Source organism: Sturnira hondurensis, unplaced genomic scaffold (assembly GCF_014824575.4).
Source record: "Sturnira hondurensis isolate 20B ecotype Veracruz unplaced genomic scaffold, ASM1482457v3 Scaffold0023357, whole genome shotgun sequence".
In the NCBI taxonomy this organism is placed as follows: Eukaryota; Metazoa; Chordata; class Mammalia; order Chiroptera; family Phyllostomidae; genus Sturnira; species Sturnira hondurensis.
The window spans coordinates 10,016,603-10,279,900 of NW_028095988.1; the positions used below are offsets into that span (position 1 = coordinate 10,016,603).

The 263,298-nt window shown below is 51.1% G+C and overlaps 29 protein-coding genes, 3 long non-coding RNA genes, 1 other non-coding gene and 1 pseudogene across 74 annotated transcripts in view; 19 read left to right on the top strand and 15 right to left on the bottom strand.

The window, feature by feature from the left end:
- The first annotated feature begins 10,966 nt into the window (after positions 1-10,966).
- Positions 10,967-11,187, top strand: LOC118980827 (ATP synthase subunit epsilon, mitochondrial-like; annotated as a pseudogene).
- Positions 11,188-19,478: 8,291 nt separating this feature from the next.
- On the top strand, positions 19,479-23,500 carry RIPK3 (receptor interacting serine/threonine kinase 3). The gene is given in 11 exon segments (XM_037037609.1): positions 19,479-19,680; positions 19,889-20,029; positions 20,158-20,467; positions 20,931-21,076; positions 21,202-21,248; positions 21,458-21,625; positions 21,743-21,828; positions 22,067-22,426; positions 22,554-22,614; positions 23,156-23,289; positions 23,292-23,500. Coding segments are annotated over 11 exon segments (1,560 nt in total). The 5' UTR covers positions 19,479-19,660; the 3' UTR covers positions 23,379-23,500.
- A 934-nt stretch (positions 23,501-24,434) lies between these two features.
- On the top strand, positions 24,435-40,531 carry ADCY4 (adenylate cyclase 4). 2 transcript variants are annotated; one of them, XM_037037526.1, is made up of 26 exons: positions 24,435-24,550; positions 24,870-25,075; positions 26,311-26,508; positions 26,640-26,801; positions 27,436-27,585; positions 28,026-28,174; positions 28,264-28,375; positions 29,084-29,211; positions 29,365-29,523; positions 29,776-29,908; positions 30,109-30,282; positions 32,813-32,856; positions 32,996-33,082; positions 33,275-33,344; positions 33,664-33,761; positions 34,433-34,517; positions 34,610-34,747; positions 35,366-35,476; positions 35,725-35,909; positions 36,112-36,196; positions 36,665-36,823; positions 38,813-38,959; positions 39,240-39,347; positions 39,464-39,578; positions 39,860-39,984; positions 40,068-40,531. In XM_037037526.1, exons 2-26 carry the CDS (start codon positions 24,917-24,919, stop codon positions 40,218-40,220), a joined length of 3,234 nt encoding a protein of 1,077 aa, XP_036893421.1. In that variant the 5' UTR covers positions 24,435-24,550; positions 24,870-24,916; the 3' UTR covers positions 40,221-40,531. The 2 variants fall into 2 exon arrangements, with proteins under 2 accessions (XP_036893421.1, XP_036893420.1); XM_037037525.1 differs by lacking the exon at positions 24,435-24,550 and adding an exon at positions 24,681-24,769.
- A 1,180-nt stretch (positions 40,532-41,711) lies between these two features.
- LTB4R (leukotriene B4 receptor) lies at positions 41,712-45,896 on the bottom strand. Its single transcript, XM_037037670.1, has 2 exons — positions 43,593-45,896; positions 41,712-42,967 (listed from the first exon to the last, which is right to left on the bottom strand). Exon 2 carries the CDS (start codon positions 42,956-42,958, stop codon positions 41,915-41,917), a length of 1,044 nt encoding a protein of 347 aa, XP_036893565.1. The 5' UTR covers positions 42,959-42,967; positions 43,593-45,896; the 3' UTR covers positions 41,712-41,914.
- Positions 45,897-45,974: 78 nt separating this feature from the next.
- LTB4R2 (leukotriene B4 receptor 2) lies at positions 45,975-48,203 on the bottom strand. The gene is made up of 2 exons (XM_037037669.1): positions 47,893-48,203; positions 45,975-47,541 (listed from the first exon to the last, which is right to left on the bottom strand). Exon 2 carries the CDS (start codon positions 47,529-47,531, stop codon positions 46,455-46,457), a length of 1,077 nt encoding a protein of 358 aa, XP_036893564.1. The 5' UTR covers positions 47,532-47,541; positions 47,893-48,203; the 3' UTR covers positions 45,975-46,454.
- A 1,401-nt stretch (positions 48,204-49,604) lies between these two features.
- On the top strand, positions 49,605-52,677 carry CIDEB (cell death inducing DFFA like effector b). The gene is made up of 6 exons (XM_037037674.1): positions 49,605-49,700; positions 49,731-49,824; positions 50,139-50,283; positions 51,417-51,566; positions 51,802-51,992; positions 52,153-52,677. The coding sequence occupies exons 2-6, from the start codon at positions 49,784-49,786 to the stop codon at positions 52,283-52,285; spliced, it is 660 nt and encodes a 219-aa protein (XP_036893569.1). The 5' UTR covers positions 49,605-49,700; positions 49,731-49,783; the 3' UTR covers positions 52,286-52,677.
- Positions 52,678-52,683: 6 nt separating this feature from the next.
- On the bottom strand, positions 52,684-70,114 carry NOP9 (NOP9 nucleolar protein). Of its 2 annotated transcripts, none has more exons than XM_037037667.1 (10): positions 69,923-70,114; positions 57,043-57,492; positions 56,012-56,122; positions 55,643-55,784; positions 55,338-55,530; positions 54,545-54,685; positions 54,020-54,145; positions 53,628-53,864; positions 53,311-53,416; positions 52,684-52,967 (listed from the first exon to the last, which is right to left on the bottom strand). In XM_037037667.1, exons 2-10 carry the CDS (start codon positions 57,485-57,487, stop codon positions 52,810-52,812), a joined length of 1,659 nt encoding a protein of 552 aa, XP_036893562.1. In that variant the 5' UTR covers positions 57,488-57,492; positions 69,923-70,114; the 3' UTR covers positions 52,684-52,809. The 2 variants fall into 2 exon arrangements, with proteins under 2 accessions (XP_036893562.1, XP_036893561.1); XM_037037666.1 differs by lacking the exon at positions 69,923-70,114 and adding an exon at positions 57,709-58,080.
- Positions 58,131-66,305, top strand: DHRS1 (dehydrogenase/reductase 1). 3 transcript variants are annotated; one of them, XM_037037673.1, is made up of 9 exons: positions 58,131-58,345; positions 58,775-58,952; positions 60,709-60,852; positions 61,004-61,083; positions 64,124-64,256; positions 64,580-64,726; positions 65,232-65,301; positions 65,667-65,747; positions 65,926-66,305. In XM_037037673.1, the coding sequence occupies exons 2-9, from the start codon at positions 58,803-58,805 to the stop codon at positions 66,060-66,062; spliced, it is 942 nt and encodes a 313-aa protein (XP_036893568.1). In that variant the 5' UTR covers positions 58,131-58,345; positions 58,775-58,802; the 3' UTR covers positions 66,063-66,305. The 3 variants fall into 3 exon arrangements, with proteins under 3 accessions (XP_036893568.1, XP_036893566.1, XP_036893567.1); XM_037037671.1 differs by having other exon boundaries at positions 58,133-58,345; positions 58,775-58,958; XM_037037672.1 differs by lacking the exon at positions 58,131-58,345 and adding an exon at positions 58,409-58,543 and having other exon boundaries at positions 58,775-58,958.
- LOC118980946 (uncharacterized) lies at positions 70,046-72,259 on the top strand. Its single transcript, XR_005065236.1, has 3 exons — positions 70,046-70,130; positions 71,494-71,757; positions 72,225-72,259. It is a non-coding gene; the product is annotated as an uncharacterized LOC118980946 (long non-coding RNA).
- Positions 72,260-81,313: 9,054 nt separating this feature from the next.
- RABGGTA (Rab geranylgeranyltransferase subunit alpha) lies at positions 81,314-87,651 on the top strand. The gene is made up of 17 exons (XM_037037668.1): positions 81,314-81,424; positions 81,744-81,800; positions 81,964-82,074; positions 82,441-82,565; positions 82,759-82,946; positions 83,202-83,405; positions 83,706-83,789; positions 83,879-83,961; positions 84,051-84,152; positions 84,255-84,360; positions 84,438-84,489; positions 84,644-84,732; positions 84,865-84,953; positions 85,048-85,164; positions 85,775-85,888; positions 86,161-86,248; positions 87,402-87,651. Exons 2-17 carry the CDS (start codon positions 81,798-81,800, stop codon positions 87,548-87,550), a joined length of 1,704 nt encoding a protein of 567 aa, XP_036893563.1. The 5' UTR covers positions 81,314-81,424; positions 81,744-81,797; the 3' UTR covers positions 87,551-87,651.
- Positions 87,652-90,024: 2,373 nt separating this feature from the next.
- On the top strand, positions 90,025-103,476 carry TGM1 (transglutaminase 1). Its single transcript, XM_037037566.1, has 15 exons — positions 90,025-90,140; positions 90,897-91,199; positions 91,349-91,537; positions 92,477-92,725; positions 93,118-93,236; positions 93,370-93,477; positions 93,905-94,079; positions 94,502-94,640; positions 94,776-94,879; positions 96,889-96,977; positions 97,454-97,607; positions 97,709-97,990; positions 98,114-98,274; positions 98,638-98,774; positions 103,067-103,476. Exons 2-15 carry the CDS (start codon positions 90,899-90,901, stop codon positions 103,293-103,295), a joined length of 2,436 nt encoding a protein of 811 aa, XP_036893461.1. The 5' UTR covers positions 90,025-90,140; positions 90,897-90,898; the 3' UTR covers positions 103,296-103,476.
- Positions 103,477-110,435: 6,959 nt separating this feature from the next.
- Positions 110,436-116,406, top strand: TINF2 (TERF1 interacting nuclear factor 2). 2 transcript variants are annotated; one of them, XM_037037582.1, is made up of 10 exons: positions 110,436-110,940; positions 111,075-111,179; positions 111,298-111,399; positions 111,479-111,586; positions 111,671-111,767; positions 111,930-112,392; positions 112,481-112,548; positions 112,854-112,945; positions 114,024-114,112; positions 115,798-116,406. In XM_037037582.1, exons 1-9 carry the CDS (start codon positions 110,749-110,751, stop codon positions 114,087-114,089), a joined length of 1,293 nt encoding a protein of 430 aa, XP_036893477.1. In that variant the 5' UTR covers positions 110,436-110,748; the 3' UTR covers positions 114,090-114,112; positions 115,798-116,406. The 2 variants fall into 2 exon arrangements, with proteins under 2 accessions (XP_036893477.1, XP_036893476.1); XM_037037581.1 differs by lacking the exons at positions 114,024-114,112; positions 115,798-116,406 and adding an exon at positions 113,084-113,363.
- On the bottom strand, positions 113,850-120,778 carry GMPR2 (guanosine monophosphate reductase 2; the record flags this gene model as incomplete). The annotated part of the gene is made up of 10 exons (XM_037037597.1): positions 113,850-114,410; positions 114,612-114,771; positions 115,807-115,849; positions 116,038-116,144; positions 116,237-116,318; positions 117,430-117,603; positions 117,748-117,831; positions 119,948-120,067; positions 120,180-120,291; positions 120,693-120,778. Coding segments are annotated over 10 exons (1,125 nt in total), but the record flags the coding sequence as incomplete, so codon positions are not given.
- NEDD8 (NEDD8 ubiquitin like modifier) lies at positions 120,778-132,356 on the top strand. Its single transcript, XM_037037602.1, has 4 exons — positions 120,778-121,227; positions 130,910-130,957; positions 131,129-131,211; positions 132,010-132,356. The coding sequence occupies exons 1-4, from the start codon at positions 121,210-121,212 to the stop codon at positions 132,104-132,106; spliced, it is 246 nt and encodes an 81-aa protein (XP_036893497.1). The 5' UTR covers positions 120,778-121,209; the 3' UTR covers positions 132,107-132,356.
- Positions 120,867-134,732, top strand: MDP1 (magnesium dependent phosphatase 1). Of its 3 annotated transcripts, XM_037037599.1 has the most exons (7): positions 120,867-120,871; positions 133,413-133,457; positions 133,574-133,634; positions 133,707-133,817; positions 134,139-134,246; positions 134,349-134,434; positions 134,525-134,711. In XM_037037599.1, the coding sequence occupies exons 2-7, from the start codon at positions 133,418-133,420 to the stop codon at positions 134,614-134,616; spliced, it is 498 nt and encodes a 165-aa protein (XP_036893494.1). In that variant the 5' UTR covers positions 120,867-120,871; positions 133,413-133,417; the 3' UTR covers positions 134,617-134,711. The 3 variants fall into 3 exon arrangements, with proteins under 3 accessions (XP_036893494.1, XP_036893495.1, XP_036893493.1); XM_037037600.1 differs by lacking the exon at positions 120,867-120,871 and having other exon boundaries at positions 133,267-133,457; positions 134,349-134,444; positions 134,525-134,732; XM_037037598.1 differs by lacking the exon at positions 120,867-120,871 and having other exon boundaries at positions 133,271-133,457.
- LOC118980986 (U2 spliceosomal RNA) lies at positions 127,410-127,592 on the top strand. The gene has a single exon (XR_005065243.1). It is a non-coding gene; the product is annotated as a U2 spliceosomal RNA (small nuclear RNA).
- Positions 134,733-134,826: 94 nt separating the features above from the next.
- On the top strand, positions 134,827-139,672 carry CHMP4A (charged multivesicular body protein 4A). 2 transcript variants are annotated; one of them, XM_037037595.1, is made up of 7 exons: positions 134,827-135,274; positions 135,319-135,321; positions 137,691-137,837; positions 137,924-138,101; positions 138,535-138,649; positions 138,813-138,948; positions 139,346-139,672. In XM_037037595.1, exons 1-7 carry the CDS (start codon positions 135,244-135,246, stop codon positions 139,402-139,404), a joined length of 669 nt encoding a protein of 222 aa, XP_036893490.1. In that variant the 5' UTR covers positions 134,827-135,243; the 3' UTR covers positions 139,405-139,672. The 2 variants fall into 2 exon arrangements, with proteins under 2 accessions (XP_036893490.1, XP_036893491.1); XM_037037596.1 differs by lacking the exon at positions 135,319-135,321.
- Positions 139,673-140,455: 783 nt separating this feature from the next.
- On the bottom strand, positions 140,456-149,560 carry TSSK4 (testis specific serine kinase 4). Of its 5 annotated transcripts, none has more exons than XM_037037587.1 (5): positions 149,443-149,560; positions 142,443-143,513; positions 141,897-142,111; positions 141,154-141,535; positions 140,456-140,738 (listed from the first exon to the last, which is right to left on the bottom strand). In XM_037037587.1, exons 2-5 carry the CDS (start codon positions 142,665-142,667, stop codon positions 140,556-140,558), a joined length of 1,005 nt encoding a protein of 334 aa, XP_036893482.1. In that variant the 5' UTR covers positions 142,668-143,513; positions 149,443-149,560; the 3' UTR covers positions 140,456-140,555. The 5 variants fall into 5 exon arrangements, with proteins under 5 accessions (XP_036893482.1, XP_036893485.1, XP_036893481.1 ...); XM_037037590.1 differs by having other exon boundaries at positions 141,154-141,517; positions 149,206-149,560; XM_037037586.1 differs by having other exon boundaries at positions 149,206-149,560.
- Positions 149,561-149,722: 162 nt separating this feature from the next.
- On the top strand, positions 149,723-155,292 carry TM9SF1 (transmembrane 9 superfamily member 1). Of its 4 annotated transcripts, none has more exons than XM_037037577.1 (6): positions 149,723-149,868; positions 150,551-150,912; positions 151,655-152,276; positions 152,559-152,744; positions 154,087-154,360; positions 154,899-155,292. In XM_037037577.1, the coding sequence occupies exons 2-6, from the start codon at positions 150,568-150,570 to the stop codon at positions 155,290-155,292; spliced, it is 1,821 nt and encodes a 606-aa protein (XP_036893472.1). In that variant the 5' UTR covers positions 149,723-149,868; positions 150,551-150,567. The 4 variants fall into 4 exon arrangements, with proteins under 4 accessions (XP_036893472.1, XP_036893471.1, XP_036893470.1 ...); XM_037037576.1 differs by lacking the exon at positions 149,723-149,868 and adding an exon at positions 150,125-150,249 and having other exon boundaries at positions 150,536-150,912; XM_037037575.1 differs by lacking the exon at positions 149,723-149,868 and adding an exon at positions 150,125-150,249.
- LOC118980898 (uncharacterized) lies at positions 152,062-155,782 on the bottom strand. The gene is made up of 2 exons (XR_005065234.1): positions 155,698-155,782; positions 152,062-152,783 (listed from the first exon to the last, which is right to left on the bottom strand). It is a non-coding gene; the product is annotated as an uncharacterized LOC118980898 (long non-coding RNA).
- Positions 155,721-165,341, top strand: IPO4 (importin 4). Its single transcript, XM_037037568.1, has 30 exons — positions 155,721-155,971; positions 156,050-156,136; positions 156,236-156,315; positions 156,400-156,441; positions 156,863-156,992; positions 157,081-157,260; positions 157,507-157,572; positions 157,682-157,783; positions 157,866-157,949; positions 158,202-158,366; positions 158,462-158,515; positions 158,678-158,787; positions 159,087-159,195; positions 159,328-159,457; positions 159,660-159,773; positions 159,860-159,973; positions 161,282-161,402; positions 161,533-161,644; positions 161,736-161,851; positions 161,970-162,047; positions 162,127-162,184; positions 162,281-162,386; positions 162,489-162,682; positions 162,819-162,863; positions 163,234-163,359; positions 163,459-163,667; positions 163,762-163,894; positions 163,973-164,077; positions 164,823-164,892; positions 165,017-165,341. The coding sequence occupies exons 1-30, from the start codon at positions 155,903-155,905 to the stop codon at positions 165,145-165,147; spliced, it is 3,240 nt and encodes a 1,079-aa protein (XP_036893463.1). The 5' UTR covers positions 155,721-155,902; the 3' UTR covers positions 165,148-165,341.
- REC8 (REC8 meiotic recombination protein) lies at positions 165,337-172,200 on the bottom strand. The gene is made up of 19 exons (XM_037037580.1): positions 171,004-172,200; positions 170,835-170,903; positions 170,583-170,725; positions 170,415-170,490; positions 170,188-170,308; positions 169,097-169,181; positions 168,658-168,737; positions 168,284-168,371; positions 168,088-168,160; positions 167,915-168,006; positions 167,746-167,801; positions 167,306-167,434; positions 166,909-166,975; positions 166,636-166,799; positions 166,411-166,459; positions 166,111-166,177; positions 165,849-165,980; positions 165,669-165,775; positions 165,337-165,581 (listed from the first exon to the last, which is right to left on the bottom strand). Exons 1-19 carry the CDS (start codon positions 171,057-171,059, stop codon positions 165,490-165,492), a joined length of 1,746 nt encoding a protein of 581 aa, XP_036893475.1. The 5' UTR covers positions 171,060-172,200; the 3' UTR covers positions 165,337-165,489.
- Positions 172,201-174,786: 2,586 nt separating this feature from the next.
- Positions 174,787-180,052, bottom strand: IRF9 (interferon regulatory factor 9). Of its 3 annotated transcripts, XM_037037584.1 has the most exons (9): positions 179,496-180,052; positions 178,547-178,727; positions 178,051-178,234; positions 177,707-177,837; positions 177,540-177,618; positions 177,369-177,440; positions 176,397-176,738; positions 175,378-175,493; positions 174,787-175,031 (listed from the first exon to the last, which is right to left on the bottom strand). In XM_037037584.1, exons 2-9 carry the CDS (start codon positions 178,724-178,726, stop codon positions 174,903-174,905), a joined length of 1,233 nt encoding a protein of 410 aa, XP_036893479.1. In that variant the 5' UTR covers position 178,727; positions 179,496-180,052; the 3' UTR covers positions 174,787-174,902. The 3 variants fall into 3 exon arrangements, with proteins under 3 accessions (XP_036893479.1, XP_036893478.1, XP_036893480.1); XM_037037583.1 differs by lacking the exon at positions 179,496-180,052 and having other exon boundaries at positions 178,547-179,472; XM_037037585.1 differs by lacking the exon at positions 179,496-180,052 and having other exon boundaries at positions 178,591-178,669.
- A 92-nt stretch (positions 180,053-180,144) lies between these two features.
- On the bottom strand, positions 180,145-191,346 carry RNF31 (ring finger protein 31). Of its 5 annotated transcripts, none has more exons than XM_037037572.1 (21): positions 190,217-191,344; positions 189,985-190,131; positions 189,678-189,833; positions 189,408-189,455; positions 189,219-189,294; positions 188,571-188,748; positions 187,685-188,072; positions 187,222-187,512; positions 186,482-186,730; positions 186,180-186,365; positions 185,872-186,078; positions 184,465-184,638; positions 184,283-184,381; positions 184,105-184,194; positions 182,510-182,624; positions 182,276-182,394; positions 181,886-181,999; positions 181,685-181,742; positions 180,882-180,978; positions 180,386-180,554; positions 180,145-180,273 (listed from the first exon to the last, which is right to left on the bottom strand). In XM_037037572.1, exons 1-21 carry the CDS (start codon positions 190,406-190,408, stop codon positions 180,220-180,222), a joined length of 3,207 nt encoding a protein of 1,068 aa, XP_036893467.1. In that variant the 5' UTR covers positions 190,409-191,344; the 3' UTR covers positions 180,145-180,219. The 5 variants fall into 5 exon arrangements, with proteins under 5 accessions (XP_036893467.1, XP_036893465.1, XP_036893466.1 ...); XM_037037570.1 differs by having other exon boundaries at positions 189,387-189,455; XM_037037571.1 differs by having other exon boundaries at positions 187,222-187,509; positions 189,387-189,455; positions 190,217-191,343.
- A 55-nt stretch (positions 191,347-191,401) lies between these two features.
- Positions 191,402-194,878, top strand: PSME2 (proteasome activator subunit 2). 3 transcript variants are annotated; one of them, XM_037037592.1, is made up of 11 exons: positions 191,404-191,522; positions 191,834-191,866; positions 192,304-192,366; positions 192,588-192,674; positions 192,780-192,810; positions 192,896-192,993; positions 193,768-193,836; positions 193,984-194,051; positions 194,202-194,256; positions 194,575-194,661; positions 194,751-194,878. In XM_037037592.1, exons 1-11 carry the CDS (start codon positions 191,475-191,477, stop codon positions 194,829-194,831), a joined length of 720 nt encoding a protein of 239 aa, XP_036893487.1. In that variant the 5' UTR covers positions 191,404-191,474; the 3' UTR covers positions 194,832-194,878. The 3 variants fall into 3 exon arrangements, with proteins under 3 accessions (XP_036893488.1, XP_036893489.1, XP_036893487.1); XM_037037593.1 differs by lacking the exons at positions 194,575-194,661; positions 194,751-194,878 and adding an exon at positions 194,454-194,568 and having other exon boundaries at positions 191,402-191,522; XM_037037594.1 differs by lacking the exons at positions 194,575-194,661; positions 194,751-194,878 and adding an exon at positions 194,480-194,570 and having other exon boundaries at positions 191,403-191,522.
- A 1,015-nt stretch (positions 194,879-195,893) lies between these two features.
- EMC9 (ER membrane protein complex subunit 9) lies at positions 195,894-198,645 on the top strand. Its single transcript, XM_037037550.1, has 5 exons — positions 195,894-196,303; positions 196,446-196,522; positions 198,008-198,077; positions 198,165-198,259; positions 198,415-198,645. Exons 1-5 carry the CDS (start codon positions 196,106-196,108, stop codon positions 198,593-198,595), a joined length of 621 nt encoding a protein of 206 aa, XP_036893445.1. The 5' UTR covers positions 195,894-196,105; the 3' UTR covers positions 198,596-198,645.
- Positions 198,646-198,649: 4 nt separating this feature from the next.
- Positions 198,650-201,437, bottom strand: PSME1 (proteasome activator subunit 1). The gene is made up of 11 exons (XM_037037549.1): positions 201,269-201,437; positions 200,638-200,670; positions 200,431-200,493; positions 200,201-200,311; positions 200,071-200,113; positions 199,855-199,952; positions 199,527-199,595; positions 199,375-199,442; positions 199,217-199,271; positions 199,051-199,137; positions 198,650-198,872 (listed from the first exon to the last, which is right to left on the bottom strand). The coding sequence occupies exons 1-11, from the start codon at positions 201,305-201,307 to the stop codon at positions 198,792-198,794; spliced, it is 747 nt and encodes a 248-aa protein (XP_036893444.1). The 5' UTR covers positions 201,308-201,437; the 3' UTR covers positions 198,650-198,791.
- A 2,079-nt stretch (positions 201,438-203,516) lies between these two features.
- FITM1 (fat storage inducing transmembrane protein 1) lies at positions 203,517-205,596 on the bottom strand. The gene is made up of 2 exons (XM_037037657.1): positions 204,518-205,596; positions 203,517-204,154 (listed from the first exon to the last, which is right to left on the bottom strand). The coding sequence occupies exons 1-2, from the start codon at positions 204,781-204,783 to the stop codon at positions 203,542-203,544; spliced, it is 879 nt and encodes a 292-aa protein (XP_036893552.1). The 5' UTR covers positions 204,784-205,596; the 3' UTR covers positions 203,517-203,541.
- A 1,696-nt stretch (positions 205,597-207,292) lies between these two features.
- On the bottom strand, positions 207,293-216,366 carry DCAF11 (DDB1 and CUL4 associated factor 11). Of its 10 annotated transcripts, none has more exons than XM_037037432.1 (15): positions 216,030-216,366; positions 214,654-214,833; positions 213,653-213,822; positions 213,055-213,182; positions 212,721-212,785; positions 212,343-212,443; positions 212,015-212,161; positions 211,753-211,807; positions 211,331-211,399; positions 210,947-211,004; positions 210,663-210,848; positions 210,041-210,194; positions 209,456-209,608; positions 208,348-208,454; positions 207,293-208,255 (listed from the first exon to the last, which is right to left on the bottom strand). In XM_037037432.1, the coding sequence occupies exons 2-15, from the start codon at positions 214,806-214,808 to the stop codon at positions 208,124-208,126; spliced, it is 1,680 nt and encodes a 559-aa protein (XP_036893327.1). In that variant the 5' UTR covers positions 214,809-214,833; positions 216,030-216,366; the 3' UTR covers positions 207,293-208,123. The 10 variants fall into 10 exon arrangements, 9 of the variants coding, with proteins under 9 accessions (XP_036893327.1, XP_036893325.1, XP_036893334.1 ...); XM_037037430.1 differs by having other exon boundaries at positions 214,654-214,857; XM_037037439.1 differs by having other exon boundaries at positions 213,653-213,780; positions 216,030-216,363.
- A 915-nt stretch (positions 216,367-217,281) lies between these two features.
- On the top strand, positions 217,282-217,723 carry LOC118980795 (uncharacterized). The gene is made up of 2 exons (XR_005065224.1): positions 217,282-217,455; positions 217,659-217,723. It is a non-coding gene; the product is annotated as an uncharacterized LOC118980795 (long non-coding RNA).
- Positions 217,724-224,032: 6,309 nt separating this feature from the next.
- PCK2 (phosphoenolpyruvate carboxykinase 2, mitochondrial) lies at positions 224,033-232,103 on the bottom strand. The gene is made up of 10 exons (XM_037037498.1): positions 231,879-232,103; positions 229,563-229,808; positions 228,885-229,069; positions 228,588-228,791; positions 228,042-228,229; positions 227,553-227,715; positions 227,069-227,287; positions 225,234-225,371; positions 224,866-224,961; positions 224,033-224,659 (listed from the first exon to the last, which is right to left on the bottom strand). The coding sequence occupies exons 1-10, from the start codon at positions 231,905-231,907 to the stop codon at positions 224,205-224,207; spliced, it is 1,923 nt and encodes a 640-aa protein (XP_036893393.1). The 5' UTR covers positions 231,908-232,103; the 3' UTR covers positions 224,033-224,204.
- Positions 232,104-242,568: 10,465 nt separating this feature from the next.
- NRL (neural retina leucine zipper) lies at positions 242,569-247,632 on the top strand. Of its 3 annotated transcripts, none has more exons than XM_037037555.1 (3): positions 242,569-242,589; positions 244,755-245,162; positions 246,258-247,632. In XM_037037555.1, exons 2-3 carry the CDS (start codon positions 244,782-244,784, stop codon positions 246,588-246,590), a joined length of 714 nt encoding a protein of 237 aa, XP_036893450.1. In that variant the 5' UTR covers positions 242,569-242,589; positions 244,755-244,781; the 3' UTR covers positions 246,591-247,632. The 3 variants fall into 3 exon arrangements, with proteins under 3 accessions (XP_036893450.1, XP_036893448.1, XP_036893449.1); XM_037037553.1 differs by lacking the exon at positions 242,569-242,589 and adding an exon at positions 242,662-243,092; XM_037037554.1 differs by lacking the exon at positions 242,569-242,589 and adding an exon at positions 243,396-243,671.
- A 1,706-nt stretch (positions 247,633-249,338) lies between these two features.
- CPNE6 (copine 6) lies at positions 249,339-256,592 on the bottom strand. Of its 2 annotated transcripts, none has more exons than XM_037037620.1 (17): positions 255,716-256,592; positions 254,215-254,386; positions 253,622-253,801; positions 253,219-253,293; positions 252,975-253,049; positions 252,760-252,843; positions 252,579-252,668; positions 252,124-252,228; positions 251,806-251,892; positions 251,526-251,585; positions 251,130-251,263; positions 250,996-251,050; positions 250,858-250,909; positions 250,379-250,512; positions 250,008-250,244; positions 249,635-249,830; positions 249,339-249,535 (listed from the first exon to the last, which is right to left on the bottom strand). In XM_037037620.1, the coding sequence occupies exons 1-16, from the start codon at positions 256,003-256,005 to the stop codon at positions 249,693-249,695; spliced, it is 1,968 nt and encodes a 655-aa protein (XP_036893515.1). In that variant the 5' UTR covers positions 256,006-256,592; the 3' UTR covers positions 249,339-249,535; positions 249,635-249,692. The 2 variants fall into 2 exon arrangements, with proteins under 2 accessions (XP_036893515.1, XP_036893516.1); XM_037037621.1 differs by lacking the exon at positions 255,716-256,592 and adding an exon at positions 254,514-254,869.
- A 1,008-nt stretch (positions 256,593-257,600) lies between these two features.
- CARMIL3 (capping protein regulator and myosin 1 linker 3) overlaps positions 257,601-263,298 on the bottom strand; it is a 16,544-nt gene continuing 10,846 nt past the window's right edge. For 2 of the 7 annotated variants that reach the window (XM_037037445.1, XM_037037444.1), the window contains exons 26-35: positions 263,201-263,264; positions 262,876-263,084; positions 262,395-262,498; positions 261,548-261,863; positions 261,075-261,203; positions 260,381-260,447; positions 260,207-260,296; positions 258,621-258,739; positions 258,357-258,537; positions 257,602-258,204 (exon numbers count right to left, since the gene is read on the bottom strand). In XM_037037445.1, the coding sequence (XP_036893340.1) occupies positions 257,942-258,204; positions 258,357-258,537; positions 258,621-258,739; positions 260,207-260,296; positions 260,381-260,447; positions 261,075-261,203; positions 261,548-261,863; positions 262,395-262,498; positions 262,876-263,084; positions 263,201-263,264 (1,542 nt within the window). In that variant the 3' untranslated portion in view covers positions 257,602-257,941. The other 5 variants (XM_037037443.1, XM_037037442.1, XM_037037441.1 and 2 more) reach the window with 5 other exon arrangements.

Genomic DNA, 263,298 nt, shown 5'->3' on the forward strand with positions numbered 1-263,298 from the left:
CTCAGCTACAATCTCATGGCATTCTCATTGCATTCACAGCACATAACCCACTGTAATATGATAATTGTGTACATACTTGTTTAATGTCTGTGTACCCCACCAGAATACACAATTCTCTGAGAGGAATTTTGTCCTTTTTATCTACCAAAGTCTCTAACTTTTCATTTTCATCCATATAATAAACATTCGTTGAAATAAATGAAGATCATGCAAATGAGAAAGGCAAAAGCTGTTTATTCACAGCTTGTTACAGCAAGGGAGTTAGCCACCAACGTTTGCATTTTGGCAGGAACTCAAAGTCAGGTAAAAGAGTGGGGAAGCTTTATAGTGGAAAAAAGGAAAGCTTTGGGTACGTTTATTGGTTAGGGAAGCTGCGGGTGGGCTAACTGGAAGCAAGGTGTCCTGTGTGATTGGCTAAGGGTGCATTAATTGGCTTTCTATGGTTAGTCCCAAGTTGAAAGCAGAGACGAAAATTAGGGGAGCTGTCACTTATTAATCAAGATCTGCTGTGTGAGGAAGATTGTTACAGGGCCTACTGTATGGCTTCCTAGCCTGGCTGGTGAAGACAGTGGTCTGACTTCCTCCAAGGCTGACTTGGACCCAGATGGTAGACTGGCTTCCTGGGCTGGTTAGTGTGGATGATGGGTTGGGTCCCCAGGCTAGTTGCTGCAATTGTGGGTCAGAGTTCTGTTGTTACATATGGCCTGGACATTGTTCATTGTCTATTCAATTTCTCACTTTTATCAAAAAGTCTATTATGAGCCACACACCATGATAAGCTCTGGGATACAGAGATTGACAAAAGATAGTTGTTGACCAATTGAACTATTGGTACAAGATGGTGTTTAAATAACTGGGTGCATCCATTAGGATTAGGCTTGGCTTGTGTATGACATAAAAACCTAAACCCCATGGTTTAAGTGAAATTTGAGTTTACTCCTCTCTCATGTAAAGGCTCTGCAGGCAGGCTCTCAAGCTCTGGTCCGGCAGCTCCACAAGCACCAGACTCCCAGGCTCCTTCCATCTTGCTGATCCACCGTCCTCAGCATTCCACTTCATGGAAAGTGGTGGCTCACGGTCCAGCCATCACATTCATATTTAAACTACCACCACCAACAAAAAACAAGAGCCGAAGAGCACATACCCTTTCCCTCCCCACATTTATATGTACTTCCCAAGAGGCCAGAATTTAGTAATACGGCCATGTAGAGCTGTAAGGGAAGCTGGGAAACATATTTATTCTAAGTGCACATATGTAAAGCTAAAAATGTCAGGTTTTATTACTAAGGAAGATGAGGAGAAAGACCATAGGGGTCAATTAGCAGCCTCTGCCAACTGGAGAAATGGGGTCTGGGGACCATCCATAAATCCAATTACTCAGGATGTCTCTTTTCTCTAGCAGAGTACTCTTGACTTAGCGTGTAATTATTCTCACTGTTACAAATCAGGTGCTTTTCCTAGTTAAAAAGAAATAGCTGTATGAGATTCATGGCTACCCTACTTTAAGGAAGCTGTCCAGGATGTTGTCTACAGAACTGTGAGAACCCTCACCGTAACCAGGGACACTTTTCCCTCAGCTCTCAACAATTATGCTTCTCCTGAATCCTCAGGCAAAGGACAAAACCAGAGAGATGGCTGGCACTGTTTTTTTTATTTTTTGTAGGCTAAGCATTTGCGATAGATATTGCAGACCCTTATTGCAATTCATTTGGCCCAAGGTACTCTGTTGTCTTTTTGGATGAATTTGTGATCCAATCAAATTCATGGTCCCATACATTTAATTTCATAATCACATAGAATTTTCTATATTTTGACTTAGAAAATTCCTACAGCTTCTTCTGGGTATCATTCCTATTTACTTTAATGTGTTATTGCTCCTCAGCCTCTGGTCCGAGTCCTGGTTAGAGGATGAGTGTAAGCTGAGGTAGAGGGGGCGGGGCATGGCAGAGTCTCGCTCTCCCCTCTGGAAGGAGGACCCACGCTTCAAAGGGGGCTATGGGATTAAATTTCCCCAAGACTTCTAGTTCTTTTCTTAGGTCCATATTTAGATTATCAAGCCCTTGATATTTTTCCAGAGCATTATTCTTACTTTGGCCGCAGAATCCTGGTGAAGTTGTAAACTCATCTGCAGTTTAACAAAGTGCAAGATCAGTTTCAGCATTTACTTTGTATCTGACTTCTACAGGGAGAAGGATGTCTGCAGTGTGCTATAGTTTCCTCTGGGTTTTGAGGTGGCTGTTCTTTGTTCTAAGTTCTTTGTTTCTCTCATCTTCACCCATTGGAAGCTACCTGGGCCCTCGAGGCTTCATCTGGTTTGCCTTGCTAGAATACAGGAGCCTCATTTTCTTTTGCATCATCCTTACTCCATATCTGATTCCACGTGCCCCACATGTCCTCTAAGGTTTTGTTGTATACAATCCCAACTGTAGATTAGTGGAACGGCTTATTGAATGATCACTTAATTCACCATCAGGGAGATACATATTGAGATTAAGTGCTCTTTATACTTTGACCTGGTGACTAATAAACCCTATTGTTGATCTAATACCAGAATGGATGGTTCAGAGAAACAAGGTGTGGTAGGCAGAATAATGGTCTCCAATTATTAGGTAAGAGTCTGCAAAGAACTTTCAGCAGTTTTGCGGTACTGAAAAAACAAACATTGGAGTTAAAGTCCTTTCAGGAAGGACGTCTCTAATTAGTACCCCCAGAGTCCCTGAAGAATTCTGTCCTAGGATGGCTGCTGTATCGCACAGAGTTTAATCAAGATACAGATATCACACAGGGATTTGAAACAGAAAAGTTTAATATAAAGAAGTACTAACTATACTAGGGTATTGAATTACTGAGAAATTGGCTAGTAAGAAGTATAATTCCAAAGAATACAGGAATAGTAGATATAAGAAAGAGTAACCTCTCCTAAGGCTGAAAATATCCAAGAAAGACCACCCACCCTCCCCGCCCCAAACTCCCTCCCAGGGCTGAGATCCAGACCTGGTTTAAGAGGACCTAGCTGCCCCTCACTCGCTGGCAGAGGAGTTGCTGAGATGCTGTACCTCAGAATTCCCTGCAAAGTAGCCCAAGGAGGTGCCCGAGGAAGTCATTCATGGGGAGGAGACTCAACATTCGCAATTCACTGAGAATCTACCCAGGGCGACAGGTGAAGCTGCTGGCTGCTGTGTGCTGCGGACTGCCAGGCACTGGAGGCAAAGGTGCGTGCCCCTGGAGCCTGGCCAAAGGGGGCTCAACTAGGGAGAGACCTCGTCCTCCTCCAGCGGTTCTCCAGCACCCTCTACTGACAATGCTTAACACCATGCCAGCTGGCAGAAGAAAAATATTTACAGAATCCAGCTCCGGCATTGTAAAGCAGGAAATGAAGGGTGGGTCTGGAGCTGAGGATTAATTGATAACTGGCACAAAGGGCAATCTGGAAATAGGTCAGCCTACACTAAGACTGAAACTCAGTTTCAGGTCAACTCAACCCCATACTGGATTAAAATGATTTTCCCCTACTCCAATTGCCTGCCAGGAATAAAAGCAAGTGACCGCTGAAGAAACCTGATATTTTCCAGAGACACAAACTACCTCTACAATTTTTCATGCAAAAACACTGTCATTCAATCAAAAATTACCAGGCTGAAAGCCAAGAGAAAAAAAATACTCAATAGTAACAGGTCCACAGCCAACCCAGATATTGGACTTATAGGACATAGACTTTGAAATAACTGCAATTAATAAGTTTGAGAAAATAGATGATAAGATGGAGAATCTCAGCAGAGAAATGAAATTTATAAAAAGAATTAAATGTAAAATCTAAAACTGAAAAATCCTATAAATAATATAATTGTCTCTCTTTCCCACTTTTCATAGGAGCTGATCCATGCCCAAGTCTCACTTAGTTTCTCCCACACAGAAAATTGCTTTACTTAATAATTATTATTTCTAAGTGCCTATTATGTGTCAGGCACTGTAATACATGCATCGTATACTTCTAGCCACCCAGCAACCTTGTTAAGTAAGTATTAGTTCCCCCTTTTTTATATTTGGAAATTGACACAGAGATGAAGGAATTTTCCCCAAAACAAACAACTGAAATGGTGAAGCCGAAATCCCAGGTCTATCACAGACTCTAAACTTGCATTCTTGCAACTAAACTACACATTACCTCTCTCCTTCCTATTTGTCTGAGCAGATGAAAACTAACTTCCTTCCTGTCTCTTCAGCATAATCCAGTATCTTCACCTACTTCCTATTTCTTTTTGTCTTTAAATCCTCAAATGAGGATGTGTTCATTGATTTTTTAAGAGAGAGAGAGGAAGGGAGAGGGAGAGAAAAACATCAATGGAGAGAGAAACATCCGTCAGTTGCCTCCCAAATGCACCCCAACCATGGACCAAACCCGCAAGCTGGGTATGTGCCCCAGCTGGGAATTGAACCTGCAACATTTCGGTGTTTGGGCTGATGCTCCAACCAAGTGAGCCACCAGGCCAGGGCTCTATTTTTTGTTTTCTTTTCATAAAAAGACTTTCTTAACTCTGAGCAAAGCTAATCCTTCTAGCTGTGCACCTGACTCCACCCTTACTCAGGGCCCTCACTTCCTTTCTTAGGCCTGTGCCCTTTCCCTCAATACAGCCACCCACTTGTCTCCAGAGCCTCAAGTTATCCAACCTTGGAAAGGGATGGGAAGGGGAGGAGAGGGGAGGGGAGGGGAGGGAGAAAAGAAGAACCCCTTGATCCTTCATCTTGCTTAATCTAACATTCATTACTTTCCCTCCTTCACTACCTAACCTCTCAATGGTAATTTCTGCTCTTAGCTTCTTTTTTTAAAATAATTTTTTATCCTCACCTGAGGACTTTTTAAAAATTTATCTTTAGAGGAGAAGGAAAGGAGAGAAGGAGTGAAATATCAATGTGTGGTTGTCTCTCGTGCATCCCCTGCTGGGAACTGGCCTGCAGCCCAGGCATGGGCCCTGACTGGCAATCGAACTGTGATCCTGAGCGCAGGTTTGCAGGCCTGTGCTCAATCCACTGAGCCACACCAGCCAGGGATGCTCTTGGCTTCTGCTTCCACAGATTATACACACGCATTAACTCACTCAACATGAAACATAAAATCCCTCTCTCAGCCATCACCAGAGTCCTCCTTACTGCCAAACCCCACAGGCTGTGTGATTCCTTACCCTGTTAACTGTCTCTAGCAGATGACTACGGTCTGCATGTCACATCTCTAAGTCCAGCCCCAGCTGTAGTGGACTGTTCAGTATGACTCACCTGGTACTGCCAGCATTCTGCTTCAGGTCTGCACCTTGACCTTCACATTCTGCTTCAGGTCAGTATTTGTCAGGGTTCTCCAGAGAAACAGAACCAATGGGATATATACATGTGTGTGTATATATGGAAAGAGATTTATAATAAGGAATTGGATCACACAGGCTGCCAACTCCACAGTCTGCATTGTGGGCCTGCAGGCTCAAGACCAAGGAGAATCAATAGTGTGGTTCCAGCCCAAAGGCCAGCAGACTGGAGACCCAAGAGAACTGATGGTACAGATGAAGTTTGAAGGCAGTCGGCTGGGTAATTCCTTCAACTGACTAAATAAGACCCACTCCTTATGGAGGCAGCTTTACTCAATGTTCACCAATTTAAATGTTAATCTCGTACAAAATAACCCTCCAAGTTGACAAATAAAATTAACCATCATAAAGCCCTTCTCCCACAAAATGGGACTTGCTCATCACCCCTCTCCTAGTGCACTCTGATGCAAACACAGCCAGGAGGTGCAGGGACTTGGTGTCCAGGCGCAATCCTCAACCAATGAGTGCATTCACTGGTGGATGAATATTCCAGATTCCCATGTTTCATGAGGACAATTTTGAGAGTTCTGCTGAAATAAAGCCTGCATTGCCTATAACTGCAAGCTCAATAAAGCATGGTTTTGTTGGCTTCTCCTCCTTCCCTGTCTCGCCCTGTGTTTTCTAACTCTTGCTTCCTGGGATCCCTCCCCAAAAAATGACTGGCACCTAAATTCGTGCTCAGGCTGTTCTTCTGGGGAAACTCAAACTTGATGCCTTCTTAGTAGCAGAGGGCTCTGCAATTCTGTCCTGATTCTGCCCCTGCCTCTCTGACCTGTTTCTCTCACTGGTTTTCTTCTGTTGGCCTGACCTTGACGATGAGGGGTTCTCTGTCTTCCACCTTCTTCTTGTCTCCCTCCATAGACTCTCCTGATTGATGTCATTCATTTCAGCACAGTGCTTGCCACTCTCTCTGTTCTGGTCTCCTATTTCCTCCTGCCTTCTGGGGATCCCCTGAGGCTTCAGCACCTGGTCCTCACACAAATGTGCCCACATCCAAACACAATCTATTCCCACACAATATGTGTGTCCCTTCTATGTTCCACATCTCCATTCGTGGTATGATCATTCTCTCAGTGTCTCAGAATAGCAACTTCAAATATTCCTTCTCTCTCATCCCCTAAATCTTTCTATGAATGACTCGGAAACAGCTCCAGTTTCTGTTCCCTCCTCTCCATCCCCACTGGCATTAACTCAGTTCAGGTCTTCATCATCTCTTTCTTTTTTCAATTATATCTTATTGATTATGTTATTACAGTTGTCCAATTTTCTCCTCATTGCCCCCCTCCACCCCTCACCCCCCCCACTCCCTCAGGCAATCCCATACATTGTCCATGTCTGTGGGTCATGTGTGTAAGTTCTTTGGCTACTCCATTTCCTGTACTGCTTTTAACATCCCCCTGTCTGTTTTGTACCTACCAATTTATACTTCTTAATCCACTCATCTTTTTTACCCATTCCCCCACACCCCTACCCAAGAACCATCAAACACTCTCCATATCTGTGATTCTATCTCTGTTCCTCTTGTCTGCTTAGCTTGTGTTTTAGATTCAATTGTTGATAGATATGTGTTTATTGCCATTTTATTGTTCATAGTTTTGACCTTCTTTTTCTTAAATAAGTCCCTTTAACATTTCATATAATAATGGTTTGGTGGTGATGAACTCCTTTAGTTTTTTCTTGTCTGAGAAGCTCTTTATCTGCCCTTCGATTCTAAATGATAGCTTTGCTAAGTAGAGCAATCTCGGCTGTAGGTTCCTTTTTTTAATGACTTTCAATATTTCTTGCCAATCCCTTATATTCTACAAATTTTCTGTTGAGAAATCAGCTGACAGTCTTATGGGAACTCCCCTGTAGGTGACTACTTCTTTCTTGCTGCTTTTAAGATTCTCTCTTTGTCTTTAACCTTTGGCATTTTAATTATGACATGTCTTGGAGGGTCCTCTTTGCATTCATCTTGTTTGGGACTCTCTGTGCTTCCTGGAATTGCATGTCTGTTTCCTTTACCAAATTAAGGAAGCTTTCTCCTTTATTTTTTCCAATAGATTTTTAATTTCTTGCTCTTTCTCTTCTCCTTCTAGCACCCCTATAATATGAATATTGGAATGTTTGAAATTGTCCCAGAGGCTGCTTACACTATCCTCAGTTTTATAGATTCTTTTTTCTTATCATTGTTCTAATTGGTTGGGGTTTTTTGCTTCCTTATGTTGTAAATCATCTATTTGATTTTTGGCTTCATCCACTCTACTGTTGCTTCACTGTAATTTTTTCTTTATTTTAGTTAGTATATCCTTCATTTCTGACTGGATATTTTTTATACTGTTGAGGTCCTCACGAAGTTCCTTGAGCATCCTTATAACCAGTATTTTGAACTCTGCATCTGATAGATTGCTTATCTCTTTCATTTAGTTCTTTTCTTGGAGTTTTGATCTATTCTTTCATTTGGGCCATGTTTCTTTGTCTCCTCATTTTGGCAGCCTCCTTGTGTTTGTTTCTATATTACGTAGAGCTGCTATGACTCCCTGTCTTTGTAGTATGGCCTAATGTAGTAGGTGTCCTATAGGGTCCAGTGGTACAGCCTCCCCTATCACCCAAGCTGGGCACTCCAAGTGTACCCTTCATGTGCATTGAGTACACCCTCCTTTTGTAGTTGAGCTGTGATTGCTGTTGGCAGGTGAATGGACGGGATTTACCCAAGCCAGTCAGCTGCAAAGGACTGGCTGTGACCACTGATCACCAAACTCCACCCTCTGTGGAGGATCAGCTGTACAGGGGCAGGGTGGTGGTTCTTCAACATGGTCTGTAACTGTCCACTGGGTGCACAGGCTCTGGGGTTTCCCAGGTGGTACAGGCCGAGGTCAGGCCCCACCTGTCTTTTGCCCAGGGTCAACCTGCCTGAGCTATAAAACATCTAAGGTTACTACTTGTGCTGGGCTTGGAGATTCCCAGACAAAGCCAAACTGTGAATCTAGGCTGGCTGCTGCTAGTGCCGGGCCTATGGCCACTTAGCAAGAGGTACAGGGGCTTGGGGTTCACTGAAGCCAGGTGATACTTGTTTGAAAGGATTTCAAAAGTTGTGAAGCATGAGCCAAGACTAGCCATTCATACAGAAAAGTCACAGTTAACAGGGCAGGGCAAACAGTATTAGTCAGGTTGATGGAGGCTCACATATGGTACCTGCCTGCCAGCTCTATGGCTCTGGGTGGGGGAAGGTCCAGAAAAGGGACAATGGCCTCTGCCCACCTTTCTATCTAGGGGAAAGCTGTCCCCCAGCTCTCATTTTAATGCTAGACACCTCAGTTCCTCCCTGTATTGGCTGGTGACTTACAAACTGCCACCCCAGTGCTGGAGCTCAGAAGGAGTGAGTCTGAGTCATTCCGTGTGTGGATTATTTAAGAGGAACAGCTTGGGACTCTAGAAGTTTCTTCCACCCACTCAATCCCCTGGCTTTTGCAGCCAGAAGTTTTGGGAACTTATCTTCCTGGGACTGGAACTATGGACCAGGGGCCCTAGTGTGGGGCTGGGACTCCTCACTTCCAAGACATCCCTCCCAAATTTTATTCACCATGTATGGATGTAGGGCTAGCCCATTCCACATCTCCACCTCTCCTACCAGTCTGAATGGATGTGGTAGTTGTCAAACTTCCATTCAACTCGATTTGTGATGGTTCCGAGTGATGGTTGTTCTATAGTTTAGTTGCAATTTGATGTGGTTGTGCAACGAGGCAAGCCATGTTTACCTATGCCACCATCTTGATTGGAAGTCCCCCCATCATCTCTTTCTTTGTTGAAGATTTTATTTATTTATTTTTAGAGAGGGGGGGAAGGGAGGGAGAAATCAAGGGAGAGAAACATCGATGTGATCAATCAGTTGCCTCTCACACAACACACTGACCAGGACTGAGATCACAACCCAGGCTGAGGATTAAACTGGCGACCTTTCACTTTGCAGAGTGACACCCAACCAACTGAGCCACACCGGTCATGGCCATCATCTCTTTCTTAAATTCCTCTGTGGTCTCCTGTTTTCTCTTCCTCCAGACATCCCCAACTAAATTCACACTCTAATCAGCCACTGACTTGATCTTCCTAAATCAGAGATCTGATCATGTTACAACGCAGATCAGAACCTTCCCACAGTTTCCAATGTTAAAACAAAGCAAAACCCTTAAACTTTTGGCAGAGAAGAAGTCGAGAAGGCACATCTTCAGGTGAGAATAGTGGTCACTTAAACATTCTTGATGCTCATTGGAGCTACTTGTCCACATCCACACCAAGGCCACAGGGCTGGGAGGCACGCTCTTCCACCCAAAAGCTGGTCTAAGCTGCACAGACTCCCTGTCTTTAGTTCCCCTATCAAAGGTGAGTCAATCTAACACTTTTAAAATGAATTTCCTTAATAGCTAAGAGTAAAGATCAAAGAAAATATGCACACACACACAGAGACACACACCATAAGCAGGGATCTCTGAACCTTTAAAATGAATAGGTCTGTTTTAAAATAAAACTAATACCTATAAATATAAAACCATTTATAAATGGAAAACTGTTTGTCTAAAACTTTTAAAAGAAAACAAGAGAAAATCATTATGACCTTGGATTAGCAAAAATTTCTTGCAGATGACAACTAAAGCACAATCCACCAAAGAGAAAAACAGAATATATAAGAAATTTTAAAATTTAATAATAAGAAAACAAGTGACTCAATAAAATATGAACAAAAAGTTTGAACAGACACTTATCTAAGAAGATGCGGATGGCAAGTAAACACATGAAAAAAGGCTCAGTATCATTAGTCATTGTGGAAATGAAAATTAAAATCACAATGTGAAGATTATCAGAACATCTAGCATTGAGCACACCAAGTGTTGGAAAGGATACAGAAGAACTTGAACTGTCACATTGCTAGTGGGGATGTCAGGTGGTACAACCACTCTAGAAAACCATTTAACAGTTCCTTCAAAAGTTAGATACAGACCCACCATATGATCAAGCCACTCCACTCCTAGATATTTACCCAAGAGAACTGAAAGCACGTGCTCACATAAAGACTTGTACATGAATCTTCACCAGGGCTTTATTTGTAATAGCCAAAAATTATTTCACCTGTCCATGAACAGGTGAATGGACGAAGAAATTGTGGTACAGTGGAATACTACTCGGCAATAAAAAGAAATGAATGATTGATACACACAAGAATGTAAGTGAATCTCAAAATTAAGTTGAATGAAAGAGGTCAGACGAAAAAGAATGTGTATTATGTGATTCCATTTACCCAAAATAGAAAATGTAAACCAATCTGAAGTTATTCAAAGATTAGTGGTTGCCAGGAAAGAGGGAACGGCACAGAAGGGCAGAAGGGAAGAATTGGGAAAGGGCACAGAAACTTTTAGGTGTGACAAATGGGTTCACTATCTTAATTGTGATGGTTTCACAGACATATACACGTGTCAAAACTCATCACATTATACACCTTAAATGTGTACAGTTTATTAAAAGTCAACTTTACTTCAATAAAGCTGTTAAAATATTTAATTAAAAAATACTAATAGTCTTAGTTGATTTAAAAATCCTATTTCCCAAGTCGCGTACTGAGCTGACTTTTACGTGTTCTCATGATTCCATCCAACATCTTGGTGGTGGCGTTCTGGAGACAGACTGGACCCAGCTACAACCTATACTCCAAGAACTGTGCCGAAGCACAGAGATGCACTGAAAACAGAATTCAAAGCACACTTCAAGAAGACTTCTGGCAGCAGCACGGCCATTGTGAAAGTGAAAGAGGAATAATCTACCCTGACGAAAGCTTGCAACGCTACATTTTCAAGGCGAAGATGTGTGGACCCATGTTATGGCAGATTGAAAATGATCTCACTGTCTTGTTTATAGATGGGCACTTCCAATAAATTGAAGTATGGTGTAAAAAAAGAAGTCCTGCTTCTTGATCCTTTCAAAGAACTTCACCCATAAAGGGAAGTAGCTGAAAGAGCGTAGATCTGGTTTAAAACCCTATTCTGCCATAAAGTTGTTTATGACCTTGGACTGGTTACTTAACTTTGCACAGCCTCCCCAGTTTCTTCGTCCATAAAATGGGGCTAATAATAATCTTCCCCACCAGTTTGTTGTTAAAATTTTAGTGAGATAACAGGTTTGTGAGTCCCTAGCCCATTCTAGATGCCAGGATACATAATGCCCCATCTCCAAGAGAGCTAGATTCTTTGTTTGTTCCCTTCCTTTCCCCTCCTTTCCTCTTTCCTCCCAGATAGGGAGGGGTCCTAGTCACAAAGACATTCAGAGGAGAAACAATGAGGAGGAAGCAGGGCAGAGGACTTGGAATGTGTTGCCCTGAACACAGTGCCTGAGACCAGAGCTTGAGACTTCCTGGAGGGTGGTCCCAGGGATTGGGAGGGAGCAGAAAATGGAAGTCAGGGAAGGAGAAAATGCCAGTAAAAGATGTGCAACTGATGTGGAGCTCAGCCCAGCCAGAGCTTCTCTGAAAGACCTGTGGAATGCACCTTAGAATTGACCCTCTGAAGATCAGGAGGCTGGGAACAAACCCATGTCCTCCACGGGGTGAGGGTTGCACTCAAAGCATTAACTTTCCTCTCCTCTTGCCACATTTCTGTCAACTGAGAGAGAAAAATCAAGACCAAGCCTCTGTCTGGGTCACTGGCAGGGTCATGGGACCATCCACCACAGCTCAGTTCAAATCAAAAGTGACCAGAGAGCTTGTGGCATGGAGCACCAAAAGCAGCTGATTCGAGCCCAAAACCCAGGCTTACGTTGGCAGTGTAATCTGCTCAAGCTTATTGAGCACCTTTGTGCCAGGCAGATGGCCCCAAGTGCCTTTCAGTGCAAAAGCTAGAGATCCCAGATTAAAACCCTCTCCCCTCAAGATCACAGGCAGGGACACTACTGACTTCTTTAATTGCTGCCTCAGAATATTGTCTGGGAGAGAGAATACCTGAGGGTGTGAGTCATTAAAGGCACTCTGGGAGGAAGGGGGGGCATGGGAATTTCCCAGGAGAAGGGAAAGCTAGCTATTTCACTGAGCAGCACAAATCATTTTTCTCTGCTCTACAAATAAAGTGAGAGAAATGTTCCTCAGATTGGAAACTCGATTATGGTCATTGTGTTAATGCCTACCACTGATTAAGCACGTGATATGTGCCTGGAAATGTGCTGTGTTCTTTTATGCTTTATTTCATTTCATCCCACGGCAACCCACTCCAGTAGGTATTCTAATTGACTGTAGCTCAGAGAGGCTGAGTAACTTGCTAAATGTCAAACAGCTAGTAACTCGTGGAGCCAGAACTCAGTCCCACGTCCAGTGACCTGAGCGCCTGTACTTTGACGGTTGGGCTACGCAGCTAGGGAATCAATCTGAAGCAGTGGCCTTCCCCACTGGGAGGAGAGAGGCTGGGAGAACACATTAACTAGACACAGAAAGTGAAGGGAGAAGGACTCCACATTGATAGAAGGCACACACTGTTGTTGTATGTGTGTGGAAACATCATTTAGAGCTGCTCAAAATCTTTTCAGTCCCATTGTGCAAAGGCAGCATGAAAAGAAGTTACCCTTCCCAGACTCACCTGCCTGAAGTGTGTAGACAGGAAACGCAGGTTCTGCCAATGGGACGCCATTTCAAAATGCACTCTGTAAAGAAACAGTTGACAAGCAGGGCTCCATCTGGCCGGGCCGGTAACCGTAGGGGCACCATGTTCTCTGTGAAAGCATCAGTCTTGGCTTTGCTGAGGAAAAACAAGTTAAAAGGGCCTTTTGCCCTGCTTGGAATGCTAACGGAGAAGAGCATTCCCTGGGCACTGGGAGTCCCAAAGACGGAACCCTACTGGTTCTAAACCCAAGTCCCATGGATGTGTTTGGTGGGGAGTGGTTCCCATAACACCAAGGAACTCTCTGACACCAGCAAGGGGTCCTACAGTTCAACTCACTTCTGACCCTATCTACCTGGAGAGAGCATCGGATCCTACAGGTTAAGGACTCAATCCTACAAGACTGACACCACCCTTCAGATGTCAATCAAAAATCCAGATTGTCACCTGTACTTCTGACCAAGTGACTATAGATGGGAGGTCCCCACAACCTTGGCCTTGAGTCCAATTAATTTTCTAGAGCAGCTCACAGACTCAGAGAAATATTTTCCTTACTAGATTACCAGTTTATGACAAAAGGATCTAACTCAGGAATAGCCAGATGGAAGAGAGGCATAGGGCAAGTTATGTGAGAAGGAGCTCAGAGTTTCTATTCCCTCTTCAGGCTTCATCCTCCAGCACCTCCACTTACCTGTTCATCAACCTGGAGGCTCTCGGAACATCATCCTTCTGGGTTTTATGGAGGCCTCATCACATAGGTGTGATTGATTGAATCATTGGCCATCGACAATTGATTTAAACCCCAGCTCCTCTACCCACCATGGAATGGGTGGGACTGAAAGTTCCAACTCTCCAAACACGAGGCTGTTTCCCCTGGCAAGCTGTCAGCTTCTTTGGTTACCTAGGCAGTTCCAAAAGCCACTTCATTAATATAAAAAAGACACTCCCCCAACCACTTTTCACAGGAAATTCCGAGGGTTTTGGAAGGTCTGTTGCCAGGAATGGGGTAAATATATATGCTTAATATATATGCTTAATCATAAATCACAATATCACAGACGCCTTCCCCAGTGGAACGTTTTCCCCATAACTCTTCTCTGCTCAAACTCTGGAGTTTGTTTTTTGACTTTTCCAAGTTGAGCACAGCCTCCAAACGTGACAGTTCGTTTGCCCACAGTTGCACCCTTTCCTTTTCTGGTCCAGGTTTGTTTTTCCACAACTGGGAGCAGAGGTAAGGGTTTCCCTGATGAGTAAAGCAGACTTGCACCAGTGGGTGGGGTTTGCACAGCCACAGTAAAAAAGTGCTTATCACTTTAAGTTTGTCTTTCACGTCCAGACAACAGTGAGGTCTTTTTCTTTCTTCATCTGCAAAACTTGACAATTGGTCCAAGCTCACAGGCTTGTGATGACTCAGTGTGAAAGTGCTTTGTGAACTGTTGAGAGTAAAAAGACTAGCTTTTATCATTGTTGCTGATATGATGATAATAATGACGCATATGACGGGAGAAAAAATGGTCACTCAGCCAGTCTGAACTCCTCACCTTTCCCAAAGTTCCACTGTGGACTTTGTACTTTTGCTCTTGACTGGACTCGCCTCTCCTAAGACTAACAACATCCTGTTCATCATTGGACCACCAAGGGCTAACCAATCAAGTGTCAAGGGTGAAGCCAGCAGGCCTACGTAGAGCTTCAGGAAACCAAGAGAGAACAGCCAAGAGTCGATTTCCTGCTAGAACAGTGGTAACTGGCACAGGGGAGCTGCTGCATCTCTGGTGATGTCCTGGGAGTAAAGAGGAGGCTACATAACTTTCATGGATTCATTTTAGGAAAATTAGAAAATACAGATAAAAATGTGAATATAAAATATAAGAAAATAAAATAATTTGTAAACTTACCAGCTATGACTTGGGACATTTTTCTATTTGTCCATTTAAATATTTTACCAAATATAGCCCTGAATGGCATGGCTCAGTGGATTGAGTGCTGGCCTGAGAACCAAAGTTTCGCTGGTTTGATTCCCAGTCAGGGCATATGCCTGGGTTGTGGGCCAGGTCCCCAGTTGGCAGCTTATGAGAGGCAACCACACATTGATGTTTCTCTCCCTCTCTTTCTCCCTCCCTTTCCTTCTCTCTAAAAATAAATAAATCTTTAAAAACAAATGTACCTAGATGTGGATTTCTTTATATTTATCCTTCTTTGTATACATTGTGCTTTCTATAGTTGTGGATTCTTGCATTTTGTCAATTTTTGAAAATTCTCAGCCATTTTCTTTTCATATATTGCCTGGCTCCCATTTTTCTCCTCTTCTGCCCTCATGGGGATCCATCCAATCTGATAGTTGCTGAATCTCCTAAGTCTTTGCCTCTTAACTTTTCTATCTGTTTGTCTCTCTTTGCTGCATTCTGGGAATATCTTCAGATCCATTTTAGCACACTACTTCTCTCTTTAGCTGTATCTTGTGTTTAACCAAGCATTGCAATTTTAATTTTAATGGTCACATACAGTTTTGGGGGTTTTGATATTCTATTTTTTTCTAAATCTATCTGGGCATTTTTAATAATCTTTTGTTCCTCATTCGGTTTTTATGCTCCATCTTTTATTCTTTAAGCATTTCACAATAGCTTCTTTAGATTATCTGATTATTCTAAACTCTGGAGTCCTGAGAGATCTAAACCTATTGATTATTGTTCCTGATTATTCACTCTCATAGTGATTTGAATCCATATGTATTTAGTAATTTTTTGGTAGTTTTATATTTGGCTGAATCTAATCCAGAAGCCTGGATTGAGGTTGCTTTCCTCTAAGAAGGACTCAGTTTGTATCTGCTGGACTCCAAGGAGCATTAATAATCTGGGGCCTCTTAAATTTTTCAGTGTATAGTTTATTCAATCAAAGGAAAAGAGAGCAGGTCTCACATGGAAACTAACGTTTTATTAATTGTAACATCTAGTGCTGCAGCCTAGACAGACTTCCTTATAGGTTCCCTCCGCAAGCAAGTGGACTTTATCCCTTCCACTAAGACTGTAGCCATTTTGAGGGCCCTAGCTTTGGGGGGAATAGGGGTGTCTCTCACATTTAGCTCTTCCATCCTCCTAGGCCCTAGGGCTTACTGATTCTCTCCCAACCTCCCACACCCCTTCCCTGTCCCCAGAGCTCTAGGTTTCTAGTTATTTGACCTCTCTGTTTATTTGCTATTTACCTTTAGTTTTGAGGGGGGGTTAAATTTTTATTGTATTTTTCTACCTTTTGTTTTGCATTGTTTTATTTTGTTGGTTTCAGGGGGATGCCCTTGGGAGATTACTTTGAGAGAGCTCACTAAAGAAATTTTTAAATATATATTTATGGTGCTTTATACAGTATAGCATTTAAGCTTTCTGCTACAGAAGGCTTTTGAGAATTCATACTACTGGAAGAGAATTTTTTTTTTTAAGATTTTATTTATTTATTTATTTTTAGAGGGGAAGGAGAGAGGGAGAGAAACATCAATGTATGGTTGCCTTTTGTGCGTCCCCTGCTGGGAGTTAGCCTGCAGGGAACCGGCTTGCAACCCAGGCATGTGCCCTGACTGGGAATCAAACCGCGATCGTGTGGTTCACAGGCCCGCGCTCAATCCACTGAGCTACGCCAGCCAGGGCTTGGAAGAGAATTTTTAAGCAAACAAAAAGAGTGATTATATGGTACAGATTGTTTTATAACTTGCTTTGCTTTTTTTCCCATTTGATATGTGAAAATCACCTGTCATATAAATAAATATAGGTCTAGAGCATCATTTTAATGACTATGTGGTCTTCTATTACAAAATATATTTAGTATTTTTTCTTATTATTGGATATTTAGGATTCTTTTTTTCCACTATTTTAAACATCATTTCAGTTAATATCTTTATAGCTAAATCTTTGCATAATCATGATTTTCTTCCTTCTTTAAGTTTTTATAAAAGTAATATATGCTGCCCTGGCCAATGTGATTCAGTTCATTGGCGTATCGGCCTATAAACTAGAAGGTCGTGGGTTCAATTCCCGGTCATGGCACATTCCTAGGTTAGGGGTTCAGTCCTCAGTCAGGACACATGTGAGAGACAATCAATTGATGTTTCTCTTTCACATGAATGTTTCTCTCCCTCTCTCCCTCCCTCCCGCCCCTCTGTCTAGAAGTCAATAAGCATGTCTTCAAGTGATGATTTAAAAAAAGTAATATATGCTAATATAAAATATTCATACACTAAGGAAAATAAAAATTCTCCGTAATCTTTTCTGCCATCACCTTAATGAATAACAGTTGGTCTATAATTGAAATCTCTTAATCAAACAAAAGGCGAGAATTACTTAGGTCTAGACTATGAAGGAAGAGAAACTACACCCTCTGCTCTCCAACCCTCACCCCAACAACGAGAGACAGGGAGCCAGAGCAGGTTCCTAGGGATGGGCTGGAGGTAACCAAAGACAATTGGGAACAGAGAACTAAAGGCATGACAGACACCCAAACAGAATCCAAAACCTGGAACAACTAGGGTCAGGGCACCAGGCCTCAGGAAAGGCCCAAGCTTCGAAATCTAGGAATCAACTCTGCCTTACCAGTCGCCTTCTGCTAGAAGCAGAGGCTCTTTTCAGGCACGCACTTCAGGCTCCCACTCCTGCCCCTCTTTCTTTTAAAGGGACTTGGTTTATTTTGAGTCAAAAACAGTACAGGCTCTAACATTATCCCCAACCACACGCTTTACGGTGGCTCCCCCATGATTCTCAGGGTCTTGTCCCCGTCTAAGAAATCCAGCCAGGACTTTAAACACCTCTCTACCATCTTTCTGTCTGTTCTCCTCAAGTGGAGCTGAGATGTTGAGCCCAGGTTCTTCTCCCTAGAGATAGTCATAAAAGGAATGGCCCCCTCTCTGATGGCTCTTAGCTCCTGACCACACTTTTCTGAGGACCTGCTGCACTTGCCTTCATAGTCTATGAAATACCATCATATCTCTGTAATAAAGTCTAATTCTGATGTATTCTGCCAATGTGCAGGTGAGAGCCCCTAACCGTAAACAAGCCCAACCTCCTCTTTCCTCCCATTGAATATGGGGCTCCAGCTGGGATGGTCAGCATCTTAAGGAAGCCCCAGAAGTTTGGGTTGTTTATTTATTAATAAAATTCAACAAATGTTTGGCATGTACTGACTAAGATTAAAAAAATCCTTAAGCAGCTCCAAAAGAGCATGGACTGACCCCACCAGAATTCACGGGGTGGATTCTGGAGTTCTCAGTAGCTCTAAGAACCACAGTTGACGACTGGCTACTTGTACTCCATCCAGCAAAGCCCATGAACCACTGAACAGAATGGAAAGTGCATACCAAGATGAGTACCTTCCGGCGAGAGCTGGCACAAGACCCACAGGTATGGGTCTGCCTGTGAGGGACTGAGCGCCCAAAGCTGGCTGTTTCACAAGCTTCAGCCATGGTCAGGCCTTGCATGGGTGAAGTAACTTTTTGTCAACCCTAAACCCCTAAGGCTCCCCAAGCTCCTGAGTTCTGCAAAGCCCTTGTTCAGAGCACATGCTTGTGGGAAAGCTGTGTTAATCAGGGAATGTGCGTGGGAGGAAAAGGCTCTGAGGAGCTTCCACTGCAGCTGTCAGGGACACCTGACATGGAGCTGACACCTCCATGTCAGCAACCCTCTGGCAGGGCCGTTCCTCTAGCTGACCACAGTACTCTGGGAGTAGGTCTTGGTCTTGACAGCAAACAAGTCACTACCAATGCCAGGAGCTTTCCAGGGACAGCAGCTGTCAGGGACTGGGCAGGAATACAGACAGGGACCCTTCAGCACACTGTTGGAGCCTTTACACCTTCCTCAGCCACTTCCACCTCCCACTGAGTGGTACAGCCCTGAAGCCTATGTGAAAATAGGAAAGCCTGATGGCTGGAGCCAGGCTCTGAAGTTCCACACTGGCTTGGCCAAGGTAAACTGTCAGCGCCTGTGTTCCTTATCTGTAAAGAAGTCATAAAAGCAGTATCTATGCCCTTAGGGCTGATGTGGGAATTACATAGGCTCATGTATGTACCTGGCACATGGTAAGCATTACAGAGGTGTTAGCTATGATCTTAGGGTAGCTGTGGGAGAGCAGAGCCCTGGGACCAGGAAATCCGCCTCAGCACCGTCCCACTCCCAGCCCAGGCCTGGCAGGTGGCGCAGCTGGGAGTCCTGTGGGAGAAGAGAGAGACATCAGCCGTTGGAGTGGGTTCCTGGAAGGTGAGGACACCTTCGTGCCAGCCTAAGTGCCAGTGGCACCTGACCAGGCTGTGGTATAAGGCAGCTGTTCAAGGAAATGTCAATGAGAAAAGGCAAGCAATTGCTGGGGGGTGGGGGTGGGGGAGAGGGGCATAAGGGAATTAACTGTAATGTGAAAAAAAAACAATAAAAATTAAATTTTTAAAAAAGAGAAAGAAAAAAGGTAAGCAACACACTTTCGTTTTGCCCAACCCCTTTGGGGCGGGACTGCAGAAACAGGCGGAACTTTAGAGGCTCCGGGCAGTTCTTGTAAAAGGAAGTTATTCAGTAACTCGTGGTGCGGAAGTTGAATCTGTGCAGTGGCCTAAGTGGCCTAGAGACTGACCCTTCTCCCCAAGACCCCTCACTACCACAAACCCCACTCCCAGAAGTCACTCCATTCGTGTGAACTTGCAACGTCCAGAAGCCTCTTGCCCCATCCAGCCTGATGTCCTGCAGCGAGATATGGTGAGTGGAGAATGAGACACAGCATCCCCTTGGACTCACAGGGACCACCTCTGTGCCTGTGCTGAAGCCAAGGGACAGTGGGACCCATGGGGGAGGCTATGGACTGTACCAACTCTGCTGAGTCACAGGTGTCACTGTGGGAAGGGGTTACAGGAAGCAGCAGGGACTTGGGGCCGAGGCCAGGTGGTGACAAGGCCCCTTCTCTCAGGCTCAGAGGCACCCAAGCCTCCCTGGTGCCCGCTGAGGTATTAAAGAAACTGAAGTACATCGGAGAAGGTGGGTTCGGCACAGTGTTCCTGGCGCAGCATGAGAAATGGGGTCGTCACGTGGCAGTCAAGATCGTGAACTCGTGAGTGCCCCAGCTGTTGCCTGGACAGTGTCTTGCCTTGGAGGCAGGGTGCTGTCCTTGGGGGCCTGAATGGGGAAGGGAGGGATCTGCTCAGCAGGGTGGGACCCCAGCTCTCTCGTGGAACATAGGAAGGTGATATCGAGAGAGGTGAAGGCCATGGCCAGTCTGCATAGTGAGGACGTGCTGCCACTGCTGGGAGTCATCGAGAAGATGGAGTGGGACTACGTATCTGGGCCAGCTCTGGTGACTCAATTCATGGAGAACGGTTCCCTGGCGGGGCTGCTGCAACCCCAATGTCCTCTGCCCTGGCCACTTAAATGCCGCCTGCTGCAAGAGATTGTGCTTGGGATGTGTTACCTGCACAGCCAGGATCCTGTGCTTCTGCACCGGGACCTGAAGCCCTCCAATGTTCTGCTGGACTCAGACCTGCATGCCAAGGTCAGCGTACCCCACCCCAGCTCAGCCTCTGGACAAGGCCCTGCCCCAGAGCTGCTCCAGACCCACCCACTGTAGCTTCCGCCACCGTCCTGTCACAGGGTGTCCTGTCTACTGAACACCTCAGCATCTTCCTCTGGACAAAAGGCTGCCCAAGTGCCAAGGCCCACCCAGAAGTTTTAGCCAAAGTGGAGTGGTAGAGACCCTTTCCCCACCACTAGGACTTCAAAAGACCCATGGCTGACAGCTCAGGAAACTCAGACCTTGCCCCAGCCCAATGGAGGGGGGACCCCGACCCCCAAACCAAAGGCCCCATTGGTCCCACTGTTCCCCTAACCCTCCACACCCCCTTCACAAGGCTGGGTCTGTATCTCTGGTTATAGGTTGGGGAGGGGGAAGAAAGGGATTCTGGAAGCTGCCTGCCTCTGTCCATCCCCTACCTCTCCTTCCTTCGCTTCCTTTGCAGCTGGCAGATTTTGGCCTGTCCACATTTCTGGGATGCTCACGGTCACAGGCAGGGTCTGAGGTGTCAGGAGGTACCCCAGCCTACTTGGCTCCAGAACTGTTGGCTGATGTAAACCAGAAGGCCTCCATGGCCAGTGATGTCTACAGGTAAGGCACCCATGCTAAATACACACTCCCAATTTTTACACCTCTTGGGGCCCTTCTAGGGGGAGGTATACTAGAGAGGACTTTTGCCAGAGTTGGGCTTGGCCTCACCTTTGTGTCTCCGGCAGCTTCGGGATACTGATGTGGACAGTGCTGGCGGGAATAGAAGCTGAGAGTAAGACTTTAAGCACACTCTGGGGTCCTTAACCCAGGCGCCCTCCTCCTGAAAGTCCCCGAGCCCTGCTCTTCCCACTTACCTGCCCAGACTGTCCTATTCTCTCCTCACCTCCCCTTGGACTATACTCTCTGCCCCTTTTCATGAGGTAGCAGGTGGCCCCTCATGCCCTGAATGCTTTGTCTTTGTGTCCCACACGCCCACATCAGCAGTGACCCAGACATCACTGGTGCAGGGAGCTGTGTATGAGAGGAAGGTCCGTCCACCACTGACAGAGCTGCCTCAGCCTGGCCCGGAGACTCCAGGCTTGGAAGTACTAACAGAGTTAATGCAGCACTGCTGGAGCCATGAACCCACAGACAGGCCTTCCTTCCAAGGTGAACTGGCATTGAACTGGCATTGAACTGGCAGCTGGCTCCAGGCTGGATCTGTCAGCCGGTCGCTCTCCCTGAGAAAGGAGAGCTCACCTGCCACCCACTCTGCCTTCCTTCCAGAATGCAGACCACGCACTAAGGAAGCCCTCTGCCTGGTACAAAGTAGAGACACAGATGGTACGGAGATGGATGCTGCCGTCTCCAAAGTGAGTGTCCAACACCAAACCCAGCCCGAGAGCTGAGCGTAAATGGCACCACATGGCTCTCCGGACCACCCAGCAGCCTCCTACTGACCACTGTTCTTTATGCCTTGACCCTCATGCCCTCTCTCCCCACTGCACTCCTGAATTCCCAGACAACAGGTTATGAACCAAGAGACTCCTTCCTCGAGTTTGCTCTGGCTCACCCGCCTCCACACCCAGCGTGTTCTCCCTATGCTTGCAGGTGAAGAAGTTCCTGTCTGAGCACAGAAACAGGTGGTTGTCTGCCCCTGAGCCAGGCCTGGACGAAACAGAAAATGATGGCCCTGGGGGACCCAAAGGAAGCTTTGATTCCATCACGGTCTCTGATATGCTAGACAAACTGAATCTGCAACAGTCCCCCAGCTCTGCTCCTAAAAAATGTGCAAACCTTTGTGAGAAGACTGAGGCACAGAAAGAGCAGGTTCAGCATGCCTGGACAGCAGGCATGTCTTCTGATTCAACAGCCCAACATCCCTCAACTTCAGAGACCTCATCATTCAATAACCAGAAGCCCAACCCCACCTCAGCTTGGACGCCAGGTCCTGGACCCCAAGGAAATCAGGTGAGACTCTGGCAGGACTAGGGGATGCATATCCTGTCCCCTTTCCAGGGAAATCTGGGGGCCTAGGGGCTATGGTCTGGAAACAGGCCCCAAGACAGGGAGCCTGAGAGTGCTGTATTGTCCACAGGGGCCTGAGAGATGTGATGCCAGCTGGCCTCCTAAGGAGCCAGGGCCAAATCCAACACCAGGTACCCACTTCCCACTCCTTTCCCCTACCCAGCTCCTCTACCAGCTTCATCCCCAGGACTATGTGTAGACCCAGGGCACCTTGGGGAAAAGCAGGGAGAGAAAGGACTAGAGGCCATCTACCCCACTCCTTCTCATTTCATACCTGAAAAAACTGACACCCACTGGGACTGGGTCCTGCTGAGGTCACAGCAAAGCCTGGATTTGTCCCTGGGCCTTCTGGCTCCCCAAGACCAGCTCTATGAACCCCCCAACTCCATTTTGGTAGGTTAGTCCAGAGGGCCTCCCAACAGAAAAGACCCAAGAGTCAGAAACACCTGCTGCCACCGTTCTTGAACTTCTGCACACCCTGTTCTGAGGGCAGCCAACAGGGGAAAGGCAAAGGCACACCCAACGCCCCCTGGGGGGGCCCTGGGCCCCATCTTTGCATTTCCCCAGGGTGAACACGAGGTGCCGCTGCCCCCCTACTCTGCTGCTCCTCCTAGCTGAGTGACTGTGAGGAACAACTCAACCCTCAAACTAACACCACTGTTTCTCTTAAAGGGCCATCACACGTTACCATCCACAACAGCGAATGGGTGCAGATCGGAAACAACAACTACATGACAATACCAGGAAAAAGTACTTTTCCCACAGGGGAATGGCCGCCTCAGGGCATGGGCAGGGGTTGGCAGCATGCCCCCCGCAAGTAGCTTTGAAAGAAGTGATGCAAGAACCTGATGCCTGGACTGGGCCACAGAGCCAGTATCATAAGGACAGGAATTGAGGAAGCCTCCAAACTGCCCCTGGACTTGTGGCAGCTAGCCAAGACTTTCTTTGAGGGCCATCAGGCCCAGCACTGGAACTGACTTTATGGCCCCAGCAGTCATTAAAGTGGTGGAATTTTAACCAAAGTACTACACAGGAGGCTATGGGTAGAGGAGGCACTGCAGTCTGGCTGACTCAGGAAGCAGGAGGCTGAGGCCTCGGGTGGGCAATGTCACTGCCCGCGAGGTCAGGGCCCCGCCGGTGGCAGGAAGGAATCCAGGAATCCCGGAGGCCTGGCTCCTGGGCCCCACTCTAATCTCAGGGCAGAGCACTTCCTCTAGAGGAGGCAAGCCCCCACCCTGAACCCAAACTGTGGGGATAAATGCTGTGGTGCCACTATCCCCCCTCCTGATTTCTTCTGGGCTTGGGAGACCCCACGGTGGGGTGCTGGGGAGGGGAGTCTCCGTGGGAATTTGCAGACCCCAGCCCACCTTGTGCCCTGCAAGAGAGCCCCTCCGGTCTCTCGGAGGTCAGCCCTCATGCCATCACCTTCCTGCACCACACACACACGCACATCACTTCTGACTTAGGAGCCTTTTGGTTCTCAGCTTGTGTCTGGGAGTGGAAGGCTATAGCTCCTCACAGCAACCACAGACATGTCCCCTCCCACGGAGCTGGAGATGGCGGGAGAGTGGACAGTTCAGCTGGGGCCACAGCGGTTGCTGTCCAGGCACTAGGGGCTAGGGGGAAATGAGCGTTTGCCGCCATCCTGACGTAGATCCTAGCCCCATCCGGTACCGTGGGCATCCCTTTCTCTCCAGCCTTCGCTTCAGTGCTCCCTCAGCCTCCCCACATCCAAGCGTTCCACTTCTGTTTTAAAACCTGCCACTGAGTGGGCTCACCCCACGCATCTCTCCCGTGGTCCTCATTCTGGGCTGAACTGGTAAAGCAGTAGTGTCAGAAGAAACAATTAGAGTGGGGGAGGGGGCCTGGGGAGTCCTGCTCGGGCACGGGAAGGGCCGGGCTGTTTCACCGGGGAAGTGGGAGGGGGCCGAGGCGCCGGGAGGGAAGCGCCTGTCGCCCGGGGCTCTGAGCCACTAACTTAGCGGCGGGCAGAGAGACTCCGCAGCTAGCCCCCCGGCTCCCGCCCCGGGCCTAGCAACCTCAGCTGCAGCAGCCTCGCTGCAGGCGGTGAGTTGGGGAATAAATGGAACCCGGGGCTCCATTGCCTCTACCCCAAATCCTGTCCTCCGGGAGCTGAGGCTTTGCTGCGAGGGGTTGGGGTGGGGGTCGGGGGGATACCTCCGCAGTCCGGGTTTGAGCGAGGCGGAGCAATGCCCTCACCGCCAACTTGGGAGAACACTGGGAGCCCCAGGGTGTGTGCCTGGAAGGAGATGAGTTCCCCGCGAGGTGGGAAGAGGGGGTGGCAAGGCTTGTACCAGATGAGAGGGACACAGTTGGGACTCGCTGCAGCCCGCTGGCAAGTAACCGGGACAACGGCCCTCCCCAGGCCCGGGGTCTGCCCGGCGGAGGTGCAGCGCCGGACGAGGGAAGACCATGGCCAGGCTCTTCAGTCCCGGGCCGCCGCCCAGCGAAGACCTCTTCTACGAGACTTACTACAGCCTGAGCCAGCAGTACCCGCTCCTGCTACTGCTGCTGGTGATCGTGCTCTGTGCCCTCCTGGCCCTGCTAGCTGTCGCCTCAGCCAGCGGCAGGGTGAGCAGGGCCTCTGGTGCCCAAGCTTCAAGGGCCACGGGAGGGTCACTGTCTAGGGGGTATTTTCAGTGCTAAGACTTGTGGGGTCTTCTTTTCGATGTGCTTTCTTTGCTGGGACCCGGGAAAGAAGCATTGAACCTTTCTTTAGAGACCCTGAACGAGTCACTTCACCTCTCTGGGCCACACGGTCTCTGGGTCTACTCTGGGAGGTATCTGAGCCCTGGGTGCTTCTAATTTCGCTCGGGTGCTGACAGACCTTGTGTAATCGTAAACTTCTGTAATCTACTAGTATTAGAATAAATCCAACACCCAACGCAGGATTTTCCCATTTTCCAGGGTGGGGGAAATTACACCAGGCCCCGTGGGAATCTGTTTCCTGGTTTTCTTTCCCCCCTAAGGGGCTGCCGGGGCGATTGCGCGCACCAGCTCCCAGAAGTTACCTTCCATCCCGCTCTCATTTAGTCCCAAAATAAGCCAATCTCCAGTTTCCTTTGGAGGAAGAAAAGGGGTCTATAAATCCATTTCTGGAAACATCCTCCTTCAAGTTTCTTTTCACTCTAACGAGGTTAGGTGGGGAAAATTCACTGGACGTAACCAGTCCTTGCTAATCCACCTCAAAGTCCAGGAAGAGGTGGGACAAAAGGCGAAGACACTGGCCGGACCTCTACGCCCAGAGGCGGTGGCGAGAAGGCAGCCCCTGGGGGATAATGGAAGTTCCTGGCGCCCCCTGCTGCCAGAGCCCTGCTTCTCAGGGCCGGGGAAACTGCGAGCCGTTTGCCTGGGGCAGGGAATCCCACCAGCAAATTGGCGAGATTTGGATGCCTTTAGTTCTAAGTGCCTTCTGGGAGCTAGGATTGTTCACTTGCTTCCAGATCCCAGGCAGGTGCTGTGATTCCTACTTGACAGACAGATGAGGAAACTGAGGCTCAGAATGATCACGGACACTCAATGGCCGATATGGATTTGGAGTCAGAACTTCTGGGTAGATGGCTGATGGCTCAGCCGCCTCTGCTGCTTGCGAGTTAGATATTAGGTTGAACCTTATTGCTAGTTCTGTAGATTAAAATCAGGTTATCAACAATTTATATGGTTCAACATACTATGAATGGCAAGCAGAGGTGCCCTGCCTCCTTTTTGTACTTGGGTTTGAGACACTTTTCAGAATTGGCCTGAAGGGCTGCCCATTTTTGCTCTTGGACGAGCTCCCCAAACTCCATCCAAGCCCCTCCCCACAGGAGCTGACCTCAGACTCCGGCTTCCTGACCACGGTGCTGTGCGCGCTGGGTGGTTTCTCGCTGCTGCTGGGCCTGGCCTCCCGCGAGCAGCGACTGCAGCGCTGGACGCGTCCCCTGTCGGGCCTCGTGTGGGCAGCGCTGCTCGCTCTTGGCCACGGTTTCCTGTTTACTGGGGGCGTGGTGAGCGCCTGGGACCAGGTGAGATGGGTGGCAGGTGGGGCAGGAGGTAGCGGGACGCCTCTGACCTCCAGCTTGCACCCAGGACACCAGCAGCAAGCAGTGAAGCAGTGTCAGCCTGCAGCTTCCCACTCCCGTTCCCCCTCTCCCAGGTGTCTTTTTTCCTCTTTGTTATCTTCACTACGTATGCCATGTTGCCCTTGGGCATGCGGGACGCCACCGCTGCGGGTCTTGTCTCATCACTCTCACACCTGCTGGTTCTCGGGCTGTACCTTGGGCCTCAGATGGACTCAAGACCGGCGCTGCTGCCGCAGGTGAGCAGGCAGAAGCACAAGCTGCGCCCAGGGCCAGCTCAGCTGGGCGCTGCTTGGTTCCTCAGGGCATTCACCTACCATTTGCTGAGCTCTGACACTACAGCAGGACACTACACTGGGCACTGGACACACATACAGATAGACCCGGACTGTGCCCTCTTGGAGCTGGTACACTGGTGCAGTGCCATGCCTGCAGACACCAGAAGAGGGCTCTGTGCCCTGGGGGAAGGAAGTTAGACAGGAGCTGTGGGGACAGATGTGCAAGATAGAACCCTCAGAGAGAATGCAAAAGTTGAAGCTCAGGTGGTTTTGTGCTGCTGTGTGGGTGAGGGGGGAGGGTTATAGAGTGGTATTCCAGGCAGAGGAAAAGTGTGCGCAAAGGTTTCTAGACCTAAGAAGCTTATATTGGTGCAGCAGCCAAGAGTCTGGAGCTGGGGGAGGGGGGGCAGGTGGACAAGAAGCACCACCTGCCACCTACGGATCCCCACTGTGTGGCACTCACTGCCTCCAGGTACTTGGGTCTCTAATGGTAGTGTCCTCCCGGGCCCCTCTGGAGATCAGCTCCAGCTACACACATATGCACTCCCACACCTACCCGGGCCTGGTGCCCCCTGAGACTGACCCTCACCCCCAGCTGGCAGCAAACACGGTGTTGTTCCTCTGCGGGAATGTGGCCGGAGTATACCACAAGGCATTGATGGAGCGGGCACTGCGTGCCACCTTCCGAGAGGCACTGAGTTCCCTGCACTCTCGTCGGCGGCTGGACACAGAGAAGAAGCACCAGGTCTGCCTGTACTGAGGGTGAGGAGGGACCCGGTCTAGGAGGAAAGGGTTACTTAACTCACACAACTGGGTTCCTTCACAAGCCAAATGACTTCGGGCATGTCACCCGATTTATTTTCTCCTTTGTCGAAAGTGGCTGTTGCCTCCCTTGGAAGGCTGCTGGAAAGCTCAACCAAACTGAAGCTTGTTAAAGCCTTTTAGAACCTTATGACACTAAACGAATTCTAATTCTGGCATTGGTGCTGGAGACTCAATCCCTAAAGGGGGTCAGTGCAGGATGGGGTACTGGAGCATAGCTGTATGTGGTGGGGAGGACCTAGAAGACCACCCTGGGAAACACCTAGTGGGGCTGGAGAAGGATGTGGGCTCCTAGGCATTTGAGAAGCTGGGCTCCTGGCTTTAGTGTGAAGAAGGGTTGGTTCTCATAGTGACCTCTCTCAGGAACACCTTCTCTTGTCCATCCTTCCTGCCTACTTGGCCCGAGAGATGAAGGCAGAGATCATGGCACGGCTGCAGGCTGGACAGGGGTCTAGGCCAGAGAACACCAACAACTTCCACAGCCTCTATGTCAAGAGACACCAGGGAGTCAGGTACAGGCAAGGATGGCTGGCGGGGGGGGGGGGCGGGAGGGGCACGGGCCAAGACCCTGGCCCCTCTGACTGCAGTCTGCCCTGCCCAGTGTGCTGTATGCTGACATCGTGGGCTTCACGCGGCTAGCCAGTGAGTGCTCCCCAAAGGAGTTGGTGCTGATGCTCAATGAGCTCTTTGGCAAGTTCGACCAGATCGCCAAGGTCAGAGGGGGCCTCCCTCCCCAGCTTCAAACACCCCACTCTGGAGAGCCTGTTCCAAGGGCAATCCCTAACTTATAAGACCCTGGTCTCACTTCAGAGCCCTTGTGGGCTCCCAGATACACCACCGAAAATTAGGAAGCCCTGGCAAACACCCCAGTTATGGAGCCACTCACCACATACTTCAAATCTGGAGACACCTCTCAACATCTCCACAGGTGCCCCAACCACAGCACCCCAAATATGCCCAGAACCCCAACACAGGTGTTTCTGGACACTAAACCTGAATCTAGATATTCAGATGTGTTAGCCTTAGGAGGCCCTTCCAAGGGAAATCTCAGGCCCAGAGCCACCTGCTTAGACCCCAGCGATGCCCCCAAGCAACTTAATCTTGGGTCTCCTGCCCCCCCAAAACTCCGCATACCAGAATCTGCTTTTATATGCTCAAATCTGAATATACCCTACACATGCCAAAGCCGGGGAGAGTGACAGACATCCCAACCCTTGAGAAATCCTTCTGAGAACAACACATGCATGGGAGACCTCAGCTAGCCCCACAACAAGTTCGGGGAGTCCCTAGATCTGCCCTGGACACCCCAACCTCACAAGGTCCTCAGGAACACCACATTTGCTTCCGCCTTTCCCAACTTCTCCCTGCCTCCCCTGGCCTCTAATCAGGTGCCCCTCTCCCCCCTGCACACACACTCCCAGGAGCACGAATGCATGCGGATCAAGATCCTGGGAGACTGTTACTACTGCGTCTCCGGGCTGCCCCTCTCCCTGCCAGACCACGCCATCAACTGCGTGCGCATGGGGCTGGACATGTGCCGGGCCATCAGGTCAGCTCAGGAGGGCGGGCAGGAGGAGTCCTGAGGGATGGATGTGGGAGAGGAGCAGGCAGGGTGGTGACGTCTTCCTGGAGAAAGGGAGGGGTGTGGCCTGGGGAGGGCTGAAGACAGCACTCAGATTGTCCCTGAAACAACCCTGCTCAGGAAACTGCGAGCAGCCACCGGCGTGGACATCAACATGCGTGTGGGCGTGCACTCCGGGAGCGTGCTCTGTGGAGTTATCGGGCTGCAGAAGTGGCAGTATGATGTCTGGTCCCATGACGTCACTTTAGCCAACCACATGGAGGCGAGTGGCGTGCCAGGGTGAGACCTGGGGCTCTAAGAGGCTACAGCAGGAGGCCAACCAGGCCTCCCCCGGTTGCCTCCCTTTTCATAGTTCCTTCGAGTGAGCAATCCCACTGGGGACCAGGAAGCCTCTGGGGTGCAGGGTGGGAAGCTGAGGGGACCTCCTATGGCACTGGTCCTTTCTTGAAGTCAGACCTTCAGGAATGATCCTTGAAAGCAAAGGCAGATTGGGGGCCCTTCTTCCTAACTCCCACGGTCTCCTCCTTCCAGACGAGTGCACATCACAGGGGCTACCCTGGCCCTGCTGGCAGGAGCTTATGCTGTGGAGGATGCAGCCATGGAGCACCGGGACCCGTACCTGCGGGAGCTAGGGGAGCCCACCTACCTGGTCATCGACCCCCGGGTAAAAACCTAACTGAGAAACCAAGGGCTGGCCCGCTCTAACCAGCCACACCCACAGGTCCAGTCTCTTCTCCAGTGCCAGAGATGGAGTGCCTGGGTCCTAGTGTGCGTGTTTCAGGGAAGGGGACACGAATTTCTAAGGGCTGTGGAGAGAATAGGGGAGGGTTCGTAATCTTGACTGTCAACCCTTATATACCCCAGGCTGAGGAGGAGGATGAAAAAGGCACCGCAGGAGGGTTGCTGTCCTCTCTTGAGGGCCCCAAGATGCGTCCATCACTGCTGATGACCCGCTACCTGGAATCCTGGGGTGCAGCCAAGCCTTTTGCCCACCTGAGCCACATTGAGAGCCCTGTGTCCACTTCTACTCCTCTCCAGGTATGTCCACCTCCATCATGAGCCCCTGCATTTACATAAGCCACCCCCAATGCCCATTCCCAGCCTCCCTGGCCCTACCCCCAGTGAGTCACCTGATGACATCCCAAGTCTGAACTCTCTGGTCACCCAAATCACTGCTTCAGGACCTTCCTTGCCCTGTCTCAAGAAAAAGGGCACAGATGACTGCCCTTTGAGCTCACTGCAGAGATGTGAGATTCCCACAGACACCATGTCCATTGCTCCCCAACCTCCATTCAGAAAGCCCCTCCCCCAGGGACCCCACTTCCTCCTGACTCTAAAGCCAGTGCTCAAACCCATTCTCATTGAGAAGTGTCTCTTTTAACCCAGTTCCTGCAACTACACGCTCTCTTCCTCAGTCCCCGCTGGGAACTGGGAAGGTGGGGCAATTGGTTGTTGACGCTACTCTTCAGCACTTGCACACAGATAAAATGAGGTGACAGTGAAAATCTCACACGGCTTTGAAGAAGAAAGTCACCATGAGCAGGCAGGGGTGAGGGAGATAAGGGAGGGAGTGGGCCTGCCTCCTGTCTAGGGAAAGCTAGGGCAGGGCTGGTGGGTGATCCTAGGCATAGCGCCTTTAGGTAACCATGCTGGTGGAGGAGCCTGGAGCCTCACCTCTAGCTCTTGGGATTGGTGCTGGGTGATGAGTGACTAGAAACTTCATGCAGGGAGCCAGGCTATGTCCCTAAAGCCTTGCCCCAGGGTTCGGTTCCTCAGCCTGCTCTCCTCCGTCTTACTGATCTTCCCCAACCTGATAGGCAGTCCCAGCTACCTTTCTGCAGATCTTCCAAGAATCTTCTCTACTGGTAGACCTGGTCGGATTTATGGGATGACCCCAGGGTATCCTTTCCATTCCATCCCTCTTCTCTCCCATTCAGCAGGAAAGCAGGCCGAGAACAGTGGCCACTGAGAAGTGAGGGGACATTGGCAGCTGTGGGTCAGGAGAGTACTTCATTTCAAGCCTCAACTAGAGTGGGGGACACATCAGAAGGGCTAAGCTCACAGGAAGGAAAGGAAAAAAGTACCCAAGACCCAGCTGATTGGTGCAGGATGAGGCCTCCAGGATGAGGATAGAGTAAAGGGGATGTGGCTGGGGGCCCAAGGATGTGAGACTGTCAATTGAGTGCTACCCCCATGGTGGGGATGCCCCCCAGAACCCATGCCAGACCTCTCCAACTCCCACTGAGATGCAGGCTAAGAAGTATCACGGTGGAGGGGTAGGAGCCCCTTGTTTTATAGACAGGACCTGACCAGCCCAGAAATTCCCCTCAGTCCCTGAAGTTCCAGGGTCCCAGTCACATGTTAGAAATCTTGAGAATCACAATTGGCTTACTCTTAAACAACGTGGAGTTTGGGGAAGCCGGGGCCATGTTTGTGCCAGTGTATCCTATTTGTCTAGTCACTCCCTCCATAATTTTAAGCACCTACTAGGTGGCAAGCACTAGACTAGGTCTTGAAAAGGTAAAGTAAATAAGATGCTTTCCCTTTTTAAGAATAACTTACAGGCATTGAGCAGGGGCAGGTGGGAAGTTTGAAAGTACTTAGGCTCAGGCATAGATGCACAGATGGGCTCATGAGCACGTACCTAGAACACACCTCTCAATCTCTGTCTGTCCCTGCCTCAGTTTCTGTCTCATCGCTGTCCCTCCCTCTCCTCTCACACATCCAGTTTGGGTTGAGGGGGAAGAGGTGGCCTTGGTGACCCTGCTTCCTTCACCCGAGCCCAGGGGATCAGGGAAGATCACCACACCTCATGCCCTGGGCCGTGGCTGCAGCGTTTTTCCTCTCCCCAACTTGCCATTTGTTTTCTTGTCTCTTCACACACTGTGCAGCACTTTTGCCGCAGAACAGAAGGACAGCAACCAACCAAGTCTGTTTCTCTTCCTCTTTTCCTTTCTTCTCCATTTTTTGCTTCCCACCCCCACTGCCTCCCAGTTCAGCCTGACCATCACAGAAGGTCTGAGAGGAGTCACTGTGTTCTGTACGGTCCCTTCAGTTCACACCAGTGAGGATCTGTGGGCACCCGAGGGTGATGGGAAAGCCCCTGACTTTGGCATTGGGTAGCCCTTAGGGAAAATCAGGCACAGAGAAACCAACAACCACTCAAGCCTGTGGAAGACACAGGGTTGCCTGATAAGTGACAGAAACTAACTATGAGGAAATCAGCGTGTGAAGGCCCTGGGAGACTAAGGAGTCAGGAGGAAGAGCAGTGCAGATCCTCCTCCCCAATGCGTTAGTCAGTTTGGTTCAAATAAGCTCATAAAATGTTTTAACTAAATAAAATAAAAAGACTCAGGAGGAGTCTTTAAGGAGCAAATGCAGTTTGAGCTTTCCCTGAAGAGCAGGTGGAATTTGGTGGAGAGAGAGAAAAGTCATTAGTGGCAGGGGACACAGCCATATCAAATGCTCAAGGTCAAAGATATGTGTAGACACAGAATGCCTCACTCCAGAGAGGCTCCAAGGACCCACACCATCTTCCTGTCTTCCCCTCCCTGTGTTCTCCCAACAGGAGAAGGCCCTGGCTTCCTTCAGTCCCCAGTGGAGCCTGGACCGGTGAGCAGGCCCAAGCAATTTTGACAGTGGAGCTGAGTGGCCAACCTCCATCCTCGGGGTGGGGGGTGGGGGTCACTCCTGCTTTGCCCAGATGCTTTTGAGGGTCTCTATGGTGACAGGCCAGGCTTTCACTGTGCAGGAGCCGAACACCCCGGGGACTAGATGATGAACTGGACACCGGGGATGCCAAGTTCTTCCAGGTCATCGAACAGCTCAACTCTCAGAAGTATGGAGAACAGAAGAGGGCTGGGAGGGCTGGAGGGCCTGGGCTCCTGGGCTGGGGCAGGGTGCTCCTCCGCTGGTGACCTGGAGGGGAGGCAGGGTCTCTCCTCTCCAGCCTGAGGAAAGATTCGCCTAACCACTCCCTCCTGCCCTGCTCTCTCCTCTCTGGGGCTCACTGCTCCCCACCTCCCACCAGGCAGTGGAAGCAGTCAAAGGACTTCAACCCACTGACACTGTACTTCCGAGAGAAGGAAATGGAGAAAGAGGTGGGCTGTGGGGCTGGGGAGGGCCATCAGAGGATGCCCTGCAGGCCCATCTCCCTGCCCCAGGTGTGCTCGGTTTGTGATCCTGGGAGTGGTGGAGAGGCTTGGGCCTCTCTCTGAAGGAAAAGTCACACTGTAGATTGAATGCCTGGGTGGTGGTGGAAGAGAGGACAGCTCCTTGGAGAACCCATAGCGGCTACCTAGAACTGAGTGAAGGTGGGGCCGAGAGGCTAGGGGACCAACTCCTTGCCTGGAATTGACGCCTTCAAGATGATGAGCAGCACTGGTGACCCTGTTTCCACCCTGACCCCGTCCCTTCCAGTATCGACTCTCTGCTCTCCCCGCCTTCAAATACTATGCAGCCTGCACCTTCCTGGTTTTCCTCTCCAACTTCGTCATCCAGATGCTGGTGACAAACAGGTGAGACAGTCCCAAAAAAGGGGAGCCCTGATTCTCCATAAAATGGGCTCTCTGGTTCTTTCTGATCCCTGACACGCACTTTCTTCTTTTGCCTACTTCCCCTTGGCACTGACCCACAGAGGAAATAGAGACGTGCGTTCTGGGGAACCATGATAACCACAGCCCCCATGTATTATTGTACATCCTGTGAATTTTCTACATCCTGTGGACCCAGGCATTTTTTCATGCCCGCCTCTTGAGTCTAACATTCCCATGAATGAGGTTTTGGTTCCACTAAGAAGCCAAATCTCACAGCAAATAAATATAAAAGTAGGTCCTCACTCCTCGCCCACTGTTAGGAGGGGTGAGGACTTGTTTAAAGGTCAGCCAGGTAAAAGAGCTTTGGCCTCAAGCCTCGGAGTCCAGTCTGCCGCAGCCTCGGCCACTCTGTGGGCCCCACTGCCCCTTCCCATACTGTTCCCATCTTGTTAGTTTCCGTCCCACCCAAACACTGCTCTAGACCCCTCACCTTTCCCATTTTATCACGTAGTCTTTTATCATCTCGGACCCTATCAGCAGCTAGTTCAGATCCCCAGAACCACTTCCCGTCGTCCAACCAGATGATACAGCACCCTTCCACACACAGGGAGCCTGTTCTGGTTCTTCAAAGCCCCGCTCTTGCCTCCCTTTAGGCCCCCAGCGCTGGCCATCACCTATAGCATCACCTTCCTCCTCTTCCTCCTCCTCCTCTTCGTCTGCTTCTCAGAACACCTGACGGTGAGGTGGGCTGTGGGGTGGAAGTGGAGAGCAGGGGTTCTGACCACGGCCTGATCCCGCTCCATGACTAAGACTCCATGCTTCCTCCACAGAGGTGTGTCTTGAAAGGCCCCAAAATGCTGCACTGGCTGCCCGCACTGTCTGGCCTGGTGGCCACCCGGCCCGGACTGCGAGTTGCCCTGGGCACTGCCACCATCCTCCTCATCTTTGCCATGGCCATTGCCAGCCTGGTGAGGGCAGAGGGTGCCACGTGCACCCCCACCAGGGCGTGCTAGATCTGCTGAGGCTGAAAGGGGGCCTCTGGTTTCGGGAGGGCAGCTGGACTAAGGTCAGGGCATGCTGGAGATGTTTAACGAGTAACGGAAAAAATGACAGTCACTCAGGATCTACCACCTGGGCATAATCTTGTTACCACTTTGGTAGACATCTTTCCCATCTTTTTTTTTTTTTAATGTAGGCAGATCATCATTACTTAGCTCACTCACTATGATTTTGTAGTGAAGTTTGGCTGACTTTTCAGAACTTACAGTCAGTTTTAGAATTCTATCCCTGAAAGGCACCTTAGGAATCATGCCCAGCCAAGAAAAGGAAGCCCGGGCCCAGAGAGGCTGAGTGGCCAGCAAGAGACCACACAGTGGAGCCTGGGCAGTGTAGGGCTCGTGACAGCCTCTCCCCTAGTCCCCGCTCCCCACCACCAGTGAGGGGCCTCACCAGCCAGAAGCAGCCACATCTGCTCCTTCGGAGGAGTCTGGCCCTGACTTATCCCTGGCTCAGCTGTTGCCCAGCCCAAGCCACCACTGTGCCCAAGGAGTTGCTCACCCACCTCAGATCCTCATCTCCTTCTGCAGTTCTTCACACCGGCAACGTCGAACTGCCCTTTCCGGGCTCCCAATGTGTCCTCCACAGCTTTCAACCTCTCTTGGGAGCTCCCTGGGTCCCTGCCTCTGATCAGCATTCCAGTGAGTGTCCTGATTCTCCTTCAGAACTTTCCTTAGCTCCTCCCCCACATATTTAATTGAAGAACACTGTCTTGTGAGGAAGCCACAGGTCATGGGACATAAGTCACACTTGGTGTGTGCCTGTTTGTAGGACACCCCCTGCCCCCCAGATAGGACCTGGGAGGGGCAGGACAGGAGCCCTCAGGTAACTCCCCACCCTTGCCTGTGGGACATGTCCCGCCTCCTGACCCGCCTGTCTGGCCCCACAGTACTCCATGCACTGCTGCGTACTGGGTTTCCTCTCCTGCTCCCTCTTTCTGCACATGAGCTTTGAACTGAAGCTGCTGCTGCTCCTGCTATGGCTGGCGGCCTCCTGCTCCCTCTTCCTGCACTCCCACGCCTGGCTGTCTGACTGCCTCGTCGCCCGCCTCTACCAGGGCTCCTTGGATTCCAGGTGTGCACGGCTGCTGGAGAGAGGTGCCCGAGGCCTCTGGGACTGGGTGGTGGGACAGGGCAGAACTGTCCTCACTACACTGACCTGAACCACCCACAAGACAAAGAGGGAGGGAGGCTGAGGACTCCGTGGGCACTGGGGGCAGGGAGAGGCCATCGTGAGGGGCAAGATAAGAGACAACCCTGACCTCTGGCCTCCTCAGGCCTGGAGTGCTGAAGGAGCCCAAACTGATGGGAGCTATCTCCTTTTTCATCTTCTTCTTCACACTCCTTGTCTTGGCTCGGCAGGTAAGTCACCCACTTCAGCTTTCCAGGGCCTCCCTATGAAGAATGAGATGGGGGTCCCCATATTTGTGACTTGGTCTCTCTTGCATTTTCCTTAATCTGGTGTCTCCAAGGTTGAGCCCAAGCGGTATACCCACTGAAAGCTTCTAAGTGAAATTTTCTAAGTGAATTTTTTGTTCCCTTTCTTTCTCCCTCATTCCCTAAGGAGAGTGCCCTCAAATTCACTCTTCCCTCCCCGTCCACCACCAGTCTCAGAAAGCCCATGCTTAAGAAAAAATTTGCTACCAATTCTGCCCACCCTAGTTTGAATCTAGTTTCAAGGTAGTCTCCCCAGGTTAGTTGCACCTTAAGCCTTATCTCTAAACTGTGAAGAGGTGTGGCTTTAGGCGTCATGGGGCTGGGGCAGGTGATCGCTTAGGATCTGGGGTTCCCCTTCACTGTGTCCCCCCGTGGCCCCATGACCCTCCCCAGAACGAGTATTACTGCCGCCTGGATTTCCTGTGGAAGAAGAAGCTGAGGCAGGAGAGGGAGGAGACAGAGACGATGGAGAATCTGACTCGGCTGCTCTTGGAGAACGTGCTCCCTGCACACGTGGCCCCCCAGTTTATCGGCCAGAACCGGCGCAATGAGGTGACTCCCGACTCCTGAGCCCCAGACACCAGGGGGGCTAATTTCAGATGAAAGTCTTGGCCCTTAGCCCAACCTCTCTAGACTCCCCCAGAGTGGACTGGGCAGCTGCCCAAGCCCCTCCATACCCCTGTCAGGTGCCTCCAGTTTTCACAAGACCTTGGGCTCTGTTTTTGGAGAGCACAGCATCTCTGCATTCCAAGTTCTCAGAAAGAGTGTTCCCTCCAACCCGGGATCACCCCAAAGCTCTCAGAAGCTTTGTCAGACGTTGACGAGAGTTGCGTGGGGGACAGAGCCCACCACCTCTCCAGACCCGCACTGGAGTGTGGCAGCCAGTAGCCATGTGTGCTCACTTAGATTTAACTTAATCAAATGGGAAATTCATGTGACAACATGGATGGACCTAGAAGGTATTATGTTAAGTGAAAAAAGTCAGACAGAGAAAGACACATGCCATACGATGTCACTTATATGTGGAATCTAAAGAACAAAACAAATGTCAGGCAAACCAGAAACCAACTCATGGATACAGAGAACAAATTGATGGTTGCCAGGGGGGAGGGAGTTTGGGGCCTGGGTGAGAAAGGTGAAGAGATTAAGACATAAATATCAGTAGTTACAAAACAGTGACAGGGATGTAAAGTACAGCGTAACAGCATAAAGAACATAGTCAATCATAGTGTAGCAACTGTGTGTGGGGTGAGGTGGGTGCCAGACTTACTGGGGTATCGCTTCATAAATTATATAAATGGCTGCACTATGCCGTACAGCTGAAACTGATATAAAATACTATTGAATGTCAACTGTCATTGACAAATTTTTAAAAAGGTGAGACTGAGAACCTAGGCCCTCACTCTTAACCCAGGAGCTTGCTGTGTTGCCTCGAGTGTGCTGTGTTATTTTCAGGTCTTGTAAATAAACCTGTATCTGAAACCAAAAAGAGGCAGGGGTAGAGGAAGGAAGGAATGAACAAAGGAAGGAAGGAAGGAAGGAAGGAAGGAAGGAAGGAAAAGAAAGAGAGAGAGAGAAAGAAAGAAAGAAATTTAGAAAGAACGATAGAAAGAAAGAAAGAAAAAGAATTTAGTTCCTCAGTTCCCCTGGCCACATTCCATGTGCTCAACGCCAGCATGTGGCTAGTGGCCACCCTATGGGACAGCGCATCTATAGAACATTCCCACCATCATAGAAACTTCTGTTAGATGATACTGCTCTCGAGCTTCAAATAGTCTTGCGATAGTCAGTCCATCAGAAGGTCACCCACGTATTTGTACCCTCGTATGCATACCACCACCACCACTTCCACCCATCCTCTGCTGTGGCGGTGCTTTCGGCCTGTATTGAGAGGTGTTGAAAGAAATAGTCCAGAGGTTATTTTACAGCCTTATGTCCCCACCAGCTGCTGTCTGCTCTCAAGATCAGAAGTAGCTCTACTTCTGGTTTCTTCTCTTATAGACACTGGGAATCTTGTAAGTGATCTTGTTTCTGTTTTCACTTTGGCTCATCGAAAGCTCCGACCCAGAATCGAGGACTAACGTGGGTTTACTAACCCATTTAGTGAACCAACCTCAGATCTGATTCCATCCTTACCATCTTACCCTTATTTTCCCTTTGCCCTATTTTTTTTTATCATGGCTTTTATTTTATCGTGCAAATCGTAGATCTTTATAAGCTGATTTAACTCACTTAATCTCACTTAATACCTTTCAGCAATAGATAAGATATAAAGATAATTCCCACTGACGTGATCCCAGTTCTAGAAGTGATTCCCTTCACATTGCTATGAAGTGATCTTTACCTCAAACATGTACCCTTCCTGGAGTCACAATAAGACCCAATTTCAACTCCAGTGTCATATCCCTAGGGTCACCTAGCCCTCCCTGCAACCTCCTTCCCTCCTAGTCCTTCTTACACAGAGGTGGAGGCATGGGGACACAATGACAGAGGGAGAAAGAACAGGGCCTCCAGCCTTACTCCAGCTTCTCACCTTCCCAGGACCTCTACCACCAGTCCTACGAATGTGTCTGTGTCCTCTTCGCCTCCGTCCCAGACTTCAAGGAGTTTTACTCTGAATCCAACATCAACCATGAGGGGCTAGAATGTCTGCGGCTGCTCAATGAGATCATTGCTGATTTTGACGAGGTGACAACTCCAAGCGTCCCCCGCACCCTATGTCCGGGACCCTAGAACTCCCCACCAGTCCCTCGTCTGGCCATGAGGCCAAGTCTGAGCCTTCCCACCCCTCCCCTGACACCCCGGCTCTGCCTGCTTCAGTAACTCTGTTCACCACCAACTCTCCCTCCTGCCTCCATCTCTGACCCCGAAACTGGTCCTTTAGTCTCCAAAGGCCTGGGGTTGGGCTTTGGGGAGAGAGGAGGGAGAGAGCCAGGGAGACCGGGGACACAGCCTCATCTCTATACAGCTGCTCTCTAAGCCCAAGTTCAGTGGGGTGGAGAAGATCAAAACCATCGGCAGCACCTACATGGCAGCTACAGGCCTAAATGCCACCTCTGGACAGGACGCACAGCAGGTACAGCACTCCTTCCTTACCTCTCAGCCTTCATCTGGGCTCTCACTGGAAGGTCCATAAACGGCCCTTATTCCTGTGCCCTCACTGACCCATTCTGCTGGCTGACCCACTGCCAGGATGCCGAGCGAAGCTGCAGCCACCTTGGCACCATGGTGGAATTTGCAGTGGCCCTTGGGTCTAAGCTGGACGTTATCAACAAGCACTCATTCAACAACTTCCGCTTGCGTGTGGGTAAGGGCCTTCCCTGGCTGGGACAGTCTGGGACCTCCTCCTCACCTTCCCAAGCTCTCCCTCCCCATGTGCTCTGTTAGCTGCTCCCAGCTCAACCCGGGACCTCCCTCCAGGCTCACCCCTCAAGATGGAGCAGGAAGCTGCTGGGCAGAAAGCTATGAGGTGCACCCACTCCCTGCCCCACACTCCTCTCTGCTAAGGCCCCCAGGCCCTTCTTCCTAGTTCCTTGAGCTTTTTTCTCTCCTCTCCCTCCTCACATCTGCTTTACCATATCTTGTCAGGGTTGAACCATGGACCTGTAGTGGCTGGAGTGATAGGGGCCCAGAAACCGCAATATGACATCTGGGGCAACACAGTGAATGTGGCCAGCCGCATGGAGAGTACAGGAGTCTTGGGCAAGATCCAAGTGAGGAAACCACATTGGAGGCATGGGGGCAGTGGATAAGGTTAGGGCCATCCCCATACTCCTTCACCCTCCTCCAATCGCAGGTGACAGAGGAGACGGCCTGGGCCCTGCAGGCCTTAGGCTACACCTGCTACCGCAGAGGTGTTATCAAGGTCAAAGGCAAAGGGCAGCTGTGCACCTACTTCCTGAACACCGACTTGACCAGAGCTGGACCTCCCTCAGCCACGCTAGGCTGAGACCCCACTCCCTACTCTTCATCTCAAAGATCTTCAGTAAAGAGACTGAATGTCTGGAGCAAACTGATGTGGGAAACTGCTGAGACAGCTTCTGGGATCACCACCACGCCTCTCAGCCGGGCTGCTTTTTCCCAGGTCACACCGAGTGGTGTGTGTGTGTGCAAGCATGAGCGTGAGTGAATGGAAGGGGATGAGTCTTTTTCACAAGCTCAGGAAGAGAACTGCCTCAGCCTCCCTACCTGCCTGCCAACCTGATTTCAGTATTTAATAAACCTTGGAAGTATGAAGAATTTTAGCTGCATGACTCAAAACAAGGAGTTGTCTTTTCCTGCTCCCCACCCACAAATATTGGAAGGAATCTTCGGGAAGAATGTCATTTGACCTTTATTCATTCAACAAACACTAAATAAGCTCTTATTATGCACTTACTATGCAGCATGGGTGAGAGGCCTTGGAAAAAATCTATTAGGTCACTTCCCATTTCAGCTGTTCTAAAACTGGCCCACGATGCTTTCCTGTGAGGACCTGTAGACAGTTTGGGGGTTCTCCTGTTCTTGGGCCCCTAGATGCCCCCTTGCTTCCTTCTGGAACCTTCTGCTCGGATGCCGATATTATGTGGGCTTTGAAGCGTCCGCAGTTGATTCCCCTGCTCATATGTTGGGGTTCATGAGGGTTATGTTAACACCCTAGCTTTGTTGCAAATGTTTTACAACAAAACAAAAGCATGGCTTTTTGGTCTTTCTCCTAGGTGCTCTTCCTTTTCTTATGGGAAAGATTCCAAAAGCACACCACCGCCACCGCTGCTCCCGTCTCCCTAAAATGCTGTCAGAACAGAGGCTCTCTAAGACCACAGCCGTCCCTAGGAAAGAATGACTCATCCCTCTGCACTTTGGGGAATCTTCGTTTCCTAAGCATGACCACAGTCACAGAGTACCCTCAGCCCCACCCTGTGCCAGAGTGTGTTTCGGGGCCCGGCTAAATGCTGTCAATTCTAGGGGACAAGATCTGCTGACTTGGTTCTCAAGTGAGGCCTCTTTCGGAGATGGGGGGCCTTCCCCTTAAGGGAAGAAAGCCAGTCCCTTAGAAACATACCACTGAGAGGGTGAAGGTCAAGGGCAGGAAGCTGGAGCCGTGGTAACAGTGATAACTATCACTGGCTTCAGGGTATAGGTCCCAGAGCAGTGCCAAATTTTCTCAGAAGGTTGGATGAGTCACCGAGTCTGGAGTAAGGAGCCCACATGGGTGGTCTTCTTCAGTCAGCTCCTTCAGGAATCTGCAAACCTGTGTTCTAAGTATGACCTGTAGGCCACCCGCCTCAGAATGCGGGAGAGAGAGTTGATTTCTATGTCTGTCTTTGCGTCTCTTCAAATATTGGAAATCATGGGAAACTAAAGGATGTGCCTCTCAACTGTGGAGACAGACCCCCATTAAGGCACACCCAGGAGCACCCCAGATCCCCATAATGCACATGACACACACACAGGGTTAACCCAGTTCCAGACTTCGGTTTTAATTTCGAAGCTGCCCAGGGGAGCCAGGATCTCACTCTGCCCTTACTCATCTCTCCCCTCCCTCTTCTCTCTCTCCACCTCCACAGGACATGCAGGATTGGGTCAGGCCAGCGTCCGGGCATTCTGCCAGGAGGAAAGCACGTGTTCTTCCACCACCACTCTCCGGGCCTGGTTCAGTTCGCTTCACTGGAGAGGTTCGGTGGAGACAGTGAGGCTCTCAGCTGGGTTAGACTCAGGAGAGGTGGGGGCGCCCTTCACGGTCTGGCCCAACGTGACCCCACGTCGGGTGCTAGACGCCTCAGAGCCGGTGGCCTCGAACAGTTTGGCGATGAAGCCCACGCCGGCTGAACGAAGCAGGCCACCTCCTGCGCACGCATACAGCAGGGGGTTCACGCTGCTGCTCAGGAAGGCCAGCGCGATGAGCACATGGCGGGCCAGGCGCAGCCGCGGCCCTACGGGCCCCACCTGTGCCTGGCCGGCCAGCGCACGGCCAGCCTCAGCCAGGTTCACTAGGTGGTAGGGCAGCCAGAAAGCGGCGAAGGCCAGGATGATGAGCACCACCAGGCGGCCCGCGCGCCGGCTGCGGCGGAAGCGCCGGGCCCGAAGCCTCCGTCCGATGTCCGAGTAGCTGGCCACCACGACCAGGAAGGGCAACAGGAAGCCAGTGATGGCCTCAAACAGCAGATGGAAGGCCCTGTGGCTTTCGCTGGGGTATACTGGGGAGCAGACCAGGCTCCTGTTTTTCAGTTCCACAGTGCGGTATACGATGACGGGCGTGGCCAGCAGAAATGATACCACCCAGATGCCTGCCAGCAACCGCCACGCAAACGCCTTGGTGCGCATCTTCTGGGACACAAAAGGGAGAGCCACCGCCAGCGAGCGGTCCAGGCTCATAGCCGTGATAAGCAGAACACTGGCATACATGCTGACTCCGCAAACATAGTGGAACAGGCGGCAGCCAGCCACTCCAAAAATCCAGGTGCCTCGGGACAGGAAGTGGAGGAAAAAGGGGGCAGTGAGCAATACAGCCAAGTCAGCCAGGGCCAAGTTCAGCACCATCAGGGCAGTGACAGAACGCTTTCGCATCACCAGGATGCTCCACACCACGAAACTGTTGCCGGGGAGCCCCACAACCAGAGACACTGTCAGTAGGATGATAGCCAGCAGAGGGATAAGCATGACGCCTTGTGAGGAAGGTGCTGCAGGAGACGTTGTGTTCATGGCCATTGCAAGGATCTGGAGGTTAAGGTGGACATGTGCATGAGGGTAGGGGTTCGAGGGTTTCCTGGCACCCTGGACACACACAGCCTGAATCCTCTTCCTCTTTCTCCAAACCAGCAACAGCAGATGCACCTTTGCAATGCACTGCGCTCATCACTGCCAATTGACCTGTCTTAGGAGATCTGGCTGAGAAGAAACACTAATTTCCTAACTGGGCCACAGGGCCCCTTCCTGTGCATAGACCCAATTGCAAAATACACGGTAACAGCAGCAGTAGCATTTCCAGAGCCTTTGAGCCTCTTTTCCTCAGAAGACCCTCAAACCCAGAGCCAAACTAGGGGTGGGGGGACTTCCTTACCAATGTTGCACCTCTCAGAAGGCTAACTCCTCTCTATCCTTTGCCAGGTCCTTAGCCCCCTCAGTCCCACTGATGCCCGCCAGTTCCCTACCCACTCTCCCCAGAGATGCCCAAGTTCCACCAGGAGTAACAGGGATGGGAAGGAGTTCATGGAAAGAAGTACAAATCCTCCCAAGTCCTCTTACCACGGGTCAGACTCTCTTCAGAAATTCCACTGGACCTTCCCTCGTGGCTGCACCCCGCCCCTCCAGCGCCTCCTCTGCTCCCAAGATCCTTACTCACAGGCTTTGCTGGGCACTGGTCGGAACCTGGCACCAATCGCAGGGTCAGGGCAGAGTGGTGTAGCCTATCCCCAGCTCTGTCTCGGTGCTGGGGGCCTGGCTCCAGGTCTGGATGCTGTCAGCTAAGTCAGCCAGAGAGGAAGTACCACAGCAAGGGGAGGGGGAAGATGCATCTTGAGGGTGGGGCTGAAACTCCTGCCCCACTCCCTTCACTAGAAGGAGGGATATTCTTTGTGTTCCAAAGAGACCAGCAGAGAGGAGGACCCTCGGGGGAGGGAGCAGAAGAGAAGAGCCCTAGAAGGGGCAGTGAGAGAGAAAAGGGTGTAGGAGTGAGAAGGCTGGGGTGCGGCCTCATATGCAGGTCTAGACTGGATAATTGAACACAGTAATAAACTGTGTCATATGGGAGGAGGAGGAGGGAAGGAAGCCAGGGAGAGGAAATGGGTTCAGAATGCGAGGGCAGAATGTTGAGTAAATTTTGTGTGAACAAGTAGATTTTTAGATTAATAGTAAATGTAGGTTAGAACTGTGGTTAGGTTTGAGGTTTGGGTTATGAAATGACTTAAAGAGGTCAGCAAGTTGGCCTTGGTGTGAGCTCAAGTATGAGTGGAGTTGAGGGGAGAAGTCCATCTTCTAGCAACCCAGGCCCTCCCCTCATTTAAAAGGGTTGGTTCCATCCTAGGTTAATCAATTTTCCCTTCTCTTGGTACAAGCCAACGTCCAAAGGGTCTCCTTACCATCACACGGAATGTCCATTTCTTTCCCTTCCCCCAACCGCTTGCCCTGTGCTTGCCCACGTGGCTACCCTGACACATGAGTTCAGATTTACGATCTGGGCACTGGACAAGGAGGTCAGCACCACCTTTTCCCTGCCTTCCCACCATAGCCTACTGTCCAGTCCCACCTTCAACACACACAGGAAATAGATGCTGAGCATGGGGAACAGGAATGAGGGGGTAGGGGCAGTGATGCTTCACACCTGCCCTGCCAAGAGGGGAAACCGGGGCTGTGGAAAGGGAAACAGCCCCCCGGAAAGGATCCCTCTCCCCTTTCCTCCTTTCCTTGGACTCTCCTGCGGGAGCTAAGAGCTGGAAAGTCGTTCCTTCAGTCTGACCTCCTGCTTCCCTTCCAACTCTCCCACTCTCGGGAAATTTGCAGAGTGTAATGGTGCCTCCCACCTTCTCTGCTTTGAGAAAAGCCAAAGCAGAGTTCACTCAGTAGCTGTCAGGTAGAGGATATGATGAAAAGAAATGGTCTGAAACCACAGCAAGCAGGCAGGGTTGAGAAAGGGCTTTCTGACCACAGACAGCGTGTGAGACAGGGGATATGTAACAGAGGAAGTTGGCGATCCTCTCCCCCAGCGCATGAAGACAGGGAGAAGTTTCTGCAGTCGATGTATCAGTACAGAAGCTCTGACTCAAGTTCTGGGGTCAATCAGAGGCCCCTTCCTTCTGACACAAACTAAACTGTCTTTCTTCCTCTCCTGAGCTGCTTCCCCCACACATCTCTGCCTTTCTTCCTCCAACCCAGGCTAGACACTCTGCACATACCTGCCCTCAAGCCCAAAGCTCCACCCCCAACCCGTTTGGGTGGCCCTAGTGTGACCCTGACCCTGAGGACTGGGTTTCCTTTGCTCTGTCTTGGCCTCTGCCTAGGTGGTGTGAACAGTCACTAAAGCAGGGCCTGGGGGAGTGGTCAGACTGCCCAGAACTCAGATAACCAACATCTAGGTTTGCCAGAGACTGAGGGGACTGGAATAAGAGACTTCCACGGCTAAAACTGGGAAAGTCCTGGGGCAACCTGGTCCGGTTGCTCACCCTGCTGACCACATGTGTGTACACAGAAATGTCCCCCAAAAGGAATCCCATCTTGCCTCCCCAAACTCAAAACTGTCAGGATCCAAAATATTTTGAGGCCTAGATGTAAAGAGATGACAAAAGATGGGGGCTGGGAAGTACCAGCAGATAAGGCACAGGGAGCAGTCTTGGGAAGAGCCCAGACTTGGCAGAGAGAAAAAGGAGAAAGGAAAGGTGGCACCGCCCTGAAGAGTTCTTACTGTCCCCCAGATACCCACCCCGTTCCTCACACTGCCTCACCTCCAACCACAGACACCCCCTGGGAGAGCAAGGGCCTGCTCCTGGGCTGCCTTTTGAGTTGGGCGACCTTTGAGGGGAGAGTTGGCCTCGGAGAAGAATGTGAGTCTCAGACCCCCAGGGCCCCTCCCTCACTGGGCCAAACACATGACAGACAGACAGAAAACTTCCCTTTCAAACTCCGTAGACTGACTTTCACCTTCTAGAGCCAGCTTCCTCCCACTTGGCTCTTCCAGACCCCAGAGGACGGATCCCATCCCCGCCCCACATGCAAGCGCACACACCTCTCCTTCCTTTCTCCCTTTATTTAGAGTGGTTGGATGGGCTGGCCTGAGGGAACCAGGCCACCTGGGCTGGAAAGGACAGGTCAAGATGCCACAGAAGGCTAGCGATGCCCAGACTTGGCCTGACCCAGGAGGGAGACCAGGTGGCCCCCGCCCCGCCCCGAAACTCAGGCACGCTGAACCACCAGGCAGAGCACGCTTCAGCCATGGCGTAATGGCTGCACGACATCTTTCACAATATGTACTGGCAACAAGTTAGTAGTGCCGGCACATGGGCACATGCCAACCTGCAAGTGCCCAACATTCACTAACACGAACCCTCACCCCACGCAAATCCCTCAGTTTGGAGGAAATTGGGCCTGCCCCAGGCACATACTAGCTCTGCCTCGACAGATCCAAACTAGTCAGAGGATCCCAAATGCTCAGGAGTGGTTCTCTGAGTTCTGAGGGGTGATGGAAGGGAATAAGGAAGAACAGGATTTGGTGTCAAGGATCCCCCACCTGACCCTCCTTTGCTGCCCCGCCCCCTGGGTCTCCATTGCCCCGAACCTGCCCCACCACTTTGAGTCTAGAGGTAGTTCGGAGCTCCAAGGTCCCCTCCCTGGAGCGACCGCCTCCTCGGGCCTCTCCGGAGCCCTCAAAGAGCCGCGTGAGAAAGCCGGGACCTGCGCGGGGCAGCAGATCCCCTGCAGTGAACAGGTAGAGCACCGGGTTGATGCTGGAGCTGAAGAAGGCCAAAGCCGTAGTTCCGGCTCGTGCTGCCTGGCCTGCGCCGCCCAGCTTCGCCAGGGCCCCTTCAGGTGGAGCCAGCGCGGCCACCGCTTGCACAACGTTGACCATATGGTAGGGGGCCCAGAGCAAACCGAAGGCGAGCACGATGGCGCTCACCAGCCGGCCCACCCGCGTGCCCTGCCGCCCGGAGCCCCAACGGGCGCCCCGCAGTCGCGCCAGCGTCACGCTGTAGCAGCCAAGCACCATCCCGAAGGGCAGTACGAAAGCGGTCAGAGTCTCCAGGCTCAGGTGGATGGCGGTGTGGGCCCGCGACGGGTGGCACAGCTGGCACAGGCTGTCCCCCCAGAGGTGACGGTAGATGGCGGCTGGAACGGCGAGCAACAGAGCGGTCAGCCAGACTGCAAGCAGCAGGTGGCGGGCCAGGGCCGGGCTACGCAGCCGGGGCGCCAGAAAAGGGCGGGTGACGGCGAGGCAGCGCTGCAGGCTCAGCAGGCTGGTGAGCAAGACGCTGGCATACATGCTGAGTGCGCACACATAGTACACGGCCTTGCAGCCCGCCTGGCCCAGCGGCCACGCCTGCCTGACCAGAAAGGTCACAAAAAGCGGTGTGAGCAGCAGCACCGCGCCATCGGCCAGTGCCAGGTGCAGCACGAGAGTGGCCGCCAGTGGGCGCCCCCGAGCAGGCCGCCAGCCCAGCAAGCTCCACACCACAAAACCATTGCCGGGTAGCCCCAGCAGCGCTGCCAGCAGCAGGAAGGCGGTGCCTGTGGCCCGTGAGGCCGTGGAGCTCAGCAGCGTCTCGTTCCCCGGGGGGCGGTAGCAGTCTGTCATCCTTCTGCACCTGCGGGGGCCGGAAAGAGCCACAGAGTGCATTCAGGAGGTGGGTTAAAAGCCCACGGTATCCCTGATGCCAGGTAAGAAGGAACTGTGCCTTCTCCCAGTTCTCTGCAGTCTGACTCTCTTTTGTCTGGGAGCCTCGACTTCCTCAGGGACCCCAGTCCCAACTCAAAACCCTTTGTCTTCTTAGAACCCCAGTGCCCTACTCTCAGTCAGCTGACCTACCCAGTCCTCACTCTCAGGCTGTCAGCACCTCCACCGCACTCTTCTACCCTTCTTTGTCTAGCCCCATTCTTTACACCTCAGGGCAAGAGTGAGCAGTGGGGAGTAAGGGCACTCAGGCAGATCTACTTACCCAGCTGGCAGCTAGCAGCATGAGGGCCCGCAAAAGGCCTGGGGAGGCTGAAAGGCAAAGCAGCAATGGGCTAGGTGCCTGCTCCTGTCCTGTGCCTGTTAAGTTTGCAGAGAGTGAGGCGCGGATGGGGAGGGACGAGGTGGGGCCTTTCTTGGGGCACCTCCCTCACCCTACTCTTTCCCATCACTAACTCGTCCAGGCATGTGAGGGACTGCCTTCCAGGCAACAGGAAAAGCTGAAGGGGTACAGATGAGGTTCCCTGGTCATGAAAGTGAATGAGTAGAGACACTGCTGAATCCTAACCCCCCAGCTCTGGCTCCAACCCTCCCCACCCAGTCACCCCACCCTCAGGTCTCTCGCTGGGTTGTCAATGACAGCTCTCAGTGTGAAGCATGGTGCTAAGGTCTGTGGGGCAATCGGGGAATGCATGGAGGTGTAAGGGGAGTGTGACCTGCCTAGGGTTTATAGCACACAACCTTGAAGAGACCACATTACTAGGCTGCACCAGGATACAAGACAAGAAACAAAGGAAGACATGCTGAAAAGAAGCCTTCTCTGGGTGGAGAGGTCAGGCTAAGCTGAGAAATGAGGAAATTTGAGAGGCCTTAGTAAATTGATAAAGTCGAAGGGAGGGGAAAGACCTGTGTCAGTCAACAGCCAGAACCGGGGGTTCCTCGGGACCAGGACACTAACATCGTCTCCATTTGGGTTCCCTCCAAAGCAAAGTGTGAATTAAGGGCATGGGTACAGGTAACCCTACATTTGGGAGATCAGCTTGGGAAGCAGGAGTGAGAGCAGGAGAAGAGAGGGAAGAGGAAGGCCAGTAAGTGTTGTGGGGCTCCTTCTGTAGGCAGCAGGGGCATCTAAGAACGCAGAGAATGCCTTCCAGAAAGAGGCAGCATCGACACTGTTATACGCGTTGGTAGCCCACCCTCGTCAGGGTGCAGACTGGGCTGCTAAAGCTTCAGATGACTTCTAGGCAGGAAAGCAGAGGGACTTGCTCTCACATGAGGAGTCCACTGCCAGTGAGAGTCGGAGCTTCCACACAACTGCCCATCACAACTGCAGCTGAGATCAGAGATGGGACATCAAAAGCTAAAGTCCTGATCTCATCAAAGGACCCCTTCCCCTTTCTCAGGAACTTGGTGCCCATTAAGTGGCCAAAGGGGGAAGGCGAGACAGAAAGCGACTAATTCAGTGTGGCTGAAGCAGGTTCTGCAGAATTGAACCGAAGAAATGTTGAACCAACTGCTTCCTCTAGACCAGAAAGGAAAGAGCAGGAAAGCAGGAGGGCCAGAGTCCCAGACGGGAGCCTGGTGGTCCATGGATGAGGACCCAACCTTTTCTCACACCCCACCCAGACCCACTCCTTCACCTCCCCTTTCTCTAAGGCCTGCCCTTGATCCCAAGCTCAAACCAGCCACCCTTTTCCTAAAGCTGCAGTTTACAGGTGTTTCAGTAGATGGCAGCATGTACGTCACAAATCACATAATGCAGCTCCTATACCTAGAAAATAGCTTCAAAGAAAACCACCAGAGGTCACATTCCATCCTCTCACACTGTTCCCATTTACCCTCACATCACATGCTCCCACCAGAGACAGGCCCACAGAAAGTTTGGTTTCTGCCTGGCAACTCTGGGCTTTAATCTTCCCCACAGGACCCCATGTAGGCCCCTCCTCTTCTCCCTCCCCTTGGACTTTGCCCTCCTTACAGGCCAGGCAGGGGGCCAGAGTCCAGTCTTGACTCATCCCCCACCTCACTGGGGCTGAGGTCCCAGCTCTGTAACAGAAATCATCACTGCTTCAGCGGGGAACGACCCAGCACAGAGGGGAACGACCCAGCACAGAGGAGAACGACCTAGCCCAGAACTCTCCTTTTTCCCCTGCGCCATGGAGTACCTCTCCGCCCTGAATCCCAGCGACCTACTCAGGTGACTACTCATCTTCCTCTCCACTCTCCGACTCTGGGGTAGGAGCAGGCCAACAAAACTCCATTCAGCCCCTAGGAAACTCATGAACCTGTACCCCTTCCCCTCACCACTCCAACTTTCCACAGTGGGCTTGTCCAGCTTCCAAACCACCACCATCCACCTCCACTCCAGGCTCTCTTCCTCTCTCCCTGGCCTACTGCAATCCGAACATCTAAACCCCTCCCTCCCTAACTCTCCAGCCACCCCACCCCCATCATCCCCATGACACTCAGCAAACCCCTCACTCCTTCTTGACCTTTTTTCCGAACTACCAGGTCAGTATCCAATATGAGCTCTGAGTTTGGCCGTAGGGTCTGGACCTCAGCTGCGCCACCCCAGAGACCTTTCCGTGTCTGCGATCACAAGCGGACCACCCGGAAAGGTCTGACAGCTGCCACCCGAGAGGAACTGCTAGACAAGGTGAGTGAGCCAGGCCCCTGGGTTCCTATCCCAGAGGCAGCCAAGGGGGTCAAGAAGAGTGAGAAGCTGGAATGAGCTGCAGAAAGGGCCGAGGTTGCGCAGTGCCCCTCCCTCTGATAACTAAAGCAGGGGGCAGGGGCAACAATCCCTGCTGCTTCTGGGTCAATCTATTTTTTCCCCAAGAGTGGGCTTTTCTTTGGGGATGGGGAAGGAGTAGACAGAAGGTGGAGAGTCAGACTTAGAAGTCAGTATGGCGTACAGTGACTTGTATAACAATTTAAGTTCAAATGCTGACACCGCCACTGCCTAGTGTCAAACCTTGAGAAGTTATTTACTCTATCAAAACATCAATTTCTTCAACTATAAAAGGGGAATAATACACCTCCTTGGGTGGTTGGAAGAAGTGAAAGAGGATAATGTATGTAAACTGCTACACAGATATCTGGCACCAGTGAAGACTCAAAAGACTGTGGTCATTACTGAAAACTGCTGTGGGGAACTGTGGAGGGTGGGGCGAGCGAGGCGGGGCTGAGCGATGAGACTCCCTCACGTCAGGCCCCATCAGCACGAGGCCCTGTACCCCCAGCTTGTGCCTGTTCCCAAAGGATGGACCTCAGCACAACCTAGCTAGCTTTTCTTTTTCCTTTTTAGTCCTAACCCGAGGGTGTTTATGATTTTAGAGAGGAGGGGGAGAGAAATAGCAATGCGAGAAACATCATCATTGCCTCTCATACACACCCCTGGGGACTGAACCCACAACCCAGGTGTGTGCCCTGGCCAGGGGTCAAACCCACAACCTTTTAGGGCACGGGATGATACACACCACCTGAGCCACCCAACCAGGGCCCTTGCCAACTTTTCAGTCCCAAACTGGGAGTGGCCTGGAGGACAGCGGGGGAGGTAACAATGACATGGTAGGAGCAAACTGGGGCAAACTGGAAAAAAAAAATGTCAGCTCCTGGTGAGGGTCCCCCAGCAAAAGCAGAGGCCCAGAGACACCTGAAGAGATGGCAAAGCACCAGGAAGCAGAGTTGGGGTGTCAGTGTCAGGCCACCCAGTGAACGCTGGGCAGCCGGAGGCGGGTGGGGCAGGGGACAGGCTCTGCCACTCCCTCCCACTTTGCCACGGGACAGGCACTGGAGGCCCTGCAGCTGAGTGGGGCGCTGACCCTGGTGCTGGAGGAGGACGGGACCACGGTGGAGAGCGAAGACTTCTTCCAGTTGTTGGAGGATGACACATGCCTGATGGTGCTGGAGTGTGGGCAGAGCTGGAGTCCCAGCAGGGTGAGAGGCTTGTCCTGGGGCTGCTATCGGCCACCAACCCTTTACGTCTCTCCCAAGCCTCTCCTCTTCCCTAACCCTGGGAGGCAGGAAGGGTGACAAGAGAGGTAGGATTTATCAAGGACACTTTATCGTGGACTAACAGGCCAGGCGAGGGTGGGTCTGTCCCACTACGGGTGGGGATTAACACTGGCTGTCGATAAGTGAGGGTCCATTGCACTCATGCGGTGCCCTACAGAGTGGGGTGCTGTCATACGGCCTGGGCCGGGAGAAGCCCAAGCACAGCAAGGACATCGCCCGCATCACCTTTGACGTGTACAAGCAAAGCCCTCGAGACCTCTTTGGGAGCCTGAACATCAAGGCCACATTCTATGGGCTCTACTCCATGAGTTGTGACATTCAAGGACTCGGCCCAAAGAAAGTACTCAGGTCAGAGCCCAACATGTTTTACTTCTCCAACTCTACCGCTGCCGTCCCGCCGATCTTCTGCACTCACCTAACCCATCAGCTCTCCCTGGTTGCGAGCCCCTGGCCCCCAGCTCTATACCTCCTCCTGGCCATCTGACTGCCTTTTGTCTCTGCCCTTCAGGGAGCTCCTCCGATGGACCTCTGCGGTGCTGCAAGGCCTGGGCCACGCGTTGCTGGGAATTTCCTCTACCCTTCGCCACATAGTGGAAGGGGCTGGGCAGTGGCAGCAGCGAGGTCGCCTTCATCCCTACTGAGAAGGGGCTTGGAGCTTCCGCCCTTAGACTCATTCCAACAGACGTCTGTAGGGACTGTGACATTAGGCCCGGGGACCTGCAGATACTGCAGACTAGGTAACTCCCCTGGTTTCCCCACTGTCCTCTGACCCCGTCAGCACAATGCCTTACACCGCTGGCCTAGTCCCATTCCTGAAGAATGCTGTCGCTTCCTAGCCATCTTCTCAGCCTCCCACCACCCCTGAAAGGCCACAGGCTTTTCAGGCACGCTCCTGCCACCCTGACTGCTGCTGCCTCTACATGTTCCTGCGGCTCCTCTCCCTGAGCTCCCAGTGCAGTGAAGACCGCTGTCCCGGGCTTTACTCTGAGATCGCCATCTTCTCATACCCTCCCCAAGAATAACAAAGGCATTTCCAATAAAAATATAAAAATGTTTACCAAGAAGACTTTTGACTTCGATGATACCAATTTAAATTAGTAAGAAGACAGGACAGACACTCCCCTTCTCCCTCCCCCATCTACACCCACTCCCAGATCCCGAGGCCTCAGTCTTCAAGAATTGAGTTCAAAATCCGCCTCCGCTTGGCTACTGCTCCCTGCTGCTGTTCCCAAGCCTCTCGACGCTTCAGGAAAGTAGTCAGGGCCACATTTCGTGCCACATGGTGGCCAAAAGGGTCTTTTATCAGCTCCCGATCCCGCTCCCCTGCAAAAGGGAACCATTCGTGTTCAGTATCAGAATCATACTGAACCCATGCTCAAAGAGACTCCAGTTGGAGTGAAGGTCCCTCCATTTCCCTGGACCCTGGGCCTGCCTTGGGATGGAGTTAACCCCTCACTCTCCAAAGAACAAGCTGGGAGGAGGGGTGGGAGTATGGGGCTGCACGATCAGCAGAGGGGCAGGGAAGAGCAGGCTACTAAGCACCACGGCCACGAGCACCCTTTGGAACTACAGTCTCTGCTGAATTTAAATCCATCCTCCAGCCCCCCAGCTACCTGGAATAAGGAAAGAGAAAGTCCGAAAAGGTCAGAGACATGCTGGTACTCACCCAGCTCAGCAGCAATTTCCTTCCGGGCCCCCAAGGTTGCTCCACCCCAGATGGCATCTAGCACACGGCTGCCATGGCGACTGCAAGCCAAAGCCACGTACTGTCCCTGTATTGAGACAAGCAAGCTGGGTCCCTCTAGGGCAGTCCGTGAAAATGTGTTGGGGAGGGCAGGAGGGAGTGAAGCTTCAGAAGTGTAGAGGCTGAGTCAAGTCTAGGAAAGGCATATCCCCCCTGACTCTGAAGAACAGCGCTGGGGGAAGCTCATGTTCTCTAAATGGAAAATGGAAGAGGAATCGAAGCAGAAGCTGGAGTCTAACCTTTAGAGTCTTGAGCACACGGCGGCGCTGCTTGCGTGTCACGGAAGGGCTGGTCAGGACAGCATCAAGCACATGGGAACCAGCAGGGCTTTGGGCCAGAGTCAGAAGCTGTGGTCCCGTCAGGGCACCCAGACTTTGAAGTACAAGGCCAGGAGAAGAGAAGTGCAACAGATGCTGAAGCAGCAGAGATCCAAGGACTGTCACTTCCCCCAGGGCCCTGGCGGTGGCCATTTCAACCTGAGGACAGAGACGGGAAATCAGGAGGCAGCCACCAAAGTGCCTCTTGGAGGAAGCCAGAGATCCACCACCCTCACCTCAGTGGTGACAGGCTTCCGAAGCCTCCCTGGGCCAGATCCCCAGTCAGTCACCAGCTTGGGCGCTGCCCCGCTTACCTCATGCTCCACGGGCACTGACCCCTCCTCCTCTGCCAGTCCATAGTACACCTCATAAGCCATCAAAGTGGCAAAGAGGGGCACACAGGCCACCCGCCGAGAAGAGGGCTCTGCACAGTGAAATGCCTAGATGAGAAGACAAAACATAATGAATCTGAGAACTGACTTTAACCCTGACTTTCTAGACAAGGAAAAAGATTCAGGTGTAGTAAGAATGCCTGTGCCCACGAGAATGTAAGCCGCATGAGGACAGGGTCTCATCTTCCCCGATGTATCCCCATAATGTATATATGTACCAGGGGGTCAATAAATATTTAGCCCTTAAATAAACTTCTCTCTTTGCTCTGGGAGACAATTTTCATTCTAGGGCTATGGGATGGCTTTGGCCTCATTCTTCCCTGTTACCTGAAAACGCCCTGGGCATTAAATCTCTTGGGTCCAGAGACACAATGTCTAAAGGTTTGGTAAGTCCTAAGGGTATAATTTGAAGGGATGGCATAAATGGGTTGCAGGAACCCCACTCACCTCCAACAACAGCTGCAGGACCTGGGCTTGGTGGGTCCCGACTCTGCGGCAGGCTCCCACCAGGGCAATGACTACCCCTGGGTGACCCTGTGCCAGCACCGCTTCCAGGGCGGGGCTCAGCTCCTCAAACACAGGGGACAGCTAAGGGGAGACATGAAAGAAAGAATCCTTGGCATTCTGGTAATTGTGGGCTAAGTTATTCAGAGAAATCTTTCTGCCAAAAACAACTAAAAGTGCTAAATAAAACATATAAGCATTGCCAGTATCAGGATTTTGGTTTGGCTGGATAAGAAAGGTCCAGGACGAGGGGGCCATCTTAGAGGAGCTGCCCCACATGGGGAGGGGACTTTAAAGACCATACTTTCAGGGTGAAGGAGAACTAGATTCCAACTTGTCCTTCCACCCTAACTCCCAACCCACAACACGCCAGGGAAGCATGCCCTGGCACTAAACAGCAAAGAGAAAGAGAAGCTATGGCAACAGCTCCAGTGTTCATTCGGATTTACAGCCAAGTACCCAGCCAGGGTGGACCATGGAACCTCAAGCTGCTAACTGAGATTAAGCCAGTCTCCTGCTGGCAGTGGCATTTGGGTGAAGCCGAAGCAAATCCTTTCTGGGAAGAAGGCACCTGCATCCTAAGCTCTGGGAAACCCCCAGGAATAACTTTTCAAGGGGAATAGCCTGCACACAGTCAGAGATGCAGAGGGGGACACACCATAAAAAAAAGCCCAGTGAACAAGAACAAATAAAAACAACGGAATACGAAAGGAGACCAGGCATGTTCCCGGCTTACCAGCTCAGGGGTAGTGATCGCATCTAGTAAACGCTGTAAAGGGAAGTTGGCAATAGGATGTGCAGCCAGGGTCTGCAGCTTCCCTTGGAAGTGATCCTCAAAAAGGCTCTGGAGCCTTGGGGGCTCCAACACCAGCAGCACCTGCTCCAGGAGCCTGGAGCTCGTCTGATCCCGCAGGAAGAGCAGTAGGGGGCTGGAAGCGAGAAGAAGGTAGTCTTAACTCCACTCCACCCAAAAGACCCAACCACCTCATTCACTTCACATAGCCCCACCAGCCTTGGTTAACCCTCAGGCCCTGACCGTACCTGCCATCTGCTGAAGAACTGCGGTTACTCAGATAGTCAATCACAGCATTACACAGGTGGGCACAAAACCGGGGCAGTTTGTGGTGCAAGATCTGCAAGGCCACTTGAAAGCAGAAGCTGGAGATCTTGTCAGTGATAAACACTGTGGGGAAAGAGCACAAATAATAAAAGCAGCTTTCCTAAAATTCAGATGACTCATACAACATTAAACAACAAGATACAAGGGACTACAGACAAAGGGCCTATAGTCTTTGCAGCACCAAACCAGGTCAGATTGAAAAAGAAGAGTGATCTCAGGAAAGGCCTTGTTTGAAGATAATCACCTCCAAAAAGGGAGATCCTGGGCCCTCCTCCTATTTCTCTCCTTACCAGCGATGTCTTTCAGAAAGCAGGAGCTCATGTCCTGAAGACAATTCAAGAAGGACTCAGGAACCTCAAAAGCAGCTGGCTTACATTCCCGGGTTGGGGCCCTTCGTGCTTCTGAAGGGAGATCAAGAATTTGCGCAGCGGTGAGATCACAAACCACCATCCAGGAGAGAGAAGAATGCCAAAGATTTTCAACCTTTTTCATCTCATAGAACATAAACTAATTACTAAAATTCTGTGGCACACCAAAAATACATTTTTTTGCCAATCTGACCAAAAAATAAGTATTAACCTTGATTCATTCACAATGGACAGTTATTGCTGCATTGGCTGTTAGCATGTTTTAACTTGACCGTCTAAGGGAACAGAATTCAGTGCCCCTGACTAAATAGTCAGGCACTGCATAGTTTTAAAATTCTTGCGGTGCGCCAGTGTGTCACAGCACACCAGTTGAAAATCACTGCCATGGATGAACCAGGATTCAGCTTAGAGATGGAGAACTCAACTGAATGTGTCTTCTTACCCAGATGACTAAACTGAGACTACATTTGTTTTCATTTTTCTAAGAAACTTCAACCAGCTCCCCCGTGGTCCATGAGGACAGTCCAAACTCCTCAGTCAGGAAATGTAGATATTTGAAAATCAGACCTTATCTAAATTCTCTAACCTTTTTTCCCTCAAAGTTTTTTTAAAATGTAGGTCACTGCCTAGGAGTGCATGATGAAATCAATGTAGTGGGTCTCAACCAGCACCTTTTTAATATAACAATTTAAAAAAGGAAAAAATGTCAGAGTGGGTTGTATGTATTAAGGGTATTATTTCCCAATCTTTTGCTTGAATCCAGGATGTGTATAAACACAAATGTACATTGAGTCATGTTTAGCTTTCCCTAATCTTTGGCCTGCTAAGCCCTGTCCTCATTTCTCTGCTAATTCTTCGGGGGCATGAGAATTACTCTTCCGCTTACGCTCTCCTTCTGAACTTCCTAAATTCTCATTTCCTCTAGGTCCACTTCCCACTCTACTAATACTCACCAGGTGACTGGGAGCTACGGGGTCTGGCTCTCTCAGACTCCAGAAGAGTCCCTCCTAACACCTGCAGCAGAGTTCTGACCACGAAGCTGCCATGTGTGTCTCCACAGTAGAAAAGAAAATCATCACACACCTCAGAGGCTAGTCCCAGGACCAGCTCCTTCAGGGTGTCCAAGGGATGATCCTTCCCATCCTCCTCCTCCACCTCCTCCTCCTCCACAGGGTTCCCCAACAATCGAGGCAGTTGCAACAAAGCACTTTCCAATACATGGACCCCACATCGATGACAGGCCAAAAAGCGCAAGTTAGAGCACAGAACAGCCAGTACTCGACACAGAGGTCTCAGGGGACTAAACCCCAACAACTCCTGCAGCATCTCACTGCCAGTCCTGTTTGCGGCCAAGGCAAGGGCCTGGGCCTCCACTTCCTTCAAAACATTGTGCACCATCAGATCTAAAAAAAACAAGAAAAGAAAGATTTTAAAGAGACTGAGAGGAGGATAAGGTTAAGTTCCACCACTTAACCGAGGGTCTGGGAGTGAGGAAAAGGATATGCTAAATGAAATTTAAGCCCCCCACGTCCTGGGAACCCACGGATATTTCCTTGCCTGTACTGGACTTTATAGTCAGCAAGTCCCTCTCTTGGTCCCACCCGGGAGGTCCTACCTACCTCGTTCTTCCCCTGTCTCCGGGGCCTCCTTAAGCGAGGTCAGAGCCCGGCGGAAATACCCTAGCGCTTCGGGGCTCAGGTGAGGGTGCGCATCTACAGCCGGCTCCGAGCGCCCCTCCGGAGGCGCGCTGGGTTGTCTCTGACGGCCTGATGCGGGGCGCCCCGACCCCTTGGCCCCGCGCCCTCTTTTGCTGCCAGGTGGGAACCGGCGCCCGGCCTTATGTGGAGACCGCGGACCCAGTGCCATGGGTGCTTAGTTCCCTCTCAGCATGCGAAAGCTGTCTCAACTGCAGCCAGGCAGCACCTGGCCGGGTGCGGGCCAGCTCCCGAACCAGTTTAGAAACGCCGGCGCGCCCAGGGCGCAGAACATACGTCATAGCCGCGCGACAGCCTCCAGAGGCGCGGGGGAGGGGGCCGTGTACCCAGATGGCCCTGCCTCCGGTGCCAGGCTCTCGGTACCTCCCCGCAGTGTCGCCTGCTAAAACCCCGCCCAAACATCGACCTGTACCCTAGTCCTGTACTCTGACTCAGTGGTAGTCACCTGGTCTCATCCTCGCGGCCAGAACCAAAGTCCGCGATTCGAGGCAATCTGCAGAGTTTGGTCGGGCTAGGACTCCAGAGGCAGCACCGGTGACAGGTAAGGGACGCAAGTTCCTCTCAGTTAAGGTTCGACGTCCCAACCTGGCTCACAACCTGGCCCAGAAGCCGAAACTCCGTGCTCAGCCTGGCTAGGCCAGGCCAGGGGCCAGAGCTCCAGGTAGCCCTCTGCGTGGACGCTTCGCAAGGGAGTGCTGCGCCCGAATCTTTCACCCAGCCAGCCTCACTCAGAATCCTGGTAGATGTGCCACCCTGGACAGCCCCACCCAGCCCCCTTTTCCACTTCTGGACATCCCAAAGCGGACTGCCTGCCTGCCTGCCTTGCCCCGGGGCCTGTACCTAGTTACCTAGTTGTACCCCTCTGAAACTTCTCTCCCCTCCGAGGATCCCAACTCCTAACACTGTCGGGGGTCCCCCTTCACATACACAATCTGCAGGCTTTCCTCGGAGAGTGTCTTTGCTTCCGCAGATTTTACCCCTCTGCTTGTGTGTTATTCATGGCAACCCCCATGAAGGGCCAAGTGTGCGTGGTGACCGGTGCTTCCAGGGGTATTGGGCGCGGCATCGCTCTGCAGCTCTGCGAAGCGGGTGCCACCGTTTACATAACTGGCCGACATCTGGACACGCTGCAGGCTGCTGCTCAGGACCTGAGTGTTTCCTTTGGGACCAGAGGGGCAGAAACCACCTGCAGGATCCCTTCCTATTAACCACTCCTCCCAACCCCTCACATTCCTCAATAAGACGTGAACATTTTCTCAAAGTGGGATAAATGAACGCCATAAATATCTTCGGATTGGGTCCTATTTGCTACCAAGTGAGTTTTATGAAAAAGCCTTGTTTGAGAGCCTGAGGGATTTTGGAATTGCATCTCAAGAGTTGTGGACCTGTGTTTTCCTCTATTTTAGACAAGATTTTTATTGAGCTGTACATTCTTACTTGACTTTTCTACTGGTTTTCAGATAAATAAATACTTGGGCATACTTGATTTGCTAGGCACTGGGTGAAACACTGGGGCTACCCAGATTAATAAGATGTAACTTCTGCTCTTAAAAGCTAGAGCCTAGCTAGAGGCAGAAATGGTTCATTTCAATGTAATGTGAATTGGGTAAGTGGTTAAGAGGCAAATGTGCACAGAATGCTCTGGCTTCGCCGGGTGAGTTTCAATGTGATATGGGAGGCTAGTTAAGGAAAGCGTTCTAGAGGAAGTGATTCTTGAACAGAGTCGTGAAAGGTAAGAGGTCAAAGAAGCTTAGACCACTATGCAGCTAATGGAACTTCATGAGCAGAGGGACAATAGTGAAGGAGTGTAGATGTTGTGAGAAAGAATTCCAAAGCTTATATAAAAGTACAAGGCAGGAGTGTTAGGTAACAGGCTGGAGAGGAAACAGAAAACGGGTCTTGGAAGACCCAGGTAGAGAACTTTGGCTTTATTATCTAAGAGATGATGATCCCATTAGAGGACTTTAAGCAGATCTGTGTTTTAGAAGTCTTTCATATACTTATTTTTAGTGAGAGAGGAGGGGAGAGGAAAGAGGGGGAGAGAAACATCAATGTGTGAGAGATAGATTGATCTATTTGATCGATTGCTTCTCGCACATCCCCAACCGGGAACTTGGCCCAAAACCCAGGCATGTGCCCTGACTGGGAATCGAACCCATACCCTTCAGTTCACAAGCCGGCACTCAATCCACTAAGCCATGTCAGCCAGGGCAAGACAGATTTGTATTTTAGATAGTTCATACTGTGTGGCTAGAGTATGAAAATAATACAAGGCAGAAAGACTGGGGGCCAATCAAGCAGTTAGTAGGCAAGAAATAAGAAAGTTGGACCCAGAGCATGAATTTAGATAATAGGAGGCTTGTTCCGGAATAAGGTATTCTTCTCTTTCTGAGGTTAGAGGATGAGGCACATTTGTAGAAGCTGAAGTGGAACAGGAAGTGGAAACAGTTCATGTCTGAGAGCTTTGATGTCTTTGTTACCAGGCAGCAGCACAGGTGGAATGAAGAGGGTAAGAGGGCTGGGACTGAGTATGGGTTCCACACGAGTAGTGAAGGTGGGGAGCTAAGATCACATGAGGTGAGTGGCCAAGGACAAAGAAAAAGATGGATACTCATTTCTCAAGAGCAGCCTCCATGCCTTATTTGTCTCATACCCTCCACATGCAGAGTACAGTGCCTTGCACATGGTAAGCCTCGGTAAATGTTTGTATATTTTAAACCTGAGATCCCAATCCACCTAGCTTTATAAAGGGAGGACTTCATCAGAGGGAGACATTGCCAGCCATGTTCCCTCAGCTGCTGGCTTCGATTCCTGTGATGGCCTTCCCAGCTCCCATGCTTGAGGGAAGCTGCCTTATGGCTACACTCATGAGTGACTATGAGCCCATGTCCTCTTTCTCTCCAGGCACAATCCCGAGGGGGCCGGTGTGTGCCTGTGGTGTGTGATTCAAGCCAGGAGAGTGACGTGCGAAGCCTGTTTGAGCAGGTGGATCGAGAACAGCACGGGCGTTTGGATGTACTGGTCAACAACGCCTATGCTGGGGTCCAGGTACTCTGAACTTTGATCCCAGCCCCACACTTCTGACTGCCTACTCTGACCCTGAGTCCTTATCCCCACTCATTGTCCCTTCCATGATCTAGCCCCTCATACCATCCTGCCTTCAGACCATCTAATTTATCACTCTCTCTTTGCTTTCCAGACAATCCTGAATAACAATAAGAAGGCATTCTGGGAAAGCCCTATCTCCCTGTGGGATGATATCAACAATGTAGGACTCAGGTGGGCACTCCCCCAGCCCTGCTGCAAGGGCCTGGGCTCCTCTCACTCACTTATCCAGGCTGAGGGCTCAGATCTTTCCCATATGCCCCCCTTTTCCTCTGATATCCCATCTCTTTGTCTCCCTTGTGTCCCATTTGTTCATGGAGAAGTTCCATCCAAGTGAATCTGTACCTGGGAATGTCAACTTCAGTCTTGTTTCTGTCAGTAATTTTCATCTGACCTTGCCCTTTGCCTCTCTCCTGCCTCACTCTCAGCCCCTCCAAATGCATGACCCAGAAGGGGGCCTCCTTCCCTCAATAATGCACACCACCCATAATTAATATTTTAAGAAATGGTTAGAAGAAGAAATTATTTTGTGTGTTTTTTTATTTAATCTTTATCATATTTTTTCCATTACCATTAAGTTCCCTTATACCCCCTCCCTCTAGCGAAATTGTATTGTTTTAGATCAAGAGAAGGACAATAACAAAGATTGAGTGCCAGCCATCTTAGCCTCCAGTGCCTCACTCCGGACCCACAGGCAAGGGCATTCCTGGGTCCGACTTGGGAGGGCAGGGGTGTGACAGGCATACTAGTACGTGTAGCACAGGAGTGAGATGAAACAGCATTTAAAGTTTGCTCAGCATGATATACACCAGTGGTGCCTGTGTTTTTTATTTTTGGAACTGTGGTATTCTCAGAAACTACAGTCCTTGAATGTGACCAGCCACCTGTGAGAGTAACTAAGATATTATCTGCAAATCTAAGATTAAAGTGTTTAAGAATACCTACAGCTTCTAGTGGCAATGCCAAGGAACAGAATAAGAATCCAATTGTGATTTCCAGAGTAAAAGAAATGTTATGAGGACAGAGAGCCATGGTAGCCTAGAAGCAAGAAAAGAAAATCCAAACAGCTGGGAATAGGCACCGCTCATATCCTTATCCCTGCAAAGAGAGGGGCCTTTCACACTCATCTCTTGCCGGTCAGGGTTTTCAGCCTACAAGGCAAAGTCCTGGCCTTGATGAATTCTCCAAGGTTAAGGTCACTTGCTCCTGGAAGCCCATCAACACTGCCTCCCACCTCCCCCACAGGCCTGCACACAAACATTTACCGTACCTTCCTGTGCGTTACTTCAGGCTGGGCTTTCAAAACCATAGCTCCCTATACTTGTTTTCCTTTGGAAGTTCCTGTTTCCCATGCAAAAGAAAATTTTTTCTGGTTACCAAGTTTATGTGTATTATTTTTTTAGTTATGGAAAAATGTGAAAATCAGTATGATCTCACTCTCTTATCACCACCCATTTTTCCCTTGACTGAGATATAGCTCGTGTTGATGGTTTAGTGTCCTGCCGTTCTTCTAAATATTCAACTTGGAGTAGGTCCTATCATTTTTCTAATCCTTTATCTGTTGCACTAGTAGAATTCTTGAAAAAAAAATGTACTTCTTAAAGATTTAATAAACATTATAAAACTGTCCTCCAAAAAGACCCCACCGATTTGTAAACTTGTGACAGTGCTGGAGAATGCCTTTTTCACCTCTTCAGCTGTGCGAAAGCACCAGGCTACTCAGTCAGGCGGCCTCTGCCACTCTGATAGGCCAGAGAGATCCGAAGGTGGTTTTGACTCATACTTTTTATTATTTGTGAAGTTGAGCTTTTTATTCATGTATTCATTGGCTCTTTATTCTTTTATGAGCTGTTGTGTTATAAATTTATTTTTACATCAACTTGTTTTTTTTTTAATCCTCACCCAAGGATGTGTTTTTTTTATTTTTATTTTTAGAGAGAGAGGAAGAGGGGTAGAGAAAGAGAGGAAAAAAACATGGATGTGAGAGAGAAGCATCGATTGGTTGCCTCCTGTAGGCACCCTGCCTGGGGGCCAGGCCCAAAGCCTTCCTGGTGTACAGGACAGCACTCTGCCCAACTGAGCCACTGCGGCCAGGGCGGTTTTCACGCCAATTTGGAAGCGATCTTTGTCGAATAGGTTCCTTTGATATATGTTTACAAATATTTTTCCCAATTTATTACTCATTTTTACATACATGCTCTCCCCAGCTCTTGATATGCATAAACACGTAGCTGTATGTATTTGTCATTTACATATATGTATGTATAAGACATTTATACATGTGTCTTTTAAGAAGTCAAATAGGTCAATCTTTTACATTTTCTATCACGGTATGCCTCTAAGACAAACATTCCTCACCGCAAGTTCATGAATACACTGTCATGCTTTCCTTTAGTGCGTTCATTGTCTAACATTCAAATAATTTATCCTTTTGAAATCATAAATGAGGTGGACAGCCAATCCCACCCACCTAATAAGTGGCCAGTTGTACCAAATTCATTTACTGAATGACCCCTCTTTCCCTGTTGATTTGAAATGCTCCCCTTATAATTCACTGAATTCTCATTTACACTTGGATGTAATTATTGACCATTCTGTTTCACCGACTCTCTGTGTATTATTATACTAGTACTGTGTTCTTTTAACTATTATGTCACTGTGCACTTTAATATGGGGCGGCGGGGTGGGGGGAGCGCATCTTCCCACCCACAAGATATTACTCTTCCTTTTTCCTGGCTATCTCATGTTTATTCTCACTGAGCTTTAGATTAATTTGTTAGTTTCTCCCTAAGTCTTATTGAGATATAACTCAAATTGACTGAATCTGCATAGAACTGATGTTTTACATGTTGATTCTTCTGAATAAATTATACCTGTACTTGTTCTTTTCTATTAAACTGAATTTTAGTTTTCCCATGGAGATCTTGTATGTTTTTCCCCTGAGCTACTTTAGGTTTTTTACTGCGGTCGTGAGAGAGCTCTTTTCTTCCATTATGTCTTCTGAACAGTGCCGTTTCTCATCCTTCAGTGGGTAATTCTATCGGCGTTCTCTCAGAAGGTGGCCTCAAGCCCTGGATTCTCCAGGTCTGCCGCCACCGCTGTGCTGTGGTCTCCGGGCTGACCTTAGCCACTAGAGGGCAGAGGAGACTGCCGGGGCTCCAGCACCCAGGCCAGCACTGAACAGGGCCCCTTCCTTCCTCACCCCTCCTTCTAGAGGCCACTACTTGTGCTCAGTGTATGGGGCACGGCTGATGGTACCAGCTGGCCGGGGGCTCATCGTGGTCGTCTCCTCCATTGGGGGAATGCGTTATACCATCAACGTCCCCTATGGCGTGGGCAAAGCCGCGGTGAGGACCCAGTGGCATGGGGGGTTGGGGAGGTACAAGACTGACGGTACCCAGTCCCCTTGGGAGGAAAGTCCGCAGTGGTCAGAGGGGTAAGGCGAGCTGGCCATCAAGCTGTCCCTCTACCCCTCCATGAACAGTTCCTTCAGCTGGGCTCCTCTCTGCTGGCCAGAGTCAGTAATGTACTAAGAAAGGGAGACAGCTGAGACAGGGCGCCTGGGAAGAGCACAGGGCTGGGGCTTCCTCAGTGGAAGCAGGGAAGGCAGGGGAGGGAGGTGGTATGGCCATGTGCCCTGGCTCTCACTCTGCCTTTTGTCCCCATATAGTGTGACAAGCTGGCTGCTGACTGTGCCCATGAGCTACGGCGCCACGGGGTCAGCTATGTGTCTCTGTGGCCAGGGTTGGTGCAGACAGAACTACTGAAGGATTATGTGGAGAGGAGTGACAATGCTGAGGATGCCTTGTTAAAGAAGGTTGGCGAGGGGAAGCCAAGGGTGGCAGAGAATGCAGGGGAATCAGCCTGTCCATCCTTCACATCGAGGCAGTAACAACAGCAAGAAGTGGATGCTGGGCATTTTACCGTGACAGTAGATTATGGGGCTGAGTGCTGTGCACACGTCTTGTCCTTTCATCCTGTCAGGGAAATAGTATCTCCTTTTTGTAGTGAAACTGAAACAGAGAGATAAAAAACTTGCTTAAGGTCAGCTCACAGTCTTGACCCCTGCACTGCACTAACCTGGGAAGTCAACATAGTTGGCTTCCCCTGATCCCTCCACTTAGGAGAGACAGTGGGTCCTGGTGCTGGAGTACAGGACTCACGTGGGTGTGGGGAGGAGCGGGCCTGGCACCTTCAAGATGCAGAGGCTTACAGGTGCAGTGATGAGGGCCTCCGTTCTGGGACAGAAGCTGAGAGCAGGGGAGAGACTTGGGCAGTGCGCTGGAAAATTAACCCTTCACTTCTCTGCTCCTGTGTTTCAGCTCAAATCTATTTTCTCATCTGGGGAAACCCCAGAAGTGAGTGGCAAATGTGTGGTGGCTCTAGCAACAGGTAAAGAGGTGGGGCAGCCGGTCACAGAAAGGGCCTAGAGGGTCTGCGGGGTGGTCGCAGCCAGTTCTAGGTTTCAGCTGAGGAGGTAGTTGAGGTGGCTTCTTTTCTCCGGCTTCTGGAGACCCAAAGGGTCAGGATTCCCATTTTGGGGATTGGGAGCTTCAAGAACTAGCTCCTAGGACATACGACCAGAAGCCAGAGTCCCAGGAGCCTTCCTAGGAACAGACAGAAACGACTGGGCTTCTAAGCCTGTCTCAGTGGTGCCCTGTCCCATTGGTCCCGAGCCTTGTCACCCTGCACCTCTCCCATGCCCTCTCAGCTGTGTGCCCTCTCAGCTGTGTGTGTGTGTGTGTGTGTGCCCACAGACCCCGATATCCTGAGCCTGAGTGGAAAGGTGCTGCCATCTTGTGACCTTGCCCGGCACTATGGCCTTCAGGATGTGGATGGTGAGAGCACCGGCCAAGCAGCCGGCCTGGCCCTGCCTGCCTTCTCGTCCTCACTCCTCCTGCCTTGCTCCCTTCCTGTTCCTCCCTCACATCCTGCTCAGTGTTCTCAGCCCAGGTGGAGGTGTCCAAGGAGTGGTAAACAAGGGTGTGATCTTTCTTCTTTTCCTGTTCTCCTCAGGCCGCCCCATCCAGGACTATTTGTCTCTGAGTTCGGTTCTCTCCTCTGCCTCTAGCCTGGGCTGGTTGGCCTCCTACTTGCCTGGCTTCCTCCGTATGCCCAAGTGGATTATGACGCTCTACACAAGCAAGTTCTAACCCTCCTGGGCTCACATCACTACTCTGCCGGTCCTTTCATTTGGGCTGGATAGCTGGGCCTATCTCAGCAGAACAGGGCAGCCTTTCCCATGTACCACATGCCCCCAATACAAAGAGAGAAGGCTTCTGCTGTGTGTCTTTGGCAAGCCTTGGGGCCCTATAGGTCCTTCTTTGTGCCTCGGTTTTCCTTGCCCCTACATTTTTCTTCTTGTCTTAGTACTGAAAAATAACTCTGGGTACTAATTAGGTCTCGTTTCTCCTTCAACACATTTTTTTGAGTGCTGATTCTGTATTGGGCCACGTTTTCAATACTCAAGAGAAAGACCCAAAGACATGCAAAATGTTTGGGCTCTCCAGGAGCTCCATACCTGGAATAAGGCCCCTTTCCTCCAGAGCTGGTCCTGCTGTTGTTCCCTGGGGAATGGTCCGTCTCAGGGGCATCTGCCCTGGGGCCCGAAGGCCTGTTTCTCACACCCCAGCTGGGGACCAGCGCCCCTCCACAACCAGAAGCAGGCACCCTTCAGTCTCACACTGCTTTCCTGCCCCCTCACTGCACCGTCTCTTCAGGGATGCCCACTGCCTTCTAGCTGCATGTGATGCCGTGAGGGTGCTGTCCTCAGGGGTGATGGTTTCCTGGAATTTGGGAGAAAAGTATAGCCCCAATTCAAGTGAGGGGCAAAGGAATAACTGATGGTACTAACACACTTTCATCCTTCCTCTCACCATGATACCACCTGAATTACTTTCTGAAGAACTAACCGAAGAGCCCTTTAGGGCCGCCTTGCCTACTCTGGGGGCTGTCCCAGCCTGAGGCCAGGCAGCAGAGGGTGTGTCCCAAAGAGGAACTGAGGCCACTCTGGGAGAGCCTTCCAACCAGCAGCCGAAATGGCCGCTGAGGTAAGGGGACAGCTGCTGTAAGTCAGTCTTACAAAGACCATCTCCGGTCTTCCAAAAAGGCAGGGTAAGAGTGGAGCCTTCCCAAGGCTGCCCACAGTGCCTTCAGCAGCTGCGCTCTTCCTGTGGCTTTCTGGGACAGCCCTGGTCACTGTTCCTTCGGCGTGCTAGGGCAGCCCACTGGCTTGGGAGGGCCCACTGTGCACAGCTCTGCCGAGTCTGCAGTAGTGACCGCACAGTAGTTGCCTGCAGCTGGCCATATAGTGAGGGCACATGTACCACAGCGACCAACAAGAGCTACCAAACAGGGGCTTTTATTTTTTTTGGGGGGGGGTCTCATTTGTTTGTTTGTGTTGCTTTGCTTTTTGGAGAGAGAGGGAGGGAGCTGGCCTTGTCAGCACACGACTGGCACTGCGCACGTAAACCCCGCCACTTGCCCAGGCGGCCCGTTCGGGTCGCAGTGATAAGACTTCCTCACCGCCCTCTTACCCACTGACTGCTCTCAATTCCTGTTGTCCCCCGAGGCTGGTGAGGGGCAGAGGCAGTTGCCTGTATGCTATAATAAGAATAAGGGCATCAAGGTCACCTGCAGCCTTCCACAGCCACCACTGAAAGCCACCAATAGAACAAATCCTTGTTGCCAGAAGATACTACGGGAAGAACACGCACCTCAGAGTCATCCAAATCTGCCTGTACATCCTGGTCCAACCACTTCGGGAATTGCATGAAATAACATATAAAGCACCAAGAAATACATCACTACTGAAATAGCTGCATCCATCTCTCAACAAACATTTAAGAGCATCCTCTGCACCAGGCACCGTTCTTGGTCTTGGGAGGACAGAGAATACGAGAGACCGGGCCCCACCCTACAAAAGTCCAGGTCAGCCCTAGACTATCTCAGGGTCATCTACCCCTTCCACTTGGTGAAAGAAGTGAGCAAACTGGCCCTCCGAGATCCCACGCCACATGTGGTCAGACCTTGACTTTCTGACATCCCGGGGAACCAGAAGGAATAGTGTTCCTCATCGTCCACCATCCTGCTTCCCTCCAACAAGATTCAATTCATATTAGCAGCATAAGCAATAGAGTACAGTGCTTTGAGATAATGAAGACAGGACTGTGAATTTGGGTTGGATGTAGATGAGACTTAGGACCGAAAAGCCCAAGAGTGAAGAGTCTTAGGACATTTGGAGGATCAATATTCATTAAAAAACATTTATGTGATGCCTCCTCCGTGCCCAGCACTGTGCTAGGCACCAGGAAGACTAGTTACATGCGGTGAGATGAGCCCTATAAGAAAGGCTGCACGGTGCCTTGTGGCTGTAGGAGGCAACAGCCAGCTCCGTTACAGAACTGAAGGAAATGACACTGACCAGAGATGGGATGCGTGGGGGGAGAGAAGGGGGTTCGTTACTTTTTTAAATTTATTTATTTTTAGACAGAAGGAGAGAAACATCCATGTGCAGCTGCCTCCCACACACCCCGCACTGGGGATCTGGTCCTCAACCCAGACACGTGTCCTGACTGGGAATCCAACCAGCAACCCCATGATTTGCAGGCCAGTGCTCAATCCACTGAGAAATACCAGCCAGGGCATATTTTTTTTTTATTTAAAAAGAAAAGGTACCAAGATATAAAAATGTGACAGAACAGCTAGAACGCTGATGTGGATTAAATGTAGATGTGATAAGGAATCAATTTCCAGAGAGAAAGATGAGTAAAGACAAGTGATTGAAATTTAAGTCGTGGGCAGTAGCTTTCACTGAAGGGTTCATCGTAGATGCCCAGTGACATACTGTTAAGGAAGTGCTCCCAGAAGAGGCCAGCGAGTGTGTGGGGTTGGGGGTAGACCAGCAAGCTAACCACCCAAACAGCTCTGGGGCATGAGGGCTCAGGGCAGCCCCAGGTGTGGCCCAGGGGTGAGGCAGCTCCATGAGGCCAAGGACCCCCCCTCCAAGAAGAACCGAAGGTGTCCACCGTGAAAGCACACTGAAGGGGGCGTCATGCACGAAAATAGAAAAGGGCACCCAGGGGGTGCGGGCAGAGCACTGACGGTCAGCTACAGGAGGAGTTAAGCGGGAGAGGGGTGTGATGGGATTGGTATTCCGGGAAGCTCTCTGGGACCTCCGTATGGGGAGGACACACCAGAAGGCGACGCAGACAGCAGAAGAGCCAACACACCGTATCCAGGATGTGATGGCAGTGGAGGTGGGGGCAAAGGAGACATGGTAGGCGACAGAGTCAACAGACTAGGGGCCTATGGGAGGGGGGGTGGGGCTAGAGCAGGACTGCTGTGGTGTTACCACTGGCCTGGGGAACCATGAAACCAGCAGCAGGCAGAGGGAAGAGGAACGCACCTGTGCTGTGAAGGAGACACCAGCTTGCCTGAGGCTAGCCCTGGTGGGACCCTGAGGGGCTGGCTGAGGTGCATGCAGCCCCTACCCTCACCAGCTTGACTGGTCCCCAGAAGATGGTTAATCCCCCAAAGGAGCCCAGGGAGGCATGGAGAAGAGGGTTTGGGTTTTTTGTTCTGGGTTTGGTGTGGGTTTTTTTGCATTTTTAACTTAATTTTTTAAAACATTTTATTTATTTATTTTTGGAGAGAAAGAGAAGGAGAGAAACATCAATGTGTGGTTGCCTCTCGGGGCCTCCCACTGATGACGCGGCCCACAACCCAGGCATGTGCCCTGACTGGGAATCAAACCAGAGACCCTTTGGCTTGCAGGCCAGCTCTCAGTTCACTGAGCCACACCAGCCAGGGCTTAATGTAAAATTTTTTAAGGTCACATATTCACATGGCTCAGAACCCAAAAGTTATAGAAAGGTGTGCCATGAAAAGTCCCCTCCCATCCCTGCCTTTGAGTGCCTATACCCCAACTCAGAGGCAAGGCAACCAGTGCTACCAAGTTCACAGGTAGCCCCAGAAACAGCCCAAATAACTGTAAACAAATCACTACACATACTCAAGGAACTGATGAGACTGTGTGCAAAGCAGGACTTACCTTCCTCCAGCTAAGGGGGGTTGCATCTTCCAGTCTCAGACCTGTTCTGGCCCTGTGTCCTTCACTTCTAAGCTAGGAGTGTCCCTGGACCCGGAGGCCCCTCCCCTGCCCCAGTCCTCAGGCAGCTGCTGCCATCACCAGAAACTTCCTGACCCTGCCAGCAGAGCGGGTAAGAGAGTGACTGATGGCTTAGGGGATGGAGAATAATGGCCACAGAGAAGGGGTGTGGACGCCAAGGAGCCCAGCCCTGGCCTCCTCACAGAAGGGAGCCCACAGTGCAACTGTGAGATGCATGTCACACCTGATGTGGGATTCTTCCTTCTAGAGCAACTGCCCAATGGTTAGGGTTGCCAAAATGAAGCAGACAGACTATAAAGTGTCTGTCCCCATGGATGTGAGCTCTGACCAACTGGCCAACGTGAACAGGAAGTTGATGGAAGCAGGGCTGGACCAAGAGGTCCAGATTCCAGCTTTTGGGACAAGTCACTGAGGAGGGGTTCCCATTGAGTCATGAAGACCCCTTCAGGGATGTGAGTGATGGTAGGCTGGGGACTTAGGCACAGGCAGTGAGCAGCCCCAGCCCAACAGACAGATCGAGATGAGCAGGTTGGACCCAGACCTGTCCTTTTTCCTTCCTCATCCTGGCTGCTACCCACATGGTCTCTTAGATGTCGAGTGAGGTCCCTTCAGCTCCTTGGCCCCCCCACCCCTGGGGAGAGCCCCCACCATATCCTCAGAAGTCACTTTGCCACGACCTGTCCCCATCCAACCTGGTCCCTGGTCCTCACCCCCCAAGTTGGCCCACTGCTCCACAGAGGCCCTCCTCCCTGAGCCTGCTGCCAACGCCCTCGCCCTCTCGGGCCTCTCATCCGGCCACTGTTCCTCCCGGCCACTGTTCCTCCCGCCCCCGAACTCACCTCTCCACAGGACCTTCCCCTCCCCTTCCATCTCCTAGTTGGCTGGCCTTTGTTGCAGCTTCCTGCTGTGCCCTGGGCAGGGCAGACAGGCCCAGGCCAGCCTTGTAAGGCAAGGGTCCAGCTCTCAGAGTGCTTTCAGTCATCATCGTGAAACAATTGGACAACCACGGCAAGACCCTGGGTGGGGACGCAAAGGAACAGGAGGAGTCGGTGCAACCAGGCTGCTCTCCAGGTCACAGGAAACTCTTGTTCCTTTCAGGTTTCACCTTCTTATCCCTGCCTTTCTCTACCGAACCTCACAACTTGGTCTCGGTTCCTGCCTCCAGGCAACTGAGGGCATCCTTGCCCATCTCACTCTGTCCCAAGCAGCCTCCCTCAGAGCAAGGTCAGCAGGTCACAGGGCTTGCCTGGACTTGCGTGTCAGAAGAGGAAAGGAACTGGAAACCCCCTGTGCTTAACTTTTTAATGGGGAATCTGGTAAAGAAAAGGACCCAGTCTTAAGCCCTTGAAAATTGAGGAGGCCAAAGACTGTTGGAAAGGAGGCAGGGGGAGGAAGTGGCGTCCGCTTTGTGCAATTTCTTTTAGCGAGTACAAACACATATGCCCTATCCCTAGCTCCCCCTTCCTTAGAGAGGTGGTTCCAGAAGAAACAAGCAAGGCTGGAACTGCACACGCAGACACTGCCCCAGCATCTCCGGAGGCCCCTGTGCAAGAGGAAGCCAAGGTGCCCGGGCTGGGAGCTTTGGTGTCACAGTGACACAGCTAAGCCAGCCAGAGACTCCCTGTTGCAGGGCTGCGGGAATTAGTATCCACAGAGCACCAGTGATGAGCTGAACTCTGTCTGGGTCACACTTAATCTCCCTTCCTCTGCCACGTAGTGTAAGTACTCTCCTACAGCTGAGAAAACTGAAGCAAGCCCCCTGAACCTCAACTCCAGGTCTTCCCTGCCCCACCCCTCCCCTCAGAACTCAAGCCTGAGTCATGACTGGTGCAAAGTGGACAAGGGGACATAGTGTTGCTCGTGTCAGCGATTCTAGGTGTTCTTCTTCACTGAATTGAGGTTCCACCCCATCCCCTGTCCCCTCCCTCTCCGCCTCACCCTGGCCCTGAGGCCTGGAGTGCAGCCACCTCAGACCTCTCCTCCCTGCCTCACCCCAAGCTCCCCACCCTGGGATCTAAGAGTTCCCCACTTCCCTAATCCCCACTCCAACCCAGGCATGCAGTGTAATGTTTCTTTGGCCTCCGTTGCCCATCATCCATCCATCCATTCGTTCATTCTTTCCCAGGACACCCCAACACCACCGCCACCAACAACACTATCGCAATAGCCTGTTTAATTTCCTCAGGGAACTTCTAACTCTGAAATCATCGGTTGTGTACAGCTGCCTCCACAAGTGGAAGCTCTACGAGAGCAGGGGCCAGCTGTACTGGTGCTCAGTGATTATTGCTGGGTGATTGGCTGAATTATGTAAATGTGTGTGTGCAGCAACCACCCTGGTGCGGACACCGGGCCAGGGGAGGGGAGGTGTCACCACACAAGGCTTCTTGGATAGCTCACAGCTGGAGTGGAAGCAGGGATGCTGCGCGCCATGGGGTAGGCTAGAATGCAGGCGCAGCAGGCCACACTGCTGGGCGGGCACAGGGACAGCGGGCTCCTCCCCGCCCCCTCCGTCCCAGCTCTAAGCTCACGTCCCGGGAAACTTCCCCCACCCCAACAGGCAGAGCTGTCATTTTACATTTGCTTATACAGTTACTTGACTCCCTCTCTGTACTATTTCCTTTTCTTTTTTAAAGATCTTATTTATTCAATTTCAGAGAAAGAGAGGGAGAGAAACATCAGTCAGCGACCTCTCCAATGACCCCAACTGCAGGCCTGGCCTGCAACCCAGGCACGTGCCCTGATGGGGAATGGGACTGTCAGTCTTTCAGTTCGCAGGCCGTCGCTCAGCCCACTGAGCCACACCAGCTGGGGCTGCACTGTTTTCATCGCACAGAAAGCTCTATCGGACAGCCCTGCTCCGAACTATAGCTCCATGAGGACAAGGCCTGTGTCTGTGTTTGGCTCACTGTCCTGGTCCCCATGGCCAGCATGGTGTTCAGTACAAAGGGCACTCAGTCCCTAGCTGTTGAATGAATGAAGGGGACAGAGAAGGGGCAAGGGCCAGGTCCTCCCCCAGGGGAACAGCTCTTGCTTCCTGGTACTGGTCTTTTGTCCCCTGTGCTCACCTATCAACCAGAGCACCCCTGCTTACCCCAGGCTCCCACAGTCTACTTTGTTCTAAGGCTTTTGTTTCTCGTGTGGGCATAGAACCTCAGGGCTGCTGCCTCCCGGCACCACTCACATCGTATATTCCCTAAACTCCAGGTGCCCCCTGGAGGTGTGCAGCAGTTGGTTGCCACTCTAGCCCTGCCAAGCAGCAAGCTTTTTGGCCATGTGTCCAGCCCACCAGTGTTCTCAGCAATTTTAAAGCAACACTGTCATCTTCAAAAACCACTGTGCAAGGCCTGACTCCTGTAACAGAGGCTCCAGTTCTGACTCAAGTTTCACCAGATGTGCAGCCCCACCGCCTGGTTGCTCTCTGGCATCGCTTTTCCCAGAGACGCCAACCTGAGTTAGCACCCTCCACGCCCCGGGTAGGATGGGAAGCTCTGTTGTGGGGACTTTCCCTCTGGGGCCTGTCTGTCTTTTGGGCCCAGCCTTGGGTCCCTGCCCTTCCTTCCTACCAGCCAGCCTACTCCTTCCTCTTTCCCAGCCAAGACGTATGCTATGGGCACAGGGTGGCCCCACCGGCCAGTGAGGAATTTCCCCAGCCTGGCAGAAGGAACTTGGGAGCAGGGAAGAGAGAAAAAAATATATCCAAGCACTCAGACCAAGTGCCCAAGGAACCCGGGACCCTGGGGGACAGGCAGTGTAGAGGATCCTCTCGCACGTTGGGTCATTCCGGTCTTCTGGTCCACCCCAGGAATCGAAACCTTACAGAACTCTGGGGTAGAGAGACTCTGATCTTTGCATGTTCTCTACCACATCTCACGAAGCAGCTGACCAACACATACTTGATGACTTCCCATGACATGAGCTCACCACCATTCACTGAAACCCATTTCACCTTAGGACAGATTTAATTATTAGAAAGTCTTTCTTCATGAGTCTCTATCTACCCAATAGTTTTTGTCTTTGCTCTCAGATATACAGAATCAACGCAGTTTCTGATCCAACCAGCAGTCCTTCAGGAGTTTGGGGACCACTATCATCTGCCCCTTGCACCATCCCCTCTACCAGTTCAGTATCTCCACGTCTTCCCTTCTGGTCATGGGCTCCCCTCACCATTCTGATTTCTCCCTTTGGACACTAAAGTTCGTTCCTGTCCCTCTTAAAATAGACCTTACCCTCCCAACAGGGTCTGCCTACCACAGATCTAGGGCCCCTGGGCCCCCCCATTCTGAGTCCTGAAGCTGTCTCCATGCAGCCCAAAGTCATGTCAGTGCTTTTGGCAAGCGAAGCGCAGAGTCGCGTCTGACCAGCCCTGTGCCAACCAGAGTCTCCCTGTCTACGCGCACTGTTATCCACCCCACCCCACTGCCCACAACTCTTGCGCTTATGCACATGACTTTCTGGGAACCACAGACCCAGACTCTACCTCTATCCCTATTCAATACTATCTCAACTCTGGCCCTCAAATTATGTTTAGGTCAGGTTCCATGACCTAGTGTTCCTCCCAAAGGTGTGTTATTTATTTTCAAATATGAGAATGGCACCTATGTGATCATTCAACATGTCACCAAAAAACTGCCTCCACTAGAGATTTCTCTGTAGGGTGACAAAGACACATTTAATCACCTTTATTTGGAGATGAATGTCCCATCGGTTGTAACTGTGCCTACTGTCCTATTATCCCACACACAATTCACCATTTTGTTCCTAAACGTACCCTGAGCTGGGTACAAAAGCACTGAGACAATCTGCCACATTCTCACAAGTGACCGGCCTGCACATGCTTGATCGTCTCCCTTGACTGGGGAACCTGGCTTCTAACCCTGACTCTGCCACCACGCATATCAATGTCATGTCACCAAGCATCTCTAGGCCTGTGATATTGTGATTTATAGTAAGAAATACGTATTTGGTATTTGTCCCCAATTCCTGACACAGAGTCCCTAAAACCCTGTAATTTCTTAAGTGATAAGAGCACTAGGAGCATCTCTCCTTCTAATGTTTGGTCTCTGACCCTGGTCCCTAACACGAGGCTCCTAAAACCCTTGTCAATCCACAAATGGTAAGAACATTAGGAGCATCTTTTGTCTAATGAGGTGGCTCAGGGTGGGCTCCCAGATGGCTTCTGGATGCGGACTGCTTACCAGTATTAGAAGCTTGCAATTTTTAGCTCCACCCTCCATCCTCCGGAGCAGAGAGAGGGGCTGGAAATGTCGTTATAATGGACCATGGCTATGCGATGAAGCCTCCATAAAACCCCAGTTGTACGGGGTTCAGACAGCTTCCAGGTTGGCAGACACCTCCACATCGGGAATGTGATGCACCTCAACTTTATGGGGACAGAAGCTCCCGCATTCAGGACCCCCCCCCCAAGACCTTGCCCTGTGTACTTCATCTGGCTGTTCATCTGTCTCCTTTATCAGGCCCTTTAATTACAAACTGGCAAACACAAGTGTTTCCTACATTCTGTGAGTCCCTCTAGCAAATTCATCAAACTCAAGGAGGGGGATCCTTGGAACCTCCAATCTGTAGCCGCTTGGTCAGAGGCACAGGTGACAACCTGGGCTTTCAACTGGCATCTGAAGTGTAAGTGTGGGTGAGGGGTGAGTACCCCTGTGGTACTGAGCCCTTCACCTGTGGGGTCTGGCGCTATCTCCAGGTAGACAGTGTCAGGATTGAGTTAAATTCTGACAGTCACAGCTGTCAGACCCAGCTGACCCAGCTGACGTCACAGAAAATTGGTCGTTGTGGGAAAAAACCTCCACACATTTGGTGACCAGAAATGTCAGAAGGGCAGTGTTCCGTATGTGCAGTAAAGGAGACACATCGGTGAAAGACTCAGCGGGGCAGAACTGGGTTCTTCACACAAAGATGGTGGAAAACTGAGTCTTTCCAACACAGAGCCACTGGGAAATGAGCAGGGGGCTAGATGATCTGTGAAGCCCTCTTCAGCTCTGACATCTTGTTCTTGGAGGTCAGGGTTAGGGAGTCAGGAAGCTGGGGCCAAAGATAAGAAGTGGGCACTTGCACCCAGGCCTTGAGGAAGCTTCAGCTCTGCCCTTCTTGCTGTGCAGCAGATGCCCTGCTCAGCTCTTGCACTTGCAATTCTTTCACTACAACTTATGCTGACCCTCTCAGACTATCCCAACATTTGATTTTCCTTCAAGTGCCTGGCTGCCCCCAACCAGATGTCTAACCACTGATCCTGTGATAACCTGCTGATCCAGGTAGGGCTCCGGGCAGATCTGGACCATCAGGGCCAAGTTCCCCTGGCTGGCTCCCTCCCCACCAGGCTCTCCAGCACACTTACCCTAGCTTCCCAGAAATCTGAGGCATACCCACACTCTTCTCACCCTCCTCTACACTCTCCGTCTTTGCCAAGCAGAGCAGACACCAGTGGGCAAGGCCAGGCTGGAGGGAAAGTGAGTGAGAGCATATCTTCTGGAATTAGACTGCCAGGACACAAGACCAGGCTCTATTGCTTATGAGTGGCATGACCTTGGACAGAGTCTTCAGCTTTTTCTCCTCAGGGCTATAAAGCACTTAGTCATTATTATTTCTCATCAATATTGGCTTCAGGGTCACAGAACCTCTCTTCAAAGTCCATTTCTTCCTTTGCTCCCCCATTGAGGCTTTTCTGCCCTGCACCCCTAGTCCTGTCTTCACCGTGACTCTACCCACAGCTTGTCTGTGGGTTTCCCATCCCCTCCTGGAGTGCTGTTTCCTGCAGGGTCTAATTACTATCTGCACCCAGCCAACACCTCTGCCTTGACCTCTCAGGCAAGCATTTCCCACTGCCTCAGGACATCTCCACTGCAAACCAAATGTGTCAGAAGTAGCCTTTCTCTTCTCGAGTACCACGCCCTGCCCCCACCCATGCCCCAAGGCCTCTACAGACCGCACAAATTCTCAAGTCCCTCAGCTTTACCACTGCAGGTGTGCCTCAAAGTCACCTTTGTCCCTGCATCTCAGTCCCAACTGCTACCAAGTCCTGTCTACTGTTCCTTAAAAATAGCCATCCTCTCACCAGCCCCCTCCTCAACTCCACCCCACTTCCTAGCAAGGTTGAGGGGACTCAGATCTGGATTTCAGGTCCTGCCTAAATATCCCTGAGAAGGGGGGGTTCTGACCCCCTTCTGACATTCACCTCCACTCCCTGTATTCTGGAACCTGATAACCCCCTTCCACACACCTATAACTGAAGAGTATAAAATAAGAGGATCAAAGCTGCACACTTATGATCTGTGCAGTTTTAGTATACTCATGTATGTGTACTTCATTAACAAGTTTTACAGGAAAATGAAAAGCACCAGGATTTTTTGTTATTTATTCATTTATTTATCTTTAGAGGGGAAGGGAAGGAGAGAAGGAGAGAAATATCAATGTATAGTTGCCTCTCGTGAGTCCCCTGCTGGGAATTGGCCTGCAACCCAGGCATGTGCCCTGACTGGGAATCGAACCGCGACTGTGTGGTTCGCAGGCCCTCGCTCAATCCACTGAGCTACACCAGCCAGGGCTAGGAGTTTAACAAAAAAAGTGTAAACCATTTCACATCACCAGATCTAGAACAGGCTCCCCTTGACCTCAGCCTAGGTCAGGTTGGGGCCTGTCGCATAGGCCCCTGTCTTACTCGAGCTTATATACTGCCATATCTGTCTCACCCCTGAGACCTGTCCTGTCCCATACTAGCCACTAGCCCCATGTGGTTGTTTATATTTAAATAAATTCAAATTAAATTAAATTTAAAACTCATTTCCTCAGTTGCACCAGCCACATTTCAAGTGCTCAACAACCACGTGGAGCTGGGAGTGACTGTACTGGATGGCGCCGATCCTACTTCCACCTCAAAGACGTTCTAGTCTAGCACAATGCTGCACTACACAGTAAGCTCCAGGAAGGCAGAGACTGAGTCTCTGTGGTCCAGAAGTGTGTCCCTGGCATGCAGTGAGCACACCCTTGGGCCCAGTTCTGATGCTGAAGACCTCTCAAGTGATTGAATTAATCACGGCCACACTACGCCAGCCCCACACCAGCTCCGGTACCTGCTTCTTCCTTCCACTCTCTGCCTCCAGAGCCCAACCCAGGGCTCATGGTCTCCTTCCTCCCTCCAAACCATCTCTGGTTTGTGATTCAGGGTCCTAGAGGCATTGTCAATGTGTGTGTGTGTGTGTGTGTGTGTGTGTGTTGAGAAGTAGGAGTAGAGAAAGGATTGGATTAGCAAGAGGTGGTTCCAGGCCTTAAGAAGCTCAAGTTTGAGCCTCTGGCAATGGCCACTCCCACCAGTGCAGTGGGCCGGCACCCAGGCTTCATTACGGATGGATTCTGGTTGTGTTTCCTCCAAGCTGTGTGCCCTTTGGGCAAGCATGTTAACCTTGGTAAACCCACAGTAAGCATTGCTTTCTCACTGTAAAATATGGATAAGAATACCTACTTCACTACCACATATGTAGTGAGTACATTAAGATGTCTGAGGCTCACCTGGAACTCAATTATTGCTTGTTCCCATCTCTACACAGAAGGCAGTAAAATTCTTTCCTCAAACATCATTCAGATCTCGACCCTCAGACACCTGCGTACTTCCCACTTACCCCACACAGGAGGCTAAATATAACTCCTAACAGCTTCTTGCCTTAAAGCAAGAGGCTTGTCATTGGTTCCACTGCTCTTATCTCCAAAGGCACCTGGTTCACCTTCTACCTGCCAGCCAGCTAAGTCTGTTTGGTTTCTTTCCCACCTTCACATCATAGTACATGCCTGAAATGCCTTTCCTGCCCTCTCTTTCCAAAAACAGGCCCTACCTCCTTGGAAGCAGATTTGTTCATGACACTCACTTCCTCCTTTAAGCCTGGCTGACTCAACTTTCCCAGTTTCAAGATTGCTAATTACTAAAACATATTTCATGACTGTTTCGGCCTACATCCACCCCTTTCCTCTTCTCTTAGTGACTATGATGTAAGACGGTACTGCACCTGTTGGCACCTGTCTTCCCAGGTATCTGGTTATACATGTGAGTGTGTATAGAGCAGGAAGCAAAAGCAAGTGGGGACAGAAAAAGAGCAGTCGGTGAGGTGGAAGGGCTGGCCCTGACACAGGTTACTTAATCTTTCAGAGTCTCAATTTCCTTGCATATTTGTCACAAAAATGGGGAAATTGCTACTATTACTGTTTACTGTGTCCTTACTCAGTGTAGGCATTGTTCTAAGCACTTTACCTACATAATTGTATTTAATCTTCACTTCAACTCTAGCAGGTGAATATCATTAAAAAGGCATAGAAGAGCCCTGGCTGGGTGGTTCAGTTGGTTGGGGCGTCATCCCATGCACCAAAAGGTTGCAGGTTCAATGCCTGGGCCAAGGCACATACCTGGATTTCAGGTTTGATCCAAGGTCAGGGCTCATACAGAAGGCAACCAATTGGTATTTCTCCCTCACATTGATGTTTCTTTCTCTCCTTTTCTCTCTCTCAAATAAATAAATAGATAAATAAATAATCAAACAAACAAACATATCCTCAGATGAAGATATTTTAAAAAGGTATGGAATATAAAAAATTCAAAGTCACACTTTCTTACCCAGATGTGAGTTGTAAACACACACATGCCACAAAGACATACACTTCTCAAAAATACAGCATACACACATGCACACTGTCACCATGAACCCCATGAAGGCCCCACCAGGAAACCTCCCTGAGCTGGTCCAAAGAACCCCCAAGAACTCTCCCTTCCCTAAATACCAACAGTACTACTAGGCCCAGCCAAGCCAGCCCACACCCTATGTGGTGTTCTGTTCATTTATTCAAATAAATACCCAAGAACTCCTAAGAACCAAGGCTAAGTATTGCAGAAGCAGGATCAAAAGTGTGTTCCTGTCTTCCAGGAACTCTGAACCGGATGGGAGATGCTGGCATACAAACCAAGGCTTACAGTAGGCAAAGGAAACACCAGTACTCTTATCATGACACATATAAAGGTCTTCTAAACCAGACTGAGGTATTATGGAGAACTTCCTGGTGGTGCTACTTGAGTTAAATCTATAAGACGAACAGGAATTACCAGGCAAACAAAGGGCAGTCAGGAAGTGGAAACAGGCTAACATGTTTGGAAACTGCAAATAGTGCTGTCAGCTGTGATAGAGAGTTTTGAACAGGGACAAGCAGGACAGAAGGCCAGAGGGGCGTGGCAGGACCCAAGTAGCAAAAGGCCTGATGTGCTAACCTGATTCAAAATCTGTCCTGAAAATTTTTCAGGAGCCCTGGAAGGCTTTTAGGCAGAGATGTGACACGATCGAATCTGCATTTTAGAAAGGCTGATCCAGCTGCACAGATGAACTGATAATAGAGGGGACAGGGTGGAAATGGGGGAATACTGAAAAGACTATCAACGATCCAGGGAAGAAATAAGCGTAAATGCTTAGTGCAGTGGGAATAGAGATGGTTTTTAAGAGATATTAAGGAAAAGTGGGGAAGGAATAGTACCATTCATTACAATAGGGAAACATAAAAGCCGAAGTTTAGACTGAATAGAAAGGAGTCACCTTTTGCTTTTGGAGTTCGAGGTGTCTCTGAGACACCCATGTAATATCTAATAGGCTTTTGAATGTGTGTGTGCACATGTATGCACACATACATATATTTTCATTCATTATTAAAGCTTGCAAGACAGCTGGGCTGGAGATGTCATCACCTTATGGGTAGCAATTAAAAACCATGGGTGCGGATGAAGTCACCCAGAGTAAGTGTGAGTCAGAACATGTGGGCCCACGACAGGGCTGTTAAGGTTCTCCCAGCAACATTACATTAAGGAAAAAGAAAATGAGGAAAGGGCCCTAAGATCAACTTTTAGGAGAGAAGAAAGGGGTTAAGGTGCAGAAGCCAGGGCAAAGTGTCAAGTTTAATAAAGTCAGTAGTGTCAAATGCTGCAGAGGCCATGAAAAGATAAAGATAGGAAACTCCATCCATTAGACCTAGCAACTAGGAGGTGGCCTGTACAACCAGAATGAGGCCAGTGAAGTGGTGAGGGAGTGTTTTTAGGCTGTTGGAGAAATCTCTTCAGTTGACGTGCTTACTGTTGGAGTAGCTGACACATACTAACTGCAGCACCCACTGCTTTCACAAGCGGCCAAGGCCGCGCGTGCGCACTCGTAATCACTGGAGGGCTGTTTCCGGACCCCGCGCACGCGCCCTCAAAGCCCACCTACGCCGCTCAGGCCCCTCCTAAGGCCTGCAGAGGGCGCTGCGCCTTGGAGAGTCGGGGCGGGGTGCCGCTCTAGCTAGCGTCCGGGCTCGGTGGCGGGCGCCGCAGCTCCGCGTCCTCCACACCGCCTCTCAGTGCAGGTGGGTCTGCCCGCGGCGGGCGGGAGTGCTTGGTAGCTAGCAGTGGGGAAGACTGGCAGCGGTAACCTACATGCGCAGAGTGGACCCCATCGCCTAAATGCTGTGGCTCGGGTCCGGCCCTGGTGGATAGGGGCGTGGGCAGAACAGCACGGGTGCAAATCTCAGTCCAGTAGTCGCCTCCTCCTAGAAGTGCAATGCCCGTCCAGAACTACTTTACAACCCGGGGTCTCAGACCCAGATGGCATGCGGCTTCCGGGGCAACAACTGGGGGCGGGGTTACATGGGGCGGGGCTTCTATGATTGACACTTCTTTCCCCAGGTTTCACAGGCTGCCACTGGACCCCACCCCTGGCTTGAACCCTGAACCAGCATCATGGTGAGAACCCCGAGTCCAGCTCCTCACCTGAGCATGCCCATGACCTTGCCCCTAGTAGCCTTACCTTTCCATTTGCCTTTGTAAACCTGAGGCTCCCCAGTGGGTTCCGTGGATCTGCTCCTGCAACTCAACCTGCTCCCTTCCAACCCGCCTATCCCTGTAGCACGGGCGCCTGAAGGTGAAGACTTCAGAAGAGCAGGCGGAGGCCAAAAGGCTAGAGCGGGAACAGAAGCTGAAGCTATACAAGTCAGCCACCCAGAGTGTCTTCCAGAAGGTGGAGCCCTCGGAGCTAGCCCTCTCTCCACGTGGCCCCCTTAGTATATAGCACAGAGGCCAAGAGCTGGGCCTTAGAATCAGACTGCCTGGGTTCTATCGCTTACTGCCATGTGACCTTGGGCAAGTGACTGAACCTCTTTGGAGCTCAAATTTGCTCATCTGTAAAATGAGGCTAATAATTGCACCTACTGCACGAGGCTGTTGTGAAAGTTCAATGAAAGAATGCATGTAAACCCATGAAGCGCTTTACATACTACCTACTATATGGCATGGGGTTTACAGAATGCTGGATAGTTCTGTTTATGTTATTTAGCCTAAAGTGGAAGAATGATATGATCTCTGACCCTGCTACCTATCTTCTCAGCGCCAGGCTGGTGAGCTGGATGAGTCAGTGCTGGAACTGACAAGCCAGATTCTGGGAGCCAACCCTGACTTTGCCACCCTCTGGAACTGTCGACGAGAGGTGCTCCAGCGGCTGGAGTCCCAGAAGTGTGTAGGGGTTCAGAATCCCAGGAAGATGACCCTAGCCCTACCTCTCTGCCCTGCCTGGGTCCAGGGATAGAGGAGGAAGCGGGTAGTCAGAGACACAGGCAGAGGGCAGTTGAAGATTGTTGCAGAAAATCAGGGGTGAGCTGAAGTTGGATGTTGGAGGTCCCTGACCCCTGTTCCCCTCTGGGTGCAGGTCCCCCGAGGAGCTGGCCACTGTGGTGAAGGCAGAACTGGGCTTTCTGGAGAGCTGTCTGAGGGTGAACCCCAAATCCTATGGTACCTGGCACCACCGCTGCTGGCTGCTGAGCCGCTTGCCAGAGCCCAACTGGGCTCAAGAGCTGGAATTGTGTGCCCGCTTCCTCGAGGTTGATGAACGGAACTGTATGTGCCTGCAGATTCTGTCCCCACAGCCCTCACCTGTCCCATGTCCTGGTACTGGAGCCTCAGTAAGGCCCAGAGTGGGGAGGGATGACCAGGACAGGCCTACTGAGCTGATGGCAGAGAGATTATGGAGCCAAACTCTGTGGGATGCATAGAGGTCTTTCTTGGGACCTTTGAGGGAACTCCAGGGGTACCACCTAGGGAGCTGCTCCTGTTGCCCTGCTTCTGAGATGTGCTGTCACCCCTCCCCCCCAGTTCATTGCTGGGACTACCGGCGTTTTGTGGCCGCACAGGCAGCTGTGTCCCCTGCAGAGGAGCTTGCCTTCACTGATAGCCTCATCGTTCGAAACTTCTCCAACTACTCTTCCTGGCATTACCGCTCCTGCCTCTTGCCCCAGCTGCATCCCCCGCCAGACTCTGGACCACAGGGGCGCCTCCCTGAGGGTGTGCTTCTCAAAGGTAAGCAGGGTTGGGTGCTGGGGAGGACTCTGCACCACTGTCCTCCCAGCCTAGCCCTGTTTCTGAACCTGCCGTTGGGTTTCTGGGCAGCTCTTTCATGCCTGGCTCTGGGGATGCGTAAGATTCAGCCCCTGACAGAGGGGAGCTCATGTCCTGTAGGAAAATAAAACTGGTATATGTAGCTGCTGTACAAAGCTAGCATGTAGGCAAACCGAGGACTGGAGGCACACCAAGGGGAGGGTGGGATGTTGGGGCAGCCAGGATCTTAACCACAGCCCTGTGCCTCCTGGGCCTCTGCAGAGCTGGAGCTGGTGCAGAATGCCTTCTTCACTGACCCCAATGATCAGAGTGCCTGGTTCTATCACCGCTGGCTTCTGGGACGAGGTGAGCAGTGGGGGAGGAGGCTGGGTGTTAAGGGCTTGGAATGAACAGAAGAGGATTTAAGGAGACCCAAGGCTGTGTCTCCCTGACAGCTGACCCCCAGGATGCTCTGCACTGCCTGCATGTGAGCCGGGACGAGGCCTGTGTGACTGTCTCCTTCTCTCGGCCTGTCTTGGTGAGTCCTACAGCCTTTGCTAGAGAACATTGTGGACTGTGGGCTTCACACTTTGGGGCTGATGGGGTCTCTCTTTTCCTCTGTGCCAGGTGGACTCTAGGACGGTGACCTTGCTGCTCATGGTTGATGAGTCACCCCTGCCTGTGGAGTGGAGGACTCCAGACGGCAGGAACCAACCCGGTCATGTCTGGGTATCCCAGGATTTCTGGGACACAGCGGGGGCTGGGGCAAACCTGGGTGGGATGATCAGAAAAGTAGCATGGCTGGGCATTTCCTTGACCCAGTGCTCCCAGCTTTGTGACCTGCCTGCTGCCTCCCTCAATGACCAGTCTCCCCAACATACATTTCGCGTCATTTGGACAGCAGGCGACATCCAGAAGGAGTGTGTGCTCTTAAAAGGTGACGTAACCTGCAGCAGCCCCTGCCCCTTCTTCCTCTCATGGGTGTCCCCTCCTACCACCTACTCTTTCTCTCAGGCCACCAAGAGGGCTGGTGCCGAGACTCAGCCACAGATGAGCAACTCTTCAGGTGATGACGGGGAAGCGTGCCTGCAGGAGAGGACTCTGGGCACCAGGCAACTGGGATGGGAGGCAGGGGGCTCAGGCAGGTGGTCTCAGCCTGGATAGGGGGATGGCAAGTACCCCAGGGCTGTGGGCATCATCTCTCCCCCCTCCCCCCTCAGGTGTGAGCTGTCGATGGAGAAGTCCACGGTGCTACAGTCCGAGCTTACATCCTGTAAGGAGCTCCAGGAGCTGGAGCCTGAGAATAAATGTGAGGCCCTATTCCCTGAGATCCTACTTCTCTCAGGAGGCCCCTTTCTATGTGTGTTGGAGGGGACGGGGACTAGGAAGGGTCTCAAGAACATGGGAGCAGAGGAGGGGCCTCTTCCCACCCTCTTCACAGGGTGCCTGCTCACCATCATCCTGTTGATGCGGGCACTGGACCCCCTCCTATATGAGAAGGAGACACTGCAGTACTTCCAGACACTCAAGGCAAGCTGGGCCTGCAGGAACAGACGAGGGGGAGGCCCCGTGGGCAGGAGGAAGGCAGCTGACACAGATTCCTTGCTGACCTTGTCCCCGCCAGGCGGTGGACCCAATGCGGGCAGCATACCTGGATGACCTGCGCAGCAAGTTCTTACTGGAGAACAGCGTGCTCAAGATGGAGTATGCGGAGGTGCGCGTGCTGTACCTGAGTCACAAGGTACAGACTGCGTGTTGCCTTCCCCGGGCCCTCATCCCACTGGCCCACCCTTCTTCCTCATGGCCTGGCCAGCTTTTCTGTTTGTTCCCTGGTCTGCCTGGCCTTGCCTTCAGTCTCAGGTGCCTTTCTGGACATTTTTCCTCTGTTCATTGGAGCAGGCCAACACCTAAAGCCTGAATAGTTCCCATAGGTCCCTGACAAATAGTTCCCAAAGGTTCCCAGACTCTGTTTTTCCTCTGCTTGTAGTCCTTCCCAACCAACCCTCCCAACACATGAGTTTTACCCCATCACTGCAGCCCACCTCTGCTCCCAGCATCCAGCTGTCCGGACTCACCAGGCCCCTCCTGCCAGTATCTGTGTTTCCCCCGGTGCCCTCCTTTGTCCCCTGTGCCTGCTCCCACTCCGCTGGCCACCTCACCCACAGCACTCGTGTCTGCCCCATGTCCTTGACTTGTAGCATGTACTATGGTGGGCTGTAAAGTAAGCTTCCCACCTGCCCCACCCTCTCCTAATTTGGGGGCCCCAAGGGCCTGTGTGGGGCACAGAGGGCACGTGCCTGGGAAATGATGGCTGAGGCCCCGCCCCATCGGGTGTCTCATTCCCTCCTCAGGACCTGACGGTACTCTGCCATCTGGAACAGCTGCTTTTGGTCACTCATCTTGACCTGTCGCACAATCGCCTCCGAGCCCTGCCCCCTGCCCTGGCTGCCCTGCGCTGCCTTGAGGTAAAGTGTGCACTCCTCCATCAGTGTCCGGGGTGGTCCTTTTCCCTTCTTCTACCTCAGAAGCCTGCCCCCCCCCTACAAAGAGATGCCCATGTCCTCCCAGCCACTGCAGACCCCCCTGTCTTCCCCCTTTCATCACCCAGCCTGACCCCAGGAACCCTCCCATGCACCGTAATGTAAGCTTGTCACCCTGGGTGCCCCAGTTGCTTGCACCAGTCTCAGGCTGACAGCCGCCCACCTGCCTTCTCTTCCCTATCCTCCCTGCCCCTCAGGTGCTGCAGGCCAGCAATAATGCCATCGAGTCCCTGGACGGTGTGACTAACCTGCCGAGGCTGCAGGAGCTCTTACTGTGCAACAACCGTATCCTTCCTTCTGGGTGCCTTTTAGACCGTGGGTAGGGTGAGGTGCCACACTGGGAAAGGACGGACAGCAAGCAGGGGGGTGCCCCCTGAGGAGGGATGGGAAGGGAGCTCTGACGGTCTAAGCTGAGGAGAGGGGCGGTGTGGCTGTCCTGGACTTGCACCATGCAGTTCTGAGGGGCCAAGCGGTTTCCTCAGGCCAGCGTTCACAAACAGGCAGCCTGCAGATGTGCTCGGGTGTGAGGTAGTATTTTAAAAGTCAGGAAGTTCCCTGGCTGGTGTAGCTCAGTGGATTGAGCGCGGGCCTGCGAACCACACAATCGCGGTTCGATTCCCAGTTAGGGCACATGCCTGGGTTGCAGGCCAGTTCCAGGTTCCTGGTTCCCTGCAGGGGACGAATGAGAAGCAACTATACATTGATATTTCTCTCTCCCTCTCTCTCTCTCTCCTTCCCTTCCCCTCTAAGATAAATAAATAAAATCTTTAAAAAAATAAAATAAATAAAAGTCAGGAAGTTTTATATTTTAAAAATTTGGAATTCTGATCCCTCTTAAAGATTTTAAGTTAAAGCAGCCTTGGCCTGTATTTTCTTTGTTTTCCTTTTTTTTTTTAAAGATTTCATTTATTTATCTTTAGAGAGACAGGAAGGGAGGGAGAGAGGGAAAGAAACATTGGTGTGTGAGAGACATATTGATCTGTTTGATTAATTGCCTCTCACATTCCCCAGCCCCACCCCCTCGCCCAACTTGGGACCTGGCCCACAACCCTGGCGTGTACCCTGACTGGGAATCAAACTGGCAACCTTTCAGTTCACAGGCCTGCACTCAGTCCACTGAGCCACACCAGCCCGGGCTTGCCTGCATTTTCACTCAGCAATCTTTGGTCACTGCTGAGTCGTGGGTGCCTCTAGCCATGGCTAGCCTTCTTCTTAGCCACAGTCTCCACCACTTGTAGCACAACCCAGCCTGCCCACTGTGCTTCCTGCCTGGCCCTTGTGGGCAGATGTTTGCAGTCCCTGCCTAGAGCCTTACTCCCTCTAGGGCAGCATGCAGGGTGCTCAGCAGCCAGACTACCAGTGAAAACAGTGATGAGTACATAGGAGCAGACGGGATCTGGGGGAACTGGCCAACCTTTCCTTGACTCTCCTGCCTAAGGTCTCCAGCAGCCTGCAGCACTTCAACCTGTCGCCTCCTGCCCCAAGCTAGTGCTCCTCAACCTGCAGGGCAACCCCCTGTGCCAGACTGTGGGCACTTTGGAACACCTGGTTGAGCTGCTCCCTTCAGTTAGCAGCATCCTCACCTAAGAGACCCTGCCCCCGTCCTGCCCTCTAATTTATGGGACCGAATAAAGAATGGGGAAGCCTCTAAGGCTGCTGAGCGGCTGCTGCTGCTGCCGTCACTGTCATCACCATGACTACTGCCACCTTTCTGGAAAAGGGAGGGAGAGAGTTAGGGTGTGTTGGCCCACCGTTTCCTTTATTTTATGCTCAGTCCTGCTATTCCCTGTCGTGGAGAATCAAAGCCTCAGCATCATTCCAGCAGAATCGGGGTGAAGGCTAGATTCAAGTTTACCTTCTGGTTGGGTGGTCTGGAGCTGGGTCTGGATTCCAGGCTGGGATCCAGTTTGGAGTTGGGTAACAGTTGGGTCTGGGCTACAAAGCAGCTATGTCTCCAACTGGAAGGGCTCCTAAAAGTTTCTCCCATGACCCCTGTGCCTTCCAGATGCCCTCTGCCCAGGAGCCCTGGCTCTCATTCACCACAGCCAAGAAGGCTGTTTCCAGGAGGAAGAGGTGCGGGCACCCTTGCTCTACCCTCTTAGAACAACAGTATCCTTCCCCATGAATAGCATTATGCTGTTGAAGAGCTCTTTAAAATACTTGATCCCATTCGTTCATCATAAGCTCTCAGGCATGAGATGATTAGGCCCATTGTACTGATGAGGAGACTTGGTAAGACACGCCCATGACTGCTGAGCTCAAGTCCTAGAGCCAGAGCTCTCTGCACAGCTTGCTCCAGGATTCCACACTCCTGTTCTTGCTTCTGTGTTAATGTGGAACAATTGAACAGAGCCCTGCCTCACTCCCTGAATCGGGGGTCTGCTTTCATGGTGACCCCCACCACACACGCCCTTGTGCACCTGGGACCCTGGCACGTTTATGCTCACATGCACACCCTTGTCCTGAGTGAAAGCCCTGAGGCACTCGAGCCTCTGGAGGGAGGAAAAGGGAGTGGCTCAGGGTAGGCCACTGAGTCAAACCTGGCTGGATGAGGGGAAAAAAAGATTGAAACAAAAGGGAGAGAGTTTGACAGGCATTTTTCTGGTTTCCTGGAAATCTTCCCGGGCCTCTGTTTGCTCACACACATCCGGATCTTCAAGGTCCAGCCCCTTTTCGTGATGCACAGACAACCCGTCAATGAAGCCCTTTGGCTGACCTCCCTCATATCTGCCTGGGATTTTCATTTCCACTGGTGGGTTGTCTGAAAGTGTTGGAGGTTGGGGCAGACCCCTTTGTGGGGCTGAGCCTTGGAGGTGGGCTGGAAAAGGTCAGCGTGAGTGGAAAGCTTCCTGCCTCTGCCACACTCCCTGAGACACCTCCCTGCCCGATGCATCATCAGACTCCACCTCGCCTCAATCAGCTTCCTTGTCTTCTTGCCAACCCTGTTTTCTGTTCGATGGCCAGTGGGACACCAGTGGGATGGAGGAGAGAGGACCCAAGAGGGGGCCCAGCCTTCCTGTAGACCCCCCAAGAAAGCCTTTGTAAAGATGGCTGGCCTCTACCTTGCTGCTCTCTCCAGGGCAGCAACGGGTGTTTCCCCTGTGGCAAGGTGGAGCTGGGATGCATACAGGGCAGGTGCCTGAAGCCGGTTAGTCAGGATTCCCAGGAAGAGTTTGGGGGTTGGAGAACCCAGGACTCCCGCTGACCAGACAATCCTGGGGGCGGGGGCGGGGGGGGCAGGGTGGGGGCCTCAGTTCCAACCTAAGGCTCAGAGTAAAGCCTCAGCTTCCCCCTAACTCCCTGGGGCCGGGATTGCCCCTACTCTAAACACGCCAATCCCAATCCCAAACTTGTGTCCCCCAATCCCAAACTTTGAGGGACACAGGAAGCTGGGGGCTGCTCACCTCTGCCAGGGGCTGTGGAGCCGTTGCAGGAAGAGGAGGGGCACATGGGTAGAGGATCTGGTAGAGCCCGCATGTCCCTGGCTGGCTGGTGGAGCCAGTCTGAGGGCCAGGCTGCTGATGTCAGCAGTCTGCCCCTTAGGACCAAGGGACTCCCTGGGCAGGACCAGGACCGGGCCATGCCAGTGTCACAGAGCTGAGCCTGACTGGGCTGCATGGGAACTTTGCACCAGGGGCCTCAGACTGCAGGCAGGCAGCCTGAGCTTGGCAGCAGAGGGTCAGCTGGATAGGGGTGCTGGTGAAAGGAGTCCTCTGCCCCACTGCCCTCAGGAGAAGGGACTCCTTAAGTACGCAGTCTGGCAGTGGTCAGCCTCGTGTGGCCGTCCCAACAAAGCTTTCCACTTCGGCCCTGAGAGAGCTCGGTCGCTACCCCTACCCCACGCCCTGCCAAGCCCCAGCCCCAGCCACATCATCCCGTTTCCAAGGTTCCTCGGTTCCTCGAAAGGGAAAAGAGGTTGCAGCGGGGCCTCATTTCCCTCCCTAACCTCAGAGACAGCCCCAGGGGGCCGGGCCTCTTTTCCCGACGGGGTTGCAGCAACCAAGCTTCCCTTGCTCAGCAGCAGCCCCGCCCTCCCCCCTCATAAATCACTTGCCCGCCAGCCCCACACCTTCCACTTGTGCGGCGGCGTCCAGCGCGTCCGTCCTGTCCCATCAGTCCTAACCTGTTCCGCCCCGACTGCGCGACCCAGAGCTGCCACCGCCGGCACCGCCTCCAGGTGAGGGGCCCCGACGGGCTTTGGGCTGCTCGGCCCCACGACGCTGTCTGGGAGCCGCGCACCCTCAGATTCGGCCCCTGTAAGGTGGGGTGCGGCCCAGCTCCAACCTGCGGGACCAGCAAAGCTGCCCCCCCCCGCCCCCCGTGCTGGGACTCCGCGGGGGAGCGCAGGCTCCGGCACAGCGAGCTGCTCCTCCCAGCTGCTGTGCGCGGGGTTTGACCAGAAGTGGAGAATGCCAAGGCCTCCACGTCCTGCGTCACCCGCCTGTCTTTTGCAAGGACCCTTGGGTGGGGGGGTCTCTGCTAAGAACTGGGTCTTCAAAGCAGTCAGCTGGCTGACCACTATCTAGACCGAGGAGGAGGAGCGGCAGGTGATGGGATCAGGACAGGGAATGGTCTGTGCACCTGGGTCTTAAGACTGTGACAAGTGTCCACGCATTTCCTGGGATGGGTCCTAGAGCAGGTTTCTTGGGAGGGTTTCTGGTGTGGTGGATGTCTCTGTGGGGGTGAGGAGGGAAGACTCTCCTCCGAAATGTGGGAAGTTTCTCCAGGGAAGTCCGAGAGGACTCTTCAGGGAGTGCCTCTGGATGGGTCTGGGGCAATCTCTGGTCCAAGATAAGATCATCTCCTTCATCTGGCTGAGCCCCCTCCAGCTCTGAATGGAGGCTTTCTGGCCGAGCTGGCTGGGCTGGCTGGGGTGTCCTGGGTAAAGGATTCCTGAGAGGGTGACCGGAGTCTCCCTGCCTCTTTCACACAGACATGTTGGGAAGTCCTCGTCCAGACGTGGGCCGCTGGCGCGGGAACCCCTGGCAGCCCCCCGCCACACCGTCCCCAGAGCCCGAGCCAGACACGCGGTCACGCGGAGGGAGCCGCTCCTTCTGGGCTCGCTGCTGTGGCTGCTGCTCCTGCCGGAGTGGGGCGGATGATGACTGGGAGCCCCACGGAGGCAGAGGGTCCAGTTCTGGGGGGCGAAGAAGACCCGACTCCCGAAGCTCAGGTTCCCGCCGACCTATCTCACGGGGTGGCGGTGTGAACGCAGCTGGAGACGGGGTGATCCGAGGTGAGACTGGCCTGGCCATCTTAACGGAGAGCCAAAGGGCCTTCATGGGGACCGAGGCTCATCCTGGCATCTCCCGGGGCCTCGGAGGCTAATGATGGAGCCCTGGGCTCCCCATGGGGCTTCACTGACCAGGAGCTGTGACTTTGCAGAGGGCATGCTGGTGGTGACGGGTGTGGACCTGCTGAGTTCACGCTCAGACCAGAACCGCCGAGAGCACCACACAGACGAGTTTGAGTACGATGAGCTGATCCTGCGCCGTGGGCAGCCTTTCCACATGGTCCTCTTCCTGTCTCGGCCATACGAGTCCTCGGATCGCATCACCCTGGAACTGCACATTGGTCAGTGGGGACTATGGTGGGGAGGGTGCAAACTTGGGTGGAGGGCCTGGCTAGCTGGCCTCCCAGCCGTGGCATTAGGGTCAGTGGGGTGTCTTTGGGCTCCTCCCTCATCTCATTCCTCGGCCTCTACCACATGAGGCACTTGGCAGTGTGTGTCCCTAGGGGTGTGTTGCAGGGACAGTCTTGGTGTCCCCATTTTCCTAAGCTCACCCACTTCAAGCCTTCGGGGGCATCTCTTTCTGTTCTTTCTCTCTGGGTGTTTGCTGTGGTGCTGCTGCCTCTGTGTCTTTCTTTCTGGGTCTGCCCTCCTTGTACAGGGTGTGGCCGGCTCCCTCTGCACTCTCCGTCCAAGTCTGTCTCTGTGTTTCCTCGGTCTCCGTGAACCAGGGCAGGTGCCTCCCTTACCGCGTTGCTTGGTGGCCGTAGACTGTGCAGGCTGGTGATTACCCTGCTGCCGGGGGCGGGAGACTCCTCGTACCCTTTGATTAGGCCTTGACCTTGTCCACCCCACCTCTCATTTCCCAAGTACCCCACCACCTCCACCAGGGATTCCCTGGGCTCTTGAAGTGGCAGCCTGAGGGAACAGGCAGGGTTGGCCTTCAAGGTCTGGACTGCCCATTCACATGAGTTGGGGCACCTGGACCCAAGCAGGGCTGGGACAGTCAGGCAGGCAGATGGTGACAATGGCCCGGCCTCTCCTGCCCACCTCTGAGTTCAGTGTCAGAACAGGTTTGGGATGTTGGACTGGGCCTCTGCCTTGGCCTGTGGGCACGCATCGGGCGGGGACAGGGCTGCTCTCAGACTGCAGGGTGATGGCCCAACTCGGGGACACACACACGCTGGCTCATACACGCTCTGGGTGGGACAAGAGAAGTCTAAGGCTCCGTCCCCCCTGCCTCAGGAAGGCCTCGCCGACTGATTACTGCTTTCTCGTTCCAGGAAACAACCCCGAAGTGGGCAAGGGCACCCATGTGATCATCCCAGTGGGCAAAGGGGGCAGTGGAGGTTGGAAGGCCCAGGTGACCAAGTCCAGTGGGCAGAATCTGAACCTACGCGTCCACACCTCCCCCAATGCCATCATCGGCAAGTTTCAGTTCACAGTCCGAACACACTCGGAGGCTGGCGAGTTCCTGTTGCCCTTTGACCCCAACAATGAGATCTACATCCTCTTCAATCCTTGGTGCTCAGGTGAGCCTGCTGGAGCCCGGAGCAGGGGATAGACAAGAAAGGAGGTGAGTCAGGGCTCCTCTCCTAGGAGGGATCCAGCCAGGATCCCTAGGAGAAGCCAGCCCCAGCCTCTCTGTTGCCCAGGTGAGGGGATCTAGTTCCTAGGTCAAAAGGTTACCCCCTCAAGGTCACACAGCCTCACCTCTCTTGGTAAAGCACCCTGGTTAGTAGTCACCTTCCTCCCACTGTCTCTCACATATTATTCCCTCTGTCCTTCCCGGGAACAGTGTTTTTAGGCTAGTGGGTCCCTGTTCTTCCTCTGTGGACATGAGCCCTGCAGAATTGGCCCAGGGGCAGGTGGGGCCCAGGGAGAGGGCTGGAGTGAACCAGGCATGTGTATTTTGGGGATGCAGAGGACATCGTGTATGTGGAACACGAGGACTGGCGGCAGGAGTATGTGCTTAATGAGTCTGGGAGAATTTACTACGGGACCGAAGCACAGATTGGCGAACGGACGTGGAACTATGGCCAGGTACAGCTGGCCAAGGCCAAATGCACTCAGGGGCGCCAGAGGCGGGTGGGGTTTGGTGGGAGAGAAGACGCTGGCCAAGGGATCCAGCTTGGCCACAGTGGGCTGCGGTCACCTCTGCCCTCCCTCCTTGCAGTTTGACCACGGGGTGCTGGATGCCTGCCTGTACATCCTGGACCGGCGGGGCATGCCATATGGAGGCCGTGGGGACCCCGTCAGCGTCTCCCGGGTCATCTCTGCCATGGTGAGCACCCTCATGGCTCTGAGCCCTGCTGAGTGTCTGCCTGCTGCCCCCCTTGCTGCCCACTTCTGGCCTTTCTGGTTCCTCCAGGACCCCCAGCCCTGCCCTGCCCCTGCAAAGGGTATAGTGGAGAGGGGTCTCACTCCTCTTCTCTCCCTTGCCTGCCCCCCACCCCACCCTTCTTGGCTCCTATCCCAGCTCTTACGGAATGTAGGGCCAAACCCAATACTTGGCACACCCAGGATACACATTCCTGTGTCAGACCAGGGCTGGGAGGGCAGATGGCTCTGGAAGGGCTGGGCGGGACTCGGCTAGATTCTGAGGCTTTTAGGGTTGAGGGAGGTTGCAGGGCCAGGGGCTGGGCTGGTGACCACAAGGCAGGCCCTGAGCCTCTCTTCCGACTCCTCACACCCCATCCTGGCCTGGACAGGTGAACTCCTTGGATGACAATGGGGTCCTGATTGGGAACTGGTCTGGTGATTACTCCCGAGGCACCAACCCATCAGCATGGGTGGGCAGCGTGGAAATCCTGCTCAGCTACTTACGCACCGGCTATTCTGTCCCTTATGGCCAGTGCTGGGTCTTCGCCGGTGTGACTACCACAGGTAGTGGAGGGACGGGGACAGGGGTGGCCTGGGCCCTGCAGGAGGAGGGAGGGAAGCCAGGCTCCGCCTTCATGAGCCAGGCCCAGTTGTTGCTATAGCACAGGGGCAGGAGGGGGTGGATGGTAGGCTAGCCTTAATTATCATTAATTAATGTTAACAACCACAGAGAAGCCTAGGGGAGGGGAGGGGAGAGGAAAGGGACGGGCAGGGGCAAGGCCAGGCAGGTGGCCTGGCTTCCCCTAACCCCCAACACACCCCGACCCAAAGGCCTCCTGACCCTAGTGACCCCTGACCCAGCCCAGCGACCCCGGTTGCCCTTCTCCCCCTGCTGTTCCTCACCTGATGCCTCACCTGATGCCTCACCTCTCCCCGGCCCCTGCCCTGGCCCTGGGCCCTGAGCCCCAACCCTGCCTCCTCTGCAGTTTTGCGATGCCTGGGCCTGGCCACCCGCACCGTCACCAACTTCAACTCCGCACATGACACAGACACTTCCCTCACCATGGACATCTACTTCGATGAGAACATGAAGCCTCTTGAGCACCTGAACCATGACTCTGTCTGGTGAGGCTGGGACTGGGCTGGGCTGGGCTGGGCCGCTCCTCCCTGCCAGGAACAGTGGCCTACAACCTGGCTTCCGAGGGGTCCAGGGGGCCCAGACGGGCTGCTCAGACTCAGCCCTCCCTCCTGTCTGTCCAGGAACTTCCACGTGTGGAATGACTGCTGGATGAAGCGGCCGGACCTGCCCTCGGGCTTTACTGGGTGGCAGGTTGTGGACGCCACACCCCAGGAGACCAGCAGTGGTGAGGCGACGTCCTGCCCGGCTACTTGAGCCCACTCTGGGTGGCAGCCCTGTGTCCCCACTATCTTGGGCCTGAGAGCCAGGTCCTCAACTCCCATGGGTCCTGCAACCAGCTCATCCTCCACGTGCCCTTTAGTTTGTTTCTACTTTTCTGCATAACTATATGCCTCAGTTTTATTTATTTATGATGGTTAATAGACTGTTATACTAGAGGGCTCAAAAGTCAAAAGATTCAAGAGAATTCAGTGACAGGTTTCTCTCCTCCAACCAATCTGCTGTTCTCATTTGCTTTTTTACTTATATATTCTGGGGATAGTTAATTAAAGGACACTTTTATTTATGTATTTTTAAAGTTAAAAAGTGATTATTATAAATAATACATGCTTGAGAGGGTGAAAAGTGTAGGGTAAAAACTGTAGAAGTGAGTAGCATAAAACGTAAATGTTTCCTCTTCTCTCTCAGGAGGTTTGGTTTGGTTTTGTTATGAGTAGATGTGTAGGTCCCACCACAGACCTGACATATCCGACCTGCCAGGGATGGATTCTAAGAATCTATATTGAAAGTTCCCCTGGTGATGAGATCAGCCTGGTTTGGGGCCCTCTCCTAGCCCTTCTGGGACACGTGGGAAATGGTGCCCAGAGAGGCGGAGTGACTTTCCCTAGGACACAGAGCATTAGGTCAGCCGCAGAGCAAAGCCCTGACTCCCTTCTTGACGTGCATTCTCGCTTTCACCAAGTCCCCTTCTGTCTGTTCCATTGCTCACCGTGAGTCATATGTGCAGTATAAAAAAACTAGGATTCAGATGGGTTCAAAGAAGAAAGCAGCCCCTAGACCCATTTAACTACTGATGACGTAACCTGCTAGTGCCTTTGCCACAAGACACTTGTTGGCGAAAGTTAGACCTGCCATACGCTGTGTTCTCAGGCCCCTGCCCGTCCCACCTGAGCACGGCAGCCCCAGGCAGCCGGCCCCTCAAGCTGCCTTCCTTCTGCTCTCCCCTCTTCACCCTGGGGAGGAGGGCCCTCGCTCAGCCCCCATTTCTCCCTTGGTCTCTGGCCAGACCCCTCCCTTTCAACCATCTCTATGGACAGGGCCCCCTGAGTTGTGCAGCCCCGTGATGCCAGCGATGTTGCAAAAGGCTAGCGCAGCACACTGGGAGAACTGAGTTGGTCCCGACTCTGGGAAGGGGTGAGGTGGGCAGCTGGCAGGGGCTCTGGGGCCAGCCGGCCTCGGGCTTCTTTCCAGCTTGATTACTTCTTAGACAGGTCATCTTGGGCAGGTTCCTTACATCTTTGGGCTTTGATGTTCTTGTTTGTAATGTGCAGATAACGTGTACCATATAGGGTGCTCAGTAGGATCAAACGAGAAATGATATATTAGAGAGACTAGCAATATGCCTGGACCACAGTAAACATTAGCTCTTTCTGCTCTTCATATCCAGCTGTCTTGTGATGAGCCTCTCTGAGCCTCAGTTTCCCCATCTATAAAAGAAGACCATAGTGCTAGGTGTTTTCTAAGACCCATTACTATTGGATGCCCTCACTGTTCTGTGTCCCTCCTGCCGGGCCTCCTCCCTGTCAGCCATCTCACCTAAACCCCCCCTGAGCATGACGCGGTCAGACGGTTTCCCACCAGCCTCCCAACCCGCCTCGTGGCTGTGGAGTTGTCAGTCTGCCACTAGCAAGCAGAGTTACTGTGGGCTCTGGATGTGTCTTGACACAGAGGGTCCTGAGCTCTGGGGTCACAGACAGCCGACACCCAGCTCTAGCCAGTGGAGGACGAGTGTCTTGATGACTGGCTGACAGCACAGGCTTGTCCCCAGGACTGGCCCTGCCACCCACTGACTGGGGCCAGATGGAACCTCACTCCTCTGTCTACCCTCCCTGGATTGGACTGGCTGACAGCTGACCCCAAGGCAGTGGGCACTAGGCCTGGATGGGCAGGCCTCTCCCCAGGATCCCCCGTGGCCTCCTTAGAGCTCTTACCTCCATCCTGCCCTGACTCCCCTAGGCATCTTCTGCTGTGGCCCCTGCTCCGTGGAGTCTATCAAAAATGGCCTGGTCTACATGAAGTATGACACACCCTTCATTTTCGCCGAGGTGAGCGTCGCGCCCCACATGCCTTCTTGAGCAGAGCGGAGGCCACAGCACTGGTATAGTCCCGGGCTCTCTGGCCCTGACTTCACCACTGACCAGCCAGCTGTGTGTCCTTGGGCAAGTCATTCTAAGAGCCTTAGTTTCCCTCAACTGTAAAAGGGAATAATAATGGCTGCCGTGCTTCCTGCACTCAGGATCAAAAGAAATAATTGGATATGAAACGGCTTTACAGGTCATAAAGTCAGCGAATGTGAGCATAAAGGATTACTGTTATTGCTGCCCAAGTGCTCTGGGAGGAGGCTCCCTGCTCTGGGCTTCTTTGGGCTCAGGTTGGAAAGTCTCCCCGTCTGGCTCTGCCAGGAGGCTCCCAGCCTTTGCCCAATGCTCCCAGTTGCTTTGAGGATCAAGGGGAGGTAGCTGGAGTCAGGTCCTACCGCAGGCCCTACAGCTGCTCACACTCCCCTACCCTCTCCCAACAGGTGAACAGCGACAAGGTTTACTGGCAGCGACAGGACGACGGCAGCTTCAAGATTGTGTACGTGGAGGAGAAGGCCATTGGCACACTCATCGTCACAAAGGCCATTGGCTCCAACATGCGGGAGGATATCACCCACATCTATAAGCACCCAGAAGGTACCTGACCTGGCCAGCTCAGGCCTGTGCCAAATGTGCCCGCCAAGCACTCACCCACCCTCACAGTAGCGGTCATCTCAACCTTGACCCTCAACCCCCAGGCTCAGAAGCAGAGCGGAAGGCAGTGGAAACAGCAGCCGCCCATGGCAGCAAACCCAATGTGTACGCCAACCGGGACTCGGCCGAGGATGTGGCAATACAGGTGGAGGCCCAGGACGCAGCAATGGGGCAGGACCTGGCGATCGGCGTGGTGCTGACCAATCGCAGCAGCAGCCGCCGCACTGTGAAGCTCCACCTCTACCTCTCAGTCACCTTCTACACCGGGGTTACTGGGTCCACCTTCAAGGAGAGCAAGGAGGAAGTGGTGCTGGCCCCAGGGGCCTGTAAGTATTCCTTCCCCATCCCTGCCCGCTAGATGGCCAGCACTCAGGGCCGTGGACGTGGAGACTCCGGGAGGCCATGTCCGGGGAAGCAGGCCCTCATGACACTATGCCTCCTCTCCCCAGCGGAACGCGTGACCCTGCCCGTGGCCTACAAGGAATACCGGCCCCACCTTGTGGACCAGGGAGCCATGCTGCTCAATGTCTCAGGTCACGTCAAGGAGAATGGCCAGGTGCTGGCCAAGCAGCACACCTTCCGTCTGCGCACCCCGGACCTCTCCCTGACGGTGAGGGCAGCTGGCTAGAGCGTGCAGGACAGCCGGGGGCGGAGGGAAATTGGAGTGGGGGGACAGGGCACCAATACAGGAACAGGCTGGCCTGATGAGCGGTTCCAGGAGGAACAGGTCAGGGACTGGCCCTGGGCTCCCAGACTTCAGTTTTCTCATCGGTGAGATGAGATCTCATCTCCCCGATTCTGTGGCGACTTCGGGTGAGGAGCAGCTTGGAGTTTCCCCTCTGGCTAATGCAGAGCCTCCTCTCAGGGGCAGAAACCTGGGAGTCAGGGAGGTTTTAATCCCCTCTGGTGCAGTGTATGGACCCCATGTATTTGGCCAGGGTCTCTGATGTGGGGATGGGTGTCTTTCTCTCAGCTATTGGGAGCGGCTGTGGTCGGCCAGGAATGCGAAGTACAGATTGTTTTCAAGAACCCGCTGCCTGTCACCCTCACCAACGTAGTCTTCCGGCTCGAGGGCTCCGGGTTACAGAGGCCCAAGATCCTCAACGTGGGGTGAGTCTGGCGTCCCCTTACCTGCTAGTGGGCTGCCCTGGTGGCTTCCGCGCCTGGTCAGGATGGCCCTGTCTGTCAGAGTCCAACAGCACAGCTTGGGGGCCAGCCAGCAATACCTCCTGACTCAGTTCAGCCCAGACAACACGTTTGAGGAGGCCTGCTGCGTGCGTGGTGCTGTGCTGGTCCCCGCCCTGCCTCACCGTCTCATTAGGGAGCTAAAACTTCACATAGGGGTCATTAGCAGCTCATCCCTAAAATTGCCCAGCACTCAGCAGTTGACCAGGCACTTTCAGGAATATTTTCTCATTTGGGAGACCATAAAAACCCTTTAAAGTACATTGGAGACTGTCATATAGTTAAAAGCAAAGCTTCGGGATCCTAAAAACTTGGGTTCAAGTTCCACCTCCATCACTCACTGGCTGTGCACCCTTGGACAAGTGTCTTTTCTCCTCTGAGCCTCATTTTTCTCACCTGCAATGTGGGGATAACAGCAGGACCTGGTTCTGAGGACCATTGTGAGGATTAAGGAAGATGATGCATGTAAAGCATTTAGCATGTGCTTGGGACAAAGCTAGTCAGTCCTCCACTGGGAGCTTTTATTTTGATCGTTGCCGCCATCCACCCCCATTTCACAGACGGGGAACCTGATGGCCACATCTCACAGTTCACAAGGACCAGACTCTGCTCTGCCCGCAGGGCACACACCCTGTACAGGCTCTCAAGCCTGTTGTGCCACGAGGGCTGAGCAGCAGTTCCAGAGGAGGGGGCCCTGCAGCCTAGGCCCCTTCCAGCCCACCTGGACCTGATCCTGGGCCGGGTGAGGCTCTGCAAGGGCTGACACTGCGCTGTGTCCTGGGTCCGCACTGCCATCTCTGACACAGACCCACACACGCTGCCCTGTCCCTCCCCAGGAGCAGCACAGAGGGAAAGCAGGAAAGGCCAGGGGCTGGCATTTAAGATCAGTGTTCTGCGGACAGGGGCATGCATTTTCTTCCTTAGACAAAGAGAGCCTGAGGGAAAGTGGTGGTCCCTGTGCTGGGTGGGGGAAGCAGGGGCTGGGTGGGGGAAGCAGACAGTCCCTGTCCACCCTGCCCTTCTTTTCCCCCACCCCACATGCAGTCACAGCAGGCTCTGCCTTGGTGGGGCCTCCACTTTTGCCAACAAGACAAAGCTGAAAAAGCTGTTTCCCTGATCTTTGTCCAGCCTGAACCCTGGATGATGTCGTATGTCACAAAGGGGTGCCTTCCCTGTCTCCCTGGAAGACTGGGGCAGCTTAGAGAGTGGAGCTGGGACTCCCTGATAGCTCCCCCTGCAGGCATCTCTCACCTGCAAATGATGGAGGGAGGACCTCCTGTTCTGAGGGGTCCCCAGGGCTAGACTCCCATCAGCAGCCCTGCTAGACCTTTGAGTCTTGCCCCTGCCTGGGGGTAAGAAAAAGACCACTGAGCTGAGCAGGGAGCCCTGGCCCCGCTCTTCACCTGTGGGCTTATGTACATCCCCCCTTCCCACTTAAAGGCCCCAGTCTCCCCACCAGTAAATGGGAGAGTTGGATGACGGTTTCTCAGGGAAGGTTCTCCTTGCCTGCGGCTCCTCAGCTGCTGCTAGCTCAGGCCAGGGCCACCAGGACAATGGAGAACCCCAGGGAGGAAGTCCCTGGGCTGTTGGTTCAGATATATTGGATTCCAAGGTGGGTGTTGTTTCGCTCCCGTGTGCACATCAAAGGCTGTGGTAAAGAATCCCATTAGAGCATAAGGTGTGCCACCCAGCATGGTGACTAGCCACTTAATAAACATTCCAGAACTTACTCCTCCAGATAGCTTTTGTCACCACCAAACCAGTCACCAGCAGAGGCTGAAAGTCTGTTCCAAGCCCTTCTCTGGAATTTCCCCCAGAGCCTGAATCATAATCTCTAGAGGGTGTCCCTAGGGTGGCCTTCCTCCATCAGAAAGAAAGCTTGGCTGTAAAGGAGGGATCAGATGTGCGTGGGTGACTGGGTGCTTGTGACATGTGTGTGTGTGTGTGTGTGTGTGTGTGTGTGTGTGTGTGTGGTTTTTCTGAAGAAAAATCCAAAAGGAGTTTTACACAATGTTCCAAGCACTGGCAACATGGCTGAACAAGTGCAGAATTGAAGGACAGTGCTAATTTTGGATTTCCAAAAGTGTCTAATTTCTGGTGTCCTTGTCGGGGAGTTGGTTTCCTTGCCTGAGCTCGCTGTCCCAGACACAGTCCAGCTCCAGCAGCTGGTGCGCAGCTTAAACTCACAAACAGNTGTGTGTGTGTGTGTGTGTGTGTGGTTTTCATGGACTCTGAAGAAAAATCCAAAAGGAGTTTTAAACAATGTTCCAAGCAGTGGCAACATGGCTGAACAAGTGCAGAATTGAAGGACAGTGCTAATTTTGGATTTCCAAAAGTGTCTAATTTCTGGTGTCCTTGTCGGGGAGTTGGTTTCCTTGCCTGAGCTCGCTGTCCCAGACACAGTCCAGCTCCAGCAGCTGGTGCACAGCTTAAACTCACAAACAGGGAGGTGGCAAATGTCTCACCTGCCACAAAGACCAGAGCAGGGAGAGACCCTACATCCTATGCTGGGACCTGGAAAGCCATTTCCCTGGGGAATAATGTTATAAATAAAGGCCATGTCCTGAGAAAGCACAGTGTGATTATAGTATAGGACAAGAAGACCTTGGTATCTGTGGAAAAGTGGGCACAAATTAAAAACACAGATTTGTAACCAGCCAGCGTACAGCCTACCTGCTACATTGTAGACTTAATTTCCAGTTCTCTGTTATGATAGAAAATCTAGAGATTAGGTCCATAACTTAACAGTTAGGGTTTATGTATCTCTCTACCTCCCCTGCTTCCCTCCTTCATGGAGCTTGGAGGGACTTTCAAAATCATCTGATCCCACCCTCTTATTTTATATTCACAGACCAGAAAGTGAGGATCAGAGAAGTTCAGTAACTTGTCCTAAGCCACACAGCTATCAGGGGTAGAAGGAGTACAGAGTAGCCCAGGGACGCCCCTGGTAAGCAGGCTCCGAGCAGGGAGAGCACATCCTCGAAGTTGGGGTGTTGATTCGTTCCCTTGGAGGACTGAGGTGTCCACGCAGGGTGTGGCTCCAGAGAGGATCCCCAAGGCGGGCTCGGGCTGAGTAGGGAGCCAGAGCTAAGGGTTTAGGCAGAGGCAGGAAAGGATAGATGCTAAGAGGCATGAGCAGGTGCTGTGTAAATGCACTCGCATCCAGTATACCAAGCACACGCGCAGATTGCTGGGGAGCTCAAAGAAAGGCCAGAGTCATTTTCCTGAGGGGAGGAGGTGCTCAAGGGAGCCCTCCCTGAGGAGGAGGTGTGGGCCTGCACTGGCAGCCAGGGCAAGCACGAGAAAGGGGAGTTCAGGGGAGGGAAGGAACCCGTCGGGCTGGTGGGCAGGAGGAATGGTGGGGGACGGTGGGGCTGGGGCCGCACAGGCAGGCAGGCTGAGTCAGAGTGAGCCTGTGTGTCAGGTTAGGGACCTGCAGTCTCATTCCATGAGCACCAAGGAAGCTGAGTCCTTGAAGGGTTCAGTTCAAGTTCAAATGGTTAGAGACTAGAATGGAAAAATGGGAGGGGAGGCAAGGTCATTTAGAAGGCTGGTGAACTATGATTCCCAGAGGGGTGGCCTCACAACAGATTTTCAGAGATCCATGAAGAAGGGAGAGAAGAAAGGCATGAAGTATGCATGTGTCTCACATACACACAAACGTGTGTCAATTTAAACATGCCAACTACCTGTTCTTGGGAAGGACTTTCATTTTGTTCTGATAATGTTTTCTCGATGTTTTGGGGTATTACAATTCTTTGGGAAAATTCTTGTGGCTGAGGATAATTAATTTTCCTCCACTCTCTTTTTTGGTAAAACCAGAAGTGTTTGGCAGTACCGTTTTAGGCCCCAAGTCTCCACATGAAGTTCCCTTGGTCTTGGAAACCCCGTGTGGGGCGGGGATGGTCTGGTTAGGCGGCAGTGGCCGTGAGAGGGTGTCAGCACAACAGTCTTGTCCAGGTGTCTGTGGGAGGAGGAGGCACCCCGGGTGACTGGCAGCTGCTCAGGCAGCTGTGTGGGTGACTGCTGATGTGGCTGAGTGGAGGCGGCCTTGGGACTCAGGCTGTGTCCTGGTCTTGGGTGTGGGGATTCCAGCTGAGTCCAGGGTGCCCGAGGGGCTCCGCCTCTGCACCTCTTCTTCCTGGCTGCCCCGTCAGTCCTTGCTCCCCACTCCGCCCCTAGTCACCCCAGGACCGTGACCCTCTCTCTGCCCACAGGGACATTGGGGGCAACGAGACAGTGACACTGCGCCAGACGTTCGTGCCTGTGCGACCGGGCCCCCGACAGCTCATCGCCAGCTTGGACAGCCCACAGCTCTCGCAGGTGCACGGCGTCATCCAGGTGGACGTGGCCCCAGCCTCCGGGAGTGGGGGCTTCTTCTCAGGCACTGGAGACAACGGTCGCTCTGGGGAAAGCATTCCTATGGCTTCTCGAGGTGGGGCTTAGCCCTGGGCCAGGAGCAACAGGACTGGAGACAGATGAACAAGGACACTGCCTCGACGAGACAGGGGTCCGCTGTGGAGTGGCTCTCCAGGGGTGCAGGCGGGGAGGCCAGGACACCTGGGGACGGGGCCCATCTTCACTTGCCCTGGGCGGCACAGAAGCTAATAAACTGTTTTTTAATGAAGCTGCTGTTCTGTCCATCTGTCAGTCCATGCTGGATCAGGCAGTATTCCAGGGACACATGTGGCATTTCTGGTGCCCCTGGTTCTGAGAAGCATGGCTGGCAGGTCAGGTGAGACCAGCTCAGCAGCTCTTGAGATTGGACCTGCTTGGCACTGAGAAGGCCTCCTGTGCTTGTCTGACCAATCCCCGACCCCCACCCCTGGGTGCTTCTACTGCCCGAAGCCCTTTGGAAGCCCCTGGGTTTGGGTGGGACTGCCCTTCCCTGGCACCCACTGTGGGAGAAAAGGACTAAATTCCCTTTTGTAGGCACATGTCTGAGGTAGAAATAGGCTGGGCTACTCTCTGAGCAGCAAAAACCACTTCCCAATGTTTATTTTCAAATATCTTTGCCTAAGACTTTTTATAAAAGTAATATATGTTCAGCGTTTACCAACAACTGTAAAGAAGAAATTAACAATAATCCTCAACCACCAGCCTGTACAGATAAGAACTGTTAACGCCATGCTTCTTGCGCTGCCTCGCTCCCCAAATAACCGGTGGTGAGCATCCTCTCCCAGCATTAAATACGGGCTGAAAGCATCAAGATTAAAGACTGGGTGATAGTCTTCACTTCCAGGCTGCCCTCCCGGTCCTCTGAGTCTGACTGCCCTTCTCAGGCTTCACGGCCAGTGGCTCTGCCTCTGCTCAGCCTCGGGTGTTGGAGTGACTCGGCCTCCAGCCCAGGCTCTCTCCTCTCCAGTTCCACTCTGCCCAGGTGAGTCCTGCCAGTCTTGCGGTTTTAAGGACCACTGCCTCCCAAAATTGTATCTGTTTCCATTGAACCTCAAACTTGTGTATTTGCAACTGTCTCCACATCTTCACTGGGTGTTTCACAGACCACCCCACCAAGCGAAACAGGTCTGAGATCAAACTCCCGACTGTCTCTAGCCTCCCCTGTATCAGTGCATGGCAACTCTGTCCTTTCCGTTTCCTGGGCCCAAAATCTTGGAGTCAGCCTTGACTCCTCTCTCTCTCTCTCACATCCCTCATTCGGGCTGTCAGGGAGTCTTGATGGTTCTGTCTCCCATCCCTGGGAGATTCTGCGTCCAGAATCTGTCTGCTCCTCATCACCTCTACAGCTCCCATGCCGCCGAGCACGGCCTTCACCTCTCACCCGGATTGTTGCCCCCGCCCCCGACCCGTGTCCCCACACCCACTCTTGCCCTTTGATACTCTGTTCTCCACACAGCAGTCAGAATGAGCAGATGAATCTGATCTCGTCAGTCCTCGGCTCAAAACCTTCTACTGGCTCCCCGAAGCCGACGTCCTCACAGCGCTGGGTGGCTCAGCCCTCAGCTCCCCTTCCTGCCCTGGGCTCAGTCTATTCCAGGTCCCTGGCTCCTTCTTTCCTCCAGGGCCAGCCACGCTCCTGCTCTGGGGCCTCTGCAGGGTGCAGCAGTCTTCTGAGAAGTGCTTCCCTAGACATCTCCGCAGTGTGCACCCTCACCTCCGCCATCCCGTTTTAAAATTGCAACATCCTCGACTTGCTTTCCGGCTCTGGAACATGCCTGCGGCCTTTGTCTTTTCCCTCTTCTTCCTCTCAGGCATGCATTACCTTTGCTTTTCTCTCCCCTAAGCTCCAAGGGCCCCTTCTTTTGCTTCTGTGACTTGTTTCCCATGCAGCCCAGCTGACTCACTTTTACTGCCCCTGTAATTTTCTAAATAACTTTCTCTTACAATTTGAAAAAAGTAAAAATATATATATAAATTTGTAACATCCTTCACACTCCCTCTCCCCCTTGTGCTTTTCCTTTCATAGCACATATCACCACCTGATGCTCCGTATGTTAAATTCTTTGTATTATTTGTCTGTTACCAAATCTTCTCTCCTGCTACTGTCCCATCCCAGTCCTCCCTCACTTGGGTTGAAGCACTAGCCCTCCCAGTAGCCCTCCCCCCTCCCCTGTCTATCCTCAACTTGGCCACCAGAGAGATGTTTTTAAATGTCAGACTGTGTCACTGATCCACCCCCACCCCCAGTGGCTCCTCACCTCTCAGAGTAACATCCGTGGCCCCCAGAGCCCTCCATATTTATCCCGCTACCCCCTTGTCACTCAGCGTCACCTTCCTTGTTTCTTGAAGCCTCCACCTGAGGGCCTTTGGACTTGCTCTTTCCCCTGCCTGGCACACTCTCCCCACCCGCCTACCCTGCACGTCCCCACGGCTGGCGTCCCCCCTCCTTTGAGGTCTTTCTCAAATATCTTAGGAAGGCCTTTTCTGTTTTAAATTGCAACCCATTCCAGTCCTCACTGCCACTTTTCCCTGCGTTACTTTTCTCCATCGCACTTCTCCCCATCCAACATGCTAAGCATTTGAACGATGCATTTGTTTATTGTGCCTCCCCTACCTTAACCAAAATACAAACTCCACGAGAGCAGTAATGTTTGTTTGATTTGTTCCTGTGTGCTCAGAATTTGGTGCCTAGAGATACTACATATTTGCTGAGTGAGTAAGAATGCAGGCACTGATCGATCCACCGTAACTCCTGCCATCATCAGAACGACCTCTTTCGGCAGGCTGTATTGTGAGGCCCCCTCCACAGATGAAGAAACTGAGGCAAAAGGGGTTAGGTAATTTGTCAAAAATCACTCGGCAGTCTAGAACAGGATTAGAACCCAGGTAGTCTGGCTCTCCAGCCTGTGTTCTGTCTCAGACTAAAAGGAGCCCCACAGGGCTCGTGGTCTCACCACCAAACTGCTCTTCCACTAGTTCGTTCCACCTCATTGTTGCTGTTGCAGCCCAGCTGTTCAAGCCATAAACATAGAGTCACCTGATTCCTCTTTTTTCTCCTCAATGTTCAATTCATCAGCAAGCCTTCTCAGCCCTACCTCTAAAATATGTCTGTCACTGTCTCCACTGACACCGTCACTGTGTTCTCTCCCTGGAGAACTGCCACATCCTCCTGCTGAGTTTCCGCTGTTCCGGAACAGTCTGGTTTCAGCACAGCCAGTGAGCTCGCTACACTCCAGGTTGAACCCTGGGGCTCTCCTATCTAAAACCTCCCAGTGTTTTCCCTTGGCCCTTGGTACAGTGCAAAGTCCTCCTCTGACCCACTAGCCCTGCAGCCCTCTCTACCCCCATCTCCACCATAGGCCGGGGCTCTTCCACCTCAGCCAAGGCTTCTGCTTCTCAGCTTCACCACTTGATACCTAAGACTTAGCCCCTGCTCTTCCTTCTGGATGAACGCTCTTCCCCCAGGGGGTATGGCAGGGGGTTGTGGGGGGCCCCTCCTGTTATCAGGGCACAGCTCAAGTGTCATTTCCGCAGGGAGCGCCTCCCTGACCACCAATCTGATGTGTTTGCCCGCCTCCTAGTCTCTTTAGCACTCACTGTTTTATTTTGTGTCCTCCTTAGCACTTATCCTTCAACATCAGTGTGCTTGTGTGTTTATTTATTAAATGCTGTCTCTTTCCTCTCAAACGGGACTTCCATAAGTGCTAGGACCTTACCTGGCTTGTTCACGCACTGTCCCAGGACCTAGCACAGGGTCTACCACAGAGCTTTGCAAAAACTGTCTGCTACTTACACATTTAAAGGCCATGATTTGCAAGATGTGGCATGTTTAAGATGGTTGATATGTTTTATTAAATTGGTTCCCAGAAAGAATCAGCAGTAACACAACAGTATCTCTTTTCATTGAACACCTGGGACAAAATGTGAGACTTGAAGACTTCCTCGCTTCACAGTTGTTCACTTTACCTTGATCCCCTGTATTTATTAGAGGCCTCAAATGCTTGAGATGCTCAAAAAGCAAACAAACAACAGGGAGGCAATGCTGTCCTCCAAACAGTTAGAAGGAAAGAAACAAATTCATGCTGAGTTCCTACTATGAGTTAAGCTCAACTTGGGTGCTTTACAGGGTATCACCTCCTTTATTTCTCTAGATGTGGGTGTTAGAATCCCTGTTGTCCCAGCTTAACCTGTTCTGGCCTTAGGCCTCTAGATGCCCTCCTGCTAGAATGTCAGCCTTGTGAGGGCAGGGACCTTCTCTCTCTTTCCATTCTTTTTTCTCTTTTTAAGATTTTATTTATTTATTTTTAGAGAGAGGGGAAGGGAAGGAGAGAGTGAGAGAAACATCAATGTGTGACAGATACACAGGTCAGTTGCCTCTCGTGCACCCCAAACTGGGGACCCAACCAACATCCCAGGCGTGTTTCCTGACCGGGAATCAAACCAGCGACCTTTTGGTTCACAGGCCAGCACTCAGTCCACTGAGACACACCAGCCAGGGCAGGGACCTTCTCTCTCTTACTCATGGCTGATTCACAGTCCATGACACATAGTAAGTGCTCAATAAATATCTGTTGCATGGAAGACAGACTAAAGCAGAGTGTGATGGGGAGTCTGGAAGCTGGGAGGAGCAATGGAGGATTGTGTTTTGGAGCATTTGTAGGAAAAATGCATGATGGATGACAAGAGCAAGTCTGGGAAAGAGGGAGATCCATGGGCACCCCAGGGGGCCCAGTAATGACCATCCAAGCAGAGCTACTGGGATTCTACCTCAGAAAACTTAATGGGAAAACCTATTTTATACCATTTTTATATGGAATTATTTATTCCATTAAAATTTTTTGGAAAATATAGAATAAAAATATAGAATTAAAAAATAAAATATAAAAAATATAAAAATATAGAATTATTTATACGATAATTTCGTTCATATATACAAAGCCTGTGTGTGGGTGTGTGTTGTTGTTGTTAAAAAAAGAAGGCGTTCTTAGTCTTGGTTTCAAGAAATCTACTAGAGTTGCCCCTTAGTCAGTGTCCCTGATGAGTCAGTCACTTGCTGAGTCCTGGTAACCTGATTTAGTTCTCCTGGGACACCCAGGATACAAAGTTAATCCCTAGGGAAAAGGTGGGTTCTTTGCCCAGTGTTTCCTGAGTATAAAGAACCAATATTCTCCTTGTTTCTTTCTGCCTCAAGATTTAAAGTTAAGAAGATCAGTGTGGACTATGGCAGCTTCAACTGAAGCTCAACAGCAGAGCAGGAGACCATCCCAGACTTGGGAAACTGGGCTGGACATGAGGGTTCCCTGAACCTCATGTTGGTGGGTTTGGAAGGCAGCTATGCTCACCACGATACCACCAACGCCACACTATGTTGGTGGGTTTGATTTGGCAAAGCCTGTGGCTAATGCTGGAAGCTCCCACAGCCTCTTTACTCAGGGAACAAAGTCTGGATTTGGGGGTAAAATTCTGAGAGCTCAGGTACCAACCCCTGCAGGTGGTTTTGTAACAGGACTCCAAGTGGGTGGAAAAAGTACAGGGACCCCGATAGCAGCAGAGCTCTTCCCAGCAAGTGCGGAAGCTGCAAGGCCTGCACTGTTGGTCAGGTTTCTTGGAAAATTCTGGGAAAATTAAAAACACCAAAAGGAAGATTTTTATCTTCCTGATAAAAAAACAAGTAAGGCGAAACTAATCACAAATTTATAAACAGAATTGGGGGGGCTGGGGGGGCAAAGGGGGAAAACTGGGACAATTGCCATAGCATAAACAATAACATATTTTTTAAATTTACAAAATATGACTTATGTTTCTCAGATTTATGGATGAGACTGTAGTGGTTTCACTTTATTTAAATAAAGTTAACGTTTAAAATAATGGCTAGCTTCAGCTGGTCCATTAAGGTCCACTCCAGAAAGAGATTTTTGTCCATAGTTGGACCAGAACTGTTTCGGAGACTCTGACTGGCAGGGTCCGGGTATGGGGATGGCTAATGGGCTCATTTCTTCACCCGCTTACCAACATGTAATGACATATGCCAAGCACTGGGCAAGGGCTGGAACACAGGGCAAACCTAGTTCCTGCCCTGTGGAATTTAGTCTGAGAAATATTAAAAGAATAAATGCATGAGACAAAAGAGAGTAGCCAGTTCTGCAGTTTACAGTGAAGGTATATGACCTGGCCTGGTGTTGGTGGTCAGGAAGGCTTTATATGACCTAAATATATGACCCTGGAGGATACGGGAAGCAAGATCACTCCAGGCAAGAGGAACAGCCTGTGCAAAGATCCTGTGGTGGGAGGGAGTCTGGAAGCGCAAACAAGACAAATCATATGCCATGCAATGATGTCTGGTCAATGAAGGATCGTATATGTGACTGGTCCCATAATATTATAACGAAGCTGAACTTCCCATACAAAATGGAAGGATAAAGATACAGAAGAAATGTCTCTTTTTCTGATTTAGGAATATTTGTGGGGTTTGGCAATAGATTTCCTCTCCCTCACAGAACCTCAATTTTGACTGAGCAGATTACATTCCATTCAATCAGCCACTGACCTGTTTCAGCACTGAGGGGCCTGTCCCTGCAGTGCTGCACATTCAGAGGGCGCTGCAGCCCTGCAGAGCCAGCTCGCTGGTCTTTGGAGCACATTGCTGTGGAGTCTTCATTGAGGACCTCAGGTCCTGTACAAGATAGGTCCACCGGACTACCTGGGTCTGAAATCAGGTTAACAATATGATGTATCTTTTTAAATTACTTAATCTTTACTGTACTTTTTCCCATTACCATTTATCCCTTTATGTATCCTTTCAAACTTTTAAAAGGTGGCGCCCTCTCCTGCTCTGTAAAAGGAACAGTTGAGTTCTTACTAGAAGCTGCGCGCCACCCGGGGGAGGCTTTGTAGCGCTGGTTTGGGGACTGGGATTTAAGGAATCATATCTCAGTGGGTGATGACGATGGAGAGGACAAGGAGCATGATGCCGCTTTACAGACAAGAAAGTAAAGCCTTAGAGAGGGACGCGACTTCTACGCAGGGCCCGCGAAAACGCGCAGGAGACCTGCTGTCAAAGAAGCCTAGCAACGGACCAACGAATCTGACAGGGGGCGGGGCCGGAACCAGCAGGGCGGGGCCTTATGACGCGGCATCACGTTTTCCCTTGCCCGCGGCCCATTGGTTATCCATTACTACCCCTTTTTCGGGTAGAGAAAACTGGTCGCAGGACGGGAAGCACGGTAGCTCTCGGGTGGAGACAACGGTGCCGTTTAAGGCAGAACGAACGACCTAGTGCCATTGAAGCCGGCTAGACTCTCCGCTCGGGCTCCTGCTCAAGTTGGACCTCCAAAATTCTGGTGGTCTATGGAAGGATGCAGAGTCGGATAGTAAGGATACAGCGCCATCGAAACCTCCGAGCCGCTAAGGGCCACCGGGAGCCCCGCCCCTAGGCGGAGTCAGAAAGTCTCGCGGTGGAGGAAAGGATACTAGTATTGCCTTGGGGCGGAGCACCCCGGCCATGGCTACGCCCCGGGGAGCGGGTCCGGCTGCTCTGCGCTTTGCAGCCGCTGCCAGCTGGATAGTCTTGCGCAGACGCTGCGTGGAACATTTCCCACGAGTATTGCAGTTTCTTCAGTCCCTGCGCGCTGCTGCCCCTGGCTTGGTTCGCTACCGTCACCACGAACGCCTGTGTATGGGTCTAAAGGCCAAGGTATTAGAGCCACTGGGACCAGGGAAAGAGGCGGGCTGCAGGGACCTGACCGGGCAGATGACCGCTTTGGGGGTGAGATTGCCAAAGAGGAGTTTGTCCCGAAGTGAGGACCCTGAGCTCAGTACCATTCACAGGTGGTGGTGGAGCTGATCGTCCAGGGCCGGCCTTGGGCCCAGGTTCTGAATGCCCTGCATCACCACTTCCCAGAGTCTGGACCTGTAGTGCGGGATCCTAAAGCGGTGAGTGATCCCTGGAATAATCCCCACCTCCCAGTAACCCTTTGTGTAGCAAAATTGCTCCTCCTCCTAATCATCTGGTTCTCTTAATTGGTTTCTCTGCCTTCTTTATCTTCAACAGACAAAACAGGATCTCAGAAAGATCTCGGAGGCACAAGAAGCCTTTCGCCAGCAGGTGAAGCAGCTGGCAGAAGCCCCTGTGGATCTGGCTTGGAAGTTGCAGGTGAGACTGGCTGGTTTGGAAGCTATGATGTGGCTATTTTCTCTAGTCCTCTTCTGACCCGCTTTTCTCTGTTGTGCAGGAACTTGAACAAGAGTATGGAGAACCCTTTCTTACTGCTGTGGAAAAGCTGTTTTTTGAATACTTGTGTCAACTGGAAAAAGCACTGCCTGCACCACAGACTCAGCAGGTTTTCCTGGGGCAAAACACAGGGCAGAGTGCAGGCTGGTTAGATGAAAGACTGTAGTTTTCATGCCTCTTCCTCTGCCCACAGCTTCAGGATGTGCTAAGTTGGATGCAGCCTGGAGTTTCTATCACTTCTTCCTTTGCTTTGAGCCAGTATGGTGTGGACATGGGGTGGCCACTTCCAGGTACCAGGACCATCTGGGAGAATTAGGAATTTTGGGGTGGAGTGTTTAGCCTGAGACTTTTTGAGACAACCAGCCCATTAGGAGGGTTACATGGGCCAGAGGCTTAAGAAACCAGATTAAGTTGATGTGTTCTCTTTATAAAGAACATTGTTTTCTTTTTAGAGTGCTCTGTTACTAATTCAGTGAACATGACAGAGCCCATGGAGCCAAGTCCTCCTCAGCAACCAAGACCAGCACTCCACCATCCTCTGCCAAAAACCAAGCCTGGCCCATACCCTCCTCAGGGACCAGCCTCAAGGAAGCACCCAGAACCTTTGGTTGGCCACCACTTCAATCTGGCCCCTCTAGGCCAGCGAAGAATCCATTCCCAGTGGGCAAACACTAGGGTAGGCAATAAGGAACGCCCCACAGCCATGCTATTACCCTTTAGGAATCTGGGTTCACCAACTCAGGTCATATGTAAACCTGACAACAGAGAAGAACAAGGGACACACGTGGCAGTTCCAGCAGGTGACGTCCACACGAGAGCAATCCCCACTGGAAAGTCTAGGAGTCCACTCCAGACCCTAGGTGGAAGGGCTATGAAGGAGAACCCAGTTGACTTGTCTGCCACGGAGCAAAAGGAGTGAGTAAGCAGTTGCTTCTCCCTACTAGCAGTCCATGCCTTACTTGCTTTCCCTTCACTGTATCTTCTTTGCTTGCTACCACCCCAGGAATTGCTGGGATTGCCCCCTGGAGCCCCCGACACTGTCACTTTCATCTCCTAGGTCCAGGAAGCCAGGTATGTATAATGAGTCAGGACTGGATCAGACAGCCTCTTGAGGACTTTTTTTAGAGAAGGAAAGGGAGGGAGAGAAGGAGAGAAACGTCGGTGTGAGAAACATTGATCAGGTCTCTCTCACACAGTCCCCTTCTGGAGACTGAGTCCGCAGCCCAGGCATGTGCCCTGACTGGGAATTGAACCAGCGACTTTTCACTCTGCAGGAGGACACCCTACCAACTGAGCTACACTGGTCAGGGTTTGAGGACTCTTAAGGGCCTGTGTTCACCTAGAAGAATTCTTTGACTCTGGTTTCCTTCCTGCAGTGTGTCCTCCATCTCTGTGCAGCCCTGTCATTACCATAGGGGACTTGGTTTTGGACTCTGATGAGGAAGAAAATGGCCAGAGGGAAGGAATGGTGAGTAGGAAGGAACAGAAAGCTGGGGAAGGAAGGGGGTGGGGCAGAACAAGGCAGAAATCCCTGTGCTCCAGAATATGGAGAGCTCAGGCACTGTTCTAGATGATGATAGGATCTCCTTGCCTCTCTTCTCTGCAGGAGTCTCTGGAAAACTATGAGAAGACAAAGTTTCACACCCTTATCCCCACCTTCTGTGAATACCTCCCCGCTTCTAGCCCCAGTGCTGTGTCTGTCCCTTCCCATGACCATATAGACTCTTCTAATAGAACTGGAATGCCATCTGTATCCTGCCTGTCTTCCTCCTCACCTCTACAGGCAGTTTAGTGGAAATAAAGTGGAAGCCCAAGCTTGGATTACCTGACTACATTGCCCAAATCACTTTGTAATGCTTGGTAATTAAACTCTGGATTTGTTAAAACACTGTGTTGGTATGGAGGAGGGGGAATTAAGACTTCTGTAAGGTCAGTTAAGACTTCTGTAGCTCATCCCTTAGAAACAGAAGTGCGCTCCAGCTCTAAAAGAATTCCTTTGCCCTTTTACTTCCCTTGGAAGGCGTTGTTCAGAAATGCCAGAAAAAGTTCCAGGGCTGAGAACCTGGATGAGAAATCTCCTTTCACTATTCTGAAAATATCTGTGTCTTGATGCCAGAGTATACACTCTGTAAATCCTCATGTTGCCGGGTGGTGGGGTGGCAGGGGGGCAGTGCATGGCACTCGAATGGAGTTACTTCAAGGGAAAAGTACTCACTGTCATCGACTCCACTGGGTCAGTGCCACCTCTGCTTGCCCTGGAGTACCACCCAGATGCCAGGCTTGTGCAGAAAGCCCCAGAATCTCTTTACAGTCATTGGGATCTCTCTTTACAGAGATACTTAAATTTATGTAAACACTTCTGAGCTTTTTAGATATTCAAAGATCCTATTTAATGAACCTTATTAGCAAAACATGATTCTAAAAGCTTACAAGACCATGGCCATATATAAATCACTTGCATATGAATCAGTATCTTCTTCTTTCAATAATCTTCAGGAGCTGGGTCCCCCAGTTCCCATTTGATTATCTCAGCTTTATTTTCCCGGCCTGCCTTCCTTGCTTCCTCCCCAGTGAGCATGCTGGGCATTTTGCGGGTGCAGATAGAAGTTTAGCATTACTGCAGGAACTCTCAGGGGTGAGATTACCAAGTAATAGTCATAGTAGCTGGGATGAATGAGGGCCATCTTGGGAGGAGACCCTGTGATGAGGTGCTGGTGTCTTGGAAGGGCAGATCTGCTGAGGCCTAGCTCACATCTCTGAAGACTGGATTCACTTGCTAGGTGACACAGATGAAGGTGGTTCTCCGGCTCAGCTCCTTTAGCTTAGCTACTCCTACATATGTACATGTGGAACGGATGCCTCCAAGGATGTCTCGGATGGTATGTTCCACATCCCCTTTAAAGGGCATCTCCACTGTCTTTCCCTCTGAGGCCCTTTGAGGAGGAAAAATTTTCTGATGTTTTCTTTCCAAATTCCTTAAGCTCAGTGACTCTTCCCCAGTCTCTTGCATTTAACCCTAGTTCACCACTTTTCTCTCAACTACACCATCCATCTCCCAGCAACCCTGAGTTCTGCCACCACCCTACTTTGTCACACCTTCCAAGAACCCTCAACTCCTAGGCCTCTATACATACCTGTACTCAGCAATGCCCCCAGCATACTTCTTCATGGCTGTTTCCGAACTCATTCCATAGAAGAGTTTGTACTTCTTGCCATCCCTCTCGATGAGGTCACCATCTGACTCACTGTGCCCAGCCAGCATGCCACCCAGCATAACGAAGTCAGCCCCTGCCCCTATCAATGAGGGGGGAAACAGAAGAATCTGGCTCAGGTGCCCACATACCCACCCACACTCAGAAGCAACTCACACCAAATTCTCAGTCCTGATTCCAGCATCTCCCTGGTTTTGTTTTCCCAGCTGATCTGTAACTCACAGAAGCCTGCTCTGCACTGGCCTCTGTTCCTGACTTCACAAAACTTTAAAAAGCATCCTGGCTGGTGTGGCTCAGTGAATTGAGCACCGGCCTGTAAGCCAAAGGGTCGCTAGTTCGATTTCCGGTGAGGGCACAGGCCTAGGCTGTATGCCAGGTCCCTAGTGTGGGGCCTGCATGAGGCAACCATACATTGAAGCTTCTCTCCCTTTCTCCCTTCCCCTCTGTCTAAAAATAAAGAAATAAAATCTTTAAAAAATAATTTTTAAAAAGCCACTAGCAGGAGTGTCCAACCTGCAGCCTATGGGCTGCATACAGCCCAGGATGGCTGTGAAAGCAGCTCAACACAAAATCCTAAATTTACTTAAAGCATTATGAGATTTTTTTTTGTAATTACATGTCATAATGTATTTAATGTGTAGCCCAAGACAACTCTTCCAGTGTGGCGCAGAGATTCCCTGCTTGGCTTTGCTCTCTCCTTTTGGCTGATTTTGGCCATCTTCTGGTCATTTCTTTCACTGTGCTCAGCTGAGTAAGACTCATTTCAAGTGTTCTAAGAGCAAAAGTCTCTAACTTTACTGTAAATAAGGATCACCTGGGAAGCTATAAAAAATGCAGATGTGCAGCCCCATTCTCCAGACCTGGATTCTGTTAAGTCTAAGGTTTAGGCATTTACATTGTCCAGCAGTCCAGGAGATGGTGCAGATGGCCCTGGCCCACACCTGGGACAGTCTGTATCAGAGTCTCAGCTGACTTGCCCCAAAGGACATCACAAGCTTCTGGGTCACGAGTTCATATTATGAAAGAATCTGAATGGCTTCCTCAGCCTGATCCTAGACCCTCAAAGGTGACTCCTCCTCTTCTAATGGATCCTTCTGTGCCCTCCCAGTGCCCTTACCAAAAGCCTTGGCCACATCACCAGGACAGCTGCAGCCTCCATCCTACAAAGAAAGAAGCAGTGTGAAGGGACTGCCTGGATTTCCCCAGCCCTCTCAGCGATGTCTCAGCAGCTCACTGCAAAGCTGACAGGAACCCAGAAGTTCTGACCCACCTCTATCAGAGCTTCCGCACCCAACAGAAAACCCAGACGTTTGGCAGCCTCGCACCCTAGCCTGCCCTTGGGCCTTACTGAGATGATGTGGCCTTTGAGGCCATGAGCAGCATTTGCACACTCTATCACCGCACTGAGCTGTGGATACCCCACTCCAGTTTTCTGCCGGGTGGTACACACAGAGCCTGAGAAGAATGTGATGAAGATGAGAGAGAAGTGTTCCATAGGTGTTTGCCACCGAAGAGGTAGCCAGTGGTCCCCCAGTGAGCCAGCTTACCTGGTCCAATTCCCACCTTGATGATGTCAGCCCCAGAGAGGATAAGTTCTTCCACCATCTCTCCTGTTACCACATTCCCTGCCTGGAACAGAGCAATCAGAACAGCCTTCACTAGGGTCAGAAATGAAGAGGAGCCCTGACTAGTGTAGCTCGGTGGGTTGGGTGTCATTGCACAGACTGAAGGGGATCCTGTTTGATTCCCAGTCAGGGCACATGCCTGGGCTGCGGGCCAGGTCCCTGGATGGGGACATGCAGGAGGCAACTGATCGGGTGTTTTTCTCACACTTGGATGTTTCTCTCCCTCGCTTTCTCCCTCCCCACTCCTGTCTCCAAAAATAAATAAAATATTTTTTAAAAGAAAAATAAGGGAGTAGTAAAGAAAATGCTTTAAAAAAAAAGAAATGAAGAAGTTGTGTACTCTCAATTATAGCATGCCTGGACCTGGACCATCCAACATTACTAAAAAGAAGCGGGTAGCTGGGTCCCCTCTAATGGACCCTCTGAGAGCTTTTAGACTAGCTACTTCAAAGGACCTTGCTTCCCCAGCTGAGGTAAAGGGTTAGTGGCCAGTGTCACTGTCATACTAGGGTAAAGCTGGGGTCCACCTGGACCAAGATTAAATCTGATTTACAGTGAATTTATCTCCCCAAGAGACCCAAACATATCCTGCCCTTACCTGTCCTTAAGCCGTTAGGTCATAAAACCTCTTTGGAAAAGGGGAAGACATAATAATAAAGGCTAAATACTCATCTACATAGCTGTATTTGTTTCTGGTGGATGGAAAAGGGATTCCTCAGTGCAGTGGAGAAAATGGGGCCTGTCATCACTCCTAAGCTTGTAAAAAAATAAATAAAACATTGTTGCACATGATCCCTTTAATAGAATTATAGTACCAGATCCATTTCAGTAGGCAGGTGTACACGTATCACAGGTGTGTACAGCCGATAAACACAGGTTTGGTGAGTGATGTCAGGAACACCGGATCTACAAAGACTATCAAGGGTCAGAGACTGCAGTGACCAGTAACCAAACATGTTAAGCACAGAACCATGGATAATCACCCAGTGACATGACTAAGCAGACCAGGAAAATCATAATGCAGAAGAGGAGAAGGGGACTGATGTAACAAAAAGTGGAGTGGCACAAAAGAGTGGAAGGAGATGGAGGTACCAACTACTGGGTAACAGATATACCATAATGGTGTGTTCAGGGAAGGACTTCCGTACATCCTTTACAAAATCGACAAAGTGTTCAGAGTAGCCATTTGCCACATCCAGGCATATATATTTCACCTGGGGAACAGCTTCCAGGATTTGCTCCAGCTGCTCCAAGTCGGAAGGGCCTGTGCCTGAGCTGGCAGCCAGATGCTGTGGAAGAAATGGGCATTGGCATGTTTGAAATGACCTGATGAGCAGCCCACAGGGTTGGGGCGGTAAGGGTTGAACCCAGGAAGCCAAGCAAAGGCTCCTGGAAAATTGAATACGGAAAGGATCGGGGAAAACCAGTATTACCTTTAGACAGTCAGGATTCTGGCTAGCAAACTCTTTCCACTGCTCGAGGCTGTACTGTTTATGGACAGCAGTGAAGAGGGGGAACTGAGAAGATGAAAGACAGTCATCAAAAAGGAGAACTTTAATAGGGTCTCTTTTTCTAGAAACGGACCTTTATACTATTCTGAGGGAGAATAGGACTGAAGTCTGGAAAAAGAAACTTTTACAAAATCCAGTAGGACTTTTTACCATAAGCTAGTGCTGCCAGATACTCCCACCAAGTACTGAGTTGTATGGTTCGGATTTCACCTGCCAACGCATACAGTGCTACTGACTTAAAAGGTGACTAGGACAAGCTGTTGGTGCAGCAGGACAAGCAGTAGACAAGAACCATGCAGACGCCAGACAGAGCCAGTGTCTCCCTATACCGTCTCAGCCCTTCCTTCTACAGTAATGTAGTAGAACACCTGACCTATTATTTATGGCATCTTCTCAGTTATTTACCTGCAGTAATTCTGTGAGTCTAAATGCTCACAAAAGGTTAAAGCCTTAAGGTTAATGGAGACAATAACGTATCACCCCATCCTTTCTCCATCTCCACTGTAATAAAGAACAGATTTTTCTACAGACACAGACCAACCTGAAAACTTATATTCGGTCTATTTCAGTCAACCAAGTTCCAGGATATAATGACTCCTTGGACTTGTATTTCCTACTTCAACAAATTACAAACAATATCACAATACTTTGAGAAAGGCATTCAAAGGCCTTTGTGAATGCTGGTGTTTGTGTTTTAAAAGTATACGCATGCACACCTGAAACTAATATAATAATGTATGTCAACTATAATTAAAAACAATAAAAATATAAGCGCAGACATGCAAACAGATGAGACAGTTGACTGAGACAACTCAAGTCTTGCAACTGGCAAGAAATCCAAGGAAGTCATGTAGCAGCCATCAGTAACAGTGTTATGCCATGCACAGTCAGAGATCAATACTACCTAGCTGGTATTGGGTTCTGCTTTCTCAGCAACACTCTGCCATCAACATGCTGGCAAAATCACTCTAGGAGGTCAACAGACCTTGCAAATACATTGGCATAGTGGGGCATGATAAGCATGTCCAAATACATACCAAGCTGAAGATTTAGAAAAAGATGCATGCCTGCATCCAACTGTTTTATTATTTCTTCGAGATTTGGCTCTATCTCTAAAATCTATTGCTTTGGCACGCATCAGCAGTACTGAAAAGCCAGTCTCAACATAAAACATCAAGCAAGTGCCCACATGTGTGACAGCATGTCTATTAACACTGCGGTCAGATTCACCATTCCTCACCTAGACAGGCATCAGCAGGAGTTCTAAATAGTCAGGACTATTCGTGGCAACAGCAATACAATACTAAATAATACAATACTAAAACAATAACCATCGAACTCAGAGAAATGACAGCAGACATTCCACAAAGACTTACAGCAATCAAAAACAGAGAAAAGGAGATGAAGTCCTTCAGGCTAACAGAGCCATACTCAGCAGCAGAATCCATCAACTATGGATAACCAGAGTGCATATGTTATCGGAGTGCCCAGAATAACTATCTACCTTCTCAGCTGTAAGTATAGAGGCAGGTAACATTACTGACAATAGTAGCATCTTCTCTTTTGAAAGTGAACAATAACCTGCATAAAAGAAAAACACATTCCATTTTGGGCACATCCCAGAAACTCTCATATACCTAGGACTTAAAGAAGATTTTCTTAAAAAATTTAAAAGGCATAAAATAAAAATGAAAGTTTCTTCTCTCTAGAGTCTTCCAGTTAGAAATTTTTGAATACTCAAACTGTATCTAGTTTCTGGACTAAAACAGTAAATGTTTAGTTTCCTAACAATGCAGCAACTGGAGAGGTGCATGTTATTTGGAGAGGGTGACCTGGGTGCTGGGAAAAGTTGGCAAGGTGTATACACTGCTGGACAGGAGAAAGGACAAGTTCTATTTATATACCAGAAAAATGGCAGCAAAGCTTAGCTTCAGTTCTCATTAACTCACATAGCTTTTTGAACTAACCAGATAAAGCGGCCTTAGTACTGGAGAAAATAGTAAATTGTAGCATCCAGACTGGTAATTGCTGTTGAGTTGACCTGGGATGTGGATGCAAATAACACTGCAGTCAGCTCATATAACTGGACACCACTGAGGAAGCAGCATAAGAGAAGTCCTACCTTACAGAGAACCTTGGCCATCTCAAAGGTACCCACAGTATCTATATTGGCAGCAATGATAGGGATCCCAGTGTACATCTGCTTTGAGTTGCAAAATGAAAAGGTTACTGTGAGATCCACCTGCAGATATGAACAGAAAACACCATTTCATTCATCCAAAAAACAAGTACTGCACGAGAAAAAGGACCAAGAATCTTTCTCAGTCCTGGTCCACCAGGGCAAGCTGGCTCACCTCACTTTTAGACTTTAGGGTACTGCGTTTGGGCCTCAACAAGACATCCTTGAAGTCCAGCTTGACACTTGTCGATGTGAGGCATGGCGGGGACCTCGAAGTAGCAACGAATCTGAGTTGGAAGGAAAGACATGAGAAGGGGGCTGAATCAATAACAAGCCTTAATGCCCTGTTAAGGCTTTCAGCATCTCTTCTCGCCTAAATTGTGGAAAGTCGGGATGTGGTTGATCCCTGAAGACTGTCACCTCCGACCCGTCCCATGGTTACTATTACTCTCGGTGTCTCCATCCGAGGGGAGAATTCGGATGAAGTCGTGAGTAGCCCTAAGGAGGTACATTCCTTACCCCACTACTTTTCCTTTTCCAGCCCCTGCAGAAAAGTAATTTGACCTAAGAGGGTGATTTGGGTGAGAGAATGAACTTGAGGCGAGTCCCACTAGTTTCCGTAATAGGAAAACTAGTCACCTTGGTCCAGGTGGCTGTAGACCGAAGCTCTCCTTGCTTAGCAACCAACCTTGTGCAGCCCCGCTGAGGCTTGCAGTCCAAGCCAACAGGTCCCGCTAATTGTGGGCGAAAACGATTAACCGAGGAATTCCAGCCTCAGCAGCGGGCCGTGCGAGAGCTTCTGATTAACAGAGTTCGCACTCTAAGGTTGCCGTTAGATCTGAGGGGCAGGAGACTACAACTCCCAGGGTGGAACGCGCGGAGCTGCCCCTAGCGCGGTGGCAGTAGTTCGTGCCGCTCTGTCTTTCCACTAGAACCGGCTCTCTAGGGACTCTCAGAATCGCCAAAGAATCATCTCTGCTGGAATTAAGAGGACGGCTTTGTTTCTCTTTACGACGCCTCTGAAACGAAACGCGGAAGCATTTCTGAGCTTTTTCTGGAATCCCGGGATAAAAAGGGGGGGTGGAGCCATACAATGACCCGGAAGAAGAAGTGACTCCCACAGGCGTAGTGCAAAGGAGAGGCAGCAGCGACCGCATCGGTAGAAGCGGCAACTTACCTGTGTACAGTCTACATCTTGGAAGAAGATGCTAATTAAAGTGAAGGTGGGAGCACCTCCAGCTTTGCCAAGACGCAGTGGTACTGGGCTGGCTTCTGTACCTTACGGGAGAAGCGGGAAAGGGAAGCCACGCCTTTCCCGAGCCTGGAGGGCGATGACAGCCTCAGGGCTCTGCGCGAGGGGTGATGGGAAGTAGGGGGACTCTAAGAGGTCTTTGATTGCTGGGGGCTGGCCCAGCCGGACGACCGCGGGGTTTTTGCCATTCCTACTTTCTCGCCAGAACAGTGCCATGACCCAAAAGGAGGCCTCATTTGTCCCGATTCTCGTTGTATTCGAACCCTCGCTGTGAGGGAGGCCTAGCAGCAGCTTGGCTCCGCTTTCTCTTAGGTTCTAGGAATAAGCTCTGATCTCGAGTCTCAGTGCGCAGGTTTCCTGCTTCTCCCAGCCCCTAACACAGGCTGCCTCTGAGCACAACAAAAACCTTAGTATGGGGAATGGGGGGCCTCCAGAGGCTAGACTGTAAGCCTTTGCTGGTTGTGGTCAAGGTGTAGTATCTCAGGCAGCCTTCAAGAACCAAAGTTAGGAGTGTGTTCAGTCAGCACCTGCCTTTCTGAGCCAGGCATTCTGGACCACTCTCATTTCCTCACTGAGGCAGGTTGTGTGAAGGCAGAACTACCAGGGCCCTAGTTCTTGGTAATAGCAGTATATCCTTCAGCTCCATCTCTCAGCTTCCGGGGATCTTCAATTCCCAACCCTTATTAGCCTTATCTGCTATTTACCCTTTTGTACCTGCAAAGACAAAAATCTGATTTTTTAATTGATGCAGTGCAACATTAATTTGGCTTCTTTACTGCTCAGTAAGTCGCGTTATTTCACCAGCTCCTTATTGTATTTACCATACATAATAGCCATTCTTAACCTCTTCAGTTCTTCCAAACAATCTCTTAGCCAAGGATTGAGGCCAAACAACATGGCCAAATGCCATTGTTTTTCAAACTTTGAATAGTGACCTATAAGAGTTACTAATTGTGAAGTCAGTTTAACGGTTCAATGGGTTATGAGCAACATTAAATAAGAGGAAAATAGAAACATCAGGGTATACTTCTGGTTAAGAGTGTTTTGTGAATTGTTTCATTTTATGTGTATATTACACAGGCATATATGTTACTAGTTCATATGAATTTCTTAGTGTGGGTCACTGTCAAAAAAGTGTGAGGAATACTAGCAGATGAATGCTTTTATCTTCTTTTCAATGAATAAGGTTTTTTGTGTCCCCTTAGTACTTTCTGAGTCCAAAGAACAGGTTATTACTATACTTGGTGTTCAGTGTTTTGTAAACTTTTTAAAAAATCCCAGTCTACACTAAAAAAATTTACCTCCAGACAGACACAAAAACACTTACTATGTGTGATGTACTCTGACATTTACAATTCTATTCCAAGTTGACTTCATAAGCCACTGATGGTTGAGATCTGCAGTTTAAACACCTGTGTCGTAGATGGGTTTCTCAACTCAAAAGTACTTAAGGATTACCTGAGGACCTTGTAAAAATACTGATTCTAATATTAAGTGGGTCTGGGATGGGACCCAAGATTCTGCATTTCTAACGTGATGCTGATGCTACTTGAGTAGCAAGGTTCTAGATTTTGTCTCTTTGAATTCACTTCTATTTAGTACCTCTCTAAAATCATCAGTCTCCTTTTCTGAAACACTTTACTTTCTGCCTTTAAACAGGTTTCTCTGTCCTCTGTCTCTCTCTCTCTCTCTTTTTTGTTTGCTACATTTCTCTATATGTTAGATACATATGAATGTGATTAGTAGCTGTTAATTATTGTATAAGTGATAGGTTTTATTGGCAGGACTCCTTTCCTCCTTGCTCTGACTACTTCCAAATCTCTCTCTGCAGTCCTGTACAAGTCCTTCTGACAAATCTTCTCTTGATACATAATTGTTCTGAAATTAAGTATATCATCTTCTGACTTAAGTCATCTCCCCAGTACTCATCTTATATATTAATCCTGCAAATCTACCAGGTATCTGGAACTCAGTTCGGTAGAGTAATTTTTCTCTTATAGAACCTAATTTTCTCTTTGATACTGTTTTTGTTTGTTTGTTTGTTTTGTTTGAGGTGGTTTTGTGTGTGTGTGTGTGTGTGTGCGCGCGCGCGTGCGCTTGATTTTCTTTTCATTCTCATTACCCTTATTCTGATCTTGGGTCTCATTAACTTACATCTTTATTTCTGCATGATACCTCCAACCAGGTTTTCATATGGTCTTACCCCTTCTAAAGTTTAGAGTCTAAACCAAGGCATGATATACAATATCATAGTGTATAGATCTTTTAAACTTCTTTTTCTTCATATTGCTCTCTGATCCCAGATGTTGCACTGGTACACTCTTTTTTTTTTATTTTAAAAAGATTTTTATGTATTTATCTTTAGAGAAGGAAAGAAGGAGAGAGAGAGAGAAATATAAATGTGTGGTTACCTCTCATGTGTCCCCTGCTGGGAACTGGTCTACAACCCAGGCATGTGCCCTGACTGGGAATCGAACCTCGATCCTTTGACTCACAGGCCCTCGCTCAATCCACTGAGCTACGCCAGCCACGGCTGCACTGGTACACTCTTAGCAGATTACTTTGGGCAACTGTCTGTACTATCTAAACACCATTTTTCTCATTCAAGTTTTTTTTCTTTAAACACGGAATGAAACATAAAGTTCTTAAGGCTTCAGTTTAGTGATTTTTTTTTTACCACAGCACCTACTCATGTAACCATAAGATCTAGAACATTAAACAAAAATTTTTTCCATTACCATTTATTCTTCTTATACCCCCCTTCCCCCTGTAGTCACCACTGTTGTCCATGTACATGAGTCTTTTTTCCTTTTTGATAGATTCTCCTATCATCCCCTACCCCGGAACTGTCAGCCTGCTCTCTACCCATGAGTCTGTCTCTAGTTTGCTTATTAGTTCAGTTTGTTATTAGTTTCCACATATGAATGAAATCATATTGTATTTGTCTTTCTCTGACTGGCTTATTTCACTTAGCATAATGTTCTCCAGGTCCATCCATGCTGTTGCAAAGGGTAATTTTTTCTTTTTTATGGCTGAGTAGTGTTCCATAGAATATTTTCACTCATACCCTCTGAAAGTTTCTGTAGGTCAGTTTTGCTTGTTTTAGAACTTCATATGAATATAATTATGCAATATATATTTTTTATGTCTGATTTATTTCACTCAGCATATTATGTCTGTTGTTGAGAGTGTCTGTACCTTACAATGGAGTAGTATTCCGTTGAATAGCTGTATCACAATTTGTTTATCCTTTCTCCTGTTGATGGACATTTTGCTTGTTTTCATTTTCTGGCCATTATGAATAAGGCCAGAAAATGAACATTGTTATATAAGGCTTTTTGTGGACATAGGTTTCTCCTTTGAATAAATACCTAGGAATGGAATTAGTGGATCATGTGATAAATATATATCGCTTTAAAAGAAACTGCCAAACAGTTCTCCAAGGGGTTGTTCCATTTTACATTGCCACTTGCAGTGATGAATATTCCAGGTGCTTTGCACCCTTTCTAACTTTTAGTCATTATTATTTTAGCTATGATAGAGGGTATGAAATTAATCAGCATAGATTTTTACTCATCATAGCACTTTGGCATTGTACCTTGTATTTGGACAATAATATTCAATATGGCACTTCCTTGTATATTACATAGGTTGGTTCTGTTCATTGTATGGGTCGTTGTTTTTTGGTTGTAAATCTTCACTTGAAAAAGATTGTTGGCAAAGGCTGGGTCACGCCATTTCTTTTATATCCCCTACAGTGCCTAAAGCAGTATGTGGGCTGAGGTTCGTCATAGACTTACCAACTAGCATTGAATGCATTCCCAGGTCACAAGGAGCAGATCTGAGGGAAGAAACCTAATATCTGCCTTCACCACATGATATATCAATACTATTTTTAAAAATTGTTTTGTTATTTTTTTTAATTTTTTATTTAATTATTGTTCAAGTACAGTTTTCTGTCTTTTACTCCCATCCCAGCCCACCCCCCTCCTAGTTATTTTTAATTATGGACACTTCCAAGCACATACGGCAGCGCAGAGAAAGACCCTTTACCCAGCTTCAAAAGCTATCATTTCATGGTCAGTCCTGTTTATACTCACCAACTCTCCTTACCTGATGTTTTATGAAACAAATCTCAGCATGTTACTCATACATGTTTCAGTATTTAGCTATTAGAAATAACTCCTTTTTTCTAAAATAACCTTAATTATCACACCTAAAATATTAACAGTGAGCCCTGGTTGGTGTGGCTCAGTGAATTGAATGCCGGCCTGTGAACCAAGGGGTCGCTGGTTGATTCCCAGTCAGAGGCACATGCCTGGGTTGCCAGCCAGGTTCCTGGGGGGGTGCGTAGGAGGCAGCCACACATTGATGTTTCTCTCCCTCTCTTTCTCCCTCCCTTTCCCTCTCTCTAGAAATGAAAAAAATACTAACAGTGATTTCTTACTGTCATCAAATATACTCTATAGTCTCATTTATTTTTTATAGTTACTTTGAATCTGGAGCCAACTAAGATCATACATTGCAGTTGGTTGATATGTATTTTAAGCCTCTTTATATCTATAATGCACCCTTTTCTCTATTTTTTCTTGTTGAATAAACTGTGTTGTTTGTCCCATAGAATTTTGTATGGTTTGGATTTCCTGGTTATATTCTCCATGTTGTCTTTAATACATGGAAATATATACGTTTCCTCTTCAACCTGTTTTTCTTGTGAATTGGTAATAAGATCTTGAGACTTGATTAGTCTTTTCTGTGTGTTCATGTATGAAAATAATTCATAGGTAGTGGTATGGTGTGTACTTCTGTTAGGTTCTTTTACTTTCCATGATCTTAGATCTATTATTTCATTGGAGGTTACAAAATGCGGGTATTCTTATTTTATTGTTGTTTAAGCTGGAATGCTTAAGCAGTGTCCGACGTAGTAACCATTAACCACATGGGCTACTGAATACTTGAAATGTGAGGGAGAAACTTTGGTTAGTTGCCTCCCACAGTGCCCCATCCCGGAATCGAACCTACAGCCTATGTGTGTGCCCTGACCGGGGAGTGAACCCACAACCTCTTGGTGTACAGGACAGTACTTCAAATAACTGAGCCACTCGGCCAAGACTCAAGAACTTTGTTTTAAAAATATTTTTTTCTCATTACAATGTACTCATGGTATATAAAATGGAAGATACAGAAAAGTACAAATAATATAATAAAGTATCTATAACCTCACAACTCAAGATAAAAGTACTTATATATATATCATTCCCAACTTTTTGAAAGCAGAAACAATATTTGAGGGGTTTTGTTGTTTGTTTTTGGTATTTTAAATACAAAATTGGAATTATACCATTATTCTAGATATTGAGGACTGTGTGGTTTGTACTATAATTTATTTAACTCTCAATTGTTTGATAATTTAGTGTGTGTTTCTAGTTTTTCAGTATCAAAAGGCTCAATGGCCAGTGTTAAAGGTATATTCTTGTACAAAGTCATGATTATTTTCCAAAAGTGCTGTTGCTGGGAGACCAGATTGCTTTCTGGATACATTCATGGGCTTCTGCAGTCAATTTTGGAAACAAAGGGTCATTCCTGAGTTTTAGATTTTTACAGATCAATTATTTTTTTTTACTTTTTTAAATTTTTATTTATTTTATTTATTTATCTTTAGCGGGGAAGGGAAGGAGAGAGGGAGAGAAATATCAATGTATGGTTGCCTCCCGTGAGTCCGTTGCTGGGAACTGGCCTGCAACCCAGGCATGTGCCCTGACTGGGAATCGAATCGCTGACCCTTTGGTTCGCAGGCCGGTGCTCAGTCTGCGAACTGAGCCACACCAGCCAGGGCAAAATATGTATACTTTTAACCCTTTCTTCTGTGCATGTACATATGTCTTCATATAGACAATAATATATAATTATACGTTCTTTAGATCTTTCCATTTTAGTGTATAAATTGTTGCATAACAAATATATCATTCTGTGGATGTACCATAGTTTAATAGTTTTCTTATTATTAAGCATTAAGTTATTTCCATTGTTCTGCTTTTACAAAAAGTGCACATGTTCCTCATTGGATACATGCCTAAGTTTTTCCTCCAATTTACTTACCTATAAATAGAATTGTCTGCTCGAAGAGGTTTTGTGTTTAAAGTATTATGCTCAATTGCTTCTCAGCCTTTTGGCTGAGACCAAGTATAGTATCTGGTCTCAGTTTAACATGACACATCCTCTATCCGAGGACAATGTATTAAATGGATTTTGGAGCCAGGAGATGTAATAGGAGCTTGCTCTGTCCAGTCCACACATCAACCCAGTATTGCAGTACTCCTGGGAATGGCACCCCATGCCCCCCCAAAAGTATTGCAATCGGTAAAGTGAAATAATTTTTGTACAACACAGAATTGCATACTTTTCATTTTGTCAGGAAAGGGCCTAAAAAAAGTTACTGAATATTTTTACAGTTGTTTCACAAAAAGACATTTTAACACCTGAATATATATAGTTTCTTGAAAATCTCATTGCTGTCAGTGTTTTTCTCATTTTATCATAGACTACAGAAAATGTTCACACATTTCAGCTTGGGTTGGGGTAGAAACCTGAGAGTCGTTGTAATTGATTCTTTTGCATCCAAACAGGTAAAGCCAAAGGAGTTAGTCTTGCATTTTTGGAAATACTATATATTGGGACTGAACCATTCTCGTACTTGAAAAATTAGGCCCTAAGTACTTTCTTCATGCTGGTCTGTGTGAACCCTAGAAGTAGACGCAGCGTGTTATTTGTGGACAGGAGCACAGATTACCACAGGAGCACAGATTACCACAGGAGCACAGATTGCGTCTCAGTTCTAGATCAGTCCAGCGCAGGCAGGACTGAGTACAGAGCTAGGGGCTCAGGCCAGAGAGTCTGTGTTTAGATCCACACCTTCCTTTTGATTCCATAGTCACAATTTTTAACCTGCCCAAGCCCCATTTTTCTCATCTATAAATTGGTGATAGTAATAGTTCATATCTCAGAAAGACTAGCAAGGATTAACTGTATTGGTACATGTAAGACACTCAGCCCAGTTTCCAGTTCTTGTAAAGTGTTCAGTAAATGTTGGCTGTGATTATAACATAATCATCAGTGTATGTAGCCCTCCCACAAATATTTTTTGATTGCTTATATGTCAAATATTGTGCTTTGTGCTTCGATTAGAAGAGTCCCTATCCTTAAGGAAGTTGGAGAGTTAGATACGTAACTAGCTGTAACGGGTATTAAAGTGCATTGGGGCCCTGGCTGGTGTAGCTCAGTGGATTGAGCACAGGCCTGCGAACCAGAGGATCGCGGTTCAATTCCCAGTCAGGGCACATGCCTGGGTTGCAGACCAGTTCCCTGCAGGCCAATTCCCGGCAGGGGATGCACAAAAGGCAACCATACATTGATGTTTCTCTCCCTCTCTCCTTCCCCTCTAAAGGTAAATAAATAAATAAATAAAACCTTTAAAAATCATTGAAAAAAAATAAAGTGCATTGGGAACAAGTCATCAATCTTATTTTATTTTTTAATATATTTTATTGATTATGCCATTACAGTTGTTCTAATTTCCCCCCTTCATTCCCCTCCACCCTGCACACCCCCTCCCCCACCATTGCCCCAACTTTAGTTTATGTCCACATGTTACAAGTTCTTTAGATTCTATATTTCTCCTACTATTCTTACACTGCCCCTGTCTATTTTCTACCTACTGTCTATGCTACTTATTTTCTGTACCTTCTCCCCCCTTCTCCTCCTCCCACTCCCCTATTGCTAACCCTCCATGTGATCTCCATTTCTATGGTTCTGCTCCTGATCTAGCTGTCTGCTTAGTTTGCTTTTGTTTTAGGTGTGGTTGTTAATAACTGTGAGTTTGCTGTCCCTTCACTGTTCGTATTTTTATCTTTTTCTTAGATAAGTCCCTTTAACATTTCATATAATAAGAGCTTGGTGACGATGAACTCCTTGAATTTGACCTTATCTGAGAAGCAGTTTATCTGCCCTTCCATTCTAAATGAAAGCTTTGCTGGATAGAGCAATCTTGGTTGTAGGTCTTTGGATTTCATGACTTAGAATACTTCCTTCCAGCCCCTTCTTGCCTGTAAGGTCTCTTTTGAGAAATCAGCTGACAGTCTGATGGGAGCTCCTCTGTAGGTGACTGTCCCCTTATCTCTTGCTGCTTCTAGGATTCTCTCCTTCATTTTAATCTTGGCTAATGTAATTATGATGTACCTTGGTGTGTTCTTTCTTGGGTCCAACTTCTTTGGGACTCTGAGCTTCCTGGACTTCCTGGAAGTCTATTTCCTTTGCCAGATTGGGGAAGTTCTCCTTTATTATTTGTTCATATAAGTTTTCCACTTGTCACTCCTCCTCTTCCCCTTCTGGTACCCCTATAATTTGGATGTTGGAACGTTTAAAGATGTCCTGGAGGTTCCTAACCCTCTCCTCATTTTTTTGAATTCTTGTTTCTTCATTCTTTTCTGTTTGGTCATTTTTTTCTTCCTTCTGGCCCACTCCCTTGATTTGAGTCCCAGTTTCCTTTCCATCACTATTGGTTTCCTGTGCATTTCCCTTCATTTCAATTAGTTTAGCCTTCATTTGTTCCTCTAATTTGTGACTAAAATCGACCAGTTCTGTGAACATCCTGATCACCAGTGTTTTGAACTGTGCATCTGATAGGTTGGCTATTTCTTGGTCACTTAGAGTTATTGGCTCCAGGGCTTTGATCATCAATCTTATTTTAAAGGGTCTTTGAAGGTTTGAGAAAAGGTGATGAAGGTTATGACAAAAGGGAATACAGTAAAAGGAAAGAAATGCCCCTAAATTGGACCCTGCATTGTGTGTTTGTGGTCTGGATTACTGTAGACTGGTGTAGATAAAAGCTTTCAGACCAGATGGATCAGAGATTAGACTGAATGGTGCACAGCATTTTAAAGTGTGCAATCAGCATGTTACATTTGGGCACCATCGGCCCTCAGCCTATGGAAGAAGACGAGAGCTGCAATTTAGGATTTACATAGAAGTCTGGAGAAGGTACAGGAGAAGCTTGGTCGGAGGTGATCTCTGGTGTCCTTGAGAGTTCTTTAAATTATCTGAATGTTAATTTCTATTGTTGGTATATAAAGCAAGGTCCTTCTGACTCAAAGGAATGCTTTCTTGAGGACTTCTCTCACTTCTGCCTCAAGCAAAGGGAATGTGAAATGACCTGGGGGAGTAAGGTCAAATGGTTCACAGAGTCGTTCCCTCTCAAACTAGTCCAGAGCGTAAAAATGTTTGATGAATACGGGTATGGTCAAAGCCTTCTGAGTCTTCAAAGCAGCTTTGCCAAGAATGTGCATCTCTCAGTAGATAGTAGATCCCCAGAGACCAGGACAGGACATTTTATTTTTATTTTTTATAGATTTTATTTACTTATTTTTAGAGAGAGGGGAAGGGAGGGAGAAGGAGAAGGAGAGGGAGAGAAACATCAATGTGTGGTTGCCTCTTGTGCACCCTAGGCATGTGCCCTGACTGAGAATTGAACCGGCAACCCTTTGGTTCGAAGGCCAGCGCTCAGTTCGCTGAGCCACACCAAGCACGGCAGGACATTTTACCTAGGAGATAAACTGTATATTGGGCTTTAGGATTCATGAAATCTTTGCCTGTTTCAGACGCTGACCGGGAAGGAGATTGAGATTGACATTGAACCCACAGACAAGGTAATGCCCAAGCACCTCTTCATACCTATCTCCCTACATGTACATTAGCTTGGATATGCTGATGAACTTAGTCCTTTACTTTCATGCTATCTGCATAGCTCTGTTCTTTCCACTTCCATGGTCCTACCCCTACCTATCATGAGTAGCCCCTGACTACTTGTACCCCTAAAGGTGGAGCGAATCAAGGAACGTGTGGAAGAGAAAGAGGGAATCCCCCCACAGCAGCAGCGGCTCATCTACAGTGGTAAACAGATGTGAGTTTGGAACGGGAATTCGGTGGGGCCATCTTATGTGAAGATGAGGGAGCCGACCCTGGGGATAGAGCAGGCCTGCTTCTTTTTATTGCTGGCCTACACCCTTTGGCAATTTGGTGACGCCTATGAACCCCTTCTCAGAATAATAGTTAAGCAGACATAAAATAAAATATATCAAATTACAGAAGAAACTTGTATTGAGATACAGTTATCAAAATACTAAAAAGGCCCTGGCTGGTGTAGCTTAGTGGATCGAGTGCGGGCCTGTGAACCACATGATCGCAGTTCGATTCCCAGTCAGGGCACATGCCTGGGTCGCAGGCCAGTTCCTGGTTCCCGGCAGTGGACACATGAGAGGCAACCATACATTGATATTTCTCTCCTCTCCTTCCCTTCCCCTCTAAAGATAAATAAATAAAATCTAAAAAAAAAAAAAAAAACCTAAAAAGGCAAATTTGTAATATATGTGCTTTTTTATTAATACATTAATATTGAATGGTGGGCCAAATACTACCATAATTTCAAAATATTTTCAAGATACCTACAAATAATTATGGTATAAAATATTTAATTTCTGTTGTTAATAAGTTACCCATATTGCTTATACCTCTGTGGTTTTTTGCCTATCTTCAAAATTTAAAGAAATAACCAGATTTCAATTCATGATTAGTAAAAATAAAGACGTAATTTTTTTTATCATTTGAATTCATAGACCCTCAGAAAGATCCGTGAGACCCAGGTTGAGAGCCCTATTCTACGTGATATTTCTAATCCTTTTTGTGCCTCCTCTTCCTGCAGGAATGATGAGAAGACAGCGGCTGATTATAAAATCCTAGGTGGCTCAGTCCTCCATCTGGTGTTGGCACTAAGAGGAGGAGGCGGTCTTAGGCAGTGATGGACCCTCTCTCCATTTTACCTCTTTACCCTGTTCCTCGTAATGAGGCATCATATATCCTATCACTCTCTGGAACACCAGAGTGACTGCCCCCTCTCCTGGATGCCCAGTCTTGTGTGTCTACTGGTGGGAGACTGAAGACCCCAGGATGCAGTGTTTCTGGCCCAAAGGGCCCTTGCCGGCTATTGGGTTTTAGTTTGCAGATCTATGTGCTTCCCTCTCTGGTTCTCAATAAAATAAAATAAAGGATTCTTGGCCTCCTGGAATCTTTCTTCTGTTGCACAAATATGACTGAGATCAAAATGGACCAAATGCACACCCTCTTATACCAGACTGAAGGAGTAGGACAATGGAAGGGAAGTGTCCCTAGAAATGATTACCAGGCTCAGTGGCAGTGGTGTACTGGAGTCAACTCTTATCAGTTCATGAGACCTAATTGTTGGTATCTCCTTCCCACCCCATATTAAATAACCTCATGTTGGTAGCTTGAAATTGGCCATGGTAGGTAGGAATATTTATAGAAATTGGCAAACAATACAAATCAATCCATCATCCAAACTGGTTATTATACATCTGTTATCATACTACTGACATGGGTGGTAGAAACCAGGAGAGCAAAGTCTCATTGTGGCTCTTACTGGACATTTGGGCCTGATTTGAGAAAGGCCAGAGGGGTTTTAGAGATACGATGTTCTTTATGGCTGGAGTATTGCTGAGGGGTCTGGGCTCTACACACTGGAAAGCCGCTGATACACAGTTTGGGTGAGGAGCTCTGGAGCGGTAGCTCGGCTGGTTAGAGGGATGTCATGACACACCAAGGTTGCAGTTTTGATCTCCAGGGCACATGCAAGAAGGAACTAATGAATGCATAAATAAGCTGAACAACAAATTGGTATTTCCCCCGCTAAAAGTACATAAAAAGCTGAGGAATGATACCAGCTACGATGGGTGACTTAGGTTTGTAAGGTGAAATGAGAGACCAGTGCCAGAAGAAAGGGCTTCTTTTCCCTGATGTCTCTAGTAGAATTTGGGGAGATTAGGAGGAGCAGATAAGCGAAGGAAGGAGAAACTTCGGAGACCACTGTGGTCCCATGTACAGCGTGTTGGCACTTGCTGCAGTCCTTTCCCCTTCCACCGTCAGATGGCGCTCGTGTGCAGTCTCCAGGCTCCCTGCTGCGGCCTGCCGTGAGGACTCTAACCGCCATTTTTCTAAGGCTGACCCTGCACCGCCTCCCACGAGTATAGAGCACTCTATGGCCTTGGAGAAGGCCCCGCCTCCGTGCGCTTCTGGCAAGCAACCTGTAAGCGCAGATGATGGAGCGGCTACCGAAGCTCGCTGTCTTCGATCTGGGTGAGGGGCCCGACTGTGTAGAATTCTGTAGGGTGCTTTCCTTTTCCAAACCCCAGTTGCCGCTTTCGAGGCCCTGCTTCCTTCAGATTGAACCTTCCGCTTTCTTCCTCTCTCAGATTATACGCTCTGGCCATTCTGGGTGGACACGCACGTAGACCCCCCGTTCCATAAGAGCAGGTGAGGCTGGGCTGGGGAGGACTGGGAAAAGGCTGGTCGGGCCGGAGCTGAGGGCACTCTCACCTTCTCCAGCGATGGAACTGTACGAGATAGGCGAGGCCAGACCATCCGGCTGTATCCAGAGGTGCCCGAGGTCCTGGACCGATTTCAGGGGCTCGGGGTGCCCGTCGCAGCTGCTTCACGGTAAGAAGAGCAGCTGAAAAAAACTGTCAGCCTAACGTTGACAGTTGCATGTGTAAGATTTCTCTTGTTCCCAAAATTTAGGCGGTGTAAATTTGCAAGTATTGTACATTTTTTAAAATTATGACTGCCTGTGCCTTTTATTTTTTGAACATTGCCTTGGGGCCATCTGTGTCAGAAAGGAAGGGTATGGAGTAGAATAAGGGCCCAGGAAACCTCTCCATTGACTGGAAAAACAAGTTGATTTACCTCTAGTTATATTTAACTTCACTTGCAGCTCTGGCCCTCCACTCTCCTGATCCCGTCTACTACACCTTTTTGCAGGACAGGTGAAATTGAAGGGGCCAACCAGCTATTGGAGCTCTTTGACCTTGACAGATACTTTGTTCAGCGGGAAATCTATCCAGGCAGCAAGGTCACACATTTTGAGAGGTATGCACTGGACATGAGGGTAGAAGAAGCAGGGGAAAAGAAAAACAGAGACTGGAGGAGCTAAGAAGCCAGCGTGGTTACCCCCTGCCCTGTCTTGCACAGGCTACGGCAGAAGACTGGAGTTCCTTTCCCCCAGATGCTCTTCTTTGATGATGAGAAGAGGAATATTGTAGACGTCAGCAAACTGGGTACTGAGTGGTGAGAATACCATTTGGGAAATGGGGAGAAAGGGTGCCTAGGAGGGATAGGTATAAAATGGGATCTCTTTTTCTTTCTAGGTGTTACCTGCATTCATGTCCAGAATGGAATGAGTCTTCAGGTCCTAACTCAAGGATTAGAGACATTTGCAAAGGCCCAAGCTGGACCCTGAGGTCCAGTCCTATGGATGAGCCTCATTTGAGGAATAAAACTGAAGGAAATCAGGAAGGCATTTTCAGGTGCATGTGTAAATTATTAAAGTGTATTTGTGTGTGACAAGAAATCTTACCCACAGTGTGGGGTTGTTTGTTTTTCTTGCGTGTGAACCAGGGTTGGCTATTCAGAGGGGCCAAGACCAGAGTGTGAGGCATTAGACTGCATCAAGTTCTGCCTTAGAACCTGTGGCAAACCCCTTGTTGCTCAGGGCATCCTCACTCTCTCTCCTGAGCTGTTAAGGGCATAAAGAACTAAATCTTCCACTGGCCCCAAGTAACGGGATGTATTACCCTGCACATTTCCTTCTAGGAAACAAATACTTTGTTTTGAGGCGGGATGGAGGTGGCCTTTTCATTCTTGAAAAAGAGGCATCCCCTTTAAGAGGAGCGTGTGAATTTGGAGCTAGTGGCTGGCATCACGTGATAGAAGCGGCCTCCTTGGCGCCTGTTGATGATGTCACTGCGGTGCCCCAGGAGGGATTGGCCGAGGCTGGTGTGTTTGAGTGAGGAGATGCACGCTCCCAGGAACAAGACGGAAGTGTGCAGGACGCCGTGGGCCCGTGGTTGGAGAGGACAGGGTTGCGATGAGTGGTCTGGGCCGACTTTTTGGGAAGGGTGAGCCGGGGCAAGACCGGTCCGCCGGGAGGCGCTGGCCACAGGGAGTGGGGGAGAGACCACGGCCCCTGGCGGGGGAGAAACCCAGGAAGACAGACTTCACCGCAGATCCTGGTGATGGCTCAGCAAGGCCTCCAGTGCCAGGAAGACCACCTTGTCAGGGAGCCAGGCTGTGTTAGCCTTCCCTCCTCCATCAGAAGGAAGAGCTGAGGCCGGGGAGGGGACAGGAGGGGTATGCTGTGCTGGCTCCTACTGTTTAGACTTGGCAACCAGTTTCCAGTTTTTTTCCAAAACATTGGTGCTTACTTAATGCTGGGCAAGAGGGAATCTGTATTGACAAAGAAAGGAGATTTCTCAAAGCTCCCATCTGATGGGGGAAGACCAACGAAACTGGCATTTACAGTATAGTGTAGCACTGAACATCTCGTTCCTGAAAACCAGGGGAGCACAGGAGAAGCAGCTGTTGGGGTTCCAGAAGGCTAGAAGTATATCAGGTGGAGAATCGAGGTACCTCAGGAAGAGATTAACTGTGTGTGCAAAACAGAGGCTGGAAAAAGGATGGTTATATTTAGAAAAAAAGGAGTTATGGTTGCCCCATGAGTGTACCTGTGCACTGAAGGGGAGAGGAAAGTAAAAGGAAGTATAGTTGGAGAGGTAAGCAAGGGCCAAAAGAACCTTGTAAATCCCATTTAAAAAGTTTTGGATTTTTGGCCCTGGCCAGGTGACTCAATTGGTTGGAGCACTGTCCCGTACAACAAAAAGGTTTTTGGTTCGATTCCTGGTCAGGACACATACCTAGGTTGCAGGTTCCAGTCCTGGTGGGAGTGCATGTGGGAGGCAATCCACCAATGTTTCTCTCTCTCCCCCTTCCTCTATATCCTTGGGTAAGGATTTAAAAAAAATTTTTTTAATTCTACATTTTTAAAGGTTTTATTTTTATTTATATTTAGAGAGAGAGGACGGGAAGGAGAGAAACATAAATGTGTGGTTGCCTCTTGTGTGTCCTCAAGTGGGGACTTGGCCTGCAACCCAGGCATGTGCCCTGACTGGGAATCAAACCAGCGACACTTTGGTTTGCAGCCCACCCTCAATCCGCTGAGCTATGCCAGCAAGGGCAATTTTTTTTTTAAGTTTTGAATTTTGCCCTTGCTGGATAGCTCAGTTGGTTAGAGCATCACCTGGTTATGCCAGGATTGGCGGTTCAATTTCTGGTCAGGGCACATATAAGAATGAACCAATAAATACGTAAGGGGAACAACAAATCAATGTTTCTCTCCCCCACCCCTCTCTCAAATCAATGAGCACTTTTTTTTAAGTTTTGGATTTTACTCATAAGCAGTAGAGAGTATGGAAGGATTTCAAGCAGGCAAGGGCCATCAGATGTGGGGGGTGGAAGGAAATAACTGTTTGAAGTGCAGAAGATGAAAGGAAAAATACGATCAGTTTTTTGTTTTTCTCTAGCCCCCTGTACTTCATTCAGTTTGAACCTGTGGTGTCAGGACCTTGGGTATCTCCTGTGACAGCAGGTGGAACAGTGATTATAAAAATTGACTGGACTTTGATGGGGGAGTGATAATGGGAGGGCTGTGCCTGTGTGAGTGTAGGAGGGATATGGGAAATCTCTGTAGCTTCCACTCGGTTTTGCTGTAAACCTAAAACTGCTCTAAGAAATAAAGTCTTTCCCTGGCTGGTGTAGCTCAGTGGATTGAGCGTGGGCCTGCGAACCACACAATTGCGGTTTGATTCCCAGTCAGGGCACATGCCTGGGTTGCAGGCCAGTTCCCAGCAGGGGACTCACGAGAGGCAACCATACAGTGATACTTCTCTCCTTCTCTCCTTCCTTTCCCCTCTAAAAATGAATAAATAAAATCTTTTTTAAAAAAAAGAAATAAAGTCTAGCTCTAATCGGTGTGGCTCAGTTGCGTGTTGTCCCACAAAGCAAAAGGTCGCTGGTTCAATTCCCAGTCAGGGCTCATGCCTGGCTTTCAAGTTCAGGGCACCTGCAAGAAGCAACTGATCAAAGTTTCTCTTTCGTATCAATGTTTCTCTCCCTCTCTTTCTCCTTCCCCTCTCTCTAAAAAATAAATAAATAAAATCTTTTATAAAAGAATATAAACTTTTTAAGAAGACTGGAAATGACTTAAAATTCCAGCCAGGCTTGGACAGCAAAGGAATACTGGCTTTGCGAGTCATGTTGCCGCATTTCAATTACTACTCAGTCTCTTACTAGTTGTGATTTTAGACAAAAAAAAAAAACCTATCTTCATGCCTAGTTTCACATTTGTAAACTAAAGATAATAGAGTCATTTTGGGACTAGAATAACACAGCCAAATGCCTAGCACATAGTATGCACTCCATGATTGGCGGTTAATTTTTTTTCTTCATACAACATGGGCCTTGTCCATTGGACTCCAGGGAAGGAGAAGGGGCCAACCCCTGAAGAAGCGATACAAAAACTGAAGGAGACAGAGAAGATACTGATTAAGAAACAGGAGTTTCTGGAGCATAAGATTCAACAGGAGCTACAAACAGCCAAGAAGCATGGGACCAAGAACAAGAGAGGTAATAGGGGAAAGGTATCAACGGGGAGGACCCAGGTACCAAGTAGGGGCTTCCGACTCTGATATCCAAGGTGTGGCCTGGGTCAGCTGCCCTACAGGCTTTGAGGAGGAAGAAAAGATTGGAACAGCAGCTGGTGCAAACCGATGGGACATTGTCTACCCTGGAGTTTCAGCGTGAGGCCATTGAGAATGCCACCACCAATGCAGAATTGCTTCGCACCATGGAGCTTGCTGCCCGTGGCATGAAGAAGGCCTACCAGGACATGTAGGTGTGGGGGGAGGGGTGGGGGGGGCCCAAGTACTGGGGTTATTAGCTTGGTGTTGTACTTTGGGTCTTAAAACCTCTGAATGTGAATTTACAGTACAGGTACCTGTGGTGGCTACATTTTTTCAGCCTCCTTGCGTTCTGAAAGAATCTCTCTTTTCAGGCTGGGGCATTCGAGCAAAAAAAGATGATTTTACTAATTTGTAAAGACCCTTCAGAGAAGGGAGTGCAATCTGCCCCACTCCCTGCCCAGTGTGGGTCTTGCCATTTCTCAGCCCAGACTTGCCTGTTTACAACTTTCCAGGGATCTCTTCCACCTGGTGGCCATGGATTTATCAGTCTGAAGCCACTGGCAGAAGGGGTTTCATTCATGTGAGATAAGAGAGTCAGGGGGGTAGTCGCCTGATGTCTCGGCTATATATCTTTTCCTCAGGGACATCGACAAGGTGGATGAAGTGATGGCCGAGATCACAGAACAACAGGAGGTGGCCCAGCAGATCTCTGATGCCATTTCTCGGCCTGTAGGCTTTGGAGATGATGTGGATGAGGTGATTGGGGGTGAGGGAAGTCTTAGGGAAAGCATGGGACCAGCCAAAACCAATGTCCAGGAGAATCGTGGGGCAATTTTAGGGGGGACTCAAAAAGTGGTATGTCTTCAAGAGCAGAAGCTTCCTTTCTCGGTCTTGAACAGTCATGTCGTCCCCTCTCCAGGACGAGCTGCTGGAGGAGCTAGAGGAGCTGGAGCAGGAGGAACTGGCCCAGGAGTTGTTACGTGTGGGCGACAAGGAGGAAGAACCCCCAGTCCACCTGCCCAGTGTACCCTCTGCACATCTGCCTGCGGGGCCAGGTACTCAGAGCTGTTCTTATGTCTCAAGGACTTGAGGGGGTGGGACGGATATGAGGCAAGATCATTCCTCATCCTCTGGTTCCTCAAAGGAGCCAGCAGAAAGGTTGCACTGGTTGTTGACTGCATAAGGGTACCTGGCTAAGGGGGACTGGGGACAAATCCAGCCTGTGCTCCACTCTGCAAGCTGTGTGCCCTGCTTCAGGGCTGCAAATGATGGGAGAAACAGGCACCTATTTTTTTCTTAAGCTGCACAGATATGGGATTAGCAGCAGCCCAGCAAACCTTTGGGTTCTTTGCTGGGGAGAGAAAATTCAGCAGGTTCTGAGTGTTGTAGCAGGGGTGGTTGGAAGGTACTGAGGCCTTAACACGTCTTTCTCTGGGTATTCTTGCCCCAAAGCTCCCAAAGCGGATGAAGATGAAGCAGCACTAAAGCAGTTGACTGACTGGGCATCCTGATGAGTCTGGGCATATCTTCCTGATGCTGCCTTCGTTGGAATCTTTTCCTTAAGTGCCAAGCACTAAGCTAAAGGAACATAGCCTTTTTGGGAGGCCCTGCTGAGAGTGTGGTATAGCCCTGCTTGAGAAAGGGTTTGTTACCCTCCCTGGCTCAACTGTAAAGAAGGATCTTGGTGCAAGAGGAGCCCCCGAGCTCCCTTTTCTCTGCTAGCAGTTACAGTGCTCCTGTCCTCAATAAAATTGGGCAGAGGGAACCCTGGTATTTATACTGCCTTGTCTATACCTGAAACTCTTCCCCTGGTCCTTGGAGATTTTTTCTGAGGCCATGAGTAATAACAGGAGTAACAAAGGGGCATTGGAATATAGAACAAATGTTTCTAATATCTTACCTACTAGGTTCATCTTTCCCATCGATTTGTCCTAGAGTTGCCTAGCACTGAGGTTGAGGAAACTGCAGTCTATTACTTATCATAGAAGTGGCGCTGTGTCTGCGTCTTCCCTTGTCACTTCCCCCCAGTCAGCCTCTGTCAAGACAGCCTCATGATTTATTGCCCCTTTTCTCTTTGCAAAGCCCATTTTCAAGGACAGGGAGCGAGAACACAGGGATAAAGGGGCAAGTAACTTTCCTTTGCTGGAACCCATCGTTAGTAGGCTTGGTTTGAACTGTCACTTCTGTGTCTAGGATCAGTGAGGTGCTGTGATTCACTAGGATTGTTTCAATAGTAAATTTAGAGGAGGAAAAAGGAACCAAGATATTTCACATGGCCTGGTACCCTTTTCTTAAAGAACAAACAATCAGGTCTTCTACCCTATGGCTTGAACATTTCAAAGTGCAAAGAGTTGTAAAATAATGACCATGTACTTAGCTAGAATAGTGAAACTCCCTAAAGCAGGTGTTCACCTGAGCACTCTCGTTCCCGTGAGCCACATATGAGCTACACTGAGTGACACTGTGGACTCAACAGCTGTCAAGATTACTGGTTACAGGCTCTGGGCAGAAATCTACCTGCTAAGGTTCCCCTCAGGAAAGAATGTCTTTGACCCGAGCTCATGAAACTAAATCAGACTTAGATTTATTTTTGGTATAAAAGATTTTTAGCCCGACGCCTCCTGTTTTGCTCTTCTCTCAACCCCCTGCCTCTGAGTCACTTTCAGACACTGATTTCCATGGATTGGTGACGGTTTGTCACGCTAGGCGACTGGCACATGGCCTCAAGCAGCCTGATCTCATGGGTGGGTTGCTCAGGCTGGAACTTGAGCACCCAGGGATCCTTGATGATGTCCAGGATGGTGGCACGCTTGGTGGCTTGGCGTAGTATCTGGAGGATCAGGTTCTAAGGCAGGGGAGAGAGAGGTCTTGGCTGAGCCTCCCATTATGCCACACAGGCAATGAGCAGGAGACCTAAGAAAGAAGCAGGATAGCCCATCACACCACTCTGATGGAAGAGGGTGTGGCTTTCATTTTATCCTGAAGGGCCAGGCCTTTAACTCCTGGAGGGGAAGAGAAGGAGGAGCCTCGCATAATCCCCTCTGGCCTAAAAAGATAGAAGTTGAATCCTCCTCACTGCTCATATCTAAAGAATGGAGCCCAGTGATTGGTCCTTTAAGCCTTCCCCACTATTCTAGGGCAGAGGCCAGAGTGTGAGCTGGCTCTGTAGGGAAGAGCTTTCTCCAGGGTTGGAGGCCTAAATTGGGTTCCCTCCCTATGGGGCATCCCTGAAACCTCAGTCCTACTGGGGGAGCCAGCACCTTGCACTCCTGGGAGATGGACAAGTTAGCTGGAAAAGTGACCTCCTTCTGAGTCTCTTTCAGCAGCTTCTTGAGATTGGTGTCATCAAAGGGCAGACGGGCAACCACTAGAGTGTAGAGGATGACACCCATGCTCCAGGTGTCGGACAGAAAAGGGTTGTAAGGCAAGCCTAACAAGATCTCTGGGCATGCGTAAGCAAAGCTGCCACAGTAGGTCTGGCTGAGGTGGTTAAAGCAGTTCATTTGTCCGTGAGAAGGGCTATTACGCACAGCCTGGTTAGAAGGCACCATCTTGGCGAAGCCAAAGTCCGATATCTTCACATTCTCCCGCTTGTCCAGCAATAGGTTCTCCAACTTTAAGTCCCTACCAGCAGCAGAAAGGCTGGGGGTCAGGGAGAGGGCTTAGTATTAGACCCAGAGCTGAAGAGCCAGAGGCTAGAGAAATGCCATTATGAAGACCCAAGGCAGAGAGGAAGGAAAGCCATGGGCTTGTGAGCAGAGACTGAAAAAGAGACACGATGGTACCTGGGGAGCCCTGGGAGTTCACCGTTTCGTAAAGGGCTCTGCTCAGAGTGGGTACTTAATAAACGTTCTTGACCAGGTGACTACAATAGAGTGGGTGAATGGGCCTAGATACTGAGCAGGGAGGTCAGAGGAGGGAAAAAACAGGGCAGGAAACAAGAGACATGCACAAAACCCCCTTGAAAGCCCAAAGGCCCCAGTCTGGGTGGCAGCATACTCACCGGTGCACGATGCCCTTGCTGTGCAGGTAGGCAATGCCCAGGGTCATCTGGGAGAACCACTTGCCAGCAAGGGGCTCAGAGCAGGCCCCATAGCGCTGGATCCATTCAAGGACATCGCCACCCTGAGCCAGCTCCAGAATTATGTACACTCGGGATGTGGTCTCAATGGCCTGATAGAAGTTGATGAGGTACTTGTGCCGCAGGACTTTCATTACCTGGCCCCAGAACAGTGACCCATCAAACCTGAGAAGGGAGAACCCTGGCTGTGCTCCCAGCCCTCCTACTCTCGCAGCGCTGCTTTCATGGAACTTTGCAACAGGAGCAAACCCTGTCCTTTGCCCTTTGAGGGGACAATTTTTGAGGGGCTGGAGGTGAATGGGGTTAACTGAAAGAGGTTGGATTTATATCAAATAATTTTCCTAGCTGCTTATTGAGGCATTCAGTTCTGGTTTGGGGGTTTCTGGCCCTCCCCCCTCCTAACTATATCCCTTGTGAGAAGCCTTAAGCAGCTTGGTACCAGTTCCCTCTTCCAGTCCCCTTTTCAACCTGTATCTCACGGGGCAGGAACTTGTTGAGATAGTCTTCAGAGGCCTTCTTCTTTGAGATGATCTTGACAGCCACCATGACCTTCTGCTTTGTGTAGTAAGCCTCATATACTGTCCCATAGGAGCCATTGCCAATGGCCTTGCCCACCTCATAACCATACTCCTCCATGACAGAGCGGTGGGCTGAGGTGGGTGGAGCTACCTCCTGGGTGTCTCCCTTCCCCATGGTGCTGGGCTTGCTGAGAGCAGGGAGCTTTGCTACTTAAAAGCCTCCTGTCTGCTCAGAAAGCCAATACCTTGAGCCACTGAGGGCCAGGGTACCAAAGTGAAGTTAGTCTCCAAATGTTTGCCTGTGTAGTCACACAAGTCTGGAATGGTGGGTTCAGCTCTTCTCTAGGAACTTGGAGGGGAGGAAAGGGAGAAGCAATTCTTTGTCTCCAGTAGCTGTTGTTACGTCTTTCTCCTCTTGGTTACGGAATCCCCAAGGTCCCATGTTCCACACACATCACAATTCACCTTCTATCCACCACTGGCCACAAGGCTTGAGAATGAAGTGAGTTTGGAACAGTCATTCCTGGAGGCACCTTTTGCAAGCTGGTGAGAATCCGTCCATAGATCTAGTCCCTACAGCCATTCGTATTTATTGAGTACTTACTACGTGTCACGCAGTGTGATGAATACTGGGATAAAATAAGTAATAAGGCTAGTACACCCTGTGCTCCTAGATTTTATAATCCAGCATGAGAAACACATGAGTGTGAGAATATCAAAGAGAATTTACAAGGTATTCAGAAGCATGTTCTAAGGGGTCTAACTTTAAAATTCATACTTTTTTCTTTTTTTGGCTTAGAAAAATTTTTTGGCAAATTAAGCTAGACTCATTGAGTGGTTCATCTGGTGGCCTCATCTCAGCTGGAATGGTTTATTTCTGCTGCATATGGTCTCACTATCCAGCAGGCTGGCCTCAGTTCCCTCACAGAGTGGCACTGAATTTCAAGAGAAAAAAAAGTCACAAGTTGCATGATCAATTGAAGCCAGGCTCCAAAGTCACAAAGTATCACTTCCATACTTTCTATATTAATAAAGACAATTACAAGGTTACAAGGGTCATGCAGACTGAAGGGTGTAGAAGTAGTCTCCGCCTCTTAACCTTGAGATTCATTCTTTTTTAAAATTGTTATTCAGTGTTTTTTGTTTCATTTTTTTTAAAGATTTTATTTATTTATCTTCAGAGAGGAAGGAGAGAGGGAGAGAAATATCAATGTATGGTTGCCTTTCATGTGTCCCCTGCTGGGAGTTGGCCTGCAGGGAACCAGCCTGCAACCCAGGCATGTGCCCTGGCTGGGAATCGAACCGCGATCCTCTGGTTCGCAGGCCCGCGCTCAATCCACTGAGCTACACCAGCCAGGGCTGTTTCATTTTTTTAGGAAGAGAGAAACATCAAATTGTTGTTCCATTTATTTATGCCTTCATTGGTTGATTCTCATATGTGCCCTGACCAGGGATCAAACCCACAACCTTGGCATATTGGGACGATGCTCTAACCAACTTAGCTACCCAACCAGGTAGCTGGTGAAATGCATTATCTTGCCTTCCATGACCCTAAACTCTGTACTTCATCCTTAAGTCCAAGGCATAAATCTGATTTTATTCCCATTTAAAACAATTTAATGTGTTCCATTAATCTCAGGATCAAGTCCAAATACTTTTGTAACTTAAGGCTTGACCCTGCTTATCTCCCCAGTTTTTCCTTCTAACATATGTAACCCTCCAGCCAACCAGAATTGCTTTCCCTTCATTGTGCCCATAAACTCCTGCTCTCCCCTCAGGACTTAACTGATGAACTGTTTTAAGGAAGCTTGCTCAAGCCCAGATTAGATGTTCCTGCCTCCTGGATGCTCCTACCCCAATACTTCCTCTGTCACAACACCTACCGGCGTGACTACAATTGCTTTTCTTATTGCATCCCCCACTAAGCTGACAAGGAGATGAAGTGAGTTTGAAAATGGGTTTTGGAGAGTGGAAGAGAGCTGATTTTGGAAAATGAGCAGGATCACTGGGCAGCACTGAGGACCCAACTGAGGTTAGAGAACACAATTTACAGACACATGATCCGAACACATCGGTGTTAAGATCCTTTTAGCATCCTGGATATAGGTGCTTGCACACTGATAGATGAATAACGCAAGATTAAGGTTCCCCTTGGCAGCTTCAGTGAAGGAATGGAGTCTTGAAGGACACAGGAAAGAATGTGGCTGAAATGATGGAATGCAGAATCTAAGCTGGATGGGTTAAAACAAGGTGAAAAAGCCCTAAAGGGGCCGAGGGAAGGGTTGTAGGTCTCAGTGAAATTTTGGTGGGAATTTGGTGGGAATGGCAGAACTAGAGGTTGTTTTGCCCCTTACAAGGGGTGTCTGGATTTAAGAATGGGGGGTGGAGGGGGAGGGGCATGCAGAGGAAAAAACAAAGGAAGAATCAGATGTCTTATATCGATCGTCCATCCTCCAAAATAAATAGAAAACTCCAACAACAGATCATGCCATAGGCTACCGGTAAATTCCTGTTTATTGACAGCCTGACCCAGCTGGCAGGACAGCTTCAAGTCCTGTTGGAGGCGGGTCTACATCCTTAATCAAGATGAGCAGTTGTCCAGGGGACACTGTGTTAAGGAGTCCCACCCAGCCCTGCCCATCTTCTGCTTCACAGCTGGCCCCTGGATAGGTTGCTTGGTAGCACCTCTGTTCTCATCACGTACAGGGGGTGAGGGAGAACGGGGCAAGGGGGGGAAGTAAACCAGTTCTTTCAAGTAATGTTAGACTGCTTACTATGTACAAAAGCATTGCTAAGCCCTGAGGACACCAAGATGGATAAATTAGTGTAAGGAGTTAGCAATTAACCAGGGAGACTGACACATAAGAAATAAAGTAACAGTAGTGAGATGAAGGGCTACAAAGCCTGGAAAGATGTACGGGAAGGCTTTATAGAGGAGGTGGCCCTTGCACTGTTCAAAAGAGGTCTCCAGGCGGGTAGGTGGGAACTGCAGATAGGGCAGTCTAAGCAAAGGGAACTACATGAGGCTTGCAGACTTGAGAGAACATGTTCAGAATTTTTTAAAAAGCTGTATCTTATTCTCATTCCAGAGAGAGGGAAAAGGAGAGGAACATCAATGTGAGAAATACCTACTGGCTGCCTCCAGCACACAGCCCAGCTAGGGATGGAATCCACAAGCTGGGCGTGTGTCCTGACTGGGAATCGAACTGGAGACCTTTAGGTTACAGGCTAACGCTCCAACCAACTACGCCACACCTGCCAGGGTGACATTTAGAATTTCAGTTTGAGCCAGGCCAGTTAGCACAGTTGGTTAGAGTATAGTCCCAATATGCCAAGGTTGCAGGTTTGATCTCCCAAATCATCCAATGAATGATCTCCCAAATCATCCAATGAATGGAATAACAAATCGGTGCTTTTCTCTCTCTCCCTCTAAAATCAATAAAAAATTTTTTTTAAGAATTTCAATTTGAATACAAGATAGGATTCCACACTTCCGGCCAAGATAGAGGCATAGGTAGACACACTGTGCCTCCTCGCACAACCAAAAGGACAACAATTTAGAAACAAAAAACAATTAGTACCAACAGAAAACTGAACTGTATGGAAGTCCAACAACCAAGGAGTTAAAATAGACACATTCATCCTGGCCAGCAGGAGGGGCGGAGTCCGGCAGCAGGGTGGAGAAGGGTTGTGGCAAAGTGGCAGCTGGTGGACCCAGTGAGGTGGTGCAGAAGGTGGCTGGTGGACTGGGCAGTCCCACATTTGCGTGCTGATAAACCAGGCGAAACTGAGGATTGAGACAGACCACACAACCCAGGGTCCCAGCACAGGGAAATAAAGCCTCAAAACACCAATTGAAAACACCTGTGGGGGTTGAGGTGCAGGGAGAAATTCCCAGCCTCACATGAGAGTTCGTTGGAGACCCACAGGGTCTTAGAACGCACACAAACCCACCCACATGGGAATCAGCACCAGAAGGGCTCAGTTTGCTTGGGGGAAGCAGGGAAAGGGACTGAAATCTGGCAGAAAGTGGAGCAAGTGGCATTGTTCCTTCTCGGACCCCTGCCCCACATATAGCATCAACCCAGTGACTGGGTTGCCCCACCCTAGTGAACACCTAAGGCTCCACCCCTCACCACATAACAAGCTCTTCAAAACAAACAAACAAACAAACAAACAAACAAACAAACAAAAGGGGCCCAAATGAAAGAACAGATCAAAGCTCCAGAAAAAAATACAACTAAGCAATGAATAGACAGCCAACCTATCAGATGCACAATTCAAAACACTAGTAATCAGGATGCTCACAGAATTGGTTGAATTTGGTTACAAATTGGATAAAAAAATGAAGGCTACACTAAGTGAAATAAAGGAAAATGTATAAAGAACCAATAGTGATGGGAAGGAAACTGGGACTCAAATCAATGGAGTGGACCAGAAGGAAGAAACAAGAATTCAAAAAGATGTCTCCAGGATATCTTTAAACCTTCCAACATCCAAATTATAGGGGTACCAGAAGGAGAAGAGGAAGAGCAACAAATGGAAAACTTATCTGAACAAATAATAAAGGAGAACTTCCCCAATCTGCCAAAGGAAATACACTTCCAGGAAGTCTAGGAAGCTTAGAGAGTCCCAAAGAAGTTGGCTCTAAGGAGGAACACACCAAGGCACATCATAATTACCTTAGCCAAGATTAAACAGAGGAGAGAATCTTAAAAGCAGCAAGACAATAGGAGAGAGTTACCTACAAAGGAGTGCCCATAAGACTGTCAGCTAATTTCTCAAAAGAGACCTTACAGGCAAGAAGGGACTGAAAAGAAGTATTGCCATTTCATGCCAAGTCATGAAAAGCAAGGGCCTACATCCAAGATTGCTCTATCCAACAAAGTTTTCATTTAGAATGGAAGGGCAGATAAAGTGCTTCTCAGATAAGGTCAAGTTAGAGTTCATCATTGCCAAGCCCTTATTATATGAAATGTTAAAAGGAATCTAAGAAAAAGATAAAAGACATGTACAGTAAAATGATAGCAAACTCATGATTAACAACCACACCTAAAACAAAAACAAAAACAAAGCAAACAACTAGAACAGGAACAGAATCACAGAAATAGACATCACATGGAGGGTTAGCAACAGGGGAGTGGGAGGAGAGAGGGGGGACAGGTACAGAGAATAAGTAGTATAGATGGTAGGTAGAAAATAGAGGGGGGGTAATAATACTATGAGAAATGTAGAAGCTAAAGAACTTTTAAGTATGACCCATGGACATGAACTAAAGGGGGGGAATGTGGGTGGAAGGGGTGTGCAGGATGGAGGGGAGTGAAGGGGGGAAAAATGGGACAACTGTAATAGCATAATCATTAAAATATATTTAAAATAAAAAGGTAGGATTCCAGAAGGGGAATGTACCTAAAGAAATCATTAAGATCCAGGCCTGAGAGACCTCACGTGCCAGGTTTTTCGACTTTATCGTATGTACTCATGGTCAAGTTTTGGTATGCATCAAAATCAGAGCTTGTTAAAAAAAATACTAATGCCCAGTCACCCGGGCCCCCAAGATCCTGATTTAATAGTTTTCAGGTATCTGTTTTTCATAAGCTGTTAGCTGAATCCAATACACATAAAGATTTGAGAACCAGTTGCAGGGAAAAAGACACCTTTAGTGTGCGTATATATATTCATTCTTGCAGCAGCAGTGTGGATACAGATCCAAGGGGGGAGAGGACGAAGAGACTAGCACAGTGGCCGACACAGTAATTTAAGTGGGAGGGTGGACCTGAACAAAATGACCAGGGAGAGGGGAAGGCAGGCATTTGGAAGATAGTCAGGAAATAAACAGAAAGGGCTTGGTGGCATTGATCTGGGGGTTACTAGTAATGAGAAAGAGGCCCAGGTTTCTGGCTTTACAGACAGGGTGGTTGTCACTTAAACTATCCAAAGCCATTCTAAGCTCCTTTTAAAAATTTTTTTTAGCCTTGGGTGGTGTAGCTCAGTGGATTGAGCACAGGCCTGCCAACCAAAGGGTTGCCAGTTGGATTCCCAGTCAGGGCACATGCCTGGGTTGCAGGCCAGGTCCCCAGTAATGGGTGCATGAGGAGCAACCACACATTGATGTTTCTCTCCCTTTCGCCCTCCCTTCCCCTCTCTCTAAAAATGAAAGAAACCTTTTAAAAAATAAAATAAAATAAAAAATCTTCACCAAAGAATCTGTTTACTGATTTTAGAGGGGGCAGGAGAGACATCAATCGGTTGCCTCCCATCCACACCCACTGGGAATTGAACCTACAACTTCTTGGTGTAGGGGAGGACACTCTAACTAACTAAGCTACCCTACCAGGGCTTGCTACTTTTTAAATTACTAAATTCATTGTCTAAAAAACTCAACCCTCTACTTCCTGGAACTTCACTTCCTTCAGCGAGGACTGGATCAGAGAGAGCACATGTAGCTAAGTGGACTTCTCAGGCCAGAAACCACTTGTGACTTTCAGCTTCCTTACATTTTGCTCCCAGGCGGCCAAAGGAAAGTCACTGCCCCTGGGTCTGATCTCCAAGGGAACTCCCCTAAAGGCAGCTTCCCTTAAAATAGAGCTGAGACAGGCAAAGGTAAACTTTTTCAGAATAATCTGCAATACAAAACTAAGAGAAGTCCAAATACATATACATAAATAAAATCAAAAACAGGAAAAAGACGAACGCATGGCAAGATTCTTTACCTGCAATTAACAATAACATTGCCCAATTTACAGGGTGAAAGGGCAGACACCCTATCTCCTGTGTGCTTGTACATCAGACCTCGCTCAGGCTCGCCTATCGTCGGCCATGGAACGGCCACTATACAGCCAGGGAGGCCTCCAATACACCCTTAAGGATATATTTTATTTACGAATTTATTTTTTGGCGGTAGACCATTTCATGACACGTAGGAGTTAAGATGAGATACACACTATAACCCCTGTACGGGCTGTGCCCTCCCTGTCCTAGCACAGTGATGCCCAAAGCCTCACCCCGCCCGGGGTTGGGGACCAGGAACTGCTCAGGTCTCGCCCTCAGCAGTCCGTGGAGCGTCCCATTGGTGCGGCGGGCAAACACTTCGGGGCGTCCACTAGATACGAGCACGGCCACCTCCCGGTTTCCCGTCCTGGACAGTCACTGGGCGCGCGCGGCAGGAACTGCTCAAGGTCTCCGCCCCAAACCTTCCCGGGAATAGAGAGACGACCCGGAGACGACTCTCTTTCCGAAAAGGTGTCTACATGCCCATAGCCAGGCCTCCACCACAGACTCCTGCCCAGGAAACCGTCAACCGGGCCACAGTCCCCTCTTGGTCTAGGAAGAAGCTTCTCGCCGGGCAGAAGATACAGCAGGGGAGGGCGGAAGTGGTAAGACTGACGTGGCCTGGGCAGCTCTCCCGATTGCCGGGAGGGCTCCCGGCCCGGGCAGAGGCTCGCTGAGCCTTGTGTGGTCTCCGGAGCTGGGCCGGGCCTCCTGCTGTACAAAGCTCATAGACGTCCACTTCACTGAACCGAGTGCGGGGATCCCTCGTGGTGTAACTTCAGTTTCTACAATCAGGCACAGCGGCGGCCCACCCCGCGGAGGTCGGTCGTCTGGTCCTCAACAGGCCGCTGCTACCGCGCCGCTCTGGGGGAGACCCCAGCTGGAGCCCAAGGGCAGCTACGGGGCTGCAGACGCCTCTGGCGCTGCCTCCACCAGCCCTTCCCGCGCAGTTTGGACCCCGGGTCGGCAGCGGGAAGGTGCAGGAGGTGCGAAGCCGCGTGGTGTTGTCATGGCAACGGGATGGGGCGCGCGCTTGCGGGGAGGTTTGGGACAGACAGACTGAGGGTGAGGGGAACCCGGGTCGAGGCTAAGAGAGGAAAGATGCAGCCCAGTCTTCGGGATACAAACGTGATGTGGTGTGGGGGTCGGGAGATGGCTACTTGAGGGAGGATCGGAGAGGCCAAGGGGAGGAATTGCAGTCATTGAGTTCAATCAGTTCAAAAGACTTAATTTGGGGTGTTACGAGTTGATCCCTGGTTTCCATAACCTCAGGACTCCCCCAAACAGGTTCCGCTGCCTTAAGGATGACAGTCCTAGGACACCCTCGAAGTTGGAGCTGTCAGTGGCTGCCATTCCTGACGCTGCTGCTGAGCACAGGCCATGAGCCAAGGGTGGAAGGTGTGACACACTACAAGGCCGGCGACCCTGTCATTCTATATGTCAACAAAGTGGGACCCTACCATAACCCTCAGGAGACTTACCACTACTATCAGCTTCCAGTCTGCTCTCCTGAGAAGATACGTCACAAAAGCCTTAGCCTGGGTGAAGTGCTGGATGGTGACCGAATGGCTGAGTCTTTGTATGAGATTCGCTTTCGGGAGAATGTGGAAAGAAGAATTCTGTGCCACATGCAGCTCAGTCCTGCACAGGTCAGCCTCTCCACACTGGCTAGAACTTACTCCTCCCTCCCAGGGACTAATAACAGTGCATCACATTTATGGTTTTCAAAGAGTCTTTATGGAAATTATCTGCCTTGATTTCAACTACACGTGGCAGGCAGGGCAGGTGGCATTATTTGCATTCAGTTGATGAAGAAACATACTTGCTCAAAGGTAACTTTTTCAAGACTTCATGGATAGCAAATTGCAGAGCTGATATAAGAGCCTGGGATTCCTGATTCCAAGCTTCCCTGCTGGTAATAAGCTCCCAACTCAATGCTACATAGTTATTTCCTTCCATACTTACCTCTTGGCCCTTAACTGGCTCCTTTACACTCTGACTTATCTTCCCTGTCATGCTATTTTCACTAGCAAATTCTATATTAGGACACCTTTCCTTAATCATCTTTAGACCTTCTTATACCTTACCTGTCCTTTTTCTAGGCTGTAACCCTATCAAACTTTTTTTTGAGAAACCCAACATAGTAGGTTCTAACCCAGTAGTTCTGGACAAGGGGCAGTTTTGTCTCCCAAGAGACATTTGGCACTGCTTGGAGATATTTTCGATTGTCACTATTAAGGGTGCTACTCTAGTGAGAAGAAGCCAGGGAAGGGCCATTCCCCCAAGAATAAATTATCTAGCCCCAAATGTCAGCAGTGCCCAAGCTGAGTAACCCTGCTCTAACCCTGTGACCAGGGAGGCCTTGTCTGATTCCTGACTTGCTCTTTGTAGGTGGAACAGCTGCGCCAGGCCATCGAGGAACTGTATTATTTTGAATTCGTGGTGGACGACTTGCCACTCCGTGGCTTTGTGGGCTACATGGAGGAGAGTGGCTTCCTGCCTCACAGCCACAAGATAGGACTCTGGACCCATTTGGACTTCCATCTGGAATTCCATGGAGATCGAATTATATTTGCCAACGTCTCAGTGCGGGATGTCAAGCCCCATAGTTTAGACGGGTTACGACCTGATGAGTTCCTAGGCCTCACCCACACCTACAGTGTGCGCTGGTCTGAGACTTCGGTGGAGCGTCGGAGTGACAGGCGCCGTGGTGATGATGGTGGTTTCTTTCCCCGAACACTGGAAATTCATTGGTTGTCCATCATCAATTCCATGGTGCTTGTATTTTTACTGGTGGGTTTTGTGGCTGTCATTCTCATGCGTGTGCTTCGGAATGACCTGGCTCGGTACAACTTGGATGAGGAGACAACCTCTGCAGGTTCTGGTGATGACTTTGACCAAGGTGACAATGGCTGGAAAATCATCCATACCGATGTCTTCCGTTTCCCTCCATACCGTGGTCTGCTCTGTGCTGTGCTTGGCGTGGGTGCCCAGTTCCTGGCCCTTGGCACTGGTGAGGTGATAAAAATTAACCAGGGGGTTTTCTCAAGGGTTAAATGTAAACAGGTGATTTTTGAGAAAAGATCTGCAGATCTGTCCAAGGCGAGGGGCAGAACTAAGGGTGGAGTGGCTCTAGCAAGGATGTATATATTCTAATTGTGAGTTTTCTGGACAACAGAATTGGGGGATAGTGTTTTGCTGGAGGTCTTGGGTCTGAAAGGAGGAAGCTGATTCCTCTGAAGTTGCCAGAGGAATAGGTGAGACCTAATGCAGATTTCTCACTACCACCCTGCAGGCATTATTGTCATGGCGCTGCTGGGCATGTTCAATGTGCACCGTCACGGGGCCATTAACTCGGCAGCCATCTTGTTGTATGCCCTGACCTGCTGCATCTCTGGCTACGTGTCCAGCCACTTCTACCGGCAGATCGGAGGCGAGCGTTGGGTGTGGAACATCATTCTTACCACCAGTCTCTTCTCTGGTGAGAACCGGCCTTTCCATGGTGGGCGCGTCATAGAACCTGGGATAGAGTCAGAGTGAGGCTTCAAGGGAATGAAAATCAGCAAAAGAAACAATAAGAAAACCATTCAAAAGACAAGAATGCATGTATTTTGCATAGTTAAAAATTATTAAGCCCTTAAATATGTGTACTAGTATACTAATGCCTAGTGTACTAGGCAGCGTAGTTAGTGCTCAACATACCTTCATCTCATTTGATCCTTACAATAACAATATGAAGTAGGTAAGATTGTCCCCATTTTACAGATGAGTAAGTTGAATTTCAGGCTAGTTAAGTAACTTGCCCAAGATTACATCCTCCTAAAAAGTAGTGAGCCAGGTTTTAGACCCAGGCAGTTCAACTCTAGAGCCTGTATTCTCAACCATTACACTAAAATAACACTCTGGGATTTATTTTCAGATACTCCTCTTGCCCTTTTCTTTTTAGGTTTCTTTTTGAAGTGGACTACTCCACTCTAGCCTTTAAGCTGGCTTGTCCTTTCAAAGTTGGCCTTCTAAACATTTCATGTTCCAAAGCTAAGGGTCTGATTTACATTCCATCACATTTAAGGTTGCACTGAGGTTTTCTGAAAACAGGACCCTAATCCAAAGGAATGTTTTGTGCTAGGAATCATTGATGCCTCAGCGGGACAGGCCCTTGGAGGCAGGTGGATTTGTGTCAATCTTAGGTCTTATGTAAAGCTACCTTTTTTAAAAAATATTTATTAATTTTTAGATAAAGGGGAAGGGAGGGAGAAAGAGAGTGAGAAACGTCAATGTGTGGTTGACTCTCGTGTGCCCCCATCCAGGGACCCGGCCTACAACCCAGGCACGTGCCCTAACTGGGAATCGAACCAGCAATCCTTTGGTTCTCAGACTGGTGCTCAATCCACTGAGACACACCAGACAAGGGTGTAAAGCTAATGGATAGGGGAGGGGTATCAGTAAGATAAGGAATAAGAAGTGGGATCTGTACCCTGGCTGGTGTAGCTCAGTGGATGGAGCACAGGCCTGTGAAGCAAAGGGTTGCTGGTTCGATTCCCAGTCAGAGTGTATGCCTGGGTTGCAGGCCAGGTCCCCAGTAGGGGACACATGGGAGGCAACCACACATTGATGTTTCTCTCCCACTCTTTCTCCTTCCCTTCCCCTCTCTCTGAAAATAAATAAAATATTTAGAAGAAAAAGAAGTGGGATGTGAAAGGCTGGCACCTACCTGGGAGCAGGGTTTTTTCACCCCTCTCCCCTTTAGACCTAGTCTGAGTGGGTGCCCCAGGGGCATAGTGCCTCGTGCTGACCCTCCTTCCTCTGGGGGCCCATCCTCACAGTGCCTTTCTTCCTGACGTGGAGTGTGGTGAACTCAGTACATTGGGCCAATGGTTCGACCCAGGCTCTGCCAGCCACCACCATCCTGCTGCTTTTGACTGTTTGGCTGCTGGTGGGCTTTCCTCTCACTGTCATTGGAGGTATCTTCGGGAAGAACAATGCTAGCCCCTTCGATGCACCTTGCCGCACCAAGAATATTGCCCGGGAAATCCCGCCTCAACCATGGTACAAGTCTACTCTCATCCACATGACTGTTGGAGGCTTCCTGCCTTTCAGGTATCCTCCCTTTATCCTACGGCCGTCACTCTCAGGTTCCTGCCCTCAGTTTTTCCTTTCCCCACCCACCCTATGTACCTTAACCTAGTGTCAGTGATAACCTCTGGTTCAGCCCTACCTTTAAGAGACCACTAAATGGTTCCTCCTTTCTCTAAGTAGGACTGAGCTTGAAACAATTCAAATGTGAGGTGTCTCACTTGTAGAGGCATTGCTCTTTTCACCGTCTTCCTGGTTTCTGACTTGAGTGTCTACAAATGCTATGTGGGGAAAAGCCCATTTGATGATTTGCTCAATTTGTTGAGTACCTCTTAGTGGCAGGCAGATAATACAGTGGAAAAGAAAACAGACAAGATCTCTATTCTCAACTTATCAAAGATGTTCTGAAAATGAAATCAGCTAATCATAGGCAAAAGAAACCCCAACAAGCCAGGAACTCCAGGGCAGGGAGTGGACTGGACCCACTCACCACATCAACCCAGTAACTGGAGGGGTGCTTGCAGTGCACAGCCCTTTAATGCAGTGTCTCTTCTCTTCACAGTGCCATCTCTGTGGAGCTGTATTACATCTTTGCCACAGTGTGGGGTCGGGAGCAGTATACTTTGTATGGCATCCTCTTCTTTGTCTTCGCCATCCTGCTGAGTGTGGGAGCTTGCATCTCCATTGCACTCACCTACTTCCAGTTGTCAGGGGAGGATTACCGCTGGTGGTGGCGATCTGTGCTGAGTGTTGGCTCCACTGGACTCTTCATCTTCCTCTACTCGGTTTTCTACTATGCCAGGCGCTCCAACATGTCAGGGCCCGTACAGACAGTGGAATTCTTTGGCTACTCCTTACTTACTGGTTATATCTTCTTCCTCATGCTGGGCACCATCTCCTTTTTTTCTTCCCTAAAGTTCATCCGTTATATCTATGTTAACCTCAAAATGGACTGAGTTTTGGGTGGCAAAACTACTGCTCTTCTCTCCCTTTCTTCACGCTCCATTTCTTACCAACATCTCTTCTGATTGACTGAATTGTGTGATGGCATTGTTGCCTTCCCCCTTGCCCTTTGGGACTCCCTTCCCCAGGGAAGTTCCGGAAATTATTAATATTATATAAGAAGTATATATTTGAACTTTTTAAGTTGCTTTTAGTTTTGGTCCTGATTTTTCTTTTTACAATTATCGAAATAAAACTTATTAAGAAAAAGGGTCCTGTAGTTGGAGGGTTTGGTCTGGATATAGGATCTCGAGCCCTGCCGTTGCACACAGTGTCCCTTAGGAAGCCGAGTAAGCCGCAAAATAAACGGAACTCGAGTTCTCCACGGAGCCTGGGAACTCTCAGCTGGAGGAACCTACCTCGCCAGGGAGCCGTTTCCGCGGCTCAGCCGCGCTCAGCACAACGGAAGTCAAGGAACTGGAGCTCTGTGCAGGAAGCGAGTTGAATCACTCTGGCTAAGGGAGGGTCGCGGAGCAACGCCCTTTCCGCCGGAAGTGGGTTTCAGAGCTTCCACGTGCTGTCCCTCCCACCTCCCGGCCAAGTAGCGGTGGCTCGGCTGCTGCCATGGAGCCCGCGGGCCTGGAACTGATCCTGCGGGAGCTGCTGATGCCGGACACCGAGCGCATCCGCCGGGTACGGGGCAGACGAGGCCGAACAGGGGCAAGCGGGAGGTTGCGGGAAAAGCCCGACTCTAACTCCCGGTACCCCCAGGCCACCGAGCAGCTCCAGACCGTTCTTCGGGACCCCGCCGCCCTGTCTGCGCTCTGCAACCTGTTGGCCTCCGCGGCCGATCCTCAGGTGAAGCTCGTGCCCCTTCCCGCTGAGCTTCCCACAGTACGCCACTGGTGAAGCCCCCGCTCTTGCCCGGACCCTCACACGCCTGCTTCCTGGCCCTAGATCCGCCAGTTCGCAGCCGTGCTGACCCGCAGACGATTGAGCACCCGCTGGCGACGGCTGTCAGCGGATCACCGGGAGAGGTAGGCAGGGCTGGGGGCGGGGCGGGGCGGGGCCAGGATGAGATAGGCAGGCGGAGAACCAAACGCCTACCACCTGTGTTCCAGCATCAAGTCCCTGGTTCTGACGACCCTCCAGAGAGAGACAGAGTAAGTGCTCACCCACCTCCTCTCGGATCCTGGCTGATTCCAGTCTGGTACCCACTCTGGTTTTCTGCCTTCTCTTCCATCTCCAGGCTGGGAGTTGGGGGCAGGGACTTCAGTTTTAGACCGAGGGTAGGGCAAAGATTCTAAAGCTGTGTTAAGACTAAAGTTCTTGAGAGTGGGTTGTGATGTTCTGCCAGAAAAATGAAACTAAATTTAGTCTGAATGAGGTCAAGCTCACCAGATTATACACCCATCATGCTATTGACTTCCCTTTGAGCCTCTATCTTATGTGTCCCAACTTGGCAAAGACCCTGTTCCACCACCTGGAAGTTTCTCTCCTGACCACCCGATGAAGGCAAGGCCAGCATGCACAGGGGAGTATTGGAAGGTGATTGGGGGTCGGGGGAATCTCTGGTGTTTGCAGGCACACTGTGAGCCTTAGCTTGGCCCAGCTCTCAGCTACTATTTTTCGGAAGGAAGGCCTGGAGGCCTGGCCTCAGCTGATGCAGCTTCTTCAGCACAGTACCCACAGCTCCCACATCCCTGAGAGAGAGGTACCGTTACGTGGTTGGTAGGAGGGAGGGACAGAGAGGCTGGATAGACCGTGTAAGCTTTTCCCTCTCGTCCCCTGCTCCTGGACAGATGGGGCTTTTGCTGCTAAGTGTAGTGGTGACCTCCCGGCCTGAGGCCTTCCGACCCCACCACCGGGAACTTCTTCGGCTCTTGACTGAGACCCTTGGTGAGGTGGGGTCTCCTGGGCTTCTCTTCTACTCTCTGCGCACTCTGACCACCATGGCCCCTTACCTCCGCACTGATGACGTGGTGAGATGTGGGCCCTCACTCTCCCTGGCTCCCTACCCTTGGATTTTTAGGTCCTTACCCTTGCAGGATGCAGAGCTACTTTAGACTCTTTCTCTGCCTGTTGTCCTTCCTAACAGTTGAGAAGGGAGAGTGTGGGTGGCTGTGGCTGGACTCCTGCGTCTAGGCTTCAAGGAAGCTTCCATCTTCTGGGGCCTGCAGATAGGCTGCATTATGCTTTCTTGATTCAACTCATCCTTTGTTGTCTAGCCTCTGGCGCGGATGTTGGTGCCCAAGCTTATCATGGCCCTGCAGACTCTGATCTCTGTAGATGAGGTGAGGACATTTGGGCAGGAGCTCTGTTGGAAGAAGGGTGTAGGAGCATCCAGTCTCATCCACTGAATAAGAGCATGGTAACCCTGTGACTTGTCTGTCTGTCTGGCAGGCAAAGGCTTGTGAGGCCATGGAGGCCCTGGATGAATTGCTGGAGTCAGAGGTGCCTGTCATCACCTCCCACCTCTCTGAGACCCTCACATTCTGCCTGGGGGTGAGCTGGGGGTGGGCATGGCCCCTGCTGTTTTTTCTGTATTTTCCTTCCCTGTTTCTGATTCGCCTTAGTCTCTGGGCAGGTGGCTAGAAACACAGCTCTGGGTGATGCAGTGCGTGTACGTATTCTCTGCTGCCTCACTTTTTTGGTCAAAGTCAAGAGCAAGGTGAGTGTCCCCTGACACACCCAACACCTCCCCCCCCATCCCTCATCTCACACCTGGGGCTTTTTGACAATCTTGGAATATTCAGAGTGCCATAACTAAGATGTTTAAGACTTGTCCTGGCCTCACCCTGGTTCCTGGTTGAGAGGTAAAACTCCTGCTAGAGCACTTTATGGGCTGAAAGGCTGGGATTTTTAACATGAGTCCATCTTGGAAGCAGATTTTCAGGGACACCTTTCCACCCTTCCTCTCAAGGCCTTACTGAAGAATCGTCTCCTGCCCCCCTTGCTGCACACCCTTTTCCCCATTATTGCTGCTGAGCCGCCCTTGGGCCAGCTGGATCCAGAGGACCAGGATTCAGAGGAGGAAGACCTGGAGATTGGGCTGGTGGGAGAGACACCCAAGCACTTTGCTGTACAGGTGCTGTGGGGCAAGGGCGGGGCGGGGCATTAGGTGGCTGTAGGAGGTTGGGGGGCAGAGTTGGAGTCCAGCAAAGTTTCCCTGTCATTTTTTAGGTTGTGGACATGCTGGCACTACATTTGCCCCCTGAGAAGCTCTTTACGCCACTAGTAAGTATCTCCGTCCTTCTAGTGCCTGTTGGCCCAAACCCCAGCTGTGCCTAGTCCCCTGAGCAGAAGCTATATGGGCTTTGGTAAGTGTGGAGGGCCTGTTGCCACAAGAGTGGGCAAGCTTGTGCTGGGGTTTCAGGAGAACGCCCTGTGCTTCCCTAGATGCCCATGCTGGAAGAGGCCTTGAGGAGCGCAAGCCCCTACCAGCGCAAGGCGGGGCTCCTTGTGCTGGCTGTGCTGTCCGACGGAGCTAGTGACCACATCAGGCAGAGGTGTTTATTCCTGTCCTGCAGGGAGGGTGGACCATGGCATGAGGACCATGTGACCCACAGCAGTCCAGATCTGTGCTTGTCGTTTGTACCTAATTATTAATAGTGTTTGCCCTCTAATCTCAGAAGCATTCTGATTTGAAAGATAAATGAAAATGAAAGGCTGTCCCAGCTGTAGGGACCAGGGGGTGGTACCTATCGTCCGGTGATAGAGAAAGCCTGGGGAAAACAGGAGAACGGTCCAGCCCAGGGCTCTCAGTTCCTGCCCCTCAGACTATGTTCTCTTGTCCTGCCTTATCCAGACTGCTGACCCCACTACTGCAGATTGTGTGCAAGGGTCTGGAGGACCCTTCCCAAGTTGTGCGCAATGCCGCGCTCTTTGCCCTGGGCCAGTTCTCAGAGAACCTACAGGTCAGTGGGGCTGAATGTGGGTAGCCACTGGTTCCAAGGACCAGCTCCATGTCCTCAGGAGCCCCTGCTGCCATTGGCACTGAGGTGTGTGCCATTCGGTAGAGCTGACTCAAGGTCCACTCTCTCCCACAGCCTCATATCAGCAGCTATTCAGGGGAGGTGATGCCACTGCTCCTTGCCTACTTGAAGTCAGTGCCTCCCAGGCACACACACCACCTAGCCAAGGCCTGCTATGCCCTGGAGAATTTTGTGGAAAACCTAGGTATTGGAGGCAGTTAAGGGTGCAAGGGAGGGCACAAAGCTGTACCTTTGGCTGAAGGGGGCAGGATGTGCAACTTTTGAACCGCTGCCTGTGGTGGGGAGGAGGGTGTGGCGGGGCCACAAGAAGCATCAGCCTGGAGGCATGTGGACCCCTAGAATGTAGAGACCTGGGTTGCTGGTTAGACGGGCACCCTTTCCCACAGGGCCTAAAGTGCAGCCCTACCTTCCGGAGCTTATGGAGTGTATGCTGCAGCCTCTGAGGAATCCCAGCCGTCCCCAGGCCAAAGAGCTGGCTGTGAGCGCCCTGGGGGCCATTGGTGAGGAGAAAGGGGCAGGAGGCAGGGCGTGGGGTTCACCCAGAAAGCCTAGTACCCATCTACCCACAGTTGGTTCTGTCCTGCAGCCACAGCTGCCCAGGCCTCCCTGCTGCCCTACTTTCCTACCATCATGGAGCACCTGCGGGAATTCCTGGTGACAGGCCATGAGGACCTTCAGCCTGTGAGGATCCAGAGCCTGGGTAAGGAAGGGGCTCCCAGGCAGGGTTCCCAGTGCCAGGTGGGGAAGGGCTGATGCTCACCTGGTGTTCACAGAGATCTTCCCCAGGGCAGCACAGGTATCTGTCTTCTCACCAAAGAAGGCGTTCCCATTGTATCTAGGAGTAGGTGGGTGACGCGTGCACTGACCAGCAGTGCCCACGGCGTCATGGATGAGACGTGAGACAAATTCACATGGACTACCAAGTCCTGTGGAGGAAAAGGGCCGGTGAGGCTACTCCCTCAAGGGGGAAGGGCCTCGCCACCCTCTCAAGGGGAGAGTGGCTTGGAGTGGCCAGGCAACTCTCTCCCAAGGAGAGAGAGTGCCCCCACCCTTGCCTAGTCAGGCTTTTTTTGGGATTTTTGCACAGGAGTTCAGGCATAGCTTATTAATCATTGTCAAGCAGTAAACAGTAGATAGTATACAAAGAACCATCAGGGTTTCTTCTAAATCAGGGCCTGTCAGCTAAAAGGCTACAGAACTTTGGGAACATAAACTCTTCTTCTGCCCGAGCCCTTATCATCTAACTGAAAGCATTTTTTCTTTTTTTTTTCTTTTTTAATCAATGTGTGGTTGCTTCTCGTGGGTCCCCTTCTGGGAACTGGCTTGCAACCCAGGCATGTGCCCTGACTGGGAATCAAACCTCGATCCTTTGGTTCACAGGCCTGTGCTCAATCCACTGAGCTACACCAGCCAGGGCTAAAAGCATTCTTAAACAAAGCAGGTCTCACAGGGTTTTACATATTCCTTCTCAGGCCTAATTACCCAGGGAGCCCGCCATTCCCAGCACAAGGCTTGGACCGCCTTCCCCATCATAGGTTTTTAGACTTAAGTGGATTAGAGCCAGGAAGCACTTCTCCCAGAGGACATGCGGACTCAGGCTTCATCACAGCTTGGGGGGGCGAGTGTCCATCACTCCCTCTTTGTCGCAGCACCGTCCCCACCCCCTGCCCCGAGTCCTTCCATGATGGCCTCCCATGTGATCCTGTCTGACCTAGGTTGCCCCTCCTCTGAGGGGTCTCACTTGTCTCTGACCATCTGACCACACTTTGGAGGCAGGGAGATAAAGCAGGGGCAGCATCTGCTGCCAGAGATAAGCCTTGTCTCCTCAGTGGCTCACATTCCAAAGGTCGCACACTCAGCCTTAACCGGTTGCAATTCCTGAAACCAGGCAGAGCAGTTCCCAACAGGTGGGATTTCTCCAGCTGCCACCTTTGGTCCCCAGGTCTTGTCCCTGCATTCCTCTGGCCCATTTCTACTTCCTTGTGCTAACCAAATCTTTGCCCCACAGAGACACTGGGGGTGCTGGCACGAGCAGTGGGGGAGCCCATGAGGCCCCTGGCTGAGGAATGCTGCCAGCTGGGACTGGGCCTGTGCAACCAGGTAGACGACCCTGACTTGCGGCGCTGCACGTGAGTGAGCCCCCACTTCCCCCCACTCCAGCCCTCAGTCCTTTGGTTCTGGACCATAGGTTTCCCTGGCTCCCCCATCCTGTCTGGCTACCATAGGCAAAACTCTACAGCTTCTACCTGCCTCCACCAGGTACAGCCTGTTTGCAGCCTTATCGGGGCTGATGGGTGAGGCCCTGGCACCCTACCTGCCACAAATCACCACACTCATGCTGTTGTCACTGCGTTCCACTGAGGGCATTGTGGTGAGCAGAGAGGAGGTGGGCTGGGCAGTGCGTGGGATTTATCCTCCCGTCACAGCTGAGCGAGAGTCTGTGCTCTGCCTCCATTGTCCAGCCTCAGTATGATGGCAGCAGCTCTTTCCTTCTGTTTGATGATGAGAGTGATGGGGAGGAAGAGGAAGAGCTCATGGATGAGGACGAGGAAGAGGAGGATGACTCAGAGATCTCAGGGTGCGGAGGGGTGCCATCATAGGCATGGTCAGAGGGACCCTCGTTGTGGACAAAGGCCCAGTGCCAGACTTGCTCCAGCTGGCACCTGATTGCAGCTACTACCCCCACCTCACTCCAGGTACAGTGTGGAGAACGCCTTTTTTGATGAGAAGGAAGATACCTGCGCTGCCCTGGGGGAGATTTCTGTGAACTCCAGGTGAGCATCAGCCCTTCCCCACCTGGCACTGGGAACCCTGCCTGGAAGCCTCTTCCCATGGCCTTGTGTCTGTTTATAGTGTGGCCTTCCTTCCCTACATGGAGAGTGTCTTTGAAGAAGTATTCAAACTTCTGGAGGTGAGTGCATGGTGAGTGGAGTTGGTGAGGTTCAAGGGTCAGGGGCCCTGTGTTCACCCTGCACAGAGGAAGCACATTTCACTCTTTACCCTGCAGTGCCCTCACCTGAATGTGCGCAAGGCAGCCCACGAGGCCCTGGGTCAGTTATGCTGTGCACTGCACAAAGCCTGTCAGAGCTGCCCTTCGGAGCCCAGCACGGCTGGTGAGAAGGGCACCGGGGCGGGGCAGGCGCCTCTGGGGCCAGGGGGTGCTTGGGAGAGGGGCAGGGCCTGACCAGAACATCAGCAGCCAATCATGTCCCCAGCTCTACAGGCCACCCTGGCCCAGGTGGTGCCATCCTACATGCAGGCAGTGTACAGGGAGCGCGAGCGCCAAGTGGTGATGGCCGTGCTGGAGGCCCTGACAGGAGTGCTGCGTAGCTGTGGGACCCTCACACTGCAGCCCCCTGGGCGCCTGGCTGAGCTCTGCAACATGCTCAAGGCTGTGCTGCAGAGGAAGGTGAGCAGGGCAGGTGCATACAGGCCCCAGGTGGGGATGGTCAGGGGCTACAAGTCCAGCTCCCCCGTACCCCCCACCCACAGAGAGGAGAAGGGGCAGGAGAGCTGAGGCTGAGCTGACCTATCTCTCTCTGCAGACAGCCTGTCAGGACACTGAAGAGGAGGAGGAAGACGAGGACCAGGTGAGAGCATGGATGCAAACTCTGGGACCAGGCAGTGTGTCTGGTATTCTCCACGGGGCAGGGTGGACAGTGCACTTGGGCTTGGCCTAGGCGAGCCAGGGCTGCTAAAGATCGGTAATGGCTTTGAATGATACAGCCCTGCTCCCACTAAGGCTTCCTCAAGGTGGGGACTCAGGATGGGCTTGGATTGGTAGGTGGGAGTAGGAGGGCCAGGAGAAAAAGCTGGATTACAGACAAGCCCAGCCTGAGAGGTGCCAGTCCTGTCACCAAGGGCAGCCCTCACGGGAACCTTTGGCAGTGGAGGAGCATGTTGGGAGGAGCCACAGTCACAGCTGGTGCTGGTGCTCCAGCCCCTGACCTGGCCCCACAGGCTGAATACGATGCCATGCTGCTAGAGTACGCCGGCGAGGCCATTCCTGCCCTGGCAGCTGCAGCCGGGGGAGATGCTTTTGCCCCCTTCTTCGCTGGGTTCTTGCCGTTACTGCTGTGCAAGACAGTGAGTACTCATCACCTGGCTTCAAACCCCATTCCGCCCGAACCCTAACCCCCTACTCTGTCCTAGTCCCAGGCTGACTTGTACTCCTCTCCATTCCAGAAACAGGGCTGCACGGTGGCAGAGAAGTCTTTTGCAGTGGGTACACTAGCAGAGTGCATTCAGGGCCTGGGTGCTGCCTCCGCCCAGTTTGTGTCCCGCCTGCTCCCCGTGCTGCTGAGTGCCACCCGGGAGGCAGACCCTGAAGTGCGGAGCAATGCCATCTTCGGGCTGGGCGTGCTGGCTGAGCACGGGGGCCGCCCTGCCCAGGAGTATCCTCGGCTTACAAGAGTGGCTGAGGTGGGATTGGGAGAGTGTCCCTGGGCTCAGGGATGGGAGAGTGCCTTTTCCTTAACTGTGGACCAGACACTTTTCCAAGCTGGTGGGGCTCCTGCTGCCCCTGCTGGCACGGGAGCGCCATGATCGTGTCCATGACAACATCTGTGGGGCACTTGCTCGCCTACTGATGGCTAGTCCCATGAGGAAACCAGAGCCCCAGGTGAGGGACGGGGATATGGGACAGTGCTTTGGAAGCTAGGGAGAGGACAGGGCAGACCAGAGCCATCTGTATATCCAGGTGCTGGCTGCCCTGCTGCACGCCCTGCCACTGAAGGAGGACCTGGAGGAGTGGGTCACCATAGGGCGCCTCTTCAGCTTCCTGTACCAAAGCACCCCTGACCAGGTAACCTCCATGCTAGAGCCCTCAGGGGACATTAATGCTCCCTTCTCAGAGACAGGCAGAGTTGGCATCAGTTGTAGCTGACGCAGAGTGACGGCTTAAGCCGCCCTTTGACACTGCATACTCTGCTTTCTTACTGGTCTGCAAGGATTGGCAGCCAGGCCTATCATGTGAGAAAAAGGGCTTTCTCTCACCATACAGCATTTTTCCAAAAGGGACCTCCATCCTGTCTGGCCATGTGTATCCCCCAGTCTGAGCCAGAAATCCTAGCTTTCCTAAGCTGATATCCTAGATGAGAGTTCTTTCAGGCTGTGCTTCATGGAGCCTGGGTACATGTGTAGCCACCTCATCTACCATCAGTTACAATCAAAACAGTTTTTCTGTTGTGTTTGACTGTACCAAGTGACTAGGTTTGGACCGATGTCCCTGTGTTTCTGTGTCTTTCACCTTTGGCATGCACCTTTATGGTGGTGCTTCTGGGTGTCTGGGATTTTGATCTTGAGATCATGACTTCAATCACCTTTGGTCACAATTCCCTATCCTCTCCCACTATGCCCCAAAAATTATCATCATGGTGTTTCAGGGGTCCTTCTCATATTTCGATTATCTTAGATTCTTGTGAATTAGTATCAGGCTAGAACAGCTCCAGTGGGAGACTCTGCCTCTCCTTGGCCCCTACCTACTACCCACCACAGTCCTAAAGGGCGCAGGGCTGCTGCTGCCTGAGTCAGCCTGTCTTTTCCCACAGGTGGTAGATGTAGCTCCTGAGCTCCTGCGCATCTGCAGCCTCATTCAGACTGACGACAAGATCCCACCAGGTGAAGGTGGCTGTCATGGGCTGGGCAGGGGGCGGCGAGGAGCAGTGTAGCTCAGAGGGCCTGGAGCAACTAGGGGTTGGGGGCCAGTCCTCCCTGGATCTCTCTCTCTCCTCACCCCACTCAGACACCAAGGCTGCACTGCTGCTGCTCCTGACATTCTTAGCCAAACAGCACACCGATAGCTTCCATTCGGCATTAGGCTCACTGCCTGGAGACCAAGCTCTGGAGCTCCAAGCCATCCTGGGCCTCACCTAAACTGTGGGCTGCAGCCAGGTCAGAGAGAACAGCCTGACCAGGCCCCAAGACCACCAGTCAGCCCAGTTCCTCTCATGCCTTACCAAAGATTCTGGAGACTCAGCCCTGGTTGCTGCCTACGGGGCCGCTGTCCCTAGGGCTGCATCTGTTATGCTATAGGACAATACAAATGGAGTCGTGACAACATACTGTAATAAAGGCAGTTCATTTTCTGCTTTAAACAGTAGCTCTGAGAGCAGAGATGGAGCTTCCTGTCCAGAAAGGAGGCAGGCTGGGCCTAGTGAGGCAGGAGGTGGTAGGTGGTTTAAGGTAGCTAGTTTCCAGGCAACTCCTATACCAGATCTAACCAGAGTGGAATCGGGGCCCCGGCTGGATCAGAAGGCGCCCGTATGGCTTCTCTTGTTCTATGCGTAGGATCTGCTGGGCTGCCAACACTGTCAAGACAGGAAGAGTGGGCTGGTCAGAGGGAGTTCCTACAATGGCCTCTGGTCTGTGTCCCTGCTACACATGCCCACACTCACCCAGGAGCAAGTAGAAGACTCGGGCGGCCATCCTGCGAGGGCTGAGAGGTGGCACCAGGCTGCTAAAATCTGGCTCCCTGTTGGCCTGCAGCTCCAGTGCTACTGCCCTGTGGTGGTCAAGAACCATTAGTGAAGGCCCCATGCTGGGCCCGCCTAGTTGAGGCACCCCCTCCCTGGTACCTGTGCACAGCCTCGAGCGAGAGCAGCTCGAGCTCCAGAGGCAGCTCCAAAGGCATCTCCATGGGCACCTCAGGGAGTTCGGGCACCACGGGCAGTGCAGGGGGCTCTGGCTGCTCCACCTCAGCCCAGGCCCTGGGGGAACATGAGAAGCAGGTAGGTAAGGGAAGTGGCAGCTGTGATGGTGACCAGGGACATACCCATCCTAGCCACTGCCCCACTTGGCCAGGGCTGTGGCCTGAGCCCACCCAGGCTGACTGCTTACCACCGCTCTTCTGGGGGAATGAGGCTGATCTGGGTCTTCTCTTCCTCAGCTGCTTCTATGGAGAGCTCTGTTGGGGGAGGGGGAGGTCCTGATCCAATCTGCTTGGATCTCAGCAGTTGGGACCTATTCAGACTGGATGCCAGAGCTGGGCATTGACTTGTCCCAGGAGGGAGAACTGAAGAGAACTGATGTGTACTTTCTGTGTTAAACACTCCCTCTGACAAGCTGTCAGCAGTTGAGGTACCAGTTTCCCGGGACAGTGGTTAGGGTGGTGGTCTTCACCGCCCCTTAGGGGCTTACCTGAGGACACCATAAGGGGCCCACTGGGCTCCTGGGCCTCCCTCAGGACCTGGGAGTGAAAGAATGATGGCATCAGCATCGCAGAAGCACTTGGGGCGGGAGTGAAACGGTCCCCACCCTGAACCAGCCCAGACTGTCAGACAGGACCTGATGCCATTGGCTCGCACGGGCAGAAGACAGACTCAAGGGAAATTGGTCCTTCGAGAAGGAGAGGGGCTGAGTTACCTCGATATCACTCGGAATTTCTATCTTTCTCCTTTCCTCCTCAGCTGCCACCTCCCTCTTAGCCTCCTCTTCAGGCTCCAGGGGCGGCACTCGCCTGAGTGCTCTTGGGGGTGGCTTAGCACAGTGGGTCCAGACAGCCATCAGTTCTGGGGGTAGCCAGCCAGCTGAGTGGGGACAAAGTGGTGACAGGGACAGGGTTTGAGGCATGAGGAATGCCAAGAGTGAGGAATATGGGGTTAGAGGGTCCCATATGCCAACTCCCACCACTCTTACAGTAAGTTGGGGTTTGGAAGAGCTCCATGGGGCTTCGGATGGTCCTCTCCGGGGGCTGCACCATTGGCTATGTGGGAGGGAAGGCAGAGCCCAGTTAAGAGGGAATCACTGCACTGCCCCATCACCTCTGCAAGGCCTTGTTCTGGGGCCTCTGGCCTTCCAACCCTTCCAGGCACACACCCCTGTCTGCTGTGGTTATTGCTAAAAGTGAGACTTGTAGCTGGTGCCAGTAGATGTCCTGGGCAGGGTCACTGAAGGAGCATGGAGAGTTATGTGTATGCAGATCCCCAGGGCATGCACTTAGGGGATGTTCCCAGTGCCTCCCCAGTTTACAAGGACTAGTATGTACCTGCTGTGGGCCCTCCCTGTCTCCCTGCAAAGTCTGGGCTATACTTACACACTCCCAGCAGTGAGCTCTGGTTTGCAGTTGTTTCTGGAAATCCTCCCGGGAAATCTGAGTCTCCTTGTCCCAGAACAGTAACTGGCGGCGGCGACGGCGAACAGGTGGGAAGGCTGGGGGCCGCTTCTGCTGAGCGGAGAGGGGAGGTGGGGGCAAGGCTACCAATTACTCCTTTTCCTGACATCCTGAGGGACTGCAAACACCCTGCACTGTTGCCAGAGGAAAGGGCTTGGGCAGGCCCTCCGGGAGCACATGCAGCTCCTACCCTGCAGGGGCATACCCATCTGGAAGTGCAGCTGGTTAAATGGTAGTATGGTCAGGGCCACCTTTTACTAGTTTGCATGAAGGCTTGTGTAGGCTAGCAGTGGCCTGGGGCTTGGGGAAGCTTAATATGGGTGAGGAGGGTGAAGACAAGGCTTGGAGGGGCTACTACTCACCTCTGGGCTGGGTGGGGCTGGGAGACGCAGCTCCTCCGGGAGTGGGGGTGTCACCTCTGCAATAACACACATAGAGGGTCCTGCCTTTAGCAAGTGGGTATACAGGGCCCTTGTCTGCAGCAGCTATGCAGATGCCCCCAGGAAGGATCCAGGCCTGGTGGCTACTCACCAGCAAGCGGGACCTCGGGCTCCCATCCTGCTGGCTTCTCCTCCTCTGGGGCCAGGACCGGGGCTGGAAGTAGCTCTGCTACTCCTTCCACCCTGAGGGAAAATAAACAAGAAACATGAGAACACTTATCCTAGCACCAACCCCCTACCTGACCCAGTGGTTCCTGCCCTTACTGTGGAAGAGCGGGAGGTGACAGTGAGGGAACTGCAATTTCCACTTCTGGGGCCCGAGGTTCTTCCCTGGACACTGCAGAGAGAGAGGATCAGGGTTCAGCGCACAGAAGAAATGGAGAGCAGCCCAAGCCCAGACTGCCCATGCCTGGGGCCTGACTGCCCAGCACCGAGCTCCCACACTGTTGGACAGGCCTGCCTTGTTCTTCCAACAAGATAGCTTCATCTGGCTCAGCAATGAGGAGGTCCAGGTCTCGACGGCTAATCTCTGGGAGGTCTGGTTCACCCTGTTGTAAGACGAAGGACAAGGAGAGGGGACTCATTCCATTTCCGAAAAAACAAACTGGACAAGTTTGTATATGACCCTAGAAAGTGTCAACACAAAGGCTAAAACAGGAGAATGAGTCTGAGAGGCACGCCCCAGAGCCAGGTCAAGGAAGCCCAGTGGATGCTCAAGAGCCAGAGGCAGGGAGGGGGTAAATGGAGACAGAAGGCAGAGAATTGGATACAAGGGGGGCTGGGCTGTCAGCAGCAGGACTCCCGCCTCAGTCTCTGAGTGCGGGGGCAACTCACTTCAATTGGCAGCATACGTATGGGCTCTGCCTCCTGGAGTGTGATGGCCTCTGGAGGCAGCACAGTGACTGGGATCCTGTCTGAAGGGGCAGGGAAGTCATACCAGCCCCTCCATCTCTTTCCAAGTTCCCACACCCTCATGAAGCAAAAGCATGGATTCTGGAGTCCAGTCAATCTGGGTTTCATTCAGGCCCAGGCCAGTCACTGGCCATTTGACCCTGGAAGTGCTGCTTAATCACTATGGACTTCACTTTTCTCCCCTCTAAGTTGGGGGTGGGGGTTCTCATCTCATAGGACTCTTTCAAGGCAGTGACGAGGTTACACACATGATGTGCCCCTCACAGGGCCTGGCTCTTAAAGAGCAGCTCAAAGCTGGTTATTTCTTCAGCTGTCAGAGCTTCCTATGCCTCTCACCAGAAAGAAGGCCCTCTCTGCTCACCCGGCTTCCCTGGCTCCATGGGGACCTCAGGAGGGATCTCCTCAGGAACTCTCTCTGGGGTCACAGTCTCCAAAAGGTGCCGGATCTTTGGGGACAAAAATAGGTTTCAGCTTCAGTCCCGTGCTTTCCCACTTTGCAATCTTACACAATGGACTCTTAATACCCCTTATGCCTAATTCTGGTATTAGCATGCAGTGAACTCACTTGCCATCGCGTCTCCCATTCCTGCCCTCACAGACCCCGTCACCCCCCCCACCCCGCCACCCCAGTTATGTAGCCTTTGGCAATTTGTGCAAGAAGCTCTGCATCCATGTATCAAGTGTTGAGGGAAAAGGATTCTTGATCTTAAGGAGCATTTGGTTTAGTGAGGAGACAAGTTTGTATATGACCCTAGCAAGTGTCAACACAAAGGCTAAAACAAGGCCCTGTGTGCTGAGGTCCAGGACAGTATTTGGCTCTGGCCAGGAGTGGGATAGAAACTTCATGGAAAAGGGTAGCATTTGAGTGAAGTCTGTAAGGATATGTAGAATCTGACTAGTAAAGAACAAGGGGTGACATGGGCTTATCAAGCGAAGAACTGAATGTGGCATCTTTGGGACCAGGGGTCAGACTGGTGTGTTGGGGGCCAAACGCCCAGAGAATGTGTTGAGATGCCTGGGGATGGCTACCTCTGGAGCAAGGCACAGAGAGTCCTAAATGCTAGTATTCTGTTCGCAGTGGGGAGCTGCTGGAGGTGTCTTTGAAGGATGGGAATAACAGTGAATACGTTGCAGAGGTGTCGGGAATGGGTGGAGAAGGACATGGGTAGGAAAACCTAGTGCCGAGGGATAATGAGGGCCTGGATTAGGGCCTTGGAACAGAGTGGAGATGAGTGGGGACAAGAAGAGCCTCTAGGTTGGTCTGGAGTAAGTAAATAGAGCAGGTTTGTTTGGGTTGGCCCACCATGACAGTCCCGCAGCACTGACTTGTGGGGCAGATCTGCGGCAGCTCCCTGCCCTCACCCCAGTGTCGGACTGGTGCAGGAACAGCAAGCACTCCCTTCTGTACTGTCAGCCCACCAGTCTGAGGTGCCCCGGGGGAATGAGCCCCACCTGAGGTATATGGAAGGGGCTGGGAAGTCTGGGATCCACAGACATCATCCCAAAAAAGGGGTCTGGAGCATCTTCCAGGATCTCCATCATGTCCAGGTGGTTAGGAAGCAAGAGGCTGGGTCTGAGAAAGAATGTGGCTGTCAAGGTCTGAGGCTGAGATGAGCAAACACCAAGCAGGGAGGTTCCCCAGCAAAGGCTGGGTGGTCCAGGCCCAGGGAGACACTCACAGGTCCGTGTCCACCATATCTATGCGGATCTGCAACTGGGCACGATGCAGGCGCTCCAAGATGTGCTGAATGTCCTCTGTGGGCAGGGAGTACAAAATGGGGAGAGCCAGCTTAGCCCAGGGCCACTCAGCTCTGCCCCACCTCGCGGCAGATCCTTCTCAGTCTTACCTACGAGGTACTGGCATTGTTGTGTGTAGACCCGGATCACGCCGATCTGGAGCTGGGCTGAGAGATAGAGAGAGAAGCGGGGGCGCGGCAGGCCGGGCTGCGGGGGTTCCACTTGCACCAGCACGTAACTGAGGATTTCCTCACTAGGAGAATAACGTGCCCCGATTACCACCAAGCCTGCGCGGAGAACCAGCCCCACAAAACTTGTCTCCCTAACCCACACCAGCGCCAGGTCCATTTTCTTGGCCTTACCAGGTCTTCACCACATTCACCTTCAGGTATTCACGCTTCACCAACCGGCTGCCACGAGTTGCTGCCAGCCTGGACGGAGTGCGAGTGGGGGATGGGGGCGGGGAGCTGTCAGGCAGAGATTTCGGGGCGCCCCTCCCAGCTCGCCCACCCTGGCCCAGCCAGCTTTTACCAGATGGTGGCAAAGCAGCCGGTGTGGCGCTGAAGCACATTGGGATAGTAGAACATCGTCCCTCCAAGGTTTCGCCCTCTCGTCGTCTACCACTCCTGTGTTCGGATATCAGTCCGAATTCTTTAGGACACCGGATTTCCCGGCACCCGTTGGAGAGAAGTAAGGATTTGGACAGGTGGGGCAGCGGATGGACACAGAATGCCAAATAAATGAGCAGATAAACATGTGGTGGATGAACGATTTAGGGGACAAGTAAGGCGTCAGTCCCTTAAGGGTTCTCACACCATGTCGGTGCTTCGAACTTACGGGAGCAGGTTGGAGATGCAGAGCTCCTGAGGAGAGTCCTGGTGATGGTCCAGACCAGGCCCAGATCGTGGAGGCCCTGTGCAAAGATGTCTGGCTCTGGGCCTTTGCTCTCAGCTTGAGCAGCGACAGTCTCACCCAGTCGCCCCCTTGCGGGCTAGATCCCGCCGCAGGGAGCATGCACTTGGGTACTCTGTGACCGGCTCCTCAGCAGCAGAGGGTGGCCCCCAGAACAGCTAATGGGAACAGGGGTCTGCCAAACTGAGCTGGTTCCAGGCGCCAAGCTGCCTGCTAGGAGTCTAGGAGATAGGCCACTCTACCCCCCGCCCCCCAGCACACACATACACACATACACACAGAGAGGAACGAACCAATCGGCAGAACCCTGCGCGCTGCTGGGCCATTATGAGGTGTCCTGACCAATAGGGTCTCTTTCCCCTTGGTAGCGAGGGTTTCTCGGAGACGCTTCTCTGCCGACCAATGAGAGAGGAGCAAATCCCAGCCTTTTCTTCATCCACCCTGGTAACAAGGGCATTTCACCCAATGGGGTCAAGTCTGGGGCAAAGGCCTTGGTCCTGTACGGGCGCCTGACTTGCGGCTAGACCTTGCCCTGCCCCCTCCAAAACCTAGCAGGTAGCAATTGTTTGGTCTTTGGGCCAGCTTTGGGTCTACCTTGAGCTGGGCAGGTAGAAACGGTGTGAGGTGGCCTGAGAGCCACCACAGGTGGATGGGGGAAAAGTAGATCTCACAGGAAGTTAACAGGGGACTTGCCTCTTCATTTCCCAAACTTGATCAGTTGAGGTTGTTGTGGGCATGCCTGATCTGCCTGTTTTCCAGTTGTGAATGTTCTCCTGGCTGAAATAGATTTTAGCTTTTTGGATGCAGGATATATTCTCAGCAAACTTACCTGTCTCCACGCCTCCTGCCTTTCTTTGCACATTTAGTCTAGATGACCTTCCCAGCCTCAACTCCAGGGCATGCTGAGTCTTTTTAAGACTTAGCTCTCATTGCAGCCCAGCTGATCCTATTTTATTTTGTTCTTTGAATTTGAGAGCTCTTGAGATTGGGGTCTTGTGTTTTCAATTAGTGCCTGGAACCTAGTTCGGTAAGTATTTGACAAATGACTGTGCAATTACACTAAACTTATAACCACAAAACGAGAATGTCAAGGCTAGTATCTAGTGCAAACCTGGCCTTTGCAGATGAGAAAATGAAGGCCCAATACAGGCTCTTTCTCCTGGACCATACAGCTTTTAGTTCTGGTTGAAACTCTGATCTCTTGAATTTCAGTGTTCCTAATCCCCATTTCACTGTGTTTGGCTGAATTGGCTTCTACAAAATACAGTTGTTTCCATCACTGTCCATAAGTTGTCAATGTTCACACTGGGACACAAAGATGATAAAATGGGGCAACCACCCTTCAGATGCCTAGAACCTGGTATGGGAGATAATTTGTTACTTCATTCATTCATTCATTCATCAACTATTTATTACATTCCTACAACGTGCCAGGCACTCCTCTAGGCATTAGGGATATAGTAACAGAGCAAGTCCCTGTTCTCATGGAGCAAGGAAGGAGAGGAGATAAACTAGTACACAAATGGAAATATGTGAAGTGGTCAGTGCTATGAAGGAAAATGAGGCAGCATAGAATAGAGAGTAGCAAGGACTGCTAGTTAGGTAGGGAACTCAGGGAAGAAAGGGGACAAGTCACGTGCCTACTTGAAGCAAGAGTATTTTAGACAAAAGAACCAGCAACTGTAAATGTCCTGGGGCAGATATGTGTTCGGTGGGTGCAAGGAGCCTGGAGCAAAGTGACTGAGGAGAATGACAAGGGCTGAGGTTAGAGAGGATCGTGGGAACATCATAAGGACCATGGAGGTCATTGTAAGGACTTGGGCTTTTAACCTGAGGGTAAAAGGCAATGGAGAGTTTTGAGCAGGAGTGACATAATGAGATTTATGTGTTAAGAGGACCTTCACTGTATTGAGAACAGGCTGAAGGTGGACAAGAGTGAAAGCAGAAAAGAAGATGGAGAACGAAGCAGGAAGAAAAAGTGTGAGAGATGATAGTGACTTGTTCTGAGGTGCTGCTGGTGAAGGCAAGAAGAGGCGGTGAGAGTCTGGGTCGCTTCTGAAGGGATGATGGCAGGACTGGCTAGTGGGCTGCATGTGGGTGGGGTACGAGACAAACGAAGTCAAAGAGGTAGCAGGTACAAAGGTCCAGGAGGGATTTCGGCAAATTGAGGGCACAACAGGGCTGTGCACCTGTGCACACTGCACCTGATTTCGTCACTGCCAGTGCGGATGCCTGTGTAGGTTCCTGGAGGAAGGTAGGAAAGACAGAAGAGAAAGCCTAGGGAGGAAGAAAGGCTCAAATAGTACTAAAGCAAGATCCTTGAGGATCTATGTATCTAGACTTGATCGTGTAGGTAATTCACCAGCCACTGAAGGCTTATAAGGGTGACATGACAGGAAGGAGTCTAGTCTGGGAGAACCCTTCTCCTCTAACCTGGTATCATGTATAGGAAGGGGGAAGCTGGAGGCCGTGGTAATCAGCTAAGTGGTGACTTAAGTCTGGGTTATTTTGCTGGAATTAAACGTACAGAGAGGAAGGATGACAAGTGGCCTTGGGAAGAAAAAATTTCCAGTTTGGTGGCAAAATAAACACAGGTGAGGGAGAGCAGTGTCAGCTGATTTGGACCCCTCAAAGCTCTGGACAGACATGGCATCCTAGGCCAGCTTGTCTTGCAGGGCTCAGGCAGAGTGAGGAAACCAGTTTGGGAGTACCCTCCAGTGGAGGTGACAGGGCACCATGTGCTGGGAGAAGAGGCACCAGGGCTTGGTCTGCCCCAGGCACAGAAGGTCCAGCAGACCCCAGGGCCTCTAGCCTATGGTTTCAGGTCAATTTCAAGTTCTCCTGTTCATTCAGACCTCCAGTCTAGGGTCCTACCCTAGGCCTTTTGTGAAGGCCCAAATCAGACGCCTCTGACAAAGAACTGTGGAGTCCAGATCTTCCCATGCGAAGTTGGTGGCTACAGTGGCTGTAAGCTGTGCCCCTCTTGGTGGGTGACCCTGCCCCTAGTCCTGGTTGCATAGAGGGTACAGAGAGCCAGGCCCCAAATCTGCAGTGCCTGCTTCTTCCTCACCAGAACCTGTGGGTGGAGAGGAAAGGGACCCGGGATGCCAGCAGGAAGGGAGCCCAAGTGCCCTCCTCTCGGGTTACATCTCTGTTATCTCCCTGTGACCCCTGCTGCCTTATTCTTCCAACAAATCAGATACTGATTCCTTTTTCAATAAACTTTTATTTTAAATCCTTAGTGAAGATTTAAAAAGAAATATAAAGTGCTTGGCTTTAGGGTTGAGGGAAAAGGAAATGTCTGTCCCCCTGAGTTCACACCATTTCCCAGTTCAGTTCCTCAGAGATAAAAGAGGGTATATCTCAAAAACAAAACAAAACAAAAACAAACACATTTTTTAAAAAAAGATAAAAACCAGCCAGATAGCATGAGAAGTTCAAGGACATAACCATCACAGACAACCACTAAGAATTATCACCGAGGGAGGCAGGTCAATAATGTGGAGAATGAGTCTCTTTCAAGGGAAATGGGAATAACAGAGTGGAGAGGAGGAAGGTAGGTCCCCCAGGCTCTGCACCAGGGACAGAGTGGCTGCCTGATCCTCTGGAGTCTCCTGCAGTAATTGCCGGGCAAAGGCCTGCTCCATCTGTGTCAGAAGTGGGGTGGGGGGGGAGGGTATCATGAGCACAACAGGCAAGGCACTACCCTCATCCCACCCCAGCAGGCCCTTCTCCTCCTGGAACCCCCTTGCCTGAATAGACAGCTATTCTTTATGTATGGATGGATGGACGTATGCATTTTTAGAGAATGGGGAAGGGAGGGGGAAAGAGGGAGAGAAAGATCGATTAATTGCCTCTCGTTTGCACCCCTGAACCCACAACCTAGGAATGTGCCCTGACCAGGTGCACCTTTCACCTTGCAGTATGACACCCAACCAACTGAGCCACACCAGTCAGGGCTAGGCAGCTTTTCTTACCCTGCCCTGAACTTACCTGCACTGAGATAACACTCTGTGGGGTGTGGTTGGGGCTAGGGTCCTCCTCTAAGAAATTCAGTGTCACCTGGAACTTGGGTTGGGGGCCCAGGCCCTGGAAATACCTCCGCAAGTCTGAAAGAGAAAGGGTCAAAAGTTGGAGGAAAGAAAAAAGAAGGGAGAGGGCCACAGACAGGGAGGGAGGAAAAAGAGGTGGCAGTGAGGCCTCTCGGAGACCAAAGCCAGAGGAGGAGCTGCGGGATTGCAAGGCTGCTGCCTCGTGCGAGGAGAAATTCTAGGAACTAAGTGGCTACTTGCCCACATGCAGTTGGGGAAAAACACTCCCTCCTCCAGTAGGAAGTACTGTATTTAGTGGCAGCCAGCTGTCACACAGCCTGACATGCTCTCTGCTGGGAGAGTTTAGTCCTCAGCAGCAGCCCTGACTGTTAACTCAGACGTGGCCACACCTTGGTTGCTTGCTCATGTTATCCTCTCTATGCCAGGGCACCTATGGCCCTGGGAACACTCATGCTCTGCGTCCTCTGTACTCCTGGCCCCTGCTCCAAGGCCAGGTTGAGAGGTGAGTGGAGGCAGAAGGTGGAATTCCAAGTGTGGATGGGATAGGGTAACCTGAGAGGACACCTGGAGTGTGGCAGGGCCAGGATGGGTAACGTGTGCCAGCTCTCTTGAAGGCGTGGATGGGTGTGTGTGCCAGTGTGTGTGTGTAGGAAAGAGCCACAGGTGCACCTTCCCATGATGACTGCATGCTTCCATGCAGTGGTGCTCTCTAAGCTGTGACTTTTGTGTGCTGGGCTCCACCTGAGCCTGTCTTCTGTGGCATGGGCTGTGGAAGGAGGGCTGTCAGACAGCTGTCAGGGCTGAGCACTAGGGCCGCACAGGATGTGCACCCGGCAAGTGCAGAGTGCCATGCATGGGATGTGGTGGTGGGTCTGCTGGAGGGAGCACATGGTAGGGGCAGGGCCCAGGCGGACTGAGGGGAGGGGGAGGGGCTCAGGGGCTGGGCTGCAGGAACCTCACCTCTGCAAAAGAGGGTGGTTTTGAAGAGTTCCACACACTTGTTGGGGGGCAGCATATGTGGGCCCGGACCAGGTGGGGACTGGGGCGCGCTCCAGGAGATGGGAATGGGGCAAAGGCGCTCCACGAAGAGGCCTCGGGAGTTGCTGGCCACCAGGACACCTTTCTCAAGCTGGCTCAGTAGGCGATGGGTGGGCTCTTGTGGGCCAGGCTTGGGAAACACCACCTGTTCCATGCTGCACTGAGAGTCTGAGGGCTCGGCCACGAGGCGGCAGTCCAGGCTCTGCACCTGGGCCTCGCCCACCACCTGTCCATTGTAGATGAAGGTGAGCAGCAGCGAGTAGTCTGTGGACAGAGAGCAACCAGCTGTACCAAGTGCCTCTCCCCAGAGGCCCACCTGGTCAGCAGGGGACTCTGGGAAAACAAAGAGGGGCTCCTTGCAAACCCTATGTCCTCATTTTGCTGCTGAGGGACATGAGGCCCAGACAGGAAAACCAAGCAAGGGTTGGGGAGGACAACGCAGGCTGTGGGGTGGGGGCAGTAGCTCTACCTTCTGAGGTTACAGAAGTCGCCCTCCCTCCTCCTTATGACCCTCACCCTCACCAGCAAGGGACCTCCTGCCAGACCTTCCCATCACTCAGAAGAGTAGCTGATACATAGATTCCCACAGGGGCCTCAAGGCTTAATGCCCAGGGTCTTACGGTTTATAAGAAGGTACCAGAGATTGGGCCTCTGCTTAACCCACAGAATTCAATGTCTCAAAGTAGACTGCCAGGAAACAGAGTACGGAGGGGGTATTCTGAGAAGCAAGCTGTCTGGAGTCTGGCCAGGTGTGCTGCCTGGAAACCAGTGCCTGGGCCTGGGTAAGGTAAGTTCAGGCCGCTGCAAGCCCTGACAGATTAGATAATGCATGTACAGTCCCAGGGAGCTAGCCTATGGGCACAGGGAATGGGGTAAGCCAGACATGCCACGTACCTGAGTCTGGAGGGGGCAGAAGCTCCAGAGACACCTGCTCTCCTTGGAAAGCGGCCTCATTTGTATCTGCGCCTAAAAGGGAGAAGGCGCATATCATTCAGAGTGGGACTGGGGAGTTCAAGGGGCAGAGGGTGTGACAAGGGCGATGACAAGAGGCAGGGGAGATGGTACCTTCCTGAGGCTCAGGACTGTTGCTACTGCTGCTCCCAAAGTCTGAATGGCCAGCTCCCCCATTGGCCTCCACCTCCTCCTGCAGACATAGTGCCTGTTGTTGGCCTCCTCTCCCCCTAGTTACTGTCCTGCCCTCAGGCCCACAAAGTCCCCTTCCCAGCTCTTACGTTTCTGAGGGGATCCTGGAGCAAGGAGGAACTGAGTATACAGTTCTTCACGGTATCTTCGTTCTCCTCCCTCTCAGGGTTCACAGAGCTGTGGTGTCTCTTTGACGGTGATCTCTGGGTTGCTGGTGAAGCTGTGGAATGTGGGAGGGAAAGGTCAGAGCCTTAGGTGGGGATGGAGGGGAGAGAGAGGAGGCAGTGAACGGGTGGGCAGGACTGGGCAGGGGAACCCGGGGAGCAGCTCCCCAGGATAGGGACAAGGTAGACTCTGACCAAGGGGCCTATAGGGAGTCCCAACACCCGCCCAGAAGGCTCATTCTAGGAGTGGTAGGCAAGGGGACACTCACCAGGGAGGGTTCCTGGTGGCAGCAGTCGATACACCTTGTAGGGCTCAGCCCCATCCCTATGGCTGTTCTCAGGAACCTCCTCAAACTCAGTACTCTTGTTGAGAGCACAGCGCAGACGAGTCTTCCAGATGGCAGGGCCTTCTGTGTCCCCCTCCTTATATTTTCCCTTAAATATCGCCCAGGCCTTGGAGACAGAAGTGAAGAGAAGCAGCACGTTACAGACTGCGGTGACACGCCACCGGGGCCGGTGTCATGGATGTACGGCCCGAGCACTTGCACAGAAAGGCCAGTGCTGGGTTCATGCTCGGCTGCTGCCATCTTGAAATCCTTACTAACATTTGCATTTTCATCTTGCACTAGGCTCTGACAATTACGCAGCTGGTTCAACCCTCTGATCTTCCCTTTATCTGACACCTGGGCAGACACAACCCCTGGAGCTTCAGTGTCAACTCTATCCTTCACTTGGAAAGAGCAGCCGGTTCCCAGGGCCTTTCACCTTGAAAAAGGCAGCATCCTGGTCCTCCCGGAAGTCCTGCTTGCCTGCATGCTTCCAGGGAATCCGGAACATGGTCTTAGCTGCATCTTCCCAGCACACCCCTGGGAACTGTCCACTCTCCACTTGCTCCACCACCCAGTTCCGGAGCTTTCGGGTGCAGCGTGCTCTGCCTGATGCCATCCTGGGGATAAGAGCAGCAGGCAGCATCAGTAGAACCAACCAACACTTTAGGAGGTAACAGCTGCTGAAGTTCTGGGCATTTGGGTCGTATTGTCTGGCAAGGACCCCCAAAGAACCCATCCCTTTTTTTTCCCCAGATTTCAAAATTCTGAGTCCAAATAGTTTTATTTCTGCCATCACTGGCAGTTACCAAAAAAAAAGTTTCTAACACCCCAAGCTGTGACACCTGGAAGGAAACCTTAGGCACTGCTCTTAAATTTAAGATGTTTTCAGGCATCTATCGTTTGAAAAAGAGCATGCCCTTGGTGGCCTGTTCCCGGTGAGAGGCCCGGCCTCCATTCCCAAACATTTGCGGAGGTGGTGTCTGCTTCTGAGATGTCTCATCAACCACCACCCCCACAACCTAAGACCCCCATCCTTCCCCTCTGCTTGCTCTAGGGGTAGGTGGGGCAGGGGCGGGGCTTCAGCAGATGTAGGCAGGGCCAAAAGGCCAGAAAACAAAAGTGTGAGTGAACTGGAACCAAGAGCCTTCTTCCCTGAACAGCCCGGCAGCAGATGCACCTGACCTTTGCCTGTAGAGATTGGGACACAGCCCCTGGCCAGCCAGGTTGGCCCTCTCACTCAGGCCAACCTCCTGCTTCCCGGCTCATAGGCCTTCAGTCAATTCCCGTCTAGTAGGGGGGGCCCCCAGGACCCTCCCTCCACCAATCTGGCCCGGCCTTCTATCCCTATACCCAGGGTGCCACCACTAATTCCTGGCTGATCTTACCTGAACGGCTGTGCAGGCAGTCCAAGGCTCAGCTGACCTCAGCTCCGCTCCTGGCTAGGGAGCTTCCTGTTGACTCCTCCCTATTTCTACAGTCCCCACCCTAAGTTTCAGTTCCCCTCCTGGGAGGTCCTTTTCCCTGAAATCACGTGGTCTCGAAGTTGCAGAGCAATAGGTGACCACCAGGGGGAAGCAGCATCTGAGAATCTCAGCAGCAGGAGGAACCTTTCCAGCTCAGGCTCCTTCTTACTCCCTCCGGTACTCCTTACGTCTAGCCACGTCTGTGACACTGCTGCTTCCCTAGTCAGGCCACAGTGTGCTGGAGTCTGGCCCCAGGGCCTCCAAGTAGGCCTGTACCACCTATGCATCTATGTTCCCCCACAGTGCTGGCTTAGTATCTATTAGGTGACCGCAAATCTCAGCTGAATTTGATGAAAAGGTAGGCAGGGAGGGAGGAAGTCAGCCTGGGCCAAGTGGCTGGATAGAGAGGACCTCTCTTTGCCATCCATGGTGTCAATTTCTTTCTGATCCTGAGTCCAGGGAGGGTCAGCTGGTGAGCTGTAGGGGGCCCTTTCGGTAAAGCTCTGTTCACCCCCCTCTTTCCCTGGTGCCCCCAGATGGTGGGGTCAGGAAGAAGGACCACCAAGAAGCCTGGGCAAGGAGATGCCTCTTTATTGGTGCTGGAGCTGCTCCTGAGGGAGTGGGGCCACAGGACCCTCACCCTCAGCTACTTCCTCCTGCGGGAGATACTCTGTCCCAAGGGCACCTCTTCCATCAGCTTCTGCAGAGAGAAAGAGATGACGATGATCCTGGAAATCTGGAGCTCAGACATAGGCTAGACAGGGGACCTGCAGAGCATAGGGCCAGAGACAAGCCTGGGAGGGAAGCTTCACCTGTAACAGGCGGGCGTGGTAGGCAGGGGCATCCTCCCCAGCCAGCGGCTGCGGGCGCACGTGCAGGTAGCGCTCGGCAGCTGTCTCCAACTCCTCCACCTCATACAGAGTGGCTGGGTCCAGTGAGTGGGCATTGATGAGGCTTACAAGATACTCTTTGTAGTGTGCCCTGAGAGATGAGAGGGTGAGGTATCGGTTCTTGTGTTTGGCTACTGGTAACTGACTATGCCCAGCACCTTGCTGAACACTGGCATACTTGGACGAACAAGATCAACAACCCTCAGCTGTGTAGGTGAACAAGCTCAACAACCCTCAGCTGTGTGGGTATGCCAACCTGTGTGCCTTGCTTGCTACTACCTATCCAGGCCTTTGCACAGAGAGCCCTTTCCTCTTCCTTGCAAGACCCACTGCTCCCAGAGACGCACGTTACTGCCTGGACACCCCTTCAGCGCTCCTCTCCCTCTCCCCAACACCAAGTTCCCTGCCAGGCACTTACTGGCAGAGGCCCGCATAGCCCGCAGGAGTCTCCTTGCCACAAGCTTCATCCCGGAACCCATTGGAAACTTCCTTCTGCTCCATCACTCGGCAGCCACCTATGGATAAGGGCAGGTAAAGACCCTTTGTTGGGAAGAGGCCACTGACAGCCAAGGCCTAGAACAGGGATGGAGGCATGGGTGACAGCCTCCAGGAAGGAGCCGGAGGACAGGACGGCCAACGCTAACAGTGGTGGCGGTGGGATGTACTCAGAGAAGCCACTGTGGCAGACTAGCTCTGACATAGAAGCAGGGACCTTGTTGTCCCTGCTTTTATCCAGGCTGGCTCTTGGCCCATAATCACATACCCTTGGAGACAGCTCTTTTTTGATTTAGCTTTTGAATAGTTAAATTATTGTGTGAAGGTCTTACTCTGTCTTGATGGTAAGAAGTGGGGTACATTAGAACCGTAAGTAACACCCCGTTGCCTCAGGGAACCTAAGAAAGTGCAGCCAGCAAGTCTTACTAAATACTCATCGAACTAAAGAATCATTATCCTTTGGGAATGAGAGAAGAGAGTACTGAGGTGCCAGATGCTTTAATGCGGCTTCATGTAAAACAGCTGAGCTGCAAGGTGAATGTTACTCCCGTTTCACGGAGGAAGCAACAAGGCCCAGGGAGGTTACCTCGGCAACAGGCACACAGTCGACATGGGGCTGGGTCTTCAGCTCAGGTCTGACCCCAGATCCAAGCCTCTCGTTTACCCAATTCACAATGGGCACCCAGCCACCCTCTCTCCTTCTCCAAGACTTGTCCCAACACTCACCTCCAGGGACTGCCCGGGCGCCCGCTGGGGGCTCTGTGTTGAACATGACATTATTGTCCTGAGAAGAGGCAGATGGGTGGGCGTTAGGTTCTTTGTGTCAGCCACTAGATTTCCCAGGACAGAGTTTCTCCCTTCTTGCTACCCTGGGCTCTGCCCCTCTCCTGGATGACCTGTGAACCCAGCCAGGTTGGCTCCCATTACCTGTAGCAGCTTCTGGAGCCGGAGAGCAGTCCAGTCCCGCAGGTAGAAGAGGCAGTCTCGGGGATGGTGTCCGTGCAGGGACTTTTTCACCCTGCAGTTAGGGTCTGGACATTTCTGGCAGAAACCCAGATGGAAGAGGGGAAGTTGGAGACTGTTGGGGTCCTGGCCTCTCAGGAACCCTTGAGTGAGGGGTGTAGGGGTAGGGGGAGATGGAGACACTGGAGGGTCTGGAGCAGAGGGGAAAGGGGACAGAGAGAGGTAATTTACCCTGCCTCCCCCCGCCCCCGCCTCTTCTTTTCCCCTGGGCTGCTCCTTAGTGGCCTCTGTCCCTCACATCCAATGGCAGCCCCCTATCCTTTTATCCCTTCCATCCCCATTCTCTGGGCTCACATTCTTGGCATAAAAGGCATTGTAGCATCCACTGCAGAACTGGTGACGGCACTGGGTGCAGTGAAAGTGCATACAGCCTCCTCGGGCCAGTGCGTACGAGAACTTGCACTTGGGGCAGTCTGCAAGAGACAGTAGGTCAGGGCTAGGGCTGCTACTGCTCCTTGAGACCCTCAGGAAGAGAGCCGCTGGCTACAATAGATTACTGGGCAAACACGCATAGTGGGGCAGCCTTACCAATGCCATTTTCCTGAAGGTACATTGCCAGGCCCTGGGCCTGGTATTCTGGGTCATTGGTGCGTTTCCAGTTCTGGAAATCCTCGCAGCTGCGGCCCCGATGCTGCTCCTCCCACTGCCAGAAGGAAAGCAAGAGTCACATGGAAACTCCATCCTAGGCCCTTCCTGCTGGTCCCTCTACTCATATCCAGTGTCCCTGGCTTAGCTTATGGCACTGTCATCCACCATTCACTCTCATCCACATGTAGCAGACACAAGGCCCACAGGCCGAATCCGGCCCTCCACCTTGTTTTACCCGCCTGGCACCTTGTTTCTACCTGGTGGCAGCGCCGAGCTCCTTGCCCCTAGTTAAGGAGTAGTTACCTTCATACAGTCTTGAAATTACATTCGGCCCTTTGAAGGCAACCATGAGGCTCACGTGGCCCCCGGTGAAAATGAGTTTACACCCCTGCTCTAATCTCAAACCCAGAGGCCAGCGTTGGTGCTTTCATTCCCTCACACCACCGTACGTTCCCAGCAAGTCTTGATTCCACTAACAAGCCTAGCTAACATTGTACCGATGTCTGTTTCACACCCTGCCCTCGTTCTCTTCATCCCTACTGTGACCATCTTATGCTGGGCCAGGTCAGGTCTTGCCTCAATTACTTGCCTTGGCTACTATTCTCTCTGCCTCCACTGAGGCTCTCCTATGGTCCAGACTCCACCGTGCAGCCAAAGCGCCTTTGAAGGTGTGTGTCAGGCAGGGGCAGCTGGGCTGGGAGTGCCCTAGTTTTGAGGTTCAGTGGTCATGTCTCAGGGGTTAATCTATCATGTTTCAAAATATAGATGCAATTTTGGGGGTATCAAATATTAAACTTTTTAAAAGGTAAATGACCTTTTTAAAAGGTCACCCCTCGCTTAGTCTTAGAATGAAAAGCGAACACCTTCCTCACTTGGCCTCAAGGCCTCTCCTGACCTGCGGGCTAGCCCCTCTCCAACTGCCTGCCCCTCTCACCCTCGTTCTTGAGTCTCCAACCACACAACATTGTTTTCTGACTTTGGCCTTTGTATGGGTTGCTCTTCTGTTACAAATACCCTTTGCATAATTGACTTCATCTTAACTTTCTGCACCTTAGCTTTCGTCTTAAGCCTGAGCTTAAATTAAACCATTTTAGAGTAGACTTGTATGACCTCTCTATTCTAAGGAGTTCCATTCCATTATTCCTAATCTCAGATTCCTGTTTGTTTTCCTCACAGAACTCATGCTTATGCGTAATTATGCTTTCTCCCTCCCTGACTTCCGTTCCTTCCTTCCCCCCCCTCCCTCACCAGCCCCCTTCCTCCTCCTTTATCTTACCTCTCATCCGTCCTCCCTTTCGCCCTTCCTCCCCCTCCATCCCTCTCCCCTTGGCCTCCCTCTTTACCTTCTCCATCTCCCTCCACTCCTCCTCCATCCTTTCTTCCTTCTCTCACTTCTTCTTCGTCCCTCCCTGACTAGCCTGTAAGCACTTTGAGCTGAGAGGTCATGTCTGTTCTGTTCTCCAGCACACTCCAGGTCTAACAGAGTACCTGGCAGCAGCTCAGCAAGTATTTCTGGAAGGGTGGACATGCCTCACCTGACGCTTACAGCGCACACAGAAGGTCTGGTGACACTGCGGACATGTTGCCTCCAGCTGCTCACGCTCGTATATGAAGCCAAAGGAGCACTGTGGGTACAAGAGGGTAGAGCTGTTCGAGGCCTGACCAGGCACCACCCCTGCTCTTCCAGTCAGCTCCTTTGGGCAGGCCACTTGCCTGGGCGCACCACAGGAACTTAGGGTCCCGCATGAGCACGCCTTCGGTCAGCTTCTTATGAAACAGGGCATAGGCATCTGGCTCCAGGCTATCTCGAAGCTGGGGACCGAATGCATAAGTGGAGAATGGCAAGGGTTTCCGTTCAAAGCCCTGGGCACCTTAAGTCCCAGAGACTTCAGTACCTGGATGTCCAGAGTGGAGAAGTAGCTGAGCAACTGTGTGTCATCAGTGAGGTCAGGACGGCCACAGGCGGGGCACACCATGTCGGTGATGTGCTTCTCCTTCAGGGCGATGGTGAAGTGCTGGCGGAAGCAGTCAGGACAGATGGTGCACTCACAGGAAGTCAGGGCCTGCATCTAGAGGGCAGAGGGAGAGAAGGAAGTCAGAAGCCACAACTGCCAGCCTGGGAAGGGACAGCAGCCAGGTGTTCACTAAAAAACCACTAATTAACAACTGGGCAGGGAAAGCAACCTCAAATACCAACAGGTGCCAGGCAGGCAACCTAAATGTCTGAAGACAGTCAAGTAGAAGAAAGTAGATAACGGTAAGACCTAAGGTAAAGGGAAGAATGCCTCTAAAGGTATTCACACTCAATTGAAAGCAAACACACAAATAATTATGAAATGGCAAAATGATAGAGATGGAGAGTAGACTAGTGGCTGGCAGGTGGCAGGAGGAAGGGAAGAAGCTGTTTACATACAACTATATAGGGGCAGCATGAGGGAGTTCCTTCGAGGTGATGGAACAGTCAGCATCTTGATTGTGGTGCCAGTTACATGTATCTCTACGTGGGACAAAATAGTGTAGAACTAAACACACACACACACACACACACACGTAAAAAACAAACTAGGTCTGCATTCTAGCTAACACTGTATCCATGTCTATTTCTTGGTCTTCATATTGTACTCTATATAAGAAGTCACCAAGGGGGGAAGGTGGGTGAGGAGCACATAGATCTCTGTACTATTTTTACAACTTCCTGTGAATCTATAATTATTTTATATGCATGTATACTTATGATTACTTTAAAATGAAGCATAAAAACAAAACAAAAAACAGAGAGCCAAACTAACTAAATCAAACTGGTTTTGGCCAAAGAACTGCCACTTTTGCTCCTACAAAATGGAGATTTGATGATGACATTAAAGAATTACTAGTAAGTTTTTGTTGAGACACAGTATTTGTGGCTATGTTTTCAGAGAGTTTTCCCTTTTAGAGATACATATTTAAATATTAGCAGAAAAGCCATGATGCCTGAGATTTGCTTTAAAATAATACTGTGTGTGTGGAGTGAAATAAAGATTGGCCATACATTTGTAATTGCTGAAGCCTGGTGATGAATATATGGTAGAAGGTGGAGGAGGAAGTTCATTATACAGTTTTGTCTACCATTGTTTTGGAAATTTCCCATAACAGAACATTAAAAAATGGGGGTTGCGGGGTAGCCTATTTTTGCCCTCCCTTTCCCAGAAGCTTCAGGGGCACATGGGCAACTGCAGAGCAAAACACAAGACTAAAGACTGGCTGAGGTGAAGTGTGGGTCTAAAGGAAACATTCTAAGGCCAGGTTCAGCGGGAGATGTTTACCCGGTTCCGCGGAAGGGCCCAACCACACACGGCACACTCCTGGGCAAGTAAGCGGCGCAGAAAGGCCCGGTCTTGGCTCTGCCTCACGGCGTCTACCACGTCGCCCAGCTCATAGTTCCTGGGTGTCTCCTGCAGCAGCGACAGTGCCAGCTCGGCGCGGCCCCAGCTGGGGAGTGCGTGGACTGCCAAAAGCCGTCTGACCAAGCTCTGCAATGTGATTCAGGTAGAGAGGGAAGAAGTGCCTGTCAGACCCAAGGCTCCTACCCTTCACCCTTCCCTCCACCCGGCTCTTCACTTCCTCCCAGCACCTGCTTGTCTGGATCGTCCCACGAAGGGGTGGGCGCCGGGCCACTGTCCCAGAGGCGCTGATGGAAGGGCTCTAGGCGCTGGCGCTGTAGCTCAGTTAGGGCCCGAGCTACGTCACCCCCATGTTGGAACAACGCTTGAAGAGACCCCTCCTCAGGCCCAAAGCCCAGGGATCGAAGTTCCTGCACCTGAGTGTTGGAAGTAAAAAAGAAAGAATAAAGAGGGGAAAAGCAAGCAAGGGGAGAATATGAAAGGCTGAGACCCACGACCCTCAACCCTGCCCCACCTCTAGCACTTCCGGTACCTTCTTCCGCCGGGCCCTCACACACTCTTCCACAGCTTCATCAAGATTGCCGTGACGATCCAGCCAGGCTCTCTGGGCCTCCTGACAGGAAAAGGCACCCAGCCCCGGGTCCTGCTGTCCAGCCAGCTCAGCTACCATCTCCAGCACATAGGGCAGTTCTGAGCGTAGCCACTGCAAGGGCACCTCAGTGCCGGAGTACTGCAGAGCTGAGAAGACCTCCTCTGGACAGGCGCCTGCAGCTTCTCCTTCCTGAGGCACAGTCCCACCCAGACAGAGGGCCTGTCAGGAAGGGTGCCTTCTATCCACCTTCAGCCCGAATCAAAATGCTCAGCGGTTGAGCTCAGACTATGATCATGTGAGCAGAGCAAAGCAAACCTGTCATGTGGGACATATTTAAGAAAAGGTGGCCCTGACTGGTGTGGCTCAGTGGATTGAGTGCTGGCCTGCAAACCAAACACTTGCTGGTTCAATTCCCAGTCAGGGCACATGCCTGGGTTGTGGGCCAGGTCCCAAGTAGGGGGCACAGGACAGGCAACCACACATTGATGTTTCACTCCCTTTCTTTCTCCCTCCCTTCTCCACTCTCTAAAAATAAAGAAAACCTTTAAAAGAAACCAAACAAACAAACAGGTAGCTGTGACTAACAATGACCAGATTTGTAAGAATTCATATTATCTGATTACAGCGTTGTACCTCCCCCACAAATTCAGCCCTACCTCATCCCAGGCCCAAATTCTCACCCGGATCTTGAACACTAGCTGAAGACCCTCCTCCCGCATCTTGTCTTGGCGCTGCTTCTCAGGGTCCCCACAGGAACTGGGCAGGGGGGCACTGAGGCGTCGTTGAGGCCCTGGCTCCGGGAGTCGCTCTTCCAAAGAGCTGGCATTGGGCCGGGAGGCATGCTTTACTGGGATGGGGCTGCTGGTCCGGTTGCACATGGCACACACCCAGCCAGGGCCCGAGTTGCAGAAGGTACAGTGAATGCAGTACCAGACCGGAGTCTGGGCAGAGGAGAGCAAAGTATCTCCCTGCTGGGAAGGCAGAAAGAATGATCCCACTGAAAGCTGGCTGAGGCTCAAGATGGAAATGTAGCAGGCAGGTTGGAAGACATGGGGAAACTGAAGGAAAATGGGATGAGGAGGTGGAGAATGGCTTATGGCAACAGGTACAAATAAAGAGCTGGGAAGGCCAGGAACGGGTTACCTGAAGGGGCTGCAGGCAAATGCTGGCATCTTGAGAATCCACCACCAAGCTAGGAGGCTGGGCCAGCCGGGGTCGTTCACACATGGCACAGAGCACAGCCGCTGCCTCGTTCTCAAAGGTGCAGCTCTGGCAGGCCCAATGACCCCGTGCAAGTTCAGGTTCTAGGCTCCCAGAGCCTTGGGGACTCATGATCTCCAGCCCTAACCCCTTACAGCCTCTGGGCCGATCACAGGCCACACAGAGCACTGCCCAAGATTCATTTAGCATGGCACAGGTGGCACAGTGCCAAGGAAGACGGACACTTGTAGGATCAGGGGACGAAAGGGAGTTGTCTCCCAGGGCCAGCATGGAGGTTAGCTGGGGCCGTGGTGGAGTTGAGGCAGGTAAGCTGTAACAGAAGAGCAGACATGGCCTGTGAGGGGGCCCTGGGGCCTGGGTCCCTCACCCTGGGCATCCCTTATTCTCTGTGTGATGACACATGGCTCTGACCTTTGTACGTTTTGTTCTATCTGGAACACTCCCATACCCATAGCCTGTTCAACATTTAAATAACAGCTTTAAGTGTACATCTTGCTGGTGGGTATCCCTAACACAGGGCCTGACCCATTCTAACTGCTTAAAATACTGCCAACTGTTTAAACTGATCCTTTAGACTAGGCCGCATCCTCCTACTACCTATGTTTGCAACATGATAATCTATCTTGTAGACCTAGCAGTAACATGACTGCTACTTGCTTGATGTGTGTCTATGATCTCCTGGAGGGCAGTAACTAGTTGCTCACCCTCTCTAAAACAGCCTTTAGCATAGAATGTGGTACACACTAGATACTCAAGTAATTTTAAGTTCTCTCAATTTTACTCCCTCCCAGAAGAGAAGGCCTCTCACCTAGGGGTCAAGTGGGCAGTCTGGGGGACCCAAGGCAAGGTCTGGCGGAGATGATGGGCACGGGATGGGTGCCCATGGAACAGGCGATCACAAGCTGGGCACAAGGCCTGTTTACAGGCTGAGCAGTGCAATGTGCCTGGGGCAGAACCACAGAGGAAGCAGGGACCAGAAGTGGTGGCTGGAGAACAGGAGAAAAAGAATAGAACATCTTTCTGGAAAAGACCAGGTTATATCTGAATGTGATGTTGAAGGGGATCAGTTACAGGCTACTTTTCAACATATCTGAACTCAAGGAAACCATTTTAATCTCTTCTAAAAACAAAAAAGGGCAGCCCTGGTTGGTATGGCTCAGTGGGTTGAGGGCCAGCCTGAGAACCAAAAGGTTGCTGATTCGATTCCCAGTCAGGGCACACCCCTGTGTTTTGGGCCAGGTCCCCAGCTAGGGGCGAGAGGCAGCTGATTGATGTATCTCTTGAACATCAGTACTTCTCTCCCTCTCTTCCTCCCTCCCTTCCCTTCTCTCTAAAAAATAAATAAATAAATTCTTCTTAAAAAAGGCAGATAACCAAGAAGATAGACAAAGGAGGGCCCCCAAATTTCCATCAACATGGCTTGCTAGCCCCCCTCCCAATACAGGACCAATAATACCTGGGGCAGATGGTGTGGTGAGGGGGCCAGGAGCAATCTCTCTCAGTAGAGGGGCAAACTCTGAGAGCTGTAGCATCTGAGGAAAAAGGGCAGGGAATGGGTAAGTGTTTGGGGAGTCCCCTAACTCCTGCCCCCTTTGTTCACCAGGTCCCAAAGCCCCATTCCTGCCTTCTGTGTATCATCATCAACCTTGTCTTTCAGCAGCTGCTCCAATGCTTGCTCTCTTGGGTGAGAACCCTGCAAACAAGATAAAAAGAATTCCCTACTACAACCCTAGAACAAGGCCCTCCCTCAAAGCCCTGGTTCCCAGCATTTACAGAAAGAATAGTGAGGGGAACTCCCAGGTTGCTGCAGAGACTGCCCACGGCGTGGCAGTGTGGGAATCCCTAGACTGGCTTTGGAGTTAGGCTGAGTTTCCCAACCCTGATGCTTAAGTCCTCAGGACCAGAGACAACTTACCTGTAACAGCAGACTGAGCTCGGTCCGAAGTAAGAGTACTTCCAGTGTGACTGTAGCTACTTGATACTCATCCGGATCCTCTTGGCCCTCAGGGAAGCTCAACCCATCTGGCTGCTCCTCTGTGTAACCATACAATCGCAGAACATCCCGGCCCCCCTGCCACACATTCGCAACCAGTCACCATCCAGCAAGCCCTCTTTCCAACAAGACTGAACCCCTTCCCATTCTGCCCAGCTCAAGCCCTTTCTAGCCAATCCCCGGCCCAGGCCAAGTTCCCTTCTCCAATAAGGGGCTCCAGGGGCTTCACCTGCACAGCATCCACCGTACTTCGAAAGACGGGATTATTAAACTTGACCCCACGCCAGTACCGAGGTCTTTGAGGGCTGAGGAGATTGCGGCCATATTTCTCCAGGATATTCAGGGCCGTGGACAGAGTGTTGAGGTAGTTTTGGGGCTGAAAGCAGTCACAGAGCAGAGAGCTGTGAGCCCCGCCCCGGGCTCAGATTCTCTGTCTTCCTTCAAGTGGATCTGGGCCTCACCTCCCCGTGAGCATTGCTGCGGACCAGGCGTGCGGCGTCCAGCTGCAGGTAGCGGGCGGCTGGCGGCAGAGATGTGACCAGCAGCGGCCGAAGCTGCTCCAGGGAGAACGACTGCCCAGAATCCGTCCTCAGGGCGCTCACCAGCTCCTCACGGGCTGCCAGGAAGGCCCGCACCTCTTCCTCCCCCGGCATTCCGAGACAGCAGTCGGCCCCAGCCCCGCCGCCGGCGGGGATCCTGCACCTGCTGCGCACGGCCTGAGCACCGCCCCTTCCGCCTGGTGTCTGACTTCACTACCCGCCCCGGACGGGCGCGCCTTCCTGGGTCACTTAGGCCACGGTCACCCTTGAGCCCCCCACTCCCCAGGCAACCTTAGTGGGGAACAGGAAGTACTAGGATAGAGGGCGGGACAGCCACCCAGTTTCAGAGGAAGAGGAGGGGTTTAAATTAGGAGGCGGGGTAATGAAGTGACGGGGTGTAGCCCATAAGGGTGGTCCCAGCCAATGAGAAGAATAAATGGTCCCCTGTCTCCCCGCCCCTCCGCCCCAGAGCCTAACTGCTTCTAACTTGGTTTTAGAGCTACTCCCCGCCTTCCTCCAAGCTGGCCCGCCCCTTTCCGGATAGCCGAAGGAGCCGGGTTATCCTCATTTCCCTCAAAATCTTCCTCTCTATCCAGACCAGTAGGTCTTGCTCCTGTCCCCACTGGGGAAATCTGACTCTGCCCGGGACTCCACTCTGGCTGGCCTGTGCCGGGCTCAAGCGAGTCCCACCCCTTCTCCCGTCAGTCGGGAAGGCTGGGAACCCCCGCGCCTACTCCCTTTCATAGCCTGCTAGCCCTTCTCAGCCCCAGGCCCTCCCTTCTACTACTCCCAACGCTCTGATCCCTCTCCGGCCTCTCCTCACAGTCACGCCTTCTAGAAGGAGCCCTACCACCGAACACCTCCTTTCCCACTCTCCCACCTCTCACTCCAATGCAGACTTCCTGTAAGCCCCGCCCCTTCTCGGGAGTTCAGTTTCCGCGGTCCCACTCGCCCGAGCCCCTCCCTCGGGCAGCCCCTGGCCTTGGACCCAGTCAGCACCGCCTCTCCTAGTCTTAACTAGCCGAGTATGGTTGAGGGGCTCCCTACCGTTTGCGGCTTGCCAGGGGGAGGGGAAAAAGAGAAGGGGGCGGGGTTGAGGGGGGCGGGCCTGGGTGTGGGGAGTGAAAGCGAAAGCCCAGGAGGCGAGCCGGGAGACCGAAATCTAGCACACTGAAGCAGCATGGCCAAGCCTTGTGGGGTTCGCCTGAGCGGCGAAGCCCGCAAACAGGTAATGGAGGATGGCTGGGAGACTAGGAGGGGGCCGGAGAGCCCTCGTGGTAGAGGCCAACCTGGGTTCCAGGGGACCAAGTCGTGCCGGAGAACTACCCCAACCTCTTTCTTTAGTACTTTCACTTCTGCCCGGGAATTCCCAGTATCCAGCCCTTTGGCCAGTCTCTGCACTGAGCATGGACTTCCAGGGAAATCCGGCTTGTGGTGGGAAGGGCCCGAGCTAAGTTGGAGGGCATTCCATTGGGGGTGGGATTTTACTGTTGACAAATGAGACCCTTAACCAACATCCGGGTACTGCTCTCTGTGTAGGTGGATGTCTTCAGGCAAAATCTTTTCCAGGAGGTAAGTCTTCTAAATGCAAGGGATTTGACCGAGAAACTTAGACCAATGCCTGAGAGTCACAACCTCTCAGAGTGACCCCCAAACCCATTCTAAACCTGGACCCTGCTTCCCTTATCAAGCCTTCACCCAAGATAAGCTCCTAATTATTGATATCTACCGTGATTTGACCCCTCTTAATACTCTCCCCGTTCCTTCCACTTCTCTCCCCTCTTTTGGTGTGGGGACAAACGCTATGGCCCTGAAACAGGAATACCACAGTTTTAACCTTGGTGTTTGCCACTTCCCAGCTTGGGCAAGTCCCTTCACTTTTCAGGGCTTCAGTTTCCTCATTTGTCGGTCTTGGGTTCAATAATTTTCAAGGGCCCTTCCAGTCCCACTGCTCAGATGGCTCATTGAGTGTCTTCTGTGATTCCCCACCCTTGCAATGTAACACACAGGCTGAGGAATTCCTCTACAGATTCTTGCCACAGAAAATCATACACCTGAATCAGCTCTTGCAAGTGAGTAGTGTGAACTCCTCTTGCTCCATCCCATGGCCTCTATTTTCTCCACCCACCCTCTCTAGCTAACAGCTGGGCTCAGCATGCATAGAACAGTTGTGGGTGGTGGACTAGGAACTTTAGGATGGAGGTTGGAGGTCTGAGCTGGGGATGGAAGGCAGAGGGCAGGTGGGATGTGTGGAGGGGAGGCTGGGCAGCCCCTGACAATAAGCTCTGTGCAGGAGGACTCCCTCAACGTGACCGATCTGACCTCTCTCCGAGCCCCACTGGACATCCCTATTCCAGACCCCCCACCCAAGGATGATGAGGTGAGGCATTCAGGGTATAGGGCTTCGACTATAAACCCAATGGAACTGATGGCCCTCCAACCTCCATGACTTTTCTGAACCTACTTTCCCCCCATTCTGCTTTAGATGGAAACAGATAAACAGGAGAAGAAAGAAGGTAAGAGAGGAAGGGGTGGCTAGGGAAAGGGAAATGGCACAGTGACTGCTGGATAAGAAGAGGTCTAAATTCCCTTTTTTCACAGTCCCTAAATGTGGCTTTCTCCCTGGGAATGAGAAGCTTCTGGCCCTGCTTGCCCTGGTTAAGCCAGAGGTCTGGACTCTGAAAGAAAAATGCATTCTGGTAAGCCCGGGAACTGAGAGAAATAGAAAGAGAAGACAGGCCAGGCCCTGGGGTCCTTCAGAAATGCAAGTCCTTCATGCAGGAACCTATACCTGAAGTAGGAAACTTCCATCTGTGATGCAGATGTAGACACCTTTTGTTCTGTTAGACCTCTGATACCACAGTGGTATCCCTGAAATCGGAGACTGTGCTATACCCGCCTCCATAACCTCAGAACCCACTACTGTACCAGGTACACAGTGTAGGCGCTATAATATAGTAAGTTGATTTAAGAGTTTGGGCCCTAGGGGAAGACTGCCTGAGTTCAAATCATGACTCTGCGACTTATCTAGCTGGTCACATAAGTCTCTTAGATGTTCTGTGACTCAGTTTTTCCATCTGTTAAAAAAGTATAAAAGAATATTAAACTTCAGCCCTGGCTGGTGTGGCTCAGCGGATTGAGCTCGGGCCTGTGAACCACAGGATCGCAGTTCGATTCCCGGTTAGGGCACATGCCTGGGCTGCCGGCCGGTTCCCGGCAGGGGACTCACAAGAGGCAACCATACAGATGTTTCTCTCCTTCTCTCCTTCCTTTCCTCTCTAAAGATAAATAAATAAAATCTTTTAAAAAAAGAATATTAAACTTTAAAGAGTAAATTAAATGTATAGTACATAGCATAGTGCTTGGCACATAATAAATGCTCCATTAAATAGAGCCATTTTTAGGAAGTAGCAGAAATAGGAAGAACCCAGTAGGTTTGTTGAATGAATCTTACATGATGCCTCTTCACATAGGTGATCACATGGATCCAGCACTTGATCCCCAAGATTGAGGATGGAAATGACTTTGGAGTGGCAATCCAGGTAAGAAAAGGGTGTGTGAGGACCTTAAGAGTGGCTTGGGGAGTGAGGGTTAGGAGCTAGACATAACTGGGAGAAGGAGGGAGTAGTAAGTGAAGGAGGGAGGAGAGTAAGTGTTTCCTTTGCCTCCCATCTCTTTTGTTACTACAGGAGAAGGTGTTGGAGAGGGTGAATGCAGTCAAGACCAAAGTAGAAGCTTTCCAGACAACCATTTCCAAGTGAGCGCAGCTGAAAGGCCAGCACAGAGCCGCTATGGGAACATTTTAGGGACTTCCGAACCTGGACAGTCCCATCAGGATGGTGGGGGGCTTTGGGAAGGGTCTGAGAGAATGTATCTCTCTGAACACCCATTCCTGTGCTTCCGGCAGGTACTTCTCAGAACGCGGGGATGCTGTGGCCAAGGCCTCTAAGGAGACCCATGTAGTGAGTGGATTGTCCACCAGCCTTTCGGCTGAGGATGGCTGGGGGTAGGGTGAGGAAAGCAGAATAGAGGTTCTCTTTGTCTTGTTTATGACCTTTCCCATGTGGGGAATATCAAGCCAATATCATTGTCTAGGGAAACTAATTTGGGCTTCAAAAACACTTGACCCCTTTTTTTGTTTGTTTGTTTGGAACTATGGGAATCCCATTTCTTGGTGCTGAGAAGGGATCATCCTCAAGTTACCTATTCCCTGTATGAGGAAACCAGACTATGTCCCAACCTCCCATGGGGCTGACTCAGCTTTGCCTTCCACATCCCAGATGGATTACCGGGCCCTGGTGCACGAAAGAGATGAGACAGCCTATGGGGAACTCAGGGCCATGGTGCTGGACCTGAGGGCCTTCTATGTGAGTGTGGGGTAAGCCCCTCAGGGAGTTGGGTGAGGGAGGGCAGAGGAAAGGCCAAGAACCTGATTGTTGTCCTGGCTTTCTTCCAGGCTGAGCTTTACCATATCATCAGCAAAAACCTGGAGAAAATTGTCAACCCAAAGGGTGAAGAGAAGCCATCTATGTACTGAGCCCAGGGCTAGAAAAGAAATAAATTACCAATACTTTGCGTGAATTACCTCAGGTGTGTGTCATTCATTTAAAAAACATTTACTGCGTGCCACCTTTGTCCAGACACTGAATGTGAATGTGGTGCTGTGAAAGGGAAAGTGTTCCAAGTAGACAAAGATGAATTAGTTGCCCAACAGGGTAGAAACTTACATGCCATGACAGCCATGAAGATAACCTATATTGGACATTTTCACAAGTTATCCCCATCTGGGGAATCTCATGAGTGCTTCCTGGAAGAGGTGGCATTTGAGCAGAGCCCTTATAGGAAGAATCAGGAGGGACAAGGGAAAAGCTCTGTGGGTGAAGTCAGGGAGTGAAGAAAGAAAAAGCCTTTCATCACTTCATCAGCCCAGAGCAAGCCTAGAGGAAGAATGATTTCACAGGAAGAATTATGGGTGAATGGTTGGACTCCTTCTCAAGGGCTGGGAGGTTAAAAAACAACCCCAAGGCATTGTGATGAAGGAAATCACACCAGAGGACATTATGGGAAGAATGGGTCTGTTCATTTTTTTCTTTCTTTTTTTTTTTACCCACCTTCAGCCATTCACCGTCGTCATTTCTACAGATAATTACACCAAGAAAATGAAGGGCCAGATAACCTGTAGTTGGAAAGGTAGCGTAGCTCATTAGTAAGTGGAAGCGTCAGTCTAGCGTACAAATCCATTCATCCGATAGTAGGAACGAGATAGTCTGCTACGTGCCTAAATTTGAAGATCTGTTCCTGGACACCCGATGCACGGCGCACCCCACTGGCTCTGTGGGTCCTTTGAGGGCGGCACAGGCTCACAGAAGCCATCCCGCAATCACGAGCCAAAGTCAGTAACCTACCCAATCTGCGAACTGGCAGTTTTTGCTTTACAGTTGTGGGTTCTTTCCAGTCTGCTGGTGACAAAGGTGTGGCAAGGTCTGGGCAAGGCTAGTGATTGGACAAAATGAGAACCTCTAAACCTATCAAGAGGCACCATGTGGGCAGTACTCTAGAAGCGGGTCCTGCTTGAGCAGGAGGTTCTCGGTCCCAGAGACAATCGCGAATCTGAGGCCGCCCCCTGGGGGCTGGCGGAGGCGGAGCCCCGTGCCGCAGCATGCAATTGCCACCGCCTGCATTCCCGGCCAGGCTGGGGCCAGGAGCCTTCCAGCCGAGTCAGGGTCACCCCCGAACCTAAGTGACGAGGTCAGGGAACGCGCCGAGGTGTGGAAAGAAGCTTCCCGGACCCGAGCTGGGGCCAGGCTCGCCATGGGGGAGGTGGAGATATCGGCCCGGGCCTACGTGAAGATGTGCCTGCACGCTGCCCGGTATCCTCACGCCGCGGTCAATGGGCTGTTGTTGGCGCCGGTGCCGCAATCGGGAGAATGCCTGTGTCTAGCCGACTGTGTGCCACTGTTCCACAGCCACCTGGCCCTGTCCGTCATGCTGGAGGTCGCCCTCAACCAGGTGCCGCTACTGGCTCCCCGCCAAATACTGAGAAATTCCCTAACACCCCTAGCCCAAGCCCATCTCTGGCCTCTTAGCAGCAGTGTACACCCTCAGGGCGGGCGGTTCGAGTTAGTTACTGACGGCCCCTTTCCCACGGCAGGTGGATGTGTGGGGCGCTCAGGCCGGTCTGGTAGTGGCTGGGTACTACCATGCCAATGCAGCTCTCCACGACCAGAGGTAAGTGGGGTAACCAGGGACAGAAGACTAAGGGTTATGGGGTGGGGGTGGGGTCAAGAAAACCCCTCTTTCCTTCAATCTTTCCTTAATCAAAGGTTTAGGAGCAGGGACTGTATACCAGGCAAAAGGCTGGGGACTGGAGTGAGGAAATAGACGCTTGGGAGGAGCTGTGGTAGGGGTGGGGACAGCTGTGTATGAATAAGAAAAGGCTAACACTAGTTTTAACCAAAATGACCCCCCAAACTGCTGACAGAACACCAGAAGCCCAACCAGCAACTTAAAAAAAAACCCCACAAGAAAGAAAAATTTACACCCTGGCTGGTGTAGCTCAGTGGATTGAGCTCGGGCCTGCGAACCACACGATCGCGGTTCGATTCCCAGTCAGGGCACATGCCTGGGTTGCAGGCCGGTTCCCGGCAGGGGACTCACGAGAGGCAACCACACATTTATGTTTCTCTAGTTCCCTTCCTCTTTAAAGATAAATAAGTAAAATACTAAAAAAAAGAAAGAAAAATTTACTTTCTATAAGTAGAAAAATGTATCTACTTATATATTGTGTATCTAGATCAAAGTATACATTCTATTTTGTAATTTGCTTTTCCCTAACTTAATAAATAGCTGACATTTTCCCATCTCTATACCAAGACCTACCTTACCCTGAAACTATGTAATATGAATACGGATATACCATAATTTATTTTATGCCCATTTTGAACATTGAGACTGTTTCCCATACTTTGTTATAGACTGCCCTATTATTACAGTAACTCCTTCCTTCCTTCCTTCCCTCCCTCCCTCCCTCCCTCCTTCTCCTTCCTTCCTAAGAAAGAGAGGGAAAGGACCTAGCTGGTGTGGCTTTGTGGATTGAGCACTGGCCTGCAAAGTGAAGGGTCACTGGTTTGATTCCCAGTCAGAGCACAATCCTGGGTTGTGGGCCAGGTCCCCAGTGGGAGGCTCGCAAGAGACCACCACACATTGATGTTTTTCTCCCTCTCTTTCTCCTTCCCTTCCCCTCTCTGTAAAAATAAATATCAGTCAGTTGCCTCTCACATGCCCCCAACCAGGGACCTGGCCTGCAACCCAGGCATGTGCCCCAACCAGGAATCAAACCGGCAACCGACTTGATTTTGGTCCACAGGACAGAGTTCAATCCACTGAGCCACACCAGCAGGGTTATAGTAATTTATTTTAAGTGACATTTCTGGGTCAGCATATGTGTAGTATACAGTTTAAATCTGGTCATGCCAAATTACCCCCCCAAAAGACCATCTTTGACTTTCACCAGCTGAATCTGAGCACCTGTTTCCCACAGCATTCAAGCATCAGGCAGTCGTGCATGAGGCGTCAAGCAGACCGGATGCCCCAGCTTAGCTACAGGGAAAGGCAGTCACTGCACCTGTGTCTGTGAGACCTGGGAGACAACAGTTCAGATGGATGGGGTCTCTCCAGTCAGCTCCTCACTCCTCTGATCTTCCCTCTACACAGCCCTGGGCCCCTTGCCTTGAAAATTGCTGGACGGATTGCAGAATTCTTCCCTGATGCAGTACTTATTATGGTGAGGCTTGGGTTTGGAGGAGGGGGTTGGAAAGAAAATAGGAAAAGGGATCCTCGAAGCCCTCACTTGCTCTGGTTGTCCACACAGCTGGATAATCAGAAACTGGTGTCTCAGCCTCATGTGCCCCCAGTCATTGTTCTGGAGAACCGTGGTCTTCACTGGGTCCCCAAGGACAAGAATTTGTGAGTGCCCCACTTCCTCTACTTCTTGGAAACCCACAGTACTGGGGCCTCTGTCCTTGGTTCTGCCCCAAGGGTCATTCTCTAGACCTAACTTCTGGTAAGTGTCTGGCCCCACTGCCAGCTGAGTTTGATCTCCATGGGGGTTATTATTTCAGAGTGATGTGGAGGGACTGGGAAGAGTCACGGCAGATGGTGGGAACACTACTGGACAGCCGGGCTCACCAGCACCTCGTGGACTTTGACTGCCATCTTGATGACATCCGGCAGGACTGGACCAACCAACAGCTCAACACCCAAATCACACAGTGGGTTGGTCCCACTAATGGAAATGCCTGAGCCAGGGACAGAGTGGGAGGGTCAGGATCCAATAAAGAGACTTGAGCTGATGGATACCGTTATGACTATATTTATTGTGCCTGAGAAGCAAAGTGAGGGAGAAACCTCAACGGGCTGAAGGTAGGACAAAATCTGGAGTTCTCTGTCAAAGACAGGAAGTTCTCGCTTGGATTCACTGCAGTGTGAGAGGAGGCTCTCAATAGATCATTCCCTTTGTTTCTCCCCTGGGCTTCTTGAGCTTCTCAAAATTCTTTAGGATGATGTCATATAACACAGCCTACAAGGCCAGGGAAGAGTGGAGATCAGCCATAAGCCCCCTGTGGCTCTGTGTCCCTTTTCAAACCATGTAGAAAAACTGAGCTTTGTCATCCTTTACCCTCAGCCTGCAGGGTCAGGGGATGGGTAGCCTGGGAAAGTTGCCTCTGCCCACCCTTGCCCCATCCTCTCCTCCTCACATAAGCATTTCGGATCTCCATGACCATCAGCCGGATGTCCCGGTATTCTGCCTCATCCAGCTCGTGCACCAGCTGCCGATAATCACCCTGTGGAAGACCTGGATCAGGGCCGCCTTCAAATGTGTCCTTCCCTACCGCCATGCACCCTGACCTGGATCTCACCTACCACATGGGGCTGTTTGGCTGCTTTGGCCACAGCATCGCCTCTCTCAGAAAAATACCTGTGGGAAACAGAAGGGTGTGGAGTGGGAGAAGGAGGGAGACCGGGCCTCTGTCCACACCAAGGCAGGATGTACACATGGGTGCGGCTGGACAGACACTCACTTGGAGATTTGACTGTGGAATCCTTCCAGCTTGGTGTGAAGGGCAGTCATCAGCTCAAACACCTTCTCCTGGGGAAAGAATGCAAGGGGGAAGTGGAAAACAGCATGGACTAGAGAGGTAAGAAGAGTGGGGGAGTGAGGCAGCACTCTAACCTGGACAGCCACTCCAAAGTTGTTTCCATCCTCAATCCGAGGAATCTGCAGCTGCAACCAGGTGGTGACCTGAGAGGAGGGAATAGCAGCAAAGCCACATCAGCCTTCAACCCAGTTCCTGAGTTCCTCTCCTTCCTTGCTTCCTGCCCACTTTGGGTAGCAGCATACCAGGTCCGTCCTGAGGCACAGAACCCAAAACTTCCAGCTTCATTTGCTGTGCCTTCTCCGGCTAAGACCTGGCAGGTGCCATGCCCCAAATGGCAGGGATCAAGGAATACAAAGGGTTTGACCTAGTGCCTGGGGGTGGAAATGAAGTGGGAGGACTCACCAGGTTAAGCTGCTCAATAACATCCTTGATCTCAGGCTTTAAGCGCTGCAGGAGGATCACAATCTTCTCATTGCAGTTCACTGGGCCACAGGGAGGACCTAGAGAATGGCCAATAAGTTAGTCACATGGCCAGGTGAGTGAGGGGTGGGGAAGAGGAATCCTTCAAGAAGAGCTCCTGAAAGATGAGACTCAAGTCCCTTCCCACCAGAGTGGTACCTTTGTCTTCGTCATCTTTCTTCTTTTCATCCTTGTCTTCCTTCTGCAGGGAAAGAAGGGCTTTTGGGAGACAGGTCTAAGGCTAATTTCCCCATGGTTGAGTCCCTCCTCCCAGCTCTTTCTGGCTTGCCTCCTGCTGTTTCTTCCGCTCCTCCTTCTCTTTCTCCTTCACTGGGTCAGGCACTGGGATATCCAATGGGGCCTTCAGATTGCTCAGGTTGGCTTCATTAAGAGCTGGTTCCTGGCACAGGGTAGGAGGAGGGCTGGAGGCAAGGGCATCCCTCTCACCTCCTCATTCTCCTGGACCCCAGCCTCTCCCCCGTGGCCTCTACTCTCTAGCTCCCTGCCCAGCCCCAATACCTTTAAAAATGCATCCAACTCAGAAATCTTCTTGGGGAAGTAGCTCCCAAGCAGGTTCTCTGTCTGTGAGTGAGGTAGGGATGGGGAAGATGGGTGTCAGAAGCAAATGCCCTTCCTAGGCAGTGATGGGCATTTGCCCTGCCCAAGAAGAAAGGGCTGAGCAGTAGGGATGGGGTAATAATGGGGCGCTGATGAAGAGAATCTTACCTTGGTACACAGGTCTTCACGGAACACATCCACCTGTGGAACATAGGCAGCCCTTCAGACACCTGGCTTTATGGCCAGTTCATTTGGGTACTGTTCCCTTAGGGTTGTGTTGGGCTCAATCTGGGGAAGGGTGGAGCAGATCCCCATGGGACTGGATTTGGGGGATGAGGACATTTCTGGCTGCGAAGGGCGAGTGGTTCAGGTGAGAATAGATCCTTCGGGTCTCCTGGGCTGTGTAAGGAGAGGTGTAAGAGCCTTCTGAGACTGGGCAGGACCAGAGTAGCCTGTGGAGTGGGGCCCCGGGGTCCTCCCTGTGGGAAAGGCAATGAGGAGGCAAGGCAGGTGCCGCACCCCGTCTGTGTGTGGGCCCAGCGCCGGGTCAGTGGACTTCCCCTCCATGCTAGCTCTTCGCTTCACCTCACCCCATTGAACCTCGGCCGCCTCCTCTCTCCCGGCAGGCGAACCCCACCGGTATCCCGGGCCTCCGGGTGCTCCCTGCATGGGGGCTTACTTGGGCTGGAGGATTGACCTCGACAAGTGTCGGGGGAGCTGGAGAGTGGATTACCTACGTTCTCAGCTTTTAGGCGCCACGCTTCCCTAATGGGTCCTTCCTCGAACCCCTAGCGCTCACCTTGGCTTGGGCTTCAGGCTGGACCCTGATCATGTCCATGGCTGGGGCGGGGGCCTGAGCGCCGCACGGGGAGCAAAGGCTGGGCACGGAGAAGGGAAAGCGAAAGCAGCGCGCGTAACCGGCACAGCTTTTCTGAGTAGCGGGGAATGGAGGCACAGGAGGAGGCGGGGACAAGCCCGAAAGAAGGCGGAGACGGGGCAGGCGGAGTGGGGTAGCTGAGTAAGGCGGAGCCCGCGGGGCTCCCCCTAGAGCAGGAGCGGAGCGTTTCGACCCAGGCCCTCGGCCCCCCTCCCCACCCCGCCTCCCTGCTCTCGACGCCCCGCCTCCTCCACCCTCCTCCTGCCCCTCCCTCCTCTTCCTCCTTCTCCTCCTCACTCTGCCTTCTTTCCACTCCTTCCTTCCTTAGGTTCCGATTCTAGAAGCCTTTTGGCTTCTCTGGGCTCGTACTCCCTCCACCAGCCAGGGCCCGCCTCGGGACTTCCGCCCCCATCTCCGCGTCCTGACCCTGAACTGGCCCTCTTCTTCACGGATTGGGCCTGGGACAGTGATACGCCTTCTCTGGTGGTCTTCCATCTTTCCTCCGCTGTGGACGAAGGTGACTTCCTGTCCCTAGCCCTGCCAGCCTGAGACCTTGGACCCCCGCCGCCGGGCATCTTCTGGTCCGCGCAGTGACTTTCAAATACTGGCCCCCACGCCCACCCAGGCCACAGTCAGCTCCCTCCTGACCCTTGCTGTGCGCCTCATTCCCCTGTAACTCGCTATCCACACAAAAGCAGGATCTGGCTCTTTCTTGCTTAGAACTCTTTCTCCGTTTCCTGTTGACCTAAGAATGAAATTCAGAGGGCTTTCCTGAAATCCAAAGGCCTACCTGGGCAGTCTGGCATCTGTTGCCAATCAGCTTCACGTTACACTACTCTCTTCCCCTTTCATTACAGTTGAAAATACCTGGCTTTTATTTGTTCATTCCTGACTCAAGGCATTTGCCTTGGCTAATAATCCCTTCTCCTGACACACTCTTCCCCTGCATCATATTGGCATTCCATTCTCCGCTCAAATGTGCCTTCTTGAGAGGCACCTCTTTCCATCATCCTTTGTAAAGTATCTCCCTCCAAGTCTCTTGCTTACAAAGCAGCTTGTTTTGGTACCGTCATAGCACTTTAACCTCTGATATCCGTCAGCTTTTTGAGGATAGTGTGGTTTAGCCCAGAGGTTGGCAAACCCTTTCCAAAAAAGCCAGATAGTAAACATTTTTACTTTCTAGGCCATGTAGTGTCTGTAGCAACTACAGTACTCAACTCTGCCATTGTAGCAGGTAAGTAGCCATACCTAAATGATTTGTGTGGCTAAGTTCCAATAAAACTTTATGGACACTACAATTTGAATTTCATGTAATTTTCACATATCATGAAATAATAATTATTTAATTTTTTCAACCATTAAAAAACATAAGACTCATTCTTAACAATCTGGCCATACAAAAACTGGCCACGGGAGGGCTGTAATTTGCTGATCCCTAGTTTAAAGACAGACCATGGGCCCACAGTGCCTGTGTTTATAATCCTGACTCTGATATTTACTAGCTGTGAACAAGTTCCTTACCCTGTGCCTCAGTTTTCGCAACTTTTCAATGGAGACACCTCACAGTGTTGGTGCTGTGAGGGCTAAATGTGTTAATTTATGTAAAGAACTGGTTCCTGGCACAGAGTAAGCACAAGTGTTTGCTATTATTTTTTAGTTTATCATCTGCTTCCCCCAGAAACCCATAAGCCCCTAAGTGGCAAAATCCTTGTCTTTCTTATTCACATGGCATGGGAGTATGCTTGGTTCAGTAAACATCTGTTAGAAAAATGAGTGCACAGGGACCCCTGTGGGGAAGCTGGGGTAGAAAGGGCTCCTAGATAGTCAGTCCCCTGAGGAAAGCAGAGGTGGGATTCAGTGAGAGAGGCAGGAAAAAGGAATCTCCAGGCTGGAAATGGAGCACCTGCTCAGTGGGCACGCTGCCCACACCTGGGGACTGTTACCTGCCCTTGCAGTGCCATTCTGTGATATCAGAGCCTCAGCTGGCTCAACGTCTGCAAGGACTGGGAGACTGAAAGGACTGCAGGAGGAATGGCCATCAAGTATAAGGAAGGACATTCAAAGTTGATGACAGCAAGGAATGGCTGACGAACCTCAGTGACCACCAGCCTCTTTTTACCCTTCCCACCCTTCCTAGATCCCCCAACCAAATGATGAGACGGGCCAGAGACAGCCTTGATGTGCCTTTATTTCTTTCAGTTATGCTTGCGGCTGGAGTGGGGGCGAGGGAAGAGCCCATGGCCTGGGCTCCCTGGAGACCAGGGCTGATGATACCAGCTGCCATAGGTGAGGTACCAGGCAAAGGTGCCCACTGCAGCACCCACCACCTTGTGAGTATACTGGTGGAAATAGATGACGGTACAGAGCAGCAAGAAGTTCCAGAGGCCCAGTAACAGCACGTTGAGCAGGAAGACAAGGCGCAGGGGTGCGCCCGCGGGCAGCCTATGGGCCAGGTACTTGGCGAACACTGCTGCTTCCTCGGCCATGAGCAGGCAGCAGAAGGTGAGCAGGAAGGTGTGGGAGGAGACTGTGTAGCCCCGCCACTGGTGGCCCGCTGCCAGGCAGCTGCGGCGGTCAGGCAGCTCGTGGAGCAACAGGCCCTGGGGCAAAGGCTCGAAGCAGGAGCCGGTCAGGTCCTCAATGAGCAGGAAGGCGCGGCCAGCCCCCCGCCACACAGCTGCCCCCACCACCAGTCGGCTCAGGTGCCGGGCAGTTACAGCCACACTCCGTGTAGCCAGGAACACCACCAGCAACACGAAGCCCCCCAGGAAGGTGCATGTCCAGCCCCATGCCGAATTCACAAACTTTCTGTGGGCAGAAAAGAGGGGAGGCTACTGAGAACCTTCAGCCCAGTCTCCCTGGTCCAGTCTGTGTTCCCAATCACTGCTGTCCCCAGTCCTACATTTCATCATTGGCTCTCTATTTCTTGTGTCTCGTACCTCCCACGCCCATTCACTTATAGGCCCATTAGGCCTTCTAGGGTCCGTATTTCCTCTGTAGCCCTGCTCCCACTTCCTCTGTACCCCCACAATGGTTTCCCCCTCCCCCCTGACCTTCTCCTCAGCCTCCTGGCCTATTTTTAGTGTTTGGACTGGCAAGAGGACAGAAGCCTGGAGGGAGCTAGGATCCCAGAGTGCAGGGAGAGGCACCTATGGCCTCAAGCGGACTCACATATTGAAGAAGTTGCCGTGGCTGGCGAAGATAGTCCGAGGGTTGACATGGAATTGCAGAAGGGGCCCAAAGATGACCACTGCTGCCAACCAGGCATGGTACAGGCGCCGTAAGCAGGGGCTGCCCAAGAGGCGGGCAGCCTGTTCGCTCCCAAAGTACAGCAAGGCAGAGGCCACCCGGAGCAGCACCTTGACCAGGCAGCCCAGCAGTGCCCGGACTCGGGCCCTGGCCCCCGGCCCTGCCCCCACTACTGGCCCCCGCTCCATGTTCCCTCCCCTCCCCACTAACCGCTTGCTCTACTGGGTGGCTGAGGAGGGGCTGATGGGGCCCCCCTGGACAAGGACAGGCAGTGACAGGTGTGGCAGACACAGGGCAGAGCCCTGTTGGCAGCTGGCAGGAGGGGGGAGAGGGGCGGGGGGCAGTAAGGGGCCAGGGCAGAGGGCTGCCACGTCAGCAGGGTCCCAGCCTCTGGCGTGTGTCTGGATTGCAGTCTGTGTCCTTTCCAATTAGCCCTGTGTCCCCTTGGCCCTCTAGACCTGTGTCCCCAACCATGTTCTAGTTAATGTCTCAGGGCTAGGCCTGCTGTTCGGGGTTGTCTCTGAGCATAGCCTGCTTGGGTCTGCCTGTTTCTATTTAGACAGCTAGTCACTGTCCACCCTGCAACTTTACTGTTTGATCCACATGGAAATTTAAAAAAATTTTGTTTGAGGCTTCTGAGATTTCTTTACAGTTAGACCTTTTAAAGCAACATTATGTCTTAAGAATGGGAAGTGAGGAAATCAACATATCTGAGGGGAGGTTTTGTGAAACAGGTTTATTCACAAGCTGGATTTAACATGCGGTGCTGCAGGCAGGTAGGAGGAAGAATCTAAGCTATTTACAGAGGTCTCTCAAATAAAACGAAGCACAAACATAGGTGGGTTGAAAGTGTCAGAAAGGTTAAACCAAACCTTGGAATTTATTTAAAAACCTGTGTCTGCCTCATCATCAGTGTGGTCCAGGCCTCCTACTCAGATCTGGCACAATAGCTGTAATCCATTTAAAACACAGGGGATAAGATTTTTTAAAAATACTTTATTTCCAAAGAGAGGGGAAGATAGGAAAACACTGACAGACTGGCAGCCTCTCCCACACCCCCAAATAGGGACCGGGCCTGCAACCCAGGCATGTGCCCTAACCAGGAATTGAACCAGACTTTTGCAGGACAATGCCAAATCCACTGAGTTACACTAGTTGGTGGGGGACGAGATCTTGTCAGAAATTATATTGCCATTGTACTTCCCTCGAAGAACTTACCCTACTGTTCTGTTCTTTTCTCTCTTTCTTTCCTTCCTGTCTCTCTCCTTCCCTCCCTCCCTCTCTTTCCAGAGGGGATGGGAGAGAGGGAGAGAAACATCAGTGTGAGAGAGTAACATCCATCTGCCTCTGCTATGCGCCCCGACCAGGGACTGAACCCACAACCTAGGCATGTGCCCTGACAGAAAGTGGAACCGGTGACCTTTTGCTTTGTGGGACAATGCCCAACCAACTAAGCCACACCACTCAGGACCTAATGTTTTTATTCTTGAAAGTCTTTTATTGACCATGCTTCACTGCAAAAAATGAAAGTATATACTTTGAAATTTAATTTTTAAGCACTTTGTGTTCATAAAGCTCTAAAAGTTTAAATTTTCTTCAGAATTGAATTTGCATAATTGTTAGCAGTATAGAATGCATTATTAGTACAACAAATATTTCACACATTTTGGTAACAGTAACCTAAAATTGTATTGGAAATACATTTCTTATTGAGAATGAGTTATCTTTAGGGCCTTCATTAAATGGGACTTTGAGGACAGTAATAGTTTGTTTTTTTTTTAAAGATTTTATTCATTTATCTTTAGAGGGAAGGGGAAGGAGAGGAGAGAAATATCAATGTGTGGTTGCCTCTCCTGAGTCCCCTGCTGGGAACTGGCCTGCAACCCAGGCATGTGCCCTGACTGGGAATCGAACCTCGATCGTCTGGTTCACAGGCCCGCACTCAATCCACTGAGCTACACCAGCCAGGGCAGGACAGTAATAGTTTTAATTTGCTTCTAACTTGGGCACCCTTGGAGGTACTACAGGTTCTGGGTCAATGGGTGGCATCTCTGGGGTGATGATGCAGCAGAGGGCAAATGAAAAGGGCCAGAGGGAAGGGAGTTTCACACTGGGCAGAGCGCTTGGAGAACACACGGAGGCTGAGCATCTGAACAATTCATTTAAAAAAAAACACAACTGGTTTCACTGTGAAATAGGTACTCCTTTTACCCCTTGCTGCATCTCTGAGAACCCCTGTAGGTGTGTATCCTGGTTTGAAAATTGCCTTGGAGATAGTGAAACGTGTGGAAAGATGGAGCAGAGCTGAACGTGAACCCTAGCTCCCCTATCGTCTACACCATCAGGCTGCTCTGGGGCGTGCTGCCTGACCTCTGTATGTCTCCACTTCCTACCCTATACCAGGGGTGACTGTGAGGGTGAAGTGCCCTCAGTGCCTACCAGGCATCAGTACCCTCAGTGCATCAGTGCCTACCAGGTTGTCTCTGGCTCTGGGCTACTTTTTCTTGTAGGCTGGACCAGCCCCAGAAGAGAGCTGATGCACATGTGTGGGTCTAAAATGCAGTTATTTCCTGTTCTCTTGATTTCTACTTGCTGAGAAGTTTCTGAGGCTGGCGAGGGACTACCTATTGAAGAGTTCAGTTAACAGATGATTTTTGATATTTCCCTACATCTCGAAGCATCAAAGGGGTGTTTTTTCCCCAGAGAGAAGCACATCTGAAGGCTTTGTTGAAACTATTTTCTTGAAGTGAGAAGATAAAGACCTCAGACAGGAAAAGGAGACAGAGACAGACAGAGTCAGGTTCCCACAGAGTTTATTGAGGGAGCCAAAGCCAGTGAGAGGACGAAGGAGTCCTACTTCAACATCCCTCCTTGAAGCTGCTGGCCTCTACAAGACGGGACGTTCTGGGTGGGAGGGCCTGCCTTGTGAGAAGTCACATGGAGCCTCTCATACCACAGCCTGTTGTACCCTGAAGACCCAGACACAGGAGAGAAAAGACATAATTCCCACCCCAGGAGGCTGCTGAGGACATGTTTCGCCCATCCCACCCTCCCCAGAAGGGCTACAGCTCTATCCATCAGGATCTCTGGAAGGAAGGCCAGGATGCCTGGCCTTTTGTTTGGCCAGTTTAATCCTTAAGGTGAAGGCCTGGGCAATGGGCCTGGCTGACAGCTCTGTGCAGACATGGCCCTAAGCATCTACTCTAGAAGCTAATACCTAACATCCAAACATGATTAAAAACACTCAGACCAGTTCTCTTACAAGGGCCACACCCCAGGTAAAATAATGGCAGTCCTGCCAGATCCTGGCCAGAGACAGACAGCCAAGCTGCATGGGGTGTGAGCATGTGGGGAGACACATGAGGAGGCTTTTCCAGGGCTCACTTAGGACCTTGAAAGCCTGGGCTTCTGTTTCTCCCCATCCAATGCCAACAAGTCCCCGAAAATTCCCCTAGAAGGGAGAAGGGGAAGAGAAGGCAGAGGGCTTATCAAGAGGCTCAGCCATGTATGGGCCGGAGGTCAGATCCACTAGGGCGAGGAAATGGCTGAAGAGGGGTGGGGCGCTGTGGCAGGAGCACTGGGGCATTCCTCAGACTCTGGCATGTCATCCTGGAAGTACTCAGCCTGGCGGTACTGCCACAAACACAGGTTCCCATCCCACTGCAGGGAAGAAGGTGGTGAGTAGTCAGGGGGTGCTGCCCCGTCCCAGGTCCCAGACATGCACTGGCTCCCCCTAACCCTTGCAACCTCACCGAACTGCTGACAATCTTCTGCTCAAAGGGGTGCCAACTGACGTCACGCACACAGGCCTTGTGGCTGGTCAGCTTCTTCACTATGTGTCCACTGAGGAGGTTGTACACTGTTCAGGAAAGACCATAGTGGAGAGGGGCCACCACAGGAACTTCTAGCCACCCCTCATCTCTCCCTGGGAAATACCACTTATATGCCTCTCAGGCAACTTACCCCTTTCCCGGGGGAACAAAACCCACAGCAGAAGACAAGGTTTTTCTCGGTTTCTATTTCCTTTTCCCTACTTCAGGCTGAGGGTATGGTCTAGCAGAACTTGGGTATCTCTGGCCCTCAGCTAAATTTCACAAGGTCTACACTTAACATAATGTAATGTGGTTTTAAAGCTTTTAGCAACAACTTTCTAAAATGCTCACAAAATCTGGCCCTGGTTGGTGGCTCAGTTGGTTGGAGCATCATCCCACGCACCAAAAGGCTGTGGGTTCGATCCCAAGTCAGGGTGCATACGAGAGGCATCCAATGGATGTTTCCCTCTCTCTAAAATCAATAAACATACCCTCAGGTGAGGATTTTTTTATAAAGCCCATAAGGACAGCACCACAAAAGTCAACAATGGATATCTCCAAAAAACATATGAACCTGCGGTTCCTTGTCTGCGTGGGCATACCTTTCTCTTTCTGGATGAGTCTCCATGTGAGTTCAGTTTTAGGCTCCTTATAGATGCTGCTGTGTTTGTGCATTCCTCCTGCTTCAGTGGCTGTATGTCCTTTACTACTTGCTGGGGTTTTTTTTGTGACATTCTATTTTATCTCTGTTCCCTCCTACCTTTCATCTGCAATCTCTTTACTCGACTGGCTACAAAACAGAACTGGGTATAATTTTGGTAATCTATTATATTTACTGACTAGAATTCTATGTTCCTTCTCTTAATTTGAAATGCTGATGAATAGAATGTTTTCTGTTTCTTTGTTAAAACCTCCCTTGCACCAACTTAAATTAAATTCCACTTATACATGTCACTGAGCTTTTTAAGGTGGTCACTGGTAGTTACAGGTAGAATGCCTGGGAAACATTCCTGCCCTTCTGAGGCCCCTGTTCTAATACAATCCTTACCAACCACTTTGCCAGTGGAGCAGCCACTATAGATGAACTGCTGGCCAGTGCTATGGATGGGGGAGAATCGGCAACGAATGAGGGTGTGCAGTACCCCATGGCCCCTGTAGGTCATCAAGGAGCTGTCCCCCGGGAGCTTCAGCTTCCGCCAGGCTGGGTAGGGAAGCAGGAAGAGCCCTAGGTTAGGAGTCTGGATTCTTCCAAATCACCAGTCCTTAGCAAAGATCAATGCTCACAGACAATAATCTTTCCAACCGCCAAAATGGTGGCTCTTTCTCCATCTAACAGTCAGCTGGTATTCATCAACAATTAGCTGGGCCTCCTGCTGATTGTTAAGATACTGAAATATTTTTGTACAGGTTAGTTTAAAGTGGTCCCCAGCCCCCAACCCTGGGAACGCTTGGCTCTTCCCATGATTCAGCAAACAAAGAGTTAATGCCTGGCAAAGGGGAGTAGGGGAAGGACTCCAGGACTCAGCTCCAAGCTACAGCAATATTCACTGTGCCCATGACAGACCTCTCCAGGGGTGAAAGACCACCCCGACTCTTCACACTCCAGATCTCAGGCTCTACCTTCCACTCTCACCTTTTTTGGGAACCTGCTGCCAGCGGTAGTCCCAGTTTTGCTGTATGGCAGCCTGGCGTGAGGCTTCCATGCCTTCCCGACTGGAAAAGCGCCGGATATCCCAGAGCTTGATGGTTTGGTCTTTGGAGTTGGAGATGAGATACCGGGCATCACCCTGTAAATCCCAAGATGGATAATGAAGAAGCATCAGAGCTTGCAAATGTTGGTGCTGTGAGTCCAGCCCCCTTCTCCAGTTGAGGGGTAAAAATGCCAGTCATCTGATTTTGTTTGCCTCTCTCCTCATCTAGGTGGGCTCACATTGATTTTCTACCCCCAAATCCATCCCAATTGGGCTTCCCCTTCTTTGCCCATGGCAGTCGCCCAGTCTCCATTCTATCCTGGGTTAACTGTCTTCTACTTTTCTTGTACAGAAAAGCCCTGGCCTGCTTCATTGGTTCCCACCGGTGTTGGGTACCAATGGATCTCACGTTTCCTGGCTTAAACCCCTTCCCTAAACTCTGGCTCTTACAAACGTGGCTAACAAGGACCCTGGGCAAGTTCCCACACCAGTCCATTTTGACACCTTCTCCTGGACAACGGGAACCTTAGCAGCCTGGCTGTGCAGTGCTGCCTCTCTACCCACCTTGCTGTCAATGAAGGTGATGCCATCCTGATGTCCAGCCAGTGCACCCACAGGCTTGGGGTCATCCTCCCGCATGATGCGTCGATCCCACACTTTGCAGATGGCATCGTCACCCCCAGAGAACAGGATTTGGGAGCTCGTGTCAGCAAAGGCCACTGCATTCACATCATCCTCATGGGACTCAATCTAAGGGAGAAAGAGGCGAGGATATCTAGGCCCTCTTTCTGGGTCTTCTAATAGGCCAAGGGCCAGGAGGCAGAGACTCTAAGTCTCAGGAGCAATACCTGAAGGGTGCGCCGGTTCTGTTCTCGATCAAAGACATACAGGCAGCCATCATTGGCCCTGAAAGGGAAGGAATAAACAGGGTACTGGAGCCAGGAGCAAGAGGACAAATGGTATGTGTGCTCTGGAGAGTCCCTGTTGTGAAGTCCCACCAAGGAGCAAACCCTTGTCTTTTATACAGAAGACAGAAGAGTTAGCCCTGTTTGCGAGGAGGACTGAGACCTCCCATCTCATTCTGCGGAAACAGTGACCAAGAGGTGAAGCAGTAAATCTTGACCTTAGAGAAGGGCTATTGTTTTCCATAGCTGCCTGGGTTTCTGTAACAGCAGAGCAAGTCTCTGGGAGGACTCTATTAACCGAGAGCAACGTCCCCCACAAACACTCACCCTCCTAGCACTTCTCTTCCATCTGAGGAGACGGCAATGGAGAAGACCGCAAAGCGACGTTCATCTGGCCTGAAAAGAGCAAAAGAGGAGCTGGTTAAGTGCACTTCCCTTCAGCCTTTGTTAATCCACGTAGAATCTGATGAGGGTTGTAAGGCACATTTCTTGAGGGAAAAGAAGTCCTGCCAACACGAGCCGGAATGTAGATCACCTCAGGGAGAACCCAGAAATAATCCTGCAACCATCCATTTTACCCTGGTCCTCTGCTGACAGGATGGGTGGGTCCCTCCCGGGAATCCACACAGAGAAACTTGCAACCAGTGAACTTTTCCCTCTAAGCAGGAGTTCCAGTTCAAGAGGTTTGCTCCTGGAGAGCCTTCCTTGAGAAGTTTCTGATGAGTCTGACCAGGAAGGGAAGCCAGTACCTTAGATCCAGGGCAGTGTGTGTGTCTCCCTCCCCGTAGATGTTGCAGATATGAACTAAGAGAAGAGAAACAAGAATCTTTCAGGGCTAGGGGAAGGCCAGTAGAGATGAAGTTAGAGAGGAGATGGAACAAAGGGTCAGGGTGTCAGACCCTGGGAGTGACGTTTCCAGGAGAAGGCGTGGAGTCCTGCACAGAGGAGGTGGGCGTTTGGAGATCTCAGGTCCCAGGCTGGAGAGAGAGTGCAAGTCTGGGGCATACTCACTGTAATCAGACCAGCTGGAGTATAGGAAATGGTTCCCATCAGGGGTGAAGGCCACATCCAGGACACTCCAACCTACATCCCGGGCCTTGATGCTCTTGAATTTATGAAAGCGGCCATACCGGCAGTCATACAGCCTGATTGTCTGGTCTGTGTAGGGACCGGACAAAATTAGGGAATGCATTCCTTGAAGCCTCTCCAGATCAACCTCCCTCAGTATGTCTGAAAAATGTACTCTAAGTATCTGTAAGTCAGGGACTGAGCCTTTCTAGCTTCAGCCAGAGGGGCCATTTCTTGTTCTAGGGCGGTTCATAGGACCAGGGTCTGGTACCTTGGCAAGCAGACATGAAGATTTGACCATCTTTGCTATAGATTCCACAGAAAGCCTTCTGAGAGTAGGTATCAGTGAAGCTGAGATCATTGGGCAAGAAGCTGGGGAGAAGAGGGAAAGTGAGGGTAAGGGGAGCTCAGAATGACGAGTGTCCTGGTTGGCAGAATCCAGAGCTGGATGTGAGTATAAGGCCATTATTCCCTTTTGGCTTTGGGTATGATCCTCTTTCTTTCATTCATTCTATCATCCTCTCAATTTCTATACCTTTCCACTTTGTTTACTCTCAAAGTTTTAAACCCACTTAACCTAACCTTAATACCCCCGAGGATCCTTTAACATCTATCCCTTCAAAATTCAGAAGATAAGCCCCATACTCACTGAGACATCACTCGAGACCGTTCCCCAAGGGAGAAGCTTCCCTGGTGGCAGAGTCCCCGTTCTCTCTAAAGGAAAGCATTGGGAAATACTGCTAGCAGAAACACAGGCCAGTTTAGCCACACCAAGCTCCCTTCTCCAGAGTCATTGCTCTTGTTACAGAAATGGATACCACCCACAGTATGTCCCACAGAACTGAAGCAGGCTGGCTAGGACCTCTCTAGGTCGAGCACTTGAGGTTTCTTTGGAAAGTTTACTTCCCTCTACTCCAGGGCTAGCAGAGCTTCTGGCTACCTTGATAGGCCTGCTGCCAGGCTGGTGGGAGGTGGGGGCCTACCTGGTACAGCATTTGAGGGAAGCTGTGTTCCTGGGCTGACTGCCTAAGCCCCAGCTGCCCTGTGGCCAATTCCACTTGTGTCTTGATCTCATTGCATTCCAGCTCCCGGGTGTCAGGGGTTGCATCCACTGTGAGGACCAAGGAGAAGTTTCATCCTAGGTCTTTCAGTCCCACAGGACAGTTAGCAGACTTGTGTGCAAGCCCACTCAATGTGGCTGCATATACTGAGTCTGCAAGGACTCCCTCATTCCCTGAATTATGTTATCTTCTTTCAATTTAATTGTTCTTTGCCAAAAATTTTTAAAGGGCTTTCTAATGAAAGTCTTCTTCTTTTTTTACTTTTTAAAGATTTTGTTTATTCATTTATTTTTAGAGAGGGGAAGGGAGAGAGAAAGAGAGGTAGAGAAACATCAGTGTGTGGTTGCATCTCACGCACCCCCTACTGGGGACCTGGCCTGCAATCCAGGCATGTGCCCTGACTGGGAATTGAACCCACAACCCTTTGGTTCCTAGGCCGGCACTCAGTCCACCGAGCCACACCAGCCAATGCTGATGAAAGTCTTCTGATGTTAGGGTCTTAGTCTGCCTTTCCTCTTACCCGGTGGGTTGTACCGGTCCCCAAGACGACCATCCCAAGCATTGTCATGCTCTTCCTCCGAGTCTGAGAGGGCCTGGATGAGTTGTAAATTTGCTGCACCTCCTCCCTGCACCAACCTCACTTGGCCCCTGTGGAGAGACCCCCCCTCCCATGATAAAGGGGGAGGATCCCTTTCCCAAACCAACCAGATTCAGAATCAATAGCTATCCAGCTCTTAGACCACTGGTACTCAAAGCCTCATGCTATTCCCATTTTGAGCTCTGAGGCTGACTAGACCTTGGCTGTTACTGGCAGTCTTCTATAAGACTAATTATCACTCTTTCAGCAGGAATAGAGAACCCCCAAATTACATGAAGATTGACAAGACCTACTAAGCTGACTTCCCCAAAAGTCAAATATTCGGGCAGCATTTCCCTCTGAGCCTCTGCCTAAAGAGTCCAGCATAGAACATAGTATTCTGAAGGAATTCCCAAGCTTGTCTTCTCAAGAAGACACAGCTAAGAAACAAACCCATTTTTACTACCTTTCCAGTCAATTCTTGGGGTCACTTTCCTCAAAGCATTCTTTCTTCCACAGCAGGGTCAGAGTTAATTTAAACTTCTTTTTCAGGTAAATCCACATGGCCTCATGTCACACATAATTAACTTCACTAAAGTTCAATATTCACCTCCCCAACTCTTCCCCCCACCCCCTCACATCACTTTCTTCCCACCAGGCCGCCCCCCCCCCCCGCCTTTTTACTTACTTGGAAAATACATTACATTTGTGTAGTCATAGCTAGAGAGGCCCCCTTGAACAGTCCCCTCAAACACAACAGTGAGTTATCTTGGTGACCCTAGGCAAGAACCACTCTTACTGGGTGTGGAGCTGAGTGCTGTGTGTCCAGCAGAACAGCTGTCCTGGGCTAATCCCATTCCCTGTCTTCTGGAACTTCCTGGCCTGGAGTTGGGATCAAGGGACTGTGGTGGCACCTGGTGAGGACACACCAGGGGGCAAGTTACCTGCGAAGGAGATAGGCCAATACCTGGGCCAGATCCACATCTTCATCCTCCTCCTCTTCTTCTTCACTCCGACGCAGGCCAGCCCCTCTTCGGGGCAAACCCTCGGAGGAGTCTCCGGGTCCAGTTCCTGCGCTGCTGCTGTTCCGGGATCCCATCTTCTGGTCACAGCATCCTCAAGCCCCGTGCAGGGACTCCTATCACCTCCTTGGGTTTGGTGAAAGTAAAGCCTGCTCTAGAAATGCTAGGGTCTCCTGAGACAGGGGTCGCTATCTCTAGGAGAGCAACACTTCCTAGGGACCGAGGAGATCCCTTTTTCCTTAGCCTGTGACAACTCCAGCGCTTCTGGAACACAAAACTTCCCCAGGCTTGTGAAGCAAAAAAAATAAGAGAGAAGCCTAGGAGACTGCCCGAGCTCACCAGTGAGAATTCTTTGAAGAGGAATTTCTTAGTTTTCTACCTCAAACTCACCTACCAAAGTCCCTCTTAACCTCTTTGGCCGACCAAGCAAAACCCCTCCCGGAAGAAAGCAAGCTTATCTCATCTAGCCAATCAGAAGCCTTAGGACTCAAAGACCCCCGACGCCCCCCTTACCGGCCAATCAAAGTGCTTTCTTGCGAAAGCCGGCAGCAGCAGTAACCAATGACGTTAGAATTCGGCTTAACACCCCTTCCTTCCTAGCCTCACGCCCACGTGGTGAGCGGGGGGCGTGTACACCAAGGTGTACCAGCCGAGAAGCCCCTCCCGCTGAGGCCGGCGGTTACTGCCCCGCACAAGACCACCCACCAGCCAGGAGCGGTCGCCGGATCTGCGGGGGCGAGAGGCCTTGTTTACACCGACTGCCGCCACAGCGTTGGCCAACTGTTCCTTCGTCACGCGACACCCTCGTCACTCATCTCCTGGCTGCCGGGCCCCCCGGACTGTCGACGTCACGCGACTCCCCCGATAGCACCGCCCCTTTGGTCGGCTAACTGGACCGTAGGGCTTGGTGATTGACAGGTGGGTGGGAGAAAGTGCATGATGGGAGGAGAACGCCCTCGATCTAGGGAGGGTGTTCGCTACTTGTTGGAAGGAGTAAGTGGGGAACCGGGTGCGCCCGGTATCGGAGACAACGGAACTACAACTAATGGGTGAGGGATGGAGTTTACAAAAGAAGTTTGAAGAAAACAACAACAACAAAAAGAACTTGGGGATTTCGCTGCCGACAGGTGTCTTAGTAAGGGATACAATTTGCTGTCGGTCCCTAAAAGTTCATGTGACTTTGCACTTTTCAGACGATCTCTGACGCCTTCACCTTGCCCGCCGCCCCCCAGCCATCTCTCTTCCCCTCCGGCTCCAGCTTTATTCCTCTTTTCGTTCGCCGATTCAGGCGGGCCTACCTTAGGAATGGCGGCGCGTATAAGGTGTGTTCACGTTACAGATGGGGACCCAGGCCTACATAATCTTCATTCTGGGTTTACCTTCCGAAAGCCTTGTTCTTGTGGGGACCGCTCTTCCTAAACATCCCCTTAGCCGCTTTGATAACTTTTTAGATGACCCGTGGCTCCCCTCTGCGTTCTTTGCAGACGCTCCCTAACACACCAATGGGCGTCAACGGGCCTTTCCGGTTCCGTCAGTTCCCCTTGGCTGTCAAGGATTTGCAGACCTTCCCTAGACCCTGAGTCCTTCCTTGCTTTTACCTTTCAGTCCCCGGCCACCTAGCTAGGATAAGCAAGTACTCCGCTTCCTACCCCTTTCTCCAGGTTTATAAGTAACCCGGATAAGTGCAAGGTTGGGGTGTGCCACAATTCGGGATCTTCGCCCAGTCCGGGGGGGCGAAGGATCTGGGTTGAGTGACTCGTTGTGCCGGGCGCAAAGGTCCGGAATCCAAGCTGCACGCCAGTGTCCCCGGCCTTCACTTCCTTAGAAGTCCATTGAGCTGTCCGAGTCTAGAGTCCGTGAGGAGGGGAGCGAGGAAGGCCCTCTCTTCCCGGCCTCACTGTCCCCGGGAGGGCGAGGGTGTGGTCAGTCCTTTGGGTGATGACTCCTGCGCTCCAGATTGCTAGACCCGAGTTTATCTCTGCTTACCAGGGTCAGCTTCACTCGCCTGCGATCGTACCCACACTTATTTTACTACTGATAATAGAAATACACTAGAAACAGATATACTACTGTATGGAACGGGATTGGTTAAATAAGTTATGGCCTATGTGGTAGGATACAGAAATACCGGGTAGATATTAAAATGATAATGTAATTTATTTTTATGCTATGGAAAACTTCAAGTTAACATTGTTAGGTTTTAAAAACGGTAATAGTTCTGGTGGCATATTGTGGTTCAAGCAAAAACAATATGCTTTAAATTTTGCATGAAAAAGTATGAAAATACCCAGGTTCTTTATACCATTAAACAAATAACAAAATGGAAAAGGCCTTGCATGAATTAGTGATAAAGGTATAGCATGAGCATTGTATTCTGATTAATACAACTGGAGCACCCGAGGTTCACGAAAGACAAAAACTGATCAATTCAACCTTAAATTTTTTTTATTAACTGATTTTAGAGAGAGGATGGGGGAGAGAGAGAGATATCAAATTGTTGTTTCACCCATCCATGCATTCATTGCTGAATTCTTGTATGTGTCTTGACTGGGAATTGAACCCACAGCCTTGGCACATTGGCCAAACCCTATAACCGAGTTACCCAGCCAGGGCATCAAGTCATCTTAATAATGCATTTTTTCATGACCTCTTTCCTCTTCTCTTTGGCCTCTTCTCCATAACACGTATAAATGCAGTTTAAAGTTGAGTAAAATCCAAATTCAAGTCTTTTTAAAAAGATTTTTTTATTTATCCTTAGAGGGGAAGGGAAGGAGAGAAATATCAATGTAGTTGCCTTTCTTGTGTCCCCTGCTGGGAACTGTCCTGCAACTCAGGCATGTGCCCTGACTGGGAATCGAACCGTGATCCTTTGCTTCACAGGCCCGCACTCAATCCACTGAGCTACACCAGCCAGGGCCAAATTCAAGTCTTTGAAATACACAGAATTTGTACATTATTGAATGAACATATAAAAGTCATTAAAATATTTTTTTAAAAACCCTAAGGTTTTTATGACTAAAATGAGTCTTAACATCAATCAGATGCCAAAGAATATAGGACTTCATCTCTGAATCCACTGATTGATTTTTGTATGTAAGATTTTTAAGCCTATGAACCTGATTATGTCACTTGTGACTTATAATACTTTAAAAGTGTATATGAGCAGTTATATCTTGTACTATGTCCCATTGAAAGAAAATGGCATTTTTTATTATTACGGTTTACATTCAATATTATTTTGTGTGAGTTTAAGGTGTACGGCACAGTGGTTAGATGATCATGTACTTTACAAAATGTTTCCCCTGATATATCTCAACCGGCACCATACATAGTAATTTCAATGTTCCCTGTGCTATACTTTATATTCCCATGACTGTTTCATAACTTCCAATTTGTACTTCTTAATCCCTTCACTTTTTTCCACCCAATCCTTCAACCTCTACCCCTCTATCAACAGTCTTTTCTGTATCTGAGTCTGTTTCAATTTTGTGTGTTTATTTTATTCTTTAGAGTCCACATGTAAGTGAAATCATTTGGTATTTCTGTCTTTTATTTCACTTAGCATAATATTCTCTAGGCCCATCCATGCTGTTGCAAATGATAAGATTTCATTCTTTTTTTATGGCTGAGTAACATTCTATTATACATATGTACCACCACTTTTTTATCCACTTTTCTTGTGAGGGACACTTGGGTTGCAATCTTATCTTGGCTATTGTAAATAATGCTGCAATTAACATAGGGGTGCATATGAGTATATTCTTTCAAATTAGTGTTTTGTGTTCCTTCAGCTACATGTTGAGGAGTGGAATCTTTGGGGCATCGGCTGTCCCATTTTTAATTTTTTGATGGCCCTCCATACTATTTTCCATAGTGGCTGTACCAACTAACTGTATTCCCACCAGCTGTGCATGATGGTTCCCTTTTCTCCACATCCTGGCCAATACTTGTTTCTTGATTTGATGATAACCACTCTGACAGGTGTGAGGTGATACTTCATCGTTTTAATTTGTATTTCTCTGGTAATTACTTGAGCATCTTTTCATATATTTATTGGACATCTGTATGTCCTCTTTGGAGGAGTGGTCCTCTTTCTGTTTTTTTTTTAACACTTTATTTATTTATTTATTTTAGAGAGGGGGGAGGGGAAGGAGAAAGTGGGAGAGAAACATCAATGTGCGGTTGCCTCTCACGTATTCCCTACTGGGGACCTGGCCTACAACCCAGGCATGTGCCCTGACTGGGAATTTAACCGCGATCCTGTGGTTCGAAGGCCAGTGCTCAATCCACTGAGCTACACCAGCCAGGGCCTCTTCCTGTTTTTAAAATTGGATTGTTTGGGGTTTTTTGGTGTTGAGTTGTTTATAAATTTTAGATATTAACCTTTTTTCAGATGTATCTGGCGAATATGTTCTCACATTCAGTAGGTTGTCTTTTTGTTTTGTTAATGGTTTCCTTTGCTGTGCAAAAACTTTTTAGTTTGCTGTAATCCCGTTTGTTTATTTTTTCTTTTGTTTCCGTTGCCTGAGGAGATATATCAGAAAAATATTGCTCTGAGAAATGTCCAAGATTTTACTCCCTGTGTTTTCTTCTAGGAAATTTATTGTTTCTAGTCTAACATTGAATTCTTATTTTCGAAGATTTTATTTATTTATTTTAAAGATTTTATTTTATTTTTTATTTTTAGAGGAAGAGTAAGGGAGTAAGGGAGAGAGAAAGAGAGAGAAACATCATGTAAAAGAGAAATATTGAGTGGTGGTATGCACCCCAAAACCTGGCCAACTGAGCCACACGGGTCAGGGCTTAACATTTAAGTCTTTAATCTATCTTGAGTTTATTCTTGTATATGGTGTAAGGAGGTGAGTCTAGTTTAGTTTTTTTTGCATGTATTTATCCTATTTTCCCTACAGCATTTGCTGAATAGACTGTCTTTACCCCATTGTCAAATGGCATTTCTTGAAAAATAATTGTAATTAAGTCATTTTGATAAACTCTTTTGGTCTTCCTGTCATGATTTTGAAATTTGGCATGTTGCTTGGTGACAGTTTGTAAAATGCTCTTCGTTTGGGCAGCCTCTACTCTCCCCAGCTACACTTAAAGCCACGGAGATGTTGTCTACCTTTAGCACCCATTTTAGGAACAGTTGTGGTCATTGCTAAGTAATATCAGCTAGTCGACTTCCTGACTGACGAGCCTTGGACTGTTTCCTGCTCATTAGCATCTCCACTAGAGGGCGGACTTGGCTAAAGACAGGAGAGGAAAGCAAATTTTTCTTTTCCTCACACTGTCCTCCCTCTCTCCCATGCCAGCTTCCAGCCTGGTGACTACACAGACTCCTGGGACACGTGTCCAGCTCCAGGCAACACAAGGGAAAATTCTGAAGTGACTGATGATGTGTTTTATATATTATCTTCTTGCAGCATTCTTTGTTTAGAGTAGAGGGGGAAGTGTGCCAATTTACCCAGGACTTAAAATATGTTGACAATAAAGCAACTGAGTAATTATGGGATTTCTAAACTTTCACGTCCCGTGTCCTCCTTGAGAACCAGAATTTTCAGTGTGGCAGTCAGACCGGAGGTACAGATGTTATCTAGAAGTTAAAAAGCCTTGAGCCCTGAGTTTGAATAAGAACTATCAGTATGAACTCATGAGATGTTTTATCTCTAGAAACAATGACCAATTCAGGATCAGTGAATACTCCTGCCACCCATATGTTCAGGATGATTTCCCTACAATTTAGTTGTAATTCTGGGTTGGTTCTGAGAGGAGGTTAGTGTAGCTTCCACTTACTCCTCCACCATCTTGGATCTCTCTCCTGCAATCCATATCTTAAAATCCCATCTCGCACAGAAACAAACCAGAGCTTGGAGAAATGGCCGGGGCAGGAAATGTGCAAGATGAGTATGGACTAACCTATCCTACCAGATAGTGAGGAAGACAATAAGCACTATCAGGGTAATGTCAAAAGGACTCAGGAGCCAAGTTCTCATGGCCAAAGATGGGGTAATTTGAGCATTAATAAGGATAATTTAATAAACATTATGTTTAGGAGCCCTGGCTGGGTAGCTGTTTGTTGGAGCCTTGTCCTGATACACCAAGGTTGCAGGTTCTGTCCCCTTCAGGGCACATACAGGAATCAACCAGTGAATGCATAAATAAGTGGAACAATAAATCGATGTTTCTCTCTTTCCTCCCCTTCATCTCTCTCTAAACTCAATCAGTAAATAAAAAACAAGCAAATAAACAAAACTATTATGTTTGAATCTCAGAGTTCATAATACGGTTTATGTGTATGTTTGTGCAACTAACTGGTCACCTTCGGAAGGATAAGAAAACAAATTATTTTGAAGATGGTACATAAAGAAAAAGAAGCAGTTATCTTACTGTTCCTGTATAAACTGTACCCCAGGGTGGTGAGTAGAAGATAAAGGGAGTGTCTCTTTGTAAAAGTATTCCAACTGTTATGAAAGAGTTTAAATATGGCTGCTTTGAAATCCCTAGTAAATTAATGAGTATAAGCATTGAACATCTAGACCTGGATTCTTCAATGGTTAAATTGAGGTAAAAGAAAGAAATGGAGGGGGAACCTATAGATTAAAAGAAACTTAAAAAGCATATGAAATTTTGAAAAATGAGCAAGACTAAACTGTAATGTCTAGGGGTACACATTTTAGTGACAAAACTACAGGAAAAAAAGCAAATGATTATGGTACACTGTAGTGTACCATTTATGCCAGGAAGGAGGGACTGTGTTGGAGATGAACAGATGAACAGGGTGAGGAGGCGTGTGTGTGGAGGGACTACTTTTGGTGTCTGGCCGAAAGTTCTGTTTCTCTCTAGGTGATAGTTTCAAGGGTATTCACTTTAGTTTATTAAGCTATACCTTTGTATGGTTTTTTGGTAGCTGTTTTATTTTAAAATAAAGGTTAATTACAATGTGTTACCAATTTTCTCATTTATCTGGAGCTATAGGCATGCAGCCCACTTTTATTCTAATAGACAAAATTTTTAAAAATCTTTTTTGAGCCCTGGCTGGTGTAGCTCAGTGGATTGAGCGTGGGCCTGCGAACCAGACGATCGCGGTTTGATTCCCAGTCAGGGCACATGCTTGGGTTGCAGGCCAGTTTCCGGCAGGGGTCAGTTCCCTGCAGGGGATGCACCAGAAGCAACCATACATTGATGTTTCCTTCCTCTCTCCTTCCCCTCCCCTCTAAAGATAAATAAATAAAATATTTTTAAAAAAATCTTTTTTGTCTTAAAAATTATTTATTTATTTATTTACCTTTAGAGAAAATGGAAAGAAGGGAGAAAGAGATGGAGGGAAACAGTGATTGGTTGCCTCTCTCACACCCCCAACTGGGGACCTGGTCTACAATCCAGTCATGCCCCCTGACCAGGAATCGAACCAGCGACCTCTTGGTTCACAAGCTGGCACTTAATCTACTGAGCCACAACAGCCAGGGCAGACAAAATTATTTTTAAGGTTTACGTCTTCACATCACTGTGCATTTAGATATCAGAGAGCCACCTGGAACCCCAGTTCCCTGCCTCTTTCCTGGAGGGACTTGCTTCCAAACTGATTTTTTCTCCTCTGAATTTTATTTAAATTGCTCATTTTACTCTTCAACTTGAGTCAGCAATATATAATATAGGCTTATATGGCCTAACCTAATCCATATAGAGTGGAAAGGTGAGGGCAGCTAACAAATATTCAAAGGTCACTCTTTGCCAGGCATAGTTCTGAGTGCCTGGCACCACTGATTTCTTCATTTTTTTTAAAGATTTTATTTGTTTATTTTAGAGAGAAGGGAAGGGAGGGAGAAACAGGGAGAGAAACATCTATGTGAGAGAGAAAAACCTTGATCAGTTGCCTCTCCCACAACCCTGATCAGGGACCTGACCCTCATCCCAGGCATATGCCCTCACTGGGAATCCATATGCCCTTTGGTTTGTGGGATGATGCCCAAACCACTGAACCACACCAGTCAGGGCATGACTCTTAATCTTAACAACACTATGAGGTGCAGGCACATCTGCATTCTACAGATAAGAAACTGAGAGGCACCACTGGCCTGAGTCTACTATGTGTTTAACGTCTTTTATGCTGCCTCTGATCATAATGTTTCAGCCAACACATGCTATTCATCAAGCTGAGGATTTGTCTGCATACTTTTAAGTGCAATGGATTCCATTGCTCACTGTATTTTAGCATGTGATCCACTCTGACCTTTAGAGCCTTTTCTGCTCTTATACATTGTGGCAGGTTATTGGCTATTTTCTAGAACACTTGGTGTTTCTTCCTCCTGTGTTTTGAGGTACTTCCCAGTAATTCCATCTTATTTGATGAAGTTTATTGTCATTTTTCTGGGTACAGACTTCTATCTTACCCACCTCAGTTTATACATTCACTCAGCCTGATCCAGATCACAGGTGAAATTATCCTCAGCTAATGCCCCTGATTTATGTAGGATCGTCACTCTTTTTGTGGATTCCCACTAAAATTGATTTCAGAGTTTAGGCCAAGGCCTTGCTACTCAAACTATGGCCCCTGGACCAGCAGCATCAGCCTCACCCAGGAGCTTGTAAGAAAAACTGAATCTTTGGGCCACTCCAGACTTGCTCAATTAGAATCTACATTTTAGTAAGATCCCTAGGTGATTCATAAACACTTTTAAGTCTTGAGAAGCATGACATAGGTAATGTCTAAGATTCTTACAGCTCTACAAATGTACGTTGTTGTGAGAGACATGTCTCTGCAGTTATCATTTACCCATGGCTCTCCTGTTTACTGTATGAGTTTCGGTAATTACTTGACCTCTCTATGCCTTTGTTTCTCCATCTGTAAAATGGTACTGGCCTCAAAAGTTTGTTTTGTAAAGTGTTTAGAATAGTGCCTGGCACACAGAAAGTGCTATAGAAGTGTTAGCTGTCCTAAGTACTGAATAAGCATTCATGAATACTTTGTGAGTCCCAATTACAGGTCAGCCAGGAGAAAGAACAGTTTTGAGAATTGACAATGGACCCACTTCACTGGAGAATGGGGTTATAGAGGCTTCTGCTAGTTTTAGTGGAAGGTCAGTAATTTTAGGCCTGCAGGCTATACCAAGCAGCTCCCCGAGGCCCCCAGTTTTTAAGACTTCAGGACACAGACTAGTGCCTTCTCCCAGCAATTGATTCCTACTTAGATGGCCCAAAGGTAGAGCTATCTGTGGGACACCGGCTACTTGGAGGGGCTGGAAGGTCGTGAAATTGGTGTTAGAGGGAAACCTGTGAGGATAAGTGGGAAATGAAAACACAAATGTTATGTAAAATAAATGCGTGTCTTATTGGATAGCGTGTGGCCTCAAGGCACCCAGGAGATATTAGTTATATCAAATTGCTCATATGTTCTACAACCCTGGCATTCCTCTGTTTCTGAGTAGCAATGGAGGGTAGGAGTATGCTGTGCTCTCTGGCCAGAGTGGAGCCCCAGGTTACATTCTACGCACACGTCTCTCCAGGGCCTCCAGCTCAGTCAGCACCTCCTTAGGCAGGTCCTGGTTGACCTGCTCTGTCAGGTAGCCCCTAATGTCACGAACTTCCTGTTCCCAAAAGTCCTTAGGGATGGAGAAGAGCTGGGTGGTATCTACGGCTCCCAGACCGCTGAGATTCAAGGCGCCTTCCTTTGGCACTAGTCCGATGGGCGTCTCTCGGGCACTGTCCTCTCCCTCTAGCCGCCGGCAGATCCAGTCTAGCACTCGAGAATTCTCTCCAAAGCCTGGCCACAGGAAGTGGCCCGCCTCATCACGTCGGAACCAGTTGACATGAAAGATGCGGGGCAGTCGGGCCCCCTTGCGCCCTTCCATGCTCAGCCAGTGTTCTAGGTATCGCCCAAAGTTGTAGCCAAAAAAGGGCCGCATGGCAAATGGGTCATGCATGATCACCTTCCCTGGGGAGGGGAGCAGATGTGTTAGGAAAAGAGAAGGGCGCCCAGCATCCTGCTTGAGGAAGCTGTAAAATGTTCGTGGTTCTAGAATATCCTTGGGGCAGGATGAAAAGGGATGAGGGAGGGGCTGGGCAGGAGACGGGTGTGGCTCAGGCAGGGAGAGAAGAGGCAACGGGGTACGTGGGAGAGGAGCAACAGAAGGTGCGCACCTTTGTGTTCGGCTGCAGCAGTGGACTCAGAGCGCATGGCACTGCCTACGAACACCCCGTGGCGCCAGTTGAAGGCCTCATATACCAGGGGCACTCCTAGAACACCAGTGAATGGGGTCATAGGCAGTCCTTTTTATTGGACTCATCCATCCCTTCTGGTGATTCTGACTCCTAATCTCTCTCTCCTAGGACCTCAGCTGTCCCATTTTCAAAATTCATCCCTCCCCCAGTTTTACACTCTCCAGGGGAGAGCTCTGGAGCATGGCAATCCAGGCTGAGGGTCCAGGAGCCTTAGGTACAAAAGGGGGATGGGCTCTGATAGACCCAGATCCTTTACCAAGAAGGCATGGAGCCCACACGAGGTTTACCTTTGGGTCTTCGGCCTCCAAAGATGATGGCATCAATAGGGACACCCTCAGGGGCCTCCCAGGCTGGGTCCATGATGGGGCACTGGCGAGCCGGGGCACAAAAGCGAGAGTTGGGATGTGCACAGGACTCCTTGTCACCTGGCAGAGGAAATACAAATACTATCACTTCCAAGGGCACATCCACCCCTAACACATGTGTGCATGCACTCTTGCACAATTTTGTTTTGCCTCATCAGCTCCCCGCAGTCTCATGTGGTAGGGAGTTGGGAGCCAGGACATCTCCCCTAAAAGATCAGTTTATTTATCCATAATGGTACTGCCAGCTGAGCTATGTGAGAAGAGTAGGAGAGGAAATGGGATTAAGTGGGGCACTAATGTTTATGCCGAACTATAGCCATGTGGCATTAGCCAGTGCTCAAAGGAATGGGGTTACATGTTGGCATAATTTCCCCCCAGAAGTGATTTCTTTATTTATGGGATATCATTTAAATAAATACTCAAACTTAAAGCAAAAATTGAGTCTCTCTGGTGAGTATTTTAGATAATTGACCTTTCATCAGCAAATGCAATAAGACAAAAATCTCTTGAGCTATCAAAGTGCAAATAGGAATTGATTTTAAAACTAATAGAATTTTGGTGATTTCCCTGGGTATCCGAAATGGACATGGTACCTTCTCTGCTGGAGGTTGCTAGTCAAACCTGGTGGGCAAGAGATTCAAAGAGCCAGCACCCCCTGCCTGCTTCCCACCCCCTAGCTCCAGCCTCCACTCTCAGGTAAGAGACATCCTTTACATTTCTCTCTTGCACTTTCATCAGCCCCCAATTCATGACCCTACCATACGGTGTTATTCTGGGAACTGAAGCTGGGCACAACATGCCCTAGTTATACCCTTGAATCCAGAGATGATGAAAGGGTTGGGGAATTAGCCTGCAGGGAAATATGAAATTTTCTTGGATTTCTCAGTTGGGTAGGAAGGCTGAGGAGAGCTTAATGATGATGTTAGAGAAAAGAAGGGGTGATTAGATGATGAGGGTGACTGCTAGGTCAGCTTGGGAAACTTGAATATAGGCTTCAGTGACCACAAGGCTGCCCTCCCCCACCCTGCTCTTCTTTGCTCCCATCCCTACCCAGGGCTCTGGGCTCCTGGATTGCTGAAGGCCACTGAATGCTGAAGGTCAGAGTGTACAGTTGGGGGAGAGGCAGGACGGCAGGCATGGGGAGTATGGTCAGGGTTGAGAAACTAACTTCCTGGAGAGGCTAAAGAACTGGTCTGATTCAGTTTGGAAGAGGTTTTAGAGTGTATGTGTTGGAGGGACAGGGGAAGGGTGAGGGTAACAATACTGAACTTTGGACAGTAGTTCTGAGACGGAGGGATGGTGGGAACTAAGTGGCAAGAGGAGGGGCAGGCTTCCTCCTTTCCTAATAGGTCAAACTTTATGGATTATGCTTTGAGCTCTATTTCTTGTGTAATAATTTTCAAAATAGCCCTTCCCTTTCCTTTTTAAATAAATGTCCAGCTTATACTTATGGCGGATTTACAGTGTGTTCAGTACTATTATATGCATTTAACCCTTCAACAACCTTATGAGACATGTGCTACTTCCATTCAGCTAATGGGGGGGGGGGAACCGAAGCTCAGGAGGTTATCACACAGCCAACACCTGGTGGAGTTGGGATATGAACTGAGACCTTTCCTGGGTTTGGAAACTGCAAACATTCACAACTTCCTGTGCTTTCCAGAGGTCCTGGAAGATGGCTGTGGGTAGTGAAGGCTTTTACTTCACCAAGGTGCTGAGCCCTGGTGGATGTGTCCTGACTCCCCTACCCAACATACCAGGTTTCCAGGCCTTGCCCAGCCAGGAGGTGACAGTGACGCCAGGTGGAAGAGGCTGGTCGATGCCCTCCCAGTACACGCCACCGTCGCTGGTCTCAGCCACATTGGTGAAAAGAGTATTACTCTGGATTGTGGCCATGGCATTGGGATTGGTGGTGGCAGAGGTCCCGGGGGCGACCCCGAAGAAGCCATTCTCAGGGTTGATGGCCCGGAGTCGACCTGTCAGAAGTGGAGAAAAAGGAAGGATCAACCAGGAAAAGTTGAGGGGTGGGCCAAGGAAGTTCCTGCTCTGCCCCTCTCTGCCGTCAGCTGGACCATAGGCTTTATGAAGGAAGGCTCTGTGTGTCTGCCAGGATTTGGGGGAGGGGCAAGGTCGACTGGTCAGGAAAAGTTCCTTACTGACAAAGCTCACCATGACAGAGGAGGGGAGACTGTCATGCTCTGGGAAGAGCCAGAACACAAGTATGATCTGAGGGCCACTCACCATCACTGTCAAACCTCATCCAGGCGATGTCATCCCCCACACACTCCACTTTCCAGCCTGGCAGTGCTGGTTGCATCATGGCCAAGTTTGTCTTCCCACAGGCACTGGGGAAGGCGGCCGCCACATAGTGCTTCTTCCCTGCAGGGCTGGTGATACCCAGGATCTGAACATTGGGGGAGAGAAGGAAAAGGAGGAGGTCACCAAAGTTCAGGGCACAGTCCGCATGGGAAAGACAACTGTGGGTTAACAGTGAGGACAGGTTTAACAGGTTTATTCACTTAACAGGTGCACCACCTTGCCACTGGGCCTGAGGTGGCAGCAAGGGGAAGCCCCCCAACATTCAGCAGCCTGGGGTCAAAGATTCAGGCTTTGGGCAGAGTCCCTGCCCACCAGCTTGGCACCTGGCAGTCAGGCGAGGCTGAGGCAGAATGGCCAGGCCCCACCACTGCCTTGCCCCCCACAGCTGCCCGATCCTCACCAGGCCCTCACCAGCATGTGCTCTGCTAGCCAGCCCTCATCCCTGGCCAGCCGAGAGGCGATGCGAAGGGCAAAGCACTTCTTGCCCAGCAGGGAGTTGCCACCATAGCCACTGCCGAAGGAGACGATTTCCCGTTGGTCGGGCACATGGCCAATCAGGGTCTTCTCTGGGTTGCATGGCCACTGGCTCACCGGCTCCCCTGGGGACAATGGGGTCATGGGGCTGCTGGCGGGGCATTAGGTGCTGGGGTATCAGGGGCTGGAGGGATCAAGGGTGGGCAGGAGAGACACTTGAGAACAGAGGCAGTACGAATGGGTGGCTGAAGCCACCCACCTCATAGTATCCAACAGCTCTCATGCCCCTATTCTTAGACATGGATAATTGACTTTCTCAGTGTTGTGCAAACTGCTCTGCAAACACAGGCTCACCCCCAGCCCAGACTGCTGACCTGGATCTGGGGAATTAGGTGTTTCACTGATGAGGATGGGTAGGATTTGGGGTTCTTTCTGAGTGTAAGCAGGCCTCTGCATCCTCCCACGGACAGAGCAGGGGCTCACCTGGCCCAGTCAGAGGCTGGCCCACAGAGTGCAGACACTTGACAAAGTCACCATTTCCCAGGGCCTGAAGCACAGGTGTCCCCAGCCGGGTCATAATACGCATGCTTGCCACCACATAGGCTGAGTCAGTGAGCTGCACTCCGATGCGGGATAGTGGGGAGCCCACGGGACCCATGCTGAATGGAAGCACATACATAGTTCGGCCTATGGAGGAAAATGTCAGTTGGATGAAGGTGAAGGAAATGTCACCCTGTTAATACCCTCAGTATCCCTGCCTCTGTGTCCCTGCCTGGTTACCCTGCATGCAGCCTGGAAACCTCTCATCCACAGCTTGCTGGAATTCCGCTGGAGACATCCAGTTGCCCAGCTGCCCACGGGCCCCACCGGCCGGGAGGGGCACTGAGTCTCGTTGAGAAGGAGTTACAATCACTGTCTTGCTCTCTACTCGTGCCACATCCTTGGGGTCTGTGCGGGCCAGCCAGCTGGGAGAGAGGGGATTATTAGGAAGATGGTGGCCAGCAGGGCTCCCTTATCCCCGGACCCACTCTTTCAAGTCCAACTTTGACTCTGGGTCTTCTGTTTTTCCCGTGCCTGCACACCTCAGTCACTGCCGCCAGGTTTTGCCCCATGTAAGGGGACATATGTAGGCACACTGATATTATTGTGGGCTTGGCCCAGGCCCATGTTTAGTTATGTAGTTCCCTTGGTCCCCAGCCCTCTAAAGACCTCTTCTCCTGGCAAAAACTCCCTGAATTTGTGAGAAAAAGAAAAGAAAAAAAAGTTTGTATTTGCTTCTTCACTTAACATAAAAACGCGGACCACTCCTAGTAATTCCTGACTGTTTTTTCTAAAATTCCCATTCTTGCTCATTCTATTGAGACGGCCTAGTTAAATCTGATTTTGTCTTGGTAACGACAAAGTGGCCTCAGGACAAGCAGCTGCCCCATATGCAGGGTCTCGGGGCTCAGGGCTTACCAGTTATTGTACTTAGGGAGCTTTCGGATGAGTCCCTGCTGCTGCAGCAGGTTCAGTGTGGCAGTGTTCTCGGCCTCAGTCCCGTCACAGATGTGGATGCCTTCTGGTTGGCACAGGCGCGCACTGCGCTCCACAAAGTCTCGAACCCCAGCAGGCAGCTGGCCCAGGTCTCCACTGAGTACTCGCAGGGTCTGGATGCTGCGCCGTGAGGACCAGCCACAGGGGCTCAGCCCATGCCAGCTAAGCCTATGGGAGAAGAAAACACATGATAGCCAGGTGTTCTCACAGAGAATGGGCAAGTCAGGGGACAGGAAGCTGGGGCTGCTGGGGAGTGTGCTGAAGCAGGGCTGGAGGCATGTGGGATGGGTTCAGGCCACGTGTATCTTGTGGCCTTTATGAGGCTTAGTGAGGGTGTCTCCTGGTCAGCAAGGGGCAGGTATTGCCATATGGTCGTGAAGGCTGTGTAGAAGTGTATGTGTGTGTCAGTGTGCTGCTGTTATTGCAGGCCTAGTCCATGTCCATGTTTAACTAGGTTTGGTCAATGTTTAGAAATGAACAGTTGCTCTATGGCCCAAGTATAAATAAGCTGCCTAGGTGTCAGCTTCATGTGTCTGGTGTTTGAAGCTCTAATCCTTGTTCTTTCCATTCTCAAGTCCAGTTTTTATAAGTTAAGAAGGCAGCTATTGTTACTTATTTATTTTCTTCTGGTGTGTATGCTGTGAGACTGTGAAAACCTCATGCAAAGGACCTGTTCTTTGAAATAGTACAGTCCCAGGTTTCTAGATTAGGATTCTCGCACAGAGAGTGAGTAATCAGATATTAGGTTTCAGGCATCAGACCTGCTGCAGCCCACCTGGTCCAAAAGTAGTGCAAAATGTTGCTCTTGGGTAGGTACTTTTGAATCGTGTGAGAGGCTGACTATTGGGAAATGTCACTGGCTGGGGTTCATATCCTGATTCCCAGGAGGGCAGGGTCCCTGTTGGCTGTTCCTTCACACCCCTGGGAGAGGGAGAAGCAGGGTCTGCTCTGATTGTCCTGGACCCGGAGTGGAGTGAGCCAGAAATACCAAAGGCCAGGAGAGGGAAGTTGCCCTCCTCCTGTTCCAGGGAGGCATAGGAAAATGTGCCCCACACACCTAGGACCACATGATCATATTCTCCCGACTCTCTTTCATAGAGGACACATGCCCACAGAACTTTGGGTGTTGGTGGTAGGGTGCAATAGCAGACCTCAGGAAGCTCAAATTCAGAAAGGGTATAAGCCTGGGAAGGGAGAAAGCTGAGATCATGGATGTGGGATCTGGAGCCTGGCTGGAGTGGGAACTGGGGTGTGTTCCCCCTGGGCCGGGTGAGATGGAAACCCAGTGTGGTCCCAGGGCTGAGGAGGAGGGCACCTGGGACCTGAGTATTCCCTAAGCTCTAATTTTAAAGGTACACGGTTTTGGGGAGGGCCTCTCTCTGGGGGGAGCCTGGCTCAGGAAGTCTCTGGTGAAGCTCCACCACACCACCACTGCCCTCTAGCCCCTTAAGTGCAACCTTCTCCTTTTCCTCAGCTCCAGAGACCACCCAGGAGGGCTGGCTGATTGGAACCAGCAGGGGAGTGATACGGGGTCAGCTCAAATTCTGGGACAAAACCAGGGGAGAAGGGAGGCTACAAAAGTAAGACAAGCTGTGAAAAGCGAGAGAAGGTGGACAAACGGCCTAGAGGCTCCCGTTCTGGACAGGCGACAAAAGCAGCCCTATAATATTGAAAGAAACTCGGCTCCCTCCTCTGCTTCCCTTCTTCCCCTAGCCCCAGGTCCCTCTGACCGTCAGGCTTCCCGCCAGATGCCAGTAGGAGGGAGGATGGGGAATGGATGTTTACATTCTATCTTGGTTAGGGACCTCTGAGCTCATTCCCCAGGGCTCGTGCATTCTTGACCCTAGGGCCCTACTGCTCCTCATTGCAAACTGTGGAACAAGAGTTACATCTAAAAAGGAAAGAGGAAAGACTCGGCTACGGGGCTCAGCGGGGGCGAGCGAGGAGGTGGAAGGAAGTTCTGCGAATGGCAGACAGAGGCCACGCGGTTAGAGACCAGCAGAGTAGGGAGGAGTAGGAGGGGACGGAAAGACCCGAAGCGGCCACCACTGATCTCTGGCGGGACGCGAGGACCGAGAGGTTTGGGATCGAGAAACACTTGCCCCCCTACACGCCGCCTCATCTGATGGGAAGCCAGGCTGAGGCGGACGAGCAGGAGGGCGCAACCCGCAGCTCCGAGGGTGCGAGCTCCGAGGTGGCGTGGAAGGTGTGGGTCGGCCCGGGGCTGGGGTCACTCACCGCAGGCCGGGACGGTACACAGCGGCCATGGCACCTGAGCGGGGGCTGCAGGGTGGCCACGGGAACGGAACGGAGCGGGGGAGAGATGGAAGGTGGGTGAAGGGAATTCGGCGAAGCTTGAGGAAGCTAAGACTGGGCGGGAGGCGCTTAAAAAGGAGGTGAGTGGGCGGGTGAGTGGGCGGGACCTAGCAGGGCCGGAGCGACCCTCTTTCTACCAAGCCAGCGGGCCAGTTCTCCAAGTCCTCAGGCTCCAAGTCCCAAGCCCGACAAGCCGCCGCCCCACCCCCTGCACCCTCACTAACCCCCAAACCCATCTCTGCCTTTGAGGGAAAGGGTCCTCTCCTCTAGGCCCCGCCCCTGCCCCGCCCCTTCCCGCCCACTGCACCTGATGTAACTTTGAGGACTCTTACCTCGGCTAGACAGTGACTGCAGACCTAGGGTGGCAAACGAGCGAGGAAGGTAGAGAGCGGGGACGGGGGCGGGAGTCGGCGGGGCCTCGAAGGCTAGTAGTGGGAATTGGATATATTGCCTTTCCCCTTATTCCTAGGGACTGGGCACTCTGAGCCCCAGGCTCTTCTGATTTGCAGGGCCCCACTGCTGAGTTCCCCTCACACTCCAGTTCCCAGATCCTTGTTTCTTCTCCCTTCCTGAGGGCTCCCTTCTGCCTTACCATCAAATAGTGATGTCTCTATGCTCCAGTCTTCTTTGGGCCCCTGACCTAGTCTTTTTCTTTTCTTTTTCCTTTCCTTCCTTCCCTTCTCTTCCTTCTTTCCTTTTTTGAGAGAGGGTAAGTGAGGGAGAAAGAGAGGTTGAGAAATATCAATGTGAGAGAGAAACATGTATCAGTTGCCTCTTATATGCGGCACCCCCCACCACCCCCTGCCCCGTCCCCGCTGGGGCGGGGTAGGGGGAGCGGCACAACCTAAGCATGTGCCCTGACTGGGAATCAAATGGGCAACCTTTCACTTTCCAAGATGATGTCCAACCAACTGAGCCCCACTGGTCAGTGCTGACCCGGTCATTTTTCCACATTCCCCTGGGGCAATCATCTGCCCCACCCAATCACCATCATAAAGTCCCTAGGTAATTTCTCAATTTATGTCTCCATCCAGACATTTCTCTTCAACTTGAGGCCACTGGGTATCACCCCAAATGCCACAGCATGTCAAACTCAGCATGTCTCTGGGAGGCATCTGCTCAGCCTCCACTCTGCCTTTTTGGTAATAGCACCCTGCTGTTCCTCCTTAGTCTGTGTGGTCGTGTGTGTCTACTGGGGGTAGGTTCTCAGCTTGGCCAATTTGCATGTTCCTCGCTCTGACCTCAGTGAGGAATGTTCAGGGATGGGCGTGAGTCTCTCGTCCTGCTGGGGTCTCTCCTCCTGCTGAGCTGGTAGGCTGTAAATCTGGAGCTTCCAGGTGTCAGCTCAGGACTGCAAAGCAGGAAGCTGCCTGAGACAGAAGCCAGCCCTGACGACACAGAGCAGGGGGATAGAGAAAAACAGATTTGCGATTTTGGTTATAGGAGTCAATAAATTTCTTCTCTTGCTCAAGTGAATTTTAAGTGGATTTCTGCCATTTGCAACAGAAATGGTCTTGCTTTGACGATTTCTCAGAGTTCTGTGCTGGAACACAGTGAGACGAGGAGAGCTGGCCTTCAGCCTTGGGCTTGCTGCTGGCCCTCCTCTCTTCCACCCTGGCCCCACCCTGCACTCAACCTCAGGTGTATGCATTTGGGACTCATCCCTCCAGTCCCAACATCCAAACTCTGTCCACACCTACCCCACAGCAAACAGCAACCTATTTGCGCCTTTGGCCCTAAAGGTGTGCACACTGGTGAACTGGTCAACCTACTGAAGGTCATCATCTTTTCCACAATCCTGCACCTGCTCTCATAGTTCCCTATCTCAGCCAATGGCTCCACCACCTAGCCAGTTGCCCCAGAGGAATTTGAATCAGTCTAAATGATTCCTTTTTAACCCTCCATAGCCACTCAAACATCAGCACCTTTGGATTTGTACCTCACAATTATCTCTCAAATCTGTGTCTATCCCCATAGCCACTGTCTTAGTTCAGGCTTATCTCTCACCTGGTTTCAGGTGATTACTTCCAAGCCACCCCTTGCCACCTGCCTCTCCAAATGCTACCCTCTTTCCTTCCCACCAAATTACCCTCTAAACTCTGCACTTAAGGTCACGTGGAGAGGCATGTTCATGATGTTTATGGTGTAGACCCTAGGTGCCATGCTCTGTGCCAGCAGCTTTACATGTATAATCTCACTCAGTTTCACAACAACCTTATTTCGAATGTAGACACTGAGGCTTAGAGAGGTTAAGCCCTTTGATTGAAGTCACAAGGCTGGTCAGGTTGAGAAATGGTGTCTGAATCCAAGTCTGACTCTAATTGCCAAATACTTCCCCATCCCCCTGCAATCCTATATTGTCCCCTTGGGTTATCATTTTAAAAAGTGAAAACGTACTACTCCCAGGCTTCAAATTCCCTTCAGGGCTTCCTTCCTATCACATGGCAACTGATGTCCTTTATAATCTATTTCCTATTTATCCAATGGTATCACCTCTCCTCCTTACTCGCTGCCTTCCTCCTCCATACAGGACTCTGCAGTTTCCAGAGCACTTCTGTGAACACTTTCTGCCCCTCAGACTTAAATTAAACATCACCTCCTACATGAAGTCAGTTTGCCCCTTAGAATTAACATCTGTATCTCATCTCTGTTGTTCTGTACTGCGCACATAACTTATAGTTTTGTGAGTACATAACTTATAGTCTGGTGAGCATTACAAAGATGTAATGCTCACCAGAGTATTCACTCCTTGAAAGAAAGAACCAGACTTCCACTAAGATGGAGGCATAGGTGGAAACACTGTGCCTTCTCCCACAACCAAGTTTGAATACAACAAAGGTTTGGAGAAACAAAGACACAACCAAAGGACAGAAAATTGAATTATACGGAAGTCTGACTACATCTAACCTTTCAACAGGACGGTAAGAGGGGCGGAGCCAGCAGTGAGCAGGGTCAGGCTGGACAGGGCCCCCAACCCAGGTGCGCAGGCAGACAGGAACCAGTTGGGGTGCGGGGCAGACCCCGGGCTCATATTCGCGCACAGTGAGACAGACCATGCAGGCCCCAGGGGGCAAGGGCTGACGGCGGTGGCACACTCGCGTGCAGTGGGACGAAACGCGTGGGCCCGGTGATGGCAGTAACTGCGGCACCGGTGAGGGCCGTGGCGGCGGGTGGCGGACAGGATGCCATAGTCCCTCTTGGACCCCGCCCCCACATACAGCGTCACAACCCAGCGACTTAGTTGCCCTGCAATACCAGTGAGAGCCATTGTCCCTCTTTGACCCCGCCCCCACATACAACGTCACAACCCAGCGACTTAGTTGCCCTGTTCTAGTGAACACTTTAGGGCTCTGATCCTGCTATGGAACAGGCACGAACAACCCGAAAGATGGCGCAAGAAGAACTCAAAGTCCCAGAGCCAATAACTCTAAGTGACCGAGAAATTGCCAGCCTCTCAGAAGCACAATTCAAGACACTATTTATCAGGATGCTCACAGAACTGGTAGATTATAGTCACAAATTAGAGGAACAAAGTCACAAATTAGAGGAACATATGAAGGCTAAACTAATTGAAATGAAGGGAGATGCACAGGAAACCAATAGTGATGGAAAGGAAACGGGGACTCAAATCAATGGAATGGACCAGAAGGAAGAACAAAACATCCCACCAGAAAGGAATGAAGAAATGAGAATTCAAAAAAATGAGGAGAGGCTTAGGAACCTCCAGGACATCTTTAAACGTTCCAACATCCGAATTATAGGGGTACCAGAAGGGGGAAAGAAACAGCCACGAGTGGAAAACGTATTTGAACAAATAATAAAGGAGAACTTCCCCAGTCTGGCAAAGGAAATAGACTTCCAGGAAATCCAGGAAGCTCAGAGAGTGCCAAAGAAGTTGGACCCAAGAAGGAACACACCAAGGCACATCATAATTACATTAGCCAAGACCAAAATGAAGGAGAGAATCCTAGAAGCATCAAGGGATAAGGGGACAGTCACCTACAAAGGAGTACCCATCAGACTGTCAGCGGATTTCTCAAAAGAGACCTTACAGGCAAGAAGGGGCTGGAAAGAAGTATTCCAAGTCATGAAATCCAAAGACCTACAGCCAAGATTGCTTTATCCAGCAAAACTTTCATTTAGAATGGAAGGACAGATAAAGTGTTTCTCAGATAAGGTCAAGTTCAAGGAGTTCATCATCACCAAGCCCTTATTATATGAAATGCTAAAGGGACTTATATAAGAAAAAGAAGATAAAAAATATTAACAGTGAAAGGACAGCAAACACACAGTTATTAACAACCACACCTAAAACAAGAGCAAACCAAGAGGACAGCTAGATCAGGAGTGGAACCATAGAAATGAAGAACACATGGAGGGTTAGAAACAGGGGGGTGGGAGGGGGAGAAGGGGGGAGAAGGCACAGAAAATAGCATAGATGGTAGGTAGAAAATAGATAGAGGGGAGGGTGAGAATAGTGGGGGAAATATAGAATCCAAAGAACTTGAGACACGTGGTTATAAACTAAGGGGGGAGAATGGTGGGGGAGGGAGGGTGTGGGTGGAGGGGAATGAAGGGGGGGAATAGAACAACTGTAATGGTATAATCAATAAAATATATTTAAAAAAAAAGAAAGAACCAAATTTTAATCTTGGTTTTTATCCTAGCTCCCAACAGAATCTAGCCTATAATAGGCACTTAATAAATGTTAGCTGAATAAAAGAATAAACGAGCCCCACATTCTGACTCCTCCCCATTTCTTACTTCTGTAATTTTAGGCAGACCGAAACTAGGGGCTCCTATGAGGATTTCTTCGCACTGCTGATGCCCTTAAGCCACACACTTTTGTTCAGTTCTCTGGCCCTCGAGCGGCAGGGCCTGCCAGCTGCCCCAGGGTCCACTGTACACCAGCAGGGGGCAGGGTGTGATCAGCCTTGCTTGTGTCTGCGTTTTCTTCTTCCCAGGGCCTTGGGGGCAGGGGTGGAGGGATGATGGATGGCTCACAGACTCCTTGCGGTGGATGCTGCGGTGTGCTGCCCAGATGCCTGCTTCAGGCCCAGATGCTCAGCGTCCCAGCCACTTGAGTGTTGGCTCCTGATGGCTCACAGCTGAATGTTTCCCTGAGAACTGCCTGTGGCTGAGGAGAACTGTCTTGTCAAATGCAATGCCCCTTTCCTGGGACAAGTACCCAATGACTGGTTGATGTAGGGGTTCAAAGGCCTGGCCCCCTTGCCTCGGCTTGAAACAAGTCTGAAGGTCCATGCTGGCACCAGAGCCCCTGTGGAATCAGCTGAAGTCCCCTCTGGTGCAACTGCAATGCATTTCGACTTTTCCCTCTTTCCAGTCCTGCTTCTGTCACTCTTTTTGAAAATCTTCCTAAATAAACCATCCGTATACAAGTTTCAATCTCAGAGTTTGTTTCCACCTTAAGCTATTCCCCAGACTCAACTTGGATACTGCATTCCCCGCTTACCTGACTATGACTCCATTTTTGCCCTTCTCCATGCTAGATCCAAAGCAATCTTTTATTTATATATTTTTTAATTTTATTTATTTATTTTTAGAGAGAGAAGAAGGGAAGGAGAAAGAGTAGGAAAGAAACATCAATGTGTGGTTGCCCCTCATGTGTCCCCTACTGGAAACATGGCCTGCAACCCAGGCATGTGCCCTGACTGGGAATCGAACCGGCAATCCTTTGCTTCACAGGCCTGTGCTCAATCCACTGAGTTACATCAGCTAGGGCCCAAAGCAATCTTTTAAAATCATCTGATCATGTCACGTCTCCACTGAAAACTCTTCAGTAGCTTCTCACTGCTTTATTTATTTATTTTTAAAGCTTAAAAAAAGATTTTATTTATTTATCTTTAAAGGGGAAGAGAAGGAGAAAGGGAGAGAAACATCAACATATGGTTGCCTCTCATGTGCCCCCTACTGGGAATTGGCCTGCAACCCAGGCATGTGCCCCGACTGGGAACTGAACCAGTTCCCAGGCCCGTACTCAATCCACTGAGCCACACCAGCCAGGGCTATTTTTAAAGCTCTTATTTACTTACTTTTAGAGAGGGGGGGAGGGAGTGAGAAAGAGAGGGAGAGAAACATGCAAGAGATGCATTGATCAGGTGCCTCTCACACACACCCAGCTGGGGACCTGGCCCACAACTCAGGCATGTGCCCTGACTGAGTATTGAACTGGTGACCTTTTGATTCACAGACCAGCACTCAATCCACTGAGCCATACCAGCCAGGGCAATATTTACTTATCTATTTAGAGAATTTGTATGAGGATTTATTTGATCCAAATTGATGATGTACACCAGGGAGCAAGATCCCAAATGCTCCCAGCTTCTCACTGCTCTTAGAATAAAGCCCACATCCTCACCGTGGCCTAGAGGGCTCTGTATAATCTGGCACCAGCAGGCCTCCTGCCTTGGCTGCCACCATTCTCTCTACCACCTTTCCTGGTTTCTACTCTTTGGCCCCATTGATCTTTTTCAGTTTCTTGAACGTGTCCACCTCTTTCCTGCCCAGAGCCTTTGCATATATCCTCCACACAGCTTGCAATCCCCACCTTCTCCACACGTCCAGGCATGGTCACTTTTCACTCACCTGACCGGTCTCGGTTTAACGTGACTGTCTTAAGCAAGCTGTCCCCACGATGCCACCCCATCCCGTGCCCCCACATTAGATTAGGTCTTCAGGGAATAAATCTCATAGCGCCCTGCTCTTCTCCTTCACAGCACTCACCTCAGTCACAACGGTCTGTTTCCAGGTAGGCCCCCATCCCTAACATGTTGGGCCTGGGGCAAGAGTACAGGTAGAGGCTCACAAACCTTGTGTTTAAATATTCAAAATGAATTAACTCAAGCTAACAAACTGTTAGATATGTTCTATACTTCTTCCTTGACGAACCTGTATGTGATGGTCTGGAATTTGGTTCAGATTTAGATTTTATTGGGTGTCCTCAGGATTTGACAATACAATGTGGTGGTGTGAGAAGGGCCAGCTTTTGGCCACAGGCCCTCAGGCCCACCTCCTTCCCATGCCTGATGCCATCTTGTGCTGCGAGGGGCATCACGTGCATGTTCATGGGCCTGTCTGCCTACCTAGCCCCACTCCGTCCACAGCCTCCTGCAAACAGCCACCCCTTGGCCACCCGTTGTGTCTAGGGATGTGCATACGGGTAGTATGGTCTACCCTTGGGTGGGCAAACTCAGGGAAGAGGTCAACTTGGGCCCTAGAAATGGGCTTTGGGTTCTCGGGGCAGGGAATTCCTAGATATCTGGAGCGTGGTCCAGAAGAGGATTGGGGGTATGGGTACCGGAGGCCTGGATACCGCACTCCATGGGTCACAGCTGGAACAGGACCAGAATGCAACCTTTCAAAGCACAGAGCCCAGGGTGGGGGCCACCAATATAATGATGTTTCGTCAGTCTGTAAGCTCCATGATGGCAGGGCTGGTGTCAGTCTGATTTACTGAGGCCTACTTAATATTTAGCACAGCGCCCGAGGTGAAGTAGGTGTTTAACAATATTCGTCCAATGAGAATGTAAGAGGCAGGCCGTGAAGAGAGGTGAGGATTTGGATCCACTACTGAAGATCTTAGATACCAAAAGCCAGTACTAGATACCAAAAGCCAGAATAAATCTTACAGGGCTCCAAAAATGGATGCAGAACAGAGGAGACAGTGACAGCATCCTGCGTTACTGGCGCTGTCTCTTCTCTTGTCTGACCTCTTTGTTTTCTCCTCCACTGCTCCAGGCCCCTTGCCTGCTTGGCCCTCTTTCTCTGAATCCATATCTTTCTAACTTTTGGCCTTTTGGCCACTGCTTTTTATTTGTGACCTGACCCTCTACCTGTTTGTTCTTCTGTATTTGTTTTGGCTCTTGGTCCTCAATCGTACCACCCTTTGATTCTTTCTTCTACTACTTTTGCTCTTCTTGTCCTTTGCTCCCATCACTTGTTACTCTTAGTCCCTCCTTGGCCTCCTCCCAGAAGCTTTCCTCTCCTTTTAGTTCCCCATGGCCCTCTGCCCATCTCTCCCATGTGCCTATGTCCCCTTGTCTCCCTCAGTCTACATCCCTGGGGAGCCCCTCACTCGTTCTGCTCTCTGTCCCAGGTCTGTATTCAGTGCCTCTGGGGCTAAGTATTTCTGTAACCCTTCCTCTGTTCTGTCATTCCTAGAGTCCCCTTGGCTTCATCTTTTTCACCCCCATGTTTTGTTTTGTTTTTTAGATTTTATTTATTTTTAGAAAGAGGATGAAGGTGGGAGAAAGAGAGGGTTAGAAACATCAACATGTGGCTACCTCTTAGGTGCCCCCTACTGGGGACCTGGCCCGAAACCCAGGCATGTGCTGGGAGCAGGAATTGAACCTCGACCCCCTGGTTCAAAGGCTGGCACCCAATCCACTGAGCCACACCAGCCAGGGCTTCATCCCCATGTTTTTTGTACCCAGATGTCCTTGAGCCAGTTAGTGTCAGCATGCATCCCTTCCCTTCCCCACAGAGGACCCATTAACCACCTCATGGGTCCCTAATGGTGGCCACAGCCTCCCCTTTCCATGTCCTTTGTCCTTTTCCCCAGCCCAGCCTTCAGTTCCCAGACTCCTTTCCCTGGTCAGTGGCACCTGGTCTGAGGCCCCTGCATCTCAGCCTGCCTAAGTGTAAAGTATTTAGTCTGGCTCCATTAGCCCATTAGTAGCTTAGCCCTCCCACCTCTCCTCTGAGCCCTCCAGTAAACAAGAGGATCAGTGCAGACCTGACAGCTGCTGGGGGTGGGGAGTGGGGCAAGTGTCTGGCCAGGCCAAGCAGGCATAAAAAAGGGGGCTACGTTCACTCTTCTTATTCCTTCTTCAACCAGGGAAATTCTGGGGTCTCTTTCCTGTCTTAGAGCTACATACCATGGGCATGTGTATGGGGTTCTCTGTCTCTATGATCCCTAGTCCCATTCTGTGGCTTTGTTGTCAGGCCTCAGGCTTTTTGGTTCTTCTACAAAACAGCACTGGATCCAGGCAATCGCACTGAGAAGCCTTTTTCTTGAAAGTCGGTCATGGTCTCTGCGCCGCAAAATGGGGGCCAGGTGTGGGAAGAGAAAGTTGCCGTCTGATCTAAGTCTTCTTACATGTAGAGAACGTATAGAGAAGGTGGCAGGGGAGACCACACACAAACACACGGCACCTAGGGAAGCTGAGTTCATTGTACGCATTCTGTAGACCAGCGGTTCTCAGACTTCTGTGTTCATCAGAATTGCCCAGTGCTTATTAAGACACAGATATGTATTTTGGGGGCTCCATCCCCAGAGTTTCTGATTCAGCGGATTTGAGGTGAGACTAGAGAATTCGGGTTTCTCACAAGCTTCCAGGTGGTGCTGCTGATCTGGGGACCTCCCTTTCAGAGCCACTGTCTTAAATCATATGAATCTCCCACTTTTTCACCTAAGGCTGGGACTAAGGCTGGGTTAGTTTTAATTTTAATTTTTAAAAAGATTTTATTTCTTTGTTTTTAGAGAGAGGGGAAGAGAGAGAGAAAGAAAGGGAGAGAAACATGATGTGTGAGAGATACATCTATCAGGTGCCTTTCTCACGCTCCCGACCGGGGACGTGGCCCACAGCCCAGGTATGTGTTCTGACTGGGAATCAAACCCGCAACCTTTTGGTTCACAGGCTGGCACTCAATCCACTGAACCACTCCAGCCAGGGCTTTTTTAAAAGATTTTATTTATTTATTTATTTAGGTTAATTTTTATAAATGATGATCACTGGGGCTGATGGACACCCACGTCTCTCTCTGGGCTGGGAAAGAGGCTCTGTTAACCCCGTGGGAGGGTTTGGGCATCCTCAGAAGGCAGCGCACAGCCCTTAGCTCTCGGAGTTCTGTTCCAATACAGACCCTATTTAAACAGCTTCAGACAGGTTTAAACATCTCCCTGGCTAATTCCTAGTATCCCTGTTTCAACTTCTACTCAGGGATGATAGCTCTAAGAGGTGTTAGGGGATTAGGCTGAAAATGTAGGTCACCCACCAGCCATCTGGGAACCAGGACGAGTGAGAGAGGAAGCGAGTGGGACAGAGATATATACGGGGAAGAGAGGGGAGGAAGCAGAGGGCATACGAGGGCATTTACAAAAGTCTTAGATGGATTGGTGGTGATTAAATTCCAGTGTCTCACAGTGGCCTAGAAGGAAGGGGCAGAATTTCCCTTTCTCCCTTTTCCTGCTCCTTCTCCTACGCTGGGCTGCCTGTCTTGGGGCAGGGTCAGCAGGATTGGGAGAGACTGAGATTGGATGGTCGAGTCTTGCAGATTCATCATGAAGAAGATGGCTTTTCTTTCTGATGTGATAGCTATTAGGATCATGAGGCCAGATACACTGGGTGTGAGGCAGGGGACAGAGATGTGAGGATTTCTTTTTTTTAAAGATTTTATTTATTTAGAGAGGAAGGGAAGGAGAGAGGGAGAGAAATATCAATGTATGGTTGCTTCTCGTGGGTCCCCTGCCGGGAACTGGCCTGCAACCCAGGCATGTGCCCTGACTGGGAATCGAACCACGATCGTGTGGTTCGCAGGCCCGCGCTCAATCCACTGAGCTACACCGGCCAGGGCAAGGATTTCTGAAAACAGGGTACACACAACAGTCCAGGTGAGAGTGGGTTTGGGAGAGCTTGCACTCCCCAAAAACAGTGACAATGGGCTGCAGAGCCTGGGAGTGTGAAGCACTGGGAGCTTGTCTGGCTCTGTTTTCAGCCCCACACTTCCAGTGGTTGAGTGCTGAGGCCTGTGTTCACATGAGGGTGGTGGTCTGTACCAGGGAGCTGAATACGTGTGAGTCAGGCCATCAGTGAGGAGCTTTGTCCGGGAAGATGTCTTCTTCCCTTCCTTGAGAAGAGGCATACTTGTCCTCTCCTCTTGTTCCCGCCCCCCACCTCACCCCCAGGCCAATGAGATAGGCAAATGATCCCCTTACCTCATTGGCTGAAGGCCTAAGGACCACAGATGACCTCAGAGAGCTATCCCTTTAAGAGTGCCCTGTAGGCTCTGCACCCACAGTCCCTTGTTCTGAGCTTGAAGGCACCAGGCTCAATGGGGCCTCCAGCCTCTGGGGAAGCTGTGCCTGCCTGGCTCTGACTCTCTGCTATCCCTTAAGTGAGTATGCCCTGGGCCTCTAACCTAGAGCCCCCTCCCCCAATACCAGCTGTCTGCTCTCTGTTGTCTGTTTTCGGGAATTCTCACTCTTCTGTCCCCTGCCCCACTCCCACCTGTACTGGCTTTATGTCCCTCACTGCTCTTACAACAGAGAGACAAATAAGACTCCTCACTTGTCTCTTCATCTAATTCTGTATGGACTCCTCAGTGTCTCACCATCTTCTTTCTGCCAAGGACCAGTTCCTTCAGTCTGCGTCTTTGTTCCTATCTCCTCTGTCCTTTCAAGGGCGAGGAGTTCAATAGATAGGGCAACAACCCTTCCCTGGGACAGGAAGAGAGGCCTTGCTTTCCTCCTGCCTCTTTGGGCAGAGCCTGGGGGTCTGAGATGTGATTGGCAAGGGGGATACCTAGGTTTGGGCATCCAGATAGAGCCAAACTCTTAAGCTTTGGGGATGAGCACTCCCTGCTTTGCCCCTTCTGGGGCTTCGGGTGCAGCTGCTGAAACTGGGACCTGAGCTAGGGTTTGGGGCTTCCAGACTAGGAAGCCTCTCTGAGGTCATCTAGCCAGAGATTCCTCAGGTGAGTACGTGCTCCGTGGTTGGTAACAGGGAGGAGAGTTCCTGGTGATGGAAGTTTGAGTTTGATAATTTACCGAAGGACTTCAGTCCTTCAGTAAATAAGGACTTCTTATTATATTAGATTCTTCTTATATTAGATTAATATGCTGCTGTGTTTTGTGAGTGTGCAAGAGGTGGGGATGGGAGGCAGCATCTCTCAAAGTTTTCTGAGCACACATCTTTCCTCGGGTGTTTCTCGCTTAGTGTTTCACAGATGACTCTTTGGGGAATGATAAAGTCTAACTCCCTTCATTGAAGAGAAGGGGAAACTGGGTCCAGAAAGGGGAAGGTGATCCGCTTAAGGTCACACAACATAGGGGGTTCTGAATGGAAGGAGGAAAACCAGTCTTAGACGGTTTCCTGTGGACAGGTTGACCTTGAGGAAAGAAGGTCACCACTCAGTCCTGATCTCTTTAAAACTGATTCTAGGATCTTTCTTTTTTCCTTGCAAAGTCTCTCACTCCTATAAGAGGAATTCATTGGTTGATTACCATAGAACAGATGTGCAGTAAGGGTCTTCTATATGCAAGGCATTGTCTTGGGTGCTCTGAGAAAAGGAGAGGTATAATAGCATGTTATCCTTAGACATATTAAAATTCATAGCATACTTTCTTCCCATTGTCCAAAAATATACACAGTCTCTGTCACAGTTAATTAAACAAAATTTTTTAATTGCTTGGAAATGGAATGATGCCTCTTGAGATGACGGAGTATCTCAGGGTGTTCCAACATTAGAGTGGGGACACTGCCATAGTCCTTCTGTTTTTCATAGATCTGAGGCACCTGTGGGGCCAGAGGCTCTGCTCTCCTCTTCCTCACTCAGGGTTTTAAGCCACTTGCCCCTGGTCAGGAGGCCCCACCACCTGAAAAGTTGTCCCCCAGCCTGGAGGTGATGTGCAGGGAATGGGGCTGCACCGTCACTCTGGCTTTGCAGAATTAGGCCTCCAGGGCACTTGGGCTTTGGGGGAGCAGGTGTGGTGAAGAAGGCTGGCAGGCGGCCTCAGGGCTCCAAGTTTCCTGGTTTTTTTGCTTTTTTTTTTTTCAGGTGTGTCCCTCCCAACCCAGCCTCAGAATGGCACTGCCTCCCAGCCCCTTGGCTATGGAATATGTCAATGACTTTGACTTAATGAAGTTTGAGGTGAAGCGGGAACCTTCAGAGGGGCCGTCTGGCCCCCTCACAGCCTCACTGGGCTCCACACCTTACAGCTCAGTGCCTCCTTCACCCACCTTCAGTGAGCCAGGCATGATGGGGGCCACTGAGGGGTCCCGGCCAGGCCTTGAGGAGCTGTACTGGATGGCCACCCTGCAGCAGCAGCTGGGGGCTGGGGAGGCCCTGGGGCTGAGTCCTGAGGAGGCTGTGGAGCTGCTGCAGAGTCAGAGCCCAGTCCCTGTTGAGGGGCCCCACGGCTACTACCCAGGGAGCCCAGAGGAGGCAGGAGCCCAGCATATCCAGGTGAGTGATCAGCGAGCTGGTCAAAGGGGAGGCAGGGTGAGGGAAGGAGTTCCTGGGCAGGAAAAGAGACAGAGGGCAGGAGAAGGGAAGAAGGTCCCTTGAAAGAAATCATATAGAGCCCTGGCTGGTGTAGCTCAGTGGATCGAGCGCGGGCCTGCGAACCAGACGCTCGCGGTTCGATTCCCAGTCAGAGCACATTCCTGGGTTGCAAACCGGTTCCTTGCAGGCTAACTACCAGCAGGGGATGCACAAAAAGGCAACCATACATTGATGTTTCTCTCCCTCTCTCCTTCCCCTCTAAAAATAAATAAATAAATAAAATCTTTAAAAAAAAAGAAATCATATAGAGAAAACAACATTCTACCCCCTCCCCTCCTTCTTTTTTCAAATGGAGAGAAATGAGTATGCTAACCCAGGAGGAAGAGGGAGAAGGCTAGAGGAGGACAGAAAAAGGAGCAGGTGATGAGGGGGAGATAAATAGATACGCCATGTGTGGAAAACAGGGAAAGAGTTGTGCTTGGATAGAGTGGAGTTAAAACTGTGGAACGGTAATGAGGTTGGCCTTTTTAAGACTTCGTGCTTCTCCAGCCCCCAACCTTCTCAGAAAGGATTGGGATTCATCCTATTAATTACAGACACAGATGGGAGTGTTGAAGGCATTAGGATGTAATCCAAATCCTTTGAGGGTCACAGGGTTGTGGCTCTCGGGACAGGAGAGCCGGGTGCCTTGGAAAGGCGGGGTTTATGTGGGCGCTGGTCCACCGGAGACATTTGGGTCTGGAGCAGGATGTATCTCAGGGTGTTCAGGTGCGAGACCAGCTCTCCGGACAGTGAGAAGTGGGCGGGGCCTGCAGTGCTGGGCGGGTCCTGAGGGGCGCGAGTCCCACGACAAAGGCCCAGGGGGACCCGAAAGGGTTGAAACCTGGGGCGGGGTCGGGACTGGGAGACTGAGTCAGTGGAGAGGTGAGCGTTCCAGTCAAGTCGAGAGCCGGAGGCGGGGCCTTCCCAGGGGGCGGGGCCGACCTGGCTGGAAACCTGAATTAGGAGCAGAGCGGGACGCAGTCCTGACAAGGTCTCTATCTGCTCCCTCTGCAGGTAGCCGAGCGTTTTTCCGATGCGGCGCTGGTGTCGATGTCTGTGCGGGAGTTAAACCGACAGCTGCGGGGCTGCGGGCGCGACGAGGCGTTGCGGCTGAAGCAGAGGCGCCGCACGCTGAAGAACCGTGGGTACGCGCAGGCCTGTCGCTCCAAGAGGCTGCAGCAGCGGCGCGGGCTGGAGGCAGAGCGCGCCCGCCTGGCCGCCCAGCTGGACGCGCTGCGGGCCGAGGTGGCTCGCCTGGCCAGGGAGCGTGACCTCTACAAGGCTCGTTGTGACAGACTGTCCTCCAGCGGCCCAGGGTCCGGGGACCACTCCCACTTCTTCATTTGAGCCGCTGGGGGCCGCGGAGTGGTGGATGATGTTGGGGGGTGGGGGGGTGGGGGGCATCGTCTGCAAGGCAGCTGTACCATTTGCTAGGTGGTTACTGAGCACCTTCTGGTGCCAGACACTTCTTTGTATGACCACAGCAATATCCCCAAATTTCCTGGGCCCTCAAGGCATGTTCTGAAGTTAGGTGATGGTCATTTTCTGAGAGAGTGTTCTCCGCCCCTCAGGCAAGCCATACACAGAAACCCACCACCTTCTGCCCACATCCACATGACTAGGATACTGAGATCTGCAGGAACCAGTGCCAGGCACTGTGTGTGTGTGTGTGTGTGTGTGTGTGTGCTGGGGGGCGTGGATGATAGTTGGGTGACAGTGTGTGGGAGGTGAAGGAGTGGTGCTGCTTCCCCCTCAGTTTAGATTTTAATTCAAGGCTTTCAACATGTAGTGCAATTAGCAATAAAGCTGTATTTTCATTCTATAACTTCCCCACTTAGGACTATGGCATTTTCAAGATTTAATTTCCAATAACTAGGAACTTTATCCAAGAGGCTTTCCTTCTACCCAACCCAGTGGCCTCCAGGGCCCAGAGTTGCAAAGGCCCGAGGAGCTCTGGGGGTGGTTAGTGAGGGCTGGGAGAGAGCCGTGGGCAGGAGTCTGGAGACCTGGGTGCTAGTCCCAGCTCTGCCACAAGATACCTCTGTAATCTTGAGCAAATTGCTTGCTCCCTGGGTCTTGGTTACCTCATCTAAACCTCATCTGGATTGGATGATTTGTCACACCTCTCCAGTTCTGGCATCTCCTTAGTGTGGGAGTCCAATGGTCTCCCCAAGACAATCTCACCAAAGGGATTTCCTGTCCTGCTCCAGCTTCCTGGCTGCAGCCTTGGCAGTGGATGAGCCCGGGCTGCCTTGACCTCCAGACCCACATAAGGTGATCCTGCTAACTGCTGCCTTTCTGAGGCTGAGGTGAGACTTTCCCCAGCATGACAAGGAGCTGAGAGGACACAGCTCTTGTGAATTAAACTTGAAGTATGGGCAGAACTTTATGCTATTGGCTCATGTTTTTGCAATTTAAGAAGTGTTCATTTTTTTATCCTTGCTCCAGACTTTTGTGTGTTTCTGTGTGTGTGTGTGTGTGTGTGTGAGAGAGAGAGAGAGAGAGAAAGAAACTGGGAAGCCCCCTAACTGGGTTGACTGGTGCCTTTCAGTTCTGGAGGCCTAATGAAAATGGGGTGGAGGGGTGGAGATTGGGCCAGATGGAGACTGCCCCTCCCACCACCACTGGACAGAAGCCCAGGAGCATCAGTGACAGGGCCAGGCCTGTTTATAGCTATCCTGAGGCCTTACAGTTGCCATGGTAATCCAGCCCTCTGCTTTAGCAGCCTATGGTGGGAGTGGGTGGGGAATTTGGGCAGATCAGAGGCATTGAACTGGGAGCAGCAACCTCATCAGGTACTCTAAGGGACATAACAAATGGGAGAATCAATCGGGTGTGGGAGAAGAGGCTCCCATATGTCTCTCTTCCTTTCTGGCCCCTCTCTCCACCCCCTCTCCAGCTGCTTCTTCCCATTCCAGTTCTTGTCCCTTCCTTCCCCTCCTCTAGCCCAGGCTTGTCCCTCCTCCACTCAGGAGCCTGCAGTGGGAGGCCTCTCTTCCATCGCCCCCACCCCCGAGGATTTCTTTCTCGTCTCCTTTCCTTTTCCCACCACTGGCTATTGGCTACTGGTTACTGACTACTGGCTACTCACTCTGGCTGTGGCTGGCTCCTGGCTCCTTTAGCCTCTCCTCCTGCATCCCCTTCCACACACATCATTGAAGGCAGAGGCTGGGACAGGGAGGATCCCTTTAGGAGCTCAGCTCTTGTTCCCTCACTCTGGATCTCACGAGGGTCTCATCTGCTCTTTGGAGCTGCCATGCAGACCCACGACTGTTCTTGCACACTTTACCTGATTGGGGCTGAGGCGCACACACACAGGTAGAGACTCCCATCCACAGGTACCTGCACTCATACACACAATCAGGCCACAGATAAATACTGGGTCACAAGATGATGGTCACCCAGATTCATCCCACACAGAGGTAGCATGCTAGTGATTAAGAGTGTGAGCACTTTAGTCAGATGGGCCTGGGCTCAAGTTCCAGGCCTACTGCTTCTTCTTTGGCTAAACTATATGTGCTGCTATTGTTAATGTTATTAGGAGTACACAGCTGGACTTCCTGAACCAGTAAGACCACACCCATGGAGCATCATGGATGTGCAGTGCATGAACACACACACACACACACACATTTACACACCAGGAAAACCAGGCAGCGCGGACCTTAAATGCCCCCTTTGTATTCACAATTCACTAGCAGACCCGCTGCCCTCCTTCAGTCTCATCCCCACACACCCCTTCTGGGCCCCACCCCACAGCTGTGTGGGGGCTGGAGTTCAGCCTCTGGGGACTCAGCTGGGCTTCTCTGGAGAGAGCTGTAAAAAGGCATTAGCCTGCCCCTTTGACAGCCCCTTATTACATCCCCCACCCAGTGATTAACCCCCAAGGTGCCTGGGTCCCCCGGGGTTAGGAGATGAGGATCAGGGTTCCTCAGATCTCATTGGTAAATAGTTGGGGTGAACCTAGAAGCATCTGGCTGTCTGATGAGCTCTGGCCCAGTTTTTGAAAGGTGCTGACATTCATTTCTTAATGGTGTTTGTGGGTACTACAGACGGTTCAATGGGCATCTGAGACATGATGGGTAGAGGCTGAGGTGCTAGGAGTGGTTCCCTTTATTAATAGCCAGAAAGTCAGGATCACTGAAGAGTCATTGAGGGGCCACTAGGCTGACAGCTATGGGGCCTGGAGAGATGGGGCAGGGCTCTCCACTCACTTCCAGGATTCAGGGGGCACAGCTGATCCAAGAGGGAGAGGCAATGATCACTGGAGTCACAAGGGTCAGGACAGGCACCTGGGAGAGGGTGGGATAGTCATAAGCAACCCCCTCTATACCACACCCAGCCAAAACGGGCTCCACCAAGCCCCAGCTTGCACCCCTTGGTGTCCATACCTTTGGGCCCTCAGGACTCACTGAGAGGCTGAGGGAGTGTAGGTCCGGTGGGAAGCAGTCACGGGCTAGGGCTGGGGGTCGTGGCCGGCGTGCAGGGCCTGGGCACCCCAGGGCTGATGCCTTGGCTGGCGTAGTACTCCACCACCTGCCGGGGCACCTCGGCCAGGACGCACTTAGCCAGTGCAGAGGGTGCGGCCTGCGAGGGGGGCGTGGTCGTGGTTAGGCACCCCAACGGGGCGGGGTCAGGTGGGCGTGGCTTCAGAATGGCCAGCTGGGCTCCAGCGTCCTTCTCAGGACACTGACCCAGTGGGAGAACCAGGTCAGATTTAGGGATATGAGGAGCTGAGCTGTTGGGTGAGGAATAGGGACTTACATCCTTGAAGTCTCGGAAGGGCACGAACTGGACTATGTCTCGCGCCGCGGGCACCCCTCGGGGGCAGCGCAAGGGACCGTCGTCACCATCTAGCAGCCGCATGTCAGTGAAGTCCGCATTGCCCACGCCCACGATGATGATGGACATAGGCAGGCGGGAAGCACGCACGATGGCAGTGCGGGTCTCAGCCATGTCGCTCACCACGCCGTCTGTGAGCACCAGCAGCACCGAGTACTTCTGGGGGCAGGCGGAGAGAAGGAAGGGTATGCTCTGTGTGCGAGGGCCTTGGCACCTGTCCCAAGCCCAGGCCCTGGCCCTGGCCCCACTCAAGGACACCCGGGCTGAACCCGGTTGCCTGCTCCTCTCCTCACCGTGGCTTGGCCAGTGCTCTGCTCCCGCTGGGCTGGCCCCGCCACTCGGTTGATGATGGGGGCTACGTTGGTGGGGCCGTAGAGCTGGATCTGGGGCAGGCATCGACGGTAGGCGGCAATGACCCCTGAGATCTCTGTGGGTAGAGGTGAGGCTGTCAGAGGTTAGCAGGGAGCCCTTCCTGACACCCCTTAAGGCAAGGAGGTGTCCCGCCCCATCCCCAACTAGTTCCTCAGTAAGTAGGAGGGTTGGATGGACCAGGCATTAGGGCAGTTGGATGCTAGATGCTAGGTCAGAGTCTGGAAGTCTTATCCAAGGAAGACAGGCGCTGGATGGGTAAAGGGGCAGGGAGCTGGGCCTGTGGGAATGCAATCTGTGTTCTGGCATGGGGTGCAGGGAGTGTGCAGTAAGCTGTATGGGGGGTGGAGGGCTGGGGGAATAGGGTGGAGGCCAGGCTGCTGGTGGGAACCTTCCCTCTTACCTTCACATTCAGGATTTTCGGGCTCAAAGTTGATAGCAAAGTCATGGGACACCTGTGAGGACAAGGCGAGAACAGCGAGGAGACTGCTTCTTTCTGTCTCACTCCCCCATCTGCTCCCTTTCTTGGCAGCCAACCTACCTCAAAGTTGGGAGGGATTCGGGCCCCAAAGCCAAACGCTGGGAACCGCTTATCACTGGGGAGAAGAAAAGGCTGTGGGGCCCACTGGGCAAGGCCTCCCTGCCTGTCTCCCCACCCCTGCCCCCCTCCTCTACCTGTCGTAGTCTTGGCAGATGCCTCCCACCGTACGCAGGGCCTGCAGGTAGTGGTTGGGCTGGCGGGGGCTGAGGCAGTGTAGGGACTGGCTGCTCCTTGGGTCCCCGTTGGAGGCTGTGAAGTCAATGGCCACCTGGTGGTGACGGGAAGAGGGACTAGTTCCAGCCTTGAGAGCCAACAGGGAGGCTAGGCCAGAGCTAGTGTCTGTAGGGGACTAAGGTAAATCTGGGCGAGCTCACAGGGAGCATCCTCACAGGGTGGGGGGAGGGGGCACGAGGTGACAATGCTAAGGTCATGAGAGTCCTAAACTGGGCAGAGAGGATTCTGGACTCCTCCTGTTCACTATGAGCTTAGCCCTTTCCTCTTGCCTATGTCCCCACCCCCTGGGCCTTTACCGTGAAGCTGATCTGGCAGCCACCCATGATGTAATCCAGGAAGGTGTGCACCTTTTCCACCTGATGGAAGCAGGAGAGGTAAGGTGAAGGGATGGTCCTTTGAGGAGGGAGCTAGGTGGGGCTCTGTGGGGGAAGTGGAGGAACTAGAGTTTTTGAGGTTGAAGTTGGCGGCGATATAGGGCAAGGGTTTTCAGTTCCCAGAAGCAAGGGAAGAGCTGAATGTGAGGTCGCAGTGGGGCTCAGGCCTGGGGCAGGGCCTGAGGCTGGCACCGGGATTTACCGTGCACTGGGCCAGCACTACGGTCCCCGAGCTCTTGTAGTTCTTCTTCTTGTCCCGATACTTGGGGTTGATGCAGTCCCACTGCCTCTAGACCCCCACATACCCCAAAAGCCCAGGTCACAATTCCATCAGGCGACCCCTCATTCCCCTTCCAGCAGAGTCACCCAGAGCAAGGCCTGCATGGCCCTGTCCTTAGTCTGAGCCTGGGGGCTTTCTACACTCCGCAACTCCCATCACATACAGTGGCCTCTTCAGTGTCACCCCCAGGATTTTCCCAAGGATCTTGGGGGGGGCATTCTGGGGAGATCTTTGTGACACCTCTTGTCCCGGATTTGCTGTTCCTTCCTGCATCTCCTGGAAGGTGCTGGTGAACTCTCCAATGAAGTCATGTTTCCCACTTGAGTCATAGTCATACACCAGGAACTGCGAAGGTAGGGGGCAGTCAGGGTCAGGGAGGCTCAGTGATGGTTCCTGGGGCAGGGGCGGGGGCTCAGGGAGGTGGTGGCTAACAGTTTCTAGGCCCCCAAAGAGGAACTCAACCTGCCCGGAGAGGCCATCTGCTGAGACTGTGTTCTTTGGCTCAGTCTGACAGGGGTTTAGCTTCTGATAAAAGGCACACGTGAGGGACATTGAACTGTGACCGTTTCTTTGTCCCACAGTGGGAAGATCTTATCTCATGGGGGAGGGGGAGGGAGCTTGCTACACTCAGCGGGGAGGCCTCAGATACAGGCTGGTTGCTTCAGTAGGCTGCCCTTGCTTGGGGTGCACTTCACCTTGAGAGGCCGGTGGATATCACAGCTGCATAGAGAGTGCAGGGACAGGCGGAACGGCTCCCAGCTGGGGTTCAGGTTGTTCTTTACCACCTTGGAGAGGCACCAGAGAGCCGGTCATCTCCTCTCTAGGTTTCCCTACTCTGCTCTTCCCCCCTTCTTCCCTAGACCCCCAGGCACCAACCTCGGTCCTCCAGACCAGCTGCTCACTCTGGTCCTCATTGGTCTTATAGATCTCCATGAAAGGGTCAGACTTGCTGAACAGATCCTGGGGACATGGCAGGAAAGGCCCATGAGGCTGGTGAGGTGTGCAGGGGGAGATGGCTCACACCGAGAAGGGAGCAGTGCTGGGACCCTGCGGTTTGTCTTGAGTAGGGGCCTGGGCTCTGGGGTTTCAACCTTGTTGTCCAGCTTGTGGGCTCTGAAGGTGAGCTGCACGTAGTCGTTGGTGCCAGACACCTCCTCGGCCACAATCTGCAAGGGGAGCACAAGTGGCAGGACTCCCCCCTCCCTCCTACCACGAGAGCCACCCTATGCCATTTCCCTTAAGTGGAACCCAGTCATGGGCATGATGTCACCATGGATGTCCATGCAGGGGCCTTGGATGCCCTGCCCAAGGGTGAGTACAGGTGACCTTGCCTACCGTGATGGTGGACCTGCCCGCAGGCTTCCCATTCTTCAGCAGCAATGGCTTAGTGACCTTGGTTTGTGACACAATCTGGGGATGGAGGTGAAGGGAGACCCAGTTGTGATGCCCTGCCTTGGCCAGGGCTAATAAGGGACAGAGGTAATGAGTGCCAATTGGGCTAGGGTTGGACTTCGTTTCTCCAGCAGCCTTAAGGTAGGCACTTTGAGGCCCTACTGTTTAGATGAGGGAACTAAGACTCTGAGAGGTTAAGTATCTTGCCCGGGGCAATGCAGACGGTGAGTGTCGGCAATGGGGCCCAAGCCTGAAACGAACTACTACCTCCGGAGCTCCTGCACTCTGCTATTTTGGATTTCATGGGTAGAAGCTGATGGGGGTGGGGCAGGTTGGGAATGCAGACCTGGCCCAAGGTGCACTCTGTCGAGCCAAGGAAGGTGTCGTTGCTGGGGCTGGTGGCTCCGTCCTCGGCGTCAAACACATGGAACTGCAGGGGCTGCTTTTCCTCAAAAAAGTACTCCAGGGCCAGCACCCGGGAGAAGACGGGGCTGGAGCAGGAGCGCAGCACCTCTGTGCGCTCTACCTGTGACAGGGAGGCGAGGGCCCTCTGGGGACCCAGGTACTTTTCCCGGCCCCCAACCACCACCCATCCCGCCAGCTTTCCTTGGGCTTGCACAACCCCAGCGACTAGCTCTTCCCTCCCTTGGATGAACCCCTGGGCTCAGAGGGCCGCCAGCTCACTAGACTATCAGCCTTCCGGAGCAGCGCCGCTGTCTGTGGGGCCCTCTCAGGACCCCCTGGAACGCTGGGCTTTAGACATTGTGGAAAAGTTTGTGTTTGTGGTGATGCACGTCCTTCTCAAGGTTACCCACACAGCCTGGGAGAGGCCCCTCAGGGTCCTCACATTCCCTTCTGAGGTTTTGTTGCCCCCACCCGGCCCCCTTCCTTCCCAGCCAGGAGGTCAGTGAAGGAAAGACCCCTCTCACCCCCTCTCACCTCCACCCACTGCTCCTCAGAGTAGAGCTTGAGCAGCACGCAAGGGTGGGGCTTGGCGAGTGTGTCTCGGTCCAACAAGCCATGGCAGGAGACCCGCAGCTCCACCCGAGAGGCCCCCAGTGTCATGGCTGAGGGCTCAGGTGCCCATTCCATCTCAGGGTTCGACATGTTGCTGTGGGGACAGAGCGGACAGTGTGGACACTGGGAAGGGAACACACGCCAGGGGAGGGAGTCTATCTCTGGGAGGCTGGGCCCCACCCTCCCTCGCCCTGCTTCCCGAGGCCCTGGACCTCATGGACCTCCTGTTTCCTCTGCCCTCTATGGCCGTGGCCTCCCCTGAAGCTCTGAGCAGGGGAGGGTAGAGGCCTGGAGCCTCCCACGCCTGCCCGGCCCTGTGCTTCTGTCACCCCTTCCGGCCTAGTGTGCATGGATGGGGCTGGGCAGGGCTAGAGGGCAGGGGCTGGGGTTCCTGGCAGCCCTGGCTCCTAGGCCATCGATTGATCCACACTTTTATCCGCCTCAGCACCTTCTGCTATTTCCCAGCTGATGTTTGAGCCAGTGCTGCACTCATTCTTGGCAGGAGGGAGGTGAACTGAAGCAGGGGGGTAGGGAAAGGGGTGGGCTGGCCCTCAAGGTCTGAAGAGGATGGGTCTCAGGAATGGATGGAGCTGCGGTGGGCAGGAGGAGGCCGGGCGGAAGGTACCCTGGCGCCTGTCCCTGTTTACCTCCCCGCACTCACCTTCTAGCTGGCTGATGGGGAGGGAGGGACGGTAGGCTCTGGGAGTTAGAGGCAGAGCCCTGTCCCTGCTGGAAGCTCCTCCAGGTTCCTGGCAGGGGCTCCCACTATGACAACTCTCGCTTTCCTTCCCACCCCACCCTGTTCTCACACTTCTTGGCAGCACTAGCACTGTCTCTTAGCGACGAGATTTTTGGGGAGCTGCGGCCCCCTCCATGCTGTCTGTGGGATGCACGCACGCCACCCTCCCCCAGCAGTGGCACCAAGCCTCGGGCAGCAGCAGGCAGGGGTGCGCCGGCCCGAGTTCATGGCCGGTCAGTTCATCTATCTGTGTCTGTCCACGTCTCAGGGTGAGGCTGTCTGATTTCGTGTCGTGCTTCTCCCAGCGAGTGTGCATTGGTGTGTCTGACTGTGCCCACCCTGTGTGTCTGTCCCCTCGTCGTGTGTCTGTCTCCAGGAGGGTGTGACAGTTCCTGTAGGTACCTCCCTCTGAACTGGGACCCTTCTCTGGCTGGGGACCCCTTCCCCACAGCATGTGACTTTCTGGGTCTGTGAGGGAGGGTCTGGGTTGCCGGGCACTCTGCCTTCCAGCCCCAGTCTCCGGTTCTTGTAGGTCCCCGGAGATGGGCAAGGATGTGCGGTAGTGAGGGGGTCTGGCAGGACCGGAGACTTCTCTGGGGGCTGGGGGAGATGTTACAGAGGCTGGATCGGGCTGGGCTGGGCAGGGCAGGGCAGGGCTGGGCTAGGGAGGAAGGGGAGGCTCACCTGGGCTCTAGCTGCAGGGTCCTCTCTCCGGTTCTGGCCCTGGCCTGGACTCCCTTGCTGCTCCAGCCGCTGGCGCCAGCTCCGGCTCTAGCTCTGCTGCTATTTATGGGGCCTGGATGGGGAGGGGGGGCGGCAGCACCAGCTCCCCCCACCCCCTGCAGAGAACAGTTGGGAGGGAGAAGAGGGGAGGGGCAGGGCCACTGTCTGGGAGGGAGCCACCGAACTGGGGGAGGAGGATGGGCTGGGGGCGGCTCAGAGGCAGGACCCCCCACAGACACAGTGACACACATCTTCCCCTTCACACCACACCCACACCCAGCATCACAGAGATGCACATGTCGTGGCTGTGCATGCGCGCACACACATTCACACTGGGAGCGATGGAGACAGGCACCCACGACTCACAGGCTCACACATATCTTGACACGCACAGACGCCAACACATAAACTCTCCGTGACACCACGATAGTTATAGCCCTACAGATACACACAGGGAAGCTCGCCCCGCCTCACAACACTCCCCACATCATTCTAGTGAAGGGTATTTGCACATATACAAGAACACTGGGCTGTAGTTCTCACACACACACATATATACACTCGCTTGCACCAACCCAAATACAACAGAGTGGAGATCTTCACAAGCTCCTTAAAAGCTGTGCTGAATCTCATAGCTCTCGGAGTGAGGTTCTGTGTCCCAGGCATCTTTGAGCAGGGGGACGCAAGGACATGGACACAATTGTTTAGTGGCACAGTCTCATGTCCTGGTCACACAACAACCCCTGAAGATGGGGCTGCCCAGTGGGGAAATGTGCTTCAGGACTGATTCTGCAGGCATCTTTGTAGTGCCCATAGTTCACCCTCTGCCCTGAGATTCCTTGCGGGAGGGGCCAAGCCGTGCACAGATCTGGGAAAACAAGACATTAGTCATTCCCTAGTGAGACCAGGGGACGTGAGCCATGGCTCAGGAGGTGCATGCGCTATATGTGAAGACATTTAGGTACAGGGTGATCTGGAATGAGTCCTCGAGAAGGTTCATCAGAACATCTTCACCCTCCGTTCCCTAAGCGGCTCGTGTATTAAGGTAGCAGCCATTTACTGAGCAGCCCCTGGTGCCAGGCACGGCGCCCGGGGCTGGGGTTGTCCTGGTGATTGAGATGGCCCCTGCCCCCGGGGAGGTGTGTGTGGACAGAACAGCAGGCCCACAGGCAGAGATGGTAAACCAGTGCACCAGGGCGGTGAGTGTGTCAGGGGCAAAGGCACAGACCTATCCAGGATGCAGTGGGCCACGGAGCGGGGGGGGGGCTCAATGCGGATGAGTGGGGGTGAGGCAGCAGGAAGGGCTTCATGGAGGAAGAGGCTCTGGAGCGGGTCTTGAATGCTGAGCTGGTATTTGGTGGTACACCCGTGGGAAACAATTAATTTAATTGTTGATCTTCTCACCCTGCAGACACTCCTGTTCACCTTCAGGCCACTTTACTAGTGAGATTTCTGACTATTGAGGGTGCCCGCAGGATGGCACACCATTTAATTCCACCATTAGTGAGGCTGCCTGTGCCTGCTGCACACACATACAGCTCCCCAGTGTCCTCCTGATGCCCTGGAGTCAGCCTTCCAGTCCCGCCACATCCCACAAAGCCAGACAGACACACACAGGTGTCGGTGCCTGTCACGCTGGCTCCTTCTGCAGCCAGCTCAGCTCAGATCCCATACATGACACCCACCAGGGCTTGGGGACCTCTCAGTCCCCTCCCACCTGTCCCTCACTTCCCTGGTCTCTCCCTCTCTGCTCAGAGCCTCAGGCCCAACCCTGTGAGGCATCCCTCACTTTCCCCCACCGAGACCAAGCACTGAAGGGGAAGATGGGGGCTGTTGGGCCAGTAAATGGGGGAAGATGGCAAAGACGCAAGGCAGGCAGTGATTTTGATTTTTATTCTATACAAGTGGGGAGAGAGCCCCTGGGGAGAGAGGGACAGATCCGCCCTCCAGGGAGGGAGCCGGCCCCCACCCCAGGAGCTCTGCTGCTCCACCCTGCGGAGGGAGAAGGCTGTTCACAGCCTCCCTCTCTCTAGGTTGCTCCCACCCTTCCTGTCCCTACACCTCGTCCTGCCATCCTGCCCTTGTGGGCTGGGCTGGTAGAGGGGCCTGGAGGCTGAGGGCAGGGGAGGGTCGGTCCTTGTGAGGCACATGTCGCGAGGAGGGCTGGGGAGGCTGCTGCAGCGGCTCTCAGTCTGTTCCTGGCTCGCTGGCTCCTGCTGGGAACAAATCCAGGGAGCCCTGTTTCCTGGGCAGGGAGAGCCAGCTGCCCAGTTCGGGGTACACCATGTTGGACACATGGGCAGGAAGGGGGACTGCCCTCTGGCCCACTCCACTGGCACCTGTGGGGTCAGGGGGCCGTCTTCTATCAGGCTCCAGCTTGTCACAGGACTGTGCCCGCCGTGTCCTCTTGGGCTTCAGGGGCGCGGTCCGGCGGCCGGGGTCTAGGGGCCCTGAAACGAGCCAGGGAGATCTGGCCTATGCGTGGGGCTCATAGGCTGGGTGCTCATCCAGGCCAGGACTCATTTTGTGCTTGGGGTGGGGACCCGGTGTGGGCAGCAGGGTCCCAGAGCCACCCGAGGTCCCCTCCAGCCAGGCAACAGACCTTGGACCTCGGTCTCCTCTTGGTCCTGCTGTGAGCCCAGCCGCAGCCGGGGTTTGTTCAGCCCCAAGGCTGTACCCCCAGGCTCAGCTTCTTCCCTGCCCCCTGGCTCCTGGGGGGGATGGCGGCCCCTGGGCACAGCCACTGGCTTGGGGGGCCGTGGAGCTAAAGGGGGGTCCTGCAGCTGGCAGAAGAAGGAAGACGCTAGGTCTGTTAGTCCTTTTGACTCATTAAAGTGCCTTCTCCACCCACTTTGCCAACCGTCACCTTAGCATTCCTAGCAGGAATGGTCCTCTCAGGGAACAGGGCCCCCTCCTTCTCCTCCTTGCCACCTTGGGAGGCTGGGCTGGGGCTCTGGCAGCTGTGGTTCGGGGCACTCTCCTCAGCTAGGGGATGGGGAGAAGAGAAACTGCAGAAACAGGCATTCTTTTGTCCCACCCCACCCCACCCCACCCTGTCCCCTGTGTCTTTGAAGCCCTGGAGGCCAGGACTTCCCCTTGAAAGCCTATTTGCTCCTAAGCCCCTGCCTCAAATGTTCCTTTCCTCTGGTATTTCCTTAGCTTGCGGTCCCCAGGATGGTCCTGAGCCTGTCACCTTCTGGAGGAGGCTCTGGCCTGGCTGTCCCTCTGGAAGAGCAGGGCCTGACATCTTTCCTGCTGAGATAGGGCCAGAGCCCGGGGCCGTCTGGGTCCACAGGCCTGGCTGCGCATCCGGAGTTGCAGAGCCCCTGGGCTCTGCCAATGCTGCAGCCTGGCACTCCCCGGACTTTGCTTGCCAGTCTGATTTAGAGGACGAGAGCTTCAAGGAGAGGTGCCCTGGTGCCCCCCCTCCTGCCTCTGGGGCTTTATGCTAATTGAGCCTGTGGGTAGTCCACTGGGAAGGTGGTGTCTGTGTGCATCTGTGGCATGAGCAAGAGGGACCTGTGGGGTGCTGGCGGTGGTGTGTGCGCAGCGGAACATCCGACTCTTGTGGTCTCCTAGATGGAGGATGGAGCCCCACTTTGGGTGTTTAGTTTGAGTGGAGACTAAGAAGCCAGCAAAGATGCTCTCAATACTGGCTGGGCCTTGGAGGATGGGCAGGAGCACAGGCATAGCCAAGCCAAGGGCTAGCCTGGGGCTGCACCGTGCTCCTGTGCCCCAGCCTTGGGGTGGGAGAGGAGGAAGCTTATGGAGCGTCTACACCTACGGGGAGATTTGGCCATGTCAGTGTGGTTGAAGGGTCCCAATGCAGGCCCGTGAGAACGTAGCTTGATGCCGAGCTCTCCTTTCGAGGCCTGTAAGTGAAAGGTGCTCTGAACCCGGCAGAAGGGAGTGTCATACCATGACCCCCCCTCCCCCTTTATTCCTTCAGAGTTTCAAAGCCAGGAGGTAAATGACGTGTGTAAGGCCCGCCCCGCTGGTGGTGGCTGAGCCAGGGCTAATGCCCAGGGTTTCGGACCTCCAGGGCAGGAATCTTGCCCCTTCCTTGTGGCACCTTTCTGCATGAGCTGAGGATGGCTCGGCAAGCTGTTTGTGGAGGAGACTGGTATGTTTGAGGTGGGCCTTGCATGACTAGGACTCTGCTGACAGGACCAGATATCCCCCTGCCCTAGAGAATTATCTGGAATCACCCAGAAAGCGTTGCTGTGGTCTGCCCATCCCGGCAAAGCTGCTTTTATTCTGCAGGGGCTGTCTTTGGATCAGGTTGTCTCTTCTGGTTATAGCTCTGTAAATATCCTCCACCGTGTGCCCGGTGTTGACTTCTCACTGCCCCACATCGGCCATAAAACTCCCAGACACCAGGGTCATGGCCTCCATCTGTGTGGACACACCCTGGGCCTTCAGCGCTGCTGCCTGAGAAGAGGTGTTCCATACCTATGTGCCACGTGGCCTCTGCGCGGCGCATGGCGCTGAAGCTCAGCTTGCTGCTTTGGGGTGGTGCTGGCGGTTTCCAGGCTCCGGGCCCTGGGAGAGGGGAGAGAGGGGATGGGCAAATCAGGAGGGTCCCCCGAGAGAGGGGTCCAAGGAAGGGAGGGTGACCATTCTCACCTGCATCATCTGAAGAGCGGCGTCTCTGCCAAGCCTGGACACTGCCCTCCAGGTCTGGGCCTGTGCCCTGAAAGGACAGCTGAGTCAGGCCATCCGAAAAGGACCCTCTAGCCGGGGGCTGCATTAGCAAGGGGCTTCTGCTCTGGTATTTCATGTCATTAGTCCCTAGATGCTTGGGCTGTTTTTTCCCCACAGATGGCACCCGGACCACCCTAGGGGCATAAGAAATGGCTCCCGTGAATGAAAATACTGTTATTTTAATAGTTATATGTTTATTTTATGTGTACAAGAAAACATGACTGGTTTTAAAGATAATGCACAGGTCCAGACTAGGTTATAAAAGGTGAGTTGAATTAAGACATTATGTAAGTAATAATACAGATGGAATGTGGAGAGGGTAAATGGTCAGTCCTGAAGGTGGTGATCAAGTCACCAAAGTTTGGGAAACAGAGCTCTGGAGGTAAGTACTTTTATGACTGCCCGCTTTATAAGGAAGTGGAGGCTCGGGGGGTTAAGCGACCTGGCCAGGATCCCGCCGCCGCCGCGTCTGCAATGGGCAGAGCTGCAGCCCACACCTTCTAAGGCCAAAGCGTGGCTCCCTCCACTGACTCACCGGGGACAGGGGTGTGGGAAGTGGAGGGTGGTAGACAGGGACCCACAGGACCCTCAGTTCGCGGCCTCGGGCTCCCCTCACCTCTTGTTTCCCATCGAAGCTCCAACCTTTGGCTCTTCCCAACCCAGGAAGGGCAACACCCTGGACCTTTGGCTGCTGGGCTGTCCCAGGGGCCTGGCTCCCCTCCCCTGGTTCTGACCCCTCGATGCCCTGAAACGAGGTTTACAAACAGTTCCTGAGAGAGAAGGGGCTCCACCAGCAGCAAGGGAGTTGGGGAGGGCCCCTGCCCCCCCGGCCTCTGTGGGGGAATCCCCGCCCAGACCCTTTGAAGAGTCCCACCACCGCCCAGATATGTGTGTGCGGCACTCCCAGCATGCTCTGGGTCACCGGGGCCCAGCCGCCCACTCTCAAGGAGCAGGGAGTTGGGATGACCAAAGCTCCCGAGTCCAGAGTCCTAGCATCCTCTCATTAATTGCCTGGGGTAGGGTGGACAGGTGGGCTGTGTATGGGGGGACAGCAAACAGGGAGGACATAGTACCTCCTGCCCCACTTACCATCTTCCTGCGGAAGGAAGACCCCCGGCCCCCCCCAAATCCAGGGAGGAGACCACTCTCCTCCTCTGGGCTCCAGCAGGGGGAGGAGTTGTTGTCGACGCTGGGGGTTTCTGGGCTGGGGGGGCTCTCCTGAGTTGGGGGTGGGGGTGGGGGCGGAGGGAGGAGGAGCCCCGTGGTGGGGGACCCTGGCCCCCGGTCCCCCTTGAAGCTCCGGGGCCGGCGAAAGTGAAACAGGCCTCGGCGCCTCTTCTTCTGGAGTGGAGGCAGGGGCGGCTCCGACAGGCCTGGCCGCAGGGTCCGCAGAGTCCGGGGGTAGCTGGGCAGGGTCAAGGTGAGTTAATGACAGAGCCTTGGGACCTCCCACCTCCCTGTCTCATCCAGTTTCTCCTGGATGGGCGCTCTGCGGCCCATTCCACTTACCTCAGGAGAGACAGTGCCCCCACCTTCCTGTCATAATCTTTTAGCAAATCAACTTTTTCCTCCCAGGCACCCCTCGTGCCCTCTCCTTCTCTCAGTCTCTCCGAGTGACCCAGTTCCTTCTGTACGGAGCCAGTGACCGAGAACATTCCCTCCAGTCTTTTTTACCCTAAGGGTCATCCCGCCCCAGGGCCTGCTGCCACGCCCCGCCCCTGCCCATCCCCACCATTCCACTGTGGCGGCCCCATCCTTTCTGAGAGAACATGGGAGATAGCGTGGTATGGAAGGGCGAGAAGGTGGGCGAAATGTCCCAGAGAGACTGGCTTTGGGCTCTGTCACTGAAGAGGCCTCCACGGGAGCTGGGCAGACACACGGGTCCTCCCAGGGCCTCGGGGCCTGATGAAAATGAGTGAGTGTCGAGGTGCCACACCTGGAGCTTTCGTCCATGACCCTCCGGCTGAAGAAGTCCTCCAGCCCCTCGTCCAGGCGGGTGGCCATCCCGTTCTCCTGACGCGTCCCAGGTACTGGCACCTGCTGGGGGTGCGTCCTGCAGGGAATCTCATCCGGCCAGGAAGACCCTCCCTTCTACTCAGGGCCTCCCCTCTGGACTTGGCCTGGCCTCTCCTGGCCCCATGGAAATGTGGGCACAGTCCACCTGGAAACTCCCTGGCTGGGGGGCCCTTGCCAACACGAGGACTGCTGCCGTCTGGCAGGCAGACGTCCTATTGCTACAAGGTCGAGGTCTCGTCCAAACTGGGTAGTCCCGCTTTTGGTGGCCTGCTGGGGCCCCTGCCAGGTCCCCCAGGCTGGTGCCTCGGCTTTTGGGTCCTAAAGCTACAATCCCTGGCTCTGGCTCTACATTGCTCTGGCTCTACTCGGTCCATCCCCCTTGCAAAGCCTTAGGGACTCACACTGGGCCGACCAGGTCCCGGAGGGGTGGTCCTGGGGGGCCGGGGCCTGCCTTGTGTTTGATGCCTTAGTTTATAGCCGTGAGTAGGAAGCTCAGATAGACCTTCCCAGGAGCCAGTTGCTGTGGACTGGCTGTTCCCGAGTCCTGAGAACCAACCAGGGGGGATCCCCAGGCTCCCCAGCTGGCTTTCCATGTCCTGAGGGCTCCCACCTGTGGGGACAGCGGCATTAGAGGGACGAGCAGGAGGAACAAGGAGAAAGCAGGCTGGTGAGGCAGAAAGAAAAGAAAGTGAAGCAGGGCCATTAGATTTGAAGCTGGGGACTCACTGATGAAGGCAGACACTGGCCGGATCTTGCGGCAGCGTTTCTGCTTTTTGATGGCCATTGTGTCCTGTAGAAAGGTAGGTGGACAGTGGGGCCGGGCT

What these genes read in the sequence shown, in the direction of transcription:
- IPO4 (XM_037037568.1), top strand. Translation starts at nt 155,903, where the DNA reads ATGGAGCCCGCGGGCCTGGAACTGATCCTGCGGGAGCTGCTGATGCCG. An exon ending in AGTTCTCAGAGAACCTACAG is followed by an intron (nt 159,196 to 159,327) that starts GTCAGTGGGGCT and finishes TCTCTCCCACAG; the next exon opens with CCTCATATCAGCAGCTATTC. An exon ending in AGGCTGTGCTGCAGAGGAAG is followed by an intron (nt 162,683 to 162,818) that starts GTGAGCAGGGCA and finishes CTCTCTCTGCAG; the next exon opens with ACAGCCTGTCAGGACACTGA.
- DCAF11 (XM_037037432.1), bottom strand. Translation starts at nt 214,808, where the DNA reads ATGGGATCCCGGAACAGCAGCAGCGCAGGAACTGGACCCGGAGACTCC. An exon ending in TCCCTCAAATGCTGTACCAG is followed by an intron (nt 212,786 to 213,054) that starts GTAGGCCCCCAC and finishes GCTTTCCTTTAG; the next exon opens with AGAGAACGGGGACTCTGCCA. An exon ending in CTTCATGTCTGCTTGCCAAG is followed by an intron (nt 212,162 to 212,342) that starts GTACCAGACCCT and finishes GTCCCTACACAG; the next exon opens with ACCAGACAATCAGGCTGTAT.
- CHMP4A (XM_037037595.1), top strand. Translation starts at nt 135,244, where the DNA reads ATGAGTGGTCTGGGCCGACTTTTTGGGAAGG. An exon ending in AAGAAGGCCTACCAGGACAT is followed by an intron (nt 138,102 to 138,534) that starts GTAGGTGTGGGG and finishes TCTTTTCCTCAG; the next exon opens with GGACATCGACAAGGTGGATG. An exon ending in ACATCTGCCTGCGGGGCCAG is followed by an intron (nt 138,949 to 139,345) that starts GTACTCAGAGCT and finishes CTTGCCCCAAAG; the next exon opens with CTCCCAAAGCGGATGAAGAT.
- LTB4R2 (XM_037037669.1), bottom strand. Translation starts at nt 47,531, where the DNA reads ATGACAGACTGCTACCGCCCCCCGGGGAACGAGACGCTGCTGAGCTCC.
- TM9SF1 (XM_037037577.1), top strand. Translation starts at nt 150,568, where the DNA reads ATGACAGTCCTAGGACACCCTCGAAGTTGGAGCTGTCAGTGGCTGCCA. An exon ending in GTTCCTGGCCCTTGGCACTG is followed by an intron (nt 152,277 to 152,558) that starts GTGAGGTGATAA and finishes ACCACCCTGCAG; the next exon opens with GCATTATTGTCATGGCGCTG. An exon ending in GGAGGCTTCCTGCCTTTCAG is followed by an intron (nt 154,361 to 154,898) that starts GTATCCTCCCTT and finishes TTCTCTTCACAG; the next exon opens with TGCCATCTCTGTGGAGCTGT.
- TINF2 (XM_037037581.1), top strand. Translation starts at nt 110,749, where the DNA reads ATGGCTACGCCCCGGGGAGCGGGTCCGGCTGCTCTGCGCTTTGCAGCC. An exon ending in TAGTGCGGGATCCTAAAGCG is followed by an intron (nt 111,180 to 111,297) that starts GTGAGTGATCCC and finishes TATCTTCAACAG; the next exon opens with ACAAAACAGGATCTCAGAAA. An exon ending in CTGCACCACAGACTCAGCAG is followed by an intron (nt 111,587 to 111,670) that starts GTTTTCCTGGGG and finishes CTCTGCCCACAG; the next exon opens with CTTCAGGATGTGCTAAGTTG.
- PSME1 (XM_037037549.1), bottom strand. Translation starts at nt 201,307, where the DNA reads ATGGACATGATCAGGGTCCAGCCTGAAGCCCAAGCCAAG. An exon ending in AGCGGAAGAAACAGCAGGAG is followed by an intron (nt 200,114 to 200,200) that starts GCAAGCCAGAAA and finishes CTTTCCCTGCAG; the next exon opens with AAGGAAGACAAGGATGAAAA. An exon ending in GAAAGATGACGAAGACAAAG is followed by an intron (nt 199,953 to 200,070) that starts GTACCACTCTGG and finishes GCCATTCTCTAG; the next exon opens with GTCCTCCCTGTGGCCCAGTG.
- REC8 (XM_037037580.1), bottom strand. Translation starts at nt 171,059, where the DNA reads ATGTTCTACTATCCCAATGTGCTTCAGCGCCACACCGGCTGCTTTGCC. An exon ending in GCCCGAGGTCCCGCTTGCTG is followed by an intron (nt 167,802 to 167,914) that starts GTGAGTAGCCAC and finishes GTGTTATTGCAG; the next exon opens with AGGTGACACCCCCACTCCCG. An exon ending in GCCCCTTATGGTGTCCTCAG is followed by an intron (nt 166,178 to 166,410) that starts GTAAGCCCCTAA and finishes CTCCCCCAACAG; the next exon opens with AGCTCTCCATAGAAGCAGCT.
- RABGGTA (XM_037037668.1), top strand. An exon ending in CAGCGGCTGGAGTCCCAGAA is followed by an intron (nt 82,566 to 82,758) that starts GTGTGTAGGGGT and finishes CTCTGGGTGCAG; the next exon opens with GTCCCCCGAGGAGCTGGCCA. An exon ending in GCTCTTACTGTGCAACAACC is followed by an intron (nt 86,249 to 87,401) that starts GTATCCTTCCTT and finishes CTCCTGCCTAAG; the next exon opens with GTCTCCAGCAGCCTGCAGCA.
- MDP1 (XM_037037600.1), top strand. Translation starts at nt 133,418, where the DNA reads ATGATGGAGCGGCTACCGAAGCTCGCTGTCTTCGATCTGG. An exon ending in CCCCCGTTCCATAAGAGCAG is followed by an intron (nt 133,635 to 133,706) that starts GTGAGGCTGGGC and finishes CACCTTCTCCAG; the next exon opens with CGATGGAACTGTACGAGATA. An exon ending in AGCAAACTGGGTACTGAGTG is followed by an intron (nt 134,445 to 134,524) that starts GTGAGAATACCA and finishes TTTTCTTTCTAG; the next exon opens with GTGTTACCTGCATTCATGTC.
- CIDEB (XM_037037674.1), top strand. Translation starts at nt 49,784, where the DNA reads ATGGAGTACCTCTCCGCCCTGAATCCCAGCGACCTACTCAG. An exon ending in AATCCCAGCGACCTACTCAG is followed by an intron (nt 49,825 to 50,138) that starts GTGACTACTCAT and finishes CCGAACTACCAG; the next exon opens with GTCAGTATCCAATATGAGCT. An exon ending in GAGAGGAACTGCTAGACAAG is followed by an intron (nt 50,284 to 51,416) that starts GTGAGTGAGCCA and finishes GCCACGGGACAG; the next exon opens with GCACTGGAGGCCCTGCAGCT.
- IRF9 (XM_037037583.1), bottom strand. Translation starts at nt 178,903, where the DNA reads ATGGCAGAAATAAAACTATTTGGACTCAGAATTTTGAAATCTGGGGAA. An exon ending in GCCACCAGGAACCCTCCCTG is followed by an intron (nt 177,838 to 178,050) that starts GTGAGTGTCCCC and finishes CACATTCCACAG; the next exon opens with CTTCACCAGCAACCCAGAGA. An exon ending in AACCACCCTCTTTTGCAGAG is followed by an intron (nt 175,494 to 176,396) that starts GTGAGGTTCCTG and finishes TTTCTCTTTCAG; the next exon opens with ACTTGCGGAGGTATTTCCAG.
- LTB4R (XM_037037670.1), bottom strand. Translation starts at nt 42,958, where the DNA reads ATGGCCATGAACACAACGTCTCCTGCAGCACCTTCCTCACAAGGCGTC.
- NOP9 (XM_037037666.1), bottom strand. Translation starts at nt 57,955, where the DNA reads ATGGCACTGGGTCCGCGGTCTCCACATAAGGCCGGGCGCCGGTTCCCA. An exon ending in CCGTAGCTCCCAGTCACCTG is followed by an intron (nt 56,123 to 57,042) that starts GTGAGTATTAGT and finishes ATCTCCCTTCAG; the next exon opens with AAGCACGAAGGGCCCCAACC. An exon ending in GTGTGCTCAAGACTCTAAAG is followed by an intron (nt 53,417 to 53,627) that starts GTTAGACTCCAG and finishes GTCTCAATACAG; the next exon opens with GGACAGTACGTGGCTTTGGC.
- TGM1 (XM_037037566.1), top strand. Translation starts at nt 90,899, where the DNA reads ATGTTGGGAAGTCCTCGTCCAGACGTGGGCCGCTGGCGCGGGAACCCC. An exon ending in CACCCTGGAACTGCACATTG is followed by an intron (nt 91,538 to 92,476) that starts GTCAGTGGGGAC and finishes TTCTCGTTCCAG; the next exon opens with GAAACAACCCCGAAGTGGGC. An exon ending in GGTGCTGGCCCCAGGGGCCT is followed by an intron (nt 97,991 to 98,113) that starts GTAAGTATTCCT and finishes TCCTCTCCCCAG; the next exon opens with CGGAACGCGTGACCCTGCCC.
- CPNE6 (XM_037037620.1), bottom strand. Translation starts at nt 256,005, where the DNA reads ATGTGTGTCACTGTGTCTGTGGGGGGTCCTGCCTCTGAGCCGCCCCCA. An exon ending in GCTGCCAGATCAGCTTCACG is followed by an intron (nt 251,264 to 251,525) that starts GTAAAGGCCCAG and finishes CGTCACCACCAG; the next exon opens with GTGGCCATTGACTTCACAGC. An exon ending in GAATCCCTCCCAACTTTGAG is followed by an intron (nt 250,910 to 250,995) that starts GTAGGTTGGCTG and finishes TTGTCCTCACAG; the next exon opens with GTGTCCCATGACTTTGCTAT.
- FITM1 (XM_037037657.1), bottom strand. Translation starts at nt 204,783, where the DNA reads ATGGAGCGGGGGCCAGTAGTGGGGGCAGGGCCGGGGGCCAGGGCCCGA. An exon ending in CACGGCAACTTCTTCAATAT is followed by an intron (nt 204,155 to 204,517) that starts GTGAGTCCGCTT and finishes TTCTGCCCACAG; the next exon opens with AAAGTTTGTGAATTCGGCAT.
- RNF31 (XM_037037570.1), bottom strand. Translation starts at nt 190,408, where the DNA reads ATGCCGGGGGAGGAAGAGGTGCGGGCCTTCCTGGCAGCCCGTGAGGAG. An exon ending in AGTTCCTGTGGTGCGCCCAG is followed by an intron (nt 184,195 to 184,282) that starts GCAAGTGGCCTG and finishes TTGTACCCACAG; the next exon opens with TGCTCCTTTGGCTTCATATA. An exon ending in GGCTCCAGAAGCTGCTACAG is followed by an intron (nt 181,743 to 181,885) that starts GTAATGGGAGCC and finishes GCCTCTTCTCAG; the next exon opens with GACAATAATGTCATGTTCAA.
- DHRS1 (XM_037037671.1), top strand. Translation starts at nt 58,803, where the DNA reads ATGGCAACCCCCATGAAGGGCCAAGTGTGCGTGGTGACCGGTGCTTCC. An exon ending in CTGCTGCTCAGGACCTGAGT is followed by an intron (nt 58,959 to 60,708) that starts GTTTCCTTTGGG and finishes CTTTCTCTCCAG; the next exon opens with GCACAATCCCGAGGGGGCCG. An exon ending in TGGCCTTCAGGATGTGGATG is followed by an intron (nt 65,748 to 65,925) that starts GTGAGAGCACCG and finishes TGTTCTCCTCAG; the next exon opens with GCCGCCCCATCCAGGACTAT.
- NRL (XM_037037555.1), top strand. Translation starts at nt 244,782, where the DNA reads ATGGCACTGCCTCCCAGCCCCTTGGCTATGGAATATGTCAATGACTTT. An exon ending in CAGGAGCCCAGCATATCCAG is followed by an intron (nt 245,163 to 246,257) that starts GTGAGTGATCAG and finishes CTCCCTCTGCAG; the next exon opens with GTAGCCGAGCGTTTTTCCGA.
- EMC9 (XM_037037550.1), top strand. Translation starts at nt 196,106, where the DNA reads ATGGGGGAGGTGGAGATATCGGCCCGGGCCTACGTGAAGATGTGCCTG. An exon ending in CTGATGCAGTACTTATTATG is followed by an intron (nt 198,078 to 198,164) that starts GTGAGGCTTGGG and finishes TTGTCCACACAG; the next exon opens with CTGGATAATCAGAAACTGGT. An exon ending in GTCCCCAAGGACAAGAATTT is followed by an intron (nt 198,260 to 198,414) that starts GTGAGTGCCCCA and finishes TTATTATTTCAG; the next exon opens with AGTGATGTGGAGGGACTGGG.
- PSME2 (XM_037037592.1), top strand. Translation starts at nt 191,475, where the DNA reads ATGGCCAAGCCTTGTGGGGTTCGCCTGAGCGGCGAAGCCCGCAAACAG. An exon ending in CCCCACCCAAGGATGATGAG is followed by an intron (nt 192,675 to 192,779) that starts GTGAGGCATTCA and finishes ATTCTGCTTTAG; the next exon opens with ATGGAAACAGATAAACAGGA. An exon ending in TGGACCTGAGGGCCTTCTAT is followed by an intron (nt 194,662 to 194,750) that starts GTGAGTGTGGGG and finishes GCTTTCTTCCAG; the next exon opens with GCTGAGCTTTACCATATCAT.
- ADCY4 (XM_037037525.1), top strand. Translation starts at nt 24,694, where the DNA reads ATGCCCTCACCGCCAACTTGGGAGAACACTGGGAGCCCCAGGGTGTGT. An exon ending in TCGCCTCAGCCAGCGGCAGG is followed by an intron (nt 25,076 to 26,310) that starts GTGAGCAGGGCC and finishes CCCTCCCCACAG; the next exon opens with GAGCTGACCTCAGACTCCGG. An exon ending in GAACAGCTCAACTCTCAGAA is followed by an intron (nt 33,083 to 33,274) that starts GTATGGAGAACA and finishes ACCTCCCACCAG; the next exon opens with GCAGTGGAAGCAGTCAAAGG.
- TSSK4 (XM_037037587.1), bottom strand. Translation starts at nt 142,667, where the DNA reads ATGGGGAAGGGAGACACCCAGGAGGTAGCTCCACCCACCTCAGCCCAC. An exon ending in TCCTGCCCCGTGAGATACAG is followed by an intron (nt 142,112 to 142,442) that starts GTTGAAAAGGGG and finishes TTCTGGGGCCAG; the next exon opens with GTAATGAAAGTCCTGCGGCA. An exon ending in AGCAAGGGCATCGTGCACCG is followed by an intron (nt 141,536 to 141,896) that starts GTGAGTATGCTG and finishes CCTGACCCCCAG; the next exon opens with CCTTTCTGCTGCTGGTAGGG.
- PCK2 (XM_037037498.1), bottom strand. Translation starts at nt 231,907, where the DNA reads ATGGCCGCTGTGTACCGTCCCGGCCTGCG. An exon ending in GATGAGGTTTGACAGTGATG is followed by an intron (nt 227,288 to 227,552) that starts GTGAGTGGCCCT and finishes CACTTCTGACAG; the next exon opens with GTCGACTCCGGGCCATCAAC. An exon ending in GGGCAAGGCCTGGAAACCTG is followed by an intron (nt 225,372 to 227,068) that starts GTATGTTGGGTA and finishes TTCCTCTGCCAG; the next exon opens with GTGACAAGGAGTCCTGTGCA.
- NEDD8 (XM_037037602.1), top strand. An exon ending in ACATTGAACCCACAGACAAG is followed by an intron (nt 130,958 to 131,128) that starts GTAATGCCCAAG and finishes GTACCCCTAAAG; the next exon opens with GTGGAGCGAATCAAGGAACG. An exon ending in ATCTACAGTGGTAAACAGAT is followed by an intron (nt 131,212 to 132,009) that starts GTGAGTTTGGAA and finishes CTCTTCCTGCAG; the next exon opens with GAATGATGAGAAGACAGCGG.